The 246390-nt window shown below is 41.2% G+C and overlaps 13 protein-coding genes, 1 long non-coding RNA gene, 1 other non-coding gene and 1 pseudogene across 24 annotated transcripts; 8 read left to right on the top strand and 8 right to left on the bottom strand.

Annotated features, from left to right (window-relative positions):
- Nucleotides 1-6032: 6032 nt before the first annotated feature.
- On the bottom strand, nt 6033-12655 carry LOC114246103 (E3 ubiquitin-protein ligase RNF185). 2 transcript variants are annotated; one of them, XM_028178497.2, is made up of 5 exons: nt 12553-12655; nt 12137-12295; nt 10649-10787; nt 9547-9709; nt 6033-8841 (listed from the first exon to the last, which is right to left on the bottom strand). In XM_028178497.2, coding segments are annotated over exons 1-5 (561 nt in total). In that variant the 5' UTR covers nt 12555-12655; the 3' UTR covers nt 6033-8743. The 2 variants fall into 2 exon arrangements, with proteins under 2 accessions (XP_028034298.1, XP_028034305.1); XM_028178504.2 differs by having other exon boundaries at nt 12487-12624.
- A 734-nt stretch (nt 12656-13389) lies between these two features.
- On the top strand, nt 13390-27545 carry LOC114247450 (uncharacterized). The gene is made up of 8 exons (XM_028180431.2): nt 13390-13877; nt 14500-14732; nt 17518-17621; nt 18980-19133; nt 20285-20458; nt 22023-22358; nt 23418-23966; nt 24319-27545. Exons 1-8 carry the CDS (start codon nt 13669-13671, stop codon nt 24567-24569), a joined length of 2010 nt encoding a protein of 669 aa, XP_028036232.2. The 5' UTR covers nt 13390-13668; the 3' UTR covers nt 24570-27545.
- Nucleotides 27546-28414: 869 nt separating this feature from the next.
- On the bottom strand, nt 28415-86854 carry sprt (PDZ domain-containing protein sprite). The gene is given in 12 exon segments (XM_028179857.2): nt 28415-30745; nt 31240-31401; nt 31905-32055; nt 32281-32418; nt 42391-42549; nt 43319-43475; nt 43478-43542; nt 44542-44663; nt 53802-53858; nt 58579-58669; nt 62079-62176; nt 86692-86854. Coding segments are annotated over 11 exon segments (2469 nt in total). The 5' UTR covers nt 62150-62176; nt 86692-86854; the 3' UTR covers nt 28415-29449.
- Nucleotides 86855-95845: 8991 nt separating this feature from the next.
- Nucleotides 95846-100554, bottom strand: LOC114246150 (U11/U12 small nuclear ribonucleoprotein 48 kDa protein). Its single transcript, XM_028178559.2, has 7 exons — nt 100306-100554; nt 99543-99714; nt 98999-99061; nt 97992-98133; nt 97193-97346; nt 96538-96728; nt 95846-96246 (listed from the first exon to the last, which is right to left on the bottom strand). Exons 1-7 carry the CDS (start codon nt 100417-100419, stop codon nt 95904-95906), a joined length of 1179 nt encoding a protein of 392 aa, XP_028034360.2. The 5' UTR covers nt 100420-100554; the 3' UTR covers nt 95846-95903.
- A 1279-nt stretch (nt 100555-101833) lies between these two features.
- On the top strand, nt 101834-125561 carry l(3)80Fj (lethal (3) 80Fj). The gene is made up of 39 exons (XM_028180174.2): nt 101834-101948; nt 102022-102124; nt 102623-102818; nt 103678-103858; nt 104208-104372; nt 104822-105074; nt 105226-105404; nt 106382-106579; nt 106899-107057; nt 107755-107914; nt 108370-108702; nt 108815-109008; nt 109424-109602; nt 110081-110210; nt 110721-110801; nt 111022-111251; nt 111338-111525; nt 111969-112133; nt 112208-112338; nt 112548-112684; nt 112758-112974; nt 113285-113518; nt 113864-114058; nt 114177-114305; nt 114390-114513; nt 116710-116946; nt 117462-117641; nt 117804-118093; nt 118374-118569; nt 119087-119601; nt 119678-119815; nt 120216-120368; nt 120906-121094; nt 121514-121773; nt 122163-122484; nt 122850-123080; nt 123303-123962; nt 124117-124326; nt 125351-125561. The coding sequence occupies exons 1-39, from the start codon at nt 101934-101936 to the stop codon at nt 125471-125473; spliced, it is 7980 nt and encodes a 2659-aa protein (XP_028035975.2). The 5' UTR covers nt 101834-101933; the 3' UTR covers nt 125474-125561.
- Nucleotides 125562-126479: 918 nt separating this feature from the next.
- LOC114246334 (selenoprotein M) lies at nt 126480-127157 on the bottom strand. Its single transcript, XM_028178812.2, has 2 exons — nt 126930-127157; nt 126480-126846 (listed from the first exon to the last, which is right to left on the bottom strand). The coding sequence occupies exons 1-2, from the start codon at nt 127023-127025 to the stop codon at nt 126607-126609; spliced, it is 336 nt and encodes a 111-aa protein (XP_028034613.2). The 5' UTR covers nt 127026-127157; the 3' UTR covers nt 126480-126606.
- A 947-nt stretch (nt 127158-128104) lies between these two features.
- Dronc (Death regulator Nedd2-like caspase) lies at nt 128105-135182 on the top strand. Its single transcript, XM_028177487.2, has 8 exons — nt 128105-128504; nt 131411-131594; nt 132035-132118; nt 132296-132415; nt 132911-133092; nt 133181-133407; nt 133643-133818; nt 133901-135182. Exons 1-8 carry the CDS (start codon nt 128373-128375, stop codon nt 134110-134112), a joined length of 1317 nt encoding a protein of 438 aa, XP_028033288.2. The 5' UTR covers nt 128105-128372; the 3' UTR covers nt 134113-135182.
- Nucleotides 135173-138893, bottom strand: LOC114245351 (uncharacterized). The gene is given in 6 exon segments (XM_028177497.2): nt 135173-136515; nt 136518-136524; nt 136809-136937; nt 137388-137593; nt 138062-138158; nt 138632-138893. Coding segments are annotated over 6 exon segments (1194 nt in total). The 5' UTR covers nt 138683-138893; the 3' UTR covers nt 135173-135811.
- Nucleotides 138894-140230: 1337 nt separating this feature from the next.
- On the bottom strand, nt 140231-142762 carry LOC149502252 (uncharacterized). 2 transcript variants are annotated; one of them, XR_016323708.1, is made up of 4 exons: nt 142652-142762; nt 142404-142475; nt 141828-141948; nt 140231-141736 (listed from the first exon to the last, which is right to left on the bottom strand). It is a non-coding gene; the product is annotated as an uncharacterized LOC149502252 (long non-coding RNA). The 2 variants fall into 2 exon arrangements; XR_016323707.1 differs by lacking the exon at nt 142652-142762 and having other exon boundaries at nt 142404-142543.
- Nucleotides 142763-143820: 1058 nt separating this feature from the next.
- Nucleotides 143821-159631, top strand: LOC114245716 (uncharacterized). Of its 2 annotated transcripts, none has more exons than XM_089730661.1 (4): nt 143821-144278; nt 146166-146414; nt 148140-148253; nt 157647-159631. In XM_089730661.1, the coding sequence occupies exons 1-4, from the start codon at nt 144141-144143 to the stop codon at nt 158208-158210; spliced, it is 1065 nt and encodes a 354-aa protein (XP_089586787.1). In that variant the 5' UTR covers nt 143821-144140; the 3' UTR covers nt 158211-159631. The 2 variants fall into 2 exon arrangements, with proteins under 2 accessions (XP_089586787.1, XP_089586788.1); XM_089730662.1 differs by having other exon boundaries at nt 144008-144278; nt 146181-146414.
- A 3437-nt stretch (nt 159632-163068) lies between these two features.
- LOC114246786 (uncharacterized) lies at nt 163069-172671 on the bottom strand. Its single transcript, XM_028179476.2, has 6 exons — nt 172239-172671; nt 172040-172165; nt 169377-169418; nt 167753-167820; nt 167097-167300; nt 163069-166481 (listed from the first exon to the last, which is right to left on the bottom strand). Exons 1-6 carry the CDS (start codon nt 172564-172566, stop codon nt 166368-166370), a joined length of 882 nt encoding a protein of 293 aa, XP_028035277.2. The 5' UTR covers nt 172567-172671; the 3' UTR covers nt 163069-166367.
- A 371-nt stretch (nt 172672-173042) lies between these two features.
- Nucleotides 173043-216175, top strand: Vps13D (vacuolar protein sorting 13D). The gene is given in 73 exon segments (XM_089730656.1): nt 173043-173201; nt 173297-173455; nt 173997-174187; nt 175881-176060; nt 176426-176677; nt 177032-177199; nt 178668-178821; nt 178935-179116; nt 179299-179663; nt 180388-180538; nt 181157-181335; nt 181808-181967; nt 182047-182215; nt 182393-182463; nt 182465-182535; nt 182761-182884; nt 183347-183480; nt 183728-183881; nt 183955-184133; nt 184344-184510; nt 184849-185181; nt 185665-185810; nt 186239-186380; nt 186506-186715; nt 186993-187164; nt 187281-187412; nt 187730-187892; nt 187965-188123; nt 188603-188755; nt 188971-189094; nt 189447-189583; nt 190396-190602; nt 190901-191092; nt 191180-191321; nt 191511-191775; nt 192196-192358; nt 192891-193089; nt 194259-194396; nt 194590-194741; nt 194887-195048; nt 195144-195268; nt 195652-195789; nt 196042-196183; nt 196373-196540; nt 197492-197594; nt 197683-197873; nt 198408-198506; nt 198825-198988; nt 199299-199470; nt 199546-199679; nt 199772-199997; nt 200192-200336; nt 202303-202525; nt 205303-205498; nt 205719-205925; nt 206250-206459; nt 206741-206971; nt 207141-207313; nt 208271-208415; nt 208605-208801; nt 209056-209181; nt 209399-209513; nt 209684-209864; nt 210025-210179; nt 210281-210499; nt 211009-211187; nt 211757-211919; nt 212210-212392; nt 213201-213375; nt 213593-213724; nt 214251-214422; nt 214509-214775; nt 214854-216175. Coding segments are annotated over 72 exon segments (12321 nt in total). The 5' UTR covers nt 173043-173201; nt 173297-173358; the 3' UTR covers nt 215080-216175.
- LOC114252407 (uncharacterized) lies at nt 202645-205034 on the top strand (annotated as a pseudogene).
- A 1340-nt stretch (nt 216176-217515) lies between the features above and the next one.
- Nucleotides 217516-223691, top strand: LOC114250992 (beta-keto L-gulonate decarboxylase). 6 transcript variants are annotated; one of them, XM_089730659.1, is made up of 10 exons: nt 217516-217696; nt 218793-218876; nt 219397-219476; nt 219884-219982; nt 221060-221235; nt 221543-221722; nt 222276-222372; nt 222856-223022; nt 223240-223443; nt 223609-223691. In XM_089730659.1, the coding sequence occupies exons 2-9, from the start codon at nt 218800-218802 to the stop codon at nt 223423-223425; spliced, it is 1062 nt and encodes a 353-aa protein (XP_089586785.1). In that variant the 5' UTR covers nt 217516-217696; nt 218793-218799; the 3' UTR covers nt 223426-223443; nt 223609-223691. The 6 variants fall into 6 exon arrangements, with proteins under 6 accessions (XP_089586785.1, XP_089586783.1, XP_089586784.1 ...); XM_089730657.1 differs by having other exon boundaries at nt 218732-218876; XM_089730658.1 differs by having other exon boundaries at nt 217516-217698; nt 218703-218876.
- LOC114250991 (E3 ubiquitin-protein ligase RNF34) lies at nt 223688-230898 on the bottom strand. 2 transcript variants are annotated; one of them, XM_028185127.2, is made up of 7 exons: nt 230045-230898; nt 228619-228810; nt 227703-227771; nt 227355-227411; nt 226960-227130; nt 226151-226390; nt 223688-225918 (listed from the first exon to the last, which is right to left on the bottom strand). In XM_028185127.2, the coding sequence occupies exons 1-7, from the start codon at nt 230277-230279 to the stop codon at nt 225551-225553; spliced, it is 1332 nt and encodes a 443-aa protein (XP_028040928.2). In that variant the 5' UTR covers nt 230280-230898; the 3' UTR covers nt 223688-225550. The 2 variants fall into 2 exon arrangements, with proteins under 2 accessions (XP_028040928.2, XP_028040931.2); XM_028185130.2 differs by lacking the exon at nt 227355-227411.
- Nucleotides 230899-238599: 7701 nt separating this feature from the next.
- On the top strand, nt 238600-238681 carry TRNAS-UGA (transfer RNA serine (anticodon UGA)). Its single transcript has one exon. It is a non-coding gene; the product is annotated as a tRNA-Ser (tRNA).
- The last annotated feature ends 7709 nt before the right edge of the window (nt 238682-246390 follow it).

The raw sequence follows: 246390 nt of genomic DNA, 5'->3' as shown, positions 1-246390 counted from the left end.
AGATCCGGCCGGATACAGTGTGGTGGTCGACGCTCCACTTGGATCGTCTGATCACTGCCTTATCCGTGCTGTTGTACCACTCTCTCGTCCGGGTCGTCGAACGACGACCGGGTATCGAAGAGTTTGGAAGTAAATGTCAGCAGATTGGGATGGATTGCGTGAATTTTACGCATCCTACCCATGGGGGCGGTTCTGCTTTTCCTCTGCTGATCCTGATGTCTGTGCGGACCGTCTTAAAGACGTGGTGCTCCAGGGGATGGAATTGTTTATTCCCTCCTCTGAGGTGCCCGTTGGGGGTCGCAGTAGACCCTGGTATAACAATGCCAGCAGGGATGCTGCACACCTCAAGCGGTCCGCATACGTGGCATGGGATAATGCCAGGAGACGTCAGGATCCTAACATCTCAGAGGAAAGGCGGAAATATAACGCTGCTTCCAGGTCCTACAAGAAGGTTATTGCCAAGGCGAAGTCGGAGCACGTTGCTAGAGTTGGCGAGCGACTAAATAGCTATCCCTCTGGGAGCCGTGCTTTTTGGTCGCTCGCCAAAGCTGCAGAAGGAAACTTCTGCAGGTCTAGTCTCCCACCACTGCGCAAGTCCGATGACAGTTTGGCCCATAGTGCGAAAGAGAAGGCTGACCTTCTGGTCAAACTCTTTGCCTCGAACTCGACCGTGGACGACGGGGGTGCTACACCACCGAACATCCCCCGGTGTGATAGCTCCCTGCCTGAGATCTGCTTCACGCAGTGTGCAGTCAGGCGGGAGCTCCGACTCCTGGACGTCCATAAGTCGAGTGGGCCAGACGGCATCCCTGCAGTGGTTCTGAAAACGTGCGCCCCTGAGCTGACGCCTGCGCTAACGCGTTTGTATCGCCTCTCTTATTGCACTAACAGGGTTCCGTCTTCATGGAAGACCGCCCACGTCCACCCTATCCACAAGAAGGGTGACCGGTCGGACCCATCGAGTTATAGGCCTATCGCGATAACTTCCTTGCTTTCCAAGGTGATGGAGCGAATAATAAATATACAACTCCTGAAGTATCTGGAGGATCGCCAGCTGATCAGTGACCGACAGTACGGTTTCCGTCACGGTCGCTCAGCTGGCGATCTTCTTGTATACCTTACTCACAGGTGGGCTGAAGCCTTGGAGAGCAAGGGCGAGGCTCTTGCTGTGAGCCTTGATATCGCGAAGGCCTTCGACAGGGTCTGGCATAGGGCACTTCTATCGAAGTTACCATCTTACGGAATCCCCGAGGGTCTCTGCAAGTGGATCGCTAGCTTTTTGGATGGGCGGAGCATCACTGTCGTTGTAGACGGTGACTGCTCTGATACCATGACCATTAACGCTGGCGTTCCACAAGGTTCGGCGCTCTCCCCCACGCTTTTCATCCTGTATATCAATGACATGCTGTCTATTGATGGCATGCATTGCTATGCGGATGACAGCACGGGGGATGCGCGATATATCGGCCATCAGAGTCTCTCTCGGAGCGTGGTGCAAGAGAGACGATCAAAACTTGTGTCTGAAGTGGAGAACTCTCTGGGGCGAGTCTCCGAATGGGGTGAATTGAACTTGGTTCAATTCAACCCGACAAAGACACAAGTTTGCGCGTTCACTGCGAAGAAGGACCCCTTTGTCATGGCGCCGCAATTCCAAGGAGTATCCCTGCAAGCTTCCGGGAGTATCGGGATACTTGGGGTCGACATTTCGAGCGATGTCCAATTTCGGAGTCATTTGGAAGGCAAAGCCAAGTTGGCGTCCAAAATGCTGGGAGTCCTCAACAGAGCGAAGCGGTACTTCACGCCTGGACAAAGACTTTTGCTCTATAAAGCACAAGTCCGGCCTCGCGTGGAGTACTGCTCCCATCTCTGGGCCGGGGCTCCCAAATACCAGCTTCTTCCATTTGACTCCATACAGAAGAGAGCCGTTCGGATTGTCGATAATCCCATTCTCACGGATCGCTTGGAGCCTCTGGGTCTGCGAAGGGACTTCGGGTCCCTCTGTATTTTGTACCGCATGTTCCATGGGGAGTGCTCTGAGGAATTGTTCGAGATGATACCAACGTCTCGTTTTTACCATCGCACCGCCCGCCACCGGAGTAGAGTTCATCCATACTACCTGGAGCCACTGCGGTCATCCACAGTGCGTTTCCAGAGGTCTTTTTTGCCACGTACCATCCGGCTATGGAATGAGCTCCCCTCCACGGTGTTTCCCGAACGCTATGACATGTCCTTCTTCAAACGAGGCTTGTGGAGAGTATTAAGCAGTAGGCAGCGGCTTGGCTCTGCTCCTGGCATTGCTGAAGTCCATGGGCGACGGTAACCACTTACCATCAGGTGGGCCGTACGCTCGTCTGCCTACAAAGGCAATAAAAAAAAAAAAAAAAAAAAAAAAAAAAAAAAAAAAAAAAAAAAAAAAAAAAAAAAAAAAAAAAAAAAAAAAAAAAAAAAAAAACCCATAAAAACAGAATGGCCGTTATTCACGCCTGGGAAAGAATTAAAAACTCTATCTCTTCAATGTTCTATTGACGAATTAAAAAAGAAGAGAAATTCGTGAAACATTCGTAAACAAGTGTAGAAGGAAGCGCAAAAAAGCGCGGTTTCGCAAATTGAATACCGAACCCATTTGCACAGCCGCTAAGTTTGCGAATGAATGTCTGACGACAGCCCATCATGTGAGTGGCCGGCATTAGTGACGCGTATTCACAATCTACTTAATATATTATTGACAAAGATCAATTGCAGGCATCATTATTATAAACATAATTTCGAAATAATTTTAAAACGACATTCAGTATTATTATATCTGTAAATAGATTGAAATGTTCGATGAGCATCCATCAGGACTGGCAGATTCATAAGTAACAGCTCAGCACGTAACGTAACGTGCTCAAAAGTCAGCTGTTTTTTTTCCTACCTATGCTGATAGCCTTAAGAGACTATTTCAGCTTCACCCTGACGTGTGCAGGTGAGCTCGCGGTGTTGCTAACACTGACCCCAGCAAGAGAAGTGCTTCGCAGAATCTACCATCGGATCGGAAACGCGACCCACTGAGAAGATCCGGCGAGAAACTCAGTGGGCTGTGCCTATGGGTTAATTCGCTCGTCGAGCCCCTCGTCGCAAGCGACGGGTTCGACGAGAACGGTGACCGATGCCTGTAGTGCCTAAAAACACCGTTAATGGATCGGGAGGATCCATAACGACGTGCTTTGGGCGACGTCGACTATTTACCATTCGGTCTATAGGAACGGGTATGTAGTTTCCAGCGTCCACGACAAGAGGGTTCTCACGTCGTGCCGCCTTGTCGAAGTGGCGCAATGATGCCGACTTATCAGCTGATGTGGGGGATAAATGACCGCGATCTTATTTGTAGGCGCGGCCTCATTGTTCATACTAAATTGTTTTCCGTTATTGTTGCTGTAGATTCCGTTAATTTTTTCTTTGAGAACAATTACAGTGTGCCCTCCAGGCTGTTGTAAAAATACAAACGATTTAAATTTCGTAGTTTACACGTGGGCATGGAACAAACTCGTCATTGTGTAACATTGTTCCCAATTCTCAGTACCTAATTAATGTTTATTGGCAAAATGTTACTCTTTATGGTAACTGATTGGTGTTAGAACATAAATACCGTCCCCTAAAGATGTGACGACGAAGTGACTTGTACTTTAATAACATAACCTACAAATTAGACGATGAACTGTTTTGCGGCAGAAATAGGCAAATTGTGAGTTTGGTACTACGCAGCGGTCTCTTGCAGGTCACTTGGCCACAATAATTGTAAGATAATTCACTCGTGAACGAATTTAAAGGAATGCAAAACAAAACAAAATACCGCGTTCATTGTGGTGACAGTTAAATAACTTTGTGCGTATCATGTATTAAAAAATTCAATTTTGACATAAAAAGACAAAGTTACAGGAAATATTACATATCATTAGGTAACATTATTACTTATTTATTTATTTTATTTCTGCAAAACTAAACGCATACGTATTCTACGGGGGTTTATTATGTCTGGCGAGCGTAATGGCCAATAGCGTTGATTTCAACGTATCGAAGGCCGCAGACCCCCCCCCCCCCCCCCCCCCGTACGCGCATTTTCATTACCAAAAATCAATTTCCTATGAAAAAGGGTAATGCACCAATCTACTAATATCTGTTACATATGGCGCGGCGCCTCTGATAGTGACACAATTTCCGTAAGTGCCGCCATAGCAACACTCACCCACTAACCCTTCACCACATGTTTTTTTCCGAATACGGTGCGCTAGGCGTAGCTCTCCACGAACAAATTCTTCCATCACCTGGCTTTAGGAATAATCTAGACGCATATGTCAATAGAACTTGACTTCAATTTTCGTCATTGAAATTTTAGTGATTGCACGAAAAATTAACTTGAGACCGATGCGATGGTACGTGGCGAGCAGGAGGAACCCCAGGGCAGGACAAGTGAGACTATTCCCACCAATGCCAGTCTTTTTGTTGAAAATGGTTTCGTAGGAATGAGTCGTCGTGGCCTAAAGGATAAGACGTCCGGTGCATTCGTGTTGAAGCGATGCACCGGTGTTCGAATCCCGCAGGCGGGTACCAATTTTTCTAATGAAATATGTACTCAACAAATGTTCACGATTGACTTCCACGGTGAAGGAATAACATCGTGTAATAAAAATCAAACCCGCAAAATTATAATTTGCGTAATTACTGGTGGTAGGACCTCTTGTGAGTCCGCGCGGATGGGTACCACCGCCCTGCTTATTTCTGCCGTGAAGCAGTAATGCGTTTCGGTTTGAAGGGTGGGGTAGCCGTTGTAACTATACTGAGATTTTAGAACTTGTATCTCGGGGTGGGTGGCGCGTCTACGTTGTAGATGTCTATGGGCTCCAGTAACCACTTAACATCAGGTGGGCTGTGAGCTCGTCCACCCATCTACGCAATAAAAAAAAAATAGTTCTTTTCTCTCGAGTGGTACCGACAGTGTGGAGTAATAACTACAGTCGGAATTATTGAAAAAGGATAAAAAGTCCGCGCCGGTAAGTACCACTACCCTGCCTATTTCTGCCGTGAAGCAGTAATGCGTTTCGGTTTGACGGGTAGGGCAGCCGTTGGAACTATACTTGAGACCTTGGAACTTATATCTCAAGGTGGGTGGCGCGTTTACGTCGTAGATGTTTATGGACTACAGTAACCACTTGACACCAGGTGGGCTGTAAGCTCGTCCACTCATCTAAGCAATAAAAAAAAGTATTCATTCAGTCAATCAGTGCTTTCACGACATTTTTCCGTGGGTGTACACAGGCTTATACACAGTATAATGGCATACCATATAAAGACGTTACGGATGTTTGAGAGACCGCGCGGCAGTTCCGGATTGCAGCCTGAAGAGAGAATGTAAGGGCGTGGGTAACGCTTGCACGAGATGGGCCATCGCTCTCAGGTAGAGCCCGTGAGGTTTTACAAGTACCTATTGTAATTAAGACACGATGCCGCGGCCGCTGCGTTCGTATTCAATCGAGGCGAGGTTTGTAGTTGTTGTTGACATTTAACATAAACTTTCTGCTTCAGTACCAAGTTAGCAATCTTTTACATCTTTTTTTTTTTTTTAGGTAGGCGGACCACCTCACGGCCCGCCTGGTGTGAAAGCCCTGGTAACCGGAGCCCATAGTCAACTACAAAGTAAATGCCGCCACCCACCTGTAGATATGAGTTCTAATGTCTCAATTTTTAGAGTACAACGGCTGCCCCACTCTTCAAACCGAAACGCATTACTGCTTCACAGCAGAAATAGACAGGGTGGTGGTACCTACCCGTGCGGACTCACATGAGGTCCTACCACTAGTAAAAAGATCGCAGATACAAGTCGTACTGAGGTCGTTATTATTCTTTTAATATTATTTGTTTTTAAATTACGTCGTCCGTAATCACAAATACTAAAATATTCGACTTGGGATTCAGAAATCAATAAAATTCAAGAACAAACCTTTAAACTTCATTTTCATAATATTTACGTACTGTGAAATTTTAAGAAAAACGTACTTAATAAATTATTTTATTTATTACAATAAAATGAACCTTCCCATTAAAATGTACGTACTTACAGCAAATACAATAACACAATAATAATATATACACGTTATATACACGAAAATATTATAATAACCATAGATTGACACGCAAAACTTCAAAATATAGCGCAAATGTAGTTAATTAAATTACTGGCGTGATTAAATTCATTTTTGAAACCGTTAGACCTTTTTACTGTTTCCTAAACTTACTACATACTACTGTTTTTCAGGAGGTAATTTTCAGCGTTTCCACCAAAATACTTTTTTACGATCTACCACCATCTTTGGTGCCACCCCTGCGCCAACCTGTGATGAGCAGCCATCAGCCCACCACACCACGAAAGCAACATCCCCACGGATGCCAAGCTGACCTCGACCTCATTGAACTCACCATGAAGTTGTGGTGCCCAAAACTTTCCTTCGAATGCGTCAATTCAACAAATTCCAACAATTGTAGAAAATTACCTTCTGATTTTCCAAACATCAATGCACGTTAATTTTAACATTAAAATAAATTACATAATATGTATTTTATTATTATGAACTTTTAAAGGTTATCATAAAAAAAGGAATGTTGGTTCAATAGGAATAAATACCAGGAATAATATTAGATTAGAACAGTGTACATACTTATTGCGAGTTTTTTTCTCCTACTAGCGGGAAACGAAGGGAAACTTTTCCAACTGCATACAAATTTGAGTTAACTTTTACGCTATCGAGAACGTTAAAAAACTCGCACTAAGCATACAGAATGGCGACAGTCCAATGATGTTTTATTTTTTAAATTTGTGTTTGAAAAATGTGTACGGAGTTGAGAGCACTGTGCCGTGAACCTGCACGTTTCCAAAACAATACTCATATTGAGCACAGGTGAGCTTTACGGTATGTCATAGTCCTGGTTAATGGATATTTATCGACATTACAACATTTGTGATGTCATTCTAACAGGCGTTCTGGTGGTGTTTTTTCTTATTTCATTTCTATGCGTCCACCTCACAAGCCACTCGGCGTTTATTGCTCATGGGCGCGCACGGACGCCACTCGATCGCTGCTCGAGGCGTGAGGTTGAGCTCTCGAATAGTTTCGTGTTTGAACTGAACGCGATATTGAGCCGTAAATATTTTCGTTCACTCGTCAAACCTCAGAAATTAAATGATTTCTTTAAGCCAGTTAGAGTTTACGTAGCGGTTGTTATTTAAGTAAAGACACCGAAATATATTTGATTTTTTTCTCAATAATCAGTTGATTGTGTTAGTTAAAACTTCATTTATTCGTTTGGTTGCTACAGTGTATAGCTTTAGTGTTAACATTATGTTTTGTTATTTCTGACGTTTATAATACTCGTAATAATTTTTGTTTTAAGTATTTTTATTTAACGCAATGTTAAAAACTGTGGGAAACATTCCGTATTCAAAACGGCGCAATTAATAAAATCAAACGATGAGAGATACGTGAGACTAAACCGTAGGTAAATTGTAAATGTTTTCATTTCGCACGGCTCGCGAATATCCAAGAACATACGGAATATTTACATAAATGTTTTCGCTTTTCAGTTCTACGAGATCCGCGCCGCATTTAATACTCGCACAGAAATATCATCGCATCAAAAATATTTCGAACTAAAATGTGTAGGTATGTACCACATCAAGGGTTTTTGATCTTTTTCCATTCATTTGGTTTAAGTGTTATGGAAAAATTAAAAAAGTTTACTGTTGATAGCCACATTCAAATTGGTGGTCGCTGATGGTGAGACGCTATTGCTCTTTTTTAATTTGACAAAAAAAAATGCAACAAATTCGCAGATATCGTTCTCATCACATAAATACAGTCAAACCTGGGTAAGTGCTCGAACTGGATAAGTGAGAAAACTTTATAAGTGAGAGTAATAGCCAGGACCCGTCATTTTAAGCTCCCAAAACCTCTATTAGCGAGAAACAGAAACCTCTGTAAGCGAGAGTCGTTTTTCCCTCATGGACCTCCGTAAGTGAGATTGCTACGTATCTATACCTCTATAAGCGACAGTCGAACTTTATTTATTTATATTATTTAGGAGGAACAAATGACAAAACAAATTACAAATTTAACATCTGCTATTTTATGACTCATTCTTAACTTTCGTGGAACTTCCTACCATTGTTTTTGTATTGTTTTCTCGTCAATATTGAAACTATTCTATTTAATGGAACTAAATAACGTTGTTATTTTATCGCATTCTTTTCGAATGGACACGTGTGCCTGTGTACCGTCCTGTTTGTCGGACTTACTCCGTTTATCGTTAATTAATTGCGAAGGAAAGTTCTGTTCTGTATCATGTCAAAACGGAAAATCAAAGTACTGCCATTAAGTGATACACTTAAAATAGTGAATGCGTTTGAATCCGGAAAATCGCCAAATTAAATTCAGAGGGTGCATTAGTGAGAAACTCGGGTTAGTGAGAAACCTCTATAAGCGAGAATGAGATAGTGCTCCCTTGAACTCTCGCTTATCCAGGTTTGACTGTATACAGATAAAAGGTTCGGTGTCTTTAATTAAATAACCACGACTTGATCTGTCACTGTCAACAAAACACTACCGTAGTCACAAGAATCAATTTTGAAAAGAACTTTAGAAGTATTGTTCTATTAAATAAATGTTTACAGAGTTATTTAGTATTGTAACCTGGTGGCAGTACTTGTGGGCGGTCAGGCGAACACCAGCCACAGCACGAACAGGATCGCGACCCACAGGAATATCTTCGATAGGAACTGCTCTTCTTCGAACTGGGCTGTGCCGCGCGGCGCTGCGGACCAAACCGATATTCTACATCCGGGCTAGGGGTGGAGGACCCGCCGGGCCATCCCTACCCCCCACCCCACCCCACCCCAACACTCGGCACTCACCCCTACCGACTCTGCAGCCAGAAGCGGACGGGTCTGGCATAAATTAATCTATACATATAAATAAAATTGGAGTGTGTGTGATTGTAATATTGAAATAACCAGTTTCTACTACATACATATGAATACATACGGGTACATACACCAAAATAACATTTTTTACAATTGTTGTTCGTCTGTTTGTTTGTTCCGGCTAATCTCTGGAACGACTGGACCGATTTTGACAAGACTCACTGATAAGTCGCTGACGATATAAGGAGTAATTTACTACTACTACTTTTTTAGACTAGTTTCACCCCGCGGCGCCACTCGCGGTACGATAATAACCGCGGGTAACATCGCGGGACTCAGCTATCAATAATAAAATTTAATATTTGCGAAACGAAACGTGGGAGGGTCGCCAATCTATCATAAAACTAAAAAATAATATAGAATCTATTAAAAACCCAATAATGCGTGTTTAGTGTTAGATGTACGCTTGGAACCCCAACTACACCTTCCATTGTCAAATGTTGATGTAAAATCTCAATGGACTTCGTGTGTTCTCAGGGCAGAGCAAAAGAGCTCATATTTCAAGGTAGGGAAATAATTATTACAAATATACAAACCGGCGCTAGGCCTTGGATCACCAAAATTAAATGTCGAGGTGAAAATTCCAAACGGGAAGGCTCCTATCCCGAACGACATGTGGAATCCCTCGCCGAAGCCGAAACCTGGGAAGCCGCTCGTACTCTCCGGCTCCGTGCGCTGTCCTGCCGGCCGGGGGGGCACCTGCGCACAATACACGTCCAGGCTTTATACCTGCTCTGATAACAATACCTCTGAGTTGGGCAAAACCAAACTTTATATGAGCAGCAATTGCTGACCAGTGGACCACAGGGTCCACTTGGTTTTAGATGCCTGTCAGAGTCTATATCACCAAGTAAGTGCCACGGACCACACTAAAGTGAGGTGAATGTATCAATACTATACTCAATAGTCACATATCTGGGCATGAAGTTAAGGTCTCAATTATATTGCTTCCAGCATTTTAACCGCCCTGCAACACTGCTGTTTAGCATAAGGGATACGACGGTAATACCGACTTGTGTGGGCTCTTAATACGCCCAACCACCGTTAACGATGCAAATCATAAAAATGTGCGGATTTGATTTTTATCATACAATGTTAAGTATAGTCTTCAATATATAAATAATTAATGCTAGGATTTTTTTATCAGGTTGATTAGAACATTGGCATAATTGATTCAAATAAAATAGGAGTGTTATGCTTTAAGTTAATTTACAAAAAAAAATTGTATTTCTTCACTAGTTTCAAAAGCTAACAAAATACGTTTTTATAGAAAATCCAACTAAAAATAGAAAATAAATTTTAATAAATTTGAATTAAAAATAGTGTAAGAAAAAATGATTTTATTGTAAAAAAGCATGGGGTGCTTTTCAGGATATTATCAAAATAACCCTTCTACTCATATATGTTCATAAAATATTTATAACTACTTGAACTAGTCGTTAAGCCGACGTTTTTAAGGGGGTCAAAATCATGTTCAGAGATTCCGTTACTCACTAACATACATACATCTGAAGCTAATAAATATTATAGTATTAAAAAGTTTCAACTGTGTTGTTGTTGACAATATTATGCTTCAGAAGTATAGAAACAACAAAAGTGGTTTCTATAATTTTACATTATTTTTTTTGTATTACTTACCTTGTTTCTTGGGTCTTCCTGTTTTGTGTTTCCTCTTCCATAGAGCGGGATCACTTTCTCTCTGCTGATGGCGGCCTTGCAAACAGGACAGACTTGCCGACTGGGTCTGGTTTCCAACCATTGATGTAAACATGGCCAGCTGCATTGTAAACAATATACCATCATAGTCTCGAAAAACACTAGTGCGCAATGAGTAGCAAGTGAACACAAGATATGGTTAAACTCAGACCTTGCATTATAAATCATATTATATAATCTCATAATATATGCAAAGATTCTCTAATAATTTAATAAGTTCAAGACCTCTCTGTTGCCAATCAGCTGACCTTTCTCATGAACATGAACGACTGGGAGGGTAAAAAATTCACTCACAAACTCAATGTTTTGGCAATAATTGGAGAGTAACTGGAAAAAGCTGGATAACGAATATTTCAGGAAATTTATTTTGCCTAGAGATATGTGTGAAAATAATTAAAAAAACACAAGGGACATTTCAATGAGGTTAAAGTTTAAGTAGGTAAATATTAATATTGTATGTTAAATTCTTATTTTGTTTAGTTTTTAATTGAACTATTTTTTTTAATTTTATTAGACTTGGCTATTTCTAAACAGTGTTGTGTTTTAAGTAGCTCCAAATATATAATATTATTTTAAACTTTTATATGATAGTGTATATGAAATTTACTTTACAATACAGTATTTTCATAAGCATAACAATTTTTTTATGTACTGAATAACAATAATATAACAGTTTATGTTGAACAAGTTCTTATCTAGAAATTCAGTAACTTTTCTGTTATAGTAGCTAAACTAAGGCAGCTAAACTGATCTGAGCCCCTGTCTGAAGAGTGTGCATCACTATGGTTCAATAATTGGCCCTACCAGCTTGAGGACGTTTTACCAGTAGGTAAAAAGCTGTATTTACTTTTTACAATATAGGAAAATTTACTTTATAGCCTTCTTTGGCTCTCCATGACAAAACAAAACTATACAGTCTTGAGAGACCCTGACTATCAAATCAATCAAATCTGAGAAAACATCAGAGGGCTGATGCTAAAGAGAAAACGCATTCAATTTTCAAATGTACATATTGTATGCCACCACCTTCTTGAGAGACCATGGCTCTACTAATCTATTTAATGTAAATCCTGATTTTAAAGATCTGTTTTAAAATATAGAATTAATTTTGATTAAAATAAATTGTCTTTTAACATTTTTAATAAATCAATAAATAGATAGATACAATTATGTTGTAGCACAAAGCACAGCTGTTCCCATTCATAGTTCATTCCATTCAGTGTATTGATTTTACTGCATTACAAGGTCAATGGTAAGTAATGAGAATGAATAATAATGAGCATAGTTTAATGCAAATTATTCAAATGATATTTTACCTTTTCAATTGTTGTGTGAATATTCATAAAAAATCTTTCAGCCATTAGATTTGAATCTAATTATTTACTGTATTAATTACGACAATGAGCTCACCAGAAGAGGTGGCCGCACATACTGACGACTGCATCACGGGCTGTGTCCAGACAGATGTTGCATTCTAGCATTCTTTCGTCATGTTTGTCTTCTTCGCCACCAGCGTCGCCCCCAGGCGCCGAGGGGCTCGCTCGGGCTTGACTAGTCTCCGCCATTTCCCTACATTACGAAATATTTAATAATCACAACTTGACATTCTTTTTGGAACTAAAATTTATGAAGCGTTATCACGATACTGGTGTAGTGACGTTCGCTTGGATGTTATTGTGACACGACAAAATATATTGAAATTATAAATTTATAACAAGTTATTGTTTGCAGAAAAAGGTCAATAACAATACAACACTTGCCACTTTAAATTTGATGTTTGAGTTTATTATTTCATATAGAAACTTGTTAATAAATAAATAAATCACATTTCCAATCCCGTGGTATGCTGATTGCTGATCTGTCAGTAGATGTCATTCATTGTCAATAAATCTTGATTGTCAATTGTCAGCTGTGAGGACAAGGGTCCCATGACAGTCGATATTTATGGAAAATATTGGAACTCGCAGTAATCCTTAATCTTTTCTACAGTATACGATATCTGATATGGGAAGTAAATACAAAAAAGCGATTAAGATTTATTTTATTTAAATTATTTTTCAAATAAGGAAAGATTTGTAATTGTTTATTTCGTACCTTTACCAATGAATGGAAAATTATTAAAATTATGCCTCTTTAAAAATAGAAGTATATTTCTAACACTGGGTAATACTAAATTAACCCTTATGATCAGATGAGTTGGTTGTATAATAGAGTTATCTAATTATCTAGGGTAGGCCACACGCTGGTGGCTACACGCACTTTTTATTTATGTTGTCATAATTACTAAAACAGTAAGAGTACATTTTGAAAACAAGATAAAAAACCACTTATTAGGTATATTAGTTTAATCAAATATAAAATTACGGTAATTTAAAATTACTGAAAAAATTATGTTTTCATGAAAATAAGTTTTGGTACAATTTTTCCTTAGGCATAAACAACCTTGTCATTTTAAAAAAAAGCCGAGACCAGGTCTTATATGATTTATATTATATCCTGAAATAAAAAAATCATTACGGCCGAAGCGAAGTCCTCTATAATTTCTTCCTGAAATAAAATTTTTAATAAGGCCGAAGCCAAGTCTTGTAATATATTTTCCAATCCTGGTACCAACCAAAGACAATAATAATCACTACATACCGTAAACAACAATTAATCTTTACTCTTTGCTATTAATCAATGAGAATCAACGAGAACTAAAAGGAAAATGGTTGAACGATCGCTACTCTTAGCACCCATTCGCCAATAGGGAGAAATCCAGTTTTAAAACACTATCGTAATTCTTTATTTAAAACGTTTAATAGATAGTTTTGACTCTAAAAGTAAGATTTTTTGAAATGAAGTGCAAAATATGTTGAAAAACAAGTGACGTCACGTCAAGAATCAGCTGAGGTGCGAGGGAAGTTCTTCATAAAGGTGGTGGTAGAAAAGAATCATTAAAAATGGGAGGTGCAGTGAGTTCAGGGCGTGATAATAATGAGTTGATTGACAACCTGATGAGAGGCAAATACATCCGTTCCGCGGAAGTGGAGAACGTATTCCGGGCACTCGATCGTGCCGATTACATGTCTTCAGAAGTACGGGATCAGGCGTATAAGGACCTTGCCTGGAGGAATGGATCTCTGCATATGTCAGCACCGTGTATTTACAGGTATGTTGAAGGTGGTGGAAAAACATTGTATTTATTTTCCTTTGTAATCAGAAATTAATAATTACTTTGGATTATTAAGTGCTGATGCAAGTCTAGTAATAAAAACAAAGGTACATCAAAACAAAAAAATACACGAAATAAAATAAAAATTCATTACAATACAAATTGTTAACAGCCATATTGTATGTTACTTAAACTTATCAGAATGTTTATCATGCTTGACCTGTATCTATTTATATATGTTTATAACAATATTTCAACATAATTTTCACTAAGTCGTCACTTTGACCAATGTGACACACTTGATCAAAGATAATATAATAATTTGAGTACTTTGTCGAAATATCTTAACTCAAATAACCAGAATAGAAAAAAACAAATCTTGTATTTGTTTTTTTTCTTAGTTTGATTAGCTTTAATGTTCGTTTATTTTTCAAATTTGAGCTACATACATACATGGATTGTTGTATAAATAATTTATAATATTACATTATGTTTGTTAAATATCTGCCAGAAATGGCTTATGATTACACTATTACATATACTATTATAAGTAATTTGGAATGCAATAAATGAACTATCTCTCTGTATTGTGATAATTAGTAATCTTTTATATCTTCAGTGAAGTAATGGAAGCCCTAGAACTGAAAACAGGCTTAACTTTCCTGAACGTCGGCTCTGGGACAGGTTACTTGAACACCTTGGTTGGTCTGATAATTGGAACCTCCGGCATAAATCACGGCATAGAAGTCAATTCTTTTGTCGTAGACTATTCCAACAAGAAACTTTCACATTTCATTGAGAACTCTCCAACTTTAGATGAATTTGACTTTTGCGAACCAAAGTTCTTTTGTGGTAAGTCTTTAATATTTGGTTGTTTGTTTATATGAACTGTTGCAATAAATGGTGGTTGATTTTTATACGTTTACATATGGTACACAAACCACGTTATAATGATCTTCTTGTTGCATGATATACATTTAATCGTGTGAAAATGTCCGATTTAGTTACAATTAATCGTCATTTGTGAGAAGTGCTGTTTTTCCTTTTTCATTTGAAGAAAATTGCTCTGACTGAAATAATTGTGTTGTGAAGTTGTAACGATTCATGACCATCTGCATTAGGGAAAGCCAAAAATCTTGAAGGACTCTGAATTAGAGAAATTGCTTAATGCAGATCTGTGTCAATCAAAGTTCAGCTTACTTCAGCATTAAGAGTAACAGGCCAAGTCGTTTCCAAGCAATTGCACGCGTTGGGAATGATACAAAAGCACTGATCTTTGGTTCCTGAGTTGAAGACAAGAACTCTAGGGTGTTGTTTTTTCGTCCGTGAACAAACATGTGCTCCAAACATTTAAAAAGAAGGATTTTCTTCATGGTATCGTGAAAGATGATGAAAAATGGATTCAATGTGAAAAATTGAAGCAACCTAAAGAAAACTTGGGAACTACTGATGTTTCTATATCGTTAGCTTTACCGAATATTCACAATAAGGCTACGCTGTGTATTTGGTGGGAACAATTGTTTATTATGAGCTTTTGGAACCAAATGAAAACATCACTGGGGAATAGAATCGAAGTTCATGTGATTAAACTGAGCACTGCATGAAAAATGGTAACAATCCACCAGAGCTATAGTAAAATGATTCTCCTGGAAGCCATCACTCAGCCTCATGTTGCCAACCCCATTGAAGCCTACTTGAAATGTTCAAATAAGACATATTACTCTTCCCCCCGTATTCCGCAGATAGTGCACCATACTATTATTATTTATTTCATTTAATGATACAAAATCAGAGTGATCTGCAGATCCGGTCATATACAGCTGTCAAAGAATGGCTTAATTTTTGCATAGCATCAAAATACAAACACTTCTACCCTCAAGGTAAATCTGTCAGAATCAGGAAAAAGCTGTAGCAATACTTTGAAGTTCACTTGTAAGCATTTTTTCGACAACAGGGTTATATTTGCATCAAAGAAGCAGTAAGGACTTTGTTGCAACTTTATGTATGAGTGTGTCAATCATTATCTCAAGAGAAATGAAGTCGTTGTGGCCTAAAGGATTAGACACCCGGTGAAATCGTATCAAGCGATGCAACCGTGTTCGAATCCGAAAAAAAAAGATAAACTACTTGGTTAAGGTATTATTTTGTCGACTAGATAATTTGATGCCATGTTGCTTATATAGCTATGACACTAATAGTGTCCTTTTGCCGCAGAATTGCATAGATACTTTGACTTCTACAATCTGATAAGTACTTGAATGATAGTTAATAACGATAAATTTAACAGTGTTGGTAGTTTTAATTAATTATATTGAGTGAACTTGTTTGAAACAAAGCAGATTAAGTTTTTTTTTTGTTCTAACTACTGTTTCATTCGAAATGGACTACCACATTATACATATTTCGTACATACTAATGTACATATTTCGTACATATTTTATACACACACATATTTCGTACATACTAATGTATGAAATATGTATATTGTTCTACCTCAACAAATTGTCTCAATAACAAAAGATGCCTGATCATTCATTTGTAACTCTATGGATATAAACATGCCACCTGCAATGCTGACCAATTAGAGGAAGGGTAGTTCACAATGTCCCACGACATTATTAGTTCAGAAGTTTCAAGAAATAGATGGGTTTCAGATAATGCAATAAACACAGCATGACCTGATTTTGCTGGTACAATAATAGTATATTAATATCAATATAATTATAGTATCAATACAATTTTCGTTTACAATCTATAGTAGCAGAATGTCGAGCTATGTTAGCTGCAGTAGTCTAGTAGACGGAGCTAGTTACAATCCACACACATTTAGAGCAGCTGTTCTCTTGTGTAGTTAAAATCCGGAGTAGACATTTTTTTTAAACAATTTTTCTCCTGTGTCTTCTCTGGTAACCTCCACAGTAATCTAATGAAGTTGAAACTGTACAGCTGTTAGATTTGTTTAATTGACGGATCAAGTTTTGATCAAGATTTGTTTAATTGACGGATTAAGCTTTGAGTCAGTAAATTTAAACAGACCGAGTTTAAGTTGAGTTGAGCAAACTTCGACCACATATTACGTGCCACAAATGAGCGTACTCAACCACCCACCTAACAAATAATTATGTACTTCTCCACCTTCCTCCTTGCGTCGTTCTCCTCATTACTGAGGGTCGTGACTCCCCCGCTGCATCGACCTCTTTTCTACGATTGTTCTCCATCTGCTTCGATCCTTGGCCTTGTGGAGGGCATCGTGGAGCTTGATTATGTACTGTGAATATAAAAAAATTTTAGTCTTTCATTTACCCAAAGAGGAAAACTTTGTATGTTCTTTGGCACTTCAGGTCTTGTTCCCTGTTTTGAAAGTGGCACCTGTGACCGACAAGCTGAGAAATGCGCGTTTGGGATGGTATGGACATGTGATGAGACGAAATAAAAGTGAGGTCGGTAAGAGAATGTTAACTATGAATGTGGAAGGATGTAGAGGAAGAGGTAGACCTAAGAAGAAATTCCCGGTTCCCGGAAAATCCCGGTTCAGTAGGTACTATTTACCGCTGAAGGATATATTACAATCCTTTGTCACATTAAGAATTTAGAAAGTGAATATAAATGATTCATAGTGGATTAATTTCGAAAACAGGTAACGGCTTGTGTCTGGCGCCACTTCAGTCCACGTACGATCGTGTGTACTGCGGAGCCGGGTGTCCCTATGAATATCAGAATTATTTCAAGCAGTTAATAAAGGTATGTTGGTTTATTTAAAAAAAAGTACAAACGAAATACAGATTTTAATTAAATGGATGAATCGAGAAGGAACGGGAACGTATACCTGGAGATTTCGACGCTTATAAATCGACGGTGCCGTATGTCATCTCTGTAGTGATTCTGAAGACGTGCGCTTTTTATGACCCCAAGAAGGGTAACTGGTCGGATCCCTAGTCACAGGCAGCTATCGCGACAACTTCCTTGTTACCAGTTTACGGAATCCCCGAGAGCCTGCAAGTGGTTCGCTTGTTTTTTCGGTGGACGAAAGATCAAATTAGTCGTCGACGGCTGACGTATCACAGCCATGTATGCGGGTGGTCTATAAGATTTGGTGCTCTCTTCCACGATTTTCAGCTGATATCAATAAATTGGTACCCATGATAACACGCGGGATGCGCGCTGGCTAGATCATCAGATGAGGGGGTCAAAACTTGTGCCTGAAGTGGAGAGCTCCCGGATTGGGTAACCTAAAGTCTGGAAAACAATTTAGTAGCTTGTGCGTTTACTGCGCAGAAGAGTCCTTTCATTCACGACTCCATACTTCCAAGGAGCATACCTGAAAACTTTAGAGTGTATAGAATTCTTCAATTGGAGTCAACATTATTAAAATATTTCTCATTTCGAGTGCAACTACGGTACGGCCCATCTGATGGTAACTCGTTCATGGACATCGATAATACTTAGGGCATAGACAAGCCGCTGCCAACTACTGGGGAATCTCCTCGAACCTTTGAAAATGGTTATGTCATGTGCTCGGGAAACGCCGCGGAGGAGAGTTGATTCTAGAATCGGACGGTACATGGGAACAAAGATATTTGGAAACGCATTGTTGTTGAAAGCAGCGATTTGAGGTAGAATGGGAAAACTCTTCTACGGTGGCGGGATTCTTCCTATTCGTACACTCTTGACAGAGTGGTCGTGGTCATGCATCAGTCGGATCCTGCGATACCGATGCTCTCGCGATGCGACGCCATGTGGCACGATGTGGCGGGATATGCGATGGTAAAAAAGAGTTATAACAATCCCTCAAAGCACTCGCTAAAGAGTATACGGTACAAAACACAGTGAGAACCGAAGTCCCTCCGTGGACCAAGAGATTCAAAAGAATCTGTGAGAACGAGTGTAAACGGATACTCCTTGGAATAGCAGCCTCTTTACAAGGGGTCCTTTTCCGCAGTGAAGGTGGAAACATGTGTCTTCAATTTAAGTAAATTCGATTCACCTCACTCGGTTACTCGCCCCAGAGACTTCTCCACACCACAAGTCTCGATCGCCTCTTCTGAACTATCGAATGAGAAAAACCCTATAGTTTGTAATATGCATATGTTTATGTTCAGGTGGGTGGTATACTTGTGATGCCACTAAATGATAACTTGATCCAAGTCAAGCGAGTCTCGCCAACTGAATGGACCACCAAGAACCTGCTTCATGTTTCGTTCGCGTCCCTGAAGGTGCCAACGAAGGAGGAGAGCACCGAACACGTTAAACTTGGTGAGCGGACCTTCATGGCGATCAAAACAACCACATTTTGTAGTTTTTTAGTTAAAATATTATAGATGCATGAAATTTCTATCAATTGTAATCAATTTCATAGGTACAAATACTCAATATGTAGGAAGTGGTCGGAATCAGCAGTATGGTCACAGGTATATTTATATTACTACTGTGACTACTTTCAGGATAATTGTTAGGATAAATAATCTTTAGGAAACGACTTGTCGTTGCCGAGTGTTGTGGCATCGATGCTCGGCGACGACGAGTCGTGGAAGGCGATGCTCGACTTCTGCGAGTGCACCATCTCGCAGAAGGAGGCGGCGGGGCGCGTTAGAGACGCGCCCCGCCGCCGTCGAGCGGGGGCCAGGGAGGCGGATCTCGCCCAAGCTCTGGCCCTCTCAAGTGTTTCGGGTCCCCCTCATATGTCGGTCTGCGGACCGGCGAGGGGGACCTAAGAAGACGTCGTGCAAGCTGCTCTGCACGCGTTTTACGCAAGAGCATCCGGGTGATGGAAGGCCGGCTATCCTCGACCCACGCTGGTTCTGACCCAGCGGGGTATTCCGTAGGATAGCTCACTCTAACCGGCGCCATCTAGGCGGGCTCCGGATAGCCTGCCGACCGAGAGGGCTGGTGGTCGTGGCGCCGACGACCGCCAGTCCGGCGTCCCGAGGGGGAGGGTGATGGGAGAGATGTGCTCCGCACTAAACACTTCACTTTCCCCCCTTTGCCTTTTCATGAGTTCTGTCTCATGTGAGGTTGGACGTTGGTTGTTGAGCGACAGGAGGCTTTAGTCGGTTCGACTCCGACATGCTCCGCCCGCCGTCCCCAGTGGAGGGCGGAAGTCCGGCGATTTCCTCCTGACCAAAAAAAAAAAAAGGATAAATAATCTTGATATTAACATGTTTTAAACAGTTCTATCGAATTAATGTACTTGAATGAAACGGTAAACGACAGTAGGGTCTTCGATCTGTTAAAAGAATACAAAGAAATGTTGACTTTCTCATTTAAAATAAAATAGAGTGGATGAGTGTTTGGCAAATATGTACTTAGTGTAGAGGAAAGAGGTCTTTTAGGATCTATTATTAAATAATGTGCGTCAGGATCAATTATAATTAAAAGTTGTTTTGTATGGTGCGTCGCGTACACAGACGAGCTGTGCCCGGTCCGGCTGCAGGCGCTGTCCCGCGGCGCCGTCCGCAACACGGTCCGCGCCGTGCTGGTGCAGCGCCGCGCCGAGCTGCGCACCGTCAGCGCCGGGCCCCCGCCGCGCGGCCGCCGCGTGCCGCGCCGCATCCGCATCCCCTTCGACGACAGCGACGCAGGTACCCCAGAGCGTCACGACTATTCTTTGAACAGTTGAGAGACTGCGGGTAGACAGTATATCTTCGCGAGACTCGCGAAAAATTAAAACTAAACTTTTGTTAACTTAATTTAATAAGAATATTGTTTTCCGGTCTTAGTGAAGTAGGATATGTATACTAATATTATAAAGCTGAAGAGATGTTTGTTTGAACGCGCTAATCTCAGGAACTACGGTCCGGTTTGAAAAATTCTTTCAGTATTAGATAGCCCATTTATTGAGGAAGGCTATAGACTATATAACATCACGGTAAGATCAATACAAGTGGAGCACCAATAAAGAATGTTTCAAAATAAGGGTTTAAATAGCTCATTAACATTCTACAATTCAAAAATATTTTCACTTTCCACGTAAATGAAGTGGGGAGTAAAATTTAGCGTTATGCCAAGGTAACTATTCCACGCGGACGCAGTCGCGGGCAAAAGCTAGTCTCGAATAAATATTTTAGCCTTGTTTGTGTAAATTGGGAGTGAGTCGTCCCACTGGGAATGTCGGAAGAATGGGTCGTCTCAAAGCTAAGCTGGGTCGTAGCTCGCGCCGCCGCAGCGCCTGGACTAGGAAGTAAGTGACTGTTCTCGTCATACTTCACCCAGAGTTTAATTTGTAGTCGAAATGACAAATTTATTATGTAGATTCTTGTTTTAATTGATAATAAGTCTTTCTGTCTCGCTCTAGGACTGTAACCGTCACTTAAGTGAGTCTGGGATTGCTTGTTGTTGTTCTGAAGGTCTCTCAATTAAATACTGTCATTACTGACTTATTATTTAACTGGAAGTCTGATTGCGCCTAGATGAGCATACCAAACCATTGTACCAATGCAATCGAGACTACCATGTAGTGTATCGACGTGGGCAGTGACGCTCACGTAGTGGTGCCCATGGGCTGCTGGAAGCTGTCATCACATCACTTTCAATAGTCCTTAAAATGATTTGAACACGAGGCTACGCTCAATAAATACAGAAGCGCTCGAAAGTTTATATCACGACACCATAAAATTGGTAAATATTTCTTAGAACATTAAAATAGATAAAGGCAAGTGTCAGTGTAGTGGGGAGCTTTATCATTGCGAGTATTTAAACAATTGCTATAGAAAAGCCGTCATGAATGCGCTTAAAGCAAACAGAGAAACAAACCTAAATTGATCGTATTTGTAAAGATAGGAATTATGTGTTAAAATCTATTTTTTCAACAATGTCAAAATAATTTTGCACCTCCATTTTCTTTATTTAAAAAAACATGTATGTTCTCAACATGGTCTAGTGGTCATTATTTTGTGGAACATTGAATATCCATCAATAAAAAGAATATTGTATTATGATACACATTTATTTCTAGTTAGTTGAAATAATATGTTTGTCAAAATACTTTTGAGCGCTACTGTACATGTAGAAGACATTTGAGGGATGCACACAATGTTTATTTCTCTCCGTCCCGATAGTGTTATCTGACATTTTTCATTCCAAATTGTTTAATGACTCTTATTTATAAATCTCGATTGTTTTAAAGTCTAGTCTTTTGTGTCGCAGAGGAACTGAACAGTCTTCACGACTTGGACCGCGAGAGCGGAGCCAACGAAATGAACGCTCTGCTCAATTTAGTTCTGAGCATGGGACAGAACCGCGTGGCCGGAGCCCTCCGGTTCGACTCGATCGACGCCTCCAACACTTCCGAAGAGGAAGGGGACCGCCGGGCGAGCGGCCGGTCGGGGGGGGAGGAGGACAGCGGGGAGAACGAGCAGAGGGCGGAGGGCAATGAACAAAGAGATGAGCCGCCAGCGGAGGGGCAGCCGTCGCAGCTCGAGCTGTGCCGGGAAATTGTCATGTTCCAGTTCCGCGGATCCCGGGCCAGGGCGCCGGCTGTAGGTGAGCTCACAGCCGCCGACATGACGTCACTGCTTGTCGCGACGGAGGTGGACGCTTGCATGACTTCGTATTACGCCACTATTGTTAAACACTAAATTTACAAATCGAAACAATCACATAACTTCAAATTCGAAGTCCGTCCGTGGGCCGTGAGGCCCGACGCGCGCTTCGACGTCTCTTCTTCCAACACAATAAGCTATTGCCATCGCTGTCTACTATTTAGATCAATTAAATACTATAAAACACAATGCTCGACAAATATGTATAGTAAGCGGCACGTAAGTTGGCAAGGTTTTGGTGTAGTGGGGGTAATGTCGCGCATAATGCACATTGCAACAAAAAAATGGTCACTTTTATTGCCCGCATATAATTTAATTTTGTTTTATTAAATTTTTTATTTGCCATATATTATTTTTAAGCCTGTGTGTTTAGAAGAAAGTTAAAGAATAGAGAGGAATTCGTGAAATGTATAAATAAAATACAATTAAAAGTTAAGAACCTTATTTAAAAAAATATACTTAATATTAAAAATTATGTGCCGCCGTCGTCACTATCATTTTCTAATAGTGCTACCCCTTGGATTAAATTTATGGTAGCATCTGAGCTGGTGGAAGGAGTTGGCTCCTCATCGTTGACATAACGAAGAGTCGCTGTCGTCACTGGCGTAAATAATAAAACGCTCAGTGACTGAATCGACTATATGGTCATTGGTATTTGGTCCTGGCATTGCAAACAAACTTAAAACAATAACACTCGTAACAAAAACTAAATTTAAAACAATAATAACAACTCGTAACAAAAACTCAATATAAACAAAGGGTTTCTACAACTTTAGTAGGCGCATGTGTAACGGGAGCGAACGGAACGTGGACGCGGTGCGGGAGGGGAGGGTCGACTGACTCACCAATCGCGCGCTCGGAACGGTGCTACGTCTTTCCCCGCGTCCCGCTTGACAACCAAAGAGACCTAAAAAACGACTTCTGCGCATCTAGCGACTCTTGCCAGTTACATGCCGGGGACTATACCTAACATTAGTTTAACGCACAACCGTATTCGCAGATTCGACTCAAGCTCGCCGATCATCCAGCCGCTCCAACTCCAGCGACAGAGCGTCAGACTCCGGCGGAAACAACGAGAACGATGCCGGGAACCAGAAACCCAACCCTAGTCCAGACAAAACGAAGGAGTCCAAATTCAAGAAGCTCCGAACCGGGAGCGGGACCTCGGACGCGGAGCCCGAGCCGGGGACGTCCCAGACCGTCCAGACTGAGAGCGCAAAGACTGAAGATGCTAAAACTGATGAAGAGTCCAGCACGAAACAGGAAAAAATTGAAAATTCGGTTTCGCATTCGAGCGATGCAGACGAAAGCCTGGTGAAGGATTCCCTTAGCACTGAGATGGAGTGGGAGGAGGGGGGTAAAGATGGGTCCAGCGATGAAGAAGACACTTCGAAGGACTTCGACAAGAAACGACAGAAACTGGACAGCGGAATAGGAGAGGAGAACTCGCCCGGGGGATCGTCCCCGGAGAAGACTGAGCCCAGGAGCGACGGCTCCGATGCTGTGCAGTCCGACAGGAGCCTCGAGGAAGACGATGATCATCAACGAGGTACATCAACGGTTACGTGCGCGACCCCTCTGTCCGTGGAACATTGAAACGAAGTTTTTTGTAAATTCATGTTCAGAAATCTTTATTTTTTTACTGGTGGTAGGACCTCTTGTGAGTCCGCGCGGGTAGGTACCATCGCCCTGCCTGTTTCTGCCGTGAAACAGTAATGCGTTTCGGTTTGAAGGGTGGGGCAGCTGTTGTTACTATACTGAGATCTTAGAACTCAACTCATATCTCAAGGTGGTTGGCGCATTAGCGTTGTAGATGTCTATGGGCTCCAGTAACCACTTAACAACAGGTGGGTTGTGAGCTCGACCAACCACATAAGCAATTAAAAAAAAAAATTTTTCAGCGAGACCTCGCAGACCCAAGCGCAGCCATCGCGACGTAGAAACTAGGTCGTCGTCTTCGTCCTCGTCCTCCGAGGAAGAGATCCCGCGGAAGGTGGACCGCGCCACGAAGAAGAAGCGTCGCGCGTGCCACGCCGCGCTGGACGTGCGGCGGCTGCGGCTGTCGCTGCTGCTGCGCCGCGAGCTGTACGCGCTGCCGCTGCCGCCCGCGCTGCGCCACTACGTCAACTACGGCCGCACGCCGCCCGCATGAACCACGGAGGCCCTCCGCAAGCTGGCGTACTTGCAACGCAGCCTGCGCGAGGGCGAGGCCGTCATCACCGACGACGCCTTCGAGTGGCTGTTCTAGGGCCCCCCACTCGACACCACTTGTAAATAATATTATAGTAGCGTTTGGGATTTATTTGGTGCTTTTTGTACTGATAAACTCATTTAATGTCGTGTATATTGGAGCAGTAGAATTTGAAGTTTTATGGAATTTCGATTACGTAATAATATTGTGGTGAACTTGTCCCGCTCGTCCTTTGTACGTCAATGATTTACGTTAAGTTACGTTGTAGATTTTTTATTTGTTACTTCTACTAGAATTTGATGTTGAATTCAATCAATATTAATGGCATTAACATTGCTGACAGACTGCCAATATTTCTAAGTAATGATGGGATTAATTATTCAACTTTTCAAGTTTTATATTCAATTAGAGAAAACGTAGAATAAATGTTGTATTAAGATTTTTGCGCCAAATGGTTTCACCCTGGCCCCCGGAACCTCGACCCTGACGTTCAACAGGGCATTGTCCGAGTTTGCTGAGTGCGATTGATTTTGTTAGTTTGTATTACTCATTACATCAACTATCACCCACCCACTAAGTTCTTTAAAGGAACGATAAGCTAATTGAACTGGCACATAAAAACAAATTCTTAACTATGAAATACCGGACGGCTGTTATCGCGGGCGTTCAAAGCTGTAATGATTAAAGAAACACGTGATTAAACGGTAATAATATTTCTAATCATGTTTCCTTTGTAAAACTTGGAAAAGCCCAAATAAATACTAATACTGGCATCGGTGGGTAGTTTGTGTAGGTGCAAGTTCATTGAACCTATAAAAGTTCGTTCTAAAGTTGAATACTACCGTCACCGACGTCACCCTTACATGGCTGGTACAGTAAACGCGAGAAACAATGTAAAATGGTTATAATATATGTAATATGTATGAGTTTGATAATTTTATTTCATCACACTTGTTCAAGCCAATGTCGAATTGCATATTGTCTTCTGTACTGTCTAACTTAATGTGTTTGTTTAATGTAAATGTTAGTTTATGTAAATTTAATTATTATTATTATTAAATGTTATTTGTAAACTTTTTATTAATACATTTTTTTATTTAACCGTAATACTGTTGTATGACGTCACGTGCAGTCCGTTACTTTAATTTAAAAGGTAATAGATAAAGATGCTCACAGTGTCGATGCCCTCCGTGGCCCAGCTTAGCGATGGGGTATTATAAGGAAGAGAATTAAGATTATAAAATAAAAGATGATGTGAGCGTCGCGCCGGGCGCCAGAACTGGACTGGCAGCGTGGCCTGTAAGGCAGTGCTCTGTGCGCTTAGCGCGAGTTTTTTAACGTTCTCGATCGCGTAAAAGTTAACTCAAATTTGTATGGAGTTGGAACAGCGCCCCTAGTGGCAAACGAAGGGAACATTTTTATGGAGTTGAAACAGCTTTTACGCGGTCGAGAACGTTAAAAATCTTGCACTTAGCACGCTGAAGTGTGTTCACGATTGCTCAGGGTTAACAGTATTACTGTTAATCAATCTGTAGCTTTAACAAACTAACATAAACATATATAACACATCTCACACTGGCTCACTCTGGTCCAGCGACGGCACCGCGTATGTGACGGTAGTTAATTTGCAATTTTCTTGTGAACGCTACACATCTTGGTACTTTCTCTGACAGCGCATTTTCGAATCGTTCTAATTTTTTTTTGTCGGTAACTAAAAGACATGCAATTTTAATTATAAACATATAGTGTTTCTGGTATTTTTGTTTAAATTAGAACGCACTGCATTGTGTTTGACAGTGTGATACAAAGTTTTGGTCGATCAAATTTATACGGACATTAATCTCCTTTTTTTTACTGTGGCGCAAGTATATATTAACTGTAGATTTTATCTATGTTTCGTACGAATATAAAAAATAATAATACAGTAAGTAGGAATATATTATAATCGTCTAGTTTTTGTCACGATGCAACGCCATCATCTTATCTTATAAACTATAAAATGTTGTATTTCGATGATATTTAGCTGTAGGTTGCCATTACTGTCGGAGTGACGCTGCTGCGATATAATACATTATCCAATTCAATAAACAGTACGTGGGCAAAAAGATCTGTATGGTTTTATGAGTATACAGACGTACTGATGTATCTTGATGCGCTCACAGAGGCTCACGTCTAGTGAAGCGTTCCGCAGCGAACTTAGTAATGTTTAAGTAATGGCACGATCGTTGTAAGCCCTTTACCCTTGACTCCTTCCTATGTGTTGTATCGGATAGTCAAAATGAGGAATTCGCCTTTGGAATTTTCGAATGTCTATATGTTAATAAAACGCTCGTCCAGCTCGGCGGCTAGTTCGTTACTGATCCATAAATAATACACATAATATTTTACCGATCTATTTATTATAATTGGCCAAGAATTAGAATTGCACACATGCTCATTCAAATTGCAAAGTCGAATTGTCATTTATCGATATTCTTAATCGTCTAATGATAAAAAAAAATATTAATTGTATAAGGTCAATGTGCGCACGCGTTCGAAAACCCTTTGCATTTTTGTTATCTGTGTCATAACGATGCAACCATTGAGCCCACGCGCGGAACAAACTCGTCACATGACGCCGCGTGACGTGGACGGCCAGTGTTACCAGATTAAATTCAGCGGATTGCAACTATTCAACGTGCGACAAGTAAACACGACGCTGGGAGCATAGCATCGCATCGCATCGTACCGCACACCGCAGCTTGGGCTCAAGATGTCTCTTTTTTTTAAATAAGTCGCTGTATTTTTGGGGAAAAGTCTCTTGTGTTTAGTCGAGTGTGCGCACACAAGCTTCGGAAAGTTGCGTATAATCGTTACTAATTTGTGTAAATATTATTGTATTTTTAATTGTTTTGTTGTATACTCAATGCATAAATAAACATCTTATGATATTCGGAATGTATTTTTCTTTATAATTCCATTAGACCGGCTTACGGTTCACCCGGTATAAATGCTTATCGAAGCCCAACAGATATGAGGTCTATGTCTCAATTTTGTTGGATGATCCCAGTAGAGCCATTGAAATGGGCACACATGATGGCTTCGCTGCAGAAATAGAGTCGTGGTTATGTCCGTACGGATCCAGCCTTCCAATAGTACATGCAATCGTAATATATTTGGCAGAGTACTCTTTAGAGAAGGGTGGTATAATGCTAGGTCACACCAAGCAGTCATCAGCCGTTTCCGTACCTACTTTTTATTTATTGCTTATGTAGGTGGATGAGCTCACGGCCCACCTGTTTAAGTGGTTACCGGAGTCCATAGACATATACAACGTAAATGCCGCCACCTACCTTGAGATATAAATTCTAAGCTTTCAGTATAGTTACAACGGCTGCCCCACCCTTCAAACCGAAACGCATCATTGCTTCACGGCAGAAATAGGCGGGGTGGTGGTACCTACCCGTGCGGACTCAACACTTCCTACCACCAGTAAACTTAATTACTGTTATGCTTCTAGTACTTACTGCTTTACTACTGGCCAGAACCTACGACTGCTTCGCATTACAAATAGGCAGAAAGGTGTTTGTTCCCTGGCTACCAACTCACAGATATGGGTTTAACCAAACAAATACTAACAAATTAAAAAAAGCAGGGAGATCTTTAATATACAAAACAGTTCATACAATTTTCTTCAAGTTCAGGTTGTTATTTAATAAAACGTGTTTTTTGTTTTTAAACTAGTCTACGTGTTACGTCCGTTAGTTACTGTAACGACTTACTATCTGGTGGAATCAAAGAATGGTAGCTTAATAAAAAATATATGATTTTATAAAAATATTTGTTTTATTTACATAAAAATAAAATTATCAAAAATATTTATAGTAAATTAATTGATTAATGCGGTGGGTGCACGTGTATTTACATTATTGTCTTTAAAGAAATACATTTTCGTAGTTTTTATTTATCTATCGAAATTACAAGGGAATGGTAAATAATTCGAGAAAATGCATTTTTAGATGCCCATTTCTCCCGTCCCTTCTTACTCTGTTATGTGTGTACTGGAGTACTTGAGATCCCGGGTCTACTAGAGGAGCATACATACATCACAATGTCCCACTTTAGTACCAAATTTGTGCAATATTTAGTTACAAATTCTAACGCTTAAATTGACTTGATTGATTCAAATATAGTTTTACATTAATATTTTGAATGAAATTATCACGATTTTTATCGTTTGATACGTCGACCGTGAACTGTTCAATTTGTTTTTAATATCGTAATTCTTTGTGCATTTACAGAATTTAAATTAACAATATTTAGCCTCAACGTAATTTACAAAGTTAAAATATTTATACAAAAATAAAACTACTTAAAAAAACTGGCAGTAGTAATAACATTCTGTTTATTTTATTTTCTCTCTTCAAAGCCGTCCGTCCCACTCTGACACAACCTGGTGAGCACTGGTCTGTATATTCTGATCATCCTTACAAAATTTCTAGCCTATATCTTTTCTTGTGTGAATGCCAACATTAAAACCAAATATTCAGCTCGACACAATGACTTCTAGTTTGTCATTGATCATCATCACCCGCTCCAACCTGTGTCCAGTTCGATATGCGAGTGCCGCCCTGCAGACTTTCTGGTGAGCAATTTAATTGTTAACATGGCGCATAGTAACTTATGCAGAATTTAATTCTATCTGCATATAATCTTTCCACTAAATCAAGAGCAAGCGCTAATAATAAATTCCGACTGTTTTTTTTTAATCGACAATATAACATAAATATATTATTATGCTCTTTCAAACCTTGCCATGTATAATAATACAAGGTTAGGATTCTTATTAGCATTGGCAAGTATTAGCACCATTTGGATTGACTCATCCCGCTCATTCGTCCCGGCATGGAGTCTTCAGGATAGAAGTCATCAGCTGCTGGAGTATCACGCGGTGACAATCCATTCATTAATTTCCGCGTTGGTCTGGGAGTAGCCCTACTGGGATCTTTCAGCCTCTCCTTGGCCCACTTGTCAGCCGCATGTGTTCTTTTCACTGGTCTCTTGGTGCAGTCCGTCGCCAGATGTCTAATTTCCGAAGGTGGTCTCGGTTGGCTCAAGGTCTCAGTTTCGCTTCCATTCATCAATGAATGAGCGCTGCGTGCTTTGTGCAACGACAGCCGCAGCGGCTTCCTCGGTGGAGTTGGTCTTGATTTCTGTTCTCCGTTCTTTCCGTCCTCATTCTTCTTATAATGACTCATTCTGGTGGAGCAAGTCTCGGAGCCGTAGTCTATCCGCGGCGAGCTGCTATACATGTCACCGTTCGGAAAATCCGAACATTCAGACTCGAATTCTGAAGACTTGGCACTCCGGGAATGTATCTTAGACGTTCTGCGACTGGACTTGTGCGCGTTCTCCAACACCTTGCCGTCTATCTGACTGTACATGTAGTGCTTTTCTGTTTCTACTTGGACGTCTTCTGCACTGTCGTTCTTTTTCATCTTTCGCAAGCGTTGCGATCTTTTGAGCTGCTCGATAATGGATAGAGTTTTTCTCTCGGCCCAGTTGGTTTTCTTGATGCTTTCTTCGATTCTATCAGTTGCCTTCTTGATTTCGATATTTCGGGGATCCCGGCTGGAGGTGGAACGCGTGTCTCTTAGATCTAAGTCGCTATCAGATCGCAGGTATTCTTCTCTTGACCTGCTAAGTCTTTCTGCCTTCATGCGTTGCTTTTCGATATGTCTTTGGTTTCTCTCGATCATTCGTATAGCCGCGTCGGTTTCTGCGCTGTAATCTATACCTCCATGGATACAGTGGTGGGATAAAGAATGGCGCATGTTCCCCGCTCTGTGTTCCAGGCTGTGGGAGCTATGAGACCTGTAGTTTGGGGGTGGAGAGGCTCTAGGTGATATCGCAGTTCTGGACGAAGCACCGGATGCGTTAGACCTGGGTCTCATTAGAGGAAGATTGGTTTCAATGCCGTCTAAGCCGGGTAGTTTGGCGACGATGGCGGTGATGTCGGGACCTTTTTGAAAAACTTGTACTTCTGACTTCGGATTTTTACCATTGGGTTGAGGTTCTGTGGTGATGTTGATGTTTGTCACATTCTTTTTAGTTTTGTTAACCGTTATACAGCTGTCGTTACTGCTGGTTGATTGAAGCTGAAAATAAGGATTTATTGTTATTACAAAATTCTTCAAGACCTTTTATATTTATCTTAATTTCATTTATTAAGTTAATGAATTCAGTTGTTTAGGACGGTCAAAATATCGTTAAAGCACCATTAAAGTGTCGTAAGAAGCATTCAGACAGACCTTTGAATGTTCAAAAGTTAAGCGATTACGGAAATCGCCTTGCTCTATAGATAACTTTAGGAATAAATAAAGGTGATTTTTTTATCTCGCTGCCGATGTAAACTTTTGATGGATTCCGACATATGAGGTGTCTTTAGATCGTCTCAACAGTGGGAGTGACATACGGTGCATTATTTCAATAGTTAGACTGAATTAAAAATACTAACTGAAGCGCCATATTCTAGTTTTTTGCATTTAAACTTTGTAATGCATACTTTAGGTATAATTTCATTCGATAATGTATTTTATGATTTTTTTAAACTGTATATAAAAGTAAGGATAATTTATTTTGAAACACTAACCGGAGAATGCCTTGCAAGTAGCTCGGCGACCTGTTCCTCCAAGTAGGAGATGCGATGTGTGAGCCGCGTGTTATCAGACCGGAGCCCCTCCTTGGCCTTCTCGGCCTCTTCAGCCGCGGTCCTCAGCGAAGCTAGTTCTGATCTTAAAGTGGCCGCTTCATTCTGTAAATTTATTAAAATATATTTGATAGAAAGTGTATTCGTAAAATCGCGTGGGTTCGTAACAATATCGTGAATTAGATATCCTTCCGTTCATTTGATTTCCTTTTTTCCTGTATTACATTTTATAATGGCAACTGACTTCCAAATGTCTGGTGGACTTTTACTGGTGGTAGGACCTCTTGTGAGTCCGCACGGGTAGGTACCACCCTCTTGCCTATTTTTGCCGTGAAACAGTAATGCGTTTCGGATTGAAGGGTAGGGCAGCCGTTGTAACTATACTTGAGAACTTAGAACTTATACTTCAAGGTGGGTGGCGCATTTACGCCGTAGATATCTATGGGCTCCAGTAACCACTTAACACCAGGTGGGCTGTGAGCTCGTCCACTCATCTAAGCAACAAAAAATAAATAAATAAAATGAAGTTTAGCTATTAGATTAGCTTAGACAGCGGTAGCTTAAAGGGTGTTACAATTTCGGTAGTATATCTTGTTGTTTAGTTTTACCTGTGTGAAGGCAGCTGTGGGATGCGAGGGTAGTGAAGTTGTCTGCGATCGAAGCACCACCAGTCTGACTGGACTGGCGGCGTTGACTGCACGCTGGAGCTCCTCTTGACTGTGACATGATATCACCAACGTACCGTTCACTTCGATCAACCTGGAAATAGATTTCGTTATGATAATTCTTAATGCCAAGACGGGTAAACTCCATCAACGTAAATAACTCTATAATAATGATAATATATAGGATATACAATGACGTCATCAATTAAAAAAATTACGTTGCAAGAAAAGGAGAGAGCGTAATTGTTTCATTAGGCACAAATAGACCTTGCCTATTTTTGGCAAGACCGTTACTAATGTAATAAAATTATAATAGAACCTGTCTCCAATTCGAAGCGGGGAGCCCTCAGAGGTCCAGTCGAGGAGGAGGCCTGCGCCGCGCGGAGCTGCGCCCCACGAGTTGTCGCGCGCTTCGATCGCCACAAACGTAGCGTTACCGCCACATTCGCGTACTGCACTGTTTTGATCAGAAAACTTGAGAATTATTATTTCTGAAGTAAATCAAATGTAAGTCTACAAGCCCGTGAATATGGTCTTGTGGCCTATCTCTGTTCCAAAGCTATCATATCTCTGTGTTTAAAGATTGTTTGTTATTCCGTGAGCTTGTCTGCCCGAAAAACTATAAAAACGAACTCAAGATGGTAGACAAATTAAAACTACTACGTTTTTTACGAGCTCGATGGCAGCCCAGCGCCACTTGGTTGGAAATACTCATCAACGCTCACGAAACATCAATAATATCAGAAAAACTGCACCTCAGTTGCCCATCGCTGTGGAGCTTTAAGCCCTCAAGTAAATCAATGTTGCGTATCGCATCATATGAATATGCGTTTAAACGTCATGAAATGAACAGAAAGACTTAATTAAATAAAATAATTTGCCCTCTTTCCGTTGCTCGTCGTGATCGGAGGTCCAGAGTGATCGCGGCGTGTGTTCGCTTCAGTAAAATAAAATGATTTCTTGTTCACGGTTCAGGGATCACGTGTCGGCCGCTGACCGCGTGCAGTCCACACATTTAAGGAATACAGGATAAGTCCTGTGATTTGCGCAATGTGTTCAATAAGTCTGTCAGTATATCATCCGGATTTCAACGGAAACTTTCGAACAAAAACGTCGTATGTGTGTTTTTGTGGGTGACTCACATATATTTATACAACGTTAAACCGTCGGGCTGTGCCTATGCGTTGGCAAGGACATCGAGCCGACTAAAACTCCTGAGGTTCAATTGCCCGCATCTGAATCAACCAATCACCACAACCATAGTAAATCTTGGTCAGCGGATTTATTAATTAAGATTATCGGACCCGCACCGCGACCCTTCAACCAAGTGCGATTTCTTCATCATTCTGTATAGCAGTCTCCTCATCTAAGGTGTATTTAACACTCTAATGTCTAAGCCCGCAATTCTTCATTAATTCTTATGTTCGCATATCATTGGTACCACCAAAATCAAAGTCCGTTGTTTCAAGGTTTCAAGGTATTTGATTACAGTAAATTTCCCGACATTAAGTTTCAAACGTTCCTTCTGGGTTTACTCACATCAAATCAATCAATATACCTAGATATCTTTTTATAGATATCTTTATCTTTTTTTTACTGTTAGTAGGACCTCTTGAGTCCGCACAGGTTTTTCCGTAAAGCAATAATGCGTTTCGGTTTGAAGGGTGGGGCAGCCGTTGTAACTATACTGAGACCTTAGAACTCATATCTCAAGGTGAGTGGCGCATTTACGTTGTAGATGTGTATGGGCTCCAGTAACCACTTAACACCAGGTGGGCTGTGAGCTCGTCCATCCATCGAAGCATTAAAAAAAAAGACCAAAGTCGTCAGAGATTTGCTTTACACTCAGGCATACCCTGAACGCATAGATTTAAATTTTAAGAATATTACTCGCCTCGCACTTTAAGCCTACGTATAAATAAGAACAGACATTTCGCAATAGCTGTCCGATTAGACCATTGGAATAAATATTGAGTTTCCAGTGATCATATCCACCCCAGCAGGTAAGTATGGGGGTCATGGGACTCGCACCTACGCCCTGCGCTTGCGCATACTTCTCTGATTGCCCTTTTCTGGGCCGCATTCGGTGGATAATATATTGAAATTCTAGCTGATACTCTGTAATTCACTAAAATTTATAGGCATTAAATGATTGAATCGAATTTTTTGTATGCGGTAAGTTTAGTAGTAGCAATATGGTTCAATTTTGTTTAATTTAAAGCTGCTGTTGTTGGAAACTACTGTTGGTGGTGGAAACTGCACTAGTATGTTCGGATTTCATCCAACTACCTTGTCGGACTGCGCCCGCGCGGTCTCTTTTCCTCCTAACATTTTAACACTTGCTACAATTCTACAGCTGGATTGGGGACGTATCCTTACAGAAACTTAAGAAGCGAGATTAAATTCTCAATTGTATCGATCTAGGTTAGATTGACTTTTGGATTCTTTTTTCCTGACTAAGCTTTTGGAATGCCTTCGTAAGCCATAAAGCTAATCTAACTGTTCAGCGGTACAGGTTAATTGATTTACTCTTTAACTAGCTTTTGCCCGCGACTTCGTCCGCGTGGAATAGTTACTTTGGTATAACGCTAAATTTTACCCACCTCTTCATTGACGTAGAAAGTGAAAATATTTTACTTTAACCTCTCAAAAGGGAAAAATACCCCGATTTTGAAACATTCTTTACTGGTGCTCCGCTTGCATTGGTCTTAGCGTGATGTTATATAGCCTGTAGCCTTCCTCAATAAATGAGCTATCTGACATTGAAAGAATTTTTCAAATCGGACGAGTAGTTCCTGAGATTAGCGCGTTCAAACAAACAAACTCATCAGCTTTATAATATTAGTATATATGTAGAGAATCATGACGTAAATAATGTAACACATTTTGCGGGAAATGAATATACGTATTTTGAACATCGCAAAATTAAACAGACAAAACAGTATGAACAAAATTACGTTTTTCTCTAATGCTCTGCGCGATATAGGGCTTGGCATGTACAGAAATGATAATAATTTAATTTAAATATTCGATATTTATTTATGTTTACTAAGAGACTACCTTCTTATAGTAGTAATGCACTGCTTTCGTCGTCACTGATGTCCACAAACAAACGATCATCATTTATAATCAGGTGGGCCCGAAGCTACCTATGCCCTTATCCCAATTCATTGTTATGAAACTGGCGCATTGTTACTCAAATTATCGTTTATTATATCTTCGTGTTCTCGGAAGACGTTAATGTGAGAATAATGGGTTCACGAGCGCAACAGAGCACACGCAGCCCGCTCGGCTGATTCGATTTAGATAATCCCGTTTTATACGTTTTACAAGTATGACATCTGTTCACGAAAGGCTTCCACGATAGAGAAACAACATAGAGTAATTAAATGAAGGTTACAAAATTTGTATTTAATAACTTATTTGTTTGTATCAGGCTGTCCATGTTTTTTTTTTCAGTTTCACCAGGACAGGTGGGCCAGTAAAGGCTTAGCCAGTAAGGAAGGGATTAGCTAACAGCTGCCCGAGCGCCTCCGAAGGAGACCTAACAACTCAAGGGCAGTTGCTTCGCGAATGAATCTACTACCGGATCGGCATCGCGACACGCTGAAAATCACGCTGAGAAACTCAACGGGCTGATGCATGGGTTAGGTTGCACGTCGGATTTTTTGCAGAGTTCGACGAGTATGGTTACCAGGTTCCTTGAGCCCGCTCCTAGTGTTAGAGTGTAATGCAAGGGTTATTGGATCAGATGGATCCGTAAGGACGTGTATGTCCATGTGTACCGCTGCATGGGTTTCGGACGGAGCGGTAGGTTAGTTACAAGTATTATAGTTAACTAGGACAGCGAAGAGAACCAATGTGTCTATCTTAGAACAACTGCTATCATATTGCTCCGAAAACACCTGATAGCTTAGAGAGACTTTTCGTGACAGGGAAGATCGAGGAAAAGAGACCGCGCGGGCGCAGTCCGACGAGGTAATTTGATCAAATCCGCATCACACTAGAAATCCCTTTCCACGAAGCCATTCACGCGGTCAATGATCATAAGCGGTGGAGGGATATTACAAAAAGTAAAATCCTGTTGAAACATGATGGTCACGCCCCTCAGCAGTGAGGAAAGGACGCGAGGAGGAGAAGGAGAGTCAACGGCTTCAGACCAGGATGAGAATACAAACATGGCTTGCGCGACTTCATTCGTCTCGTCAAATAATCTACTACATAGAAGTACCGACTTGGCTCCGATATCGCGGCGTCAATGAGCCACGGTTACTACTACGATCCGCACGCTCGTCTAACTATTCATATGGAAACAAAGTAGATGCCTCTGAAGAGAAACATCTGCTTGGAACGATTAAATACAGCTTTGTGTGGAAGTAGTCATTCTTACAGTCGTCAAAAAGTTAATGAGTCGTCTAAACAATTTTCAATATAATTCAATCGTCCATTAGCGTCACTCTTGCATTTCTTTTCGTGGGAATAAACAAAACAAACTGCTTTTGGAGTGAGAAATATGAATATAAAAGCGAAATTACAGTGAAAGCGTCCGAGGTAACAGTTGCCGATAGTTTTACAAGTTTTTATTTAACTTGCCTGTTTGTGTGATCAAATCTTGGAAGTTAAATTACGAGTAGAATCAGATTAACTTTTTCATGTGTTGCTTCAATTTCGATGACAATACATTTTTATGGTAAGTGTGTTTTGAAGAATCAAATTCAAGAATTAAATGCAGATGAATGAACTAATTGACGGTCAATAGTACAGACATAAAATATTGCGTACGTGTTTTGATATGTTTAAGTGTTTTTAAGTTTTGCCATGACATGCATTCAGGGTTGATTGTTTCTTATTGTTATTTATATAATTTGTTAAAATATCCGTCATTAGGATTAGTTTTTAAACTATTTACAAGTAAGAAATAAGCCTTAACCTTAAATAAATGATACATACCTACCTCTGAGTACCTAAGTCACGATGAGGCCAATTTTAATTTTTTTTTATTGCCCTTTTTGACAGACGAGCATACGACCCACCTGATGGTAAGTGGTTACCGTCGCCCATGGACTTCAGCAATGTCAGGGGCAGAGCCAATCCGCTGCTTACCGTCTAATACTCTCCACAAGCCTCGCTTGAGGAAGGACATCTCATAGCGCTCGGGAAACACCTTGGAGGGGAGCTCATTCAAAAGCCGGATGGCACTCGGCAAAAAAAATCTCTGGAAACGCACTGTGGATGAAAGCTGTGGCTCCAGGTAGTATGGATGAATTCTACTCCGGTGGCGGGCGGTGCGATGGTAAAAACGAGATGATGGTATATGGTTACGACGATAGAAAAGCGCGTCAAGACTAGTTACAGTGCATAATTAAAAGTACTTGTACCGTTTAATCTCGCGTTTGATATTGTCATTGTATTACTTCCGACGTTTTGATCACTTTACAGTTTTCGTGTTGACGGAAATTTTATTATGCCTACAACTCGTGACAACCAAATAGAATACTTGTTATTTATGCGATAGAAGACACGAATCGAAATTAACAAATCCGCATCACGAAAGCTTCAATCCGTAAACTCAATAATAAATATAATAAGTAAATTAACTACCGCAGTTACACGCACCGTCTCATTACCGCAGTGAACTTAAGATGCAATATCGACCGGGGAGGAAGAACTCTTTTGTTTTTTTTTATATGTTGTATATGTTGGAAAAGTAATTCAAACTTGTCAAAAATTAATTATATCCAAGTTACCTTTTCAAACGGCATATCGCCAACGTAAATTATTTTTTAGTCATGTTGAATTTTAATGTTTTAATTTTGCCTTAGAATAGGATCTAAAACCAATTGAACAAAACTATGTTTTTTGGGATTGTTTGAACCATCTTTATTTTTATTTATGGGATTGTTATAATCCATCAATAAGTCCACGTAAGTACATTAACTCAAATTCGAAGCTGCCCCTTAATGCGTACGGATCATAAAAAGCGGTTCGCGTGCGATGACGTCGACTACTTGAGTCTTGAGCTCATCATCCTCGTATTATCGTGAACTCAAATCAGATATAATCTACGATAATTTGACTAATACTGTTACTTCTCGTTCGTTACCAACATTGTTGCCTTGGAACCTTGTACCTACTTGTCTAAGGTGAGAATTCGAATTGGTGTTCTGTTAGATAAACAAGAGTAGAGAGATTAACAGAGAATTGATGACTCTTAATGAGGTCAAACATCATTTTTTTTACTTTACAAAGAAATGTAATCGATTTAGTTCCATAAACTATAAAAACAACAAAAACTGTTAAACCACAAATAATAAGGGTACAAAACTTTTAGGGTTCCGTATTTTTAGACAATGCAGATTTTGTGCTGTTTATGGTACTCTGCGAATGTTCTCTCGTACAGATTCGTCTTGGCAGATGGCGTTTTCATTCCGTCAATAGTTTAATTTATCAGGACTGAAATAATTACGTATCGTTTAAGCACAAAATAACACTTTTGCCAAAGTTCTATAATTTTACATTTATTTCGTTGTGATGGACACATCTTGTTGATAGTTAGCTTAGTGGCTATCGGACGACTGCAGGCGTGAATTTCCGAACCATATGGGAAGCCACGGGTCGGGATTCACGTCATTATGGATCCTCCTGATCCATTAACGGTGCTTTTAAGTACTACAAGCACCAGTCACCGTCCTTGTCGAACACGTCGCTTGCAACGAAGGGCTTGACGAGCGAATTAACCCACAGACATAGCCCACTGAGTTTCTCGCCGGATCTTCTCAGTGGGTCGCGTTTCCGATCCGGTGGTAGATTCTGCGAAGCACTGCTCTTGCTAGGGCCAGTGCTAGCATCACTCCGATTTGAGCCCCGTGAGCTCACCTACACGTTAGGGCGAAGCTGATATAGCCTCTCAAGGCATCAGCATAGGTAGGAAAAAGTATGGAAAAAGTAAGTTGGGATGAAGTATGCGTTAACGCTTTCGCGACTCATAGCGGTCGTGGTGTCAATTTCCAAATGCAGAAGTGACCAAATGTGGTGGTAGATATACGACCTATTAACTTTATAGAAAACATTACAATATGTTATATCGCGAGGTACATACGTCATCTACATATATCCTATTTTAATAGCACTATCTAAGCACAAAACGCACCTAAGTTTACTGATTCAATAACATTTATCTCAGACTCCAAGAATGGTCCTGCCCATACGAAAACATTGCGATGTACGTGTACATTCTCGCATCGCGGAGATAGATCTAAAGATAAATCGCAAGGCGTTACATAATTCAAGGGAATTCACCGTATTTGGTGTTTCAGTAACATGTCCACAGCGACAAAGATAAGATTGTAATCTTTTAGCGTATTGTTTTGTTTATAACCTACGTTCCCCTATCTGGATGGTAAAAAAGCACTCACACAACTTGTGCTTTGCATAAGATTTTTTAGCACTAATTTTCTTATGCAACTGTAGGGCAGACAGAATTGGAAAATATAACTAATATTATGAATTCAAAAACAAAACTCATTCAAGTTTTATTTTCATGTCTCAAAATTACGGTTACGACAGTGAGATATATGATAACAAAGTCCAGTGCATAAAATTAAAATAATTTGAATTATAGTTTTTAAGTGTTTTTTTTTAACTATAAAATCTTAAATAATATGTAGAACGATCTAAAATGGTGACTGTCTGTTCAACTTCAATGTGTTGCTCGTAATGGATAGACTCACATATCCGTCTTCTACCCTAGATCAGAATCTGATCACACATCTGAAAAAACTTATATCATATCTACCATATCCAGCCATTACTAGTAATATCTACCCATTACTAGCCATCTAACAGTGTGTGTGTGTCCCTTGAACTTCGAAACTGCCCTCAGAAGTTGAAGAAACAAGCTTAGCGCTTCGTTTGGGATTTAGTGCAACCCCATTACACCTGTATGTCCTTATTGACAACTGTACAATTCCAGCATCGAATATGTATGGCTATGTATTGTATATTTTGATAAATAAATATCTTTAATATCAGAATTATTTTCAGAAAGCCTGTACATATTATATTATTATGTAAATAATACACATTTGGGTTAGTTATTGTGAATAATGATTCTATTGTTTTGTTTCATTGGGAAACGAGCTGCGATGGTCTGAGTGGCTCCGAACCGTGCGTTTTGTGATATTCATTGGATATTGAAATGTTATCTATAAAAGATTTGAAATCTCGTGTTGATAGGATATTTTATTTTACGTATTACGAGAGCCGACTCTAAGGGTACTTACTACTCACATCCACCTGAGAATTCTTGAAATTATTTTTCTTACATCATATAATATACGAATAAATAATACGCGTTAATTCGTGCGTTAAAGATACCAAATGCATCGCTAAGTAGGTACGATGTAATCAATTCAAGGGATTTTTGACTTTATATCCTTGGAAGTAGGACAGTGGCGTAATGGCAGCCAAAATTATGTCGTAGAGGTGCCGAAAGATCTATGGTACGGTATGCTGATGGCGTACACAGGATGGCGGCGCAGATGTGGATGAGAATGGCGGCGAACGTGCATTGTGGTATAAAAAAGGAGAGTACTATGGTCAGCAGTGGAGCAGCACTTATATTCTTGGCTATGTCCCTGGCATTGCTGACGTCCATGAGCGATGGTGACCACTTTCCATCAGGTGGGCCGTATGTAAAGCTGTTTCTGTCGTATTTATTGTTTTCTATGTTTCAAATACCTTAAGGGTTTTGTTAGTTACTGACAACTGAGCTATCATGTTACTCAAAATCATTTGAATTTTGTGCTCCGTACAGTGTAACACAGTATAAATTATTTCTTATCTTTTACGTTTCTTTGGGTAAATGAACTTGTAAGTGTTTTTAGTCGAAATAATTAACGGTACACTCTAAATTGTCGCTTTTAGATTAGGACGGCTATTTCTTTAAACGCCTGCTGTGGACTTTGTTACCTTTATGGCATCATTAAGTCAAAATGATCGCTTCGGAGCATTTATCTAAGGGGTCATAAGTATCGTGTAGATAGCAAGTGTAATTTGAAAACTTTCTATTAAATGATTTGTTGTTTTGAGCCTGGAAAAAAAACCATTAGACTGTTAGTTTCTGAGGCTATGGGATCAATTTCCGAGCTGGTGATTTAGCAGCGCTGTCGAGATGGCAGATAGCGACAGACAAATGACCAGTAATTGTTACAACACGCGCCATTGTTTCGGAGGCGGGACTGACTTTCTATGGCGTTCCTGTGACTCGAGCCGAGGGTTACGTGGACCCGATGGTTCAGAATGGTTTTAATGGTGATTTCTATTTTCGTAAAAAACCTTTTTTATATAGATATGGTGAGCCAATGCGACTAAGTATTATACGATCGTGTTACCCATTTCTGCCGCACATCAGACTTGCGTTTCCTTTCGAAGTTAAGGACAGCCAGGGTTCTTTAATCAAACTTACTACTTAATGTATTATATTACTTTAACTGCTTGGAACCAGGTTGATTCTGGGCTTATCTGACCATCAATGCCAATGTAGAGCTACTGATTAATATTTGAAAAGAATCTCCACGGCACAATGTACTGAACTAAACGTAAAACTTCATGGCAACCCTATGTTGGCGTCATGTGAAAATCTCTCAAAAATCGAGGTCGACCGATGAGAGATTCTTAAAGTATCAATTTAGATATTCGCATGCAGTAATTACATGGTTGTATACAGTGTCGACACGTCAATAGAAGACGACCGTGCTGAATGATGTGAGAATATATGTCCAGCAGAGTAGGATTGAATTATTCAGATGTAGGCACCTCCAAATATCGTATTGAAATATTTTGTATTATAGATACGTATCCGTGTAGTAAGCAGTGCCAGTGCCGTAGATATTTAGTAGCTAAAGAGATGTCTACTTTGGTAATGAAATAAGCAGAATCTACCTTCACGAGCAAGAGGAGTATACGCTTTATATATTGTACACTAGCTGACCCGGCAGACTTTGTTATGCCTCAATCGATAAATAAAAGATCTAAACTTTTTTGTAAAATAAGCTTAAAGCAAACAAAAGGAATCCGTCCGACGGGGGACACGTCAAGGGGAAAACAAAATTGTTATTTTTATTTAATTCCGAGAATTTTCATATTTATCTACCTTTTAAACCTTCTCTGGACTTCCACAAATAATTCAAGAACAAAATTAATCAAATCGGTCCAGCCGTTCTCGAGTTTTAGCGATACTAACGAACAGCAATTCATTTTTATATATATAGATAGATTGGCGCTGACATTTTGTATAATAATAATGAAAATCAGTTCATTTTGAGAGTCAATCATCGGCAACATCATAATTCCTAAAGTAAAGCAATCGTTAATTCCCCTTCCAAAACAATGAGTAGCACTGTAGCACTAGCAAAGTACAAAAGCTAACCTGTATAGAGTGGGCCTGATGTTTCGTTCTGCGGCCGCCTCTGCTTGTTCTATGAGCTGTGCCAGCGCCCGCGCCTGTTCGCTCAACGTCAGTAGCTCCAACTCTTCACGTCCCAACTTGTACTGCAGCTCTGCTTGCTGGATCCTAGTGTCGATGTTGCTGAAACCAAGAAGACTTTTGTAGGCATACGTTTAAATCAAAATGCATACACGGAAATTATAAGTAACTAGCTGACCCGGCAGACTTCGTAGTTCCTCAATCGATAAATAAAAGACCTAAATTTTTGTATAAAGTAAACTTAAAACAATTAAAAAGGAATCAGTCCAACGGGGGACACATCAAAGGAAAAACAAAATTGTTATTTTTATTTAATTTTGACCATTTTCGTATTTATCTACCTTTTAAACCAAAATTTGCCAAATCGGTCCAGCCGTTCTCGAGTTTTAGCGAGACTAACGAACAGCAATTTATTTTTATATATTTAGATATTATACGTAAAGCTTCGTACATAATTACTATAGGGCGTAATGTAAGCCTGCACTGTAAAGAACAGGCATCCTGTCCAAGCAGTAATGTTTTCTGGTTTCATTGGGGAACAGCAATTATCCTATGAAATTCTTAGTTGAGTTGAGTCCTATGAATTCTGAGTTCTGCCTCTAGTGACCGCTTACCATTTCGTCAACCAATTAAGAGCAATAAAAATGCATAAATCCGGACTATGTACAAAATGAAAAAAAAAAAACTTTATATATTTATTATGTATTTAAAGTAGAGCAATTACTAAAGCCGATAGAGACTGCAAATCAAAATTAGCTTTGGAATAATATGGTATTGCATTTAGCACCGAAGTTTCACTAACCTCATGGACCTAATGACGCACAGCGTTACTTGGGTCCTACTTCTATTACCATATAACATTATCACTTACTCGGTAACGTGAGTCTTGTCAAGCCGTCTCCTCAACTCTTGTATATTCTCTCGTCTAGTCTCCAGGTCTGCTTTGACTGCTGCAGCACGTTCCTCTAGTGCTCTTTGTTCTTCTAGCGACAGTGTGGCGGCCTCTTCATGGCAACTAGCTCGGGACGCGGGGGAGAGGCAGCTTGAGCAGCCAAACGCGCGGCGCTCAGTGAAGCGCTAAGTTGTTTCTTCAAGCTAGAAAGTACTACTTTTCACGAACTTCAAACACAGACATTACAGCTGATATTAATGACATTAATGATAGTTATGTGTTAGATTTTTTACTTACTTACTAACAAAATATGTTATGGTTGAAAAAATAAAAAACTGAAATAAAGTATAAATAAATAAATTACAGAAGCAGCGGGGTTTTGATACAGTTTTTCTTGTTGCTTAGATGGGTGGACGAGCTCACAGCCCACCTGGTGTTAAGTGGCTACTGGAGCCCATAGACATCTACAACGTAAATGCGCCATCTACCTTGAGATATAAGTTCTAAGGTCTCAGTATAGTTACAACGGCTGCCCCGCCCTTCAAACCGAAACGCATTACTGCTTCACGGCAGAAATAGGCAGGGCGGTCGTACCTACCCGTGCGGACTCACAAGAGGTCCTACCATCAGTTTTTGTACCACTTTGGGCTTAGTGGCAGCCTAGCCTAGCCTTTCAATCAAAAATTTACAGGCTGGGTGCCATTTGTTTAATTTTTTTAATCTCCTTTAGGTATGTTCTGGATTGTAATAAATAGTTGACAAACATTACCAATCGATAGTTTTAATGACATAGCCGATGGCTGCGTTTATATAAGACCTACTATTAATTCCAATTTAATCTCGGGATTAATCTCAATAAGCACAGCGGAGGTATTATGTGCGGCTTTTTTTTCCCTACCTATGCTGATAGCCTTGAGAGGCTATTTCAGCTTCACCCTAACGTGTGTAGGTGAGCTCACGGGGCTCAAACCGGAGTGTTGCTAACACTGACCCTAGCAAGAGCAGTGCTTCGCAGAATCTACCACCGAATCGGAAACGCGACCCACTGAGAAGATCCGGCGAGAAACTCAGTGGGCTGTGCCTATGGGTTAATTCGCTCGTCGAGCCGTTCGTCGCAAGCGACGGGTTCGACGAGAACGGTGACCGGATCGCGACAAGTCCTAACACCAATAAGTGCATCACGCGTTACCAATACTGCTTACCTTTGTATTAATGTATCTTTGTCGCTAAGAGCATTCCGGAGCGCATCGAGTTCCCTGGTGACGTCACGGGCTCCAGCGCTTCGTCGCCGCGGACCCGACAGAGACACTTCGATATTCGCCATCTGCAACATAAATGAAGAGTTAAATCTGCTCGAAGAGTCGCCCTTCAACGGAGATTATGGCGCAGATACAGATACCTGCTATATGCTAGAATGGCTTACGACAACTACTTTCTTCATCAGATATTGATTAAATTAAATTTACTAGTGGTAGGACCTCTTGTGAGGCGGCGCGGGTAGGTACCACCACCCTGCCTATATCTGCCGCGAAGCAGTAATGTGTTCCGGTTTGAAGGGTGGGGCAGCCGTTGTAATTATACTTAAGGCCTTCGAACTTATATCTCAACGTGGTGGCGCATTTACGTCGTAGATGTCTATGGGCTCTAGTAACCACTTAACACCAAATGGGCTGTGAGCTCGTCCACCCATCTAAGCAATAAAAAAATATCCTAGGTTCGCAAATTTGTGGTTGTTGTTGTTGTGGTCACTAGTTGTGATAATGTGTTTATGATGTCGCAAGAAGTGTTTTTTAGTTTTAAAGCTATATTTATTAAAATTAAATATTTGAGCATCTACTCTAGATGTTTGAATAGAATCAATCAATAGAAGTATGCAGTAAAAGTACTCTTTGATGGTTTTTAATATGGTATAATATACCTTACTCGCGCACGGTATACTGGTTTATATCGGAGTTGGAACAAGTTCTAAATCAACACAGTTGGCATGTAATCTACACTCGATAAAATAATTAGCTGTCTTGTAACTTTGCATCATTTCATTAGAACTCAAAGTGTAAGGGAACCGCTCCTGGAAACAGACCGGTTGTGCGGCGCTGAAGATGATTGGCACCAGAACACTAACACTTTTTTGTAGCTTAGATGGGCAGCCGACTCTTCCCTGAATTGCCAATAACAACTGTACTAAGTTTTAAGTCGAAGTATGTTGAAAACGCAAAATAATCACGCATACACATTTTGATACATTACAAGTTTGACGAGCACAGTATCTGATGCCAAACAGTTCTCGCCGGAATGGCTGCCACCCGCCGTGAGGAATAAGATTGCTAAGAAGAAGCCGTCAAACCTAACGTATGCACGCGGCTGCTTCATTCAAACTTGTAAGTCTACTTAGAGGCTATTTTTAATTGGGAAATGCTCAGAGGACTTGTGTGACATAATTCCGACACCCTCTTTTCTCTATCGCACCATCCACCACGGAGCCGTAAGCATTTCCAGACATATTTTTTTGCTAAATACCATGCAGATCTGGGATGAATTACTCTTCAAAGGGTTTCTAGAGGATCGCTATGAGATTTTTTTTAATTGTTATTGCTTTGATGAGTGAACGAGCTCACATGTCCATCTTCAAACGAGGCTTATGGAGAGTATTAAGCGGTAGGCAGCGGCTTGGCTCTACCCCTGGCATTGCTGAAGTCCATGAGCGACGGTAACCACTCACCATCAGGTGGGCCGTATGCTCGTCTGCCTACAAGGGCAATAAAAAAAAAAAAAAAAAACAGCCCACCTGGTGTTAAGTGGTTACTGGAGCCCATGGACATCTATAACGTAAATGCGCCACTCACCTTGAGATATAAGTTCTAAGATCTCAGTATAGTTACAACGGCGGCCCTACCCTTCAAACCGGAACGCATTACTGCTTCACGGTAGAAATAGGCGGGGCGGTGGTACCTACCCGCGCGGACTCACAAGAGGTCCTACCACCAGTGATTACGCAAATTATAATTTTGCAGGTTTGATTATTATTACACGATGTTATTCCTTCACCGTGGAAGTCAATCGTGAACATTTGTTAAGTACGTATTTTATTAGAAAAATTGGTACCCGCCGCGGGATTCGAACACCGGTGCATCGGTACATACGAATGCACCGGACGTCTTATCCTTTAGGTCACAACGACTTCATTGACTTTTCAACCCACGCGACTTTACAAATACACTTTCTATCCAATATATTTTAATAAATTTACAGAATGAAGCGGCAACTTTAAGATCAGAACTAGCTTCGCTGAGGACCGCGGCTGAAGAGGCCGAGAAGGCCAAGGAGGGGCTCCGGTCTGACAACACGCGGCTCACACATCGCATCTGCAATCGCACAAACGAGATTTGAAAAGAGTCGTCCGCGGTAGGCAACGACTTGCCTGTACCCTTGGCATAGCTGATGTCTGTGAGTGACATGCGTGGGTAAAATGCATTCTACTAACAATATTTGTACGCAAGCTTACAGATTTCCGGGATTGTTAATTATACGATGTTACTCACGCATTGTGAAAGTCGTTTGTGAGCATCAATGTATGTACAAAGGTAATACCCACATAACAAACTATAAGATTGCAAGCAGACGGTGTGATCGCAGTGAACCTAATTTACATAAACGAATGTATTGCAATCAGAATCGCAAGCAACCGAGCATCGCGCTGGATCTGATCTCGACTATCTGCGTTATAGTGCAGTGAAATGCAATGATTTCATTAACATTTTGACAGGCGTAAATGGTCATACGATCTAAATGCCCACCAACTAAAAACTTGTTGATTAAGCTATGACCGGATGCCATATAGGTATGTTACATTCATAGCGTGAAAGCCGAAATTTAATTTAAGCTTTATTGGCACGCAGAAAAGCAATAAAACAGATGGTTTTAAAATAATATCTAAATCTAAACTGCGAAAAAGGGCAATTTGTAAAAAGTGTTAATTAGTTGCTGGATTCTCGTGCTCACGTTCCACCAGATTTTGAATAGTGTTCAGAGTACGGCCCTATGGCTCCACTATGGAGCCACCATGAGCAAACACCCAGTTATCTGACCTTTGAAACCGGAACGTATGACTAGAAATAGAGAAGACAGTGAGTGGTATTTATACGCGCGGGCTCGAAATAAGTAGAAGCCACCTATCTAGTATTATGATGGTAGTATGACAGGAATCTTTTCTTCCGCATTCACAACATTCTTACCTGAAGGGTAGGCAACGCACTGGCGTAAACGCTGGTGACCGTGGGCGGCGGTGAATCACTTACCATCAGGTGACCCGTCTTGCTCGTTTGCCTCTCGTTGTTATAAAAAAAAAACATAATTTATTACATACAACATACATACCAAAGTTTATTCCAATTTATATAGATTATGGGTTCCCTGATTCTTGCACTGTGTCCTATGTTACGCAGGAAATTAACTTTATTTATAGTTTCAATTCAGTTGGAAGTTTCTTCCCAACTATTGTTTCAAGGAAGTTAATCGTCGTCGGCCCTTCCCATGACTGGTTACTGTTTCCACAAACATGTCTCTGTTCTCGCGTTTGAATTCTTAATCTATTTTTCCTTTCAAGCTCTGTGCTGCTGATGTGTTTACAGATTATTTTTACACTATTGTTGTAGATGAACAAACCTGGTCTTAAGTGGTAATAGACATTACAACGGGAACGTTACCAACCTACTTCAAATTTATTGCATCTAATGGTGAATGATCACCATTGCCCAAAGGGCAGCAATGCGAGGGGCACTGGCAAGCCACTGTTTACTGTTAACGGATATATTCCTAATTATAGCTCATTTTAAAGAAATTCATACATAAAGAACATTCGAGAAACGATGAGGACAAGAGTAAGTTTTTTTTCCTAACTATGCCTATATGCACGTAGATAGCCTTGAGAGGGTATTTCAGCTTCCCACTAGCGTGTAGGTGAGCTCTCGGGGCTCAAACCGGAAGTATTGCTAGCACTGGCCCTAGTAAGAGCAGTGCTTCGCAGAATCTACCAGAAACTAAGCAATAAAAAAATAAAAATGATTTGAAATGCGTCACAGAAAATATGGCTGTTTGTAGCAACTTGGACATGATTAACCTACTCCTTAAATTGAATACCCAAAGTACTTGCGGCACATTTTATTTATTTATTACTTAGATGGGTGGACGAGCCCACGGCCCACCTGATGTTAAATGATTATCGGAGCTCATAGACATCTACAACGTAAATGCGCCACCCACCTTGAGACATGAGTTCTAAAGTCTCACCTTTAACTACTTTTCTGTAACGAAATTAAGTTTGTAAGAAAAGGCTGGCCGCACCCAATCCACTCAATCCACATAAAGAGCTTGAAACTCTTAGATCTTAAAACTAAACGTAAGCCGATTCTCGTTATGTTTTCAACGGACTTATTATGTTTAATTACCCATTCTTGAATATTGGTAATAGACATTCGGACGTTATATTCGGTCAATTAATTTAATAGAAACTTCAACATGAAAACCTCCTTGATAGTGATTAATTAATCATTATGGAAGTAGACACATAAAAAAAAACATATTACGTAAAAGAGACATTTAATAAGACGTAATGACATTAAAAAAAGGAAATGAAAGCGTATTAGTTATATGAAAGTGTGAATAAAACCTTCTCGAATGCTTCTTATCTTTTTGCCGCATTTAAATGTCACTACGTCTCGACACGACAATTTACAAGCCCACCTGAGATAACATATCTCTGAATACAACAAATAATATACCTATATAGTTCTTTGAATTCGTTTGCGTTGGGAGACGAGGTCTTAACTTCAATATGGAAGTGGATCTTAATGCGTTTAGGAAGTTGATGAAATTTTATTTGAAGTTTATTTTATATTTATGTCTTATTTATAATTTTAAACTAGCGACCCGCCCTCGCTTCGCTTCGGAAACTGTAATTTATTATTGATTTCTCCACTATTTATTGGATGTTATTATACATATAAACCTTTCTCTTCAATCACTCTATCTATTAAAAAAAACCGCATCAAAATCCGTTGCGTAGTTTTAAAGATTTAAGCATACATAGGAATATGGATATAGGGACAGAGAAAGCGACTTTGTTTTATACTATGTAGTGATAAGACATAAATATAAAAGACGACAACAAAAGTACATAGATCCAGACACCAAGTGACAATATCCTTAACAAATAAAACTGACGTCGATCGGGATTCGAACTAATTGAATCACTTATGTGATGGTAAAGTGAAGTTATTATTGAATAATATCTTAATGGAGGTGCTGCTATTGCATTGTTTCACCAGTTTTTGCCACAAAGTACTTTCAAGCAATAATTATTAACCGACTTCAAAAGGGAAGAGGTTCTACGTCCGATTGTCTGTATTTTACACATTAAAATTTATGTGCATCGATTGATCTGTCCCGTGTAGATCGATTTTGAAATATTTTTGCTGTTTGATAGGATACACTCGAGGAACTTCCCGTTGCTAAGCTTATTTTATGTATCAATCTTGAAGTCTGTTTTGAATCTTTTTTAGATTATAATTTTTAAAGTAAATATATTATTTGATTCCTGGTTGAAGTAAGGTATTTTCGTGAATGATATTTGATGTTCAACAGTAGAACGTGCTCGGTATTTTCCGGTTTCCAGAAGATAGTTCACGTCCATTCAATTTAGAATGTTTTGTTACTGATTCATAGTTTCACTTAGTTATTTTCGAAGTTTTGAATAGTTAAATTTTTTTTGAGACATTTACGTAATAAATACCGTACCGTTAGTTATAATCTGGTCAAACACTCGCAAAAACCGAAGATAAAACTAATTTAAAGCAAATTACATACGATAGCACGTAAATAATATTAGCATAGTGCATAATATAACACTGCTCTCCTCTCCCAATTGGTCTTGGCCTCTCCCAATCTACACCACTGTGGACGACTGTGGGCTGTTGATGATGATGATGATGATGATAATATAACAATAAAAATACGCAATATTCTGCTTTCGTAATGTTTGTAGGATATCCCAAAGATTCTAAGTTACGCCTCAATCCATGCGACCTTTCACTCTCTATTATACAGAAAGAACCAAATTAAATAATGAAAACACCAATAACCGGTTCTACATCCTTAAAACAGTCTCGGGGTCCGTTACGTCCGCTCACATGGTCCAGTATATGTGACCTAAACCGCGGCCTAATCACATATTACGCGTGTTTATACTACCATAATTGTTTCCTATTAATTTTAGACATATTTTCTAAAGTTAATTAGAATAGTATTGGCACCAATATTTTGATGTTTTTAATTGGACTTCAATTAAGCTTACTCCATGTAAACAGCTGAAGAACCTTTTTTGTAATTTTTACATTTTTTCAAAATTTTAAACTTTTATTGATTGGCTCTCCTGTAAAGTTGCAAACATGTCGCTTAAACCAAATCGCTTTTAACTTCTCGATATGATATGAAATACTAGTAGAGCCATAGCTTGGTAATTGCGCAAACATTATTTATCGTCCAGCGGTACCATCGCAAATAAATTCCCTGACGAACTGTATTTAAAGTTCCAAATCAATCGCATAAGCTATCCCTTAGAACACAAATAAACAAATAAACTTTGGGCACATAATGCGATCTCCATTGCACAGCCTGGAGAAACTCATAATTCTCAGACAAATGGAGGGGAAGCGCGCTAGAGGAAGAGCGCCAGCTAGATGGGTGGACCAACTCAAGGAGGTGACTGGAGGCCAGATACAGGGAGCTGTACATATGGCGCAGAACCGGACCGAGTGGAGAAGATTGACATACAGTCACGATCCTCAGCATTGAGGGAACGACCAGAAAGAAACAAACTAGACAGACACAAATATTATATATAAAAGGGATTTTATGACCTGGTAACTAAGACCTTTAAGTCATGTCTTATTTTAATTTATATTCATATTTTTATGAAAAATGATATTATGGAGTGAAATGAAATGAAGATGATTAATTTGAGATATTAATGAACTGGAATGAAATTAAATGAAATGAAATGAGATAATATGGGATGAAATATAATCTCAGTAAAATGGTGGTCATTTACTAAGATTTTTTCACTGGACTTCTTGGAGGATCCCGAGAAGTTACGTCCAGCGGCTTTGTTTCATTTCCCACATTTGTGCACTTTCACAGATATTAAACAGTTAATAAACCACCGTTATTACACATTTAAACCTGAAGAAACACTAAATATACAAAATAAAACAAATCACACAACTTCACTCCTCGCTTTCCCGCTAAAAAGTCGACACAAATATTAGTTTTACTACACATTAAACAATAAAAAAACCACATGCTCACAATCGCCATTGTTAATAATGTAGTTGATTTATAATGATTTAAGATATATTGCCATCTCCAGTAATGATATGGGCAAAAATTAACAAATTAAAAAGAGCAAACGAAAGAAAGTGTGACGAGTCGAAAGTACGAACCTGGTGTTAATGCGTTTTAATTAAATGTTATAATGTTCATGTTAATGCCGGTACTCATATACATGAGTGTAAAATATGTTTATGACGAAGGCAGTTAGGAATGTTCGTTAAAGACCGTTATTAAAGGCATAGATAATACAGATAAATTTGTTATAGATAAGCAAACCCTAGCACTCAATAAAAATGTTTACGGGCGTGGGCCACTAGATGGTTTCGCTTCGATTAGTTTCCTCCTGTAGATGGGAGTAACATATTACTTACCCTATATTTTATTTTTAACGAAGGATTTTGTAAATTTACAGAAACCACAAATTGATAAAATTTAATCAATTTGTCTTTAACAAATGAAGATTTGGATGATTTATTATTTTTTCTTTTCTGTGTAAACAATAATTAAATGCCTTAACTTCAACAACATATAAGTTTAGGGGCATTCGCTACAAGATGTCGCTAGTTTCCATACAAAAAAATATTCGTCTTAAAGTATCGCAGTTTCAGGGCCCTGATTAAAAGTTGCTTTCACATGCTAACATCGGAAATGCAAGCTCTGAGAGTATTAAAGCTGATCTCTATAAGCTTTTAACTTTTTTTTATTTTTTTTTTATTGCCCTTGTAGGCAGACGAGCATACGGCCCACCTGATGGTGAGTGGTTACCGTCGCCCATGGACTTCAGCAATGCCAGGGGCAAAGCCAAGCCGCTGCCTGCCTAACTGTATACATTTTATTGACACCGCAGAAAGTGAAGGGTTTTTAGCGGAAATATATCAACTCGGTGGCACAGTAGTTTTTTTTTTTTTTTTTTTTTTTTTTTTTTTTTATTGCTTAGATGAGTGGACGAGCTCACAGCCCACCTGGTGTTAAGTGGTTACTGGAGCCCATAGACATCTACAACGTAAATGCGCCACCCACCTTGAGATATAAGTTCTAAGGTCTCAATTATAGTTACAACGGCTGCCCCACCCTTCAAACCGAAACGCATTACTGCTTCACGGCAGAAATAGGCAGGGTGGTGGTACCTACCCGTGCGGACTCACAAGAGGTCCTACCACCAGTAATTACGCAAATTATAATTTTGCGGGTTTCATTTCTATTACACGATGTTATTCCTTCACCGTGGAAATCAATCGTGAACATTTGTTGAGTACGTATTTCATTACAAAAATTGGTACCCGCCAGCGGGATTCGAACACCGATGCATCGCTAAACACGAATGTACCGGACGTCTTATCCGTTAGGCCACGACGACTTCATAATACATTCATCATACATCGTTCGTGTGATGAACAGGTTTTGTTGCTTGACTTAGGTATTTAATATCTATATCTGTGTTTATTAAATGCATCTGGTGCTCATGGTACAGGAATCTTATTTTAGGTCTCTATCTAATCTCATTTTAGGTAGGTAGGATTTGACTCTAATTTTTTATTAAACATGGTTGTTTCCCTGATTGTCAATTGTCAACTGATAATAAGTAGTGACTGTTCAAAGTATTATTGCACGTCAAACGTGCCATGTTCATAAGGATATCGACAATGACAGTGTAATGGACTCACGATACCAATTGGAAATTTTTGTCATGTTTACTAATTTTACTTTACTTCGCATACCACGGACCGCCAACAGAACAAACCAATCCATTCTCCAGCAACTTCGCGTAAAAACGAGACTGTCTGCGACCTATTACCAAAGATGTCTTAGTTACTTTTGTCACATAGCTCGACGGCAAGCAGACAACCTTGAAAGATTGGTTGTGGTGGGTATGGTAGAAGGGAAAAGACCTCCGGCCGGCCACCAAGTCGTTGGTCGGATCAAATGGCCGCGCTCACCGGACTCTCTGTTACAGCAGTCCCGAGGGAAGCCGAAAACCGAAATGGAAGGTAATTGTACAAAGACGAAGGCCTTTCAAGGACACGACCTTCAGCAATGAAATATGTGATGAAGCAGAAGAAAAATAAGGTTTACTAACCTTTGCCTCTAGACTATCCAGATTGACCACGCCCCCACCACCAGCCTCCAAGGTTTGCTGAAAAAAGAAACACTATTATTGTTTGTCATAATTTCTTCTACTGCTAGATAGATGATGCTCCTAAGGTAGAACTGCCCGTTTCTACCGCGAGGCAAAGATGGGTTTAGGTTTGAAGTTGAAAGACCGGACAATCCTATCAAGATTTTGATCACGAGTGTTGCAGTTGACGACTGTGGTTACGTTGAGAAACAATATTTACATATTACAGAGCAAATCGGATTAACTGAATCGCGCATATGATAATCTTCAGTAATTTTGATGGCGTTAGCCCGTATGAGTACATCGGCACAACCTTCCGGCTTGTTTCTACCATATTTTTTTTTTCCACAGGAGAAATCGCCGGATCCCCACCCGCGCGGCAGGTGGGGTATGTGGGAGTTGAACCTCACTAAAAACTCCTGCCGATCACAACCGGCGCCCTACCTCGGACCGGGCCGGAGCCCAGTCGGGGCTATTGAAACGGCGGGACAGGGTTGACGCAGAGCACATTACATCCATCCCACCGTCCCACGGACGCCGGACCGGCGGCCGCCAGCGACACGACCACCGGTTCCCTCGTTCAGCGGGCCGAGAGCCCGCTTTGATGGCGCCGCGTTACACCTTCCCCCAGAGCGGTCGGGGGAACGCGGTCTACCATCACCCGGCTTCCTACTGCGGGTGAGCGTGCAGAGCACGCCACCCCACGTCTAGGTCTCTCCCCGCACAAAACGGGTGGGACCCCTAGCTCTTAGGGGGCCAGGTCACGGATACGACCCCGGTCCCGACCCCCTGCTCGGCGGCGGCGGGTTTCTGCGTAGTGAGGAGAGCTTTGCCTCACTCGCCCCGCCGCCTCCTTCTGCGAGATGGTGCACTCGCAGAAGTCGAGCATAGCCTTCCATGACTCATCGCCACCAAGCATCGACGCCACGACGCCAGGCAGCGACAAGTCAGGTCCTATCTTTGCGACCAGGACACGGCGCTGCACCTCCCAAGCGGGGCAGACAGCGAGCGTATGCTCCGCCGTGTCCAGGTCGTGTCCACAATGGTGACACCTCGTCGTCGGCTCAGCCCCTATCCGGCGCAGGTACTTCCCGAAGCATCCGTGCCCGGTCAGCACCTGCACCAGACGAAAGGTGAGACGTCCTTCGCCGCGATTCACCCAGTCATCAAAGACTGGGTAAACCGCCTCGACGGTCCGTAGCCCCCACGTGGGGTTGGCCAATCGCCTCGACCACGACTCGAGCACGGACCGCCGAGAATGGGCCTTCCGCGCCCGCAGCTCACTTTCGGGGAGACGCGCCACGCCCCGAGCACGAAGCTCGCTGCGCCACCTATAGTCGGCAGCGAGCGACTCCGCCTCCAGCTCCCTTGTTTCTACCATGAAGGAACATTGTATTTTTTTTTTGGTTTTTTTTATTGCCCTTGTAGGCAGATGAGTATACGGCCCATCTGATGGTGAATGGTCACCGTCGCCCATGGACTTCAGCAATGCCAGGGGCAGAGCCAAGCCACTGCCTGCCGCAAACATAAGTAGCCTTCCTGACTGAATGGCAGATGTTTTTTCTACATATGCCCTCCGGGTGCATTCCCAGTTGCGGAGCATGTTTCTTTGGACTTAATGAGATGTGTTACCAATGACTACTGTGATTACTAATTATTATTGAACATGTAATTCGACGAAACATGAATAACATCCAACAAGTACACGATCGACACGTGAGCACGCAATCTGCTTTCTCCTTCCCAGAGCATTCCATTACTAACTCGTCTCTGTTAGCTGAATACGCAAATGTTATTTCCATACGCAGAACTGATCACGTTTTCAATACTCTTATAAATCGATATATATCCTTTTACAAGCTTGTGCCCCAAAATTAGACTGTCTCAAGAATTCTTAAATTCACAGAAATAAGGAATATAGCATGTATGTACTCCTTTTTGTATAGCTTCGAACTAAACCGTTATTGTATTTAGTTTGATTTTGTCTTGTGTTTTCGGGTATCTGATTGCGTGCGGCTGAGCGGTTTTATTGAGGTATCATATTAGTAATTAGTGGATTTGTTTTTGGAACATGTATAAATTTTCATAATCTGCTTTAATGTTGTATGTGTTACTCAAAAAAAGATGTGTCTATAATAAGAGTATACGACTATGACCAGTATACGACTGTCTTCAATAATCCTAAGCTTTCTTAGTACCATAGAAAATCGTAACTGAAATCTCTGTGTAGATTGCTTTGATTACTGCATATACTTATATATAATACTAGCGACCCGCCCTCGCTTCGCTTCGGAAACTGTAATTTATTATTGATTTCTTCACTATTTCATGGATGTTATTATACATATTAACCTTCCTCTTTAATCACTCTATCTATTAAAAAAACCGCATCAAAATTCGTTGCGTAGTTTTAAAGATTTAAGCAGACATAGGGACAGACAGATATAGGGACAGAGAAAGTGATTTTGTTTTATACTATGTAGTGATATGTATAACATAAGGAGACATAATAGGAACCAATCAGGCACAATGTCGTGGCTGGGCATAGCTACGCCACAACAATATGGAGTTTACTACGTCTTGAGTCTTGAGATATGAGGTCGAAATCTCAGTTCCTACACGGTACTACACGGTAGTAGCGAGAGGTATCTCGCGGCATTATTGCATTTGAGAAACATAGGCGGTACTTACCCGGGCGAGTCACAACATTACAGAAGGTTAACTACTAATTTATGTAATATAATTCTGTATTAATTGTCTAAATTACATTCGACATTACTACGAACAATAGGCAACAAATAAACTCGACACGGCTCCTTACAATGGCCCGTGGGTTTGATGCGATTCTCAGCGAGCCACGTGGAATTAATCATTATGATTTAATAATCCTAATCCTAATGGATTATGTATATATTTAGAATACACAAAAATCTTATCCATTGTATATACTAATATTGCGAAAATGAGTAACGGGTTGGCTTAACGGTAGGCAGCGGCTTGGTTCTGCCTCTGGCATTGCTGAAGTACATGGGCTACGGTAACCACTCACCATCAGGTGGGCCGTATGCTCGTCTGCCTACAAGGGCAATAAAAAAAATTTAGTTTTTTGATTGTTTTTTTTGTTTCGTTCTCAAGTCTTTATTACTCATCCGATCATCATGAAATTTTGCCTATTGTACTATTATCGAGGGATGAACTTTCTTTTCCGTGTTAGGGTGACCGAAAACGCCTGCAAAATATAATAATTTAAGGGATAGTTAATCTCCTCTAAATTAAGATACAAAATGTTGGTAAATGATATTAATAATATTATTATACCTAATAAACTTTATGAAATTATTGTCTCGTTCTGTGTTTGTCTGGAAGAGATCGCTTTTAATCATAATTCTTGCCCTTATATAGATATACTGGATCAAATCCTTAAGTAAGGTAATAAATCTAGACGGTTCTTGATTCAATAGTGGTCTCGACCGCACATCTTTGCCTATCTTGTAGGTTTATGTATCTCTCTCTATTGCGGGCGTTAGAAGAGGATATCTAATAGGTCACGACCACGGCGTTAACGCTGCCGCCCACGCTGTGAGACGCGATCAGAGTCATTGGAATAACGCATGTCCCACCCTTAAATCATCCTGCCACACGGTTGTCTAATTGTGTACCTTTCTCAGTCTTGATGCGACTAGCTGCATTCAATCAGAGATTTTTTATTCTATTGCGTAGGTGGGTGGACAATTTCACAGTACACCTGGTGTTAAGTGGTTACCGGAGCCCATAGACATCTACAATGTAAAATGCCACTACTTACCTTGATATATGAGTTCTAAGGTCTTAGTTTTTATAGTACAACGGCTGCCCCGCCCTTCAAACCGAAACGCATTACTGCTTCACGGCAGAAATAGGCAGAGTGTTGGTACCTACCCGTGCGGACTCAGAAGACGTCCTACCACCAGCAAAAGTTTCCAAACAATATACGTAAGTTCTTGAAGTCTACATTAGTTTTGTTGAACGGCGGTCATTACCATGTTTTCATTGTAACAATCCCGTTTTTAAATCATGTGAAATAATATTATACGTCATGTTATTGTTGTAGATATATGTTGTGTAAATGTTATGTATGTGGGTATCATATTTGTATTATTTAGTTAATGTAACACAAATTTTTGTACGGTCGTTCTCACGTTCGAATTATTTATTCTATATGTAATCTACAGTGTGGGTGAAATCGGTTGTATTTTAGATGTTTCGTAATGATTAGATTTTCATTCGTCGAACTCGTCGATGATGACCAAGAGTTCGACGAACGAACTAACCCATAGTCACAGCCCACTGAGTTTCTCGCCGAATCTTCTCAGTGGGTCGCGATTCCGGTAGTATATACTACGAAGCACTGCTCTTGCTAGGGCTAGTGTTACCAAATTCTCTCAGGTTGAGCCCCTGAGCTCACCTACCCGTCCAGGCGTAGCTGGAATAGCCTCTTAGGTTACCATCGAATAAGTAGAGAAAAAAAAGTCAGCGAGTGCAAAGGCCATCTGTTAGCGATTCTTAATTAATTAGAGGTTGTGAGGCTTTCAAAATTGATATTGTGAATGCGCATTGCTATTATTAAAGTGAAGCTATTAGGTGTGTGTGTTAAATATCCTGAGGTTGATAGTATGTGGTTCTGTCTGGACGGGTTCCGGATAGCCCGCCTTCAGTCTGACGTGCCAATTATTTGGTGAACAGTATGACATGGACTCACCAGTGACGCGGATCTCTGCTGTTTGCTGAGGTCATGGTGGCTGCGGCTTCGGTCCTCTCCAGCATCAGAGAACTGCCCCGACTTACGACTGCTGTTGAAAAATAGCTTTTTAGTTCACAATTAATTGACTAATATTAAGGCTAAAATATAATGAAAGAAACGATAAGTGACGTCTGAGTTCAGTGTGGGCGCCATTTGGAAGGTAAGGCCAAGTTGACTTATAACATGGGCTGCCCTGTTGCTTCTCTGGGCTATTTCTGGGCTGAGGTGCCAGAGTAAAAACTACTTCCATTTAAACCCAAACAGAAGAGGGCCATTTGGATTGTTGATAATTCTGTGTACACGGATAGCTTGGAACCTCTGGGTCTACAGAGATTGTGGTGCTCTCTGTGTTTTATACAACATATTTCATGGCGAAGACTCTACGGCATTTGTTGAGATGATACCGCCATCTCTTTTTTTACCCTCACCACCGCCACGGAAACCCAGTTCATCCCTACTGCCCTACTAATATTACACTTTGTACAGACCGATACATAAAGAGTATGTTATTACAAAAAACGGTGGAAAGCGTTAGTGAACAGATTTTGAATGTACGTATAATTAACTGATAAGTAATTTCGGCTACGCTTTGCTGTGGCTTTGACGGATATTAATAACTTCCTTATTTGAACCGGATTTCGGTCATGATTTTATGTGTTTTAATTTTTTTCGCACGGAGCATTTACATTGCTATATTACATTGAAATTATTGTGTTCTCTTTGCTTATTAACGATAAGAAGAATATAGTCTAAACTATTTAGTAATTATTTTGTTTTGTAAGTTCTACGATACTTTCAAGGCTACAGTAATATGATAAGTCTATATTGAAACTCAGCCAACGGTCCAAGGTTACGGAATTGGGCCATAGTTTTTCTTTAAAATCTCGAATTACGTCAGCCATGACGAGACGCCGAAATAGTATAATTGTAAATGATATCCAAAGTACTTTGCAAAATATTTGATACTTGATGCTTTCGTTGACTAACTATGTTTCGATCGTATGAATCTAGAAATATGAAACTGACTAAATGTGTGTACGTTGAGGCCACAAATAGAAAAAATATGAAATAATTTCTCAAAAACAAAGGCTCGGGTAAAGGTAATGCCGGTAAGGTTCGGTCTACAGGATCGGGTATGTAATTCCCAGCGGCCACGACAAGAGGGTTCTCATGTCGTGCCGCCTTCTCAAAGTGGCGCAATGATGCCAACTGTAGATATTTACTGACTGAAAGCGGGCACCCGAGATCGGTAATGCAGTGGTAGATTTAATTCTTTTAATGTTCCTTGTACGATCGATCTTTATACGAACCTTTACCACAAGCTGTTTGTCTTGTATCGGAATTCCAACATAGAATATTACAACATCATATTAAATTCATATTACCATAAGAAGAGATATTGTGTGGGTGAGCGCGGTGTTCATCTAGAAACTTGTATGATACTAGTAATATTATTATTACAATTTCATATATTTATAGAACAATACGTATTATTCACTGTTGTTTAAAATTACCAACAATCAATAAAACTACTAATTTTTTGTGTGCTGTAAATACTGAGATAGAAGATCTCACGGTGTATTTTTTGGCTGGAACACAAGGAGTGAAGTTGTGTGATTTGTTTTATTTTGTCAATTTAGTGTTTCTTCGGGTTTAAATGTGCAATAACGGTGGCTTATTAACTGTTTATTATCTCTGAAAGTGCACAAATGTGGGAAAATGAAACAAAGCGGCTGGACGTAACTTCTCGGGATCCTCCAATAAGTCTACTAAAAATATCTCAGTAAATCACCACCATTTTACTGAGATTATATTTCATCCCATCCCATATCATCTCATCTTATGTCATTTAATTTCATCCCAGTTGATTAATGTCTCAAATCTTCATTTCATTTCATTTCACTCCTTATTATCATTTTTCATAACAAAAAAGATTTATAAATTAAAATAAGACATGACCTAAAGGTCTGAGTTACCAGGTCAGAAAATCCCTTAAAAAAAAAGATCTCTTTTTTTTTTTTTTTTTTCCTACCTAAGCTGATAGCCCTAGCGGCTATGTCAGCGTAACCCTAACTTTAGTAGGTGAGCTCACGGGGCTCAAACCTGACGATGTTGCTAACACGAACCCTAGCAAGAGTTGTGCTTCGCAGAATCTACCACCGGATCGGAAACGCGACCCACTGAGAAGATCCGGCGAGAAACTCAGTGGGCTGTGTCTGAGAGTTAATTTACTCGTCGAGCCCTTCGTCGCAAGCGACGGGTTCGACGAGAACGGTGACCGGTGCTTGAAGTACCTAAAAGCACCGTTAGTGGATCGGGAGGATCCGAGATGACGTGTTTTGGGCGACGTCGACTGCTTTCCATTCTGTCCGCAGGATCGGGAATGTAGTTACCGGCGGCCACGATGAGAGGGTTCTCGTGTCGTGCCGCTTTATCGAAGTGGCGCATGGACGCCGACTGCAGATACTTACTGATGGACTCTAAGTCCAGGTCGTCATGGAGGTCGACATTCCTGACGAACCACGGGGCTCCGACGGCTATCCTGCAAAAACGGGATTGAATGATTTGAAAGGATTTTAAGTGTATGCGGGCCGCGTGAGCGAACACTACACTTGCATAGGTCATACGGGGCGTATGCAAGTTTTGTAGAGTGTCACCTTATTTCTAAGGGACATTTTACTTCGCCTACATATCATCGGGTAGAGACGTCCTAGGATGAAGGCGGCACGATCGCGTACCGTCTTGATGTGGGGGCGGAATGTCATCCTACTGTCGAGGGTGACGCCTAAATATTTGACCTTCGGGGCCCACGGTATGGGCTGGTCGAACATCGTGATTGGGCGAACGGCGGGGGCGGGGGTGTTGACGCGCCTAGTCGGGAGAGGGATGCTCAGCGTGGTGTTCGGAGGGCGACCCCTTTTGAAGAGCACCGCTGTGCTTTTCGTGGGGTTAATGTCGATGCGCCACTTCCGGAACCACTGTCCCATGGTGGTAGCTGCGGTCTGAAGTCGTCGATGAAGCAACGCCTTCTTCCTACACGAGTAGTAGATGGCGGTGTCATCGGCGAAGAGCGCCAGATGGGTCTCCGGAGACCGGGGTATATCATTGATATACAAACTGAATAGTAACGGGGAGAGGGCGGAGCCTTGCGGGACTCCGGCTGTGACGTGACGGGGCCGGGAACGCGTTCCCTCGACTCGATATCGGAACGAACGGTTCGACAAGTAGTCTCGTATGATGAGCACGAGTCTGTCTGGCACTCCCATGTTATACAGTTTGTATATCAAACCGTTGTGCCAGACTTTGTCGAACGCCTTCGCTATATCGAAGAAGAGGGCTCCTGTCGGAATGGAAAAAGATCTCACGGTTATAATCATGCGACACGAGGTCAGAATCTCACTGTGGTCAAAGTAGATAGGATTTGGAATTATATTTTCCTCAATTATAGCTTTTATTACCTAGAAGCTGGTTTCCGATGAGCTCGGCGGCCCCCGCTTATCATAGAGAGGGTGCTCATCACGGCCGACATGATGATCCAGTTTCGGACTCATGTGATCTGCTGAAAAAAATAACGATATTAGCGACATCACATATAATTTATGTGCACTTGGGTAACTTGACACAAAGTGCAAGAACAGACTTTTCACGTTGAAAAATATACTTTTTTTATGATTGAAGCATTACTGGTGGCCCGGAGGCCTTTCCAATTTCACCAGAACAGGTGGGCGAGCAAAGGCTCAGCCTGGAGGGGTGGGATTTGCTAACAGCTGCCCGAGCGCCTCTGAAGGAGACCTAACAACTCAAGAGCAGCTGCGCGAATGAATCTACTACCCGCTGAGAAGATCCGGCGAGAAACTCAGGGGGCTGATCCATGGGTTAGGTTGCACGTCGAACTCTTTGCCGAGTTCGACGAGTACGGTTACCGGGGTTCCCAAGCCTAGTGTTAGAGCTGAGGGCATCTAATGCAAGAGTTATTAGATCTGATGGATCCGTAAGGACGTGTCTAGGGCGACGACGGTGACTGGCTCTTGCGTGATCAGGATTCGGGGAGTAGTCAGCGGCGGCAACGATAAGGCGATTATCATGACGCATAGTCTTATCTAGGTAACGTTCTGACGCTGACTTTATGTGTTTGCGGGGGAAAATATACCTAGACACTAAACCTATACTAATATTAAAAAGAGGAAAGATTTGTTTGTTTGTATTGAATAGGCTCCGAAACTACTGAACCGATTTGAAAATTTCTTTCACTGTTCGGAAGCTACACTGTTCCTGAGTGACATAAAAAAATTAGGGATCCTTACTAAAGCTCTAATAATGTAACCCAAGGTGTAAAAAAATTACCTAAAATATTCTTTACATTGCGTGCCCTGCGAAAACTATTGAAGATAGAATAAAATAATGCACTACGACTTTGTAGAACACATTATTACTTATTTACAAAAAGTGTCGGGACAGCATATGTTTAACTATTAAAAAAATAGCGTCAAATATCGTTGAAAGGACAATGCCCATTTTCTATGGGCGTTTGGGCCCCTAAAAAAAGTTGTCCTGTCATGATGGTTTTAACTTAATTTGAAGAAATATCGTTTCATATTCAGAAAACGATTTTTATATTCTCACCCAGGTTTAAGAGAAATCTGTTTTTTTCTGCAGCTAAAATTAAGTTGTTAATTGTTTTCTTCGAAATCAATAATCGCTCTCATAATTATTTACAGTATTAAATAAGTTAATTGTGGTTAATGTTGCTAGAAATAAACCCTTACGTACATTTTATCAATATTATATCCTTTATTAATAATAAAATGAAATGAAAATCCGGAAGCCGGCAACGATATTGTTGTTGTTGTTTTTAAATTCACCAATAAGCAGGCAAAGAGCGTAGCCTATACAGCCTAGTCTGTCGAAGTTATATATTTTTTATGTCAATAAAAAGCCGGTGTATCTCTTTTTATTGCTTTTTGGGAGTTTTGACGTCAACTCGACGAATACCACATTGACTGAGCATGAGCTTACGCAGACCTTTTATACACAATATTACAAATACAAATAATACAAATTACACAATAAACTATTAAAAAAACATTAAAATAAAAATTCAAGTGACGCTTCACTCGGGTTGCTGCCAAAACTCTCTGATCATATATAATAAGAATAGAGTAATGGTAGGCCATTGATATTTTTACTAATGGAATCATATTAATATCTAAAAATATTAAATAATTCATGGTTTTAAGTAATAATTATTATTACAATAAATATTGAATTCAACAAAAATAAACTAAGAAGCCTGTGAATTATAAGCATTAGCAATTTTTTTTTAATTTGTTGTTCAAGTCACAAACAACTCTTTCGTTTGACAGCATATAGGTTTACTATAAGGCTGTATGGGCTAAGCCCTTTGCCTATTGGCGAATTTAAAAACCAGGGCATGGATAGTTTTGGGATGTTATCAATTAAGTAATTTATTTTTTTGGAAAACAATGCCAGGTTGAAAGAAATGTTGATACATAAACTAAACAACGTGAAAAATAAGGCATAGTTTTTCAAGTACAAATAGTTTTGACATAAAGTTGGCCCACTTTTGGGCATTGTCCTTTTTGTTAAAGACCCGAGCGGAGCCGGCCGGAGCGAGCCGCTAGTATTAAATATTTTTGACAGAGTTACTGACTCTGACTTGGAATGTAGCCCGGAGCACGTAGTACAGTGGGCACTATCATGTCAAAAGACCAACGAGTTAACAAAAATAATCTGAGATTAAATTCGAAGTGTGATTACGGTACAGTATTTAAAAAACTACATTTCATAAAATTACTGTTATATAAAACTTAATACCCAATAAAAGTTATTTCATGTAAAATAATATAATAAAATGTTTTAATTTACAATAGGAATGACGACTTAAGCGTCTAGATAACATAAAAAAGGCCTATGTATCGATAACAAATCATATGTCAAGGCAGACGAAATAAATTAGCTAAACATAAATGTTTTTGCACACAAACTGACAATACGTCTAAACATAAACCTCGCAATTTACAAATTTATACAGAAATAGCCTTAAGATTATTTTTGTAAGCTGTTAAATCCTCAAAGCTACATTAAGCTGTCAGAGTTAATGAAATTATAGGTTATAGTCGAGGATAAAGTGTAAGTGCATGAAGATTGTTACAATGTACAGAGATATTAAGTAAAATAAAGTTTAATTTTAAAGAGCAACATAATTTATTATATACTATTCCCATATAAAAACATTCACCAAACATTTACTGATGGTAGGACCTCTTGTGAGTCCGCGCGGGTAGGTACCACTTCCCTGCCTATTTCTGCCGTGAAGCAGTAATGCGTTTCGGTCTGAAGGGTAGGGCAGCCGTTGTAACTATACTGAGATCTTAGAACTTATATCTCAAGGTGGGTGGCGCATTTACGTTGTAGATGTCTATGGGCTCCAGTAACCACTTAACACCAGGTGGGCTGTGAGCTCGTTCACCCATCTAAGCAATAAAAAAAAACATTCCACAATTTTGAACCAGTGAAATCGGTGCTTTTTTCTATACACCAAAGAGAAGATTTTCATCGAGCGAGTGAGTGTTGATGATCGGTAGACATGAACTGAACGTTGTTGTTGTTATATACACATTTATATTACGTACAATGTTTTGAAAACATCATCAGCGCGATTCAAGGCTTTCCCAAAATTCGTATATTCTAAATTTGAGGGGATTGGGTTGTGTAGGTGATGAGGGGCTATTTAAAAACACAACTGCTTCATTATAATTATATTGCAGATAGCTTGAACACTTTTACACCATTATAAAATTATTATCTTTATATTTTTTATAAAACTATGTTTCTCTTATGATAGCTACCGTTAGACACGGTATTTATTGTTGTTATGTTTTTGTATGCTGAAGATCGCACCATGTTATTAACATTGATTATTTTTCTTTAAAATTGACTTAAGTTTTCAGGTTAATAACATAATAATGAAATATTATAGTAGTGCCTTCGAATTTTCATTCTTTCAATGTTAAATACTAAGTACCGCCGCTCTGCCCGTGTCTATTACAGCTGCATATGAGCACCACCATACATTAAGGAAATGAATTCTCTTGAGACATGAAATCCATAAAAAACGTCAGAAGAATCTAGCAGTAGCAGCTAGACGTGGCCGGATTCGTGCAACCACTTCTGACGTATATGGCCTGTTGTCGTTTTTGATTCACGGCCGTATACCCAGTGAATATGATTTGCACCAACAAAACCCACTTTTCATTTCGTTTTGACCTCAACAAATAATATTGTGGCAAGTCTAAGACCATGACGGACAATTTCCCAAAAGTAACTCCGTGAGAAAGTACATATAATGAAACCCTATAAACCACAAAGAGCACTTATAGGTCACGCCCACAACCGCATTTCCGTTATTGCAATACAGATACAACATATTATGCCGTGGCTCAGTGGGATCACAGTTCGGAATTGCAAATCTCTGAACTAGAGACGAGATAGAGATTTTTGATGAATTACGAAAGGCTGTTTGTAGGCTGTTCATTCATCTAATTTATTTGTTAGAAATGAGGGATATGGTAGCTTACTCAAGCACTTGTTGACAATAGGTAAAAGACTTTCTGGAATAATCCTTAATGCTCCGCATTAGGAAATCGGAAAGCTCATATTTTTAAATTGACACAACACAAACATTTTGCCATTTATGTCACACGTTGTGGTTGATTTTAAAAGTGTTATTAAAAAGGCGAACCATTGGGACCTACTTAGATCGTTTTGATTTTATTGAGAAGCTTGATGACCTTTAAATTGTTATGTTATTGAAATGAAAATGAATTGAAAATTTGATGTATGTTCGTAAACATATTGAGGAGTTTCCTAAAATGTCGGACATACCTACATAATAGAAATACTAGGAACAAACACAAGCTTGTTGTGCCGATGAGTAGGTTACATAAGATACGAAATGCATTCGGGTGTTTGTCTGTGCACCTGTACAACAAAATCCCACAAGATGTTCAGAACCTACATATATAGGTACATAGGTTTAAGAAAACTATTAAAGAACATCTGTGCAATAATCTATCTAGAAGATTGCACAAAGTGGGAATGAGTTGCTCGCTCCGGGCATTTCAATATTGTAATAATTGTTATGTTATAATACTTATTGTAAAAATGAATATTAAAAAATAATAATAATAATAATAATCTAATATTTAAAAAAAAAAGGACATGCCCGCTGAGTTTCTTGCCAATTCGTCTCAGGACGGAGGCTAGTTCTTGTGAATTGGCAGTATGTTGATCTTTTGACGTTCAACAAGTATGTACTTTCATTTATGTTGAATAAATTTTTTTTTGATTTGATTTGATTTCATTTCATTGATGTATGTGAGCTGCGAGTTAATCTGTTTATATCAATAATAATTTTTTTAACCACAATTCGATCCTAACAACGTCATGCAAACTCTTTACTGGGATTCATGTTATCTAGGCGACTGGTATTAAAATAATTGAAAAATAGTTGTGTTTATAAATTGTCTTCGAAGTCAAGCAATAAAAACATCCGCCAGGAGAGTCTTGCGCTAGAAGCACTCGAGTAATTGAAGCAAATATCTCAGGGTTGCCATCCACATGATGTTGGGCTGGCGTCTATTGGGTTAAGAGAAACAACGGTCATTCATGTTGCAGTCTTGCTAGTAATCGGACTCAAGCATTATAAATTATAGGATTTAAAAAGTATTAAGCGCTACTAGCTTTTGCCCGCGACTTCGTCCGCGTGGAGTAGTTACTTTGGCATAACGCTAAATTTTACCTGCGACTTCATTTACGTAGAAAGAAAACAGAAACCGATTTTGAAACATTGTTTATTGGTGCTCCGTTTGTAATGGTCTTAGCGTGATGTTATATAGTCTATAGCCTTCCTCAATAAATGAGCTATCCGAAACTGACAAAAATCAAATCGGACCAGTAGTTCCTGAGATTAGCACGTTCAAACAAACAAACTCTTCAGCTTTATAATATTAGTATAGAAGTATAGATTGTATACTTTGAATGAAAATGGTAATTGTAGACGGGCTATATTTGGGAGTGATTTTTGGTAAAGATGTATTTTACGGTGAGGAGGGTTATATATTATTATTATATATTACCAACGAACCCGACAGACTTTTTCCTGTACACACGTCTTAAATCCGAATTTTTTTAAATTTTGTTATAAAATACATTTTTTTTTGTAGTGGACTGAATTTTGTAACTATACCATTCTTCAATCCACATAAACAAACCTAAAATTTAATTAAAATCAGTCCAGCTGTGTAGGAATAATTCCCTAACATATCCACGGACAGAAGAATTAAAATTATTTATGGTGGGTATATTAAGATATTCCTTTTTTGTTTTGTATTAGAGAGTAATGGTTTTTTTTATTTATTTTTAGTAAAAATACACGAATGAAACCAGATGACGCACGTTGTATCTAAATAATTTCGTATAGTATAAAGACGATACAGCTCCAGTTAATAACACAAGTTCCAAACATTCACAGTTATATACTTATAGTGAAATTATTCAAGACTCGCCTAAACCGGTCCAAGGCGCGGTTTACATTTTTTTATCTGTTTTGTTTCGTGCCATACAATCTTCTTTGAACTTCATTTTATTTTGTTAGTTTGAATTTAAACGCGAAACCAGCGGCATAAGTACGTAGCACAGGATGCTTTGTTGTCTTATAAACTTTCTCTACAATTTTATAAGAAACTAACTGTACCCGTCTGCTTCGCTGGGCATTTAAAATTAACATTATTATTTCTCACCCCCACAAAGATTCTCATCATTAGCGCCCCCGCAACAGGTGTAGGGAATCCAACACTCATATAAATATTAGCCTATCCATTAAGTTTTTCTACATGGATACCAAGTCTCAAGTCAATCGGATGCATGGTTCAGTAGTTATAACGGGACATTCGTAAAAACCACTGTAGATTTATATATTAGTATAGATATGAGTTTATTGCTGGTGTCGATAGAAAATCTTGTGCAGACTCACAAGATGTCTCAGTAATACGATCCTGTCTATTTCTGTCATGTAGTAATCGCGTGGTTTACCGGGTAGAACAGCTCTGGTACCAATTTGCATTTCATTCTTCAGACCAATGTAGTGGGATTTCAAATATTCAGTAGTGTCATTATTAATATCAGAGGCAGTTCAGGAAATTTCCGATTTATGTTCTTCTGAGAAAGTGCAGTCTCATTTTTCTCCAAATTTTTATGTAAAAGATATTTCGTATGAAGAAACCTCAACATTAACTCAAAGTATCTGAGGAATGTCGGACCAAAATCGTCGGAGAAATTCTTCACACTTCCTTAAATGTGAACCGTATGTTCCATAATGGTAAAGTTCGTTTTGTAACAACCGGATTAAAGTAATACATAGAGAACTAGCGTTGGTTGTGTAAAAGTAAAGTAAAATAGTGTTAGCGAGGAAAATATTTAAAAGATATAATTATATATACAATTAAGATATTATGAACTTATTGCTTGTGGGCACTCTTTTCAGGCATCACGATGACCCTCTTCTAACATGAGTCTTAGAGAGAGTTAGAAGAAAGATAGCAAGAAGGCACTTCGTGTGATTAATTGACATATTATACTTGTATATCAAGTCCTAAGATTACGTATGGTCATCGACTCTAGATGTATGTGGCCATCATTCGACCGATTATCCTGTCGGCGATGATAATAGAGCGCAAGGAGTCTCTCCGTGCTCTATCATTAAAGCAATCCACACATCTATTGTACAGTTTACCAATTAGTGGTGTATTCGATTATCTGCTTACCCTGATGTATAGGGTACGACCGTAATGGTACTTAAACTTAGGAATTAAAATGTATTGTTGCCTTTATTATAATGATTTTATAGTACGAGATAATTATCTTCAGAACATGATAAGTGTACTTATATCAAACGATGCGACTATATCGGGGTTCGAATGCCGCAAAGAGGTGCGAATTTTTCCATAATAAAAAAAACAGTTTCATTAACCAACGGTTTCGCTGTTTTGCGTGAATTGCGATCCATTAGCCACCATTGATGACCATTATTTATTTTTTTATGATTGAAAGATTACTGGTGGCCCGGAGGCCTTTCCAGTTTCACCAGGACATGTGGGCAAGCAAAGGCTCAGCCAGGAGGGGTGAGATTTGCTAACAACTGCCCGAGCGCCTCCGAAGGAGACCTAACAACTCAAGAGCAATTGCTTCGTGAATTAATCTACTACCGGATAGGAATCGCGACCCACTGAGAAGATCCGGCGAGAAACTCAATGAGCTGATGCATGGGTTCAGCGAGTTCGACGAGTACGGTTACCGGGTCCCTAAGCCTGCTCCTAGTGTTAGAGCTGAAGGCGTCATGATAACTATTAACCATCAATCGAGCCGTATGCTGGTCTGCTTATAGCGACAATTAACAAAAACAATACATGTGTCCACAAACGCCTTTCACGAAGATGGAATAGACATCACTTAGACCCGAAATGACACAATTACTGATGTTACTGTAAACTGAACTGCAGCTTCTATTACATTTTAAACAAAATGTTTAGTGAATTAATTATTTTGTGAATTTTCAGTTACGTTCTCATTAAAATATAACATTTGTATAATGCCGTTATTAAATTTTGAATTAATTTGACTGTTATGGCTACTGTTCTGTTAATTAATTTTTATTCAAAAGTAATCTTCACAAACTGATAAGTGGGTATGTTGTTGAATTATTCATGAATCGAAAAAAGAAACAAGATATTAATTCAAACATAAGCTTTTCATTGAACTCTGCTGGTGAGAATCCGTGGGATACGCCTGTTTTGTTTCATCAATTTACTTACGTCTTCAACGCAGTCGTGCTCACCACAACTTGTGCGGTCGTCGACTAGACATCACAGGTTCGAGACTTGGTAGGCAGCAGCTTGGCTCTGCCCCTGCCATTGCTGACGTCCATGAGCGACAGTGACCGCTTACCATCAGGTGGGCCGTATGCTCGTCTGCCTACAAAGGCAATAAAAAAAAACTTGGCACGTATTTTATTCTAGTGGATGGGTTGACGAGCTTGAGGCTACTTCGTACTACATAAATGACCTATGGGGCCCATAGACATCACTACGTAAATGCAATACGAGTTACAAAGTCGAAGTTCCTATACGATAAAACTAGGGAAAGCAGTTCGTCACCAAATGTTGGTTAAAAATATAAATAATGAAATAAACGGTAACTAAACTAAAAGGTTTTTTTTTATTGCTTAGATAAGTGGACGAGCTCACAGCCCACCTAGTGTTAAGTGGTTACTGGAGCCCATAGACATCTACAACGTAAATGCGCCACCCACCTTGAGATGTAAGTTCTAAAGTCTCAAGTATAGTTACAACGGCTGCCCCATCTTTCAAACCGAAACGCACTGCTGCTTCACGACAGAAATAGGCAGGTCGGTGGTACCTACCCGCGCTGACTCACAAGAGGTCCTACCACCAGTAAACGTAGGAAATGTAGGTAAACGAAGGAAGGTAATAAAATTTTTATTAATTGTTATTCTAAGAGATATACATAAATGACTTTTTATAATGAGGAATGCTCGTGCCGTGCGGCCCGCCCCGCGGATGCGAAGACACGCTTCGGTGACTACCGACGTTTTCATTCCACGGAAAACACAACCGCTCACGTTTACATTTGAATAAATAAAATTAAACGTTTGTAAAAAAAAATGTTGTTTTCTTTGTATATTTTCTCGTGTTTCCGAGAATTGTCGATGGAGATTCTTCGATTCTTCGAAATGGAGAGTATTCGAAAGTTCGGATTTTTTTACAAGATATTCGAATATGAATTGAATTATTTCTTGTATTTTGTTATCATGAAAACTCTAAGGTCGAAACGATGGAAACAATTGAACAAAAATATCAAACGTGTGGTGATAGCTATGACAGAACACAAGAGATTTGACCTCGCTGAACCCGTCGCTTGCGATGAAGGGCTCGACGAGTAAATTAAGCCATAGACACAGCCCCCTGAGTTTCTCGCCGGATCGTTTCAGTGGGTCATGTTTCTAATTCGGTGGTAGATTCTGCGTAGCATTGCTCCTGCTAGGGTCAATGTTAGCAACACTTCTGGTTTGAGCCCCGTGAGCTCACCTAAGCGTCAAGGTGAAGCTGAAATATCCTTTCAAGGTTATCAGCATAGGTAGGAAAAAAAAGAAATTTGACAGACGCCTGAATCTCGCTAAAGACATTTTCAAGATAAGTTTACATATTTACAGCAATTTCCCAGCTCGGCGGGAGATCTTTCCTTTGTCGTTACCTCCTACAACGCAATATGAAATCGTAATATTACTTATAATTACGTATACGACTCGTAAAAACTGAAGAACACACCATATTTTTAACAATTTAACTTATTCCACGCCTACGTACGAGGTATATCAGCCTACTGGGTTTCGTAAGCTATACACATGTTATAAAATGATAATCTGATCGGCTATTTATTAGCTCACTCGTAATTATACTACGAATTGCATATCTTTCGCTTATAGAGCCACATCACCCACACGCAGTGTTAATCGGATGTTTTAAAGAGAAACCCACGAAAAAGGTTTGTCAACTTTATTGCTACGGATCTTGAATGAAATATTTGATTAATTTACTTGATTTCGCGACTAGTACATGTAGTTAAAAAAAATCTTTTACGATTCAGTGTCTAGTTCTTATTTTATTTTTAACGTTTTGAATACTTTATAGTTTTAGTTGTCAGAATTTATTTTATTTTATTGATGAATTTCTGTTTCGTTTGTCAATAGATATGTGTAAGATTTATTGTAAAATAACTATAATATAATTATTAACAATTTAACATTTTAAAATTAAGATAATATTTGGATTGCCATGTGGCAACACTGATAGTAGAACAATGGCGGTAGTAGGGACGATTATTAAAAACGGCGGAAAACGAAGTACAGGGGGTAGTTGAAAAAAACGTGTAAGGCCATGTGTTTGTGGTGAAAACATTAAAAAAGGTAGGCAGCGGCTTGGCTCGGCATTGCTGAAGTCAATGGGCGATGGTAATCACTGTCCATCAGGTAGACCGTATGCTCGTCTGCCTACAAGGGCACTAGAAAAAAAACGTATCTAAAAATTTGTAAGAGTGGAAATATAAATATGTCAGTAAAGAATTAAGCGAACTACTGCAATCCCTGTATTGGTTCCTGGCTATCGAAGACGGAAGTTCACATAAGAGTAGATGAACCATTTCAAGCGGATGACACTTTAAAAAGTAGAAAGAAGTCGACGGTCGTCACAATGAAATTAATTTGGAAAATTTCTTTTTTGTCACATATAATTTGAAGTGTCGTAAAGGGTCAACAATAGCGAGTGACGTGGGAGCGTACCACAATACCCTCGTTACACGGTCCGCGACGCCAGCACCTGCGCGGATCCGTCACGGTCCGGTCGACTCACACTTGTACACGCGGGTCACGGCTCAGAACTGCTGGAAACACGGCCAAGAAAATTAATATCTTAATTTTATTGAGTTCGATAACCGCCATTGAACGGTTTTGGGCATTAATTGATACCTAAGAACACCGTTATCTACCTCAAGTCATGAGGTTGATGTAGCGATAAATCCGCAAGTTACGCATCGACATTATATTGGATGAGAGATCTATTGCTTGACTTCCGTGTGCCTAGAATAACGAATACTAAAACAGTTTTACGATACGTGTAAATGCTGTAATTATATTTTACAGTTCTCATAGCACTAATAGCAAATAATGTTGTGAGCTCATGTGAGTTGCTACTTAATTTGCCGCCAAGCAATCAAGCTTGAAACTGAAGTCAAGTTTGGGACAGCTATTCTTACATACATAGAATTATAATCTAGTTTGAAGTTTTATGGCGCGATGTTATCATCTTCATCAAACACTTGTCCATTGGTGGACTCGAGGCCTCTTTCAATTTGCGCCATTGAGTTTGGTTTCGGGATCTACTCATCTACTCCCTGCTGACCTCACTTTCTGGGTGTAATATGGACAGCAGCGTTAGCTTTTTCGTATATATACTATACTATGAGAATGGCTCAATTTCAATGGTATTCAATCAAGCGACTAAAATACACCCAAAGTCACCCATTCAGAAAATGAATAAATACATCTCTCAAAGACTGTCGTCAACAGTGCAATACAGGATACTCCGATATTTTGGACACGTACCGCGACGGCCAGCAGAGTCTATCGAGAGACTTGTTGTTCAGGGTAGGATCAACGGTAAAAGACCTCGTTGACGAAGCCCCATGCGCTGGATTGATCAAGTGAAAATCTTTACCAAAACGCCACTTAACGAGTGCGTGTACCAAGCCTCAGTTCAGGAATTATGGAGAACAGCTGTCAAGGCTTTAATAAACAAAGATTCCACGTGACCACGACTTCTCTGTCAACAGTAACCGTCTATAATGAATAGCCTTAAAGTCTAGCCCATGTTTCCTCACGGGTGTCGTAAAAGGCCGCTAATGAATGGACATTAGCGTTCTGTTATTATTAAATTAACGTACTGTGATCGCCAATTGGCATTTACAAATGATAAGACGTATTATGCACCCACATGGGTACGTACCACCATTCTGACTTTTTCAGCCACGAAGCAGCTCATACGTTCAAAGACAACTGTTATAAAATACAACGGACACTAAAACTTCTTGTTTCAAGATGACCGGCGGCATTCACCACTCCGATAACCACTTAACACCGGGTAGACCGGTATATTTGATAATGAACAAAATGCTATCACCATTCTTCTTCTCAGTCGTATACTCCTGCTGGAGTGGTCGTGGTTACGTGTCTTAATAATTGGTTACTCTTTTGAGAGACTTCTCCATCTCTCTCTATTTGTGGCGGACCATAGCCATGCCAATAGTCATTGAATCAATTGTCAGTCTATTACATAAATTCTTCACACAAATTTCCACACTACATTTTCTAGCATCGTTAAAAAAAGGAGCAACTCCTTATATTATTAAAAATTGAAAATGTATGTAAAAATATTCAGAATGCAATTTGTTCGAATTGCTTACGCGTTGAACAGGGATCGAAACTAAACCGGTATCAATTACTCAGTTAACATATCCTTGCCTGAATACGTTTTACGATCAAAGAGAAATATGAACGGAATTCAAGGTGCAAATATAATGTGATCTACGAAGCAATCTGGCCTGGGCTTCGCAACTTTTCGACAGTGTTCCTATTTTGTGTGACGTCATAATATTCCTTCCTGATTTAACATGTTTAGATGTTAAGTGCTCTTTTATAATCGCATCTTTCATCATTATTCATCGTGTTTTTTTTGTATTGAATCGTCAATATGTTCACCGCCCTGATGTTAAGTGGTACCATGAATCTCAATAGTATAGTATAACAACGGCCCCATCTTTCAAACCCGTAATTACGCTTTATATATTTTTATTGCTTAGATGGGTGTACGAGCTCACAGCCCACCTGGTGTTAAGTGGTTACTGGAGCCCATAGACATCCACAACGTAAATGCGCCACCCACCTTGAAATATAAGTTCTAAGGTCTCAAGTATAGTTACAACCGCTGCCCCACCCTTCAAACCGAAACGCATTACTGCTTCACGGCAGAAATAAGAAGGGTGGTGGTACCCACCCGCGCGGACTCACAAGAGGTCCTACCACCAGTAAAAATTTTCATGGGTTAGATCGATCTGATTGTGAGACCTCAAGCTTAGGGGGTCGCATTGAATGGACACGAAGAGAATGATGTCAACGTCTGGCCACCAATAAAAATACTATTCTAAGAACAAGAGCATTTGTCATAATCCGTAACCTAAGTGTAAAGTCAGCCTTACCACATCGTCACGTGTGAAGAAACCGTTTATTATCAACACACACGTCAGTAATGGATTTTTTCGCTACCTAGTTATTTTCTTGTAATTGGATATGGCTCGATTGTCGAATGTTTCGTATTGAAAAAAAAAAACATTTTACGTTTGTGGAAAGCTGTACGTCGCGTATTTGTGTCGGAGAAAATTTACAATTTTTCATCAACGTCATTATACACGCTCACACAGAATGTATCTATATTTGTGAATGTGGACTGCTAGGTTTCTCTTACGTGTATGTAGCATCACTTAAGCTCTATATTATTTATTATTTTAGTGTTCGCTCACTTCCAGAACGACTGTACAGTCTGGAAATTTACAAATAAATATAAATCCTATTAATAAAATTAGCCCTTATCCATAGAGCAATTCATAAAGGAAGTGCTTTTTTATTCATGTATCCAATAAAAGCAATTAATACAAAGCTTATTCTCTGAAGTGTATAAAGTTATATAATTTAATTTAATTCTATTGATATTTTAGGTTATTGTTGTTATTAGATTAATTAGTTTACGTCAACTATTGTAGAGTTTTACCCTTCAAGAACTGGGAACCGGTTACACTGAACGTACAGGGGGACCCTAATTTATACTTGTGTTCGTGAGGCCCTTTTGAGAAGTGATTATTACATTAGACTTGAAATGTTAAAAACCGGATTAGCTGTAGTACTGTTTAATTTGCTTCTCCAGCTTTTCGCTTCGGTTTCCTCAATACTGAGGGTCGTGATCACCTCCTTGCAACAGAGTTTATTGTAGATTACTCTACACCATTTGTCTACCTGCCGTCGAATGTAGAGCATCGTGGACTTTGGTGTCGAGAGTAGTGCGGATCTGGTCTGTCTAATGTGGCCTATGCCCGGTGGTCTTTTTCCGTCCACTTTGCCAGCAACCATTAGCTTCTCCGAGTTGCCGTCATTTAATTTGCAAGTTCCGATAAATGAATAAGTGTTTAACGAGATTCATCCATTGAAGTTAATGTTTTATAACGTAGACTAGGGAAAGCTATTTCAGGGCCACTGATATTAAGCGTTACTCGTATGGTAGCTTCGGAACGACATAAATTATTTTTTCCTCTTCGACATCAAGCTCATACAATCAAGTTTCAAGTTGGGCAAACATTTTCACTACTTCACGTTCCTAGTTAACTCTTCTCTAGGACATTACTTTGGGTATTCGGGGGAAGACATATTGTGAACTTCACTAGCTTCTTGTCTAGCTTGCTGCGAAGTAAAAATAAGTTCTAGTTTGTTTGATAGTTTGATTTTAGCAATATTCCAATAAGATTGATTCTTCAATATAGTCTCAAGGTACTTGTGAATGTACTCTCCTGTGCGTCCGCTGTCGCCAATATCCGATGTCGTGTATGACTGGCATATTTATGTCCTTTACATACACTTCAGCTAAAATCAGTAACGTTAAAATCATAAAAGCACATTTTTTAATGCAAACTCATACGTAAAACTTTAGTACAAAAGCTCGTCATCTCGTGACAATACCGTCAAATTGACATTTACACCATTGATATAAATAAAGCGGAACGACTGTGTGTTAGTCACGCCACTTGTATTCACGATGGTCTAAGTCATCAGTTCCTGTAGGTGAAATGCATTTTTACAATTTGAGGTTTCATAAGTGCAACAAGTCTAGGGATTGAGAATTTACCAGAAGAGAGAAGAGAGAAACGACCGCATAGATACCACTCTGCCTATTTCTGCCGTAAAGTAGTAATCAGATACAGTCCACTGAGCTTCGTGCCGGATCTTCTCAGTGGATTCAACTAGTGCTAGTAACGTCCTCAGGTTAGAGCCCCGTGAGCTCGCCTATTTGCTCCGTGATGCTGGCATAGCCTCAAAAGGCTACCAGTTCAGGTAGAGAAAAAAAGGTGTGGCAGCCCTTGTACGGGAAAACTGAGACCTTATCACTTACATCTCAAGGTAGGTGGTGGCATTACGTTGTAGATGTCTATGGGCTCTGGTAACCACTTAACATCAGGTGGACCGTGAGCTCGTCCACTCAACTTAGCAATAAAAAAATAAAATAAAAAAAGACTATAAAAGTAATAAGTAAATAAATAAAGGCTTCTAGATTTTTTTATGATTCTATTTCCAATAAAAGCTGAATTTAATCCAAAATATTACAGTTACCTACCACAATAATCGTGACATTAATAGTTTTAACATTTTACGCGACACAGGCATCACAATACATACTTTTCTTGTTATTATAACACAATAAATAAATTGAAATCTTTCAAAAACGCCACCGCTTGTGGCTTGCGCAACACGGATCAGAAGTGAATTTCGTTAGTTGTCAAAACTTTATTGATGTAGAGCACATTTCGTTCTGTAGGGATGATATTGTACAAGCAAACGGTTTCACAAAGGGACGCTGCACTCTATTGTTAGCACTTCATTATTGTTCATGTACTATGGCTTTTGTTTGCTGAGAATTTTGAAGTGTTCTGTTAACGAACTCTCAGCTTGCTTGTTTTCGAGGAGCCAACACCCACCACCATGAATACCATTTAGCTCGGGGCATGAGGTTAAAGTTTAACAATTAGTGATTGCTTCACAGTAGGAATAAAAGGATAACTCTTAAAAGGAAAAGTTACGTAAGGACCATCAAGAGGTACGTTACTGTAAAATTGTTACAGCTCACAAACTACAAAATATGCAAAAAATAACGTTCACATATACCAATCGGATATTCAAAGCTGATATGCGTCAGAAGCGCTAGTTTTATCAGCAAGTCGAATGACGAGTCCGATCAGCTATTGCCCTTGAACAACTAGCAGTAAATCGTACGTAAAGTGTGGTAAATAAACTGCGACATTCTGGGTAATGACTCCATTGTGCCGGCGCGTTATTTACGTTCTATTGCTGATTGTTCCAGAACGTAAGGATGGGACGCGACTACACAACTTACGTGTTTTTGAAAATACAAAAAATATTATTGTTATAAGATGCCAGAGCTTGTTGAGGATAACCCCTTAGGCTACCAGCGAACAAGTTAGGAAAAAATATAATTTATAGAAAGTCGCATATACCATATTAACAGGATTCAAACAGTATATGGTCACATGAATACCCTAGGCGCCTTACCATGCTACAAATGCTTCAAGTTTAATTTACAAAATCCCAGTAAATGTAGTGTTTATGGGCAACCCTGAATGAGCACCGCAGCATGCTACCGTCCTGCCGATTACCAACCGCACCGTCAAAGCCTGCATTGTTCCTCAAAGCTCCATTGTTTCGGAACTTAACGCTTATTAAGAAAGGCAGGTCAAGGCACCCCAAACACACGCGGGATATCGAAATAGTTGTGTAATCTCATCCCTAAAATGAAGAACTATCGGTACATATATTTAACAGTAATTTAAATAAGTTTATTTATTTTGAAAATGATACATCATAATAATAAAAAAATATTTTCTCCCTCATCCATGAACTGATTTTAATATTAGGTATACTCGTCCATCACTAGTGCATAGAAATAAATATGGTTATAAAACAGCGAATAAACTGCTTCAAGCGATCTCTTATGGCCTTAGTCCTGGCTGTGGGCAGATGCATCCCATTAAATAACTACAAGCTGAGCTTGAATATTTAAATACTAAAGCGAGAGAAATATATCACTGCTGGTAGCCTGCTAGCAACGTATTGACAGTGTTAATGCATTTAATATTATCCGAAGACACTAGAATATCTCACGTTAGAGTTTATCTCACACTTTTGTTTCGATTACAATAGCATCATAAATAAAGGAATACCGAACATTTTTTAAGGTACAACTCACCTACATATTTACCTCCAGTCTTTTGTTCGTAGTTTCAAAGGAATTCAATCCTTAGCCCAAGAGATATATGATATTCAATGTGTTGGCAATATTAATGTGTTTAGAAGAAAAAAAACTCAGTAGGCGCGATCACTGATCGCATTTCATATCCGGAGGGGTTCGGTTAATTAAATACTTATGTAAGTTCGAATGTTGGAGGATTAATTATGTATACCTACATTATTCCTGACCTTTGTAATTTGTATTTATTGTTGTAATTAGAGCTGCTACGGACACTATTGTTACTGAAAATATTTCTAGGGAGCGGCTTCACTATGCCTCTGCCTAGAAATGCCAAAAATGCGAAGTATGTGTGTGTATAATGCCATCCGGTGGGTAGGACGCTCATCTGCGCACAAGCGCGTACAGATATATTTGTACATAAATACACTGTAATGCGGATTTAAACAGCTGAGAAATAAATAAAACTCCTATACTAATTACTGGCCTACGCACACGTTTGGGAATGCGTAATTGAAACCGGGGAATGCATTCCGTAACTTAGATTGTAAAATAATGATCAAAAAACCTCTTGGAATGCATCGCAAGTAGATTAATGGTCGACTTTCGGATGCCATAGACACGGCCCACTGAGTTTCTCGCCGGATCTTCTCAGCGGGTCGCGATTTCGATCCGACGGTAGATCCTGCGAAGCACTGCTCTTGTTAGGGCTAGTGTTAGCAAATTTTCTCAACTCTGAGCTCACCCCTCTGGGCGTAGCTGGAATAATCTCTTAGGCCTTAGGAATAGGTAGGGGAAAAAAAAGCTTTCGTAGCATCATAACAACGCCAGCTTTTCTTGAGCCTTCCTTCTCGCCAGCTCTTCATATAATATGTAGTACATATATCCATGAGGGGTTGAAAATAATACTTTAAAGTGAGATAAGAATTTGAGCATTTTAACAAATGCAACGCAACATTCTTTCAACGAATGGAAGAAGTCTAATAAAAGCTGAATTGCGCTAATGATATTTACAAGATAGGCTGGTATATATCATTATCCTGCCCTTCTCCCAGTCACCTGGGGTCGGCGCAACATGTTTTCTCCTTCCATACTCTTCTATCATATACCATTTCTTCGCTCACTCCCCTCCTACCCATATCGTCTTTCACACAATCCATCCATTTCTTCTTAGGTCTACCTCTTCCTCTAAATCCTTCCACATTCATAGTTAATACTCTCTTAACAACTTCATTTTCATTCCGTCTCATCACATGTCCATACCATCACAAACGTGCACTCCTCAGCTTCTCTGTCACAGGTGCCACTTTCAGACTTCCTCTAACATATTCATTCCGTATTCTATCCATTCTCGTTACTCCACACATCCATCGCAACATTCGCATCTCTGCTGCATGCAATCGCCTTTCATCCGCCACTTTCGTTGTCCAACAAGCTAATCCATACAAGACGGCAGGCCTTATTAAGGTCTTATATATCTTCCCTTTTAGGGGAAGAGGGATGTGCGAGTCACATATGGTGCCCGTGACCTGCCGCCATTTCATCCACCCTGCGTCAATTCTGTGCCTCACAGTACGATCCAGTTCACCGTCGCTTTGGATAACAGACCCTAGGTATCGGAAGTCTTGACATACTGGCAAAAGTGTTCCGTCGAGGGAAATGGGTGTAAAATTGGAGAGACCGCCAAAATCACAGAACAGATGTTCGGTTTTCGATCTGCTGATTTTTAGGCCAACACTCTCCAACTTGCATCGCCATTTCTCCAGTATGTTTAGGACCTCGAGCCCGTTTTCTCCGACGAGCACTATGTCATCGGCAAACAGCATACACCAAGGGGGCTCTTCCTGTATCTCCGATGTCAAGGCATCCATCACAAGCAGGAAGAGATAGGGACTTAGTGCAGACCCTTGGTGTAAGCCCACTGCCACATTGAACTCGTCGGAATTCCCCGCGGCGGTTCGTACATACGTCCTGGCTCGACTGTACATGGCACAGATTAACCTCACATACTTACCAGGTATACCTTTCTCATTCAATGCCCACCACAAAACTGCTCTAGGTACTCGGTCGTACGCTTTTTCTAGATCAACGAACACCATATGCAGATTCCTGTGCACGTCGCGATGTTTTTCGCACACTTGGCGTAGTGCAAATATGGCGTCCGTTGTCCCGCGACCAGGCATGAACCCGAACTGGTTTTGGGTGATCTCACTTTCATCTCGCAATCGCTTTTCTATCACTTTCTCCCAAACTTTCATACTATGAGACATAAGCTTTATTCCCCGATAGCTGCCACAGTCTTGCATATCCCCTTTATTTTTGTATATGGGCACCAGCTTACTGATGCTCCATTCCGTAGGGATCACTTCTTCTTGCAGCAGCTTATTGAAGAATAAAGTCAGCCACTTATATCCGTCTTCTCCCAGTATCTTCCATACTTCCACTGGTATACCGTCTGGTCCTTCCGATTTTCCGCTTTTCATACTTCTCACTGCTTCTCTAACTTCATACATACTAATCTCATTCACAAGATTATTATTAAGACAGATTATATAATGTGTCGATAATTCGGACCGTCGATCTACCGAATCATAACACCCGCTCGGTGAAAGATCTTCTTCTTACTAATGTTTCCGATAAGCGACACAATCTGGTCATCTGGTCATAGTAATTGTTGTATTGTTGAATCAATTACAAATCGTACACATAATTTGATTACACTGACGGAATGCGTTTTGGATCAAAATCGACAGAATGTGTCAGAATATCTATTCTCAAAAGTAAACAATCGAAGGGATATCTATAGTATTGTGTTGGTTCATATTAAGGAACTAACTAGGAAGGAGTGCACTCTCATCTGATACTGCTAGTCTGGTAGCTGAGTTGCTGCCCCGGGAATTTACGATAAAGACTCTCGCCACAATGGTAATTATAATCACTAAGCCTGGAGAGAGTGTGAACAGTTAGCTGCGGAATCTTATAATTATTGAAATTACTCCTAGATTGCAAGTGTAAGATTGCAGGATATATTCTCCACTTCCCTTTATAACATTCACATTTTTTATGGATGATATTTTATATATCCCTGATGACAAATCATATTAATACTAAGTACTTCTTTCTACGCGTCTTTTATTCATTACACAATATAACCACTTCGTCTTGCCATCTAAGTGTTGAGCTATTAAGGTTTTGAAATATTCACTAATCTCTCTTTCTCTCGACACAAAGAGAACACACAGAAAATATTTTCATGAAGCCCTTAGAACTTTGTTTACATATCACAGTGCAATGCACACACTCACTAAGTGTATACCCGCAGCGCTTGAACTTAACAAATCGTTTGAGTAAAGCGGTCGCTATTGATCTCTTGTTTGCGTTATTCACTGGTTTATGTTTTGTTTACTCACTTTGAAGATTAATAACAAGTTACCGTAAAAGCCAGTCTAGATTGCCTATACAGTCCACGATTGACTGCCCATGATTGACTCATCGATAATGAAAACACAGGTTTTTTTTAATACCTTTGATGGTTGGACGAGCTCCTGGTGTTAAGTGGTAACCGAACCCATAGATATCTATAACGTAAATGTCGCAACCCATCTCGAGACATGAGTTCTAAGGTCTCAGTTTTTACAGTACAATGGCTGCCCCACCCATCAAACCGAAACGCATTACTGCTTTACTGCAGAGATTGGTGGGGTGGTGGTGCCTACCCGTGCGGACTCACAAGATATCCTACCATCAGGTAATATGTATGTATGTACAGAAACACTACTTATTATGAAAAATGTTGAAGGCTTTATGTGTCTTCAGATGAAACAAAAACTCATGTTCTGATGACCCCACAAAATTGAGATTATGCGAAACGACAGGTTCTGAGCTCGCTCATGTGCCCATCATAAATAGGATAATAATATTTGCATCACCAGTGCTAACAGTTAATGAATTGGCAATCTGATAACAAAATTATAAGCCAACACACACGGTAAATGAATTCCCACATGCCTACATTTCTCTCTGTGTTCATTATCAAAGAAACTAGCAATACAATGAGGTCGGTCAACTCTATTACAATTTAAAAATGAATAAAAACCTTGTAAATAAATAAAATTTGCATGTAAAGCACGCGGTCTCCGCCATACGTGCGGCAACGAGATGAAGATATCATACCACATTTTAAATTCAATGGTCATTTTGTTTCGTATTTTTTATCAAATAAACATAATTATCACGTCGGCTCTTATAAAAAATCTGCTCAGCGCGTTAATAGCGCCGACAATAAAATGAAATTAGTTAGAATTGAAACCGTATTTTTACTAAAACGAAATATTATACATAATATCAAATACATTAGATATATATTAATATATTACTGATTAAGCCCTCATTTATGATATTCCGGTAATAAGACTTTTATCGAAATGTGTTTATTTTTGAAGTGCATTTATGGAGATCATTTTTACCGCATATCATCAACTTTGAAATGAATTATATCAATCAAATTGGAATGACGACTACAGTATGTTATTGTCATCCCGATTGCACGTAACTCATGGCCACCAGCAATGCCAGGGGTACAGCCTCGGCATTTCGCAAGCCACTATTTTCGAACCCGTTTGAAGCAGAACATATCATAGCACTGCGGAAACGTCAATGAAGGAAATTCATTCCATAGCCGGACTGTACGTGGCAATGAGATGATGATATCCATAGAGTGTAATCACAACCTATATGCTGCTTATAACATAAATGTGCTGGATTGTTACAGGATAACGGCTGGCCTGCAGCTCGATACGAAATATTTGTTTGCTGAAAATTTATTTATCAAATATCCACTTATCGTTTACAAATATTTTATTAATGGTAATTAAATCTTAATATCTAAATTTAAAAGCCTTGTTATTTGTAATTTATTCAAATTAGAATATTTAACTCAATTAACCATATAATATTCAAATTAGTAAAAATTTTCAAACCATCTTATATATTTCGATTTTTTTGCAATAAATAGTGTTAAACACAGTAGGGTAGGTTCCTGTCCTGGCGTTGAAATAATATGTTTTATTATAATCAGAGAAAAACACTAATTTGCTAATTATAGTTTGAAAATTGTACGCAATGAAATGTGTACAAATGTCGGGGGCCAACGAACCTGCAAACCTGTATTTTCGCAACTTTTAAATTTGTAATTCTAACGTTTGTTTTTAAATAAAGGATAATTACTTATTCAAAAAGTAAGGTATGTCTTTCTATTAATTTTATTATTGATAAACTATTAGTTTTTGCTTACGTCCAAATCTCGTAAATTCAATGCGTATAACTTTAAATTTAAAAGAGTTTTTATTTCGAAACTCCACATAAGATCAGGGATTTTTGTTTATTTTTTTATTTTAGGGACCCACACTAGACAACAACGGATACACAGTCCGGTCCAAATCACTATCTTTGGCATTCATGGTCTGGAAGTATATTTTATGTTCTTGTACGCGTGTTTCAAGTACCCAAAACACAGAAGAAAATCCTAGTTTGGAGTAATTGTACAAACAACGTTTCAAAATTAGCAATTTACTCATTGGTTTTCTGCATTAACGACTTTCATTTTACGAGCATGATTTTATTCAATCATCGCAGGAATCGTGCTAGATCGTTAATGATTGGTTAAATATGAGTAAATTTAATACTCTTTTAGGAAAGGTAAAGTGGATGTTTTTTTATTTTTATTGCCTAGATGTGTGGACGAGCTCACAGCCCACCCGGTGTTAAGTGGTTACTGGAACACATAGACATCTACAACGTAAATGCGCCACACACCTTGAGATAGAAGTTCTAAGGTCTCAGTATAGTTACAACGGCTGCCCCACCCTTCAAACCGAAACGCATTACAGCTTCACGGCAGAAACAGGCGGGGCGGTGGTACCTACCCGTGCGGACTCACAAGAGGTCCTACCACCAGTAATTACGCAAATTATAATTTTGGGGGTTGTTTTTGTTTCCGAAAGCAAAGGGAAGATCTTCGATAAATGAGAGCATTTTTGCATTGTTGACAAGCGCGACGTGTGCGCAGATACAAATCTATGAGTCTACCAGTAGCACTGGTAATGTCAGGCACAGCAATGACCATCAAATTTAATATTCATTTTATTTAATACTAGCGGCCCCGGCTCCGCTCGAGTCTTTAACAAAAATTACAACGATATTTGACGTTGTTTTATTTTTTTAAATAGAAGAACACTTATTGCGGCATAACTCTAATAGTTAGAAATATGCTGTCGTGAAACTTTTTGTAAATAATAATGTGTTCTCCAAAGCCGTAGTACCTACATTATTTTATTCTATCATCAACAGTTTTCGCAGAGCACGCAGTATATTGAATATTTTAGGTAAATTTTTTACACCTTGGGTAACATTATTGGAATTTTAGTCAGGATCCCTAATTTTTTTCAAAAAAGATTATAGCCTATGTCACTCGGGAATGTGTAGTTTCCAAACAGTGAAAGAATTTTTCAAATCGGTTCAGTAATTTCGGAGCCTATTCAATACAAACAAAGAAACAAATCTTTCCTCTTTATAATATTAGTATAGAAGTATAGATTTGTAACTTAAAAAAAGTTCTAGATTCCGTTAAGTTTGTTTTGATTGGTACACATACGTAATGGCGGTTTTCGTTATTTTATTAATGTTTTTATGGTTATTTCTAATTAAATAATTACACTACATTATTACTGCTATTTTGATTAGATTACAATTGCGAATTTAATCTTATTAAACTCACCGCCTTCACATATAACTCAAGCGATTAACTGTTTGATGATTGCAATTTCATTCAATCCAAGCTCTAGAAACACTAGTTGAGATCTAGAAACTTTAATCATTACTTTATTTTATATGTGACTACGCAAATCGCATTTGTTATTAACAAATTAAACGACACTTGAAAAGGGATTTGAGTTAAAATTGAGTATTTTATATTCTAATCAAATCTATAATACCTATGTAAAGATTTCCTTGTTTCTATTAAGTTTTATCCTTTTTAGTTCTATTATTATTCTGCTATTTGAGCTTCCTTTAAGCTGGAAAGTCTTTTTTTATTGCTTAGACTGGTGAACGAACTCACCTGATGTTAAGTGCGTAGCCCATGCTTAATACTTCAAACTGTAATATTCTATGATTTCTATTATTATTATTGTACTTTCGATATTTTTTTATATATTTAAACATTGAATTACATAATGGTTTTTTTACTTTAAAATTATGTAAAACTATTTTAATTCACTGATTACGCTTTAAATTTTAATAAATTTCTTATTAGAGCGCCGCTAAAGATGAGAAAACTCACCGTAATATGAGAGAAATCCAATACCACTTTCCACAAAAAAAAAACGATTTAACACCAACACCAAAACACAAGAAATTTGTTCAAAAAAATATAATGATAATTTAATTTATCGTATTAAGTCGAACGATGTAGTGACACACAACCACGCGCGCTGTGTCTCGGGATCAACTGACCATAGATTATATTATTATAGTGAATCGGCATGAGTCGACGTGAGCTCTTGGACGAAGCGACGGTTGGAAACCTGGGAAGCGGTGGAACAACCGTTTTATCTTCTATAGACACGGAGATAGAAAAGAAATGTTTAAATTGAATCCATTTTGTTTTTTTTTTTATGATATAAGGATTACTGGTGGTCCGGAGGCCTTTCCAGTTTCACCAGGACAGGTGGGCGAGCAAAGGCTCAGCCAAGAGGGGTGGGATTTGCTAACATCTGCCCAAGGCCTCCGAAGGAGAATTATCTACCACCGGATCGGAATCGCGACCCGCTGAGAAGATCCGCCGAAAAACTCAGCGAGCAAACGAGGCTTGTGGAGAGTATTAAGCGGTAGGCAGCGGCTTGGCTCTGCCCTTGGCATTGCTGAAGTCCATGGGCGACGGTAACCACTCACCATCAGGTGGGCCGTATGCTCGTCTGCCTACAAAGGCAATAAAAAAAAACACTACTTCAATAAGCCTATGCGTCATGATAGTCGCCTTATCGTTGCTGCCGCTGACTTCTCCCCGAATCCTGATCACGCAGGAGCCAGTCACCGTCGACGCCCTAGACAAGTCCTTACGGATCCCTTAGATCCAATAACCTTTGCCTTAGACGCCTTCATCTCTAACACTAGAAGCAGGCTTAGGGTCCCCGGTAACCGTACTCGTCAAACTCGCTGAACCCATGCATCAGCTTGCTCAGTTTCTCGCCGGATCTTCTCAGCGGGTTGCGATTCCGATCCGGTAGTAGATTCATTCACGAAGCAGTTGCTCTGGAATTGTTAGGTCTCCTTCGGAGGCGCGCGGGCGGCTTTTAGAAAATCCCACCCATTCTGGCTGAGCCTTTGCTCACTCACTTGTCCCGGTGAAACTGGAAAGGCCTCCGGACCACAAGTAATCCTAAGATACTAAAAAAATATAAAAAAAAGTACTCGTACACGACTCATATTACTCGTAGTGAGGCTTCTCTTGTGTTGCTGAGTTCTGTCCCAAAGCTGGCGAAGCATTCGATTTAACTGATGAGCCGCCACTATATACATGTCAATTAACAGTGAGCTTGGCGCGTGTTTTTTAACGTTCTCGATAGCGTAAAAGTTAAATCAAATTTGTATGCAGTAGGAACAGCGCCCCTAGCGGCAAACGTAGGCAAGCACACAGGTTACATGCGTGACGTAGGTTAGGGATTGCACACAATGATACCCTGTTTGTTTATTTTGAAGCTTTTTTTACGTTTAATTTAATATTTTTAGGAGAAGCGGTGATAAGCGAACTTTTATTATTCTATCGACTAGACAAAAGCTTACTGAATCACATACATATCTATATAGATACCAAAATATGAATATCCAAAATGTGTAAGGTTTTTTTTACATAACAAAGAATACAATCGCAATGTAAGTTTCTAGTTGCGCTATGATTCATTTCGCCGATCATAGTTTTTCACCTCATATCTAGAGCCGATCGATTCGAAATTACACATTGGACAGTAAAATTAAGACAAGAACATTTTAGTAAACAATTAGGCAAATAGACACTCATACAAAACACGAATGTTTCCAAAAAATATCGATGGCGAAAAATATATTCAATACCATGACTAGCTCTTACACCGTAATGACCCTAAGGGCACCCTGGCCTATGTTGTAGGGTGTGTCTCGACACAGCCGAGGTCACATCGACCTCTAACTTCTTGAGATCTTTGTTTTAGCGCTAGCTTTAAATTGTTTATTTAATAGTCTCACTAGGAACAACATAGAGATTCCATTATGGAAAAATATGGTGCAAAAGTGTTTCAAATACACTTTATTTCGTTTATCGTTTTGACTAATATTTTCCTCGGTTTTCGTGAATCGCAGTTATAATTTAAATTAGTTTTAGGGTCTAATCTCGCTTACCTTGCTAGTTAGGTCAATTTTCAAACTTTGTAAATTAAAATATCAAACCAAAAGAAATCACCATAAATGAGAAATCAAAATATTATAGTAGTTTTAATTACATTGTTTTTTAAAGTTTATTTTTTACTATTTTGATGCACTTTAGACTTGGGTTTTTTTTATTGGTTCCATTTTGTAGAGTTTTATGTTTAGTAGGACTTTGACTGTTTGACTACGGCACACCTGATGTTAAATGGTGACCTGATCTCTTAAACACCACAATGCCGTTCTTCCTATATCAGATCGGAGTCTCAATTTTACTCTAATAGCGGCTGCTTTACTTTTCAAATCGAAACACGTAATAGTGTCACTGGCGAACTAGGCCGAATAGAAGTAGATTTTTTGAGGCAGGTAACAACTGCTCGAGTGCCTTGAACGAAGGCCTAACTAGTAACTGCTCTAAAAAGCTGCTGCATCTGGATCAAAATCACGACCCGGCGAGGCGATCCGGAGTAAAACTCAGCTGGTTGATTCTATGGACTAAATGTCATGTCGAACTCTTGGTCAAAGTCACCCAGGACGGTAGCCCCTAGTTTGACTGCTGTTAGCTAAAATTAGCTGTACTGACAGAAGTAGCTATCCGCCTGGTCTAATAGCAATACCAATACGTTCTGTGTTGTTTGTTATTCGTTAATATAAAACTTTTCAATTTTACAATAAAGAGGACATTCTCTCCACGAATTCATTTAGCCGGGGAAGTTATAAAGCCTATAGACTAAAAATTACATCAAATTGTAATCGAGTTACTAATTTAATGGGAAGTCTGTTAGATCGTTAGTTAGATAGATTAGAAGACAATAATTAAGAAAAAATATTTACCATAATAATTTTAAAGGTACCTACCTATTTTATATTCTAACTATTTTCATTTATATGATAACCCACGTCTTCAGAGAGTCCAAAAACTGTTAAGTAGTTAATCAAAACTTGGTATTAAAGAAGAGACGCCCACAAAATATTCATACAAACGAAATGAGAACGAATTATTTTAACTTTGGAAATTATCTACATTTTGACTTTATTATTTAATGGGATTTTATAACGATTAATAATTCAGGTGGTTTTCCGATATTTCCGTGGTGTTGCAAGCGCCGTGATCATCGGCAGACTCGACGTAAGAGCCTGTTAAATAATAGTAATTATAGGCTGAAATTATGTCGCCGAGACGGGACTTACAAGGCGGGTCCGTAAAGTAGGAAATTAGAATATCAGAGGATCGTTCATAGCTGTGCTTATACATAAATTATTAGAAAACTGTACCAGGTGGTTCAGATATGTAATGAAACTATACAATGAGTAGACACTATCAAAAACGCTTTAGGCACGTTATTTAAAGAGATGGGTACGGAAAGAAACGATCGGTGACTGCGCGAAGGACAACCCACACCAAACGTGGAAGAACCGGCGAAACACACTTAAATAGCATTTAAATAAATTTTCATTGCATCAAATTTACGGCTCACGAGAACCTCGGAAAGTGTTTATAAAACCAAATAAAACAAGAAATAATTAAATACAACCAGGAACAGTCATAAACAAATTTCGAAGCATGCTCTTAACAAAATCACGTACCGTAGATAATGTTCGACCGAGACACGAATGATTCATTTCGCTTATAAAAACATGTTGATCATTAAGGTCTAGTACAGGGATGGCGAAATGATATCCGAGTACATACGACACGGCGTCTCGCGACCGTGCTGTTTTGTTCAAAAGGTCAGCAAGGGATCGGCTATTTGGCTTTCTTTATTGTCTTATGTTAAAAAAACTAAGCAAAAATACAGCCTATCAAAGAAAATAATAATATTCAAAAATGGGGAAAATGTTAGGGCTTTATTTTGAAACTAGACAGAGATCACACTATGTTCAAAATGACGTCAACGTATACTTGCATAACCTATACCAAGTCTAGATTTTCTATAGAGGAACAGTACTAACTAATATACTAAGAAAATATTTTTAACCCACCAATAAACGCTGTTAACTAAAAACATCTTGTGAGCTCGCTTGTATGTAAAACACACATTTAATTGAAATTCATTACTGCAGGTTCCTTTGGTTTTTACTATTTTACATTTTATTTGGCTTTTATTTTATTTGATAAGTTTGAACAATTACCCAATTCTAATTGGATTCGATTGGATGTCTGTTTACTTTGGACTTGTCATCCCTGATATGAGTACTATTGAAAATCATCTACCGTGACGGTTGGTAGTACCGATTACAATTATTATTCATTATTGATGAAGTGAGTCCTATAAGCTTTATTCAAAAAAAGCTGTCGATCTACTTCTGCTTTTAAAAAATACTTTTAAGTACATAAAATATAAGTACTAAGTAAGTATATATAAGTACTAAGTAAGTAAGTAAATATAAGTAAGTAATATTTTTCTAATGAAATACGTGATTAACAAATGTTCACGATTGACTTCCACGGTGAAGGAATAACAACCTGTAATAAAAATCAAACCCGCAAAATTATAATTTGCGTAATTACTGGTGCTCTCTTGTGAACCCGCACGGGTAGGTACCACCACCCCGCCTATTTCTGCCGTGAAGCAGTAAGGCGTATTGGTTTGAAGGGTGGGGCAGCCGTTGTAATTTTACTGAGACCTTAGAACTTATATCTCAAGGTGGGTGGCGCATTTACGTTGTAGATGTCTATGGGCTCCAGTACCCACTTAACACCAGGTGGGCTATGAGCTCATCCACACACTAAGCAATAAAAAATAAAAAAATCAACAGTAGTTATATTATATGGGTACTTAGTTTTTTATAAGTTTAAAATGATTATTTTTTCTTCTCTATTTAATGCAAGCCGAAATGTCAAATGCTCTTCAATGAAATTTTGTTTTCGATTGCCGTTGTAAGCAGATGGCCATATGATGGTAAGTAGTTATCGTCGCTCATGGACATCAGCAATGTAAGGGGCTCCGCGAAGGCGTTGCCTTTTGCTGGTAACTCACATCAAATATCGTTTGCAGTTTAGTTTTTAACATGCTTTTTTGTGCCTTTCATAATAGGAAGGAATTTCGCGTGTTCATTTGTTCCATTGGCACGGTTTTCAAAGCTTTTACTCAAAGAACGCATTCAATTGATTTACATGACAAAAAAAAAACAAAATGTGTGCAAGTCACACGTGGTAGAGGTGAAACCTTCCAAAATTAAAATACAATTATCCTAAACGTCTTAAGTATATGTAAAATTTTGTCATTAGTAAATAATTGTAAGGTAGCGCCCTTTGTGAATTGATATTTTAATTTCACGTATAATCCTAAATTAAAGTTCACTACAAGAGCTTTCATACACACGTTAGTATTAAAAAATCTCACAGATGGCGCTGTATTAAATAGTATGTATATTTCTGTCTCATTCTTTGCTGGCTTCATCCTACACATTTTTGTATTTGTGTCTCTTACCTGTCGTTTTTTCCGTTGCATCCGGTTTGAAATCACAACGATTCTAAAGAAGTTTTCACTTCAAAATATACTGAATTCCATTGAAAATAATTCTAAAGTTACGCTATTTGTTATTCTTTCTTACAATTGTGAAATCCCTATGAAAGCTGACGTCCACGGAAGCATAACGATAATTTACGGCGACATTAATTTATATACTTTTATTTTTTAAGCAAAAGTTGTTCGAAGGTAGCGAAAATCTGCTGGTTACAGGTAGCGCTGGACCGGTCGTTATGACGAGCCTGAGAGATGGCCTGTGTCGAGCAGTGTACATCTGTGGGTTGGTAGATAAGGTAGGTATATGTTTAAGCCATAGACCTATACACTTCAGTGGTTTAAGCTAGTCAAAACCAATAAAGAAGAATTTGAAATACTGACAGTTTGACAGAAATCGGTAGATATAGATTACATGAGAATCTACAAATATTTTGCGGATAAGCGATTAGGGCGCACTTGGTTTTCCATTTGCTTATAGGCAGAAGAGCTCACAGTCCACCCGTTAATAAGTATTCGTTGGATTCTACAGATACCACAAACTGCACCCAACTTGGTACCCAAGCTAGAGTTTACCTCAATTTACTTTGGAATAAAACTACGTAAGCCCGCACGCTTGACTGCTTTGCGGTAAAGATAAGGGCTACTGTGGCGCCGACTTGCAAGGACTTTTAGCACCGCTACTAACTACGAATACAATTGTCCGTTTAGTTTTATTACACGATATTATGCCTTAATTTATATAACTTGATGTCGTTGCAGTAGAAGTCAGTGATCAAAGTCTCGAAATACGCTATAAAATAACAATCACTTTAACAAGCGTTTTTTTTTTAAATAATATCAGACCAACGCTAATTATTTGGAGCATATGAACGCGCATTTTGTATTTTATGAGTCCGTACCGTCACACTCCCATTGCGCGCACCCATTCCGCCACGTATCAAGTTTTCTACTGAGTTTCTAAGTAATTACAGCTATTCGAGACCACGGCATTCGACTCTTAATTACGATCCTTTTATAGCCTTCCGTTGTTCATGTTTTTTTTTTATATAGCGAAACGTTCGGTTGAACGAGGAAGAAATACTTGAAAGCGTCTGAATGTTAACTGAGCGAGAAAGTTTAATTTGAGGTGATTCAGTCTGATGATTGTGATAAACAAGGCTCCGTAACATACCAGTTTACACGGGTATGTACCGTATTCGTGTCCCTTAGATTGAGTCGGCATAAAGATTGTATTTGTGATACAATGTTATATAAAAATGTCGGTCCGTCGAAGCATATACCGGTCTACTTATTAATATAGTTAGTTTTTTAGGCCAATAATGCATTCCGGTCGGAAGAGCTTGGGATAACCGTTATTCCTGTGCATTTGAGACTTTGACCTCATGTCTCACGGTCTCACTATCGATATTGAAATTATGGTATCAAGAAACTTTAATAATCTAGTTTAAAACTTTAACTATACTTGAAACCTTAGAACTTAGATCTCAAGGTGGGTGGCGCATTTACGTTGTATTTGGCTATGGACTCCAGTAACCACTTAACACCAGGTGGGCTGTAAGCTCGTCCACCCAACTGAGCAATAAAAAAAGCCGCCAAAATCTATCTACAGCTCTTCGATTTATTCCCGGAGTAAATAAAACCGAATACATCCGTGACAAATGGTTAGTAATCCAGATGTAGAGTTCAATAAACACCTAATCTAGTTACAATAAGCATTGTGAACGTGTTATGAACTAAAAACTATGTGAGAAGGACAGCCTCGCGTGTTCCGACACCACAGTAAATGAATTATCATGGGAAATACGCGTTTTGTAAAACTGTTCAATGATTTCTTGCTGGTTATAAGTATTAAGCTTTCAGATTTGTAGGACGTACCTGTTTCTTTCATTTGTGTATTGTTTGAGATTGGTTTGGTGGAATTAAAAATAGTCTAAGAAAAATGATTCTATTGTAAAAAAAAGCGTGGGGTGCATGGAATCAATAGTTATATTTTGATAATATCTTGAAAAGCACCCCATGCTTTTTTTACAATAAAATCATTTTTTCTTAAACTTTTTTTCAAATTTATTAAATTTTATTTTCTACTAGCTGATCCAGCATACTTCGTAGTGCCTCAATCGATAAATAAAAAAAGACCTAAACTTTTGTATAAAATAAATTTAAAACAAACAAAAGGAATCCGTCCGACGGGGGGACACATCAAAGGAAAAACAATATTGTTACTTTTATTTAATTCCGAGTTTTTTCATATTTATTCACCTTTTAAACCTTCTCTGGACGTCCACAAATAATTCAAGATCAAAATTAGCCAAATCGGTCCAGCCTTTCTCGAGTTTTAGCGAGACTAACGAACAGCAACTCATTTTTATATATAGAGCTTTTAAATTTGGATTTTCTATAAAAGCATATTTTTTTATTTTTTTAAACTATTTTTTTTTTTTTTAACCTAATTACAGAATATCTATAAATCGCAATATAGAAGACCGTCATCATTATATAATTTTTGTCTAAACTTCAAGCTTCAGACAGTATTCTGGTATAAAAGAAAAAGAATATGCCCACTGAGTTTCCCGCCGGGTCTTCTCAGTGGGTCACTTCAATCCAGTGGAAAAATCTGGCGAAGTACCTACTGCTCTTGCTAGGGCCAGTTTTAGCAAACTCTTTTAGATTGAGCTCCATGAGCTCAACTACCAGTCATAGCGTAGCTAGAGTCAGACGACCAGCCAATAGTTAAAGAAAAAAAAGGATTTAAATTCTAGAAAATTATTATGTACAATACTCTTAAAGAATAACGTCGGTGTAACTATACTCACTGTGTAACAAAATTTGATAATTATTCAAAACGAGCGCTATAGTTGTTTAACGATGCATATAATAACCAGAATTAGGTTGATGTGTGCATTGAGCGATCTTAACGGACGCGACACGGTGCTTGGACACTTTATTAACCGAATTCACAACGTTATAATTCATCAATAAGAATATTTAGTTGAAGATTGCTTTTTTGTATTAAGATAAACATTTTAACGTGTCAAGATTGAGTCGTTTAGTTTTGTCTGTATTGTTTAGAACATACGGGCCGTCCGTACTGGACAAAGATCGGAGATTACGTGTAAGTTCTTCGAATACTAACGAGGACGTTAAAGTTCAACTTTGGAGTACGAGCAGTATCTACAATCATATATACACGAGCGATTAGTAACAATTTTCACTGGTAGCCTAACGGGCTATTCCAGCATCTCGCGGATTGGTAGGTAGCTCACGGGCTCAACCTGAGAGAATTTGCCAACACTAGCACTAACAAAAGCAGCGCTTCGCAGAATCTACCACCAGATCAGAACCGCGACCCACTGTGATAGCCCGGCGAGAAACTTAGCGGGTTGTGTCTATGGGGCGAATTCTGCGTAAAATAATGTATACATGATTTGTATGTTAAATGATGTATACGCGAATGCTGCCAGTTGATGATGGAACTTTATCAAATGTAATCACGAGACATTTATTTAAGTGGATTGTATCTGTCACCTTAGGCCGTTCAAATTAAAATCCACAAATTAAACAAAACACTAATTTTTATTTTACTTTATTCACAATGTAAACTAGAAACTGTGATCAGTATAAATTATTAGAGTCGCTTGCGTTTTGCAGTTTCCCGCTTGTACTGGTGATAGTCGGAGTCGTGCTCTCTCTTGTGTTTCTCTTTACCATCATCTCTCCTTTCGCTTCTCCTCGTGTGATCATTGTTTCTGCTATATCTCTCACTTTTGCTTCTATCCCTTGACCTGCTCCTGCGATGGCTTGATTCTTTATCATTATATTGTCGTGTTTCGTTCCTCGAGTCATCTCTTCTCCGAGGCGTATCTCTATATTCATGGCGCTCACGTCTATGCTTTTTGTATACGTCTCTAGTTGCTTCCCTATCATTTGGCATGTCTGGTCGGTCTGCATGTGTCCCTGGTCTGCCGTGTCTATATAATAATAATAATAATTACATTTATTTACTCCACAATACAAATAACTTTTCAATGAATATGACATAAATTTCTAATTCTATCTAAACAATATTACAATATATTAATTATACTGACAATGGAGATAAAAGACCGCGGCTCAGCTTTGTGATAGCTGAAACTATCGCTGCTATTCTGCCGCTGCCTGTAATTTTAATCTATAAACCAGTCTAATTTATAAAATAATAAACTAAACTACTAAAACTAAAATAATATAAACTAATCTATAAAAAAATAATCTAATAATACCTAAATGCGGTTGTGTTGTGTCTGTTGCCGCCAGCCCGGGTGTCGCCCCTACCTCTGTAGTGAGTCCCGCACTCTGTGTGCGCACTGTTTGCTCCGTGCAACACTCGCTGAGCGTTTGTAGCATTTTCTGTTGTTTTATCATTATTTTTATTTCTCGTAACTTCGTTTCGTGCTTCGATGTACAGTTCCATCTGTTGAACAAAAATAAAACGCAAAATATTAGTATTGTGAATGCGGTCTTAGTTTTTATTACAATTCATCAATATGACAATATGAAATATAAAAGCCACTCTCTCTAGATCACAATACATTTATACACGTTGTTTCAACTTTATAATCTAAATATGTACTCAAAACCGTTTTAAACTCTAAATAGTCCCCGCTATTTCCGTCACCGTCGTCGTATCCGCCATTAGTACGAGTCAGAATGAGAGCCCATTAAATGCTAAAATTCATCATGTTTTTATAATCTTTGTTATCCGTAATATGTCAAACTTATAAAACAGAGAATCGCTAAGATTTTAACCACCGACAAGTATTGAAATACAGTTGCGGTAAACTAGACTGCCGGGCTCAAGGGTCATTTCGTGACTCTGCTCTTCACTATTAAGACGTGTATAGCCGGTATGTATGAGTATGTAGATGGTAGGCATACCTGAGTTTTAATGACATCCCGTAGAACGGCTGAGAAATTTTGCGTCTTGGCGGCGACGCGGTACTTGGTCCGGCGGCGCTTCATGTCCCTCAGCTCGGCCAGTATCTCCACTCGAGACTTGCTCTCCTTCGACTTTTCTCCCTCACCACTCGTGCTAATGAGAAAAAACCATAGCTAGTTCACAAGCAGTATGAGGTATTTGTGTTGAGTTAAATGGGCAACTGTTGACCCGTCCAGTGCTAAGACGCGGGTATGGAGTTCCCAGTCCCTCGAATTCCTGCCATTACTGGTAACCGCTACTATCTTAACCTTTTTTATTCCCTACCATACTTTATAGCCTGAAGAGGTTATTTCAGCTTCTCCTTGACATGTAAGTGAGCTCGCGGGGTTCAAACCGAACTGTTGCTAACACTGGCCCTAGCAAGAGCCAGAGAGAGCTTCGCAGAAACGCGACCCATTGAGAAGATCCGGCGAGAAACTCAGCATTGCATAACTTGATCAATACCTTATTAGTGTACAGAAATGAAATGTAAAACTCACGGGCATCAGCAATGCCAGGGACATACGCCGCTGCCTACCTGCATCAAGCGTAGTTCTCACACAAAGTACGTTCACGCATTCTGATAGTTAATCTAATACAAATGAGGCCCGCAAATATACTGCTGTGGTGTCATTGATGTCAGTTACATTGACAATAATTTAAGATGATCAATAATCAGGTGAAAGTCAGTCAGTCATTAGACCCTGACCGTTTAAATGATAAAAGATTGATTTTTTTGGAATATAACCTCAATCTCACCTTGGCAAAGCCAGATCGGATAGGTCATGACATGTGGGCGCCGCCCTAACCACAGCATCATGTATTGCTCTCCTCTCATCACAAGTGTAAGTGCTTTGTAAACGCTCTACAGTCAGTGGCTCCGAGTCTTCAGGTCCCTGACCTTGATTTAAGGAATATTATGAATGAAAATAATTTATTTGTTTGGGTTGTATGTCATTAAGATGTTTAATGGTATATAATGACATTTGTATGACTTAAAAAGGACAGCAAAAAGCCAAAAATGTGTAAGTCATGTGCAAAGTCCATTTATCAAAAAAACATATTTGCGCAATAAATAGAACTTTCTAGATCTCTCGGAAATATGTTAATTAGGTATAAATCAAATACTATATTGGGTGTAGTTGTCATATAACAAAGGATACATTTAGCAGAATGTCACCACTGTGTCAAAGTCGAGGCATGGGAGAGATAATCTATGAATTATCAATTGCTATATCATTTTATAGCTAATTCCCATACTGTTCATGCAACAAGTTTTGACTTTTATATTATTTGCTGTTATATATAAAAATACAATAGGAAACATCCTTAATATGTCACTTCTAATACTTTGCAAAAGGATACAATTTCAATATGGTAGAATGTGCGGCTATTGTTAATCTATATCCGACAACTGTAACATTGAAAAAGAATAATTCAATCAATTAAATCAACAATCAATTAAATAATCGGAGTGTAAGGGAACTAATTACGAAAATGAAGATATTTCATAACAAAATAATTTATATTATATATTGTGCCCTTCAATCATTTAAAAACCAAACTTTCATTGGATTAATTCAGTATTAAGCATTAATGACATTAATTTGCTTAAATATTGTATATTGCTTATAATCTATTAATTGTAACTTAATATTATTTTCAATATATGTTCTCGTAATATAGTTACCCTATATCTTCACGAATACAGTTCCCCAACACCCAGTATACTGGAATATTAAAATTCTTTAACTGTATTCACTCACCTCTTTTAAATAGTCTTTCAGAATTGGCAGCTTTGTTTATTATGTCTGTAATTTTCTCTCTATCTGGAATTAAGCATAATTATGCAAAGTATGGATAGTAGTGAATTAAAGTAATATTTTTACATCTTTATTAACATTACACCTTGTTATTTCTTTGGAAGTGGCTAGAACACAGTTAAAAAAAAATTGGGATCTGCCAGTGGAGTTGAACCTCAGACAGTTCCATCACTAATCTATCTATTCTTATCTCTAAATCATGATCACTTGTTGTCAATTTCTATATTATAATATAATATAAATAACTTTAATTATAATAATATTATAATATATAAGAAAAACAATTAATGTAATAATATATGATTAAAAATAATAATTTAAATTTGGTGATTTTTTCATTCTTAATATTGATAAAGTAACCAAAGCTCGAAATGTCTGAAAAAGTAATGTTGTGCAAATGTTTTAAACCCTAAAGGTGAACACTACTCAGCTATGACTCTACATTGTAGGTTTTCACAGGATGATGTTCCAGTCACAAATGACTTACTCAATTTGACAACAGTCTTACTGTCAGAATCCAAAGGTTCTGGCAGAAATATTTGATCTTGATCATATCCAAGGCTCTGCAGCCTGCACTTATTCTCATGGATTTCCAATTTTTCTGATGGTATTCGATGGTTACTGTCATATTTACAGGTCATTAAGTTTTTTTTCTGAAACTTTAAATACACTTTTTAATTGTACTATTAATTAAATACAATTTATGATAATCTTTTAGATTCATGACCTAATAGAGCAGTTCTCAAAAACATTTACTCAGTAATGCACTAAGATAATCTACAAATTAATTATAAACTTCAATATTGACCAATTTTTTTTAATACTTGAATGTAGGTCGGTCTATATTATTATTAATTACATGATATATCATTTATCATAATATACTAAGTAGAAGATTCTATTAAACTTAGTTGTAAAGTTAACATCTAGAAAACAGTTTTGTATTTACCCCATATTTAGCCCAAAAGTGCAATTAACCCCTAACCTATTTGGATAAAAAATATGTATTAGTAAATTTCGGGGGCTTGTGACTCGCCAATCTGTCGCGACCCAGTGGCTGAGAGCCGCTAGCCTAATATCTTCAATGTGCCCATGTCAATTAAAAACACTGTGCCATGGTACAGAATTTACAGCAGATTTAAGAGTTTCATAATGAAAGAATATTCATGCGTTTTCGCTTTAAGGGAAACGTTAAAATCTTTACACTGTCTATTAAAACCGTACAAATAACATTAAAAAAAAAATCTAACCTCGAAAAGTTTTTGTTTATCCCATTGCAAAGTTTGAAGTATCGAACTCAAACCATTTTCAAATTTCTGTATGCGTATGTCTAATTCTGATAAGGTTTTTAGTCTTTGTTCCATTGCTGTAGTATATACACAAAACGGCAAGTTTCAAAGGGCACTACAATTTACTTTTGCCTTAGACCACAAGCAATTAAAACAAAATGGTAAGGTACATTGTACATTACCTACATAAAGATATGGTTTTATTTTTCCAAATGGAAAGGCAAAGGTATCACACCATACTGCCTAATATTTTTTTTTTTTTTTTATGAAATTTGATATTAAGAAATGAAATTAAGCTGAACGGCATGGCATGAAATGAAATAAAGCTGAATGGCATAGCATGAAATGAAATGAATTGAAATGAGATGAGGGGATATTTTTATGAAAAATGACAACATGGAATGAAATGAAATGAATATGATTGATTTGAGACATTAATCAACTGGGATAAAATTAAATGAAATGAGATGGGATTTTATTACCTGGTAACTAAGACTTTTAGGTTTTTTTTATTGCTTAGATGGATGGACGAGCTCACAGCCCACCTGATGTTAAGTGGTTACTGGAGCCCATACAACGTAAGCAACGTAAACGCGCCACCCACCTTACGATATAAGTTCCGAGGTCTCAGTATAGTTACAACGGCTACCCACCCTTCGAACCGAAACGCATTACTGCTTTACGGCGGAAATAGGAGGAGTGGTGGTACCTACCCGTGCGGATTCCCAAAACGTCCTACCACCAGTGATTTCGTAAATTATAATTTTGCGGGTTTGATTTTTATTACACGATATTATTCCTTCACCGTGGAAGTCAATCGTGAACATTTGTTGAGTACGTATTTCATTAGAAAAATTGGTACCCGCCTGCGGGATTCGAACACCGGTGCATCGCTACACGCTACACGAATGCACCGGATGTTTTATCCTTTAGGCCACGACGATTTCACATGTTTTATTTTAATTTATATTCTTAATTTTATAAAAAATGATAAAATAGAGTAAAATGAAATGAAATGAAATACAGATGATTAATATGAGACATTAATTAATTGGGATGAAATTAAATGTAGTGAGATGACATGTTATAGGATGAAATATAATCTCAGTAAAATGGTGGTCATTGACAGATTTTTTCAGTGGACTTTTTGGACGATCCCGACAAGTTACGTCCAGCGGCTTTGTTTCATTTTTCCACATTTGTGCACTTTCACAGATATTAAACAGTTAATAAAGTCCACTGAAAAAAATCTCAGCAAATGACCAGCATTTTACTGAGATTATATTTCATCCTATATGATCTCATTTAATTTAATTTCATCCCAGTTGATTAATGTCTCAAATTAATCATCTTCATTTCTTTTCATTCCATATTATGATTTTTCATAAAAATAAAAATATAAATTAAAATAAGACATGACCTAAAGATCTTAGTTACCAGGTCATAAAATCCCTTTAAAAAAATTTAGCATAGATTATAAATGATGTACATTTATAATGTACATCATGGGTGATCTGTAATTTACGAAGACAAGTGTGCAAGACGTGTGTGTGGTTTTTAGATAAATTTCAGCTGATTGTATATTGATAATGGCTGATACAGAGGTAATTTCTAATATTTATAACTCATACTAATGTTTCTGAAATATTTTCTAATATGATGCATTTCTGTCTATAGGTATTAAAGAAATTAAAAGATATTCCATTTAAAATCCAGACAGCAAGTTTAAAAGGGAGACTTGAAGTAGTTAATGAAATACGCGAAATTTTATCGTTGCCAGGTTAGTTAATTACTTTTAAAACTTTTATCTAGGTTTGTACTTACTTATCTCGTACTCTTTGTGTTCTGCTACAGGTTGTTATAGGTTGTTATCAGACAGCTGTATTGATCGGTTTTGAGCGCCGGGTGAGCTGTGCTCCCGTTCCAATGCATTCTACTGCAACGAATGCAATAGGGGCGGATCACCCCATGCCTCTTGTTTCGAAAATTTTATTGAAAATCAATAGATACACAAAAAATCATGCAGTCAAATTTGATTTGGGTTTGAATATCAGAAATATATAAGTTTTCGCTTTAAAAGCTTTACTACTCAAGTATGCAAATAAGAACGTAATCATTTGTCTTAACCATTAGCTTAAGAAGAAGAAATAGAATGATTACTACAGCTTATTGGCATTGTTGATGTCTTGAAAGCCGTTAACCTTTCACCTTCAGATGGGCAGTATGCTGGTCTGCTCTCAAAGGCAATAAAATAAGATTGACATTAATTCTTTAACAGGTATAACAGAACCAGCAGTAAAGTTTGTTTGCCGAGTGCTAGCTCTGACATTGCACAGATATAGAGATACAACATCCCAATCATATATCAAGAGTCTTGTGTCTTTCCTTGCTACTGAGCACACAGAATGGGCGTTTAAGAATTTATCACCTGTATTACTAGAGATATCAGAACAGCTGAAAAACACCTCAGCATCGTAAGTTTTGCATTTGATAGTCTTAAGTAGAGATAACTGAAAAGTGCTCAACATTACCTCCACCAGTTCCAAATGAGCTACAGTAACATAAAGAATTGGTGAACTTCAGAACTCAGAGTTCACTGGTTCAGAATACTGGTATTCATTGTAAACTTAACAACATTTGTGTCTTTCAATGTCATTTTACTTACTTTATCACAGACGGTGGGAAGCCCTCACAGCTCCATTAATAAGTGTACTGCGAGCCTACTTTTAAAAAAACAATATTATGCACAAATAAGTTTATAATTAACCTAATGTTAACTGGTTATCCATACACAACACAGAGGGATTGCTTTTGACTAACTTAAGACAAAAAATGAATGAATATTAGTGAAATAACCTCTATAAGTATTGTAATGCTCTACCTTGTCAGATCAGACCTTGTGAATGTTCAGAAACATTTTATAGCAGAGGATAGGGATTTTGTCAGTTCATATGCCCTGTCTGTCCCAGCAACAGTTATAAAAACTACTAAGGTCACAAAATCATAAAGAGCAGTTGCCTGGTGGTTGCTATTAACAACTCAACAACAGTTTTTTGTATTGCTTAGATGGGTAGATGAGTTCATGCCCCCCCTGGTATATGGATACCAGTGCCCATAGACATCAAAAACATTAATGTTGTCATCTACCTTGGGACATGGTTTTTAAGTCTAAGCTACTTCTGCCATCTGAGCCCTTTCGTGATATCCCAATTACAAATACTGAAACTTTGTTTATTATGTTTCTAATAACTTCAGTTTGTTTATTTTTCTTCCCCATAAAATTTTTAAGCTACACGGCAATACAATAAGCAACAAGTAAATAATTACTTTCAGAAAAAGCAACAGCCAGTCAGGTCTGTTTGCACTTCGATGGTCTACTGTACTGGTAGAGTCTTCCCCGAAATCCTTAGAGCATCAAGTGGACCTGAACTCATTGATACTTGCACAGGCTAATTTACTAGCCACTGTTTGTGCATATGGCGATAAGAAGAAGAATAAAAAAGCTTATTCTGTGGTATGTTTTTATTATTGTGTAGATAAGTATAGATGGAATGAGTCCATGGCCACCTGGTATTAAGTTGTTTTAGAAGCTCAAACACATCACAGTGTAAATACCACCCACATTGAGAAATGAAGTCAGTCTCAATTATATTATATGTTTCATTATTATCCTACCATTCGAATAAAAACAGTTGAACTCCTTTACATTATAAATAGGCGGAATGGTACTTTGTTACCTACCTACCTTAGTGACACTCAGACAAATACATAGAACTTAGAGAAGTTCAATAGCAAAAGCGCTCATACACCCAGTCTTTATTATTAAAAAGTATTATACACTTTGTAAATATTGTTTTCACCAGCTACATGCAGTATGGAGTAAAATAGGAAAAGAGAAAGTATTGAAATGGGTGGAAACATTACTAGCACAGCCTGGTGACAGCGGACCACACATCTCAGTGACATTTTCTGCTCTCTGTGCTCATTATAAAGATATAGGAGATGAATCTATTATCACATTACATAAGGTTGGTTGCTGCAGTATTTAATATTTATTTTATAGATGTTATTTATGCATGAATTAGTGTTGGTGTTGGAGTATGCTTTGTAAGTGACTACTGCAGTCAGTAAACGTTTATGGTGCGAACCCGCTAGCTCAGAAGAGATCTAGTAGTCTCTTTTAACTCCAATGAAAAGTTCTGGAACACTCTGAGAGAATTAGAATAACAGAAGATGAAACCAGGATTTTTTTTTCTTTTTCCTTTTTTTTTCATTCTATATTTTATTTTAAAGTAGAAGTTTTTGCTGCTACCATAACCATCAAAATCTAGAAACACATAATACTTCTATAATCTTTAGGTTCTCGTCGAAAAATACCTTATAACTCAAAATAAAAGATGGTTCAGGGGTCTGTGCATCCAAAAATGTTGAAAAGCTTATGCTCAGCACATACTATAACATCCAATAAATATTTCAGGCCAAAATGTTAGAAAATTTTACTAAAAGTCTGATCAGCGTGAAGTCCAGGCCAAATGCGAACTACATCAAGGGCTGCTCTGACCTCCTGCACCTGCTCAGCGAGTCTGACATCCAAGACACATTACTGCCGGCTCTGCACAAAGCCATGCTCCGGAGTCCAGAAACGATCGTTCAAGCTGTCGGAGAAGTGGTTGCCAATCTCAATATCTACCTGGATGGTGTGGCTGTTGATATCGGAAAGAGTTTGATAGGTATAATCAAGTTTTGTTTAAAAGTATGAATCTCAGTTTTCACAGTAAAAGATGAAAAATTCGTCACTAATAACTACGCACTAATAGTCCCTCTAATTTATTTAATCTAAAACTTTTGAACGGCAGGGCACTAAGTTACCGAATATTTCAGTGAATCTCCATTCGAAAGACGAGTGGGTCCGCGCGGAGGCGCTGAGTGCGCTGCACCGGCTGGCGGCGCGCACCCGCACCGCGCCCGCCGCCGCCGCGCTGCTCGCGCACGCATTCGCGGAGTACAACGGCGCCAGCGGGAAACTCACTTCCAGCGAAGATAAGATTGCAGTTCTCAATGTAAGCATGCAATGTGCTTTATTACAAATCATCTATTAGATTATACTTTAAACTGAATCTACATTGCTAGAAAGGAATGAGAAAGAAAACAAAAAAAATCTCATAGGACTAATGTTAATGTTGCTAAAATGTTAATGAGTAGTACTTTCAAGATGTTTCGAATACATAACAGTTTTCTTGGTCACGAAAATAATTTAATGATCATAAAAAAACGTAAGATTAAACTTTAAAAATAGATTCAGTTATGTGTACAACTCGCAAATACTAAAGAATAATTTCTTTCTATTTCAATAATGTTTGTAAATTGAAAGATAAATTCAACAGAAACTAAATCCATAGTACTTTGTTTTATTGGAACTGAGACGTAACTTTGAGCTTACTTATTAGCAGTGGTCGGAGTAGGTAGCTTGATTTTATATACTCAAGATATTATAATATGGACATGCCATTTTTTCTATAATAATTTCTTCTTCTTCCAGTGCCTCTTCAATCCTGAAGGTTGGCCGTTAGCTTTATGTATTCCTTTCTGTCAGCAGAACATTTTCTATAATAATTATTTTTTAAAATTGAAAACAAATATTTTTAATCCTCATCGGATACAATTTCTATATTTATGAGATAAAGTAACAAACAAAAAGCCCTATCTAAGTTTTGTCTCATACTGACAAGCGTCATTTCTGATTCAACAGAAAGGGACAAAATACGGTGTAACAATTCCAAGGTGTATTTGTATAAAATAAAATACTGATTTATTCCACTATTAGCTAGCACTGGTAGCGTAGATTAACATTAAATACGTTTTTCAAAATTTCAAATTTCCGAAACAAATTACACAATAAATATGAAGTTCCGGTATTTTGGAGGCATATCCATACTATCCTCTACGTTTGACGTCAACGACCTTAAATCAATCTACCTACTCCGACCTCTACTTATTAGTTAAACATGAAATAAAAGATGTATTTAATGTATTCCAGGGAGTACGCGCCCTGAGCCAGCTGGCCGTCGCCCCGGAGGACAGACGGGCGCTGTTCGCGGAGACGGCCGCCCACACCGCGCGCATACTCGACTCCGAGTCCCACGAGCGAACCCTGTGCGTGGCCCTGGACGTACTGCAGCACTGGACCACAGGCCTAGACGGACCGCTGCCCGATGTCATTCTTGATATATTTACGGTACAGCATCAATAATATTGTACTCCAGCAATACTAACTAGGGCAAGCTCTAGGTCTTTATCTGCGTACATTAAAAGCTAAACAATTTAATATTGAATACAGCTTGCATAAGGTGATGTTCGTTCCTAAAAACGGCAGCAACATCAATGTTGTTGCCTAATTCAAAGTCTCATCAGCCATCAATCAGTCATAAAAATGGAAGCTTTAATCTAAATTGGACACTTTACAACCAGTTCTTAATGTAAAAATTGGGTGATAGGCTAAATAGGGTCGGTCACATCACAAGCCGGTGCCTTACGTAAGATCCTTTGACTCACAGAAGAACATATCGGCGAAGAGCAGCACGCAGACCGTCCGCACGGCGTACACCAGCCTGCTGGGCCGCGCGCTGCGCCGCTGCGGGCCGCCCGCCGCCGCCGCGCCGCTGCACGCGCTGCTGCTGCAGCCCGTCGAGAGGGCCGCGCTGCAGCCGCTGCAGGTCGACCACTGGACCCACTTAAATATCACACGAAAAACCATTTACTCACAGGACATAAATGAAAGTTTTAAAACCAGTTTGAATATCGGCATAAAATACTTCAACCTATATTACTTAAAACTTTCATTTACATTACGATCAACCACAACAACGTAATAAGAAATTAACTTACCTAAAATCGTTGAAGTCGTCATGGTCTAAGACGTCCGGTGCATTCGTGTTGAGCGATGCACCGGTGTTCGAATCCCAGACGGGTACCAATTTTTCTAATGAAATACGTACTCAATAAATATTCACGATTCATTTCCACGGTGAAGGAATAACATCGTGCAATAAAAATCAAACCCGCGAAATCATAATTTGCGTAATTACTGGTGGTAGGACCTCTTGTAAATCCGCGCGAGTAGGTACCACCACCCTGCCTATTTCTGCCGTGAAGCAGTAATGTGTTTCGGTTTGAATGGTGGGGCAGCCGTTGGAACTATACTGAGACCTTAGAACATATATCTCAAGGTGGGTGGCGCATTTACGTCGTAGATGTCTATGAGTTCCAGTAATCACAACACTAGGTGGACTCACGTTCGTCCAGTCATAAAAGCAATTAAAAAAAATCAAACTTAAGCAATTTTACTTTATTTTAGTTACTTATTTGATATCTGATAAATGAATACATTATGGGACATGTTAATGCCTCCAGAACGCCACAGTAAGCGAGGGTATCTGCGCGATGCTGGGCCTGGTGCTGCTGGACGAGTCCCGGCAGCTGCCCGGCAAGTCCTCGTGCTGGGCCGCCCTGCTGCACCCGGAGAAGCACGTGCTGCTGCACGACAGGGTGCTCGCCGCCGCATCCGAACACGGTAATTTTAACTATTCTTTCTATTCTTCACTTTGAAAATTCTACACATCAAAATACAAAACGTTTTTTTTTACGCCGAGTCTTGTGTAGCTGTTTTTATTTTTTTATTTATGGGTGGTTAAAACGTGTGTTTTAAAAAAGAGTGCAAAAAAAACAATTTTTATCCAAAAATGGTTGAATACTTACTATTATGGTTAAACGAATGTTTGTTATATTTTTCCTCATTAATTAAAAAACATGAATTAATAAGGTTCACAGCTAAACATCTACCATAGAAATACATAAGAACCTGTTATAATTTGTATGCTTAAAAAGTACTTCAGACTTTTTTAGAATTTTGTTCTTTTTAAATTCTTCATAAAAAATACACAAATTAATTTTGTTAAAATTATATTATTATTTCTTCATTTTCAATTCTATTTACTGACCTCCACTATATCATTTACCCCTTTATAGTCCTCATACAGGTGGCGTTACTGTGCAGAACGGTGTTGGACCACTACCCAAGTGTTGCCAGCGAACCAAACTCCCCGATCTACAGAGCCTTCATTATGGTCCTACTGTCTACCGTGAAGCCAGTTCGAGAAGTAGCATTGCAAGAAGTCAGAGCTTTACTCGCAAAGCGAGATAAAGCAGCAACGGCCAAGCACTTAGTGCTGAAACTGAACGAAGTTCTGGATGAAGGAAAAATCTTCCATATTAAAGAAAAGTCCCCTTCGGACGAGAAAGGAGCCGAGGTCACCGGGAAGATGATACTAGACTGCGCGCATGCTCTTTGCTCTTATAAAGGTGAGCAGGACCGTCTCTTTCAGCCGCAAAGCATTTATGTATTCTATTTCAGAGAGTAGAGCGCCCAAGATTGTAAGGTTCGTTTAATTAATCTCAATATCCTTTATCTTAGACTATCCCAAAGAAGAGCTGGAGAGCATCGCGCTGTCGGCGTTGCCGTGCAGCCACCACCCGTTGGTAAAGGCTGGGGCTCCACGAGCCTGGGTGAAGATGGTCTCATCACTCGGTCTGCAGCCGAAAGACCTGGTCACTCTTTATGCCAATAATTTGAAGAATACATACATCAACGGCTTTACGCCTAGTGAGGTGAGCGGTTTTAAATATTTTTTACTCGAATTATATTTCCGTTTGCTAAGTGGACCAGATCAGCTTAGTTTAAAAAAACTACAAATTGGATGCCGCTGTCCACTTTAACTGTTGATGACTCGCGGCACCCGGCGTACTCGGTGGAGCCAGTGAAGGCCCATGCACAGTGATGTCACCGCTACCACTATTGGTATCGATTGTCCCGCTTTGTAATTTCACAAGACACTTCACTAAAAAAATTCTTTTTATTCAAAACTCCAAATTGAAAATGTTTACATTGATTGTACGAAGCTCTGTAAAATTATTTATTTATGCATGTGCTTGCGATTAAATTATTTAAAATTAACTACTTTTTCGCTTTATATTAGTCCTTTTATATAAGGTAACGATGTAAAGATGAACACGCCTCCCCCAGACTGTGTCGAGCGTAGTGGAAACGCTGGTGTCCGTGGGCCCCGACGGCATGTCGTCGAGCGCCGTGCAGGCGGCTCTGGTGTGGCTCCAGGACCCGCAGCTGCAGCGCGTCACCAGGGACGAGTACTTCGTCTACCTCACGCCAGACGACGACATCTACGACAAGTCCAGCGTGCCCGGGTACGCGACCTCTCCCTACACACGGTCGACGTCCGCGGCTCGGACGAGGCGCCAGAAGCGCAATAAATTTATCGCTAAAGATCATAAAATACTTGTTTAGAGTGATGAGTAATATGTAATTGTTATTGCTTGATTTTAAATTTAAAACGGCCAATTCATGACTTATCGATAAATGAATGTTATCGCGCATCACTAGCTTCCTCCGCATACTTCAGGAACGCTTATTAACAATTATGTTTCTGACTCACACACACCAGCCGCGGCTGTGTCGACGCGACCGTCCTCATTGGGTTCGATGGGATCCAATATCGATTATTTGGGAATATCTCCGGATCAATCATTCAATCGTCGGTCTCACAATAAATATAGTGTTAGTTTTGTTGTTACCGAACGCAGGAGCAGACACCACGACTATGCGCCCATTGTTGTGGTTGTGTACCTTAGATAGACTGACAGAAATTGTATTTATTGAATGCAGTAATGAAGACAACAAAGAGATGAATTTGAAACGAGAGAGCAAAGCGTACAGCTACAAGGAGCAGCTCGAAGAGTTGCAGCTGCGCCGAGAGCTGGAGGAGAAGAAACGTAAAGAGGGGAAAATTAAGGAGGTAATAGGAATTTCTTTATAAACTATTTTTATTTATAGCAACTAATATTTTATTTTATGGCCCGGAAACGAGACTTTTAAGCCAAGTTTTAATTTTCTTCTTATATTCTGTTATAATATGAAAACTGATATCAAGTTGGTTAGTTTGCGGTTTTAATCAATGGCGCTGAGATTGAATGAAACGAGATGAGATGAGATGAAAAAGAGTAAAATCATGGCTACTTACTGAAACTTTTTCAGTTGACTTTTTGGAAGAACCCGAGAAGCTATGTCCAGCAGCTTTTTTTCCATATTTGTGCACTTTTGCAGATGATAACAGTTAACAAACCACCATTATTGCACTAAATTAACAAAATAAAACAATTCATATAACTACGTGACTCATGTCCCAAAGTTCCGGAGTTTGCAGACAGACTGCTGTCCATAAAGTAATGTGAATTTATTGTTCGGAGCGGTCAGAATAAATTCCTATTACAAATAGTTATAAGTATTTATTTTATTTTTATTTTAGACGCCGTTATCTGCCAAACAAAAAGAAGCCATAAAAGCGCAACTGGCCAAGGAAAGTGCGGTCAGGAAGAGGCTCAGTGTGGTGAGAATACAAAACTTGTTCAATTTCTAAACGTCAAAGCGTCAGTATGCGACGTCCGCCATGACACCAACTCTCTTTAAAATCTAGCCGCCAAGAGCGATGCATCAATTTTATATTTCTTTTATATTAAGTCTTCATATTTGTCATATAAGGATAAATAAATATATATCTACAGTTCACGCTTTGATTAAAAGTACTAATGAATATTAATTTGTTACAGTTGAACGAACGTTTAGTGTGCGCCGTGGGTCTGCTGGAGGCGGTCCAGCGAGGCTGCCCCTCCGCCCTGCGCAGCAGTGCGCGGCGCGTGGTGTCCCGCGTGCTGGCGGCGCTGCGCAGTCCGCTGGCGGCGCCGCGCCTGCTGCCCGCGCACCGCCGCCTGGGCGCCGCGCTGCTGCCCGCGCGCCTGCCCGCCCCGCTGCGCGACCACGTCACGCGCACCACGCTCAGGTGCATGCGCGCCGCCGCCTCCGCCCGCGTCTGTAACGCGAACTCGATTGAAAACAGTTAGCAAAATGAGATCTTTTATTTCTCAGGCTCTATAAACCTCAATGCGACCTAGACCCGAGCTGGGAAGACGAGAACCTGGAGGAAGCCACCTTGCGCGTCATCAACCTGCTGCACGCCGCCAGCGTGGCCGTGAAGGTTGACGGCAGTGACACCAAAAAGTTAAACCATTTTACCGCTCCCGGATTCTGCTACGTCTTTCCTGTACTCAAGTTAGGTAAGAAAATTCAATGTGTGAAAAACGCAGCACAAATGGTTGTGTAGGAGCTAATGTTGAGCACGTTCGAAGACAGTGTAGCGGTACCCTTGTTGCTTGAAGTGTGCAAGGCCGAGCCAGGGTGGAACACACGTTCTTTTTACGGAGCAGAAAATGTTTCGGCTAATTGAACGAATTCGCAAGCTAGTATTTCAGACTACTTGGGCCCATTGTCCCATTTGTTATTGTTTCACCAGACAAGCAAAGGCAATGTATTCCATACAGGCAATATTGTAAGAATTTGCACCACACCCAAGATTTGCTCGGCTTGTGAAAACTGCAATTAGACTTCAAGATATAGACAAATATATACTATACTTTTTTTATAAAATTAGCAAGGTAATTAATTTAGTCCTATTCGAGCGTATTTTTATGTTTTTTGTAAAAAATACATTTTTGTACAGGTTTAACTAAAGAACTGAGCGAAAAGGACGAAATGACAATGTTGAACGGGCTGGCGGTGATCACGCACCACGTGTCGGCGCGGCCCCACCCGGACGACGCCGAGCTGCTGCACCCGGCGCTGTTCCCCATGGACGAGATATTCCGACTGCTCATCGAACTCATCGGTGAGCCTGCCGCAGCTCGAGTAGCGACTTGTACCGTCCGGAGCGACACGAGCTCAGCACACGTCTGGTTGCAGAGGGCACGCGGCTGTGCGCGCAGGCGGCCTGCATCGTGGCGCTGCTGGAGGCGGCCCGGTGCGCGGCGCGGGGCTCCCTCGCGCGGGACGACGCCGCCGCGCTGCTGGCCGGCCTGCGCAGCGAGAGCGAGGTGCGTGCGCGCCGCCATGCTGCTACTGATGCTATACTAATTAATTGAGAATTATATCATGTCTCACGGTGATGATATCCACAGAGGGCTGGATGAGCCGTGTAAAGACAAAAGACAATACGTTCCTTTTTAAACCTAATTTGTCATATTGAGCAGCCTCGTGAAACCTTCGACGTTCACGAACGTCTAAGAGTGTTGTCGGTCGGCAGGTGGTCCGTGACACGGTGCTGCAGGCGCTGCTGAGCCTGGCGGAGCGGCTGCCGCCCCTGCTGCAGGATGAAGACTACGCCTACACCGTCGTCAAGCGGATCCTGATCGCCACCTTCGACGTAGTTGAAGACAACAAGTCAGTAACGTCCCGAAGTTAAGTCGCAGCACCTCACTCGCGAACTTTTTAGCCTGATAATGAAATATGACAGGAAGCTAGCCGTGGAGCTGTGGGAGCGCGTGCCCGGCTGCGAGCCCGTGTCCCGCGGCGCGCTGATGGCGGACCTGGTGCTGGACGAGCTGCAGACCGCCTGTCTCCCGCTCCAGCGAGCAGCAGCCCTCGCCCTGGCGCACCTCGTCCTCCGCGGAGACGCTCCGTGCGACGTCCTGCTGCAGCGTCTACAGGACCTGTACGCTGAAAAGCTGCCCGTAAGTTTCTGCAAATTGGTTGCAACGAGTGTCTAGAGGCAGGGCGCGCTGGCGGCGGCGCACGCGGCCGGTACTGGACTCTATTGAAGTAGCCTTCAGCTCGGCCAGCCGCTTGCGCTCGGGGCCCGGACCGCCCGGTGGAATGCCACTCGGCCTCTGTTCATCGTAATATCACTTTCGACACTTCTATTACTACGTTTATTAGCATGTGCAGGGATTCCACAAATGTTAAGAACATAGACTAGTAATTTGTCCCTTCTGTCAATATGAATAATGAAGTTGTAACGTTGCGTGACGCGGGTGCGCGCAGCTGATCCCGGCCAAGCAGGACCAGTTCGGGCACGAGGTGGAGCCGGCGCTGGACATGTGGGAGGGGCGGCGCGGCGTGGCGCTGGGGCTGGGCGCGCTGGCCCCGCGGCTGCAGGTGGGCGCGGTGCCGGCCGTCATGCGCTTCTTCGTGGAGTGGGGCCTGGCCGACCGCCGCGACGACGTGCGCGCCGAGATGCTCGCCGCCGCCATGGCCATCGTCGAGCTGCACGGGAAGGTAAGCGCAGCGAGCCCGCCCTCTGCCGGCCCCGTGCTGGCGCGATTGTGTATTAGCTGTTCCGACATAGTATTTTATCACCAGAAAGTCAACTGATTTGTTGCGCACTAAAGTTCTCAGTAACTCCGTTTTCTAAACGCTCAAATGCTTGCAACACACAGCTTTGGCGGCACCTCGCAATTATTTCTTTTTCTCCAAACAAAAAATATAACACGGCCAAGTATTCACGTTCTCATGGACCTCACACGACGAGCCAACACTCTAAATATTATGTCGCACGAGCACCAAGAGATTTGACCAAGATCATAAATTCAACAATAACTAAACAAACTCCCAACCGTTCAGGATACGATCAGCAGCCAGCTGCCGGTGTTCGAGAGGTTCCTGGACTCCGCCCCCAAGTCTGGCAGCTACGACGCGGTGCGGGAGGCCGTGGTGCTGCTGGTGGGGTCCCTGGCGCGCCACCTGGAGCCCGACGACGTGCGCCTGCGCCCCATCGCGCTGCGCCTCGTCGCCGCCCTGTCCACGCCGGCTCAGCAGGTGCCCCACCCTCACATCACATCCTTGTCTGTCGCGGCGAGCAGTGGCCGCCGGCCGAGCGTACAACCAATGTGTCACGACTCCGCTTAAACACGTCGCCCTTGTGCCCCGAGAGCAGGTCCAGGAGGCGGTGGGCAACTGTCTGCCGCACCTGGTGACGTCACCGGCGCTGGAGAGCGAGATCCCGGGCATCGTCAACAAGCTGATGAAACAACTACTCACTGCCGAGAAGTTCGGAGATCGAAGGGTCGGTATATACTATTAATTATATTAGTTAATTATTACAATACAATCAGATAAATACAGAGTGCACGTTGTCGTCCTGCCGCAGGGCGCCGCGTACGGCATAGCCGGCGTCGTCAAGGGGCTCGGCATCCTGTCCCTGAAGCAGCTGGACATCATGGGGAAACTCACAGAAGCCATACAGGAAAAGAAGAACTACAAGTATCGCGAAGGTACGGTCTCGCCATTTGTGTTCAGTTCCCCGGGCCACTACCCTACTCTACTCTACTCGGTAACATTCAGTCAAAGAAGTATCGGGAACATTTTTTTTGCTTATCGTACCAAATTAATTTTTTTGTTTTTTTGTAGTTAGATTGACACAACTGTTTTTCATTTTGCCGCGAAATTTGAACTACATCATATCTAGTGTCAGTTCATAATGGTCGATAACATCGAACAAAGTGTTTGTCTTCAATTTTGCATCGTCAATGGAAAATTTCGTGTTCGGGGTCACTGACAATGTTACAGAGGGCTTACAGTGAATCGAGTTTTTTAAAACACGTGCTCATAAGTGGTACAGTGGGGCAAGGTCTGCCTCAACTTCTGCAACTGAAGTTAACATCGCAGAAGTGAAGGGAATGGGTCTCACCAGTCGATCCATGTCATTTTAAATAATCACTTGGCTATGAAACATGTTGCGGCTCGGCTAGTCTCAAAAGACCTGAATTATCTCCAAAAACCCAATCGCATAAGGGTCGCTGAGGACATTCTAAAACCAGTCAATTGCGACTCAACATTCATGAAACCCATTTTTTACTGGGACGACACGTGGCCTTACAAACTAGTCTTACAAACTTACAAACTAGTCAACATGCTTCGGAGTGGCGCCTCCCAACTTAACCGAAACCGAAATTTTCTTGTGAGTCGGTCTCTTCATAGCTGAAGGTCGTGTCTAATTTGAAACGTTGACCACTCGATGCACAATGCTTCCCCACGTCTTGCTGTCCTCGGCGGTCTTTATAGCCTCGGTTATTGGCAGGCCGGTGAGCGTCTTTACTAGATCAGACCAGCGGGTAGGTGAGCGTCCGCGTGATCTTCTCCCGTCAACATGACCAATTATCATCAGCTTCTCTAAGTTATCGGGGCCTCTACGAGCGATGTGATCAAAGTACGTTGGAAGCAAATAGCGGACAGCCTTGTGGCAATGCCGAAACCGAAATAACCACGCCAAAGTGGATCAAAAGTCAAAATCATGTTGACTGTTTTCTTTGACTATTGCGGTGTTGTGCACTCAGAACTCTTGCCGGAAGGTCAAACGGTAAATAAAGAAAATATTATTTGAGGGTTATGAGGCACGTTTCAGAGAGAATGTTCGAAAAAAAGCGAAGTTTGTGGAAAGAAAATAATTGAATTTTGCACCACGATAATGCGCCTTCGCGCCGATTCGACCATCATTGTTATTCGATTTTTGACTAAAAACTTAACAAATACCATTGACCTTATTCATTAGATATGACTCCAACCGACTTCTGTCATTTCCTAAACTCAAGTTATCCTTTCATGACACTCGTTTTCATTCGGTAGAAGACATGAAGTAGAATTTGCAGCGAGAACTGAACTCAATTCCGGAAAAAAACGTATATAAAATATTTGATGATTGCATTATTCGTGGGTGTAAATGTATCGTTTCTGAAGGAGCATACTTTGAAGGTGATTAAATAAATTTGGATGACTAACTATTACCTTGTGTATTATTGATCTTTTCCCGGTACTTTTTTGACACAGTTAATAGTTTAAGCGTATTGCTTGTAACTTCAATGTTGTCATTATCAAATGTGTGTATAAAATAACTAGCTGTACCCGTCCGCTTCGCTAGATATTTAAAATTAACATTATTATTTCTCACCCCCACAAAGATTCTCATCATTAACGCCCCCGCAACTGGTGTAGGGAGGCTGACACTTATATAAATACTAGCTGACCCGGCAGACTTCGTAGTGCCTCAATCGATAAATAAAAGACCTAAACTTTTGTTTAAGATAAACTTAAAACAAACAAAAGGAATTCGTCCGACGGGGGACACATCAAAGGAAAAACAAAATTGTTATTTTTATTTAATTCCGAATATTTTTATATTTATCTAACCTTTTAAACCTTCTCTGGACTTCAACAAATAATTCAAGACCAAAATTAGCCAAATCGGTCAAGCCGTTTTCATGTTATGTCGTGACAACGGAAAACGGGTTTCATTTTTATATATATAGATTAGCCTATCCATTAAGTACATGTATTTTCTACATTGATACCAAGTTTCAAGTCAATCGGATGCATGGTTCAGTAGTTATAACGGAACATCCGTAAGTAGTATAGATAAGGGTATACTGGTGAACAAAATGTTGGAAGTAAACGTGGAGTGTCTCGGCGAGCAGGCGCGCTGTTCGGGTTCGAGCTGCTGTGCCGCGTGCTGGGCCGCCTGTTCGAGCCGTACATCGTGCACGTGCTGCCGCACCTGCTGCTGTGTCTGGGCGACGGCTCGCAGTACGTGCGCACCGCCGCCGACGACACCGCGCGCCTCATCATGAGCCGCCTCAGCGCGCACGGCGTCAAGCTGGTGCTGCCCGCCCTGCTCAACGCCGTCAACGACGACAACTGGAGGACTAAAGCGGGTACGAGCCCGCCCACCGCACTCAACAACACAACCTCTACTCATACTTGTTTCATTTTCATTATTTATTAATTTATGAAGCCGCATTGCAACGAAACATACGCGCTTTATTGAAAACATCTTCCTTTTCTAATTGAAGTCTGCTAATAATTTTAATTATAATATATTAGATTCCGTATAATTAATAAATTATCAGTTGTAATCAGTATGTGGGCCTGATAGACGGGGCGAAGTGGAGAGAACGTGCGAGGGCCCTACGTAGCAGCGCGGTACCCTAGGACTGCGACACAAATAAACACAACACACAGTCCATATGTAAATCATGATCACTTCTGATCAAGAACATTCGCGTGCTTAGTCTGTAGGTATTCGCTGGCTTTGTTATTGTTGGATCTGATATCGGAGGACACAGCCAGGAGACTCACAATACGCTGTAAACACAAATTTAGGATTTGGTTTTCTACAAAGATACTCAGGCTCCAAATGTTCCCTTTGTTACCGCTGCTCTCCGTCCAGGGTCCATCGAGCTGCTGGGCGCCATGGCGTACTGCGCGCCCAAGCAGCTGTCGTCGTGCCTGCCGTCCATCGTGCCGCGCCTCATCGAGGTGCTGAGCGACTCGCACCTGCGCGTGCAGCTGTCCGCCGCCGCCGCGCTCAAGGTCATCGGCTCCGTCATCAGGAACCCCGAGATCCAAGGTACTACGGCATGCTGGACTTTGAAATAATTTATTTTGTATTGGGCATATTAGTCAAATGCGCCTGGTGTGAAGTGGTCGTTGGGGCCCGTAGACGCCGCCCGTCATGCGGTGTGAGCTTAGAGTTCACTAAAAATATATTTAATTTGGTGTCGTTCGTCAGCCATCGTGCCGGTGCTGCTGCAAGCCCTGCAGGACCCGTCCAACAAGACGTCGGCGTGTCTGCAGACGCTGCTGGACACCAAGTTCGTCCACTTCATCGACGCTCCGTCGCTGGCCCTCATCATGCCGGTGGTGCAGCGAGCCTTCCTGGACCGGAGCACCGAGACCCGCAAGATGGCGGCGCAGATCATAGGCAACATGTACTCGCTGACCGACCAGAAGGACCTCACACCCTATCTCCCGAACATCATCCCGGGACTGAAGAGCTCTCTACTGGATCCCGTGCCGGAGGTCAGTCACTCGTGACCTGGTGCGCTGTCCGCTAGACAAGTTCATTTATATGTATCGACTGTTTCGCATTCCAAGTTTTCAGCCAACCAAAATTATAGCTTTATAGTGACCAAAAATCCCAGCTATGAGTTCCGTTCCGGTAGAGACCAAGGCTACCTTGCTGTCCACATCCTTTTACAGAACTTTGAGCACTTTAAGTCACAATAAACAAGTCCGAATAATTCAAAGTAATTTTTGAAAACAGTTCAAAATCTTTAATTTCAAGTGTGTCGTGGTTTAGGTCCGCAGCGTCTCGGCGCGAGCCCTCGGCGCTATGGTAAAGGGTATGGGAGAGAGCAGCTTCGAAGAGCTGCTCCCGTGGCTGATGCACACGCTCACCTCGGAGACCAGCTCGGTGGACCGCTCCGGTGCTGCCCAGGGACTCTCCGAAGTCGTCGCTGGACTTGGAGTGCAAAAATTGCACAAGATTATGCCAGGTGAACAGGCTGCAACAGGAATAAAGTTACCCCTACTTGTGGGCGTGATTTGTGTGTCAGGACATGTCTTTCTTTAATGTTTTTAAAAGAGTGCGAGCGGTCGGTAGCGGCTTGGCTGTGTCTCTGGCACTGCTGATGTCTATGAGCGGAAGTGACCTCCATTCCCTCAATATGGGCTATTTATTGCACGGAATGCAAATTTTTTTTTTTTTAATATGTCGTGTAGACTGTATTTTTGAAAACTTCTGGTATATGACGAAGGTTAAATAGGTTAAATAAGTAATTAGTGACCACTTATTATTTATTCAATATTTATTTAATGAACATACAGTCTATCAGCGAAGACTGCTCTCTTTCTTCTCATGACGTGTCAGGGCGTTGACGTGGCGCCTTCATTGTTTTCTTATTCAATTTAATTGTGTATTAAGTAAAGAATGGCTAATAGCAAACTATATTACAGAGTGAAATGGTAGTTTTGATCCCGTTGAGTGTGCTCTGAGCGTGCGCTGTCCCACAGACATCATCGCCACGGCGGAGCGCACGGACATCGCGCCGCACGTCAAGGACGGCTACATCATGATGTTCATCTACATGCCCGGCGCCTTCACCGACGAGTTCACCCCCTACATCGGCCAGATCATCAACCCCATCCTCAAGGCGCTGGCGGACGAGAACGAGTACGTGCGCGAGACGGCGCTGCGGGCCGGCCAGCGCATCGTCAACCTGTACGCGGAGTCCGCCATCGCGCTGCTGCTGCCCGAGCTCGAGAAGGGCCTGTTCGACGACAACTGGAGGATCCGCTACAGCTCCGTGCAGCTGCTGGGCGACCTGCTGTACCGCATCTCCGGGGTCACCGGCAAGATGAGCACCGAGACCGCCTCGGAGGACGACAACTTCGGCACGGAGCAGTCGCACAAGGCCATCATCACCGCGCTGGGCCCCGAGCGCAGGAACCGCGTGCTGGCCGGCCTCTACATGGGCCGCAGCGACGTCGCGCTCATGGTGCGCCAGGCCGCGCTGCACGTCTGGAAGGTAGCCCCGCCCCCGCCGCACCCACCACCCCCGCCGCCCCCGCGCACCCGCACTAACCGATGCGCTGTCTCTGCAGGTGGTCGTCACCAACACTCCCAAGACGTTACGCGAGATCCTGCCGACCCTCTTCGGGTTGCTGCTCGGATGCCTCGCCTCCACCAGCTACGACAAGCGACAGGTTGCCGCCAGGACCCTGGGAGATCTCGTCAGGAAGGTCAGGAGGATGCTTCATGCTAATTATGTTTTAATACGTGTGTAAGTAAGCAGGCGCTCGCGTCGCTCTCAGACGAACGGTAACTTCGGCGCCGAGAGAGGTCGCCAACAGTTCCGCGCTAACCTTGTTGATAACCCGTACACGTCGCGACAGGAAAATTACATAATATTCTAATCTGGAGGCATTGTGAGTGCGTCTAGAGCCCCGGGACAGCACCACACGTCACACGCACGCCCGCACGGGGGGTACTGTGTCGGACGAATTTGCATTTTGTTCAAAAAAGTTCGCATTTAATAAAGGTTGTATAACAACACAACAGTCCCAGTGTTGATGCCACACGTGACACTAGGAGTAGGGTTGGGCGGGGGCGCCTGCTGTACCGTGGTTGTGTGTGCGGCAGCTGGGCGAGCGCGTGCTGCCGGAGATAGTGCCCATCCTGGAGCGCGGGCTGCGGTCTCCGCGCGCCGACCAGCGCCAGGGCGTCTGCATCGGGCTCGGGGAGATCCTCGCCTCCACCTCGCGGGACGCCGTGCTCAGCTTCGCCGACGGATTGGTCAGTCGCTTGTCTATATTGTACACGGGATAAAGTTAGGTTCTGTCCGCGATAATCCTTGTGGGAATTGGATTTAAATTATTCTTATTTTTAAATGAATTCAAACAAAAAAAACATGTGTGCAGTTCACACGTGGTAGAAGTGAAACCTTCCAAAATTAAAATACAATTATTCTAAACGTCTTAAGTATATGTAAAATTTTGTCATTAGTAAATAATTGTAAGGTAGCGCCCTCTGTGAATTGATATTTTAATTTCACGTATAATCCTAAATTAAAATTCACTACAAGAGCTTTCATACACACGTTAGTATTAAAAAATCTCACAGATGGCGCTGTATTAAATAGTATGTATATTTCTGTCTCATTCTTTGCTGGCTTCATCCTACACATTTTTGTATTTGTGTCTCTTACCTGTCGTTTTTTCCGTTGCATCCGGTTTGAAATCACAACGGTTCTAAAGAAGTTTTCACTTCAACAACTTCTTCGACAAACAGTTTAAATATCTGCAAGTAAATGTTGGTCCCCGCCGCCCCCAGGTGCCCACGGTCCGCACCGCGCTGTGCGACCCGCTGCCGGAGGTGCGGCTGGCTGCGGCGCGCACGTTCGACAGTCTGCACGCCACCATCGGCAACAAGGCGCTGGACGACATCCTGCCCTACATGCTCGAGGGCCTGAAGGACCCCGACCCCGCCGTCGCGGACGCCACGCTCGACGGACTCAAGCAGGCTAGTTTACGAGTTTCTGTTCAGTTTGTATCTTGAAGATTGCGTACAGAAAATAATATAACGCTGTTTTTATAATATAACAGATTTTTGAGTCCTAATAAACATTTATACAAACACTACATAGTCATTACAAAATTTAAATATAAAGATCGTGTGACGAAATAATTTAATGAATTGTTAATTATTGTAAAATTATTATAAGTGAGTAGTTGGTGGTGCACTGGCCCGCGAGACGCGCGCGCGTTGTTGCGAAGTTGCCGGGGAGCGTATGGACATACGTGTAACAAATAACCGAACCGTACCTTTGAAGATTGCATTTTTTTTTTTATTATTTTATTTAAAAAAAATATATTCTAGATGTTTCAACTGTTAACTTTTCATGAGAAAGAAATAAATTGTTAGTTTGTGTCGTTGTTTAGATAATGTCGATAAAGTCGCGCGCGGTGCTGCCCTACCTGATCCCGGTGCTGACGGGCGGCGGCGGCGGCGGCGTGGACACGCGCGCGCTGTCGGCGCTGGCGGCGGCGGCCGGCGGAGCCCTGGCGCGCCACGTGCCGCGCGTGCTGCCCGCGCTGCTGCACGCGCTGGAGGCCGCGCGCGCCACGCCGCACGAGGCCGCCGAGCTGGACCACTGCCGCGACGCGCTGCTGCCCGTCACCGACCCGCCGGGACTGCGATGGTAGCGAGCGACCAGCCCTACTTTTAGTTTTAAATTACTTTCAGTATAATTTTAAGTACACTTGTGATGCACAATGAATGGTGGTACTTGGTCGAATGTGGACTGACGTCCGTTAATAACTTAGCCGATACACAGCTGCGAAGCCTCCAGACAGGAGGCCGAGGTACTGCATGACTCCAAATTCTTCACGATAGAAAGGGACGCGACGATGGTGCTTGCCCGTACGGACCCACATTACGCCCTACGATCAGTCCATCATCCCAAATTTTCTGAATTCTTGGATTTAATCTTTATGACACGACATTATTCCTTCGTCGCGGGAGTCGTCCGTCCTGTGGAGTGCGGCGCGCCCGGCCGGCCGTACGTTAGAGCGCTCGATACTGTTGCAGCATTATCGACACGCTGCTGGACACGGTCCGCTCCAGCGAGGGCTCCCGGCGCCGCGCCGCCGCCGTGCTGCTGTGCGCCTTCGTCGCGCACACCCGCGGCGACCTGGAGCCGCACGTGCCGCAGCTGCTGCGGGGCCTGGTGCTGCTGCTGGCCGACGACGACCGAGACGTGCTGCTCATGGCGTGGGAGGCGCTCTCCGCGCTCACCAAGACGCTGGACGCCGAGCGGCAGATCCAGCACGTGTCCGACGTGCGCCAGGCCGTGCGCTATGCGGCCGCCGACCTCAAGGGGGATCTCTTGCCCGGATTCTGTCTGCCCAAGGTAATGTGGGACATCTCTGAGAGATTGTGGCGCTGCTATCGCCAATTGCGCGCTATCTACACTTCGTTGACGGTACTATGAGTCACTATCCCTAAGACTGTCAAAAGCAAATATACTAAAAAAAACAAATTGTTCTACGACCTAAGTACAATAACTCTGGAAACAGGTTCTAATTGTTGTGTGTACACCCCATTGATAAAAAGATTATAAATCTTAACAAAGTTCAGATCCTGTGATTACTGTTCACATGTTCTATTCAATTTTGTAAATATATCTTTATTCGTAGTGAGAACATTAGACCAAGCGATGTGTGAAAAATAACCTGCCCTCCCTCGCCAAGTAACTAGTCGCAACTGTCCTTGCAGGGTATAGCGCCGATCCTGCCTCTGTTCCGGGAGTCTATCCTAAACGGCTTACCTGAAGACAAGGAAAATGCGGCGCTGATGCTGGGCGAGGTCATCAAGCTGACGTCTCCGGCCGCCATACAGCCCTCCGTCGTACACATCACCGGACCTCTCATCCGTATCCTCGGAGACAGGTTCAACTCTAGCGTCAAAGCTGCCGTTTTGGAGACCTTAGCCTCTTTACTCTCGAAGGTAATATATCGACAATTAGGCGGAATAACTTTTTAACCTACCTTCAATTTAAAAAGAAAAATATTCCAAATTCCATTGATACCATTGTATACAAACCCTCAATTAAAGGCTATTTTCTCAAGAACTTCACTAAGTAAAGATTTTAAGACTGAGAAATGGAATTCATTATAAGTTCATGTTTATCAATGCACCGAGTGATCTAATAGAATAATTACTTTGTAGGTCGGGGTAATGCTGAAGCAATTCTTACCGCAACTGCAGACGACGTTCCTGAAGGCCCTCAACGATCCCAACCGGCCCGTGCGGATCAAGGCGGGCCTGGCTCTGTCACAACTGGTCGTCATCCACACCAGAGCGGATCCGCTCTTTGTGGAGATGCACAACGGCATTAAGAATACAGACGACCCCGCCATAAGGGAGACCATGCTGCAAGCGTTGCGCAGCATCATCTCCGGCGGCGGAGACAAGCTATCGGAGCAACTGGCGCTCAGTATTCTTTCGACGCTGACGAGCCCCGCGCTCCTGGCGCACCCGGAGGACCCGCCCCGGGGAGCGGTGGGGGGCTGTCTGGGCGCCCTGCTGCACTGGTTGCCGTCCGCACACCACGACGCTGCCCTGCAACACCACGTCTTGGCACAATCCGACGACTGGCTGCTCCAACACGGCCGCTCCTGTGCTCTCTTCGTGGCACTCAAGGAGACCCCGGCCTCTATATACCGCGATCATTACGAAGAAAAGATAGACAAAACCCTGTTGGCGTACCTGGCCAGCGACAAGATTCCGATCGTCTGTAATGGTATCCGCGGCATCGGCTTCCTCATGAAGTATCTCCTCCAGAACGACAGGCCGCTCCCACAGAACATACTTTCGCAATTTGTCAGAGTAAGTACAGAATTCGTATGATTGATTTTAATCGTTTTGTATCCAGCTTCTATTACCATCACTAAACTAGATAGAATATAAATTTGAAACCAACGTGGCATTGTTTATAAGGTCCTCCACTGTTAACAACAGCACAATGTAACTTTCTTCACAGAGCATGAACCATCAAAGCAACGAGGTGAAGCAGATGATGGCGCGGGCCAGCGGCGCCCTGGGTCGCGAGGCTGACAACCCAGAGCTCCTGCGCGCCGTGCTGCCCGCCCTCGTCAACGGCACCAAGGAGAAGAACTCGTACGTGCGCGCCAACGCGGAGTCCTCGCTCCGAACCCTGCTGCGGCTTCATTCTGAACCAGACTATTTCCAGGTACAAATTATCCATCAGTTTCATTGGCTAGAGGTGCACGTGCTCCGCTTGCTACATGTTAACTGTATCAAGGAGCACATGAGTTCTACATCTTACCTTAAGTAGGTAATTTTGCTTATGCTAACATCTTGGGAGGAAGGAAATTAATATTACACATGAGTAAATGTGTAAATTAAAACAAAACAGGATTTTCGTAATTTTATTTAACCTATAATTATAATCTAGATGCCAGTAGCAGGACGGGATTCATAAAATGTATATCTGTGAATGAAACAAAATACAATCATAAGTGAACTGTTAAAAAAAAGAAAATTGCTATCACTCTCTCCAGTTACAAAGCTTAAAAACCTGAGTGATAACGTTTTATAAAGATTACTAGCGACCCCCCTCGCTTCGCTTCGGAAACATTAAAACACACATGAAAACAAAAAAATAAATTTAAAAAAAATAAAAAAAAGTAGCCTATGTTCATCAGGGACAATGTCGGCTTCTAATGGAAAAATAATTTTTCAAATCGGTCCAGTAGTTTCGAAGCCTATTCGAAACAAACAAACAAACAAATCTTTCCTCTTTATAATATTAGTATAGATATCCAATTATCATAAGATGTATGTAATGTAAAGTAAATGTGATGGGCTAATCGATTAATCTAATCGATTAGATAATAATGTTCGACAATTACTATAACAGGAATTCATAGAATTATTTAGGTGTGACGATAATTCTCGGTACTAGGGACATAAAGTTGGGTATCCACGTTTTTTCATTTTTCTAATTTAATGTTTCTAATCTAAAGAGGTAAAAGCTATTTTGCAAACAGTATACTTATCGACCACATGAAAGTTGGCTTACGCGTGTACTCATAGAGAAAACCTGTATTTCCCCAGTTTCTATATTATTATATAATTTATAAACGGAGGCTCTGCATCTACTTCAGCCACATGATGCTGATCACTTCTGATAGTTTCGAAAGTACGGTGTTAGGTATATCCAGAATGTAAACTACAAATGTGCATGGTTACAGCGATGCGTGTCGTTCCTGGAGGAAGGCGCCCGTGAAGCTCTGTCTGATGTAGTAGCGAGAGTATTGCGTCGACCTCAACCCGACGGACGAGATGAGGACCTGGACTGTACGCTCATCACCTGAGCGCAGGCATCATATTTTAATGAACTAATGTAATAAAATAATTGTCTAATTAAATAGGTTTCGTATTAAAAAAATCAATACCTTTTCATTTTATTTTTTGAATGAACAAGCTCATGACCTACCTGTTACAAAATAGTTACTGGATTTGTCCTCTTGGTATAAATTAATTAACATTTACTTAAGCCTATAATAATAGACGAATTTAATTATTTATACAATAAAAATGTGTTATTTATTGTAAAATACACCTCGAGTATTGGGTACAGACATGATGGAAAACAAAATACACACAAAACAAACCAAAAAAGATAAAGGGTCGTTAGCTAAATTTTAGTGCTTAAATTAATTCTTATTGAAGTTATACGTCTTTAGGCGCGTTATGAAAAATTTATGAGAGTGAAATTTTACGATGCGCGCGTACCGTGACACAAAATTAACAGAATGAAGTTGCCCACTAAATCGCTCATTACAATACGACCGACGTAACTTGGCGAGTCTGAATATAGCCGCAGGTGAACTTTCCGAACCGTACCGAGAATTACCGAATTTATACGACGAAGAAAAGGGATGTCCAATATGCGTGTTTGAGGATGTTGTTTAATCGATTTTTTTTCAAATTCATTAAAAATTTAATATAAAAAAAAGAAATTAATTTAATAAAAATAAAGTATAACTTCTTACGTGCGTACATATGTACACGCACCCTTTTTTTTATATAATTTGACAAAACGTAGTACACACCATAATATTATCTGACTAATTATTAAACATATTTGATCTATGACTAACTTTTCATAAAAGGGCAGTTTATTCTCCATTGCATGTAGTCATCATATTTTTCTTTTTTTACTTTTTTATAACAGGCCACAAACTTTTCATTAACTAGTCTTGGGAGTACTGGATCTTGACATTAATAATGTGAAGAATAAAATACAAACTAAATTGAAAGTAATTATAAACAATGAAGAGGAAGCCATAAGGATAGAGAAAAATCAATCAATCAAAATAATATTTATAATTTTATTCAAGTCACCACCGAAGTATAATTGTTGTTTAATATTTGTGACATTTGTATAAAACATAAGTACCTATTTCTATGAGTGGAATGTACAGTACCGTATACACTAAGTAGTTTATAAGTCAGATTTATTATTATTTGAGAATCCTTTGCTCTGTATAAGTTCATTGCACTGTTCCTGATTGAGATGAGATAAAGGTAGTCTCTCGAGCTCATGGTCTCCCTCTCCGAGGAGGACTAGCTCTGGTGGAGCGCCAGAAATAAATTTCACTTCGACACGATCGTAGTTAGGAGCATCATCCATCACAAATCGTTTTACTTCTGGAAGACGATTCAATGAGCACCCTCGACAACTCTGAAAACATAGAATCATTTGTAGGTGCTTAAATTTCTAGTTAGTTTCAATAAATTTGAAAATAATATATAAAAAATATAAACCTCAATTCGGGCGGATACAATGTCCGATAATTCATATTCCGAAGATAAAACGAAAACTGCACAAAATATTACAACTGATAAAAGTGTGATCTTCATCCTGAACAAAAATTTACACTTAAGCAATTGAACAACAAACTAGTATTTTAGCGGAGAACAGCATACAATCGTCGTAATAATTTTCGGACACCCAATTTCTTTGCGAAATGTCAAAAAACCGCAAGCTGTAACAGCAGAGAATAAGTTTTTTTTTGGGATTTTATGACCTGGTAACTAACACCTTTAAGTCACGTCTTGTTTTAATTTATATTTTTATGAAAAATTATAATATAGAGTAAAACGAAATGAAATGAAGATGATTAATTTGAGATATTAATCAACTGGGATGAAATTAAATGAAATGGGATGATATGGGATGAAATATAATCTCAGTAAAATGGTGGTCATTTACTGAGATTTTTTCAGTGGACTTTTGGAGAATCCCAAGAAGTTACGTGCAGCGGCTTTGTTTCATTTTCCCACATTTGTGCACTTTCACAGATATTAAGCAGTTAGTAAACCACCGTTATTACACATTTAATCCTGAAGAAACACTAAATAGACAAATAAAACAAATCACACAACTTCACCCCTCGCGTTTCCGCCAAAAGTCAGTTAAAGTATTTTTTTTTAAATGATTTTATGACCTGGTTACTGAGACTTTTAAGTCATTTTCTTATTTTAATTTATATTCTTATTTTTATGAAAAATGATAATATAGAGTGAAATGAAATGAAATGAAGATGATTAATTTGAGATATTAATCAACTGGGATGAAATTGAATGAAATGAATTGAAATGATATGGGATGAAATATAATCTAAGTAAAATTGTGGTCATTTATTAAAAAAATTTCAGTGGACTTTTTGGAGGATCCCGAGAAGTTACGTCCAGCGGCTTTGTTTCATTTTCCCACATTTGTGCACTTTCACAGATATTAAACAGTTAATAAACCACCGTTATTACACATTTAAACCCGAAGAAACACTAAATAGACAAAATAAAACAAATCACACAACTTCACTCCTCGCGTTCCCGCCAAAAAGTCCAGTTAAAGTACCACCATACCACCTACCATAGATTATACACTTAATAATTTATTTGAGGTGTTCGGACATGCTAAATTGTGTTTGTGAATTGTGTCATCCTGATATTATTACAAAAAGGTTCCTGCAGTTGTGACCTAATCAAAATATTGTCCTAAGAACGGGAACATTCCAGTCCTCATAACTAGGAGCTATGCCAGACACACATATCCTTGAAAGAATATGATAAAAATTTAAGCCTATTTGGAATGTAGTAAATTAAATTGCAATTAATTGTTAATAATTTAAATGTGGTTGTCTTCCTTCCCCATTTACATCTGTAACTCAAACATAAAGTTAAATCCAACAAATTTAATGCAATATGCAAGAGGAGCACAAGAAAGCAATCCAGAGAAATTTCTCATCTCTGGTGGAGGGCACAGACTTAGATTCCATGGTGATGGCTCTCTATGAGAAGGGAGTGTTTTCCCAGCAAATGATAGAACCATACAGAGTGAGTTTATGTAAAATTATAATATTTTTATAAAAGTGAAGTGTTAGGTTAGCTAGTTAGCAATGTTTCTGTTCTTTCATGTGCTGAGTACACAATCTAGTCTAGGAATGTGAAGCCTCGGAACTAATTGATATGTGCATACAAGGACATGGGAATGCAAATTATAATTATAAATGTTTTCATAGTCTAGACCAATAAGACCAATACATGTAGATTATATTTTAAAAATTAATAATTTATAAATGAAAAACTTTCTGCTGCACATTCTAATTACTCTTTTTGTGAAATATTTGTAGGTACAATTTTTAGAAATGAGAATTGTTAATTAAATTTTGCTTATATTATATATATCTTTCAATAAATCTTATAGGTAAAATCTAGAATCTTGCAATAGATAGATAGAGAAGATCTTTCAATAGAATACATCTTTCAAAATATTTTAAGTATTTTAATTAGGACTAGTCAAGCCTAGCTCCCTTGCTGTCCAATCTTTGGATCGAGTTTATTATTTGTGTGTATGATGTATATACCTAGTCAGGTCATAGGTATTGTCACACAGTAAAAACTTTTCTTTTAGAATGCTGGCCACAAAAAAGTTTATTGAATTCGAATTTCGAATTGTTCATGAAAATAAAAAAGTATACTTTTAGAATTTTACTCATTTTTAAATATGGAGTGGACGCTTAAAGAAGACCGTGTTGCAGTTATTGCGTTGCATCGTTGCGGTTACGCGCCAATTCAAATTTTTAACATACTGAAAAAATTGAATATAACCAAAAGATTCGTTTATCGTACCATCAAACGATACAATGAAGACTCTAGTGTAGATGACAGGTCAAGAAGTGGTCGCCCTCGGTCTGTTAGGACTCCAGCAGTGATAAAAGCTGTGAAGGCGCGAATTCAAAGAAATCCCAAACGTAAGCAGAAACTGTTTGCCCTTCAGATGGGGTTAAGCAGAACCACGGTGAAAAGGGTGTTAAATGAAGACTTAGGGCTTCGGGCATATCGAAGAAAAACAGGACATCGTTTGAATGCTCGTCTAATGGACCTGAGACTGAAGAGATGCCGCGCTTTGTTGAAGCGGTACGCAGGAAAAAAATATCGGGAAATTCTTTTTTCGGATGAAAAATTTTTTACCGTAGAAGAGAGCTACAACAAACAAAATGATAAGGTGTACGCACACAGTAGTGAAGAAGCGAGCAACCGTATTCCGCGTGTCCAACGAGGTCATTTTCCATCCTCGCTCATGGTATGGTTGGGAGTTTCTTATTGGGGCTTAACAGAGGTACATTTTTGTGAGAAAGGTGTAAAAACGAATGCAGTTGTGTATCAAAATATAGTCCTGACGAACCTTGTGGAACCTGTTTCTCATACCATGTTCAATGACAGGCACTGGGTATTCCAACAAGATTCGGCGCCAGCTCATAGAACGAAGAGCACACAAGACTGGCTGGCGGCGCGTGAAATCGACTTCATCCGGCACGAAGACTGGCCCTCCTCCAGTCCAGATTTGAATCCGTTAGATTACAAGATATGGCAACACTTGGAGGAAAAGACGTACTCAAAGCCTCATCCCAATTTGGAGTCACTCAAGACATCCTTGATTAAGACAGCCGCCGATATTGACATGGACCTCGTTCGTGCTGCGATAGACGACTGGCCGCGCAGATTGAAGGCCTGTATTCAAAATCACGGAGGTCATTTTGAATAAACTTTAGTGTCATAAGAATCTATGTTTTGTTAAGTTCATTTTTGTATATTTGTTTACATAATGAATAAACTTGTTTCAATTATTTTACATTAAACATGTGACAGAATTTATGACCTGACTAGGTATATATATATATATATATATATATGTGTGTTTGTGTGTATATATATATGTATAATATTCGGTTAACTATTTTGATTTACTTGTATATTCAGCACCGTTATTACTAGTTTTAAGATACTCCTGTAAAACACTCCATGAGACAGGCGGTGCCTAGTGTGGAGAGTTTTTAGCAAACTGTTATGTGTAAATGTTTTCAAGGCTAATAAATAAATTATTATTATTATTATTAGTTTCATCAGATCAGTACCAAAATTTAAAGGACCACCTACTCACTAAGCCAATTTGAAGATATTCTGTAAATTTTCTCAAAATAGTTCTATCATTGGGATCTATAGGGAACATAAATATACACGTCAAATTTTATATATATAATATACTTTTTTTATTTATTGCTTAGATGGGTGGACGAGCTCACAGCCCACCTGGTGTTAAGTGGTTACTGGAGCCCATAGACATCCACAACGTAAATGCGCAACCCAGAGATATAAGTTCTAAGGTCTCTAAGTATAGTTACAATGGCTGCCCCACCCTTCAAACCGAAACGCAGTACTGCTTCACAGCAGAAATAGGCAGGGCGGTGGTACCCACCCGTGCGGACTCACAACAGGTCCTACCACCAGTAATTACGCAAATTATAATCTTGCGGGTTTCATTTTTATTACACGATGTTATGCCTTCACCGTGGAAATCAATCGTGAACATTTGTTGAGTACGTATTTCATTAGAAAAATTGGTATCCGCCTGAGATTCGAATACCGGTGCATCGCTCAACACGAATGCACCGGACGTCTTATCCATTAGGCCACGACGACTTCAAACATACAATAAATATAGTATTACATTAAATATAGTATTTAAGTTTTTTCAGTACATATACTATACCCTATGTTAAATGAACATCTCTTTGGAACAGTTCACAGCGTCTGTAAAGCTACTTTCAGTAGATAATTGATTAAGGAAGCAACTTTGGTAACCCAAGACGTAAAGCCTAGTATTTGGCAACTTCTATGCAACTAAGTTGATGTTCATTGGAGGACTGGTCTGGTATTATATTACTGTTTTTATTTTCAAGGATACTAGTATCACACCTCGTGAACGGAAACGAATACTCTATAGAGAGATAACACGACGTGGTCCTCAGGCGTTCACAATGCTTCTAGAGGCTTTACGTGAGATGGGACACTGGGATTTGGTGCGTGACCTTGATCCAAACAGCCCACTACAACTGCGAGCCAGACGACCTGTTTTACCACCTAGTGAGTTTTTATATGCTTATGCTAACAACTGAGCAAAGGCTTTAACGCAACTATCGGCAATGTTGCTAACTAGTCGCCAACCATAAGTGAGCTTGTCCAACTAGCTAAGCAATAAAAATAAAAAAAGTTAGCACTCAAGTAGCTCTGCATATAACGTATGTTGATTCAAAGTTAGTAAAATATAACCATTTTTCAACATGTATTGGAATCATATTCTACAAATTTAATAGCAGAGAATTAACAGCCTATTTGTGTACTCATCATCATACAGATTCATTTAGATACTTTTTGCAAACTTCATATTGAAAACCAATCCATATCTTATGGCACTGCAAAGAAGGAATCAGCAAATGAATTTCTAAAAGTATATATTGCAGATAAACCAATAAACTCTACTCGAGTAGTGGGTGGTACCATTTTATATTGATATTTCTCCCCAGATCTTTCAGGACCTCAAGATAACTTCGTTAGTCTCACCATTGAAAAACACAAACCAAAAAATAACAATAATGAAATAATAAAACGTGAGTAATTTTGGTTTTATTCTCCTTCATTTAAAGATTTCACGGTCTAATAGGTAATAAGTCTGATCCTAATAAGAGTGTTTTTAATGTTAATTGTGTTTCAGTGTGCAAAATAATTTCCCTCTCTCTCTCTCTCTCTCTCTCTCTACAATGATAACTTTTATGTTCATAAAACAGCGAGGCCGGGCTCAGACGCGCCCGTGCCGCCGCCGCCCGTGAACAGCAGTGAGCCGGTCGCCATCCCGTGCTTTCACGTGAAGAAGAGCACTCACTTCTTCGAGGACGATGTGAGCAGGGGTATACTCGTGTTACACTCACTATTGGTGCATTTAAAACTTTCAACAGTCGCCCTTCGTTTGATCATTTGTCTTCCTGTGCCACATTACGTTGGCACAGGAAAGTCGGCTTGAGCGACATTACGTTGAAATCTGGCTGTGAATCTGGATGTTGATCTAGAGAACTGCAGAATGAGCAATTCTCTTGAGTATTAAACCAGCGGAGTACGATAGCCGACCGTCACATCCCGGGGGTCACTCCCTATTCTGCCGCGAAACTGTCATGAGTTCCAGCCTAGAGAGCGGGATAGCTGCTGTACAATACAATGTAGACTTCGCTTTCATGTTTTAAGGTAGCGTTTACGTTTGTGTCTTTGGGCTCCTGTATCCACTTAACTCCAGATGGGCCGTTAGCCTGTTCACCCATTTCGGCAAAAGTTATTTTTTCAAGTCTTACTGACATTGTACTTGAAACTATTGCATAACTAGGCAGAAATAATGGAAGTGCTCGTTCCAGATATCCAGTTGTACCGCACGCGGAGCCGGAAGCGAGGAGTTCTAGTCGTGTTCAGCTACATTTCGTTCCTGCTGAACATCGAGCCCAACAGGGACGGGGTCAACGTGGACTGCGACAAGTTGAAGTACTTATTCTCAGAGATCGGCTTCGAGGTGCTCACTTACCAGAACTTGACTTTGGAGGTGAGCGGCGGCGACGAGCCTGTGCGAGCCATGTTAGCATAGCGCTCGGCCCGCCTGGTCTGTATGGCGATGACGTTGTACTGTGCAGCAAACCCGCGCGACCCTGGAGCAGATGTCGTCGGTGCTGGCGGGCTACGAGTGCGTGTTCCTGGTGGTGTCGTCGCACGGCCACGAGCGCCGCTACTCCTCCGACACGGACATCCGCTGCAGCGACGGCAAGTTCATCTCGCTCTACGCCATCGTGGACTACTTCAACAACAGGAAGCTGCCCAACTTCACGGACCTCCCGAAGGTCTTCATCTTCCAAGCTTGCAGGTCACTTTCTTTTTACATTCGCGGACCTCGTCCCTCGGCGCGGTCGGTTGCGCGTCAAACTGTCGCGGAATCATAGACTATTACTTGCCGACTCATTGTATCCTAATCTATCGATGTATAGGCAAAAAGAGACAAAAGGGGGATCAATAAGAGAGTTAGAAGTTCTTAGGCCAGTGCCACCATGCAACTAGTTCCGGAGTCGGGCAGGCGCAGTAATGTCGGAAGCGTTCCCCAGGGGCGAGAACGAGGACTTCGTGCAGGGCGGCGGAGCGCTGGCGCCGGCGCCGCAGGTGGCGCGGGACGGGGCGGTGCGGGCCCCCCGCGCGCCGCACCACCCCGCGCCCCTGCCGCTGCACCACGCCGAGAAGCCGCTCTACTCCAACATACTCATCGCTAACTCCACCCTCCCAGGTTCGCTACTTCTAGTTATGGTTTGCTGTTAGTTCCATACGCAAATATCATTTATATGTAACACTCCGCAACTGACCAACAGGGTTCATCTCCCACCGCGACGTGAAGGCCGGCTCCTGGTACATCCAGGTCCTGTGCGAAGTGTTCGCCGAGCGCGCCCACGACTGCCACGTGGACGAGCTGTTCACGCTGGTGGACAAGCGCCTGCGCCTGCGGTTCGGGCGGCAGACCTCCTCCGTGGACCGCTGGGGCTTCAACAACAAGCTGTACTTACACCCCGGTCTGTACGAGTGACCACCCACAAGCGACTGGACCAATATTGACGAAATATACTGTTTATAATCTCATTACTAAACGTATTGAACTTACACGCCGGCCGGAGGGGTGCCGGGGTCCAGTGTCAGCTAAGAATGGAAGTGCTACGTGCATACGGAGGTTTACGAACTCACTGTGTCCACGGCCATGAACTCTTTGAACACATTTATTGTTTGATCAATTAATAATTTAGTTATCCATTTGATAACGTACTAGTATTATTTGCTAAAGGAACTAACAGCAATGACTCCCGTGTACTTAGACTAGCTATATTGTACCATATCTAGATGTTCATATATAGATTTCTAGATTACAGAGATCTGACTAAAGGACTTCCCGTATTCCTGGAAAAGAAAAATTGTAGCGTCTCGTAATGACGTCTCATTTTATTCATATGTATTTGAATCAAAACATTTAAAATGCACACGATTAATATCTGTGATATCTATATATAGGCAAACATATAATAATAGGTGGACATAATATGTCTTCTTGACTAACGTCAGTTACAAACCTTGCATTTTTGCTGATGAGGTCAAGACCACCGCGCTCAAGCGTTTACCGCAATCACAATCTGCATATTGTATTTCAATAAAACTTGCCACCTATTTCTGCTGCGATACAGTATTGCATTTCGGTTTGAAAAGTGGAGCAAACGTTTTGCTGTAAAAACAAGACTTGGAACCCATGTCTCAAGGTAGGTGGCTGCATTTACGTTGTAGATGTGTATGTAACCACTTATCAGGTGGGCAGCGAGCTCCTCCACCAATGTTAGCAACAAAAACCTTGCTTATTGTTTAGGATGACTGGACAATTTACATACATGCCACCTGATACTTATCATAAGCAGTCATGTCTGCACAAGTCCATTTTCAACTAAGAGAGAGCATGATTTTGTAATAGTTGTGATATTTTAAATATTAAATTGATTTAATTGTATACATATATATTATTTGGAATAAGATAATGTCATAATGAATCATGCCTGTACTTAACTTAATGTTTTTATTACTAATAATTTAATTTTTTAAATAAAAAGTTTATTTTAAGTGTTTGTTTTATTAGCCACATTACACTTACAAAAATATAGAGTAGTTATAAATCCTTAGTTTGCACGAAGGAACGTCTAGGTATAGATAAACTCGAGTATAAAATATATTATATTTTAGAAATTTTATGTAATTTTATTTTAACGAAACATTTTCAGTCCCATTCCTTTTACAAACAATATAAATTAACAAGTGGCAAAGTACAAAAGTTGTTCTATCACTTGGCAACACCACGAAAAAATGGAGTTGGAAGAGTTTACTTAAAATTAAGTGTTAAGGCTGAAGCTTAAGTACATTCTCTGTTTCAGACTTTTAAGTTTGTACGAAAGATATGATCGTTTTTAAGGAATTTCAACTATAACGTATCGTTTTTTCTTAAAGTTTTTTTTTTTTTACCTTAGGTTCGAATTTTTGATATATATGATTTTCCTTTTTTTTGTAGAATGTCTTTAAAATATCGACGACGAAGTTTTAAAGTTTGATATATTTTGTGGAATTTCGAGTATAGATTTGTGTAAACTAGGTATCTAATCTTGGATAAGTTTATAAGTTGCAATGAGTTGTAGGTGTGTGAACTCCGTATTCTCCAAACAAGTCGAAACATGTCCTAATTAAACGAAGCCTGTCGACTATCGATCCGAGGAGCTGGCTGCCCACGAGCTGAGCCTACTGAAGTTGAGGCACTGCCTGACGCCTCGCCGCCCGTCTGGTTCCGACTCGGGGTAGAGGAATCGATGTTTGATGAAATCTGCATATTCGTTCATCTTTTCCAACCATCTCTGCACGGGGTTGACTAATGAACTTTGGTATGGCCAGTTAAAAACTGAAATCGTTGACCAGAACAGTTCAAACTTCCATCCTTGCAAGGTTACAGGGTCATGCCAGTTTCTCTTTAGAGACTCCGTCTCTCTGTACTGCGTCCATTTAGAGCAGCAGGTCACGAGGCTCGCTTCCGTCAAGTGTTCCGCGAGTAACTCGACGGGGTGCTCCAGTGTGGCGTTGTTCGTATACAAGTCGGGTCGGCAGTCGCTGGTCCGTAGGTCGTCGTTCAGTGGCGCGGCTGCTCGAGCGGCTAGGAGCTGGAGGGCGGGGAGCCAGGCGTGCGACACCACCAGCGCGGAGGCCAGCAGCGCCGCCAGCCCCGAGGTGTAGGCGAGGCAGGCCGCGAGGCAGGCGCGCGTGGCGCCGTGCAGCAGGCGCGAGAGGCCGACGTCGGCGCAGGAGGCCGCCAGGTCCCCGTACGTGAAGAAGCCGCGGAGCTGCGCCTGCTTCAGCGCAACCTGCCGCTCAAGCCACGCCAGTCCTGCCTCGAACGATTCATCGCTCACAAAATATTCCAATCCTGAAAGTTTTGATACATTCAGTAAGCATCTTTTGGAATGTAGTGAAATTTCTATCAGCCCTGTCCCTATGTGCAGAAAAATTGGCTCTGTTATAATATGCTGAACTGTACTTTAATTACTCTTTTTTGAGAATGTTTATAATGTATTTGACAACAAAAATCATAATGAAATTAAAATTTGATATTTAAAAGACAATGCAATATTCATATTTTAGATTAAGTATGGCAGAGGCAATTTAATTGACTTGTTTTTAGGTATCCTAAATTAATAAGTGTTTCCTCACTATGGCGTTTAGGAATTCAATTTCCAGTTTCTTGAGCTGCTTCAGTTCCATACCCCCAGAGGCAGCCCACTCGGAGCAAATCACCTCATCGTCTTCACCATCGTCTTGTAGGAATTTATTACCTACCATCTGAAAATAGCAAACCATATGTGACAAACAGAAAACAATGTTAACTTGTAAACACAGAGAGGCTTGAAGCTGAAGGATAACAGCAGTACCAGAAGCATGCCCGCATGGCTGTTCACTCTCTCCAAATCTTCTTTGACATGATATAGTGGCTATTTCAATAAAAAAATCAGATGAGCCATGTCAACTCAGAAACAATACTGCATTCATTTTTACTATTGCCTTCATATGCAGAGGAAGATACGACCAGCCTGATGGGAGTGCTTAGTGGGCGATACAGAACTCAGTGAAGATGAGGAAGACGAGTTGGCACAAGTAGAGTTTGCCTCATAGTAAAAATTTACTTGCATAAAGCTTGTTTGTAGTGTGCTAAGGGTCACAATGCAGTTCTATTGTAATTAGCATGAACAAATATTATTAAATCTTATAATAGAATAATAAAACAAATGTTACCAAAGACACAAGGAAGAGTTCAGAGGGTGCAGCCGCCGCTACGTAATTAGGGTTGTGCTTGTTGAGTCTCTCGAGGTAAAGGAGCGCCAGCACTAGCGCACATGGGGACACACAGGCTGCCCGGGCCATACTCGCCGACCAATCCGCGTGCAGTCGGCGCAGTGAACGACCGCGTTGTGAAGAAGACCAGGTCTCACATGAGATCTCTATAATTTTTTGTAATGTCATTATATCAATGAATAAAAAAAAACATCAGGTACTGTACAACATATAATTCCATATTTCATAAAATCCATGTGTAAATTTAGATTTGTTTTAGAAAAATATACCACTAGATAATATCATTAGGACTGAGCAGAAGGCAAGGGCTTTATTGCATCCCTGGGATTGGTGACGTCCATCAGCAATGATAACCACTCACCAATAGCCATATGCACCTCTGGCCTAAGTTATTTAAAAAAAAAACATGCAATGCAAATGTCTTTGTCTTTTCAAAGCCAAATGGAAAAATTAATGGCAGAAATAGGTAGGATGGTGACTCCTTGCAAGTATATTATCATAAAAATATCCTCCTAAAATATATCTAATAAACATTGTGTTACTTAGTTTCTTCTATCTTATTTACTATGTTACTTATTTGCTGAAATTAATACAAGAAATAATTTTAAGTATACCAGTGACTGGCAGGCTGAGGCACGGAAGTGAAGGCAGCTGCCCGTAGTATAGGGTCTTTGTAATGCGCTTCAAAAACTCTTTATGATCACCCATGCCCTATGTGAAGCAGTAAATTTCATTTTACAATTCACACATAAATAATTTAAAACATCTTAATTTAAGAAGTTTTGCAATCTTTCTGGGAATGCTTTTGGTCAAAAAAAAAGCTGTATGCATGATAAAGGGGAAATGGGATTTGTTGAAGGATTGTTTGCTTAAGACCCCACACTACTCTTGTAGTAAGGTAATGTAGTATTTTTGGCAAAACTATTTTCATCAATGTTTGTTTTAACTGGTACAAATATATTGTATGACAACACAAAAATGAGAAACAATAAAACCGCTCTTTTTTTATTAAGATATGCTGCGACCAGATGTTATTCTCAGATATTCAGTCATATCAAAAGGTGTACTATTTGTGACACGAAACAGGTCATGTATTTAATCGTTTTATACGATGTACTATGTAGTATGGTTCTCTGAAAAGTTTAAGCATGAGTGAGTCTGCCACGATGTGACCCGTTTCTTACCTTGGTCTTGGACCTTGACCCTTCCCGTCGTCTTTTTGATATATTCGACATTATAATAGCCCGATTAATCTTTATTCTTATAGTTAAATGTTTTTCCCTTGGTACATTTACATTACAAATATATACGGCAGTCGTGAACAAAATCGTGACTCAACAAGGGAACTTGAAAGAACAGAAATAATAATGACAATGTGTTGACAAATTTGACATTTTCGCTGTTATCAAATAAACGACGACCCTGACACTTGACGGTGACAATGTCAGTAATACAGTTTAATTTTAAAGTAAGAAACTGTATTTTTTTCCTGCCTATTCTAGCCTCGAGGGCTTAAACTAGATTCTCCGGGGGAGTAAGTGAACTCACGGAGCTTAATCTGATGACATTGCTAACACTAACCATAGCAAGAGCAGTGCTTCGCAGAATCTACCACCGGATCGGAAACGTGAACCACTGAGAAGATTCCGCGAGAAACTCAGTGGGCTGCGTCTGTGAGATAATTTACTCGCCGAGCCCTTCGTCGCAAGCGACGGGTTCGATGAGAACGATTATCGGTGCTTGAAGCACCTAAATCACCGTAAGTGGATCGGGAGGATCCGAAATGACGTGCTTAGGGCGACGTCTACTGTTTACCATTTGGTTCATAAGATCAGGAATTTAGTTACCCGCGGCCACGATGAGAGGGTTCTCACGTCGTGTCGCTTTTTACAAATGGCGCACTGATGTCGACTGTAGATACTTACTGATGACTCGAGGTCCAGGTCACCGTGGAGATCTACGTTCCTTACATACCACGGTGCTCTGACGGCTATCCTGCAAAAACGGGATTGTATGATTCGAAGGGGTTTTAAGTTAGTGTGAGCCGCGTGAGCGAACATTACACTTGCTTATGTCTAGACCAGACGTATGCAAGTTTTGTGGAGTGAGAGTGTCACCTTATTACGAAATGACAAATTACTTCGCTTGCAGATCATCGTATAAACCGTATCGTACGTTAGGTATCCCGATGGACCGTTCAAATTACATGTAAACAAATGTATAGGAAAGATGTAAATACTACTCGATTTTTATTTGTTATTATAGGTCTGTTCTATTTCACTATTAAAAAATAATAAAAAATAAAAAAAATTAAGAAACTGTGCTCTTTCGGTAGAGTCATAGGGTAGAGCACACCTACGCCCGACTTCACTTATAAAAATTGAATTACCACTGTCAAAACTCAGATGTCAAATTTTCCAAGTTTCGTCCGTATTACGAGTGAGTATGCGGACGCTTAGTATTCTGCCATAGATTATACACTTAATATATTTGAGATAGATGCGCAACTCTCATTTTTATTTTTGCTTTAGTTAGAGCCCAGGACAGCAGGCGTCGCTGCTGTCGATTATTAATCTCCCTACCCCCCACCAGGTGGCTTTTTTAGTAATTTTAATATTTTTTATAATTAACTCTCTTTATGAAAAAATCTTATCGTTTAGAATCGCTGAAATTCCCGGTAGTACTTATGAAATATTAAAGAACGTTTGATTGTGTTCAGCATTCTAATCGATAAGACCTTTTCATACAGAGAGAAAACAGTTTTTTTAAATAAAAAGCTGTAATTCTCTGTAAGCTATTTAATTTCCCTATATTACAAACAATTTACTGTTAAAAGATAGTATGAACGTACAATTGTATAAAATTTCGAATAACAATAACTCCTCTAGATTAATCCTACTAGAGTACTTAATAACATTAAATCGAAAGTTATCTAAAAGTTAATTAAGTCTAGATAATCAAATCATTCAATGTCACTTAAGTCATTTGTGCGAAATATAAACATGTCAGCTTTCCATTACAAACATAGTAGACAATTTGAATTAAATTTAATAAATTTGTTTCTTAACTATAGCAGTTCTTGCTTAAAGTTGATCGTGACAGATCATGACCTTGTATGAAAATATTACATCTATAAACACTACCTATGCTTCGTCATACAATAATTGTCATTTATACTAGCATTGTAGAGATAATACACACACTAAAGTGAATACTAAATTATTCTTAGCATTCTTATAAACATTTAGAAATTTAAGAAACGATTAACCCACAATCATGTTCATAACATGTGACATTTTGTTCTGCACAAACGTTTTATTACATGATTTAAAAACAAAAAATGTTTAAAAAATGTAATGATGATTTAAAGTACTCTTAAATATTGATAGTTTGTACTTAATGACGCTTATAGTAATCTTAGACATGATTACATTAGTTATACTTTTATTCCCTATCTAAATTATTTCTATTCTGACGTTTCTGATGCTTTAGCTTTGGTAATACTAGATGAAACAAACAGCAGATTGAAAGAAAATCATCTTAAAGTTAATTACATTCATTACAAACCATTAGTTTACATTTTGTTACAAAAGAAACTGGTGTTCGTTACATGCAAATGAATTATAAACATACACATGCAAACATAAAATGTAAATTTATCTTTTAATCCAAATTAAATGTACACTAATATTACATCTAAATAATAGAAAGGGTTTCGAAAATTTTTATTGCACTCAACAGCAGACGAGCACGCAACCCGGCCCATGATAAGTGGTCACCAGTGCTTATAAACTTCAGCAGTGCCATAGGGGTTGCTGTCTATCACTTAAGTTTTAATAAATTATTAATATACTCAGTCACAAGCATATTGATTTCACATAATGAAAATGTAAGAAACATAATCATGTTTGGGCATTTTCATTTATATCTGCTCATACAGAAAACACAACTTAGCAAATATATTCCACAGTTAATCTAAATAATTGCAAATAATGCTTTTAAAGACCGTTGACTTTTGATCATTAATTAAAATCATCTTCTCGTAGAATTTACAAAAGGTTATTTACAAAAATTTATATCAGTATTTTCATATATTACTAACTTACTAATTACAACTATTCAAACGTAATACTATAACTATAAGAACTAAACAACCTATTTTAAAACAAAATTGGCATCAATTTAGTTCTTATGAACTATTTCAATTATTAATTTATCAATTATAAACATATTTGAAAAAAATTAAGTACCCTTGAGAGTTCACGTTCCTTGCTGAATCAGTTTCTCTTCTGAAACGGAGAAACAAAGTATCTTAAGTATGTAACAAATATTGAAAAAATACGACCATGAAAAATTTAGTGTTAATGTAATCTTACTTACAAATTAATATATTACATAACACGTTCTGGTTCAAATATAGTGCATCAATCTTTTCATGTTTCAGACATTTTAGTGCTCCTTATAATTTTTCCATAAAATTTTGTCATTATCAAACCTTTGTCTACAAAAATAAAAACATTATTTTATATTGGGTAGAAGGATGAACGTGGTCACAGGCCACTTGGTGTAACTTAGTTATCAAACACCAGGAAACAAAACGTGAATGCCATCATCTAACTTTGGATGTGAGATCAATTGTGCTGTATTTTATTTAAACAGGAAAGCATGACTGATTGATCATTTCAAAAAACTAGTTCGGGCCCACTTGACAATAAGCATATAATACGCTGAGTTGCAAAACATAAATACTTCCACCCACTCGAGACAATTTTATTATCTGAGGTGTGGTGTGATAGTACGAGACTTAATACCGACTGTTTTGATCAAAACTTAACATATATGATAGCTAGGCAGCAGAAATAGGAAGGACCATTAGTTGGTGCTAATTCATTTAATTATATTATGAATAATAATTCTGTTAGCAAATAATATACCGGGAAAATAGTGTAAACTCACCGTTATCAAGGCATCCGAAATAGCATTTCATTTTCGATCTTCGAGGCATGCTGATTTTTAATAATAAACATTCTGTAAGAAATGAAAATAGTTACGCAGGCTTACGAAACGCTAACGAAGAAAAAAGTATTGGAGCCAAGTTATGTCTAAAGAGAATTCAAAACAGAGTTTCTCAATGTCTAATCGTCTAATATTCTCATAAAGCTAAAAGTTGCTCTAAATTAATACTACAACGTAAAATAACTCACACCAAGACCAAAAAAAACGATTTAAAAAATTAAATCGTTACGACATTTTGAAAACTTTTTTTTTTTTTGAGATTGTTTTACGGCCCTGGAATTTTGAAAACTTCAAAGCAGTGTTTCCACTTACGTTTTTTTTAACACATTTTACCCTAGTTTCTTTTGAATTTACCCTAAAATTTCCTAGACAACTTTCATAAATCCTTTATATAGAAAGCGTAAATAAAATACAGAAAATAAACCACAGCATATTATTTAATGTAGGTATATATAATATAAACGCCCCCAGAAGATCATAGATCTATAGGATTAGAATTTTCAAGGAAGTCGACGCATTGCTTTTATATTCTTTTGCTGCACAACCTAACACTGTTCGGTTCTAAAATTGAGCAATTGTTTGCTGGCAAAGTTGGGAACTTTCTATGAAGCAAGCCGTTCAGGGTTTCATTAGAAAGCCTGTTTCTTTTGTCAGTTTTTAAATTTGAGAACACTGAATAATCTTTCCACCTCAGTCTTTGAAGAAGGAACTGCTAGCAAAAGTGAAATGACAATTACAAGGTTTTCGTAAATGAAATTACCATGATAATCTTTCATGGTACATGAAGTGCCTGTATATTACAATACAAGTAAGTTCTGGTGACATCAACGAAAATAGGTAAATAAAAATTTGGCGGATTATACTTATTGGGATTCTGGGGAATCCCTAAGAAAAAGCAGTGGCTTAATCTATGATTTACTTTACTAGAGGGTTACTGTTGAATCAAACCTTTATAGTTTTTATACACAACTCTGTTTTATTCTTTTACTATTGTCAACTCGACTTAATGTCATTCTCTCTCCATAAAATAAAATGTTCATTGTTTTACTTTAATTATCGTTTATTTTAAAATTCACAACAGTTACTAGTATAGGCTTTGCTTTTTACCCCGAAATATCCTAAATCCTGGTATTTTTTAAATTGTCTTTATCATCCAAAATATCAGCTATTTTTCCCTAAAAAAGGGAGAATTCCCTAAAAGTGGAAGCACTGCTTCAAAGTACGCTACATTTTTTATTGAGTCAGAACTCATATCTGCCATCTAGTGAGTTTATTAGATCATTAATGCCTAAAAGTTACAAAAATGACGTCGCCACAGGAGTAAGATGACGCTAGTTGTATGTTATTTTCCTTTGTATGGGAGTTGCACCCCCCTGTATTCTGCAATAAAGATTTTAAAATAATAGTCCGAAAAAGTTTTAATACCGTTCTTACTAGTAAAGATATTTGGTTACGGTGAAAAATAATTTATGTAAAATACTACATAACGATATAAGTTACCATTAAAATTGAATTCAAAATCTGAGAACATGTTTGCGGTGTCTTGTGTCTGTTATTGATTTATTTTATTTATAAAAACTATATATTTAGGAATGTAGAGTTAAAGTCCGTTAAATCTACAAATGGACAATAAGGAGAAAATAAAGCGGGTGCATTAAAAATGAGAATGTGCTCAAAATGAAAACTAAAAGTTTCTTGGTATTTTCAACGTCTGTTTTCGCGATCAGCATATTCCTGATAGTATTTCATTCGCAGCCTCCACAGTCCATACAGAGTATTGTCACACAGACACATCAACACATCAAGGACTTTCAGGTAATTTGATATCTGTTTGTATCATTAATAGTAAAAGTTATATATTAATAAATAAATAAAATAAACTAAGTTTGTGCAGTCTAAAATTCTTCACGTTTTTATATTCTAAGAAAACGTTAACATAATTATAAAGTATTAATATAATCATATAATACGTTCAAAAACATATTGAAATTTAAGGTTTAAATATGTTTAATCTATATTTAAATTTCTGAGATGAAACTTAAAATATACATATTTTTAGATAGACAGTTTTTTTTTTTTTGAAAAGTACTATTCATCACAATATTCATATGCTAACGAATAATGCCTTAGTAGTCCTTGACCATGAAAAGTGTAAAGTTCCTAATGTTAAAACAGAATTAAAATGAGTTTTTATTATGTCCATATCTTGGGAAAATTAAGAAAATACTTTGTTCCAAAATCAGCAGAGAGACTTAGAATCATAAAGCAGAAAAATATTCTTTATAAAGAGCATATAAAATAAGTGAAATTAAAATATTGTCATTTTGCTGTAAAGTATCTTAATAGCATTTGTGGAATTAATAGCATTTTATGCCATACCATTAACAGGCAGATAAGCATGTTGCCCAACTGATGGAAATTGATCATGATTGCTTTTGGATATTATCATAACCAGGGTCACACATATGCTGCTTCATATATTTTTGATCTTAATAAATGATTATATGCCACAGCTCAGATCCAAATTAGACGTCAATTTAGTGTAGTCAGTGTTTTTGTGTAGATGTTTTGAGAGTAGAGCCTAATTAATAAAATTTTCATTATTCAATATTTATATAAATACAATCAACGAAGGAAAACTTCAAAGAATACAAAAATCTGACTTAAGTCTGAAGATCATTAGCAATTGTTAACTTAACAAAAAAAATAAACTATAAACAAATCATTACATTGAGATGATGATTCAAGGTAAAGTGGCTGAGTAAAAAATTTAACATATTGTTTCATGTAGAATGAAAAAATAACAGTGTATGCCATCTCATTAAGGTATTGTGTTGGTGTTTAAAAGAAAAGTTTTTATGCTTAAACTTAAAATATTTTGTATATAAAATGTAGGTTCATAAGTTTGTTTGTGTTTTTGGTGTTCAAATGTATGAGTGAATTGATCCACAACAAACCTTGGCTGGTCAAAAAGATTCTGTTATAGTACCATCTACTTAACATGGGTTTATTTATTGGTTATATATAATATGCTATTATGAGCTCAAACCAGTGAACTAGTAAAAGTGTAAAAAAAGTGCAGAAAATGGTTATACATGTAAAACACAACTAGATTGAATAGAATTTTATGTATAATATATTAAGTTTTAAAGCAAGATGTGGATATACTTGAAAACATATATAAAAAAACACGTGTGGCACTCGAGGATTGCCGCGGTAAAGCTATTGCATGGAATTTTTCATAATTTAATATTAAAACAATAATAAAATAAGACCACGCTATATTTATAAATATTAAGTGTCCCCTTCACACTCATAAGCTAGACCGCGCGAGAGAGAGAGAGATGGGCAGACTTTTCATGATGCGCCTGTAGTGTGACGTCACGCCACGCGCTTATTCACAAACAGTACACAAGCGCAACGTGTGAATGTGTTGAACGCGAGCTACATGGTAGGCGGAGTGAGGGGTGTAAGGTTTTTTTCGTTACGGAATTTCATGATTCCGCTCTCAAGCCGCGCTCAAGGCCCGCGATAAAATCTATACAATAGCTTAAAAATTGTGGAGTTTTCACATATAAAAGGGCTAGTATAATTTATCTGACCACAGCTCTTGCTTAAGTAATAGGAAAGAGTGTTATACATACAAACCCTGATAATTGAAGATCATCAACCATTAAAAACAGTAATATAAAAACAGAGTAGGTGGTTTTGTCCCAGGAGAATCTCCGGGATGTGGAAGAGAGCAACCTCGTCCAAGAGGACAGGTACGAAAAGTTGGTCGGCCTTGGAAGCCACGTGGAGCCCTGGAAGAACTGCACCAAGCCTGTGCTTTTGACTTACGCTCGCGGCGACCAACACGCGCAAGTCGTGGGCTTCGTGCGAGCCGCTGCCAAACTACCTTATACAATACTACTATACAACCTGGGTCTTAAATCTTATTCATTGACAGTGGTGAGTAATACTCTACTTTTATTGTTTAAAATAATTTCGAAGTTGTTAATTAGCCCATTAATCTTAACATTTGAAACAATTTGCAAGGTGCATTTCCTAGATGCATGACTGACACTACTGACTGTTGATAGGGTAATTTGACCAGAAAGTGTTCAACTTCTTTTATCGTTGGTTTTAGAGAGGGATAGACTGATCCGGCCACAGATTAATTCTCAAAATATGTAATATAGGAAACGTCAAAGGGAAGATGTTCAGGTGAACGGGTGCCATTGCTCAGTCACCGACGATGACCCGAATACCGTTTCGATCAGAACTTGCTTAGATGAGTGAATGAGCTCACGGTCTACCCGGTGTTTGTGGGTTACCAGAGTCGTTAGACATCAACAACGTAATTGGCATCACCTACTACACTTGCTACATGCGTTCTATCTTAGTTCTATAGTATAACGCCTGTCTCAGCATTAATACCGGAACACGTTACTGCTTTGCGGTAAAAATAGGAAGGGTGGTGGAACCTACGCGTTTACGCTGGCTATCACCATAAAACTTATATTTGCGCAAGCTTAACATGTAAATGACGTTAGCGCCATTCAAGTTTTTGTCGGTTTTCTTCTAGACTATCGCTTTCATTGTAGCAAAAGGCATTAAAAGTACAAACGTAATAATAGCTAAGTTATTCTTGCGACAGTTTATAGAGGCTTAATCGAATATGAATAATATTTTCAAACATTGCTACCGATCGCATTCACATAACTACATAATATGATTGTATTTAGTAAATAACCTTGATGTGAGGTCGCACTATTGTGTAGAGTTGTAATTATAACAAAGGAGGCGTGAAGCCATTAAAACTATTATTGTCAACTAAACGCGCTACTGTTGAATATAAGCATTAATTTTTTTAGAAATGTATTAATACTTAATTTGAACTAAACTGTAATCTAGAATCTAGGATGTTTATCTAGAGTCTAGATCTCTGCGTAAAGTATGTACGCAACGTATAACGTATAACATCGAGATGTCTATCGGCTTTTATTATTATTTTTTATTGCTTAGATGGGTGGACGAGCTCACAGCCCACCTGGTGTTAGGTGGTTACTTGGAGCCATAGACATCTACGATGTAAATGCGCCACCCACCTAGATATATAAGTGCTAAGGTCTCAGTATAGTTATAACGGCTGCCCCGCCCTTCAAACCGAAACGCATTACTGCTTCACGGCAGAAATAGGTAGGGCGGTGGTACCTACCCGCGCGGACTCACAAGAGGTCCTACCACCAGTAATTACGCAAATTATAATTTTGTGGGTTTGATTTTTATTACACGATGTTATTCCTTCACCGTGGAAGTCAATCGTGAACATTTGTTGAGTACGTATTTCATTAGAAAAATTGTTACCCGCCTGAGATTCGAACACCGGTGCATCGTTCAACACTAATGCATCGGACGTCTTATCCTTTAGGCCACGACGATTTTATATAGTGTATCACCATATTCATACTAGAGGTGTTTGGAGATGAGGTGTAGAGGTTAAGGGAATGGCACAAGGGCTAAGTGTAGAAGCGCTTGTCCAGCCCCGCTATGAAGAACTGGGATGGATAGGACAGTTCTCAGCAGTTTAGGGGAAGAGTTACACATGGTACCGCTATCGCGCTAAAACACCCGAAACCTGTGCGTCAATGTCAATTTAAATATCACACTTAGATGTTTTTGTTGCTTACACAGGTATCGAATTATTGCAATTCTTCAAAGTGCGCCATCATCGACTTCGACTTGGACGCCTTTCCGTCGCACGTCAGTGACGAGAGCATATACGCGTTTAGGCCTCTCATCATACAGGTAATTACTTATGGCTTCTTTGTTTTACTGTACTGTCAAAGAAGTTGGTAGTGAATTCCGTTCTCTACACTTGCATCCAAAGTTTCGATTCGATTTTTTATTTATTTATTTATTGCTTAGATGGGTGGACGAGCTCACAGCCCACCTGGTGTTAAGTGGTTACCGGATCTTGTGCATTTAAGGCACGTTTCATAGTTCTTCGCTGTGAACGAATGAACTCTAATATTAAATCTAAATGAAAAGGTCACAACAGCCTGTGCCGGTTGCACAATGATTATGTACGGTTGCCAAAAAACGCACCAAGGCCGCCATCCAACACGAATACAATGTACGGTTTCCCTGTATGTGTGTCCGCAATCAAAACCATAACACAATATATTATTATGTCCGCAACATTAATGGAATACGGCTCTCATTCTCTCAACAAAGTCGCAATGAGTTGCTCGCTCAGGGCATTTCAATATTGCAATAATTGTTACGTTATAATACTCATTGTAAAAATGAATATTGAAAAAAAAAACTAATATAAAAAAGAAAAAAGAAAAAAAAGAAAGACATGCCCGCTGAGTTTCTTGCCAGTTCTTCTCAGAACGGAGGCTAGTTTTTGTGTATTGGCGGTAGTTCTTTTAATGTTCAACAAGTAGGTATGTACTTTCATTTATGTTGAATAATTTTTTTTTTGATTAGATTTGATTTGGTTAGCTGCTTATGAATCGAGAAACGTCGGTGGTGTTATGTTTACGCCAAGATTACTCGCGTCGTACGATGCGGTTACACAGACTTTTAACAGAAGCTGGTACCAATTTCTCTTAACACGTTGACTGCTGTAAAGGTCACCGGGGCCCTATATGGCGCACTGAAGTAATTATGTCGATTTTTGTCACGAAGCGCCTGGATTGCCAAACTTTGCCTCCTTTTGTTTGTTATAATATGTTTTAGTCTTTTAGGTCTCTTAGAAATATATTCACTCTTAGTATCTTCAAATTCGTTTTTCCAGAGTCTACTAGATATTCCGTCGCCTTAGTAAAAAGATCGAAGAGAGAAATCGACATAATTACTTCAGTGCGCCACGTAGAGCACCGGTGACCTACGCGGCAGTCAATGTGTTAAGAAATACGTTTCTAATACACGTATTCATGAAATACGTCCAAGATAAAGTGCATTATAAGAAATGCGTATTTGCCAACTAATATGGAGTAAAGTGTTTAGTTAAACAAAAAGTTAAGCAGTCTATAAGTCTATTTTATTTATTTATTTATAACTTTGTATACTTGACAGTATAAAGACGGATTATAATATTATTATTAAAATTATATACTAATTAATACTATTTATAAATAACTAGCTGACCCAGCAAACTTCGTACTGCCTCAGTCGATAAATAAAAGAACTAAGCTTTTATATAAAATAAACATAAAACAAACAAAAGGAATCCGCCCGACGGGGGACACATCAAAGGGTAAACAAAATGCATTTTCATATTTATCTACCTTTTAAACCTTCTCTGGACTTCCACAAATAATTCAAGACCAAATTAACCAAATCGGCTCAGCCGTTCTCGAGTTTTAGCGAGATTAACGAACAGCAATTTATTTTTATATATAGTCAGGTCATAAGTATTGTCACACAGTAAAAACTTTTCTTTTAGAATGCTGGTCACAAAAAAGTTTATTGAATTCGAATTTCGAATTGTTCATGAAAATAAAAATGTTATACTTTTAGAATTTTACTCATTTTTAAATATGGAGTGGACGCTTAAAGAAGACCGTGTTGCAGTTATTGCGTTGCATCGTTGCGGTTACGCGCCAATTCAAATTTTTAACATACTGAAAAATTTGAATATAACCAAAAGATTCGTTTATCGTACCATCAAACGATACAATGAAGACTCTAGTGTAGATGACAGGTCAAGAAGTGGTCGCCTTCGGTCTGTTAGGACTCCAGCAGTGATAAAAGCCGTGACTGCAAATTCAAAGAAATCCCAAACGTAAGCAGAAACTGTTGGCCCTTCAGATGGGGTTAAGCAGAACCACGGTGAAAAGGGTGTAAAATGAAGACTTAGGGCTTCGGGCATATCGAAAAAAAACAGGACATCCTTTGAATGCTCGTCTAATGGACCTGAGACTGAAGAGATGCCGCGCTTTGTTGAAGCGGTACGCGGGAAAAAATATCGGGAAATTCTTTTTCGGATGAAGAAATTTTTACCGTAGAAGAGAGCTACAACAAACAAAATGATAAGGTGTACGCACACAGTAGTGAAGAAGCGAGCAACCGTATTCCGCGTGTCCAACGAGGTCATTTTCCATCCTCGCTCATGATATGGTTGGGAGTTTCTTATTGGGGCTTAACAGAGGTACATTTTTGTGAGAAAGGTGTAAAAACGAATGCAGTTGTGTATCAAAATACAGTCCTGACGAACCTTGTGGAACCTGTTTCTCATTCCATGTTCAATAACAGGCACTGGGTATTCCAACAAGATTCGGCGCCAGCTCATAGAGCGAAGAGCACACAAGACTGGCCTGCGGCGCGTGAAATCGACTTCATCCGGCACGAAGACTGGCCCTCCTCCAGTCCAGATTTGAATCCGTTAGATTACAAGATATGGCAACACTTGGAGGAAAAGGCGTGCTCAAAGCCTCATCCCAATTTGGAGTCACTCAAGACATCCTTGATTAAGGCAGCCGCCGATATTGACATGGACCTCGTTCGTGCTGCGATAGACGACTGGCCGCGCAGATTGAAGGCCTGTATTCAAAATCACGGAGGTCATTTTGAATAAACTTCAGTGTCATAGGAATCTATGTTTTGTTAAGTTCATTTTGGTATATGAATGGTTACATAATGAATAAACTTGTTTCAATTATTTTACATTAAACATGTGACAGAATTTATGACCTGACTATGTATAGATTTTAAACTATTTATAAAATGTTTCGACTTTCAACCAACAAGTTGGAATAGTTAAAGTGCTAGCAGCGTCCTTCATCTTCGAATCTTTAAACGGAAAATGTATAAAAAGAATAAAACAAAGACGAGTTCAATTTGTAATCCTCCACCACGCTGTGTCTGGTGCTACATCTCAATCTCCTTTTCCGTTAATGCCTCTTCTGGCTCGATCGAAACTAAAACGTCTTCTTCTTTGTTTGTTATCTTCTTCCTATTCGTACACTCTTAACAGAGTGGTCGTCATGCATCAGTCGGATCCTGCGATACCGATGAGACGCCATGTTGCACGATGTTTCGCAGAGTGAGAGCAATCATTTATGTTGGAGTGAGTCACAGATTTTATGAGGTCGTTCCATCGTGTTGGAGATCGTTCACGAGATCTGTTTGTTATATTTACTGGTGGTAGGACCTCTTGTGAGTCCGCGCGGGTGGGTACCACTACCCTGCCTATTTCTGCCGTGAAGCAGTAATGCGTTTCGGTTTGAAGGGTGGGGCAGCCGTTGTGGATGTCTATGGGCTCCAGTAACCACTTAACACCAGGTGGGCTGTGAGCTCGTCCACCCATCGAAGCAATAAAAAAAATAAAAATTATGTAATATTAAATTAATTATATTTTCCACTCACAAGCCTATAGTTTAATGGCATAATTACGCGTGCCTGGCACACGCGACATGATGTGACAATTAATTTGACGCACGCACTCGCTACATAAACTGAAGTCGGCGTCCGAGTACTTTGGGTACCTACCTTGGCTACCGGTCTGCATATGGTCTGCCTATGCTTCTCTATGTCCTCAGAAGATCTTTTAAAAGTGATAATATTTAGTAATATGATTTGTTCCAGCGTAGTTTGGTAGACAAGCTCACGTCCCCACTTCCTGAGCCTTCCTACCTTCCTTCCTACTAAGCTATTACTAGAAGTAATAGTAGTAAGTGGGGCCGTGTGAGCTCTCAGCGTTCTCTTCCGTGTCAGCTTATGTGAGCTCTCTCATATGAGCTGCATTAAGGCCTGAGACCGAACTGCATGACGCGGCATAACTTCTTCATGACCTATACCAGTGGTGGCTAGGTTGACTGCAATGTAAAGAAGCGACAATTACGGGAAGGACAGATGATGAATGTCAATTAAAGGCTCAATTTGTGTTAATAACCGCGCGCCACGATCCGCGGCTACTCGGTGACTTTAATTGAATCACCTCTCACGCTAGCTGCGTGTTGGGTCATGATTATACTGAACTGAATGAGACAACTGTCGTGTTTCATTTGAGTACTATATAACTTACTCGCCAATAATGAATGGGGCGTGTGAAAGCCGTTAATGAAGTCGATAAGAGAACAACAACCGGAAAACAATAGCGATTTTTGGGGTCTAAGTCATCCTGGCCTAAAGGATCAGACGTCCGGTGCATTCGTGTTGAGCGATGCACCGATGTTCGAATTTCAGGCGGGTACCAATTTTTCTAATGAAATACGTACTCAGCAAATGTTCACGATTGACTTCCACGGTGAAGGAATAACATCGTGTAATAAAAATCAAACCCGCAAAAATTATAATTTGCGTAATTACTGGTAGGACCTCTTGTGAGTTCGCGCGGGTAGGTACCAGCGCCCTGCCTATTTCTGCCGTGAAGCAGTAATGTGTTTCGGTCTGAAGGGTAAGGCAGCTGTTGTCTTGCTTCAAAGGAGCTTTGTGAAAGAGTTTAGCGGTAGGCTAGCCGCTCTGGCGTGACTGATCGCCACATACTACATGTAAAGTAATGTTGCAAGAGTAAGTTCCGAATCGGAAACAATTTGTTCATTGGGTTTGATAATGGTCGTGATAAGGCGTACGAGCACGAGATTACCTACTATCGGTTTTAACGCAGCGATATTTCATGCATTTCGTGCATCTAGGCAAGGTTATTTGCTTACATTAGTTTTACACGTGACTACGATCTCGCTGGGTATCTGTAAAGTAGTGACAGCAATTGGTGGTAGGACCTCTTGTGAGTCCGCGCGGGTGGGTACCACCACCCTGCCTATTTCTGCCGTGAAGCAGTAATTGTAAACTTACTTGAGACCTTAGAACTTATATCTCAATGTGGGTGGCACATTTACGTTGTGGATGTCTATGGGCCCCAGTAACCACTTAACTCCAGGTGGGCTGTGAGCTCGTTCACCCACCTAAGCAACAAAAAAAAATTGACAAAACAATTATAGTTAAAAAGATAAAGTAAAAACTGCCGTTAAAAGAAAATAAATTCAAACAGTTTAATTCGTTTTGTACATGCCATCTGTACAAATCGACCACCATTACGATCCAAGGGAAAGCATGTTTTGTTTCATTCTTCAGCCTTCCAAGCTCTACTAGCTTCGCTGATAATTTTAATAGCATTGTTTGACTGTCACATTCTGTTACGCCAATACAAATACATAGATTCTCCGACTAGATAGTCAAGTGTATTCAGAGAAACAGATAACGCACAATTTCATAATAATAATTATAGCGAAACATCACCTTATATTGGAAAGTGTTACAACTAGCCTCATTGCCAGTTGCATGTTTTTATCGATAACTACTTTAAATATTACAACGTGTTACAAAAATCCCCGTAAAAATAAAATTAATTATCGAAGACAAAATCTTTGTCAACCCTACGTATCTATTTTATATAATAATTGTCTACCTGAATACCTAGTTTTTCTATTTTTCATTCATAACTGTTGGCTACCTCAATACAAGGATGTCATTATACTCAAGTACCTGTCGTAATTGTGAAAATTTTAAGTAGAAATGTAGGTACAATCTGCGTAGTCTACTCATTAATTTTACAGAAATAGGTTTTGCACATCAGTGATAATAATAATTTTTTTTGGGGTATGTTATACAGCGTTGCAACGCCGGTTCTTAAATATTGTGAATGGACTCGTTATAAGGCCCCATATAACCTCCTTTCGACTTTACGGGTAGTTTTGTAACACCCTGTATAATGTCATCCACGTACGTAGGTACCTATCAACCTGAATAAATACGGGGGTAATAGCAATTTCAAAATAATTTAAATCAGGTATTTGAAATATAACTGTTGGTTATGATACGGCAAGAATCAGTAAGTTTTAATCTGTTGTTTGTTATCGTAACAAGTGGGGTGATAACAACCCGTGCGGGCTCTCATCGCGCCTTACCACTAGTGTTGACAATAATGACACACCAAGCAATCCAGAGCCCTAATGCCGCGGCTGCGTCCTGGTAAAGCGATTAATCATCAAAATGTCAAATTACAACAAACTTTGAAGATGAAAATTTTCTAAAAAAACACAATTTTTTCCCCTTGTGCATAGATAGGTATTTAGTGCCAGCGAGTCATTAGAATCTGGTTAACAGAAAGAGCAATATTAAGCATTTATATTTTTATCTTTATAACAACTCGACAAACTGATTGTTTTATGTTATTGTTGTTATATTTCATTTTTAATAGTTACTTTTGCGATAATTTTTAGAATAACACTTCTTTTTATCATTTAAAATTATCAAGAGACTACAAGAGACATGAATCCGAATGAAAACAAAAAGTAAATTTTTTGCTTCTTCTATTAGGATCAGAACATCACTTTCAAGTTAGCTGGAATTTTTGTAGTATTTTATAAGCCGTGCCCTATGATTGCGTGGCACGCGTGACACAATAGAGCTACGCGTGCGATACAAATCTTGTTTAAATAATCAAGTAGAATCGATCACAGATACTTGGAGTGAGATAACAGAAAGGCGAATGAACTGAACAAAGGCTAGACGATCTTTTATACATCTTCCGCCCTCAATCGGAAGACGGAGATGCAGACATAATGCTGCTACTTTCAGATTATTCACCCGTAGTAAGAGTGCCCTCACTTGTTGTCACTAATTCGAATTGTTACCATACATCATGTCTATCAGATCGTCGTGTTGTCAATACTCATAAATGCGAAGTAGGAAGGTGAACTGGAATACCCAGGCATTTACCTAATAGTGCGGCTGAAAACAATCCTATTAGACTTGGGTATAATTTAGCTGTCTGGGTCATTTGCCTGACCTAAAAGACAAAATCGATTCAACCCAGCGCCTAAAAGTCGAAGGCTTGTTTGAAGTTTACTGTGGCGTCGGGTCGTGGCTCAGCTAATACTACGTAGAGCGATCCTATTCTGGGGCAAGTGGTGCGTGAGCATTGCATATTATTGTGTTTGTTACCAATTTAGGAAACTAGGGCTTCCTATACGCTATACAAAGGAAAAATCCTCAATGATCTTTGAAATTCGAAGATGCATCATGAATTTTATTTTTAAAGTTCTTCAATCTTGAAGTTGGTGACGAATTTATAATTATTGGAGTAATCTATACTTCACAAGAATAAAGTTTATAACTATAGGTATTTCAATTTTTTGTTGGTGATTGAGAGGGGTGCTTTCTTTCTTTCCCAAAGAACGTGTCAGTCATCACATTTCTGTTTGAAGTAAGTCTTGTAGCCTTCACTTGTTTACGCTCTCCGTTGCATGCGTGCCGATAATTCAAAAATTTCGTTTCCAACTTATTCCTTATTGGATTTTAGTTCTGTTTGCTTCGGTCGTCTTTATTAATATTTAGGTTTTTCTTTACTAAATATGGCCGGTGGTATTTTAACCCGCACGTATTGAATTTAAGTCTGCCGCAAATCTCAAGTTTCTATTCTACGACTCTACGTTTTATTCGTCGTTGCCTAAGATGCCCGGTGTACTCGTACTACACCTGTCACTTCCCATCTTACCTATTTCGTGAAATACATTCCGTTTTGACGGGTGAGACAATTGTTATACAATACTGTTGAGACTTTGACCTTATCTATATATCTATACTAATATAACTATCTATACTAATATATAAATATACAGCGGTTTTTTTACGGATGTTCCGTTATAACTACTGAACTATGCATCCGATTGATTTGAAACTTGGTATACATGTAGAAAATACATTTACTACTTCTACATATCCTACTTAATGGATAGGCTAATATTTATATGAGTGTTGGACTTGAGTGTTGGAATGTTGGACCTAATAATAATGACAATTAATAGTAATGTTAATATGAAATGCCCAGCGAAGCGGGCGAGTACGGCTAGTGTTTTTATATGTTCCGGTAGCAAATTAACATCAGATGGACTATGAAATCGTTTGCCCGGTCAGAGTAATTGTTTCAAAGAAATACTATATTACAATATGCACTATGATGTCATTTCTCAAATTTTGCGGCGCGTCGTTCTTATCATGGTATCTATGGGTTTGAGTCACCGCTGCACACGCTTGCCCAATTCAGCACCTGTTGTGGTGGATAGATCGCACAACTTTCCTTAGTACATTTTTTTTATTGCCTAGATGGGTGTACGATCTCACAGCCCACCAGTATAGTTACAACGGCTGCCTCACTCTTCAAACCGAAACGCATTACTGCTTCACGGCAGAATTAAGCAGGGTGGTGGTTCCTACCCGTGCGGACTCACAAGAGGTCCTACCACCACTAAGATATAAAACGTTATGGTTATTGTGTCGGGTTATTTATTACACTGCCCCAGCACTCCAAGTTATTATTACACTGCTCCTTACGTTGGTCGTAAACAGCTTACCAGCTCTAAACTCCAAGTGGATATATGAGTTTATTAAAGATTATTAAATACCAACTGGATAAATATCTGGCATTCTTTACGAACTTATGTCGTTTCATTTCTTTAATGACATTAGAAATCACGGAATATAATAGTAGTGTTACATTTTTTTATTTAATTATAACGTTATTATGTATTTTGTACTTAGAGGCGACCAATATAATAATTAGACGTGTTAGACTCCGCGGTTTTACACACTTTGAATGTGAATTAATAAATTTGAATCGTCGATGTGTAGATCCGTTGCTGCGTAAAAACACAAATTGGCGAATTCGGTCATAGTTGATTATCGTAGCAGAATAGACATGAGGTTGCCCCAATAATAAGATTTACCATAATAAAAAAGACCTTTTGTTACCTAACGGTAACCCAGGCAATAAATTATCTTGGTGCGAAATGATATCCAAATCCGTTTGGTCACTTTTTCGTGGCGGAGTAACAGACATACATACAAAAATTCACATTTATTATATTAGTATAAATATAATAAATAACAAAATAAAATTATTTTATTCTGTTTTTAAATACCTAAATAACATTTTTTTTTGTTCGTACGATACGTCAGTCGGGACGTGCCAAACATTTTTATCTAGTACCTACGTCATTCTCGCAAATTCGTTTAATTTGGCACGAGAATATGAAATATATGGTTCGTCTGTTACTAAGTATATTGACCTCATTCTTCGTGACTTGGGCGTACGACGGTATTAAATAATAAGACGTCGTATTTTTAAATTTCTGTAACGCAGTCCGATTGTAGACGCAGAACATTTTAGTAGTTGTGTTGTGATTCCAGCACGCGTTGAGCCGCGTCGGCGGGGTGATATTCAGCGAGCCGTCACTCCGCTGGGCGGGCTCGGCGGGCGCGCTGGGCGGCGTGTGGGAGCGGGCGCGCGCGTCCCGCGTGGGCGTGGTGGCGTGGCCGCGCCGGGCCGCCGTCACCTCGCTCACGCACCCACGCATGTTCCACTACTTCCACGCGGACGTCGACGACTTCCTGTTCGTGCAGATGCTGGACGTCTCCAAGCTGGTGGTGGCCGAGACGCCCGCCCTTCCAGACGTGATGCGGCCCTGGATCCAGTGCGCGCTCACCGTCGAGTGCATCATGCCGATCGGAGCGCAGTCCGCGGGTTGTCGGTTCGACAAGAAGCCGCAGTACAGGTACTCGGGATGTCACGGCCAGGACGCGTCGGCGCTCAGCATCGTGCTGGGACTGCGAGCGGGGTTCGAGGAGGCTCAGTACGCGGGGGGCCGGGCCGCCTGGCGCCGCGAGACTGACGAGGAGGCTCGGCGGGCGCTGTCCGTGCTGCGGAGGAACGCCAGCCTGGCCGACGACACCACCCAGCGCACCGCCGACTGATCACCCGACCACGTCCCACTTCTTACTACTTTATGTTTGTTCCGCAACAAACTGCTCCCCTAGGACGATTGCTTATAATTTAGATAAAGTGATCTGTGATATGCATTGAGATTAAACATTCTTCAGTCGCGGTGCTCCTTTGCGCACCGAGCCTTCATCACGTTGACAATGTTTTCGCTCACCTCGGGACCTTCTACGTTTTATAGACTTTAATGAATCGATAAATCTTAATACGCTTCGTTATATGCACACGACGTGTCTTTTCGAATAACTTATCTATCTCTTTCTCGCCGGCCTAAGTGTTAAAAAGTTCTGTAACGCGCAGAACGCGCGAGACGCCTCCTTTCTACGGTCCTTGAGGAGGAAACTTAGCGAACAGTTTAATCGCGTAGAAAAATAGAACAACTTAGATGTGATTATTACAAGAATAAAAGAGACCGTGAGGGTCGTCAGGACTGTGGCAATTGTTGGATACGGAAATACGGTGCAGTAGTCATGAGGAATGTGTGAATCTGCTCATACATTTTCGACTTAAATACTAAAAAAGGTGTCAACGAAAACATTATTGTTATTCTGACCACTCGACGGCGCGACTGTCCTAACGAGAAGGGAGCCAAACAAAACGTGTGCTAAAGATATAAATTGTGATCTCAAATAACAGTTTAGGTATGGGTCAGGCAGCTCCGCCGTAACGATCATCACGTTCAACAAATTAAATAAATAACTACCACACGAAATTGTCGTTTGGTTTGGCCACGTCACGCCACGTCACGTCACGCCACGCCACGCCACGCCACGCTACGTAATTGTATTGTTAGGATCCAAAAGACATATTGTTTTATTTTTCGTCGTTTACTTTATTTAAGACAAATCACGGCTGTAAGGTTGTGAATTGATATCGTTATAAATATAATTAATTGTTCGTTTAAAATTATATGTGATGAAAATTACTGTGGTGAATTATTATCGAGTGAATGAATGCGCGACTGCAGACAGTACAACTCGAAGAAGCTCGCGGCGGCCGGCGCTGCGTTGCTCTATAGAACTATAGGAAATGTCCAACCGTTACCTATCGAGCTGTAGCCAACTCGCGTCTCAACAAGTTGCCGATTCGTATTTAATATCAGAATCTATAAGAATATATTTAGACGATTACAAATTAAACTTGTTGAACAGTTAAATAACCTTCGTTTTTAATAGTAAAATAGTATTCAATGTTTCCGTGTTTATGTTAGTGACATTTTTAAGAAACTCCGCGCTGACATTTGTTGTCATTTTAACTGTTATGTCGACAAGTTCTGAGACGTGAAGTCAGAGTCAAAACAAAAAAAAAGTATTATTGGAATTGTTATCTCGTTTATACACAAATAATGTACAATAAGTATCAAGAAACTGCCATATTAATATCCTCAAATATATATCCAATTATTATTAAATTGACCGGGTATGTTTGGGTGCGTGTAAAGATATAAGATCTCATGTTTTAATTAAATTTAAGTTTTAATTTAAGTAAAGGAATGATTGCTCGGCACAAACGTAAATAAGGCCTCGCCGCTCGACATTATCTTTTCATATGTTATTATTATTGTGATTGGGGCACGTTATCGAAAGCAAAGTGTAATATGAAAACGCTTTTCAAAATTTAACACTAATTTTCTTATAACGCTTATTGATATTATTTGCGACTATAGACTACAAGACGCGTTCGGTATATGTAAATGTAAACGTGTCTCTAGATGAATTACAAAGCGTAATATGTACTATATCGGATTAAAAGCGCAGTCATAATTGTGCCAGTCTGCGTACACACAGGCCGTTAGATTACTTACTGTTCCCGACCCGAAAATTGAATACCTACGTATCTAAGGGTAAATGGATAACAATAAGCATTCTAAAAAGCTAAACGTTAACAGTTTTATGCGTACAGCAGTCTCTCAGCGCGCTCGTAGAGGCTAGTGTTGCTCTACAAAGCGTCGAGGAAGTTTCGAAGTGATTTCTTAAAAAACGTATTAATCTCTTGACGTATATGACATATACAAAAAAATCTTCAACTAATTAGCCATAGTACTGGGCAAGAAATAATGCACATCGACCTGTAGAAAGAGACATTCGGCTAATTTCGGCTTTGTAGAGCGTTGTTACTTTCTCACGAAATACTAAAAGTCTGGTATTTGTTAATTTGTTGTACGTTTTTGTTAATTTGTTGTTGTAATTACAAGTTGTAAATGTATTATTCTTTTTATTTATTTTTTTATAAAATATTTTTTTTTATAAGTGTTTTCTATGAAATAAAAGAAAAACATATATCTTTGCGCATTGATTTATTTATTTTGAAAAGTGATATATTCTGACAAAACAATTGTAAAACCTCAATTCCTTCTGATTCACTATCAGCGGTCTTAATGAAGTCAATATAATTGTCGCCTTCAGCCGTATTTATTACCAGTCTATCAGTTTAATTATCTAGAACGTGTTGAAATTTTCGAAACTCGTTCTCACATTTCATTGCATGATCGCAAACATTTTTCCACTCTTCAGTCCCAATCATGTTTACTTTTTCTGCCAACAATGTTTTTACTGTAGTTAAATTCATAACCACATTTCTAGAGGCTACATAACCATGTAACGGCTTCCCTCTTTTTCCTACAGATGCCATAGTACAATTCTAAATCATTTAAATTTGGGGGTGTTACCAACTCTCTATATAAATACTGAACTGGGCGCACAATCCATCGCATTTGTCGAACGACTGACAAAACCAAAACGTAGCACATGTAGTGTGCGAAAGGGACAATGCTCTACAAAGAAGAATGTCTCTTTCTAGAAATCGATGTGCATTATTTCTTTCCCAGTACTATATGTACTTCCAAGTACCACTTTGAATGTTAGATGATGCTGAACACAGCTAAGACAGTTAACAGTGATAGGATCTATGAATAGTTAGTAATTGTTGATTCGCATTTAATCATCGCATCGAGATCGGAACACGGTGTTCATTTGCCAACAAGTGCAACAAAGCTGCTGTCATCTAAATAGATTAGTGCTAAAATAGACTATACGTTTCCCACGGATGGCAGCATCAAAGACTTCATTTCTTCATTTTTAGAAATGACTAGTGTCAGAAATCGGCTGTTTCTTCAACGATGCTGTGAACTTTTTTTTGTGTAGTTAGGTACTTCTAGTTACATTTGAATTTGACAAAAGTGATGTATTTAGTTATTCTTTAGTAATATTGCGGTATATTTAATTATCTAGTCAACTATTTTAAACGTAAAGACAGACCAATTTTCTATATGAATGCCCATTACAGGTGTTTAATTATGTAAAATTTAAACGCAACATTTGCCGATAATCCTGTGTTGTGGCGCTTTATACAATTTAGGTGATTATTAGACCATTAACTTCAACGGCTTTTATATATACTATAATAAACTATTCAGCGTTCTTAATTACGTGACCAGTCTGTAAGTAGTTGTACTAGGTTCAGATCTAATGTATAAAGACAATCCATATAGTACCATAGATCTATCTGGGCGTAGCTCGAATAACCTCTTATGCTATCAGCGAAAAGGTAGAAAAAAAAGTGCTCCCCGTATGGAATGTACCGTTAGTAAGGAAACCTTATCCGATACCGAGAAAGATACAAATAAATAAATGCAATTAATTATACGTTAGTTTAAAGAAAATCTTTTAAATAAGCGTCCTTAATAGTTTGACCACTGACGCGTGCCCACGATGCTGCTTCATGCTCTGACAACACAAATTGAAGTGTCATTCAAGGCTGGTTCTGTCGGATCACTGGTACTTTTTGTTTCATTCGGTACTATTTTCATAATACATTTATAGCATAATAAATATTTATTTGTTTAAATAGATAAAGGTCAGAATAAAGTTTTTCTTAAGTTTACAGGAAAATAAATCGCTTTATGGTTAAAATAATTTAATAACTTAAATCTGTACTGTAGTGTATTGGAGGCGTCATAAATCAATCGTTTCAAAAGAGCTGGAATTTGTGTTAACTTTAACAAAAAGAAAAAAGGAAACGCGTTTACGAATTGTGAAATTATTATTGAATTACTACTTTTGAAACTTTGTCAATTTTTCTTCAAAAAAGTGTTGCCATAATAAAAATTCGCTTTCGGTAAACGTGCAACGACAACAAACATAGCAATAAGACGTCTTGATAAGGCTGTACGAACTCTTGATTTTGTTAATGCAATTTGTATCTAAATAAAAGGATGCTTTTTAAATACGCATATCCGTAACAAGTGAGATTATTTATTAAACGATAAATAATACTTAAAATTGCTTTTTATTTATGCTCTGTCCCATTTATTTGTTTTTTTTTTGAAACTCCATCCACTGTGCGTTTCCAGAGATATTTTTTGCCACTTACCATCCGGGTTTGGAATGAGTTCCCCTCCACGGTGCTGTGACATGTCCTTCTTCAAATGAGGGTTATGGAGAGTATTAAACGGTAGGCAGCGGCTTGGCTTTGCCCCTGAAGTCCACGAAAGACGGTAACCACTCACCATCTGGTGAGCCGTATGCCCGCCTATCTACACGGCAATTTAAAAAAAAACTGCAAGCAACGGAACGCTTGCTGCAGCAGTACCCTACTTCCGGAGACTTGAGTTTGTAGAGCTGTAGTGCACCGCCGCGAATGAGCAAAGAAACTAAGTGTTCCAGCGGCGTGCAGCTTGTACCAGGTCTCATCAGGTAGCTCGGTGAGACCGCTGCGTGCTTGTTGCTAGTCCGGCCGATGTCCAAGCCGACGGACTTCAGACTAATGGAAGCCGCAAACATAGAAGCGACACATTCATTCGCCCAGAGACCGGAATAATAATAAAACACCAAAGAAACTTAAATTGTGCTTACAATTTTATTACCTAAAATATTAATCACATTGTTTATTATTTTCACACGAGCACATCACATTAATCACGTTCACAACATTCATTACTTGTAATAACCGAATTCGTCAGTTGTCATTATTTTTATTAATTAACCAATAAAGACGATAAACAGTTTATACTGTGGTTATTTTTAATTACATACTGTTTTTCACATGTACTATCTACATGACACAATAGAGTCAAGGCTTGAAGTCTAACGGAATAAGAAGGAATTATTAATAAAGTTATACGTTAAACGTTATACACACTTACTTAAATAATTTATTATTACATTTGCCTTTGTAATACAAACTTTTTTTTAAAATTTAACAAACAAATAAAATACACATTACTATTCAGACTGTAAATTGAGACTAGGTATTTTTAGAGGAAGTTTGGGGGGAGAATTTGATTAACAGTACAGATTTGCAGCAAAGGAATAGAAGGGCAGCAGAGGGTGAAATAGCGTTTTTTATATTAATTGCACACGAAACTTTTCTTATTCATTTAAAATCAATCTTCAATGAGCGAACTAACTCATTTATGGGGGTTTTTATTTTTATGTTCAATATCTAATTGCATTCAGTACAAAAAATTATACATTAAGTGTCTACATAAAACGTTGATAATTTTCTTTTTAAATTGCAGGATGTAGAAAGGATATGACGTAATAATATTAAATCTCAAAATACACGGAAAGCAATACTTATAATTTTCCAAACTCTATTGTCACACAAACATTTCGCTACTGTCGGTAGTCTAGCCGCCGCCGCGGGTCATTGACTCCGAGCGTCAGCTGAACTTCGGGAAGTAATTTCACTCTGTGATTTGGTTTATTTAACGTCTCGATGTCAGCGCTCCAGGGGACTGTTCTAATTATTACTCAGTATGCATTATTGAACGAGTACCTCGATTTCACAGACAATAAATTAAACTTAGTGTAACACACATTATTAGTGATGTGCTTAAAAACTTTTGTACGAAACAATTATTGACATATATTATATTTATATTATTATAAAAAAAATATAAAATGTAAATTAATAAAACATAAAGAATAAAAATCCAAAACCTTGTACATATTGGTGTGGAATTTGAAGGAATCCCATACCGAACAGTGCAGGGTTGAGTGACTTTTTTTTTAAATAATTATAATTTTACTAAAACAGCCTTATATTTTAATTAATTTAATGATATTCAATTATCTCATTTGATTATTTCGAAAATTATTATAGGAACACAACAGACCATTAAATTAAACATTAGCTAGCTTATAAATTAACAAGCATCACTTGAAAATGACCTTAGTTGTTTACTCTGTGACACTCGTCTGCCACCTACCAGCGGACAGTTAGTGTTGAACTACAAATATATATAACAGTTTTACTTCGCTACTTTAATAACTGCGTTATGTCCGTCTGTACACAAGGCTGGATGTAGCTCATCCTGAGCTGCAAGTCGCGTGCAGCCCAAGTGAGTTATTCACTTCTCCGAGTTATTAGCTCTACATTCAGTATAACATCATGACGAAGATTAAAAACACATTGCTCTAAATCAAATACTATTTTTACATACTGCATAAAATACATTACGAAAAAAAAAAGTATAAATAATGAGAATTTAAAAATTATAAAAATTGGCTAGTTCTAAGGTGTGCCAACAGAAATATACCTAATCAAAGACAATTGACGTATTATCACCAAGTGTACTATTTACAAAAGTCTACGTCGAAGAAATAATAATTTGTCTACTAAAACATATCGAAGGCTTTTTCTTTTTGAAAACTCCATATTTCGATAAATACAGAACAACTGGTTCATCTTGTATAAATTATGTTAGTAAATAAAATGCGTTTAGGCAAGTTACAGGTTTCTTCTAAATTACATACGCTGCAATATTATTCAGTTTCATAAATTAACTAAGATTTAAAAAAAAAACATAAATCGCAGTAAATTGTTATCAATCTTTTGTATAACTGATTTATTAGCACTGTGTTTGTTATTATAAAAGTCGATAGATTTACCTACCATATAGGTATAAGACGTACTGATATTGAATTATTATATACATTAGACGTGCGGTGGGAAACGTAGGACCGGGAGTTTGATCTATTGTCCTACTACTGCTATACTATTGTTTTCGGGTTGCACGATGTTATTATTTCATCGCGGACATCATCCGTGAGCACGTATTGAGTTAATTTCTCGAGGAAATGTTGGTACTTGCGGGACTTTAGCCCACTGGCGCTTCAAATATATTTGGTACTCTACCAATGACCCTTTTCCTTATACAATTTTATAAAATAAAAACACCACAATTCTTTACAAATCATTAAAGCAATAAATTATATACATAGGTTGTAGAAAGTGATGGCCATAATTGACTAGCGTTGTCTCTGTCGCCGCACCGCTCCCTCTAGCGCAGACCTCATGAAACAATCAGGGAGATAATGTCTCACGGCTCATTGATACACGAGCCTCAGGGACATGTCAGTCACGCCGCCCATTTTTACAAATAACGAGACCTGCCCTCGAGTTCGTCAAAGGATACGTCACTCTAGGCAAACACAACTCTTAGAAAAAAAGAAGAATTAGAACGAGACAGAAGAGTAGCGCTCATGTAGAAGAAATAATGGGCTCAAATCACAACTTCCGCTAGAGACAAACACGTTGTTATGGATTCAGAAACTAGCGTCTCATTACCAGACTTGGCAGTTCGGTTACACAACTGACAAGAAATTACACGCTACTTAGAGAATAATGGCCAGGACCGTGGACTTTTGAAATCAAATATAAGCGACGCCTAACTTTCTCGCTACGAAGAAAACGGGCAAGTCACGCGGCTCGGCCCAGTGACCACACGCGGACCGCGGCGATATAGTTGCGGTTAGTGACGGCTGCAGCCAGAGGGAAGTGGTTTTCCTGGAGGAGGGAGACATTACCCGAAAGGAGTCCTTACAGTCTGCCTGAGATTTTTATTTACAAAACGTTTTATTAATATTATTACTTTTTTAATTATTATTTGATAATAATCTGAAATCAAATATAAGTAAAGATACTACTCAATGCAGTGAAAATTATTTTTTCATTTCGATCGTCATCTTGTAGAACTAAATTGTTAGTAACAACAAGGGTGCGGTGTGTGGGCTGCACTGTGGCGTCGTCACCGAGGGGTCTCGCACGCGACCCGTACTAGTTAACTGAAGAGGGGCCAGCTAGGAGTTTGTCGAAGTTACAATTGGTCTATTGTTTTCTTGCTTCGCCTAAGTTTTAAGTTCGGTCGAGGTCGCCTTGGGCTCTGGCTTCTTCTCATCGTCCTTGAAGAGCAGCGGCGTCATGCCGAGGAAGCAGCCGAGAGTTATGCCGAGAACTCTGCCCTGTATCGGGAATGTGTTTACATTTTAGTTGTTTCTATTGATTTTTATAGAGAGGAAGCTTTTTTTAAATATTTAAATTTGACCGTTAAATATTACTACAGGCGTCCCTCGTAATACGATTAATTCCTACCGTTCTATATAGAAACCGTGGTATACGCAACCACGTCTAAAAGTGGTAAGGTGTAAAACTTTATAATATGTACATAGTAATTGCGTTTAATTATGTTTTTGCAATCGATGCTGACTTTACTCCGCAATATGTACGACCTAAAATTTCAGTTTTTCTACGAGTGTTTTCGTTCAAATTTTTGCTTATTGATATTTTCAGACATTACCTAACTAAATTTAAAGTCCAAAATTATATTTAGCGTAAATGCCCAAAGTAATTTTTTTATCGCATACCGCATATTGAAATTATTATGCACTTACAAACTTTCCAAAATGTTAAAAACAAACCGAGCGAGGAATTATCAATTTACTGTCCCTTCTCAAAATGAAATGAAAATGAAATGAAAATTCAAATTTCCAATGCAGATTCGATGTTTGGGATCGTGTTATATATTTTATATGCGGGACGCTTGTACTACTACTACTACTACTACTGTCCATAGTTACCACGTTGGCGAAGCGCCTGCTGATGGGCATGTCGAGCTGGACGGGCGACAGCGCGGGCGCGCCCAGCCCGATCATGGCGGCGCCGCGCTCCACGTAGTAGGACGAGCCGATGCCGATGACGTCGCTGAACGTGTTGCCCAGCGCCGCCGCCGCCATCGTCGACAGCGTTATGTAGGCGCTCATGCTGCTCTCGATGCTGTCTCCCTGCGTTGGGAATAAGCTCGACGTCACTTCGCTCCATAGAGACCCAGTGAGTGCGTCACGCGGTTACTTGTTTTACAGAAAATTAGACAGTCTAAGTGAGCTGAATACGAAGAACTGGGTCCTCCGGCCTCCAGGAGCTGCTGATGCCTCTGTGACTACTTTTCCTCCAATTACTGCAGCAAAGTCATCACTGGTTGCAGAATGGGATAATCGATTTTACTATACAACTAAGGCATAGTCCTGAAGGTAACCGGTGATATTCACACTGTGTAGCGTACTCTTACTACACTAACCATGAGAAGGTATTGTTTTGTGTGCTTAATGGAAAATCTACTTGCTTTTCAAGTCTATTGTATCGATAATTGTTTTAATGTTAGCTGCCAAATATACCATGTTTTGAGCCATATGAATGAATGAACGAATGAAATGAACCATATTTGATTGTTACTCACAGCAATTATCATGATGAAGTTGTCCAAAAAACCAAACCCAATGAACGGTATAGAGTTTGCTAAGCTCACTGAAACACAACGACAATTATAATTATTTCAAAATTATATTATTTAATATTCACTACATTTTAATGCTTATTGCAGTGTTTTTTTCTTAATAAACAAAAATCCTAAGTGAAACTCTGTACTGGTTAGCAATAAGTAGGTCCAAGGTACATCTGGACCCTGTGTGGTCACTAAGAACTAAACTATTTAAGTAAACGAACAAGTCTGAATAACAGTTAGTCGTCGTGGCCTAACCGATAAGACGTCCGTTGCATTCGTATCTAGCGATGCACCGGTGTTCGAATCCCGCAGGCGGGTACCAATTTTTCTAATCAAATCCGTACTTAATCCGTAACAAATTTTCACGGTGCAGGAATAACACATCGTGTAATAAAAGTCAAACCTGCAAAAGTATAATTGGCGTAATTATTGGCGGTAGGATGTCATGTGAGTCCCACCACCTTGCCTATTTCTGCCGTGAAGCAGTAATGCGTTTCGGTTTGAAGGGTGAGGCAGCCGTCGTACTGTTACAACTGAGACCTTAGAACTCATATCTCAAGATGAGTGGCGGCATTTACGTTGTAGTTGTCTATGGGCTTCGGTAACCACTTAAAACCAGGAGGGCCGTGAGCTCCTTTGTATAAAATAACCACGTATAAACAATAAAGAAAGTGAATTAGCAAGCTGATTTCTGTACGAAGTGCGGGACAAACGTATTACTAATTTAATTAAGACTCCGACATCAGGACTTTTTTTTTTTTTATGATTGAAGGATTACTGGTGGCCCGGAGGCCTTTCCAGTTTCACCAGGACAGGTGGGCGAGCAAAGGCTCAGCCAGGAGGGGTGGGATTTGCTAACAGCTACCCGAGCGCCTCCGAAGGAGACCTAACAGCTCAAGAGTAGCTGCTTCGCGAATGAATCTACTACCGGATCGGAATCGCGACCCGCTGAGAAGATCCGGCGAGAAACTCAGCGAGCTGATTCATGGGTTAGGTTGCACGGCGAACTCTTTGTCGAGTTCGACGAGTACGGTTACCGAGGTCCCTAAGCCTGCTCCTAGTGTTAGAGCTAAAGGCGTCTAATGCAAAGGTTATTGGATCTGATGGATCCGTAAGGACGTAGACATCAGGACTCAGACAAGAGGACGGTATTCACTTCACGGTACCTACAGGCTTCGATAACCACTTAACACCATGTGAACCGTAACGTCTGCGCGTCTACTATACATAAAAAGGTGCACTCCCATGTACATGAAACTAAAAATAATTTAGCAAACGGGAAATTATAAATTCAAGAGATAAAAATTAATGATAAAAAGTCACGATAAGAAAAATCTTGGTAAGACCATTAGATAATAGTTCAAACAGTCAGACATGCAACATTATTCGCTTGATTTCAGTGATAATGAGTTTTTTGTTTCCTCGGGCTGGCTGATGGACATGTGTTTGGGTTATGTCATAGACGGGTGCACTGGTGAACACACCTTATGTAAAGTACTTATGTATATGGAACCATATGGCGTTAAAAACCCAAAACGTCTCGCTTTGTATATTGATCTAGTTAATAAAGTTTACTTACAGTGGAACAGTTCCTTGGTCGTCGGCTTTGGTACTGTGGCAGCTGAAAGAAACAAGATGATAATTTTATAACATGACGTGTTTTCGTTCGACTTTTTACGAAGGAGTAGGATTTTAAGACAGTTGTTTGTCTACCAATTTTAGCTGAAAGTAATGTTTGCAGACCCATGGGAACCCTATTATTCTAGTTAGTTACTGGTGGTAACTGGTAGGTCTTTTTTATTGTATTGATGAGTTGACGATAATACGACCCACCTGGTGCTAAGTGGTCACCGGAGCATACATCACTATGCATGCTGCCATTCACTCTGGGACATAAGGTCTATATCGCAATTTTTATAGTGTAACGGCTGTCCAACCCTTCTAACTGTTACGCCTTACTGTGTCACGGCAGAAATTAACAGGGTGACGTACGAGTTCATGAAACAATCCTACCACTAGTAAATTGTAAGTCTGACTATTTTACAATGAAATGGCAATTCAATAAAGAGAATCCTACAAACGGTCAAGTTTGCGCAGTTAAGTGGTTGCAAAATTAGAGTACATTCTGATAGAAAAAAGCGGTCCTGCGGATACTGAAGAGCAAAATCCATCTCTAAAGTTTCATCCACGAATATCGTCAAGCATTACTAATGGTATGTCATTTTATCATAGAAGATTTATCGGTCTCAACCAATAAACTCGTGACAAACGAAAGAGCACGCGAAGTATAACCGAGGTCAACCCGTTAGCGATTCCATTTTAATAGACAACTGAGAGCTGTAGTTGGTGCAATCATTGGCTATGGGCTATACGCATACACTAAACATCTGTCAGAATAGCTATTGTAGTGCCTGTATGGAGGCAAACGAGACCACTGCTCACATGCTCGTGCTGCATTGCTAGATATCAGGCCTCGAAGCTAGCTCTTTCATGCAGCTGGCTAACGAGCTAGAGGAGCTAGGGTGGTGCTCACAAGATCCGTCGTCACCCATGAAAATAGGGACACCAGAGAATTGTCCGTAAACTGTATTGCGTGGAGTCTGTAGATGTTGGGAACTGACCAATAACAAGGAATATTTTTAGGATCCTATCCACCAAACGACTCCTCTTACGCTGTCGGGGTCAGGAACCGAGTAGTGTAGGATTCCCGCACACAACACCACAACAAAACTCGTGGCGACACCCCTAGGACGCCTGATCGAAGGAAGAGCAGTAACTAAAGCTGAAGTCACTATTCCTGTTTTTATACCTTCTAGGGTCTTTCCCATATCAGTCATCTAAACCTCTGCTTTCATTATGAGTACTCATACTGAGAAATACGGTTCTCGTGCTGTTAAACATGCTCCTTCATTACTGTCAGATGTTTTAAAAATATCTCTTTAAATTCCTTTATGAGGAGCATCTGGCGATGATGATCATGTTCGATCTTGTGGCGGGCACGCTCCTCTCTATTCTGGTACATCTGTTTCACCAATCGATTAGTCTGATCGTCTTAGCGGTGCTCTTCCTGGCACCGGGTCTGCTTCTCTTGGCTTTCTTTTTGAGTTTGCGAACCAGTTCCTGCTATCGTACTGCACCTGCTGCTCTTGGTGGCATGCCAGTTCTTGTAAATGCGCAATTAAGGCGGCAAGGTTAGGAGCTATCATGGTTGGAGAAACACAGAATGTAACCACGATTGTTTCCATTGTCGCTGATGAGTTCTTGCAGTTCCCCGGTCTGTGATTTGTAGGTTCCCTTAAACCACCTTTGGTCTAACTCTTGCAGCCGCTAACCTCTGGTAAGAATTTTTTCTACTTGATTCTTCAGTAAGACAGGCATTATTTATCACACATATCTGTCACTGATTCACAATAAATCGGAACTCCGAGCTGGTCCTCAGGGTAAATAAATAGAACCTTCTTTGTTGTCTATGTTACGGTTTTTTAGTTGTCTCTCGATACATTTGAAGCTACTTAAACATTCTTGAATGTTTGAGTTATTCCAATATCTGTTTTTGCTGTGTTATGAGAGATAGTGTTATTTGTACAGGCATAATACTATGAAGTACAATGGTTTACAGACAACAAATTTATTCAGCAATCTATCTATAAGAGGCAACAGCATCAGTTTATTCCTCAACACAATCATCGTAGGTAAGAACTTATGAAAGCATGTGCAGATAACAATGTTGCAGTTAAATGGATTCAGCATCTACACAGGTTATAAAGGTGATACAACACAATTTGGAAAGAGCTAAGTGATTACAATAATTCAAGGGAAGACATATCAAGAGTCAAACACTCTCCAATATAATTAAAGTAAAAAATGGTATTTAGTGTACTGATTGATCAGTCTAATGGGTTATTTAAACAAATATTCTTTACTCTAAATTGTAGGTTTCATACACATTCTTTTTTACAGAGACATCATAGTGGCAGTTTAGACAGTTAAATCAATCCTGTTAGAATGTGATTAAGTTCTAGAATATCAGGCAACATACCTTGATACCATAAGCCACCTACAACATGAAGGGACTGATCTGTTTCTTAAAGCAGAAATGGCAAAAGTGAGAATTTCTTCCTACATGCATAATAGGTACTTGGTCAACATCATCATATCATGATGATGAGTCCTACATTTCAACAATGTTGCCAATCCATCTGGTTATGTACTAAATTTTCACACAATTGAAGAGTTTCTTACCATATTTCTTCTTTAGCCAGTCTTCAGGTACCGGGCAGTAAGAACCCGTGGGATCGACATCACCTAGTGTGGGAACTTTACTTGGTCGACCTAGTTTTGACCTCCATCTCTGGGCGGCTAGTGTTTCTAGAAAGATTTAGATCCCATTCATAAAATAACTAAATTATGTCGTCTCAATGACAGGTTCACGACGCAATACCTTCGAATTCTTCTTTGACTCGGTTTGATTCATATTCTTGAAGTGCACTTAACAACATCTTCCTTTCTTCATCAATCAAATGTAATACCAGTTCTCTTGCGTAGGCTTTTGTCAATGGCCCGGACAGCTGTGCAGGCTCTTCAAAATCCTTAGAAGTAGGACCAAGCCCCAAGTTACGAATATGTATTCCAGTAGGAACAAGTAACTTCCTATTTGTACGTACGGAAAAAGCACTTTGCCTTACTTGTTGTTTGGGAATATAACAACTATAACTGGAACATATAGTAAATGGTCTACAAATTTTCCAAAACCCCCACATATTTTTCATTTTACTTAATCGTGCACTTGACCATTACAAAACAACAAATAGGTAGATACGGTAGGTATAAAACTCAACTTTGGAAATTAGCACAGGATGACAATGACAGGTTCCTTTCGAGTCCTTTTTCATTTATTTCATTCGTCTACTGGAAGAGCAAATGGAACGAAGCTCATAAAGCTTTTATAAAAAATTCGTCTATTGTTTGAAAAGTATAAAGGAAAGATAATGAAGTTGATTTTGAAACGAAAAAGAAATGGAATTATATGAATTAATTTTAAAAAACTAACTACGGAATGAAATTAACTATCTATCAATTAAAATGTGGATTTTTTTGAATTCAATGGATGATTTGGAGGAATCCCCAAGTTTTTGTTTTTGTTTTGTACATAGATAACAGATACATAACTCTTAGAGCCAAGTTTTGTGGCATGTCAAGTGTCAAGACATTCCATCAATTAATGTTACGATGTGTTATGTCATTTATGTCACACACTGACACAGAAATTCTTGAAGTTCTTGAACGATTGATGTTATTCAACCGCAACATTTGTGATTATATTAAAGAAATAAACGAATATTCGAATTGTACACTCTTAATGAGCAAGGCAACTGCACAATATTTACCCTAAACACAGCATAAAGTACGAATTTCTTATAATAATTATATATATGGGTGCTAAAGGTCATCTGATCGTAATGTTGATGTCATAGTTTTGATGAGATTACATGTTTTTAGATAATTCTGAATCGCGGACACCTGTGCGATAATAGTAAACAAAGTAGAAACCAACATGCACGATGTTGGAAGGTCTAGTTGCTTGGGTCTTGAACAATTATCTTGGGAAATACGTGGAGAACTTGAATACAGACCAATTGAGTATCGCTCTACTTTCTGGTAAGTTTCCAATTGATGTCACAGATTTATTTATGTAAACAAGTATCACACTAAGTGCATGAATTACCTTGTGCATTATGCTTATTCTTGGTTCTTAATTTTTTGGAATAAAATACGAACATTTAAGTAGTAATCAAACTGCAAATGTAAATATAAATAATAGTGAAACGTAAAAAAATATATGTGGGAAATTTCATTTATGTACTTAGGAAAATAAAAAAAAATTGAGAGGTTCATTAATTATATTAAAAAAAATTGCTATTGACATACTGAAGACCGTTGAGGCTTTTCTGTACAGTGAATGCAACACACTTTTCCTAATAGCACCAATAATTCTGAAATCTCTCACTATTGAGGCAGTGCTATTACTATACTGAGTACATTGTTGCAACCATAATACTAAATTATTCTCTGAAAATGTGCTGTTTCTATTTAATTCAGATTTTACCACAAAAGTACATTTAAGGAATAATGAAGAATCAGATAATGATAAACAAAATAGTTAAATGAAATTTATGAGCAATTAAAATTGTGTTTTCAGGCAAAGTAGAGTTGGAAAATCTTCCTCTGAAGAAAGATGCTCTGCGTCACTTGGGTCTACCTGTGGAAGTCAAGGCTGGCTTCATTGGGAAGGTACAGCTTCAGATTCCAGTCCGTCAGATACGCTCAGCACCATGGGTTATTGCAATAGAAAAACTTTATTTGGTAGCAGCTCCTGTTAACCTTGATGAAGTGAGTAAATCTATTGTGATCTGTTGTGTTTATGTAAATATATAAAATGTAATGTACTTAAAAGACAAGAAACACATTTCAAAGTAAAATAGAATGTATGATAGGATACTATGATAAAAATGATGCCTGTTGAATCCAAGATAAGCAGAATATTTAAAGTCCTAACAAGCTAGAATATAAAGTTGAGGCAACATCAAAAGCTAACTTATAAATCAGTTATATGCCCAGCACCGGCAATGTGATTATAAAATTTTGTTAAATGTTATGAGTAATGGTTTTTTATTATTTATTGCTTAGATGGATGGACAATCTCACAGCCCACCTGGTGTAAAGTGGTCACTAGAGCCCATGGACATCTACAACATAAATGTGCCACCCATCTTGAGATATAAGCTCTAAGGTCTCAAGTATAGTTACAATGGCTGCCCTGCCCTTCAAAACGAAACACATTACTGTTTTACAGCAGAAATAGGCAGGGTGGTGGTACCTACCCTGGCGGACTCACAAGAGGTCCTACCACCAGTAATTACGCAAATTATAATTTTGCGGGTTTGATTTTTATTACACGATGTTAATACTTCACCGTGGAAGTCACTAGTGAACATTTGTTGAGTATGTATTTCATTACAAAAATTGGTACCCGCCTGGGATTCGAATACCGGTGCATCGCTCAACACAAATGCACCCGACGTCTTATCCTTTAGGCCACGACGACACAAAATAATAATGTAATAAAATCTCAACGGTAATTTAATGAAACTTTGGAAGTCAACAGTAAATATTTCGGTAGAAAAATTGTACCTAACTCAGGATTCTATTTTTGGAATTCAATACCTTAAAGTTAGTGCTAAGAAGTATCTTAGCTATTATGCTTGAAATTCTTTCAGGGAATGCAAAATTGTATTTTTACCACTCAAAGAAAAGATTTTACCACTCAAAATTGGTTAATCAAGTATCATTCAACAAAAATAGCTTTAAGTTAGAAAATGGAACAAAATAATAATTGGCCTAATTTACAAAACGATTATCAGTCAGGACGGGGAAATAGATTAGGAATCTAATCAAGCCCTTAATAAATTAAACCTTTCTGTTAGTCTTACAGACATCTTATCAGTATTTCCAGATTGATGCAACATTAAGCTGTTATGATTGATAATTTTGATATTATGTCACATGTCTGATAAGAGTTTCTAAACAAATTGTGTTGTTAAAATAGTTTTTATAGACACAATTTGGTTTAACTTCAAAGATAGGTTTTCTTGAGTCAAAAATGGTGAAAATGAGCGATTATGAAAATAAAGTATCCAAAGTAACAAATGTGACCCAAAAGTATTAGAAACACAGGCAATTGATATAATTAAATGCAAGATTAAACCATAACAATTGTTTTAGAAAATGGAAATGACTTATTTGTACAAGAAAAACTGTCAGATATGTCGATGTTACTTGATCTTCACAATCCCTGGTCCACCATAAAGCATTTGTGTGGTTCATAAGTTACTGAATGAGACGAACCTAAAAATAAATGTCAGTATCACAGGCGCCAAAATAGTCAGTGCTGCATAAAATTGGGCAGATGATCATTTAATTACTAAACATTTACTCAATTTAATCCATTTACTATATTATAACAAAATGTAAAATTTTCGAAGAACTAAATTATGAATGTTATTACATTACACATTGTAAACAGTGGGATAGTGAAGCAGAGGCTCATCATGCACATGAACGTAAAGTAGCCCTTCTAGACGCCCTGGAGGCTCAGTGGCGCGCCGAACACGAGGCCTCCGACGCTGGGTACTACGCCACCTCGTACTCCTCGTGGCTCAGCTATGGAACAGGACTTCTTGCAAATATTGTTGAAAATTTACAGGTCAGGGAAACAAAATATTTTCGGACTTTTTATATGTATTTTTTTTCTTTCGAGCCCTGGCCCAAACTGCCTACGAGGATCTTTACAAAATTCCGTGTTTTGTTTTTATGTAGATACTAGCTGACCCGGCAGACTTCGTAATGCCTTAATCGATAAATAAAAGACGAAAAACGGAAAAACAAAATTGTTACTTTTATTGAATTCCGAGCATTTTCATATTTATTTACCTTTTAAAACTTCTCTGAACTTCCACAAATCATTCAAGACCAAAATTAGTCAAATCGGTCCAGCCGTTCTCGAGTTTTAGCGAGACTAACGAACAGCAATTCAATGATAGCCTATAACAATGAATATTTTTGGTTCAGTTGAAGATAATCGATGTACACCTTCGATACGAAGACACGGTCACCTGCGGACGCGCTTTCGCATGCGGGCTGACTGCGCAGTCGCTGGCGGCCGAGAGCTGCGACGCCAGCTGGAAGAAATGGTTCTCGCTGCTCCCCGACCCCGAGGGTCGCTCGCACAAGCTGCTGGAGCTGCAGCAACTGGCGCTCTACTGGGATCCCATCAGTACGCCGTCCGCTATGCTTGCCGAACTTGGTATAGCTGAACTTACGGTTAGTTTTAAGAATAAGTAACATAACTCAACCCCTGTCGACTTCACTGGTAATGTAAGTGCTGCGAGCGGCCGGGGCTCCGGATACAATAATGAAGATACGTTCATTCACAGCTCTTCAATGTAAATTTAGGGGTAGCAATATGTTGTTGTTTCATCGGATCGTTTCTCTCCTCGTTGCTCTACGAGCTCTAGAATCGGACTTCTCGCGGCCCGCGCCCTTCGCGTCCGTAGCACAACTCCTAACACGCAATGATTGCGGTATTAATACGTAATAGGTCCTTCCCCAACGCTCTAAATAATTGGTAACTGTGCCTGGAACTTGGTAAATGTTTAACAAGTTGTTGTGGCGCAGGAGCGCATGCGCGAGACGTGGCGCGCGGGGCACGCGTACGTGCTGGCGCCCACGTCGGCGCGCGCCCGCGTGTGCCGCGAGCGCACGGAGCAGCCGCTGCGCTGCCGGGAGCGCCCGCGGCTCGCCTGCCAGCTCACCCTCGACACGGTGCTGCTCAACCTCACCTCGGTAACCAGCCGCTGCTGTCCTTTGATTATAACTAGTCAGGTCATAAGTATTGTCACACAGTAAAAACTTTTCTTTTAGAATGCTGGCCACAAAAAAGTTTATCGAATTCGAATTTCGCATTGTTCATGAAAATAAAAATGTATACTTTTAGAATTTAACTCATTTTTAAATATGGAGTGGACGCTTTAAGAAGACCGTGTTGCAGTTATTGCGTTGCATCGTTGCGGTTACGCGCCAATTCAAATTTTTAACATACTGAAAAATTTGAATATAACCAAAAGATTCGTTTATAGTACCATCAAACGATACAATGAAGACTCTAGTGTAGATGACAGGTCAAGAAGTGGTCGCCCTCGGTCTGTTAGGACTTCAGCAGTGATATAAGCTGTGAAGGCGCGAATTCAAAGAAATCCCAAACGTAAGCAGAAACTGTTGGCCCTTCAGATGGGGTTAAGCAGAACCACGGTGAAAAGGGTGTTAAATGAAGACTTAGGGCTTCGGGCATATCGAAGAAAAACAGGACATCGTTTGAATGCTCATCTAATGGACCTGAGACTGAAGAGATGCCGCGCTTTGTTGAAGCGGTACGCGGGAAAAAAATATCGGGAAATTCTTTTTTCACATGAAAAAATTTTTATCGTAGAAGAGAGCTACAACAAACAAAATGATAAGGTGTACGCACACAGTAGTGAAGAAGCGAGCAACCGTATTCCGCGTGTCCAACGAGGTCATTTTCCATCCTCGCTCATGGTATGGTTGGGAGTTTCTTATTGGAGCTTAACAGAGGTACATTTTTGTGAGAAAGGTGTAAAAACGAATGCAGTTGTGTATCAAAATACAGTCCTGGCGAACCTTGTGGAACCTGTTTCTCATATCATGTTCAATAACAGGCACTGGGTATCCCAACAAGATTCGGCGCCAGCTCATAGAGCGAAGAGCACACAAGACAAGACTGGCTGGTGGCGCGTGAAATCGACTTCATCCGGCACGAAGACTGGCCGTCCTCCAGTCCAGATTTGAATCCATTAGATTACAATATATGGCAACACTTGGAGGAAAAGGCGTGCTCAAAGCCTCATCCCAATTTGGAGTCACTCAAAACATCCTTGATTAAGGCAGCCGCCGATATTGACATGGACCTCGTTCGTGCTGCGATAGACGACTGGCCGCGCAGATTGAAGGCCTGTATTCAAAATCACGGAGGTCATTTTGAATAAACTTTAGTGTCATAAGAATCTATGTTTTGTTAAGTTCATTTTTGTATATTTGGTTACATAATGAATAAACTTGTTTCAATTATTTTACATTAAACATGTGACAGAATTTATGACCTGACTAGGTATAGACTGTTAATGTCGCGTTATCTGCTGTCCATTTGAAACCGAACCATTAAACCGTTTTTTATTTATGAGGTGGACACCTTACAACACTGCAATGTCTAGTACTCAGAAAATTGTGTTGTGCTTAGCGGCAGTACAGCGAGGCAGTCGGTTGCGCACTAGGGCTGGAGCGTATCGGGCGCGTGCGAGAGTTCCGCGCCCTCCGACCCTCCGTTCCAGTCAAGGGACACGTCAGAGACTGGTGGATCTATGCACTCTCCTGTCACATGCCACATAATAGATGTAAGTAACTTTTACACAAGATACCCAATAGCTTGAATGCCGTCCGTACTAAAGCAGACTCAGGTCTGGGCCGGATCCGTATATTATGTTGACTGACTGGGTGGGGCGCGCAGGGCGGCACCCGCGGCCCAGCTGGGCGGCGTGCGCCGGGCGGGCCCGCGCCGCGTGCGCGTACGTGCGCGTGTGCCTGCAGCTCGTGACGTCACCGGCCGCCGCGCTGCCGCCCGCGGACAAGGCCGCCAAGGACGACTTCGAGTGGAACACTCCGCTGCACGTACTCAAGCCGCTTCGGGAGGTACGCTGCTTTCAGAACGGTTTCAATCAGAACTCAACCCCAAAAACTTGTTTACAAAAACCTCTATCTCACCATAGCTCTATCCATAACTCTTGTACATAACCAAATGTTCAATAATAGTCTGAACCGCTGCTTCCAAACCTATAGAATAAAAATAGTAAGAATGAAATTATGTATCACAGATAGCCATGCGGAGCGTTCCGAAAACGACCCCTGTTTCCAGTCCAGACAGACCATCATCAGGACGCAGCATGTTGGTGCATTGGTTCCCGCAGTGGTGGGGCTGGTACAGCTCTCCCGCAGTCTCCACGGATACCACCACCACACCCGTCACGGCACCTTCAACCCCTACTCCTTCCACCCCTACCCCTATCCCCGCTCCTACATCGGCCCCCGCAGAGCTGGAAGAGGAGATACTTGATGTAATAGCGGACTCGCTCGAGAACAACACTCTACTGAAGAAAGATATGGTATTCGGGAAGTTTGATTTCGTGTTGAACAAAGGATCTTTTAATTTGTTAATGGACAGTGAAGACGGAGAGGAGAGGTGAGTCTTCACTTTTATAATTTAACATTCATTGTATTGGTCTAGACCTGTAGGCTCGGCCTAGACTGTAGGGTTTGCGAACTCATGGTCTAGTGTCAGTCCATGGTGTTAGTATTTAGTTAAAACCCAAGACGCCATGACGTTGACGATGCCGCCAACCAGGAGTCAGATGCGAAGTCCAATTGAGGTTACGACTATTCTACCATTCAGGTTGTATGTGAACCGTGTTCTGGTGTTGTTATTTGAAGGTTTACTTAATTGGGTGGTACACGTAATTGAGTCTGAGCAAACTAATCGATCCCCAACCGGGAATTGATACGGGACTTGCCCAACAAACACCCTATACTGCGAGGTACGATTTCAGAGTCAAAAATAATAGATAAATTAACGGGTAATTCCCACGGGGCTCCGGGACGCGCGCATTACCGACTCGATGGCGCATCCTTGACGGCTTGTCCGTTCCTCGTCTGCGAATAATGAAGTTTGTATCGTCTCCCGCGACGGCTCGACGTGTGCTGTGTGTGTATTATTGGACGATCCTTACGTGTAGTCCATTTGTTTTGTGTTGAAAAATAGAATTCTTGAAATTCATATAAATCTTAATGGGAAGACGGTACATAAGCTAAAACCGAGTATCACCAGTGCCACCTGAAGATTACGTACCGGTAGAGACAGCTGATGCGCATGTAGTTTTGTTGTGTAATGTCTATGTGGGCGTGTGCAGCGGCGTGGAGCTGGAGTTCGTGTGCGTGCGCGTGCAGACGGAGTGGAGGCCGCGGGGGGGCGCCGCGGGGGTGCACGTGTCCCTGGGGAGCCTGTGTCTCACGGAGCGGATCACGCCCGGGACGCTGTTCCCCGTCGTCTGTGCGCCTCAGGTGAACACTACACTTGACCACATGCAACTCCACTGTCGCCCTTGTCTACACTACGGATAATCCAGTGCTGATAGGCTATTAGAAAACTTCTCGGAAGCGAGGTGTAGATATTTCACAAAGTAGCGCGGGTCCGGCACGAGGTTTGAACTACATTATATGTGCAGGAATTGTTATTGGGACGTTAAGATTTCATACATGCATCGTAATTATTCGTTTACGTTATGGTAATTATTTATTACTATTGCATAGAAATTTCAGATGGATTCCCATTTCAATTGGTATTTCCACAAAAGAACTTCGAGTGAAATTGATTGCTTTTTGCTTAGATGCAGGGACGAATTCGCAGCCCACACGGTATTAAGCGGTTACCGGAGCTTATGAGATATCAAAACGTGAAAGCCGACACCCATAATGAAATTTGAGGTCTATATCTCGATTGTGTCGCAATTGCGTAAATTGTATTTTATGCGGTTTGATTTTGCATTAGACAATCTTCAAGATTATGAAATAAAAATCAATTAAGATTGAATCTTGTTCTCAAGAACCGTGTGTGTAATTAACTAATTTAGCTAAAAACGCTTATTAGCATTAAAAACTTATAATATTGTGTGACCGTAGGGTGTGATCCGCTCGGGGCTGAGTTCCCTGGGGGGGGCTAGTGCGGGGTACGCGGGGAGCGGGGCCTCATGGTGCCGTGCGCACGCCGCCCCCGCGCCCCCCGCGCCCCCTGCACACAGCGAGCCACTCTTCCAACTGGCGTATGAAAAGAAACCGATCGGACTCAACTGCGATTACAAGTCAGTGCCATTCTTTTTATTCCGTTCATAGAAAACTAGCCTTTATCCGCGTTTCATTAACGCCACTAATGAATTATATCGCTCGGGAAGAGTAGTTTTTCTGGATGAAAGGTGCCATATTTACTTTTCTGAACCCCCGATAATCTGTGTAGAAAGTTTTACAAGGATCAGCTGAGTAGTGAAGCCGTGAAAGCGTGACGTACACTAACATACAATAGTCACGTCGCCCAGCACAGTGCTTGGTGCTTGGTAAATCTATGGCAACGATAGCATTATTTGATTATGTTTAGTGATGTAAAGTATAAATACATATATAACATGTATTAGCTACCAATCCATTTACATTCTGACCGTCGGTCTAGCGAGCAGCCCTCCCGCTCGGTTGTCAATTTTCAATTCGTGGTTTCCACACTAACATGAAACAGATAGTGAATGTTTCCGTTACGTAGATGATCGGTTTGGCGCTCGGCAGGTTGTGGGTGAAGTCGGCGTCGCTGGAGGTGGTGTACTGCGAGGCGCTGGCTCGCTGGGCGCAGCGCTTCGCCCGGCGCGGCTGGGACGCCCGGCTGGCGCTGGACTCCACGCGGGCCACGCTCATCAACCACTTCGAGCACATGGTCCACGCGCATTCCGTACGCCACCGTTCCTGCTACCTGCTTGTATTCTAAGTCACTACATATACTTTATATATGGTATCATATATTTCCTCAGTCGGAACGCAGTTCCTGGCACGTGGAACTAGACATCTGGGCTCCTCAAATCCTGCTGGTGGAGCAGCTCTGCTCGCGGGACTCCGCCCTCCTGCTCGTGGACTTCGGTCGTTTGAGATTGGCTAATGCCAATCAAGACCTCACACATCATGCACCTGCTGATGATGAAGGTATGATTTGTTCATCATCTACGGATGTGAAACTACTTGTATAATATACTAAATATAAAATGTACTATACAAAAAACAAATTTTAATTATTTTATAATTATATTTATTAATATTATGAATTGTTTTAAACTATATCAGGATATCTATATAGTGTGTGCAACACATTTATTTTCCCAGAGATGTTCATGACGCCTTGCTCGACCCCCCCGGGCAGCCTGTTGTCCCCCGCGTCCCCCGAGCCGCCCGCGCCCCCCGGCCACCGCCCCCCCCGACCCCTCCGCGCTGCACCCCGACACGCTGCACGACAGTATCTACGACAGGTAGAGCAACGGCTGACTCAATTAACAGTTCGAATACATCTCCTAGTTACTTTTCTGATCTCGTGAAGAAACTCGTCTTAGCCCTATAGAAAAACCGGGGAGAGGTGTTAATTTCAGGGTGAGTGATTCAAGACCAAAATAATAATTGACATTCCAATGCGCACGCCGTGAGCGGCCCCGGGGTCAGGTCGCGCTGGACATTACTCCGCACGTGACCTTCCGCAGGTACAAGATAGAACTGAGCGAGCTGCAGATACTAGTGGGTCGAGTGCGGGACAACTGGAAGTACGCGCACACCAAGACCACCTCCTCGCTGCACCTGCTGGACCGGTTCAGCATATCTCTGCAGGTGAGGGGCGCGCTCCGCGGGGAACTCTGAGAACTATCGTTAGATTTTATCTGGCAAGTGATTTCTATAAATCACAGCTTTGGACATTCGTTTTCACACACGTCGTGATTTAACTCATGAATACAGCCAGTATTACATTTCACACGTCGAGTGCTCACTGCTCCTGCTCGCTCGCGAGCTCGTGACGTCGCCCATAAGGGGTCCATCCTGTGTGGCGCTGCTGGTGCTTCCTGATATATAAAAAAATGTGATCGAAATTTATATTCGACGTTGACATCGAAATTTACACAATCCAGTCATTTTTACACCGAAGTATCCGATTCCTAAACCGAAAGAGAAGTTGGTCCGGGCGGATACCACTGCCGCCGGCCCGAGCCCGCGGATGGCGACAAGCGCTTATCGCTGCTACTCCTGGACAGCAATGTGAAGGTTAACCGTTGTTTGCCGATGGGCATGTCGCAGGCGGAGCGGCGCGTGCTGGAGACCAGCGACCCCGTGTACCCGCGCGCCGCGCTGTGCGGCTCGCTGCCGGCCCTCGTGGCGCACCTCACCGAGCACAAGCTGTGCGCGCTGCGGGCTGTGCTGGCGCCGCTCAGGTACGGGCACACGCACGCACACGCACACGCACGCACGTACAGACACACACACACACGCGGTAGATATGGATGTGTTGAAGAAAATAATATTTTTAGAAAATTACAGGCATTTTTCTAGCCTAACCTAGGTTTTTCATATACTTTCTTTATTACATACATATCTAAAAAAAAATTTTTAACAAAAGTTTTGGTTTGATGATCAATTGTAATCGAAACTATGTTCTAAAATTTCAATATCACCTATTAGATCGGAAGATGCGCCAGCTCCTCAGGCTAGTCCGGCGACAGAGGACGACGACGAAGCCAGCGTCAGATCAGAAACCGATCGCTCCGAGAGCTCCTCACACAACAACTCCACTATCTTCATGCTGCAGTTTGCTGTGGATCAGATGTCGCTGGAGGTCACATACATTAACCTATAGTCCTGGTGTGGTCCACCCTCAGAGCAGCTCATTGAGAGATCGGTCGCCGCAGGTCCAGTCCCGCGGGCGCAGCATAGCCGAGGTGCAGGTCTGCGGGGTGAAGATGGCCGCCACGGCCAGGCCGCGCGACGTGAGCTTCTCGCTGTCTGTGCACTCCCTGCTGCTGGTGGACGCCCTGCAGACCTACGGGCCGGATTTCGAGCTGCTCGTGGCCAGCCACAAGCACGTGGGGTCAGTGGCCGTAGCGGCGCTTCTATTGCACTTGGCCGCTCGTTTCTGCGTGGCCACTAATCTTTTGTTGGACACATACACTTACTCCTACTGGTTTAGTAATTACTCCACGGTGCGACCGGCAGTGACCGATCGTGTGGAATTTGTTGAAGAATGTAATGTATTGAATTTATATTTCAATAAACAAAGAATGTTTATTTGTGTTACAAGGATGGACACGGCGTCGGGCAGCATCCGCGGCTCAGAGCCCACGTCCCCCACGTCCCCCACCTCCCCCACCTCGCCCGCGTCCCCCGCGCGTGCCCCCCGCCCCGCGCTCGCCCTGGCGCACCCGCACGTGCTGCACCACGCGCTGCACTCGCTCACCGCGGCTAGGGGTAAGCGCCTCTCTGCTCCTGCCGCACGTGCACTCGTGCACTCCGGCCCGAGAGAAGGTCAGGAGTTCAACGATACTAATGTCACATCGATCACATGTGTTGACAAGTGTGTTGCCGTATCGGCATTGTGATGAGCTCCACTTAACAGCAGACAGACTGTTTGGGAAATGCTATTAGTCTGAATTTGGATCGTCTCACTTTTGATAATTTTGCTTAAACCGTTAAAGGCGTTATTTTTGGAAAAAATGAAGTAGGTGTTGCTTACTAGCCGATCAGTACTATGACTTACTAGCTCTTTGATAATGATAATCAAATAACGGTCTGTGCTCAATGTTCAGGCACCGATGAACTGGACCGAGCTAGCCCAGCACCGAGCTGGCTGACAGGCGACAATGGAAACTTCAACAACTGCGGCTTCGGACCTATTTGGAGTACCACTGAGAGCTTTGGAGAGAGTAACGGTTGGGGCAACTGGCCCGGCTCCGGTAATGCTGAGAACTCTTGGGGGAACACGAGTTCCGCTTGGGGGGCCACCGGCCTCGGGTGGGGTGCTGCCGGACTGGTGGATGATGAAGCACTTATCGCTGTCGACTTGTGCTTGGTTAAAGGCGAAGGGGATTCTGAAGACTTGAGAATCGCCAACATTTTGTTCAATAATTTGGACATTATTGGTAAGGATGTTTTCATTTTATATTTAAATAATGTACATTTAACATGTCCTGCAACTGTACTCGAAAATGAAGACAGGTCGTCTAGCCTGTCGCCTGCGCTGCGGCAGGGGCATGTGGGACATGGAAGCGCTAAAAATAAATTTCACAATTCATATTCTATTGAAATGCTTGCGCTGCGTACGACTTTTTAAATTCAAGTGATGGACAGAGTTAGCGCCGCCCCCCGGGGGCAGGGGGCGGCGCCCGCAGTGGGACCGCACCTAACGACACTCGCCCGCAACTAGTACTAGTAGATTAGCTAGTGTATTAATATTGGTTTTCACTTGAAACTTGTAGTTTATTCCCGTGTCGGCTTCATACTCTCTTCTTTCAGATTCTTTTCAGTGGTGGAATTGTATTTCCATTTAGTAAAGACTATTCGAAAGTGAAAAATATTTTTGATTTACATTTTATCAGTGACCATTTTGACATGTATATTTATAGCTAATCAAGAAACTATAGTCGAGTTAATCGGGTTTGCTCAGCGCGTGATGGGTCCCAAGACCAGCAAGACGCAAGGGGACGTCGACGAAACCCGACCAGAGCCCGCCGCCGCGCACGCCGGCCCTCCGCCCGACGACGCGCCCAAGGTGCAACAACGTCACTTGTATTACTTGTAGCGATCCCGCAGGTAGCGGTGCTGTGTGCTGCAGTCACACAACGCTGTGTGCACATCTAACCATGAAACAAATAATTAAGGGTCACATTGTATAAGTGTTAAACTTAGGTACGGAATAATATTTGTTTGAATAGCTGTGCCGACCCCGCACAGTGGAGTGAGGGCAGACGGGAGAAGAACTACCATTAGTCGATGAACGCATAGTCCGCTTGTCTCATGTGGTATATGGTGCTAATATGTCGCCGTCGATTTTCTCTTCTCAAATGACGTTTGATGTCATAGAGCTTTGAGAAAATCGTGGAAGCGAGTTTATTTTAGAGTAGAATAATAGGTGGCTAAAGTTAAGTTCGGAGAGTCATCGCGAGTGCAGGGCGCTTATATGTGTGTATCGATCTGTAGAGAGAAGTGCGCACAGAGATAACGTTTGACTTCCACCGGCTGGGCGTGCTGCTGCTGCGCGCCGCCCTGCACGACGGCGCCGTGGTGGCCAGGAAGATAGCCACCGCCACTCTCAGCGAGGCCAAGATACAAGCCACTTTAGGTAACTTAGTCAAATTGAATAAGCTGACCTGAAATGCGAGCTTTTATTTATTGCCTGTAAAAGTTGTGGAATTTTAATTCAATTATGAGCTTCAATCGGTTCAGTCCTCCCAATATAACGTACAGACGCGAGCCGCGTGTCCGTGGGCGGGTCCCTGGGCGGCGTGCAGGTGGTGTCGCTGTGCGAGCGCAGCGTGCACGCGCGCGTGCTGTCCGCCGGCCGCGCCCCCCCGCCCCCCGCCGCGCCCGCGCCCCCCGCGCCGCCCGCGCCGCCCGCCCGCGCGCTGCTGTTCGACGTGGAGCGGTCGCTGGGCCCGCGAGCCGCCGACACGACAGGTAGCCCCCGGTCCCCCCGCATCTGTCAGTCTTGCCGTTTCAACTTGCTTTCATTCAGTTCGGTTAATATATTTATAAAGACCGAATCCGCCGCAAAGTTGAAATATAAACTGGATTTTCAGAACACAAGAATCCATTAAAATAATAAACTGTAATTGATTATATTGTGTAAATGGCTTCAATGTAATTTAAAAAAATTTAATTCTTTGTTCTTCTGCACTATAAACTTCGTCCGTCGCGACGTCACTATGTCGTACAAATGTTTGCATGTGTGGAGTGGTGGAGGTGCGCGTGAGCGTGCAGGTGGCGCGGGTGTGGTACACGCACTCCAACGCGCTGCTGCTGGAGCTGAGGTCGTGCCTCACGGAGTTCAAGCAGTACCTGTCCAACCTGGCGCGCTCCATCCGAGCCGCCGCCGCCGACATGGCCATAGGGCTCGTGCACCCGAGGTAGGGGTCAAATTGTATATTTGTGGCAAAACTTGTGGCTTTGATTCCCACATGAGTCTGAGTGAAATCTGGTTTATATAATGAAACTATATTTTGCCACGTGTATTTTCTCTCAGAGGGGAGTCGTTGTATTCCAACCCGAAGCTGTCCCAGTCGACAGAGGGCGTGTCTCCGAGACGGCGCACCGCCAGCACCGGCACCTCGCTGGACGAGCCCCCAGACCTCACGTCCGACAGCGTCATGCTGAGGTAGCCATTGTGAACTACAAACCATACAGTTGTCGGCGCTCCTCCAGATACTGCATTATTTGCATTTTTTAATCGCGAGTTTGTTTAATTTTATATCGCGGTAACACTAAAGTTAGTGTGACACATCCGCCACTATTCTTTCACTAGTAGACATTGATCCAGTTAATGTTTCTATTAATTATTAATACTCAAATTTTGTTGACGATTTTGTAATAAATACAGTGATACTGATAGATGTAGTAGTACGTTAGAATAGTAGTAATTGTGTAGTTTCTATATGAGAGCAGTGCAGGAGTACAGGGCGCGGAGTGTTGCAGCGTGAGCGTGGAGCTGGAGTCGCCGGTGGTGGTGGTGCCGGTGTCGGCGGAGAGCAGCGCGGTGCTGGTGGCGCACCTGGGCCGGATGAGCCTCGCCAACCGGCCCGGCCCGCCCGCGCACACCGCCTACACCGTGCGCCTGCGAGACATCGCCCTGGCCACGGTACGGAGCCGCGCCCACTGCCCGCCGTGTCGCGCGGGCGTGAGTGTGATGCGATGTGTGGTTGGTTGGCAGCTGGACGTGGCGGAGAAGCTGAAGCACCGGCCGCTGACCGCCGAGAGCATGGAGGACACGTACGACGTGTCGGCCGGCAAGCCCGTGCTGCACGACACCGCGCTGCAGCTGACCCTGGACTACTGCAACAAGGAACTCGACGGGGAAGTCGTCTACCAGGTACAGATGCAACGCAACCTTACTCGAATGTCCAGCCTCCACAAAATATCTGTTTAATTTTTTTTAATCTCACTCTCACTCTCACATATAGGCGTGCAGTGGCACTCACTTGCCCCTTGTGTCCGTTCTCTACAAGCTCGGGTAATTGCTTAACACATAGGACGTTGCCAGCTTGTTTGCTTTTCGAAATCTATTCTAATTGACTGCACGCTTGGCGTCGACGGGAGCTCACCTCAATACTAACACGTTCGGAATACCTTCTTAAACATCATTTCTGAGCTGACTGTGGAAGCTCATATTAGTCATGCCTGTAATCCACGAAACCAGCGAGTGATTTTCATCGCCCTGAGCAAAAGGCGCGCGATGTTCTTCGTGTTAGCATGTTTTAATTCTTCACAATAGAATTAAAGGCTTGTACAGCTGACGGCACCTAAACTAGCGGAATATCGCTATAGTTGAGTTATTGTGTCTGTGTGCAGTGTGAAGTGACCGGGAAAATAGTGGAGGGACTACAGCTGTCCGCGTGTCGCGAGCAGTACGAGCAGCTGCTGCAGGCGCTGTCCTCCGCGGCCGGGCCCCCCGCGCCGCCCCCCGCGCCCTCGCACCAGCCCCCCGCGCACGGACTGCACGACGTGAGCGACCCAGCTTTCATACTTCCTTTTACAATTAGTTTAACCTTAGGTTGCTGTATGGTACAAGCATCTAGTGTGTACAAACTATTTAAATAATAGTTAAAAAATAGTTTGTGTTCATCTCTGGTTAGCAGCATGCCAGCCGGCGGCTCTCGAAGGGTATGGCGTTCAACGGAACAAAACTCATAGTGATTTATTTTTGTATTGTTGCACAGGGCGGGTCGGTGGTGGAGGGCGCGGTCCCCACGCTGCGGCTGGACCCCGCGGTGCGCGCGGCGGTGCTGGCCGTCCCGCGCCCCGCCAGCGCGCCGCCCGCTCCGCACTTCATCCCGCTCATCGGTGATTACTTCATGCCGTTCAACCTTTTTTTTTCATTTTCATTCATCAAATTTATTAAACAGTCGAACTGGGATAACGAAGTTAAAGGGACCGCAAAATCTTCGCTTTTGGAGATTTCGCACTATTGCTAATTCGTAAATTTTATCGAATATGTTTATTAAAATACCAGCCCGACGTTCACTCTTAAACATTACTTTCCCAACTAAAATAAGACGCCCACGTGCGTCTCAGCTTGCATTGAGTCAGTGGACGAATAATCAGAACAGTAGTCATCATAAAAATAAGAAAATGTCTAAAAGCGAACATGTCTTGTGTTTAAACAAATAAATATATATGTCCCGTGGTGGTGCAGTCCGCGCGGAGGTGCCGGCGCTGAGCGTGCGGCTGCGCGCCGACGTGGGGGAGGGGGAGCGCAGCCTGGTGGAGCTGTCGGTGCAGCAGCTCGCGCTGCACTACCGCCGCGCGCGCCCGCACCACACCGCGCTGCAGGTGCGCCCGCAGCCGACCTACTAACTAGAACTTTATCAAATACTAGCGGCCCGCTCCGGCCCCGCTCGGGCCTTTAACAAAAATTTCAACGTTATTTGTTTTTTTTTAATTTTTTAAAATGAAAGAACACTTATTGCGGCATAACTATAATAGTTAGACATATGCGGTCACGACACTTTTTGTAAATAATAATGTGTTCTACAAAGTCGTAGTACATTATATTATTCAATCATCAATAGGTTTCGCAGGGCACGCGATGTAAAAAATATTTTAGGTAATTTTTTTACACCTTGGGTTACATTATTGGAGTTTTAGTAAAGATCCCTAATTTTTTTTCAAAAAAGATTATATGTCACTCGTGAATAGTGTACCTTCCAAACAGTGAAAGAATTTTTCAAATCGGTTCAGTAGTTTCGGAGCTTATTCAATACAAACAAACAAATCTTTCGCCTTTATAATATTAGTATAGACAAATGTTACATAGAATGACATGTGACGTCACTGCCAGTGTAAGGACAGAGCCGAGTGGCGTCGCTACATCGCTCTAGAACTAAAGTTGAAGCTGTTTCCGGAAGGCTTCAGTGTACTAGTTGTTGCTGGTGTGCATATAGTGTACGCAACCAATGTATTCGTATCCAATCAATTGGACGTACGAACGTCGCTATTATGAATAAGTAATATTTTGTTTTTGCTTAGAGAATAAAATAAGCAATGTCATATTGAAATCGATGGGATTATTTTTGTCAAAAATAGGAATGTGATATTTGTTTAATAGAGAATAATATTTACTTAAATAAAATGTAATTATCTAGGTCCGCCTGCAAGGTGTCCGCATGGAGGACCTGGTAGCGGGGCGGGACCCGCGGCATCGCCTGCTGTTGCAGTCGCACGTGGGACGCGCGCCCCCCGGCCCCCGCACGCGCGCCCGCTCCGTGCCCCCCGCGCCCGCCCCGCCCCGCCCGCCGCGCGCCCCGCGCCCCCGCTCGCTGTCCCCGGGGACCACGCTCGACCAGTCCCCGGTACGTCGACACGAGCGCACGTAGTGCGAACATACAGCAGCGCTCAAGACTATTATATTTTGACAACATAAAATTCATAAATATTTCTCAAAACATCAAAATAGAAAACGGACAGTGTCGGTATCGTGGAGAGCTGGGTGACTGCGAGTATTTGAATGTCAGATTTCGATTTGTTTGTGTGTCGACAAACATCACTACTAGAGTGCTCACAAGTATGGGACACGCAGTTAGCTCCGTGAACTGGTAGATTCGTTTTAGTTTAGGTTTATATAATGTTTCAACAAACATTTTCTTGTAGGAAAAAGACAAGGCAAAGAAGCAGGAAAATAAATGTGGAGCCACGCCTCCTTGTTCGCCCGAAGGAGAGGGAGATACAGAAAACGACGCGCAGTTTGACGACTCTCCGTCGTCCGACGACGACAACCTGGTCTGCGTGTCCGTGCACACCACGGACCCCGAGCATCCAGAGTTCGAGACCAAATATCAGAAGGCAAATTCCATGACCACTAATTAATTTGACGAACACGCACTTAAGTCGTAGGACCGTAAAAACATTGTAAATTTCCCTCCGCCACAGGTATCTAAGCTGACAACGGTGGAATTCAACAGTCTCAACCTGGTCATCAACATCGACAGTTGGGTGGCCGTCCTCGACTTCTTCGGCATCGCGGGAGACGACGACCCCCCGCCAGGGCCGCCACAGGACGACCCGCAGACCGGTGAGATCCGACACAGCAATCTGCGACACGACCACTATCTATTGCTCTTTCATGATACTTCAATGTTAGTCGCTACAGATGCACGAGAACTACGCACAGACAAGTACCGCCATGGAGCAACGATTATCTTTTGTACTATAACACAATAAAGTATTCAGTATCAGACATAACAAATGAATTGTCTCCCAGTGGAGTCGGAGAGCGCGGCGGGCACGGTCTCACAGACGGACGTGTCCGTGAGGTCGCTGTCCGTGGTGGTGGTGGGGGGGCGCGGGGAGACGTGTCGTGCGCTGCTGTGCCGCGTGAGGCTGCAGGCCACCGCCACCGGCCTCACGCGCCAGCTGCGGGGGCGCCTCGCCGCGCTCTGTCTGCAGGACCTCACGCCTCATGCGCCGCTCTGGAGGAATCGGCTGCGGACCCACGCCACGCCGGCACTCTCCTTCCACTACCGCAGGTACCTCTGCCGCACTTCATTATACTTCGGGACAACAATGGGAAGGTCCCGTCCCCCCGTAACACGAGGGGCGGTAACGGCAACCCTATACCTATTAAAGCCTTCGTCAAACAGAACGCGTACTTAGCGCGCGTCAGAGCGCTAAACTAACGCCGCGCTATGACGCCGAGATGTGTTGTACTACTATGGTAACATACCGTCACACAGAGCGCCAGCGCTACAAGCGCTATAGCGCTGGCGCTCTGTTTGACGGTATGTTACCACAGTAGTACATCACATCTCGGCGTCATAGCGTAGCGCTTTGACGCGCGCTAATTACGCGTTCTGTTTAACGAAGCCTTAAGTGTGTATTCGTGTCCGGGAGCCGACCCCGCGCGCAGGGAACAGTAGCACGAAGCTAACTGGTGACTGCGCCCGCAGGCTGAGCGGCGCGGAGGCTGCGCAGGCGGGCCACGACTCCAGCCTCAGCGTGGAGCTGGGCGCGGTCACGTACGTGCACACCAAGAGGTTCGTGCACGAGCTGCAGACCTTCGCCGCAGAGTTCAGTCTGTTGCGCCGCGTCATCATGCAGGCCAGGCTTAAGGTGAGGGGACACAGCGGGATGTTCAAATTCAACCTTAAAGGTACATACATATTAGGGAAGGTCTATGAGGTTGGTACCGCACCTCACTTGTATGTCCTTGTCCATAGTTTTACACAGATTTTGAAAGTTTTTCACTTTAATGATATAGATTTTTTTAACACGTCAACATTGTTTTTTATATTAAATTTTATTTTAATTTATAATCCGAAAGCAGTATTATCGATCTTTAAGCAGTATCAGAAATGGTTAAAATGACTTTATCGGTTTAACCTAGGGTATTTTATCTTCATGTTACAACCATAGACCATTCACTATAGTTTCCACTTTCCACACACCTCTTAGGAAGTTTTATTCTCATTCATTTTTATTTAAAAAAAGTCTAATAGAATTTTAAGGTCAATAATTGTAATTACAATAAATTTTAAAGTACAATAAAACAAGGAATTTAAAATTGTAAATGAATGCATGTGGTATTAGGACGGTGTTACACATATAATGGTGTAGGTAGCGAGACAGTCGTGTGGGTCCCCAGGTGTCCCCCCCCGAGCGGCGGGACCGCGCGGCGCGGGTGCGGGTGCGGCTGCGCGCGGCGGCGCCCACCATCGTGGTGCCGGTGTCCGGGCGCAGCGCCCGCGCGCTCACCGCCCGCCTGGACGCGCTGGAGCTGGACACCGCCTTCCGCCGCGCCGGCCAGCCCGGCACCGTGTCCGCGCTCCGGGACGCCGACGCCAGTGAGTCCAGCCATTCAGTACAGATGACAAAAAAATAGTATTTTTTATAAAAGTCAATAATCACAGTAACGGAACAACTGAGTAAAAACAAATTGTAGTGGTCGGGGCGCGCACCCACATACCCCATTAAATCAAATAATATACAACTAACAATAAAGTAGTAGTAGTAGATTTATTTTTCCAAATGGAAAAGCATATGTATCATACCATACAGCCTAATCTTTTATATATTTTATTTTATTTTATGAAATATGATACTATGAAATGAAATGAAGTTGATTAATATATGAAACGTGGCATGAAATGAAATGAGATGAGATATAATGTGGGATATTTTTATGGAAAATGATATTTTTTTTTTTTTTTTTTTTTTTTTTTTTTTATTGCTTAGCTGTGTGGACGAGCTCACAGCCCACCTGATGTTAAGTGGTTACTGGAGCCCATAGACATCTACAACGTAAATGCGCCACACACCTTGAGATATAGTTCTAAGGTCTCAGTATAGTCACAACGGCTGCCCCACCCTTCAAACCGAAACGCATTACTGCTTCACGGCAGAAATAGGCGGGGCGGTGGTACCTACCCGTGCGGACTCACAAGAGGTCCTACCACCAGTAATTACGCAAATTATAATTTTGCGGGTTTCATTTTTGATAATATGAAGTGAAATGAAATGAAGATGATTAATTTGAGACATCAATCAACTAGGATGAAATTAAATGAAATGAGATGAGATGATATGGGATGAAATATAATCTCAGTAAAATGGTGGTCATTTACTGAGATTTTTTTAATGGACTTTTTGGAGGATCCCGAGAAGTTACGTCCAGCGGCTTTGTTTCATTTTCCCACATTTGTGCACTGTCACAGATATTAAACAGTTAATAAACCACCGTTATTACACATTTAAACCTGAAGAAACACTAAATAGACAAAATAAAACAAATCACACAACTTCACTCCTTGCTTTCCCGCCAAAAAGTCCCCCAAACGATAAAATTTATCAAATTATTAACAATGATAATTACGACAGCAATGCAGATTGACTTATGTCAGAATGTATGAATCGTAGATTGTAGCTTCCGTTCAGTTACACTTGGCGTGCCCACACGTGGCTCGGTGTCTTACCACCCGTGCCGAGGTGACGATGAGATGTTGGTTGCATCAAGGTGAGCGCGAGCTGTTGGAGGTGCGCACCGTGAAGCTGGAGGGGCTGTCGCTGCGGTGCGGCCGCGGGCCCCAGCTGCTGCAGGCGCCGGCGCAGCTGCTGCTCTGCATCGAACGGAACCTCGACCCCACACACAACGGTAACCGTACAACACATTGGTATCACAACTCAGCGAGGCTCTCCTGACACAAAGTGCTTACCGTCGCTCACTCCTGAAGTAATGCACCAGAACCAAGCCGTTGCTAGTCTTCGTCAGATATTTTCTAAAACTTCATGAAAAGAAGAATAAAGTGGTTGTCATAGTAATTAATACGTTGTGTATATGATTACAGTGGCGGACATGACCATCCAGGGCACCCTGGCGACGCTGGTGTGCTCGGTGGACGCGGCGCAGTACGGCGTGGTGCGCGGCGTGCTGGACCACAACCTGGGGGACACCCTGCCGCCCGCGCCCGCCGCGCCCTCCCCGCCGCCCCACCAGCAGGTGCCCCAGCCTCTACACTTGAATCACGCTACCACTAATTACATAATAGCACTCGTATAACACAAAAGTATATTATTTAAACCGACGTCTCCGAGCGAAGACGCTTTGGGGGCCGCCGGCTGTACCGCCTCCGTACCGTCCGCAGGTGTGGACCACGTTGTCCATAAGGCTGGAGCTGCTCGACGTGACCGTGCGCCTGGAGCCCGAGCACGGCGTGACGTCGCTGGCCTGCATCAATTTCATCAAATCGCGTCTGCTCGTCGAGATTTATTCCGACCTCAGCCAGGACATCGACTTAGTATCGCAGGTTTCTATTGGTTACGTAGTGTGCCCGCACGCACGCACGCACGCACGCCCGCCCGCACGCACACACACACTCACCCACCCGCGCGCTGTGTGCAGGAGATCCTGGTGAGCGACACGCGCTTCGCGGCCGAGCCCGCCAACCGGCGCGCCAACGTGTTCGCGCGCATCGTGCAGCCCATGCCGGAGCACCCGCACAGCGTGCAGGCCGAGGTGCACGCCAGGTGCCGTGCCTCCTACAATGTTCAATAGAGATTATTAAATGTTTTTGAATTAACTTATAGTTGTTGTGGCGCATGTACGTGAACAAGGTTCCTGACATCTCGTGGTAAGTGAGAGTCGCTGTCCAATCATGAGATTGAAGTCTCTCTCGCCACTCCGCCATCCGCAGCGTAAACGTAGACAGAATAGTGGGACTGCCCGCCGTACCGCTATAATAATTAAGTATATCTATGTTTTTATTAATTTGATGTACGACGTTATTTTATTATCGTAGTAATCGTTTGGTTAAGCACGTGTGTACTTAGAATGACGATGTACCTACTGCCGGACGTGTTCCCCCGCCGAACACGACGAGCTAATGGTTCATAGTCTCGCATGTAAACAGGAAGCGGCAGGACTCCTCGGCGTACACCATCCTGATCAACAACATGCGCCTCATGGCCATCCTGGACTGGTGGGAGGCGGCCGGCAACTTCATCCTGCAACCGCCGCCCCCGTCAGCAGACGCAGGCCAACCCAACATGTAATTATAGAACATTTAACAGATCGCTAATTATGTGGTAAACGTTTTAAGACACGAGGAGTGCCGAGACGCACCGGACAGAGAGGGCGCCGCCCGCCCGGACTCTAGGCGGCTACAAAGTCTGTAAAACTGTCAAAAAGTGTTATTTATTTTATAACGAATAAGTCTAGAGCGGGAACTCCGCGCGTCAGGTCGTCTCATTGTTTTAATCTCATTGAATTTCAATATGAAGTAGTTCGTATTTGCTGGTAGCGAGGAGTCGACACATGCGCGGGGCTCGAGCGCGGCGCCGCACGACGAGCCGCGCCTGGAGCTGAAGCTGAACGTCACGGACTCGCAGCTCGTGCTCGTCGAGGACGCGTCCCTCTGGGACACCAACGCCGTCATACTGCGGGTGAGCCTCGGCCCATAGTCCACTAAAGCCGTTTTACATTCTTTTAATAATAATAATAATAACGAAGATTGCAAACGGAAATAGTGTTCGATTCTTACAATGAGCGGTCGAGGTCTCGTAGAGGCGGACACTGTCCCCGTGGCCCGCGCGCTCCCCGGGTGCAGAACCCTGAACGTGGGGCGGTTTCAGAGCACGACCGTGCTGCGCTACGCGGGCGGCAGCTCCGTGCCGGTTTCGTGCTCGCTGTCGGAGCTGGAGGTGTTCTCGTGCGTGCTGGGGCTCGAGGAGGAGACGGCGCTGTCCATCATCGACCCGGCCGCCGTGCAACTCACGCTCCACGCCGACCGGACCCTGCACGTATGTACACCCGGGGACGCGGGTAGGTGGACGCAGCTTCACCCTCCGCCTTATTAATTTCTGGAAATACTGTTTTTATTTAAACAGTAGGCGGGATCTTAATCAAATCCAGTCAGTCGCGTTGATTTGAAACTTGGTTCATTTATCGAGGGCCGATGACTATACAATAATAAAATAACATTGTGCGAATACTCTGATCTGGATCTTCAAGAGTAACGCTTTAAGCCTAGTGGTATCTCGTGCGACCTTTTTTTTTTTTTTTTTTTTTTTATTGCTTAGATGGGTGGACGAGCTCACAGCCCACCTGTTGTTAAGTGGTTACTGGAGCCCATAGACATCTACAACGTAAATGCGCCACCCACCTTGAGATATAAGTTGTAAGGTCTCAGTATAGTTACAGTTACAACGGCTACTTGTACGTTGTACAAGGCTAGTTGTACTTACAAGTTACGACCTTACTCATTTTTACCATAAAATATTTTTTTCTATACTTATAGAAAATTATTTTCTATTTTTTAGTTGAGCTAATTACAAGTGTGTTTTTTAGTTTTTTACAACAAATATTTATATTAAAAATGTGTGTGTGTCCGCTCCGACGCACGACTGGAGTTTACTGGATATAAAAAATTAAACGAAACAATACGAGAAATAGTTCTATATTACGACAACACGATACACTACAGATTATTAACAAATTAACGAGACACAAAACAAACGACTAACAAATATATGAAAATACAATAATGAGAGAAACGCGCGATCAGTACGAGGCTTTGTGGCGGACTGCCGGCGCATGTACTAGCATGTCACACGAAATGCGCATAACGCATTTCGTGTGACATGCTAGTACGATTTTGGTCCCCATAATTTTCATACCCCGGGCCTATATATGTAAATCGATTCTAAAGGAGTAAACTCCAATAATCGAAGTTTTGCGACTTCCTTGAGCAGGTACAAATGGGCACGTTGAACCTGCGACTCTCGTACCACGACATGCGCATGTTCGCCTCCATGTTGCAGTCGCTACCGGTCCAAGTGCGGGCCGCTCTGTCGGGTGAGCTCAATACATCATTACAGCCCAATCTCGCGTCCAAATTGTTCATTGACAGTTGACGATGAAACCTGAACGTTATGACGCACAGGTAAAGCAGAGGAGCCGCTGAAGAAGGAGGACGTCCCCGCGAACAGCGTGTACATGCGCGCGCCGCCCGCCTGGCCCGCGCCGCTCGCCCGCGCGCGCCCCCCGCACGCCCGCGCGCACCCCCCGCTGGCCCGCACGCGCCCGCCCCCCGCGAGCCCGCCCAGCGCCGTGTGGCCGCTCGCTGCGGTGCAGGTGGGCGCACGGACGCGGCTTCTTATTGAGAACAAACAAGACCTAAAAGTCGATTGATGGTTTTAAAAATACTGAGAGTTCCAAATTTTTTTAATACTTAAGCGAATTAATGAGATTTCTGCCCGCCTGGTGTTCAGTGGTTACCAGAGTCCATAGACATCAATTAATTATTACCTTGAAGTACCCATTGTCCCATTTCTTCTAATTCTCAATTCTATAGTACAACGGCTGTCCTAGCATTTAGTAATCGAAAGATTTTAATTTTTAGTGTTGTTGTTTGTTGCACCACTGCACGCAATGGAACACTTTACATTGTATTGCGGGTTCACAAAATATCAACTTGCTGGAATAACTAAAAATAACTAAATAATTAATAAAACTAAATAGTTGTGCACGCATTACCTAACTTTTTTGGATAGATTTGTATTTTTGATGGTCTCATTTACTTAGACTTTACGAGTATATAAATCTTAATTAGAATGTAGTAGAGTATAGTAAAGAGAAAGAGAGTACATAAAGCTCGGGACTGCGCAGGTGACGGCGGACTGCGTCGCGCTGTGCGTCATCGACGACTGCCTGGACTCCGACGTGCCGCTCCTGGAACTGTCCCTCTCCGAGCTGCAGGTGGAGCAGGTGTGCAGCTGTCCATGTCCCCTGGACCGGTAACGTAATGGCTGTATGTTACAGACCGCATCGAGCCGCGCCCGGGGCACACTTATTATATGTATGAATATATAGACACAACTAAAGCGCACATTTTAATTAATTTTAGTTCTGGGCCTGGATGGACCGTAGGTAACTTTTGGGACAAATGATGTAGTCAGTGCTCTAAGCACACCGCAGCGCAGTGCGGCTCGAGTCGGCTGGGACACCACAGCCTCGTTGCGTTACATTAACGTTTCATTGCTCTCGTCACAAACAAGTCGCTGAGTGTCGGTTGTACTCGTGCAGGATCTCCGCAAGGCGCCCGGCTCGCTGGAGGACCCGGTGCTGGTGTCGAGCCCGGCCAGCCCGGTGCGGGGGGGCGCGGGAGGGGGCAGGCTCGCCGCCGGACTCGCTGTGGACTACTACAACCGGACGCTGTCCAGTTGGGAGCCGATGGTCGAACCTTGGAGGTCAGGACCTTATCAATTGTACTAATATCTCGGATTTTTCTTCATGACATTTTAACGCGATTAAAAATATTGCGATCCTCAGAGGATGCAATTATTTGACTGATGCGGGAATAATAATTAGGTAGCCAGTAGTAGGCTAATAATTCTCATTCTGTGTCAGTCAAAGAGTCGGTACCGTAGTCCAGTCTGTTCCCGTCCATATTGTTTCCAGTGCAATTAAAACATTAACTCAACTCAGCGGACGACGGTATCATACCCTGTTGTTTCCCAACCTGGATATTTATCTTCAAGCTCTCTGGTTTCTCTTCAGGTTCGAGAGTCGATGGGAGACGAGTTTGACGAGCGAACTGTCCCTGTCCCGGGCCCAGGTGCACGTGACGTCAGCGGAGACGCTCAACTTGAACGTGACGTCAGCGCTGGTCGAGCTGTTGATGCTCGTACGGGCCAACTGGACCGCCGACTACTACGCGCCGCACGCACAAGTACTGCGCTCCGTCTCAGCTAGTCGCATCCAATGTCAGAATGAACGGATTCTGTATGTTGTCTGTTGTACGCAGTCCGGAGCGACGGAGCAGTCACCGAAAAGCAGCCCGGCCGGCCACAGGCGACGGTCACCGTTCGTGCCCTACGCTCTACGGAACCACACCGGTCACAAGCTGTGGTTCACGACGCTGCTGACCACCGTGGACGAGTGAGTCACGTGACACCTCCGCACTGCTGCAGAACCCTACTTGTCGTAGCCATATTGTGTTTGTCCTAAATATTGCGTGGCGCGCTCGGCAGGATGAGGCCCACGGGCCGCGGCGACGGGTGCGGGCCGGACGACACGTGGATGTTGGTGCGGGCGCAGCACACGGAGCCGTTCTCGTTCGGCGGGCGGCGGGCGCGGCGGCGGCCCGTGGCGGCGCTGCACCGCTGGACCGTGCTGCTGCGGCTGGACGGCTGGGACCCCCCCGACCCCGTCTGCGTGGACCGCGTCGGCCTGTACTTCCGGACCCTCACGCACACGGTACCGCACTGCACCACGTTGCCTACAAACGATACTCTCGCTCGTCTTGTATCAGAAACATTCCGTTGCGGCCCCTGTACTACATCGCCTACCACCATGTCCCTGGCGAGCCGTTCTGCAAGAAGCTCTCGAATGAGTCTCAAAGTGAGCAGAGGTTGCCTCTCCTCCCACCTGAAGTGCAACCACTCTTTCAGAAAACCGGCGCAGAGGCTCGCATCGTGTTCGAAGTGTCGTTAGAAGGATCAGCCAGGAAGCTGGTGACGGTGCGCTCGGCGCTGCAGCTGGTGAACAAACTGCCTCACCCAGTCGAAGTCAGGATGGACCACGCGCCCTCCACTGGTAATTGGTTACTTATTTTTTATTAAATAAATATATAGGATCTATTTTATTCATATATTTAGTAACACAGTAGACATCGTAACTAATTACAATTTAAATGTTTCTTATATCTATCTATATATTAAAAAAGGATAGGGATATTTAGCTCAAAATTCAAGCCAATTGTCCATGTACACTTACCGGCCGGCAGTGGCCTCGGTGCCTGCGACGGAATCCTACCAATACACAAATAATTCGAATAATCGAAAAAGTAAATGTTAAATGTGGGAATTTACCGTCAACGTCAACTTAGGTCAGCCATTAGTGAGTGGGTATGTTTGAGTAACCGAGATGAGCGCCCGAGGCTCAGCGCGGTCCCGTAAGTAGTGACACGTGGTGCAGAGGAGGGCGACACTGCGGGCGCGGTGCGGGCGTGGTGCGCGGCGCTGCAGCGGCCCCGCCTGCCCCCCCGCGCGCCCCCCGCGCGCCGCCCCTCGCCCTGCGCCCCGCGCTCTCAGCCCGCGGTACTCACGCCTCGCACGACTCATTTGTCTCTTATCTGCAGTCCTATTGTAAATGAAACTGTCCCGCTGATTACAGACCCTCACTTTGTTATCACAGCCACTGGTATTCACTAGGATTTATAATGTATAGACCTTCGACAAGTAAACTAAAAATTAATATTTATTTGACTAATACGATCGCACGTTAGTAGTAAGACAGAGCTCAGGTGGAGGATGGCCCCGTGCCACATGTAGAAACATTAACTTGCAACCTCCCCGCACGTTACGTTTGACGATCGTATCATCATCGGGTGATTTTGTTATGCAACGCTTGGAGTGATTTCGTAATGGATTTGACGCCGTGTCCGCCGCCACGCGAACTAACAATACGAATAAATAATTCAAAAATATGTTTGCTTTGGTGTGTGCTTTGAACAGTTGACAATGTAGGAGGCTGTCAGAATATTTTGTAATATTTTAAAAATAATTATTTAGATATTCGCGTTCACTGCGAAGAAGGACCCCTTTGTCATGGCGCCGCAATTTCAAGGAGTATCCCTGCAACCTTCCGAGAGTATCGGGATACTTGGGGTCGACATTTCGAGCGTTGTCCAGTTTCGGAGTCATTTGGAAGGCAAAGCCAAGTTGGCGTCCAAAATGCTAGGAGTCCTCAACAGAGCGAAGCGGTACTTCACGCCTGGACAAAGGCTTTTGCTTTATAAAGCACAAGTCCGGCCTCGCGTGGAGTACTGTTCCCATCTCTGGGCCGGGGCTCCCAAATACCAGCTTCTTCCATTTGACTCCATACAGAGGAGGGCCGTTCGGATTGTCGATAATCCCATTCTCACGGATCGTTTGGAACCTCTGGGTCTGCAGAGGAACTTCGGTTCCCTCTGTATTTTGTACCGTATGTTCCATGGGGAGTGCTCTGAGGAATTGTTCGAGATGATACCGACATCTCGTTTTTACCATCGCACCGCCCGCCACCAGAGTTGAGTTCATCCATACTACCTGGAGCCACTGCGGTCATCCACATTGCACTTCCAGAGGTCTTTTTTGCCACGTAACATCCGGCTATGGAATGAGCTCCCCTCCACGGTGTTTCCCGAGCGCTATGACATGTCCTTCTTCAAACGAGGCTTGTGGAGAGTATTAAACGGTAGGCAGCGGCTTGGCTCTGCCCCTGGCATTGCTGAAGTCCACGGGCGACGGTAACCACTCATCATCAGGTGGGCCGTATGCTCGTCTGCCTACAAGGGCAATAAAAAAAAAAATGTAAGTTAGTACACTTTTACAGTTGAATTTTGCATGTATAGGATATAAGTATTATAACAAATCTTCAGACAAATATTACAATGATTATTCGTGATTACGATTAAAGTGACAATTCGCGTGTATGCGGTCACATGACACGATCGCCACCGCAAGGCGTTATACATATATATATTTAAACTATAAAGTCCATTTGTGTGTTGCGTGTGTAGCGCAGTGGGTGGGGGGTGGCGTGCGCAGCGCCCGGGTGTCGCCGGGGGACTCGTGGGCGGCGCCGCTGGAGGCGGAGGGGGGCGCACTGTGGACGCGTCCCCTGCCCCCCGCCCCGACGCCCGCGCACCCCTACTCTCCCACCGCCATACACTGGAAGGACGCCTCGCCTTCCAAGCCCTTACTGCACTACTCCTGCACCGCGCCGCCCGATCACGTCTACAGGTCAGCTTCGCAGTAAACTTCATCAAACACATGTTATACCCTATTCTAAAGAACATAAAGTTTAAGAAATGGCAATCAAAAGTATTTTATACCAGTGGTACTTTTAAGTAATATTTGAATAGAATAATGTTTTAACTTCTGTATAACTATTTGTAGGGACACGTAAGCGCTTGCGCATGCAGTTATTGCATTACACTGCACCAGTTGCCCGGCGCCGGTCTTTATGTAAACACATGTACCATCTTACGGAATAAACGGTGTTTTCATTACTGTGTATTAGTTCTTTATTACTGAAGTCACAATTGGTAACAACATCTACAGTAGTGATCCAAAACTGGTGACCCCGACGTGATTTATATGAAACGAAAATTGTGATTAATAATGACGACACCAGGAGTTCCGGCAACTCAACTAGCATTGTCGCAGACTTCAGCGGACATTATGGCGATCTCGCTATCGACACGTATACCAGAATTTTGGACAGAGCAACCCAGAGCATGGTACATTAGGATCGAGTCTATACTCGCCCCACAGAAACTTGGGGATGAAGTTAAATTCGACATTGTCGTATCGAAATTACCAAAAGAAGTCATTATTCAACTAATACATTTTCTAGCTAAGCCACCGGACACAGGAAAATTTCTGGCGCTAAAAACGAAATTATTATCAACATATGAAGAGTCCAAAAGTCGACAAATTGAAAGACTCATAGGAGAGATTTGAGGAGAGAGTTAGCCAGAGATAAAGTACCGGACGACACCCTGCGAGTGTTATGGCAAGGTCACTTACCTACAACATTGAGGGCAATCCTTACAGTCACTGAAACAAAAGATTTAGACAACCTCGCCATGATTGCGGATAATGTTGCGGAGGCCACGCGAGTTAACCACATCTCTGAGGTCGTTAATCAACAAACCTCGAATATGGAACGACCATCAACAAGCGACACATCTTTAATTTTAGCGGAAATAGCAAAATTAAGCGTCAGAATGACTAACATGGAGCAGTCACGATTCAGACAAAACTACTTTGATCGTAACCGTGATAGAAGTGGCTCACGATCTTCATCGAGACGCCGTACCCCACAGAACCCCAACTGGTTATGTTACTACTATTACAAGTTCCGTCAGAATGCTCAGAAATGCGTCCAACCATGTGCATGGAAACCAATTTCGGATAACTAGGCGTGGTACGGTCGCGGGCGGAAGCTAGTACCATTTTAGGATGCCGCCGTTTGTGTGTGATGGACTACAATAGTGGACTAAATTTTTTGGTGGACACAGGTGCTAATATTTCAGTTTTACCGGTGCCTAAAATAAGTAAATTTATCAAAAATCCTAACTATAAATTATATGCAGCCAATGGAACTGAAATTGCAACATTTGGTGAAAAAACGTTAGCGCTAGATTTGAAGCTACGTCGCGCTTTCCGATGGAACTTCGTGCTTGCAGATGTTAAACAGGCTATATTAGGGGCGGACTTTTTAACTTCTAACAATCTTTTGGTTGATATGGGTGAACGTAAGCTTATCGATAAGGTAACAGATCTGAATGTATTAGCTTGTATTGTTGTTAGCAATCAACCTTCATTGCATACTGTTGATGTGAGTCATCCATATCGTGATTTGTTAGCGCTGTACCCCGATATTACGAAACCAGCGTCATTTAAGGAAGTAAGTTCTCATAACGTTTTGCATTATATTGAAACTACTGGTCCACCGGTGCATGCTCGTGCTCGACCACTGGCAACTGAGAGATATAAAATAATTAAGGAGGAATTTCGGATCATGCAGGAATTGGGTATTTGTCGGCCTTCTAAAAGTGCTTGGGCTAGCCCGTTACATATTGTCCCCAAGAAAAATGGAGACTTAAGACCATGTGGTGATTATCGTCAATTGAACGCTATTACAAAACCTGACAGATAGCCTATTCCTCGACTGCATGATTTTACTTATATTTTGGCTGATAAAAAGATATTTTCAAAACTAGATATCAATAGAGCATTTCATTGTATTGATGTTGCTCCTGAAGATATTGAAAAGACTGCCATAATTACTCATTTCGGTCTTTTTGAATTTCCTAAAATGACATTTGGTTTGCGGAATGCGCCACAAACATTCCAACGCTTTATGAATAACACTGTCCTACAAGGCCTTGAATTCCTATTCAGTTATCTCAATGACGTCATCATTGCTAGCGAGAGTCCTACTCAGCATAACGAGCATTTACGAATAGTTTTTGAAAGATTCAATTCTTATGGCATAACCATCTATCTAGATAAATGTTGTTTCGGCCAGCCTAAAGTTGAATTTTTGGGGCATGAAGTTAGTGTAAACGGAATAACACCCCTTAAGAATAAAGTAGAAGCTATAATTAATTTTCCGAAACCTGAAACAGTATCGGATTTACGCCGTTTTTTGGGCATGGTCAATTTTTATAGGCCGCATCTACCTAACTCAGTCTTGCATCAGGCAGCACCTAATAAGTATTTAATTAATTCTAAAAAGAAAGATCAAACTAAGATAGTGTGGACTGATAGTGCGGAAAACGCTTTTGAGAAATGTAAGATTGACCTTCAACAGGCGTTGACCTTGGCGCATCCGTCATCAACGGCCCCACTGGCTTTAATGACCGATGCTTCTGATACGTGTATGGGCGCAGTTTTGCAACAAAAAGTAAACGGTGTTTGGCAGCCTTTAGGTTATTTAATTTTAGGTTAATTAATTTGTATAACGATGATTTGTAAACACGCATAGATTCTGTTCTGTAATGATTCAGGTTTTGCTGTGTGATGATACGGGAGCGGTTCCCACCGGACCGCGGCCCTCCCATCGCGGGCCACACCCTGACCCTGGTCCCGGCGCTGCGCCTAGAGAACCTGCTGCCTCTGGAGCTGCAGTACCGGTCTGTTAACAAAGCGGGGCTCGTCGTGCACGGCTCCGTCGCACCCGGAGACACCAAGCCATTCCATCAGGTGACCCTTCAATGTGTGAATCTTAACGATAGGTGCCTACGTTTATAGATGACGCCTTAAACATGCCTTACATAAGTGTAAATTAAAGTTAAAGTAAATTATATAAGTGTACAATATGCCTTGACCGTGCTTAAAGACCCCACATGTATTTTTTTATGACGCTAACAGAATTTACATAAACAAGAAAACATTTGTATAATATGTTCCAATCAATATCTAGGTCAACGTTGAAGAAGGCGTAGAACTGAGTATCAAACTGGAAGGGTTCGGTTGGTCCACGTCCGTCGTGGTGGGGGGTCCGGGCGGTGCCGGGGGTGCCGCGGGAACACCGGCCTCCTTCAGCGCCAAGATCAAGCTCAGGGACACCCGTTCTCGGCGACTCTACCTTAACGCTCGGGTCACCGTCAAGAAGACTGATGGGATGAAAGTAAGTGCGTCGACTGTTCGCTTCTTATCGACGATGAGCATTACCAGAAAGTGTAATGGTCGCCTCTACAGCAGACGAGCTTTTGGCTCAACTCTTGTGGTTACTGCTCAGCGCGCGTCAGGGATTGTCGCTTGCTGTAATCCTTAGCATGGGAGACTTTCCGGTACTAAGCACACAATTGGAAGCATCATAGAATGAATGCTCTGCCCCGTGACACTGACCACTATCGCTTCCTAACTCTCCTTACCTAATGGAAGTATCTAGTCCGGTGCGTCCGACTGTGCTGTGTGTGAGCTCAGGAGTAGTGGTGTGCCGCGCCCGCAGGTGTCTGTGTCGGCCGCGTACTGGCTGGTGAACCGCACCGGTCTGCCGCTCGTGTACCGCGCTGAGGGCAGTGCGGCAGACGCGGCAGGACAGTTCGCAGAGCACGAGTTGGCGCGGGTCGTGGCGCCTCTGCTCTTCTCCTTCGCCGAGCCTGACGCCAGGCCCACGCTCTGTGCGAGGCTGGGTCGTGGACTCCCTGGGAATCCGGAGGTGAGGCCATTTAAATTTTAAAATATATATTGGAACTATTTAAAATATTGAATGGATTCCATTTGTAAATAATCTAATTTGACCACCGGCTCTCCTAGTTAATGACAATGCCAGGGGCATCAAAGCTGCTGCTTGACATGGAATGATTTTTAAGGGTGATTTAGTTGAGGAACCAAATGTAATAGAGCCTTACTAACATCGGGAAGATTGATACGTAAATAAATGAAATAATTATTCGGTAAATCCATTCAGTACCAATTTTGAAGTGACGCATTACACAGTGGTGCTCACCGTTCGGGCTGGGCCCCGGCGTGAGCGTGAAGCGGCTGGAGGTGCGCGGGGAGGGCGAGGGCGGGGGCGGGGAGCGGGTGTACGCGGTGGGCGTGTCCGTGCGCGCGGGCCGCGGCCGCTACCGCCGCACCAACATCGTCACGCTGGCGCCGCGCTACCAGCTGCACAACAACACCACGCGCACGCTGCAGTTCGCGCAGGCCTGCGCCGCCACCACCCTGGTGCGTGCTCGCCCGCCCACAGTACACCGTATCCAGCTTTCAAACCTTGACCCTCGAATCACAAAAACTGTACATAAAACATTTGCTAATAACACCAATTTCGTACAGTAATATTTTGGTCAAATTGTTGACGCGACATCAAAACAGTATAGACGCAATGTGACGACAGAACGACCCGGGCGCGGCCGCCGCGCAGGTGACGGCGGTGGCGGGCTGCTACCTGCCGTGGCAGTGGGCGCGCTGGGAGCGGGAGCACTCGCTGTGCGTGAGGGTGCCGCCCGCGGCCTCCTGGTGCTCGCCCTTCCGGATCGACTCCCCTCGCACTTTACACGCCGCCTGCAGGTCAACTTTCCACACATGTCCCTTAGCCTAGAAAACTTTGCGAAAGAGACCAACTGCTAATATAAACGCGCACAACATCCAAGCCCACCATAATGTTAGATGGTGGTGCCACCCGCCCAACCAAGATTAAAAAAAGGGTGCGTGTACTTATGTACGCGCGTAAGAAGTTATACTTTATTTTTATTAAATTTATTTCTTTTTTTTTTTAAATATTAACTAATTAATAATAAATATTTAACGTTAATAATTTAATAATACTTAGTATGAATTATATTAAATAATAATTTTGTCATTTATATTACTAAATAATACATACGGATAGTTAACCTCAATTGTATTGGAGCACTTAGGAAGGTTGATGAGCACAGTTTTTTCACAAATATTTGCTAATATTAATTAGTTTTTTTTTTTTTTTTATTGATTTTTTTTGAAGATATTTTTTTATTTAGTATTTATAATATTTTTATTAGTATAATTAATTAGTATTTATAATATAATTCAGACGCACATATAAAATTCACACTTGTATAATGAAAACAAAATGAAAACACGTGTTTTAAATGTAGAAACTCAAAGCATGTGGATAAATATTATAAATATAAATACACAGTGAACAGAGGCGGCGTGCGTGCCAACATGCGCCACTAACAGAGGTTCCATTTCTGTTTTGTTGGTAGCTTTTTTTACGAGTGTACATGCGCGAAAGTTCACCTGCGGCTATATTCAGACTCGCCAAGTTACGTCGGTCGTATTGTAATGAGCGATTTAGTGGGCAACTTCATTCTGTTAATTTTGTGTCACGGTGCGCGCGCATCGTAAAATTTAACTTTCATCAATTTTTCATAACGCGCCTAAAGAAGTATAACTTCAAAAATATCTGGATCGAGTCCCCCTTTGCATTGCTTTTCCGATAGCAGTGACTAACTGAGATCAAATATTGTAAGGGTTTGTGTGCAGGGAGCCGGACGGTTCGTACCAGCTAGTGCGGGTGGAGGTGGTGCTGCAGGGCGCCACGTTGTTCGTGGTGCTCACGGACGCGGAGTGTGCGCCGCCCCCGCTGCGCATCGACAACTACTCGCCTGTCTCCATCATATACCACCAGGTACCAACGGTCCCCCTCGGGTGCGGGGGGGGTGGAGATGGGACTACAAAGTGTGATCTGCAGATGATTTGGTATTTCGACTACCGGATCAACTGGACCTATGGATATCCGTGATCATGTTTTTTTTTGATAATAGACTTAATCCGTATATTTGTCAAACTGTACATTGGCCGGCGGGCGCGCACGCAGGTGGGGTGCGCGGAGGAGAGCGCGGTGCGTGCGCGCGGGCGCGAGGTGTGCGCGCTGCCGGCGGCGGAGGGCGCGCGCGTGCTGGCGCTGCGGGCGCCGGGCGGGCCGCCCCGACACTTGCCGCTGGACGTGCTGCCGGCCACGCACACGCTGCTCTATCAGAACTTCATCTACGTTGTCTTCCAGGCGACCGCCAGGTGACATAACGTCTACAGCATCCTCTTGTTTGGGCGGAGGAAATTGTCAGAATTATCTTTGTGTGCGTCTTCGGTACTTGTCCATTCACTTGAACATTTGTACATTTGTTGGCTACGCACGTGAAACTTTGTCCCGTAGTACCGTTAGCGGACACCAGATGACGCGCGAGTCGATTTTTCCTAACGCCCTATATTTTAGCTATAGTCTCAAGAATTGTCGCAGAGGTAGATTAATATTAATATGTCATTAACAGAGACTCCAACCCATCTAATACCGGGAAGCAGGCTCCGCCGGCCGACGCCGACGACAACGTGCTGGTGCTGGAAGTTCCACTCGGCTCCACACGAGTCCAGCTTGGAAGAAAACGATATGGGGACAGGTCAGATAAAACTAATTATAATTATTTTTAATGTGGATGGCAAGCTCACGGTCCATCTAGTGTTTAGCGGGCACGGCGCACGGTGAAGAGTGCGAGAAGAGGAGATGGTAGTTAGTACAATGAAATATTAGCCCTGACTTAGATAAAATAGCCGAGTGCCACCAGGTCGAGTCGGTAATTGTGGGGACTGGTGCACATAACAGACCGTTGTATCCAGGTCACAGCTGTGGAGACGCGGCCCCAACGACCAGCTGATCCACGAGGGCAGCTCCCCTCCCCAGCCCACCGACGCTCAGCTCTCAGAAGATGCGCCACTCTCGCCTCACGCTATGGTTAGCTATATTATATTTATATGTTTTTAAAATAAGTCGTTAGTAAGATTCGAGCTATTGCCAGATTTATTACATTCTACGATAATTGCCGCTACAATTATTCAAGTAACTTATAATTTTGTCGAAATGAATATTAATTAGTTAAAGTGAGTGATGCGTGGCGGGTGCAGGTGCTGGACATCGAGGACGCGGCTCCGCGGCCGGGGCGCGCGGCGGCGCTGGTGCTGCGGCGGGCGGACGCGCGGCGGGCCAGCACGCAGGCGTGGCAGCTGCGCGCGGCGCGCCTGTGCTGTGCGCACCGCAACCTGTGCGTGCAGCCCGACCCGCCCTCGCTCATGGGGCTCGCGCCAGGTCCGTCCGCACCTCCCTTACCATCTTACACATTTAACCATTACCTCTTTAAATAACAAATGTATATACATTACATTGTTACGAGTGGATCGACTGGCAGCAAGGGCCACTTCTTACCGAGCCGATCTCCGGGAATGAGATTTGAATGATGTTGTCACAGGCAGTCGCGTGGTGCTGGGGATGGCGGGGGCGAGCGTGCGGCCGGAGCAGCAGGTCAGCTGGCACACCCTGCGGCCCGGCAGCGGCAAGCTGCTCCTCACGCTGCAGGCCGACGGACCCACGCGACTCATACAGATACGCGACCAACAGGCGCCCGTAATTATATCTGCTTTTGGATCTCTTTATTGTACTGATCCAACCAGAATTATAATTTAATCGAACCTGACAATCCATATTGAGTTATATATTACGTCCAGGACTCGGGCTGGGTGGAGGGCGACGGAGAGCGCGGCGGGGGCGGCGGGGGCCGCGAGTGGGAGGTGTGGGTGTCGGCGGGGGGCGTGTCGGTGTCGCTGGTGGGGGGCGGCGAGGAGCTGGTGGCGGCGCACGCGGTGTCGCTGCGGGCGCGGGCCTGCCTCACGCCCTCCGCCGCCAGCCTGGCGCTCACCCTGCAGGACATGCAGTGGGACAACCAGGTGCACCTCCAGCATTATTTTACTAAACAATCAGACTGATGAGCACCGGACTGCTGTGCTGTAGCTAGCGGCAGCTATCAATCGACAATCTTACACGCGGCTCACAAAAATGCGGTCACTAATTTTTGAAGTGAAAACTTCTTTAGAATCGTTGTGATTTCAAACCGGATGCAACGGAAAAAACGACAGGTAAGAGACACAAATACAAAAATGTGTAGGATGAAGCCAGCAAAGAATGAGACAGAAATATACATACTATTGAATACAGCGCCATCTGAGAGATTTTTTAATACTAACGTGTGTATGAAAGCTCTTGTAGTGAATTTTAATTTAGGATTATACGTGAAAGTAAAATATCAATTCACAGAGGGCGCTACCTTACAATTATTTACTAATGACAAAATTTTACATATACTTAAGACGTTTAGGATAATTGTATTTTAATTTTGGAAGGTTTCACTTCTACCACGTGTGAATTGCACACATGTTTTTTTATTTTATTTTTTTAGTTACTGGGCACCCCAAGCCCTGTGCTGCTGTACTGCCTCCCGGACCGCAGCGGCGCCAACGCCCCAGCCCTCCATGCGTCGGTGGAACTCCAGCGATCTCCCTCCGACAAATACAACGCGTACTTCTTCAGACACTTGGTTGTCGCGCTCAAACCTCTGGCGGTCAGATTGGAGGAAAGGTATGTTTAAATGATTAACTTAATTCAAATTCGCGATACGCGAACATTCAAACATTCAAAATGTTTTCATACAAATTTCTATTTATTTTTAGTTTATTATATTTATTTATATTATTAGTTTATTGTTACATCTTAAATGATTAATTAATTGAGCTTGAGTAGGCAAATCTGTCCGTCCCCCTCTGGTCCCCCTGAGTGTCACCCCCTGGGACTTTATGATCGCTCCGAGAGTGTACTGTCCCGCACCGAGGCTCGCACCCCGACGCTCTGCACAGTGCGCTACAAACCCTCACATTCGATCTCCGCTGCATGAGGCTGACGCTCGTGAGGTCGGAAGTGGCGATGTTTAATACCTTAATGTAGCTGCTGTGAATGAACACTTACCTATTCACGTACGTGGCTAGGTTTGCGGCGGGACGGTCGCCTCAAGCATTAATCTGTTTTAAATTAATTGTTATGCACCGCAAAAATCATTAGAGACATATTTTATTGTGATCCGTCCCGCAGACTGGTGACCCTGGCGGCGGGGTCGCGAGTGTGCAGTGATGCGCTAATCCGTTGTGCGGCAGATTGATCCTGGTGCTGTGGTCGTGGTGGCGCGAGGAGGACGAGGACAGCGCGCAGGAGCAGGTGGACGAGGCGGACTACGAGACGCGCCGCATGCTGCACAGCCTCACCGCGCTCTCCGCCACCAGATACTACTTCGGCCTGCTCAAGATCATACCCAGCCAGGTCTCGCACCGACGCACCCGCGCGACCAGGGGCAGCTACCCCTAACACATACACACAGAAACACAGTACTCTACAACACGCTTTCATTCCACGACCAAAGCACCTCAAGAGCTCACGCTACGAGTGCACAGACACAATTCGCGATGGTTCCTAAGTACCAGTCCATTGTTAATTAAATGATGTTTATGTAGGGCTACCTTTACAGTCACCGAGAGCGACATCACGCACACTGTAGTATAATGTTGAGTAAGTGCAGACGAGAGAGTGAGGTGACGGCGCGGTTGGCACAGATCCGGCTGTCGATGTGCACGGCGAACAAGCTGGACAGTTCGCTGGGCTCGCTGAAGCGGCGGCTGGGCCTCACCCTCATCAAGTTCGAGGACGCGGCCGTGGAGCTGGAGCCCTTCGAACGAGTGCACGTGTTCGAAACCGCGTCCTACCTCGGCAGGCAAATGCTGGCTCATTTTAAAGACGTGAGTCACTCTTCTTATTAGTAGTATTGTCGATAATCCCATTCTCACGGATCGGGTCTGCGGAGGGACTTCGGTTCCCTCTGTATTTTGTACCGTATTTTCCATGGGGAGTGCTCGAAGGAATTAAATTTAAAATTTAATAATTAATTATAATTTGCGTAATTACTGGTGGTAGGACCCCTTGTGAGTCCGCACGGGTAGGTACCATCATCCTGCCTATTTCTGCCGTGAAGCAGTAATGCGTTTCGGTTTGAAGGGTGGGGCAGCCGTTGTAACTATACTTGAGACCTTAGAACTGATATCTCAAGGTGGGTGGCGCATTTACGTTGTAGATGTCTATGGGCACCAGTAACCACTTAACACCAGGTGGGCTGTGAGCTCGTCTACCTATCTAAGCAATAAATAAAAATTGTTCGGGATGATACTGGCATCTCGTTTTTACCATCGCACCGCTCGCCACCGGAGTCGAGTTCATCCATACTACCTGGAGCCACTGCGGTCATTGACAATGTGTTTCCAGAGGGTTTTTTTGCCATGTACCATCCGGCTATGGAATGAGCTTCCCTCCACGGTGTTTCCCGAGCGCTGTGACATGTCCTTCTTCAAACGAGACTTGTGGAGAATATTAAGCGGTAGGCTGCGGCTTGGTAACGGTAACCACTCAAGATCAGGTGGGCCGTGTGCTCGTCTGCCTACAAGGGCAATAAAAAAAAAATAGTCGCATGCTACACGCGCAATGGGTAGTAGCTGGAGGCGTGGGCGATCACATATTGCGCAGCACAGATTCATTTTACTCGTCTTCCTACAGGAATTAAAATGGCAAGCCGCCAAGATATTAGGGTCTGTGGACTTCCTGGGCAACCCCCTGGGCTTCGTGGCGGACGTGTCGGAGGGCGTGACGGGCCTGCTGCTGGAGGGGAACGTGGGCGCCCTCCTCAAGAACGTCACGCACGGGATCTCAAACTCCGCCGCCAAAGTGTCGGGTACTCTTGCTTACTGTCTCTCTGTGCGGTCCTCAGCTATTCGACGACAAACGTGCCGACTCTAGAACTATCTGGGACTACCCAAATCAACTTCAACTACAAAATACACTCACAAATCTTAAAACAGTCAACGAAAATTATTTCTTTTATTTTAACCAAAAATGTGTTTGTTTCAAGAAATTACCACGTAGATTTTGAAATAAATATTTGTGTCCAGAATCCCTGGGCGACGGGCTGGAGCGCGTGGTGTGGGACGAGGCGCACGAGGAGACGCGGCGCCGGATCCGCAGTGCTGCCCACGGACATCACCTTGCCGCCGGACTCAGGGGACTCGGGCTCGGCATACTCGGTGCGGGTTGCAACTTTTAGTTCTTTAATAAAATAAAGTGCGCGTGCAACTCTGAACGAGAGAAAGAGATGGAGATAGAGAGATGAAGTTTCTTATTTATTTATAAAATGCACACAAAAAAGATAAAAATAGAAAAAGGCATTGTCTACGCGAGACACTGTGGCTTTATTGCATTTATAATAAAACCAATTGATTTCTTGCTACTTACTTTAATTATAATTTACAATGTTTTAGTCGTGATTGCACGTCGATGAATGTATGAATCTGATTTTTTCGAAGAGGAAGAATCTTGTCCCAATTATGTATTTTGTGAGATATCTTAGGAATATTGTTGAATGCTGTCAGTGCGCGGTGCCGGTGGTAGTGAATGGTCAGGTATCATGTGTTGGCTGGCTTGCTGTGCTAAACGAGTCAGGCGCCGCTCCAGGCATATTTATACTTTCAATGATATCTTAGAAGTTATTTATGTCTGTACTTTGAAAATGTGTTTTAATTTATAATAATCAAAATTAAAATATATTTGCAGGGGGTATGACGTCACTGGTGAAACACAGCTACGAGGGCGCGACGCAGGAGGGGCTGGGAGGGTTCCTGACGGGGGTGGGGAAGGGGCTGGTGGGGACCGTCACCAAGCCTGTCATCGGCGTCCTCGACCTCGCTGCTGAGACGGCTTCGGCACTCAGGGACACCAGTCGAAGGTATGTGCGTCTGCCCGCCCCTCCTCTAGTCTACACACGGCACGGGGGACGTCACGCAGCGTCGGCTGACCGAGTCGTGGTCGCAGGTCGGACAAGTGGGTGCCGGCGCGGGTGCGCGGGCCGCGGTGCGCGTGGGGCGCGGGCTCCGCCCTGCCGCGCTACTGCGGGGCGCAGGCCCACGGCGCGGCGCTGCTGTACGCGCTCAACAACAACGACTACTCCGAGCGCTTCCTGGCCTACCGCATCGTCCGGGACACGCCGCACGACATCCGCGCGCTGCTCTCGGACTCCTACCTGCGCATCTTCACCTGCAAGCACTCCGCGCCCCAGGTCGTCATGGAGACGCACCTCAGGTATTCATTTCTATTTCTGTTCAATGAGTAGGGACATGTGAGACCGGCGAGTGTGTGTGTGACGGGGGCTCTGTGCAGCAACCTGGTGTCGTGCGCGGTGGTGGAGGCCGGCGGCGCGCAGCTGGTGGAGCTGGGCGTGCGCGGCGGCGAGGCGGGCGTGCGGCGGCCGCGCGTGCAGTGCGACTCGGCGGCGCTGGCGCGCTGGCTGCGCACGCACGCGCTGTACGCCGCGCAGCTCTACCACGAGCGGGCGCACACGCTGCTGCCGACCGAGCCCGCCCTCTGCGCGCCCGGGAACCATTAAACGACTATGTCATAACATTCAATGACATTTCGACTAATATTTATATTTAATTTAGTGAAAATACATTACCTGTAGCTCCGAGGACCAAATATTATTTATCTTAGGCAATCATTAATTTGTAATATATTCGTAATAATAATATATTTGACCTGTTTAATTGTAACTAAATATTTGTACATTTAACTTTTTTCATTATCTAACTTCTATAAAGAGCTCATCCTGAAAACCGCGAATGGCGGTTTCGTTCACAAAACGCTACCGAAGAACAATTGCATTACGTTAAGTCAAGTCGCTGAATTTATGTATTTCCTATTTCTAAGTACATACTAGGATGCGCCCCCCCCTCCCCTATGACTCAGCGAAATGTTCTCCCAGATCACAATAGTATGTACATTTATCTTCAGTCACTCTGTGGCTGATCACTCAAAGAGCTGTAATTGCTAGATTAATTGTATTCATATATGAACATTAGTCTGTGATACAAAGATATTACAAGATACGTATAATATTAGAAAAAATAATATATTTTGTGTAATTTAAAACTCAATGTAATATTGAATGGTACATCGGGGCAATAGCAGTCCTGGGCGCGTACGGACCCGGAGTCCCGCGGCCGGTGCGCTCGCGGACATCAGCATCATTGTTAGAACATAGTTGACTAAGTCGTAAAAGAAAGCTACTGTACGTGTCTCCACCCCGCAGCGCCCCACGCCTGCCACAGCTCTGCCTATACGGGCGGTAGATCTAGATTAAAAACTAAAAGCTTATATTTCAAAAGTTTAATCCGTCTAAATCACCTTATCAAGATACGGATTATATTTAACTATCTGTATAAATCTTTCTCTCAGCCCAGCCTTTCTAAAGACCCGTCTTGTTAATTATGTCTGTTGCTCAATTGTTTCACAATCGTGGGCCTAAGTTGTACTCAGTTCATTACGCAGTGAGATCAAAGACACTCCTGTAATGTATGTAAAAGTATATCAATGTATGTTAGTCTGCGGATGCTGGTAATTTATTGATGTCTGAAGTTCGTTGCGAGAGTTTGAATTAATTTTGTAACTTGTGATTTGAAGCAATAAAATTATGGAAAACTTTATGTAACGATTTTTATTGAAAATTCCATGCTTTTTTATGCATTTGGGATTAATGGTGCCCCGAAGTCCTTTCCACTTTCAGGACAGGTGGGCGAGCAAAGGCTCAGTCAGGAGGGATGGAATTTGCAAATAGCTACCCGAGCGCCTCCAAAGAAGAACTAACAACTTAAGAGTAGCTGCTTCGCGAATGAATCTACTAATGGATCGCAATCGCGACCCGCTGACAAGTTCCGGCGAGAAACTCAGCAGGTTGTTGTATGGGCTAAGTTGCACGTCAAACTCTTTGCCGAGTTCGACGAGTAGGGTTACCGGGGTCCGTAAGCCTGCTCCTAGTCTTAGAGCTGAAGGCATCTAATGCAAAAGTTATTGGATCCGATGGATCCGTAAGGTGTCTAGGGCGTCGACGGTGACTGGCTACTGCGTTATCTGGATTCGGGGAGTAGTCAGCGGCAGAGTATCATGACGCATAGCTTTATCGAAGTAACGTTCCGACGCTGACTTCATGTGTTTTCGGATTGATTCAAGGTCCAGGTCACGAGGTAAATTCCATGCTCTGTATTTGAATCAATACTCTATGAGTCTATGAGTCTATGCGTGGCTTGCCGTCAAGCCCAGGCTCTACACCAAGTAGAACTCTCTTAACAGAGATATTGTTTCGTGTTTTATGTTTAAAAAGTGTACATAATTTTTATAGTTGTAGTTAATTCAATTAACTCTGTACCAGCACCCGCCAAGAAATCACTGGAACCAAAAATAATCCCAACTGAAATTATTCAAAATTATTATCAATAATGCTCCGAAGATGCAGTTCCTTAAAACAAAGGTTAAAGGTGAAGCAGAGAAATTGATTCAACATTTACCAATAAGCTCCGATAATTATATAATATGCTGGGATATATTGAACCACAGATTTAATAATGAAAGACTGATATTCAGCGCTCACGTCGACATTCTAATGAGCATACCAACAGGACAACAACCATCGATTAACCATATTAAACGCATACATGACACAACATTAGAAAGCCTCAACGCTATAAAAAATCTAGGTGTAAACGTGGAGTCTTGGAGCCCTTTGATTGTACATCTTTTAGCACAAAAACTAGATACCGAGACGTGCAGAGCCAGCGCGCTCATCATATTGCATACCGATGTATTTTACATCAAAGTCATTAATTTTCGAGTCAGTTCGTGTACCGCCATCAGCAAGGCGTCGCGTACTCGCATAATGTCATTTTTATCATATAAATAATCATATCAATAAACAGTATTGGAGATTGTTATCATTATCACAACAGAGGGTCGTGCGGACAAACCGTACAAACCTTGACCGCACAATCATTTCTTTCCAACAATATATTGATAAAGACTATCCTATATGTGAGTGCTACATAATATAGCATTCGCTTCTCCATCGCACCCGCAGCATCATTCGTACCGCAGTCGGTGGGACGCAGGTCAATGAGAGGTCACCAATACTTCAACAGTCGGACATTGTAAAGTTAAACAAACGCACGTACAAGGTAAAGTGTTTTGGATATTTGTTCTTCGGTGTTGTGTATATAATATTTTTAGGACAAACATTTTGATGAATTGAACACTTTTGTTCTTGAAACCGAGCACATATTTTTGAATAACTAATAATGAGTTGAATGAGTTGAATACGTTTTAATGATAACGAGTCACAAAAAATTTAAATGTCACGTAAATATTTAGCACCTCCATTAAACCTAACAACGAAACATGTCCTGATGTACCTATAATGTAGTTAGAACTTTACGCTTTATCGATATTCTACAATAAACACATCGACTAGCGATTGTAGCGTTTCTGAGAATTTAGTTGTAAACAAGTACATAATTTTCTTTACATTTTCTGAAGACACGATAAGTGATCTCGGAACTTCATGATACGTTACCGGCGTTTGTAGAATTCACAGTTAAAATCTTCACCATCATCATCTCGTTAGATTTGAGATACGCAGTAGTTTTTTATTATTTTTTATTGAATAGATGGATGGACGAGCTCACAGCACACCTGGTGTTAAGTGGTTGCTGGAGCCCATACACATCTATAGCTTAAATGCGCCAACCACCTTGAGATATAAGTTCTACGGTCTCAAGTATAGTTACAACGGCTGCCCCACCCTTCAAACCGAAACGCATTACTGCTTCACGGCAGAAATAGGCGGAGTGGTGGTACCTACCCGTGCGGACTCACAAGAGGCTCTACCACCAGTAATTACGCAAATTATAATTTTTACGGGTTTGATTTTATTACACGATGTTATTCATTCACCGTGGAAGTCAATCGTGAACATTTGTTGAGTACGTAGGTATTTCATTAGAAAAATTGGTACCCGCCTGGGATTCAAACACCGGTGCATCGCTCAACACGAATGCACCGGACGTCTTATCCTTTAGGCTACGACGACTTCAATACGTTGTACGATGATTTCTGCCCTTGGTATTTCTCTGAGTGTTTGTGACCGACGGGCACTACACCACTCAAAATATGGGTCAAATGGGTCTCTATAGCTTACTTTGCGTTCGAGATAGGCAGGTTGTGTTAACACAAACTTTTCTTATAAATACCGCAATATTACATAATAAAAACAAGTGACAAAATGTCACTTAGTTTATTGTTAGTGTTTGGTTACGCGGCGTCGGTACAGATGGCGACTTTGGTGACCTCGACTGCAAGGTGAGTTCAACGCTTCATTATACCCGTTTTCTTTTAGTTTACATTTTACAATCGTAATAGACTGCACGTTGTGATAATAAATACTTAATATTGTTATTTTTCAAAATTTTAGTGAGTAATTTTTGGAGTTGTACGTTTTAAGATATATTTTTTTGTTAAATATGTTTGTAATAAATATGATTATTCGTTTGTTTTATTGAATCTGACTCATGTGATGATTATTACCAATTTAATGTAAACAATATTAAATAAGAAGACGAAAATAGCACTAAGTTTCATGTTTTGCAATGCCGGTTACGATTATTACAGACTTTAATTTGATTGAATTTTTCAATTTAATATAGGTACACATTAATATCGAGGTATGGCGCCAAAAACATACACATTTACATATTTGTGAAATAAATTTTGTAATAATATTGTATATGCTTCTCGGTTTTTGATATACCTAAACTTTTATGTAGCGCAGTTTTATTTTGAATAATCTTATACTTATTTTGTTTTAATTATACTTTTGTAGAATGACGACAATAGATTACACTAAAGTAACAATCAAGGAGAAGGAACTATATACTCCTCCGTTGGACGAAGTAGCTAGTGGTGAGTTTCATTGTTGAAAATGTATGTTTAAGTAGGCATAGAAAAATATAGCCTAACTTTTATTTTTATAGGTTACCGTCATAAACATTAACCTAACCAGGGACTATCTACTGATGCTTATATTTAAATTATGATTTAAAAAAAAAGTATATTTTCTCATAGAATTTTACATGGTTTTAGTGTCTTAAACACAGACGGATTATCGGTTATTGATGGTAAGCAGTGTTAACAACTTTTAACAATAATACTTTTAACTAAGCAACAAGGGCTGTAATGTTCCAGAGCTCAGAAACTATCATCTTACAAAGATTATGCATTAAGTGACAGAATTGGACCATCAACGCTTGGTGTCAAGCGTACGTGTATGTCGTAGGTACCAGTAATAGCGACTTCATTGTTATTTGCAGTATTGTCAAATGGTTTAACAACGAACTTCAAGTTTGTGGAAGTGTCAGTGGCCGACAGTCCAGACCTCACGGAACCTCCTTACTATCTCAAATCACCAGGTTAGTAGTCTACATTCTGGGCCCTAGCTCTGCTGCGACATCCGATTTCTAGAACTATTCTCGTTCAATCTTTAACTTTGTAAAGAAGAAAAAAACAAATTTAAATTTATTTTAGTTAAGGAACTTTAGATAAGAAAACCGAAGCTATAAATTATTTGTTTTAAGCAATGATATTTTATATGTAAAAAGAAGCAGATATGTTTCAAGCGCACGTCAATGTATGTAGATATATATGGCGCGATCAGATTTGAAGAGTCAGTTACTATGAAGATAACATATCTGTTGTATAAAAAATCATTGGTTTTAAGAAAATATACCTATTACACAATGAAGCTATCTTTATCTACTGTCGTAAAAATACGAGGACGTGTCATCACAATCTCAACAAGAATAAAAATATCACATGTTTTATATTATGTAATTTAAGCTTCACCTTTACGGACACACAATTTTCTCGTCGAACTCGTCGATTAGCGAATTAGCGAAATAGTTCGACGAACGAATTATCCCATATACACAGTTCACTGAGATTCTCGCCGGATGGGTCTCTCAGTGGGTTGCGATTCCGATCCGGTGGTAGGTTCTGCGAAGCACTACTCTTGATGGAGCTAGTGTCAGCAAATTCTCTCAGGTTGAGTCTATGAGCTCACATACCAGTCTGTGCGTAGCTGGAATAGCCTCTTAGGATCGCTATTTTACCTATTTAATGAAAACTTGAAGTCTCATGATTCAGGGTGAAACACGGTGTTCGCGTAATGTAGTGCCCGGGCTCTGGTTGTCGCCTAGCATCAGATGGGCCGTGAACTTATTTGCCCACTTATACATATCAATTGTACAACTATCTGGATATACATATATATATAAATAATTCTTCTTGTATTGGTTGTAAGGAAGATTGGATATTGGTATCAGAGGCCTTTCGAAGTCGAAAACTGTTCGAATGAAGAGGTACCTCTCTTTACAGTACAATTTTCCCGGCATCTGCGCACACAAACCATGCTGTACCAATAATTTATTTTCGCTTCTTTAGAATAATTACATGTCCTCGACTTTAAGCCTTCATTAATTGAACAACAGGATTGACTGGCGACGCCAAGCTGGTCGAGATCGGGGGCCCGCCGTACTTAGTGCCGCAGGTCAAACGCGACAAGATATACGACCTGGCCAAGCTGCTGGAACACTTGAACCGCGACCCCGCCTTCCTCGCCGGCGCTGGAGCCGGACCGTGGCCGTACCTGGGCGTGAACTGCGAGGTACCTACTGTGCTACTAAGCAGGAATGCCGTCTGTTGAAAGCCAGCTCCTAGTTCACACCACTGACTTCATGGTGTCGATTCAAATATATTTTGTACCGGTCTTATATGTCTCAGTTTATTTCAACATACCAATGTCACCACCAGAGAAGTACCAATGTCGAACCATTGAGAATTAATGACGCTATATACACTCGGCCGTGCGTGTGGAGGTAAACGTGATGAGAGGAATAGTTTCAAGTAAACCGTAAACTCCTGTATACGTCTGAAGATTTCAGAAATCTATTTAACATTACGACGTTTTTCAGGGTATAGTAAACCTTAGTGTCCGCAACGGTACTGTTGACCAAGGCACCAGAATAGTGTCGGTGCACCCAGTAGGAGCGCCCAAGGGCAGCAGCGGGTACCTCCAGCAACAGCTGCCCAACGACGAGACCAGGACTGCGTTGCTCGGAAACTACCTGCTGACGGAAGGGAAACCCGGAAAGGTACGAGGGCATCCGACGCGTTCAGGATGCTGTGAGCTTTGTTACAATTACGTCGTGGGGCGTGGGACGTGGTTAGTAATTGCGAACTGAACACTGGTATTAGATCTCGTAAGCATACTAAACTAAATTGTACGGGTTTCTGCTGACATTGTCTCGTCTGAATGTGAACATTATTAGCGATCACAATCATAGATCTAGCATATATGTAAAGAAAATCCTATTTATGTTATTTTTATGGAAAAACTTTGAAATTTTTTAGTTTAAAAAAAGAGATTTTTCTATAGATTGACTGAACTCTGTCATTGAGAAACAAAAAAACGAGTTCAGTTTTACTTAATTCAATAATACTGTATAAAACTATAATTTGTGGAAAATAAAGGTTTTAAATTTTGTTTTCTTAATATTGTACAGAAACCGCATAGATAGATGTCTTTGATATTATTGTTCAACCATTTGGAGAATCTTCCCATTATATACATACGTACAGCGTCAATTCACTGTTAATGTGTATGTTGTAATGTAATGTGTATTAATGAGCGATGTCAATGACCAGGTAATTAAAGTGGTCGCGAAGAACCGCACGGGCAAGTCCAACTTTATCACGTCCATCAGAGAGACATTGAAGACTCACTACGGAGACAAAGTCGTGGGTAAGTGTTAGTGTAGCCGGCGCGGGCTGCACGTCTGGACAGACATCCTTTATTATTTCATCGGGGTAAGACACTCTGCATGCACACAATTGAGACTCCGTCCCCAGTCAGCGGGCAGTGGGCTCCGCTGCCACGCACAAAATCTATTCCTTCCTGGAAATTACAAAAAAAGTGACATTACAACAAGGTGTTTTTTTTTTATTGCTTAGATGGATGGACGAGCTCACAACCCACCTGGTATTAAGTGGTTACTAGAGCCCACAGACATCTACAACGTAAATGCGCCACTCACCTTGAGATATAAGTTCTAAGGTCTCAGTATACAACGGCTACCCCACCCTTCAAACCGAAGCGCATTGCTATTTCACGGCAGAAATAGACAGGGTGGTGGTACCTACCCGTGCGGATTCACAAGAGGTCCTTTCACCAGTAAGAAAAAGATCTCTTGATGAGGTGCACTCCGTAGAGTGTGGTGGTGCGCAGGTCTGGGCGGCGCGTTCGTGCTGCGCGCGGGCCGCGGCTACTTCCATGTGATGCCGGACTTCTCCAGCGCGCCGCTGTGCTCCGACGCCGCCGTGGACTCCTGGCTGCACTACTTCGAGCTGGACGCGCCGCTCACTGTCGTCGGCACGCTCGTCACCGGAGACCTCGTGGGTTGCCTCACTTTAAACACTTCAATTTGTGCCATTAACGATCTTATTCAAATACAAATCTATTTTTGTTAACATCAAATTTGGTTGACTGACTGAAATATTGAAAATATACCTATGTAGCTTTGTTTGTTCGTCACGAACTAATGAGTAGAGGCCGGTGGCGTGGCTGGTTCCACGTTCGGTAACATAGTCAATGTGGTGTCGCACCGTGCAGGGGCTGGACCTCCGCGTGCAGCACTTCCACGGGTTCAGCGGCGGCGGCGAGGGCGCGGGGGCGGGCGGCCACTACCACTACGACACCACCCCGGAGGACGTGCACTATGAGGGTTACTTCACCGTCGCCTCCTCCCTCATAAGAGTCGACCCTCCCGTCGAGACCCACACCTTCGGACGGGACTAGTTCATCACAATATTGAAGGTAGGTTTGAATTCGATTCTCAGTCGGAGATATGTTTAGTGCTGGGTGTTTCGCTTCGCTAGTTCTCTACGTTCTCGTGTTGTGCATGTCCGTTGCAGCAACACGTGCTCGAGAAGACCCTGGCTTGGAACCGACAGATGACTGAGCCCCGCACTTGTTTTGCAGGTCCGACACCAGCGAGGGCGAGCAGGGGACCTTCGAGATGGCTCCTTAAATTATGTTATAATAAATAAAACAAGTTGAATGTTTTGAAATACTTTTATTTTCATATAAATCACATCCATTGCGCAAATAGAAACTTATAAACGTAACAAGTTACTTTATAAACGACATCGAGTCGACCGACATTACGTTTCTACGCCACGAAGGTTTATACGACTGTACCCTGATGGAAGCATTTTACATCAATACGCTTCATAAAATGTTCATAATTGATGAAGTGAATACGTTTGTTGCTACACGTGGGGGGGGGGGCACCACGCCCGCCAGCTCACATGTTAGTTTCCCCAACAACACCAAATATCAAAGTAAAAGATTGTAAACGTATTTTTTTAATTAAATTAATTACAATAAATGGTGGTTTATATTCATTTAAGAATACTAAAATGATAGCTTTTTAAAAATGAAATTCAAAATTTTTTTCGTGTCTAATTATAATATGACATTGTTTGGGGAGCAGTGAGCTCTTTACTCGGTGTGAGGTAGCTCGCGATAGATATGAGCTGCATTAGCACGCCGGGCCCCCGGACCCCCTAGTCCTGGACTAGTGTTGGGTCGCGATGAGCGGGCGCTGCAGAGCGACCCAGGCGGCGGAGTCCCAGGCGTGTCAAGTGGAGTCATTCCCATCCAGTCTTGGTGTCTCCATACGCAGGGCCGGTCACCGTTTTCATTGCACGCGACCCAGTTTGTCGCTTACTCATAAACGGCCCATTGAGTTGCGATTTCGATTCGGTGGTAGATTCAGTGACGCGCTGCTGTTGTTGGTGCAGACATTAGCAATTCTTTTTGGTTGAGCCCCGTGAGCTCGGCCGCCGCCCGAGGCCACGCCAGAACAGCCCCTCGAGGCTGCTGGCAGAGGTAAGAAAAAGGACGCACATGAGACACTACGTTTTGCAACTCTCTGAGGTACATACCATACATAGTACTTTTGAACAAACCTTGAATGATAAAGTTGTTCAAATGTTTTGAACGTCCCATTAATAATGTTCACGCAATGCTAGGAGTGGCCTATGTCTTAGAAATAGAAAAATTTGTAGCATTTAAATTATTAGCACTGACTCAGAAGGACAATTGGAATATACGCTAGAATGGTTTGCCAAGAAAACTTCAAACAAATAATTTGATCCTACATTCCTTCACGCTAATTCAAGTCCCTGGCGACTAAACTAAACGAGAGACGAGCCGGATCCGCCCGTGTCGGCCCGTGACCGCTCGTGTCGGTCCGTGACCGCTAGTGTCGGCCCGTGACCGCTAGTGTCGGCCCGTGACCGCTCGTGTCGGCCCGTGACCGCTCGTATCGGCCCGTGACCGCTCGTGTCGGCCCGTGACCGCTAGTGTCGGCCCGTGACCGCTAGTGTCGGCCCGTGACCGCTCGTGTCGGTCCGTGACCGCTAGTGTCGGCTCGTGACCGCTCGTGTCGGCCCGTGACCGCTCGTGTCGACCCGTGACCGCTCGTGTCCGCTGTGACCTCGAATAGCCCGCGGCTGATACCCGCAAATGTCACTGTATTGGTTTGCCCGTCATCTTGTTCATAAGATTTATTCCTTATTGTTATTCAAAAAGTAGACGTGCCGTGCACCTAACCGCGCCATTCCATAAATATTGATTTGTTCATAGCATTGCTATAATACAGACATTCCCATGGCTCGCCGAGGCGCCTGCTGCAGACCAGGACACCGGGCCGGGACCGCGACGATTTCCTCAGAATCTATGTGCAATTTCGCGTCATACATTTTACGACTTTTAACAGGAGCTATTTCTCATATTGTTCATAACTTATTTGATACATTTTCTTTTTCAATAAACCTATGGGGAATTTTAAATACCTTTTAGGACTAATAATATGATCTAGGGTGGTGGACGTTTAGCGAACGCCGGGTCCGGGGCTCTAGGAGCGGAAGAAGCGGACGGCCCTGACGACAAACCGGCGGCAGATGGGGCACTCCGCGAGCCTACTGGAGCACTGGGTGCACGTGGCGATGTGTCCGCACTCCAGCAGCACGCACTCCAGGCGCGCCGCCATGCAGATCTTGCAGGCGTCCTCCAGCGGCAGCAGCTCGGGGTCGGCGGCGTGCGCGCGCTGGTCCCGCCACAGCGTGCGCGCCCGCTCCAGCAGGTCCGCGCGCTCGATGGCGCCGCGGTACTCCACGCGGTGCCGCAGCAGCAGCCGCTTCAGCTGCCGGACGCTGAGCGCCTCCAGCGCAGCCTCCGAGCCCAGCGCCTCCAGCGCCACGTCCGCCGCGGACTCTGCCGCGCCTTAAAGCCAATGCTAGATGTTGAGTTGCAGTAGCGCGTTAAGTTTGACTAACTCAGTTCGTCACGACTCAATTAAAGCGATAGATATATTAAATTACTAAACATATCTGATTCTAATTCCGCTAGGTCTGGCGGAGCGCCGGGAACTATTTTAATAAAAACCGTTGTTTTATGATGCGAGCTCACTAACACATGAATGAGAGAATTGCTAGAGGGTGGAGTGTGGTCTCACCGTGGTTGGTCGCGGGCAGCGGCTCGTCCTGCAGGCTGCCGGTGTCGGGGTGCGGGGCGGAGGGCCGCAGCTCCAGCTCGGAGGCGGCTCGGTTGTGGCTCCCGAGGCCGGGGCTCAGCGTGGCGGGCTCGGGGCTGGCCGCGGGCGGCTCGGCCTCTCGTTCTGGCTCGGTTTCTCTGCGCTCTTCTCTTTCTTCTCTGGGAGGAGAGTTATCTGTAGCGCTCAGTAGTATTTCTGAATCTATAAAATAAATATTTTCCTAAACTGTAGTTCGGCTACTATACCAGTGGCAGCCCCCATCGGCGGCAGGTCGCGGGCGGCCCCCGCAGGTGCGCAACGACGGCGTCTTTAGGCGCCATCTGGTCGGATGTGTTTCTCTTTATATATTTAAAGAGAACTGATTAAATACATATGCAGAATTTGCTTTTTTTTCAATTCTATTTTAAAATATTCAGGTACCGAGGGTATTATTTTTACTGAAATAAATTGAATGCTACTAATAAAAACTTCTTAACATATAAGTTAATAGTTAGTATAGTATTAGTTTCATATAAGAATAGTAAAATTTAGAGATTTTAATAGGAATAAATAAAATAAAATAAACATGTCATTTCTTATCGTCGTGTTTACAGTTTATATTTTCTTATATTATAGCGGTTAAATTTAATATTGTAATAAGTATTTTTGAGGAATTGACATTCTTGAAAAAGATTTATAATATACTTCTTAATTTTGTACATAAATTTCCATAGAAAGTATTTTTCAAGATAAGGTTCTATACCTTATCTTGAAAACCATCAGCAACTGACCGTTGGGCAAGGGGTCAGCAGGCCTGGTGATGAGCTCCCAGCCCTGGTCGTCGAGGTCCTCGATCTCGAAGCAGTCGGCCGTGTCGAGCGGCACGGAGGGGCTGCGGGACGGGGTGCGCTCCCCCTCTGGGGTCCACTGGGGGATCGGCACCCGGATGTCGGCTTCGCCACCTGCCCACACGCACGCACTCTTTCATTATTGTTATGTTGATGGAAACCTCAGGTTGTGAACAATAATGACACACACACACAAGTCGTTTATAATAATAAAAATGTGTTCTGATCTAAAATTGTAGCAAAATTTGAATTCGGTACTTTTTAAAAACTAATAGCATTTGGACAAACAACATTTATTTATCTTCATTCGCGTATTGAGCTGTATGAGGATACGTCACCCGGAGTAGTGGTGAAGCGCTCGGAGCGCGGGGCGGCGCCGCCGGGGTGCCGGCTCCCTGTGAGCATGTATAGTAGCTATCAGTAACGACTTACAAAAGTTTATTATTGTTTCAACAGTATGCTCCATGCTACTTGGAAGCTCATTTCCACAATATTTTGCACAAGACTTGGCAATGAATTCGATATTAAATGATTGAAATATTTTTAACAAAACTAAATTTTTAAAAAGTTCTTATTACATATTAATTAGGTTTTTTTTTGTATTATTATATTATTTCTGACGTTTCGATGCATTTATTTTCCTATCATTTATATTAAGTAACGAGAAATGTTTTGAAAAGGTTTACCTGATGTAGTGAGGCGGTCCGAGGTTGGCTGCCCAGGGACGTGCGAGTGACTATTGTTGTGACAGCTACCTGTTCAAACAAGTTTATTCTATAGCCAAGATTTCACCTGCCTTCAAAATTAACCCTTCCTGACTGAAGTACTTCCATTTTGAAATCTACTTTAAATATTTCTGTGGTAAAAAGCTTTCACAACCTGTCAGTGATAGGCTAATCAGAATCGCGTTTTGCAGACTAACCCAAATAGCAAACTGATGGGAAGATAAAAACTATGTCTGATGTTTGAAATAAACAACTATTGAAACAGCCTTAGTTTGGAATCAAAATTACAAACCGACTTTGAACTTTATTCATTCTTAATTATAGTTACACAAATATCATTTGATTCAATATTAGTCAATATTATTTCTTCTTAATGTCTAATGTGAGGTCAAAAGTTCATGTTTGTGTATCTATTAATAATTTTAAGCTATGACATAGTGATTAATGGTAGAGTTGGTGATCATGCCATTAGGTGAAATAAACAAAATACAATTACCTAAACTGAGGTTAGAGAAACTTTTATATGCGGTTGGCCTGGTTATTAAAAAACCAGGACAGGATCGTACCTGCTTTTCAAAAAAGCTTACTTGCTTATAGTACCAATAACTTAAATACTGAAACTGCTGTGTTCACTGACAGTGCATTTCCAGGTATCTTTCATTCTTCCATCTCGCTCTGGAATGAATGTCATTCTATGTTTTTTCCTAACCACTATGGCAGGTCCTTTCGCATATGAGGCTTAGGAAAGTATTCAGCAGTAGGCAGTCGCTTATCTGTATCCCTGGTATTGCTGTCGGACACGAGCAACAATTACCACACTTACTAACACCGTTGATTGTATGCCTACAAAAGCCATAAAAAAAATTTAAAAATTTACGTGTAGGAGGTGGTGGTGCTGGATATGGTTGTGAGGCAGGTCTCAGGTTGAACGTCGAGCTTATGAACTCATTGATGTTGACTGTTAATCCTTTAAGAGAACTGAATGGACTGTTCTCATTGCGAGAGCTCCGACGCCGGTATGCAGGACTATTTACATGTGTTACACACAGACCCACCAACTCTTCCTTTTCTGGAAAGTTATTATTAGAATTATTTGCTGATTCTTAAGTTTTTAGAAACAGTTATTAAATGTTAAAGGATTCCCTACCACTGGTTCTATAAATGTCAGAGTCTTGAGAAGTAATAAGACATACATTAATGTAACAAAACTGCATTAAAATTAGAATGAACAGACTGCAGACTGAACTATCGAATGTCCTAACTTGGTGAGGTTCTTGGTGAACAACTGTTCTAATTTAGAGGTCACCATAGGTAACAAACTTTACTATAATAATAATAATAATAATGTTTTTATTGCAAGTAACCACGACTCATATAAATTGTTAATATTAATAAGACTTAGACCTATGTTAGTAGTTATATTTACATCACAATGAATTACTGTCGTAGCATCCCATGGGAGATGGCACCACAGCGACCCATGTATACACAGTCCAGCCTGCTTGCAATCATGCTCAGGATACTGTTGGAGCTGGCCCTCACTCTGCTTACCATCTCTATGCACACCTCTTACGCATGGTAGCATAAAAACAATCTATGTGCGCGTCTATGCTTGGCATGCATAGTAAAATCAAAAAAAAGTTAGAAGTTATAAAAAGCTTGGAAAGCTGAGCAAAGAAGGAAATCATGATGACATGATGATAGATTTGATCATCATCAAAGACATATTACGGACAGACCACACTATAAGTTTTAGTCAATGAATGTTTTTTGGAAGTCTGTCATCCTATGCAATGGTTAACCAATTCCAAAATACAATTGAAGTGACCACATGCTGTGAAGTACACTAGGTCACTAGGCATTTTTTTTTTTCTTTTTTTCCTGCATATTCAGTGGTAGCTGAGCTCACGGGGCTCAACCTGAGAGAATGTGCTAATATTGACCCTAGCAAGAGCAGTACTTCCCAGAATCTACAACCAGATCAGAATGCCTTTGCTTCTTCCATATCTACTTTAATATAATGTTGATGTTCAAATCAGATAATCTACTGTTCTCTCTATTTGCTACTTTCTCTTTTACTATTCAATGTGTACTAATTATTGGATTTAACAATCTTCAAAGTGCAATCCATTTATTTTGTATTAACCAGTTATGAAATTAATTGTATTGAATTTGATAATAGAATTGAACCTAATTTTGATATGTCACAGTCTTTTGATAGCTTTTTTTGGGACTTGAACCTGTTTTGTACTGGTAAACATGAAAATAAATTTCGGAATGTTAGAAAAAATATTTAAGCGTACCGACACATCCTCTGGTGGATAAGTTTTGACGATGTAGGAAGCACTGAAGGTCGCGAACTTTGAGGTGAGCGATGTTTGCTCGGCATAGTGGACGGGTGGACAGCACCCGGCATGGTGCACACATGGAGCCTCCACCGCGACGGAGGCATCTGCTGCAGTAGTACCTCTCACATTCACCACAAACTCTTTTGTGTCTAAACACGCTGAACTGTACCGCACAGCTTTCGCACGGCATCTTGCATTCACGTCCACAAACAAACACTTATCATACCGATATCAAACGGTTTTACAGGCCTATATTTAAATATTAATTAGAACGTGACTTTTTATAGGACTAGAATTTAATCACGATCTTTGTTACCAACGTAGTTTCTATTAATTAAAATCGCAATTCAAAAGTCAACAAAAATATGTTATCTACACATAGATAGATGATATTATTTTTTTTTAGGTATTTTATGTCCTGGTAACTAGGACTTTAGGTCAAGTCTTAATTTATTTTTAATGATAACTTTTTTATATGAAATATGATATTATGAAACGAAATTAATTTGATTATTATGAAACATGGCATGAAATGAAATGAAAACGAAACGAAATGAAATGAGCTGATATGGGATGAAGTATAATTTCAGTAAAATGGTGGTCATTTACTGAAACTTTTCAATGGACTTTTTGCAAGATCCCGAGAAGTTATGTTCAGCAACTTTGTTTCATTTTCCCACATTTATGCACTTTCACAAATATTAAACGGTTAATAAACCACCGTTATTACACATTTAAACCTGAAGAAACATTAATTAGACAAAATAAAACAAAATCACACAACTTCACTCCTCGCGTTCCCGCCAAAAAGTCCGAGATAGATGATACATTAATTTTATGTCATAGATTATACACTTATTATGTTTTACGTTAAACGTAGCATTGCATAATCTGTGTTCCGGCATAGATGATATGTGGCTCTGTAAAGGACAAACCCGAAATCCATACAAACTTGGGCCTGGCGTTACAGTGCTAGAATTTGGGCATAAGTTACAATACCTAAGAAGGTTTCATGAGCCCAATTTTCAGGTCTCCCAGCAATGGCCAAATTGGTAAAATCAGACAATGTTTACATTTTAGGTTATGTTTATTGTTCGAGATATTTTAATAAAAACGATATTTTTGAGGCTGTTTCCTACTAAAGATGAGTAATTTTTCACGAAACCTGTTGCAGCAACAGGTTGCTTTAAAATAAAAATGGAACCTGTTACGAGAAATCGCGTGTTAGGTTGTTTACGAAAACGAACGAAAGCCAAAAATTAAAAACAAAGTAATGCGAAACGCGCTGCGCACGAAATGATTTTTTTAAGGGATTTTATGACCTGGTAACTAAGACCTTTGGGTCAGTCTTATTTTAATTTTAATGAAAACTTTTTTATATGAAAAACTATATTTATATGATAACTTTTTTATATAAAATATAAATCATTACGTGCTCCCATATTATGTCATCACCTTTCATTTAATTTTATTTCATGCCTTTTTTATTTTTATTTTTTATTGCTTAGATGGGTGGACGAGCTCACAGCCCACCTGATGTTAAGTGGTTACTGGAGCCCATAGTCATCTACGACGTAAATGCGCCAACCACCTTGAGATACAAGTTCTAAGGCCTCAGTATAGTTACAACGGCTGCCCCGCCCTTCAAACCGAAACGCATTACTGCTTTACGGCAAAAATAGGCGGGCGGAAAGCGCGGACTCACAAGAGATCCTACCACCAGTAAAATTATTAATGTAACTACACCATAGAAAAACTCAAAGTACCAAATCGACTTTTTCATGTTATATTTAAGATTGCCAGTTGAAAATATTTTGAATTGCCGCAGTTGCCAACATGATTTCGTGTCATAACTAAATGGCACACTTATTTATTTCTTTTAATGATTTTTGTTAGTAGATTTTGGTGCTTTACGTTACGTTATTCAATGAGATTAAGTTTATAGTCTGGCCAGCGAATCATGGCACAACTAAATAGCGGCAATCCAAAATATCTTCAGTTGGCAACATTAAAGATAACATAACACGATTTGATACATTTGTATTTTTCTAGGGCATAGTCACATTAATATAAAAATGCAAAACTATCCTTTCATGCTATATTTAATGTTGTCAGTTGTAGATATTTTGAATTGCCGCCATTGTAAGTAGTTGTGTCACGATTCGATGGCCATACTCTATTTACATTGATTAAAATACCTATAAAAACAGTAATTTATCCTAAAGCAAAAGAGTATTAATTATTTTTTACACTCGATTTCCACTAAATCGATCCTATTTTATGATGCTCTAATTCTAATCCGCACGTTTGTGGAGCTAGTTACGTATGTATATTGAAATAAGTGTTGCAGATGTTTACAAAGATTGTTTAAAACAAAAAATTGAATTCAACTTATTTTCTACACTTGGCCATTGTCAATGAAGCTAAGATTTCAATAGGTTAATCAAGCAAAATAGACGATTTTTTTGGTACATATCCCATTCGTGTAACGCTTAGGCCCAAAATGGGGTTTCTCCTTTGGCCCCCTTTTTTTGATTTTCGGTTTTTAATTTTTAATTATTTGTTCGTAGATATAAAATAATTAATAATTGGGAATTTAATTGTTTTTATGATCGAACAATCACCAATAGTCGCGAACAAACGATAATTGATCAAAACGAATTAATCTGAGCGATAAAAATAAAGATATCTAGTAAGAGGGGCCCACTTAACGGTGATCATTTGTTTAATTAATTATAAATAAATAAAAGACGAACAAACAATTTTTTAATTCGAACATTAACGAACAAACAACGAACAAATAATTAAAAATAAAAAAATCCGAAAACAAAAAAGGGGGGGGGGGGGCAAATTTACAGAGCCATGATATGTCCTTTAGAAGGAATCTTTCGAGAAGGCGGTACGACATGAGAACCTTCTTGTCGTGGCCGCTGGAAACTACATACCCGATTCTGTAGACCGAATGGTAAACAGTCGACGTCGCCCAAAGGACGTCATTACGGATCCTTCCGATCCATTAACCGTCACCGTTCTCATCGAACCCGTCGCTTGCGACGAAGGGCTCGACGAGCGAATTAACCCCTAGGCACAGCCCACTGAGTTTCTCGCCGGATCTTCTCAGTGGGTCGCGTTTACGATCTGGTGGTAGATTCTGCGAAGCACTGCTCTTGCTAGGGTCAGTGCTAGCAACTCTCCGGTTTGAGCCCCGTGAGCTCACCAACACACGTTAGGGTGAAGCTGAATAGCCTCTCAAGGCTATCAGCATAGATAGGAAAAAAAAAAAAAAAAGAAGGAATCTGGTTATTCTAGTAGATTTATATTGTGGGCTTTTAACCTATGCTACCAGATTTAGTTGATCTAGGGAGGTAGGCAGCATCGTTTAGTGCGGTAGCGCCATATAATTCCTTGGGCCCGCGGTCTCACAGTCGCGGACCAGTTCCACATACCCCGCTCAGCCCCAAGGCGCAGGAACCTCGTAGGAGGTTCGGCCCCCGGCTCTAAAAAAAAGGGAGGTAGGCAGCGGCTTGGCTCTGCCCCTGGCGACGATAACTATTCACCATTAGATGGGCTGTATGCCTACGAGGGCAACACAAAAATATCTAGGGACTAAATAAAATACTCTTTGGCTGATTTCGGCCACGGCGACCATTTCAACTCCGTTTCTAATTGTCATGGTATGCTCGTATGTGGCTACCGTAGCCCATTTTCGAAACGTTCACGCACAATGCGGGCAGGTGAGCCCACCATTTTAATAGTTGTAAGATATAGAACAAGGTGGGTGTTCTTTCAATTCATCGCATAGAGTATCTATTTAAGAGCAGGGTTTCTCGTCAAAGTTTCTAAATCTGGTTTTCACCGAAGACTTTCGTTCGGTCATTGTTTCTACTCAGAAAGTTCAATGTCAGACTTATTTATGTAGCGCTCAAGTTCAGAGAAACACATTCACTTTGCCGTACGTTGATGTGACATTCGCGATAAGTATCTACCAAAGAAGTTGCTGACGCTTGAGATAGGCCTCAATTTCCATGATATTGGCTCTTCGCAGTACTTTCGTATTCTGAATACGGTCAGACCAGCGGACATTGATCGTTTACGCAGAATTTTCTGGTGGCAACGTTCGTTTAGGGTGGTAGTATACTGTCTATGACTCTAAAGAGTGCAGCACTACCGCCCTGCAAAGTTCTATTTTATTAGCCAGCTTCAGGTCATGTGAGCTAAAAACCTTGCGATCCAGGCTGCCGAATACTGCAGCTGCGGCACTGATCTGGCTGTTATTTTTAACATCAAAATCGTACTTTGATGTTATAGTGCTCCCCAAATAAAGGAATGATTTGCTTATATATATCATTACCGAGTTGAGTGGTCAGTGTCATTTGGCGGTTGAAATCTAAGAATTTCACTTCCATCTTTCTGACACTAATCTTCATACCAAAGCTACGACAGGACTCGTGAAATGTGGTCATAAGTTTCTGCAAGCCTTATGTGGAATCACAGCTCCTTCTACCGCTGAGCGACGACAGCAGTGCCTCCCTGCATAGGGCTGCTTTTTCACATCGGTATTGCTGAATCGGCTCTGTCACCCTAATGCCGAATAGAAGTAATCACGATGTATAAACCTCCAGGGCCGGATACATATATAGGGGTCAGACAAAGCCCAACGAGCATCACGTCAAGCCTCTCTACCTTCTAGACTCAGTGGAACGGGGACCGTTGCGATTGGAGAAAGACTCAGACAGATGAAACATTTTAATGCTGAAAAAGTTACACGAGGTCAATACTTTTTCACACTTCTTTAATCGATATTATGATACCAATGGGAAGATATTGGGTGGTGCTATTCCGCCAACACCACATGGCGTAATAGATTTTTGTAAATAATAACTATACTTGAGACCTTAGAACTTATATCTCAAGATGGGTGGCGCATTTACGTTGTGGATGTCTATGAGCTCTAGTAACCACTTAACACCAGGTAGGCTGTGAGCTCGTCCACCCATCTAAGCAATAAAAAAATAAATAAACAAATTAATAAATTATGAATATAATAGTAAACATTTCACGATTACCCACACCCAATTATTTTGTAAATTACCGGCTTTACCACAGATTTTGAATAAGCAGGCCTACCTGTGATCGTGGTGCTAAGAAACTAAACCAAATATGGTACTTGTATAATAAGGTTCTGCTTTTCCTCTGGCGATCCTGACGTCTGTACGGACCGTCTTGAAGACGTGGTGCTTCAGGGGATGGAATTGCTTATTCCCTCCTCTGAGGTGCCCGTTGGGGGTCGCGGCAAACTCCGGTATAACAATGCCAGTAGGGATTCTGCACACTTTAAGCGGTCCGCATACGCGGCATGGGTCGACGCCAGGAGACGTCAGGACCCTAACGTCTCAGAGGAAAGGCGGAAATATAACGCCGCTTCCAGGTCCTACAAGAATGTTATTGCTAGGGCGAAGTCGGAGCACGTTGCTAGAATTGGCGAGCGACTAATGAGCTATCCCTTTGGGAGCCGTGCTTTTTGGTCGCTCGCCAAAGTTGCAGAAGGAAACTTTTGCAGGTCTAGTCTCCTACCACTACGCAAGTCCGTTGACAGTCTGGCCCATAGTGCGAAAGAGATGGCTAACCATCTGGTCAAACTCTTCGCCTTGAACTCGACTGTGGACAACGGCGGTGCCACACCACCGAACATCCCCCGGTGTGATAGTTCCCTGCCGGAGATCTGCTTCACACAGTGTGCAGTCAGGCGGGAACTCCTGGACGTCCATAAGTCGAGTAGGCCAGACGGCATCCCTGCAGTTGTTCTGAAAACGTGCGCCCCTCAGCTGACGCCTGCCTTAACGCGTTTGTATCGCCTCTCTTATTGCGCTAACAGGGTTCCGTCTTCATGGAAGACCGCCCACGTCCACCCTATACCCAAGAAGGGTGACCGGTCGGACCCATCGAGCTATCGGCCTATCGCGATAACTTCCTTGCTTTCCAAGGTGATCGAGCGAATAATAAATATACAACTCCTGAAATATCTTGAAGATCGCCAGCTGATCAGTGACCGACAGTAAGGTTTCCGTCACGGTCGCTCAGCTGGCGATCTTCTTGTATACCTTACTCACAAGTGGGCTAAAGCCTTGGAGAGGAAGGGCGAGGCTCTTGCTGTGAGCCTTGATGTCGCGAAGGCCTTCGACAAGGTCTGGCATAGGGCACTTCTGTCGAAGCTACCATCTTACGGAATCCCCGAGGGTCTCTGCAAGTGGATCGCTAACTTTTTGGATGGTCGGAGCATCACGGTCGTTGGAGACTGTGACTGCTCTGATTCCATGACCATAGGGTTAACGCTGGCGTTCCACAAGGTTCAGTGCTCTCCCCCACGCTTTTCATCCTGTATATCAATGACATGCTGTCTATTGATGGCATGCATTGCTATGCGGATGACAGCACGGGGGATGCGCGATATATCGGTCATCAGAGTCTCTCTCGGAGCGTGGTGCAAGAGAGACGATCAAAACTTGTGTCTGAAGTGGAGAACTCTCTGGGGCGAGTCTCCGAATGGGGAGAATTGAACTTGGTTTAATTCAACCCGTTAAAGACACAAGTTTGCGCATTCACTGCGAAGAAGGACCCCTTTGTCATGGCGCTGCAATTCCAAGGAGTATCCCTGCAACCTTCCGAGAGTATCGGGATACTTGGGGTCGACATTTCGAACGATGTCCAGTTTCGGAGTCATTTGGAAGGCAAAGCCAAGTTGGCGTCAAAAATGCTGGGAGTCCTCAACAAAACGAAGCGTTATTTCAGGCCTGGACAAAGACTTTTGCTTTATAAAGCACAAGTCCGGCCTCGCGTGGAGTACTGCTCCCATCTCTGGGCCGGGGCTCCCAAATACCAGCTTCTTCCATTTGATTCCATACAGAGGAGGGCCGTTCGGATTGTCAATAATTCCATTCTCACGGATCGTTTGGAACCTCTGGGTCTGCAGAGGAACTTCGGTTCCCTCTGTATTTTGTACCGTATGTTCCATGGGGAGTGCTCTGAGGAATTGTTCGAGATGATACCGGCATCTCGTTTTTACCATCGCACCGCCCGCCCCCGGTGTCGAGTTCATCCATACTACCTGAAGCCACTGCGGTCATCCACAGTGCGTTTCCAGAGGTCTTTTTTGCCACGTACCATCCGGCTATGGAATGAGCTCCCCTCCACGGTGCTTCCCGAGCGCTATGACATGTCCTTCTGCAAACGAGGCTTTTGGGAGTATTAAACATTGGCATTGCTGAAGTCCATGGGCGACGGTAACCACTCACCATCAGATGGGCCGTATGCTCTTCTGCTTATAAGGGCAATAAAAAAAAATTAAAAAAAAATTCAAGAATATGTATGTACCGTTACCGATTTATTCAGGTCAATGATCAAGTATTCGACATTGTGTACGGTGTAAAGACTAATTATTCATTTAAATTAATCAAAATCAGTATGTCTACTAATGGATTTAATGATCCCACTACGCATTATCTCCACTAGGGAATCTCCTTGTCGATTTATTGTTATTGTATCAAGAATCAAATGAAGAACTAAGCACTAATTGATTAATGTTTTAAATTTAAATTTAATAATGGCGAGAGATATAAAAATAATAAAACAGGCAGAAGGTGATTTTCCGTTTTAACCGCTACAATAACCACTCATCATCAGGTGGGCCATATTATACTCGCCTGCCTATAAGAGCAATAAAAAGAGAACATGAGTCGTCTATTATCAAAGGCGGCAATCTGTACATTTGGACAAAAAATTTTTATTGATATGTCAATACAGATTTATTTGGATATAATCGTCTCCTTCAAAGAATACGGTTCAAAACCTGCATTAAATAAAGGTTAATAGTTAACCTGTTATTTATCTAAGATGTCGTTCCGAAGAGTTTTGTGACTGCCAATGGAATACAAAGTCAATAATTCGTTTTTCTGATTTACCAATCATTGTCCAAAAGTCAGATTGCCGCCTTTGATAATAGACGACTCACATGTTCTATGGGTGGCGTCGCGTCGCGGGACACATTAACAAGATAAAAAAAATAATGTAGGCTAAAACACCGGAAAAAGTATTTTTAATGTATGTATGCCAGTGACTATAAACAACGTTCATAATTGTTATACGTATACACATATGGATATTATTATTTGTTTTGTGTGAAACAATAGGCAACGAGTAAATAGCCTGTTATCAAAAACAGTAGTTCGCCTTTCTGCTGCGGATAATTAAAGCTATTATTGTTCGTTGCGCTTGCGCAAATAGGCAAATAATACTTACGCTCTAAGACGTCACGTATTGTGTTTGTGCACTCATTAATGCGAATTGACAAATAAATTTATTGTTGTCTGTAATGTTTTGTACTATTTTAACAACGGTGACAACCACCGGATTGGTAGTCTTTGAATAAATAATAATTACTAAATTTTAAAAATTAAACAGCTACAGATATTTTGTGAAATTATAGATGTATAATTTCATTGCGCAAAACAACAGCTGAGGTGTCCGAGTGGTTAAGGAGTTGGACTTGAAATCCAATGGGTTATACCCGCGCAGGTTCGAATCCTGTCCTCAGCGACTTTTTGTTCATGTTACGGTAATGAAATGACGTGTTCAAGTGTTATGAAGTAAAGCGCCTCTGTACATACGGTGCATGTTTTTAAACGGAGTTTTGTTTTTATACATTTGTAAGGATTGAAAGAATCAATTTTAAATACAAAAAATCAAGTCCCTGTGCAAAGTCAAGTAAAGACTAACTACTTGGTCCATGTTTTGAATTCGTCCCCTTTTCCTAGCACCTTAAGGTATAATTTTTTTAGAAGGTTCCTTTGTACGCCTTTTCAGAACCTTTTTTATATTTTATTATTGCTTAGATAGATGGGTGAACGAGCTCACGGTCCACCTGGTGTTAAGTGGTTACCGGGGCTCTTAGACATCTACAACGTAAAAGCTGCCACCCATCTGAATGTCTCAGTTTTTATAGTACAATGACTGCCCCACCCTTCAAACCGAAACGCATTACTGTTTCACGGCAGAAATAGGCGGAGTGGTGATATCTACTCATGCAGACTCACAAGACGTCCTGCCACTAGTAATTGCGCAAATGATAATTTTGCGGGTTTGATTATTATTACACGATGTTATTCCTTCATCGTGGAAGTCAATCATGAACAATTGTTAAGTACGTATTTCATTAGATAAATTAGTACTCGCCTGCGGGATTCGAACACCGGTGAATCGCTTCATACAATTACACAGGACGTCTTATCTTTTAGGCCACGTCGACTTCAAAAACGTGCAAATGTCTTGTCAGTAGAGATAATAATTTCTAATTCCCTCCGATTAGAGACTGTAATTACGTGAGGTTTTTGGAAAATAGGTTAAGTACTTAAGGTTGTTTTCCGTGTTACGAAGAGAATAGGAGTATATGAGGTGTCGTTCCATTGAATATTCTGGAACAATCGAGACATATCTGAGAGCAGATATTCATTCTAGCCATTTGTGCTGGAAGGCAGTCTCCTGCGAACTGGTTTAAAGATTTGAAAGCCACTATTACAATACCATAGAAACTTGGAACTCTGGATTTTAGGTGGGCAGCGAGCGCCTTTCGCGTTATAGCGTTTATGGACTCCCATGACTAGTGGCCGTGACCACCGTGACCTCCGTGAAAGAAATAAAAACGAGCTATTTATAAAATAGATTATGTTTGACAAGGGGGCGATTTTGTTGGATTTATTTACTAGGCTGCCGATCGATCTCATGCCCCACTTGGTGTTAAGAGGTCATCGGACCCTGCAGATGGCGTGACGTGAATACCTCCCCGTAATTGTGTTGTGCCACTGCTGTCTCAAAACTTCATACTGGCTTCCTGGCTGAGCCCTTTTTCGCCCACCTGTCTTGGTGAAACTAGAAAGGTCTTCGCGGTACCACTGATCCTTGCGTCCTAAAAAAAGCTTCAAACTGGGATATACACCGCAAAAATAGGCAGGATGGTGTTATCTACCTGTGGTAAGCGTTAATATGACTCACTTCTTGTGTTCTTACCAAGAGATCTACACAATCTCATGTTTTGTAGACATCTGCACCCTCGCACAGATTTGTCACGTTAGCACTGGCGGCAAGTAGCAGCTATTCAATACGAATTACATAATAATAATGAAAATTTAATTAAATATAATAAAACTAATTCAATGCTGGAAATTCTTCAGTCTGATACTCTTGAACGAGTTTGAGATTTGACCTTTTAAATATTTTGCTATGAAATATTGTCAGGAGATTGCTCTACGCGCGATGCATTTCTTTTCCTACCTATTCTATTAGCCTCGAGGGGTCATACTAGATTCACAGAACTAGTAAGTGAGTTCACAGGGCTCTAATCTGACGACGGAGCTAACACTAGCCTTATAAATATTTAGAATAAAGTATAATTAAACGTTAAAAAATTTCCCTAATCTTCGTGTTTTAAATTTTTTTTATATATAAATGAATACTTGGCTAAAGTAAGTACCTTGAATTTGTTTATTTGAAAACGTCAGATAAACACACCCAATTGATTTTAACAAAATTATTAGCAATAATTTAGTTGAACAATGAAAACAGATGCTTTGCTTGTTTATACCTCTACATAATATCATTAGGTATCTAACTATACAGTGGTATTTGCGATATTACTTACAATCAATTATTATTTGAAATAAATAAAGCAAAAATATATAATATAATTTAATTACAACATAATCTTTATATACATATATGTATATAGTACTTCTACACAGATAGTAATGATGATGATGTTGCCCAAAACGATCTTTTACCGAAAATCACTGAGCGAGACAAAAATCCTCAATGAAAATGAACCTAGGTCGGTCGTCGTGTGCTGTAATTCATGATACGCATTTCATTTTAATCCGATACATATTTAGCGTTATATGTGTTATGTAATATTTATCTAACATTAAGGATCGTTTTACAAATACAAAAGTTAAAATAAAAACAGAAAATAATATAAAAACTTTCTAATCCTATACAGTAATGTGACAAGGATATTGTAAACGTAACACAATCGACTTTTATTCGAGTTCATAGTGACATGCAGAATATTTTTTGTTTTCTATATTAATCTAAGACTATCTGTTGCACTTGACTTCGTTAACGTACTTAAGAATTTTCTTCACTAGTGCTGTTAAATTATACAACTACTTTGATGTCTGACGTGTGCACTGAAGCACGGTATGAGATGGCACGGAGGATAGTTAAGAGAACATTCGTATTGTTGGCAGCCAGATAAAGGTGATGTTTGTGAAGCAATTCCCCCATGTCCTCAGGCAGACTTGCGCCGCGTCGTCATGACTCCCGCCGGAGCCGGATCGATACTCCGCTACCCTCCTTCAATACGACTTGAGTGATTACTCCTATATACTATTTTGTAGTGAAAGATCTTGAATCATCCCGCTCTATTTAATGTACTTTTTAGTGGTCATTGCACAGATGGGCGAACGTCTCATTCTGTGTGAAGCGAATACCAAAGTCCATGGACACCATAATGTGAATACCGTCTACTATTCAAATCTGTGCTTCACTTAGCATGTCATTGTGTCTGAGATTGACTATACGGAAGAATTAGATTGTGTAGTTTTTTTTTGATTCAATTAAACTGTAAAAGTTTCACAGATTACAATTAGTTTAATATAATTGTTGTAATTCATTGGAGGAGGCCTATACCCGCGATGTGGCCTCAAAGAAGAAAATAAATCTAAAACGTGAAACATTCATGTCGATACATTGTCATCATTTCTACTAGGTACCTACTACTATTTAGTGTTTGAAATATTAGCTCTTTAACTACGAAATGGCCGTTTAGTAAACAGAAAGTGTAAGCCTTTCTTATATTATTTTGAATTTCTATTGTTCATAATACGCACCCATGGCTTTTACTTTATTTTTTTTTATTTTGTAGTTGGGTGGACGAGCTCACAGCCCACCTGGTGTTAAGTGGTTACTGGAGCCCATAGACATCTACAACGTAAACGCCGCCGCCCACCTTGAGATATAAGTTCTAAGGTCTCAGTATAGTTACAACGGCTGCCCCACCCTTCAAAGCGAAACGCATTACTGCTTCACGGCAAAAATAGGCAGGGTGGTACTACCTACCCGTGCGGACTCACAACAGGTCCTACCACCAGTAATTACGCAAATTATTATTTTGAGGGTTTGATTTTTATTCCTTCACCGTGGAAGTCAATCGTGAACATTTGTTAAGTACGTATTTCTTTAGAAAAATTGGTACCCGCCTGCGGGATTCGAACACCAGTTCATCGCTCAACACGAATGCACCGGACGTCTTATCCTTTAGGCCACGACGATTTCAAATCTAGTGTGGGTCACACTTGAGGTCAGTAGAATAGGTAAGAAAAAAAGGCGATAACTCAGCCAGATGTAGTATTGCTAGATTTAGTATCTGGCCATGCTTCTATCGGCTTTGCGACCGCGACGGAACTAATGTACTGAAAACAAAATACCAATAAATAAGCAAATTACTGAATTTGCAAATAGAATTCCATAGTTTTTTTATAAAATTCATTTGAATTTACAATGTATTGGCAGCCATAAATAAATTACGTTTCAAATCAGTACTGTACGTGTATAACGGCAACTTCTTAAGTCCAATTCAAAGACATATTATTTGATGCGTTCCGTCTCGCTTTTTTATCAACTTGCACGAGTTGGATTGCTGCCTGTCCTAGTTTTTAGTCAAAGCAAGACTACGTTGAAGGAGTCGTATTTCACCAAGTCTGCAGTTCATGACAGCGTTAGCAACGCTTACGAGCCAACTCTGGATTAAAATGAAAATTATACATATCTAATTAAAAAGTGATTGCGAAAGAGACTTTAAATGGAATATGCCGATCCCAGACATTTGAGATATTTTCGCAAATTCAATGGTGTTTTAAAAAACAAAATAATATATAACAGTGAGTATTTCTCATTAATACAGAGTACATTTTAATTCCTGTATAAAACACTCGTGGGCTTCCATTTTGAAGTAAGCCATGTATTAACGGGTAAATCGTAATGGAGATCTTGAATCGAGCTGATTTTACCGTTACGTAGGATCGTTCGAGAAAGCTATAAAGCGCTGCAAGTTTATGATGTAGCGGGATTTCGCTTGAAAAGGCTAAACACCCTTATTGGAAATTAATTAAGTAAATTAAATTAATTAATCAAAATTAAATAGACTGTTCAGTCTTATATTGAACATGTTTTTATTATTTCGATTCGAATGTAGTGGAGTTATAGTGTTCAGGACAATGCGTATTTTATTTTATGAAATTATTGATTGTAATTTTAGATAGCACCTGTATGAAAATAAGACATCTTGTTTAATTAAAGTGTAACTACAGGCATCCACTTAGTACTGGTGTCGATGTGCGTTGTATACAAACACTAGCAGGGCTCGCTGTTGCCGACGAGGGCGCACCTGTACTGAACCACAAAGGGAAGATCTTCCACCGAACAGGTGTTGTTGGTCGGCGACCGACGGTCCGAACGTTGTTGTTCCGAACTGTTACGGATTATGTTATCTTGAAGATGTTATTAGTCCGATTCAGATCTTTGCTGATTTTTTTGTATTCTACGATAGACTACCGTTTCACATGAAATATTATATCATAATCAACATTGCACAGCTATCGGGTACCATCATCAGGCTCGGCAGATTCCCGCTGCCTTCAGCAAGGGAGGCCTATTCAGACCGCATCTTCCGGCGCGCGGTATCCTCTCTAGACTTTATTTGGCCCTAGCGACCGTCTTTTCTATGTTGGGTTTAGTTGGCTAACTAGACTAAATAACAGATAAGAAATTAAACACCAAGAGTAATTTTATTTGCCTGCAAATAGTTTATTCAGAGTACTTCAAAGTACATTAATACCATAGCCACGTTCGGTGAAGTGTTAAAGATTCTATATTATTTAAACATTGGGCATACACATTATGGAGTCCAGGGGACATGTGTTCGTAACAAGCCCTTCGCAGTGCTCCTGACGGTTATTGGTACCAATAGAACCCAATACTAAATCCATGCTGCCATGCCACGGGCGAGAGAAATGAGCTTGAAGACTCAACTGTACTGCATAGTAACTGTATCATCCTTCTAATCGAAATTTAGAAAGCGAACTAGCCCACAAACACTGCTCGCCGAATTTCTCGCTGGATCTTTTGATTAAGTCGCGGTTCCGATCAGGTGGTAAATTCAGCAGAGCATTGCTCTTGCTAGGGTCAGGGTTAGAACACTTTCAGGTTGTGTCCATGAGCTCACTTACCAGCCAAAGCGTAGCTGGAAGAAGTCGTCGTGGCCTAATGGATAAGACGTCCGGTGCATTCGTGTTGAAGCGATGCACCGGTGTTCGAATCCCGCAGGCGGGTACCAATTTTTCTAATGAAATACGTACTTAACAAATGTTCACGATTGACTTCCACGGTGAAGGAATAACATCGTGTAATAAAAATGAAACCCGCAAAATTATAATTTGCGTAATTACTGGTGGTAGGACCTCTTGTGAGTCCGCGCGGATAGGTACCACCGCCCCGCCTATTTCTGCCGTGAAGCAGTATTGCGTTTCGGTTTGGAGGGTGGGGCAGCCGTTGTGACTATACTGAGACCTTAGAACTATATCTCAAGGTGTGTGGCGCATTTACGTTGTAGATGTCTATGGGCTCCAGTAACAACTTAACATCAGGTGGGCTGTGAGCTCGTCCACACATCTAAGCAATAAAAAAAAAAACTCGGTAGGTTGCCAGCGAATAAGTCGGGAAAAAAAGTTTCACGGCAGAAATACGCACAATGTGAGCTCACAATGCCACCAATACGCTCTACCACCCATGGTATTATTCTGCGACTCTATGTAGTAAGTTGCTCTCACTATCTCGTATACTCTGCGGCAGGAGCTGTCGTAAATTTTATTATGATTGCATTCATAAAGCTACTTGTTACAATTTATGTGGCCGACATAAAGAGAAAACAATATAAATGTAAAGTGAGCATTTGTACGGTATATTTGTATACAGTAATTATTTCTATGTCTGAAATAAGAGATAGTTGTTCCTTTTTTTGCTGATATATTTCAGTGAACAATAAATAATTGATATTAAATAAAAATAATTACGAAGAGGTTGTGGACCATGGCAATACACGACATTGAAAGGTCTTTCCACGACCACGTTGTAATTCTGTAAGACACTGAGGGCTAGGTTAACTCATTTGCTGAAGTATGCTAACAGGCTTAGAAGTTTGTGTGGACAGGTCATCTCACCCAAAAACCATACAAATACTTGGAAATTTGAAAGCTTATGTGACTGACACTAAATGTGCTTGTAGCTAATCAAAGCGGCTACAGTTGATGACAAAATCTTTCAGAATGTCCGTTGCCGCAGGGTTGACGCACGATGCAATGCACACAATAGGAGGATGTCAATGCAAAACAAATTTAATTATTTGTGACGTCACGCCACAACCTATCGTGACTTAAAGGTCCATTTTGTATTTATGCCAAACACGTGTGGCTGCAGATTGGCTTCAAAATGGAATAAATAATTTTGTTTAGTCAACAGGTCAGAAGTTTTTATAAAGATAGGTAGATTTTTATAATATATCTGAGTTGAGTTAATGAGCTCCCCTCCACGGTGTTTCCCGAGCGCTATGACATGTCCTTCTTCAAACGAGGCTTGTGGAGAGTATTAAGCGGTAGGCAGCGGCTTGGCTCTGCCCCTGGCATTGCTGAAGTCCATGGGCGACGGTAACCACTCACCATCAGGTGGGCCGTATGCTCGTCTGCCTACAAGGGCCATAAAAAAATATCGGAATATAAAAGGGGCATGCGATTCCGGTCACAAAAAGATTCTACTACCTACTATTCCAATCACCCGTGTCTACAACTAACACCCTCAACCTATTTTCCGACATAATTGTAGGTGCTCCAGAATATTTTTATTTATATTTGCTCCATGAAAACGAAGTTTGAGCAGAATTAGATGAATCTGTTATTTAATGTGGGATGAAATGTAATGAACGGGCTGAATTAAAGAATTAAATTCCAAGTGAATCGATTTTGTTTCTAAAATATAACAATTCAATAATTTGAAGAAGCGGTCTTCTTTTGCGTTTCCGCCTAAAATTTTTATCCAGAAGTATACAAGCCGATAGTAACAGCCTAATAATATTGAATTTTCATATTATTATGGGTTATATTCTCAATATTAAACGTCTTCTACGGTCAAGAGCTGAAAGTTTC

Source organism: Bombyx mandarina, chromosome 10 (genome assembly GCF_030267445.1).
Source record: "Bombyx mandarina strain Sakado chromosome 10, ASM3026744v2".
NCBI lineage: Eukaryota > Metazoa > Arthropoda > Insecta > Lepidoptera > Bombycidae > Bombyx > Bombyx mandarina.
This window is presented reverse-complemented; position numbering and strand designations above follow the sequence as displayed.

Excerpts from the sequence above, each read along its gene's own strand:
- LOC114246103 (XM_028178497.2), bottom strand. Across the intron at positions 10,788-12,136 it reads ATGTGCGGCCACCTCTTCTG|CTGGCCATGTTTACATCAAT; the intron begins GTGAGCTCATTG and ends TTTACAATGCAG. Across the intron at positions 9,710-10,648 it reads AGGAAGACCCAAGAAACAAG|GTGCCCCCCCGGCCGGCAGG; the intron begins GTAAGTAATACA and ends TATTGTGCGCAG.
- LOC114247450 (XM_028180431.2), top strand. The coding sequence starts at position 13,669 with ATGGGAGGTGCAGTGAGTTCAGGGCGTGATAATAATGAGTTGATTGAC. Across the intron at positions 13,878-14,499 it reads TCAGCACCGTGTATTTACAG|TGAAGTAATGGAAGCCCTAG; the intron begins GTATGTTGAAGG and ends TTATATCTTCAG. Across the intron at positions 14,733-17,517 it reads CGAACCAAAGTTCTTTTGTG|GTAACGGCTTGTGTCTGGCG; the intron begins GTAAGTCTTTAA and ends TTTCGAAAACAG.
- LOC114246150 (XM_028178559.2), bottom strand. The coding sequence starts at position 100,419 with ATGGAACAAAGACTAAAAACCTTATCAGAATTAGACATACGCATACAG. Across the intron at positions 98,134-98,998 it reads TGAAAGACTATTTAAAAGAG|GTCAGGGACCTGAAGACTCG; the intron begins GTGAGTGAATAC and ends CCTTAAATCAAG. Across the intron at positions 97,347-97,991 it reads TCCGATCTGGCTTTGCCAAG|CACGAGTGGTGAGGGAGAAA; the intron begins GTGAGATTGAGG and ends TTTTCTCATTAG.
- LOC114246334 (XM_028178812.2), bottom strand. The coding sequence starts at position 127,025 with ATGAAGATCACACTTTTATCAGTTGTAATATTTTGTGCAGTTTTCGTT. Across the intron at positions 126,847-126,929 it reads TTGTATCCGCCCGAATTGAG|AGTTGTCGAGGGTGCTCATT; the intron begins GTTTATATTTTT and ends CTATGTTTTCAG.
- Dronc (XM_028177487.2), top strand. The coding sequence starts at position 128,373 with ATGCAAGAGGAGCACAAGAAAGCAATCCAGAGAAATTTCTCATCTCTG. Across the intron at positions 128,505-131,410 it reads AAATGATAGAACCATACAGA|GATACTAGTATCACACCTCG; the intron begins GTGAGTTTATGT and ends TTTATTTTCAAG. Across the intron at positions 133,819-133,900 it reads CGCTAACTCCACCCTCCCAG|GGTTCATCTCCCACCGCGAC; the intron begins GTTCGCTACTTC and ends ACTGACCAACAG.
- LOC114245716 (XM_089730661.1), top strand. The coding sequence starts at position 144,141 with ATGAAAACTAAAAGTTTCTTGGTATTTTCAACGTCTGTTTTCGCGATC. Across the intron at positions 146,415-148,139 it reads AATCTTATTCATTGACAGTG|GTATCGAATTATTGCAATTC; the intron begins GTGAGTAATACT and ends TTGCTTACACAG. Across the intron at positions 148,254-157,646 it reads TTAGGCCTCTCATCATACAG|CACGCGTTGAGCCGCGTCGG; the intron begins GTAATTACTTAT and ends TTGTGATTCCAG.
- LOC114246786 (XM_028179476.2), bottom strand. The coding sequence starts at position 172,566 with ATGAAAAATATGTGGGGGTTTTGGAAAATTTGTAGACCATTTACTATA. Across the intron at positions 172,166-172,238 it reads AGTCAAAGAAGAATTCGAAG|AAACACTAGCCGCCCAGAGA; the intron begins GTATTGCGTCGT and ends AAATCTTTCTAG. Across the intron at positions 169,419-172,039 it reads CTGGCTAAAGAAGAAATATG|CTGCCACAGTACCAAAGCCG; the intron begins GTAAGAAACTCT and ends TGTTTCTTTCAG.
- LOC114250992 (XM_089730659.1), top strand. The coding sequence starts at position 218,800 with ATGTCACTTAGTTTATTGTTAGTGTTTGGTTACGCGGCGTCGGTACAG. Across the intron at positions 219,983-221,059 it reads TTACTATCTCAAATCACCAG|GATTGACTGGCGACGCCAAG; the intron begins GTTAGTAGTCTA and ends ATTGAACAACAG. Across the intron at positions 222,373-222,855 it reads CTACGGAGACAAAGTCGTGG|GTCTGGGCGGCGCGTTCGTG; the intron begins GTAAGTGTTAGT and ends GGTGGTGCGCAG.
- LOC114250991 (XM_028185127.2), bottom strand. The coding sequence starts at position 230,279 with ATGCCGTGCGAAAGCTGTGCGGTACAGTTCAGCGTGTTTAGACACAAA. Across the intron at positions 228,811-230,044 it reads ATCCACCAGAGGATGTGTCG|AAAAGGAAGAGTTGGTGGGT; the intron begins GTACGCTTAAAT and ends ATAACTTTCCAG. Across the intron at positions 225,919-226,150 it reads GCTGCCCGCGACCAACCACG|GCGCGGCAGAGTCCGCGGCG; the intron begins GTGAGACCACAC and ends ATTGGCTTTAAG.